At 50.4% G+C, this 230,495-nt stretch overlaps 1 protein-coding gene across 4 annotated transcripts; it reads right to left on the reverse strand.

Moving 5' to 3' along the window:
* Window positions 1-2,971: 2,971 nt before the first annotated feature.
* On the reverse strand, window positions 2,972-207,504 carry GSG1L (GSG1 like). 4 transcript variants are annotated; one of them, XM_055339337.1, is made up of 7 exons: window positions 207,073-207,504; window positions 137,007-137,054; window positions 81,605-81,757; window positions 42,218-42,329; window positions 29,668-29,820; window positions 15,497-15,564; window positions 2,972-3,523 (listed from the first exon to the last, which is right to left on the reverse strand). In XM_055339337.1, the coding sequence occupies exons 1-7, from the start codon at window positions 207,416-207,418 to the stop codon at window positions 3,426-3,428; spliced, it is 978 nt and encodes a 325-aa protein (XP_055195312.1). In that variant the 5' UTR covers window positions 207,419-207,504; the 3' UTR covers window positions 2,972-3,425. The 4 variants fall into 4 exon arrangements, with proteins under 4 accessions (XP_055195312.1, XP_055195311.1, XP_055195314.1 ...); XM_055339336.1 differs by having other exon boundaries at window positions 29,653-29,820; XM_055339339.1 differs by lacking the exon at window positions 207,073-207,504 and adding an exon at window positions 183,317-183,345 and having other exon boundaries at window positions 29,653-29,820.
* Window positions 207,505-230,495: the final 22,991 nt, after the last annotated feature.

A 230,495-nucleotide genomic window follows, 5' to 3' on the forward strand; every position in this document is an offset into this window, starting at 1 on the left:
CCACACACAACAGTCCTCTCGACCCCAGGGCCTTTGCACATGCTGTGGCTGCTACTCATCCTCCCTTGCTGCTTCCTTCAGTCCCTGTAGCATGGCCCTTACTGAGAGGCCTGCCCTCACCGTTTCAGAATAAATCAGGCCTTCCCTTGGTTCACTTGCACAGCACATCTCACACTTGGAAGTGATATTTTTGTTGTTCGAATGATTTGAGTAATCTCTGTCTCCTCACTGGAAGACAAACTCCATGAGGGTGAAGATCATGTCCTTCTGACTCACCGTGGCCATGAGTGCAGGTCCCTGGTGGTCTCGGGATTTGAACTAACTCCATGGCCTCTGACGCCTCACTTCCTCCCCATGGGATGAGCCCCGCACCCCCCCCCCGACTCGGGGTGACAAGTCAGGCCTGGCTGCGGCGAACAGATGCCCATGAATCAAGCTGACATTTCCATTACCTGAGGGGGACAGGCGTGTGGCCGGGAGAGGTTGGTGTTGGTGAGGGGGGCGGGGATGACTGCTCATCACAGCCCCCAGCCAGAGAGGGAGGTCAGCCCCGAGACTTCCTGAGGCCTGGGCCTGCCCATTAGCCCTCAGCTGGGCCCCCAAACCCCCTGCAGCCAGGGAGGGGGCACGTGAGCAAACAAGAGGGCAGAGCCGCACTGCGGGGCCTGGAGCGTGTGCGTGCACGGGGACGAGCTCCAGCTCCCTGGGGTCGGTGTGTGCACAGAAGCACAGGGAGCGTGGATACAGGGACTCTGGGTGCGGGCCTCCAGGGCAGACCTCTCCACGCACAGCCAGGCCCTCCATCCGGGTGGACGTCCCCCTCCCAGGAACTCTCAGGAGGGACCCACCGGGACCACCCTCGGCCTACCTGGCGTGCTCCCTCTTACCTAAGGGCAGCCTTGTTGCTGCTGGCCCCGTGAGACTGAGGCCCAGCTCACCCTCTGCCCAGCAGGCCCGGAGGGGCGGGAGGACTGAGCCGGGGCGGCCCCAGGCGCCTCCTGGCCCGTGACGGGGTAAGAAAGGCCTGTGCTCGAGCCGTCCGCGTACCATGATCACATACCACTTGCACGATTATTTATTGAATATTTTTCAAGCCAGCTCTTTGTCTTTTTACTTAAATGCCTATTTTGGTTTCATCCTAAGCGATAGCGTCTGTGAAATCATGACATGAATGTGCCCGTTATACATTTGTTTTTCCTAATACACATTTACATAAACACAACTATTAAAATAGATTAAAATTTTTGCCCACGTGTCAATTAAAATCATCTCCTAGACTTCGGTGGTCCAGCTGCCAACGACAGGAGGACCCCGGCGGAGGATAAAGAGCCCCAAGATGCCTGGAGCCCTGGGAGCCCAGCCCCACCCTGTCCTCAGTGCTCTCTTCCCAGCCAGAGGCCAAAGCCCAAACTCCCTGTCCTGACGCTCCAGATCTTAGGCGGTGGACCCTAATCCCCTCCCAGACCCGTCTCCCGCCCCACACAGTAGGTGCACAATGTTTACCGACTGGATGGAAAATGGATTAATGAATTACTCACTTGATTAATCAATGCATGCAGGGGTGAATGAGCACACACCTCCATGTGCGTGTCGCCCCGCACCTGAGACTCAAGCTACCTGAACCCGCCCCTGCCCCAAGCCTGGAATCTGAGAGTCTTTGCCCCCCACTTCCCTCCACACCTGCCATCTAGACTGTTGTAAAGTTCCTATAATGTCCCAACTTTCCTCCTCTATCTTCATACCTACCTGACATCTAGGTAACCTTCAGGTCTTGGCTTAAACATCTTTTTCCCAAAGGAGCCCTCCTGACCACCACCTCCTCCCTCCCCCAGTAGGTGCTGCCTTTGGAATCCCATAGACCCTGACTTTTCCCCATCAAGGTAAGAGCGAACACCAACAAAGCCAAGCTCTGTTCTGAACGCCTCACAGGCATTAGCTCAGTGAGCCCTCGGGACGGCCGGCTGTAAGAGGTAGGTGTAAGGATTATCCCCATGTGCCCACGGGGATGAGGCACAGAGAGGTTAGGTCACTTGCCTAAGGTCTCAAGTGGAGGAGCCAGAATCGGAATCTAACCCCAGGCTGCTTGGCCCCAGAGCCGGGCCCTGCGACTCATCACACGCTGTACAATAACCATCTGTCGAGCAATCTATCACGCCCATCTGTGAGGACAGGCACCCTGTCTGGATGGCTCAATATCCTGTCTCAAGTGCTTGGCACATAGTAGGGGCACAATGAACCGTATCACTGGCTAGATGGATACACAGATAGGTAAATCATGAGGATGGGCCATACACAGAAGGAAGATGGATGGATGTCTGACACAAAGGACGACGACTGGTAAGTGGATGATGGATGGATGATGGACAGATGATGGACGGTGGGTGGATGGATGACACGTGATGGATGGGCTTATGGAAGGATGAAGAACATTCTCTACTTGGGGGAAAGCTCTAGAAATCCTTCTGGAAAGGGATGAGGCCTCTTAAAGTCCTGGTTCCGATCTCAACCCTGCCATTCACTAGCTCTGTGATCTTGGGCAAGTTACTTCATCTCTGTGACCCTAAGTTCCCTCATCTTTATAATAGGATGTTTCCCCAGGCATCGAAGCCCTAGGGCTTGATGTAAAGGTAGCTCCAGACACAAGGGCAAGGGTCCCCATGGGGTCAGGGCAGCTTAGGGCCTGGCTTGAGCGCCTATCTCCCAAACTTCCCACCTGCCTGTCCCACCCCTACCCTGCCCACCCTTGGGCAGCCTTGGGAATCCAAGGCAGCCTGCCAGCCTGGCTCTGCCCTGACCCCGATCCCAGGCCCAGCCTCCTCTCTGGGCTCCCTCCCTCCAGCACCTCAGTGTCTGGCCCTGACCCCAGCACATGCAGCTGTCTCACCTTCAGGCTCCTTGAGGACCCGACAGGATGGGCCGTGGGGGGCAGCCACAGCCCAGAGAGCAACCGGCCTCCACACATAGCAACAAAACAGGTTCAACAAGCATTTATTGTGCCCCTGCTGTGTGCCTGCTGTGTGCCCCCAAGGTGGTGCCAGCGCTGGGAAGCCGCACCCACTCCTTGCCTGGCGCACCGCCGGGCACCCCCTGAACTTCCCGGCCGGCCCTCAGTGGCCAGTGGCCTTGTCCTTCCTGGCGCCCCAGCTGCACCAGACAGGGCGCTGCGTGTGACGGTGGCAAGAGTCAGGAGTTGCTGTCTCACAGTCGCATATGCAGCCCTGGTCATTCTCTCGGGCCACCCCGGCTCTGTTTCCAGGGCCCTGAGCCCCAGGCGGCGGTGGGAAGGGCAGGCCTGGGTCTCCCACACAGGCCGGCTGAGTTCACAGCCCACGGGCCAGGTTTCCGGGGGCACCAGACCGCTGGTCTTCTGGCGGGGGGCCAGTTCCGGTGACAGCTTGAGGTCTGGGGGCCAGGCCGGGTCTCAGTCACACCCAGTGCCCCAGGACCCAGCACTGACGGTTCAGCTCTGGCATCTCCTGTGCAGAGCTCCGGGGCCAGGAATCTCCCATGTGTGGATGGTGTCCTGCCAAGAGACAGGTGGTCAGTGCTGACAGCCGCCTCCTTCCACCCACACGTCCACTGGCCACCCGCCCCGCCAGGCCTTCCAGCGGCCCTCTAACCCCCCACCCCCCCCATCTGTCAACCCACATCTAGCCCTCTACCACCGGCTCACCACCCCGTGCCCCCATCACCCACCCACCTAGACAGCACCCACTGCCATCTACTTAGCACCCGCCAATGTGTCCAGCACGCCCTCCGACACACTCCTCGCACCCACAACCCACCCCCACTCATGCACCTCCCCCTGTCAACACAGCAGCGCACCTGCCCTCATGCTGTCCACTAACACGCCAGCAGCCCAGCTTCCCGCAGCCACACCTGCCTGTAACCCGAAACATCCTCATCCCCGACCCTCCACCTCCCCGCCCGCTCACCTCTCCCCACCCTGCCACCACATCCACTAACTCACCCGGTGCCCCCAGCCACCGGCCCTCCATCGTCCTGCCCCCACCTGCCCACCCATGACCCCCCATCCAGCCCGGCGATCCTGGAACCACCCCCCACCCCCCCACCTCCCCAGCAGGGCTTCCCCGAGCTGCACCGCATGTCTCCACATGTTCAGGAGAACTGAGGGCACACAATTCCCAGCCCCGTCCTGACGTGACCCGAGGGGCATGTGCTCAGAGCGTCTACGCAGCCCCCAGGCAAGGCCCCACCACCAGGCCTGTGCCCTGGGCTCGGGAAGCCCGCCCTCTGGCTCCCCTCGGAGGCCTCCTTTGCGGCCTCGGACAATGTCGGAATCGGGGCCACCCCCCACCCCCAAGACCTGCCAAACCATCCTTGTACTCCTGGCCATCAAATCCTCAAGGTGCAGCCCACGTGTCCCCTCGACAGGAAGCCCCCCGGACATCCCTGGAGCCCACAGTGTCTCCCTCACATTGGAGCACCCCTCCCGGCGGCACTCCCCAGGGTCGCCCCCCTTATGCCTCAAGCCGAGGAGAACAAGGGCTTGACCCGTGGCAGATGCTCTGCGATGGATCAGTGGAGACAGAGGCAGAGGAAACGGGGCCGGAGAGACTGCTGCGGTGCCCGGGCTGGAGGCCGGAGAGGAAACCAACAGTGACGGAGCGTCCATGGTCTACACTGACTTGCCTCTGGCCCCCGAAGCTGTGAAGTAGCTACGACCCATCTTACAGATGAGGGAAGGGAGACAGCGAGGATAAGCAGCCGCCTTCAGAGTCACAGCTATGGGGGAGCCGGACTGAATCCTTATCCTTCTGATTCCAAACTTCCGCAGTAGAGACACTTGTTCCATGTCGTTTGGTTGTGTTTCTGCTCTGAGCTCTAACGGAGGCTCAGATATTCTTGTCACCCTTTGGGGTCAGACGGGCTCCTTGTAGCAAGCCCCTTGGGGTGGGAATTCCTACTGACACCAAGCTCTAGCTTGCACACCTCTAAAGACAGACAGCTCATTACTCTTCCTCCACCCCCAGGGCAGCTGTGACTGTTGGGAGAGTCTTCCTCAAGGCAAAGGCTGGAAGGCCACGGTCAAAGGGGAAGATGGTTTTTGGGGTTTTATTACTTTGACTTTTTTTTTCAGTTTTTAATATTTACTGTTACTGCTTTGCTAATTTTACTCTATTTTTTTAAAGGGTGGGGAAATATTTGGCAAACATTCTGGAACCATTTGGCCTCTGGGAAAACATTTGTTTTGGCCTCAGCCACTAACAGTTGCATTCTTTGGAAGAATGCTGCCAAGATACAGGTGTTTGGATTTTTTTTTTTAAACCTAGAAGCAAATATTTGATGTGCAGGAAGGTTTGATTGTTTTCCTAAATGAATATTTAAAAGTGATAGTAGCTGCAATGTTGACATTGCCAACAGGCCGAACCCCGGAGAGTTTGTTGGAACAGAGAGAAAGTGATCATGAATTTTGAGGGAAAAGGAAAGGGCCATGATCCCCATCCTTCTTGGAGCTAAAACAAGGCTCCTCATCCCCCGGATCCAGAGGTATATTTGTCGCTGAGCACTGGGACCCTCCTTTCTTATTCAGTCTCTGGGGAGGGGCTGGGGGCCCAGAGCCACTTGTAGTGGAGAGTGGGGAGCTCTGTCCTCCCCATGTCTGAGGGGTGACCCGCAGGCCACCACCCTTCTTCCTGTCTCTCTACTTTTGGGTGAGGTCCTAGCTGGGGGTGGGGGGGGGAGGGGGGAGCACCTCGTCCTGTAGATCGGAGAATACCATCTCAACATGTCTACTAGGTCCAGCCGAACGGCATAAATGGGCGAAGCAGCCAGAAGCAGCCATTCTTCAGCTCTGGCCAATTGTTGCCATGGAGAATGTGAGCTCAGATCTTCCAAAAAGTTCAGAGAAGCTAAAAATCAGAATTTCGAAATAAAATCTCCTGGCTTTTCAATACTGACAACTGAGGCTTTTAAAACATTTACAACCGGGACCCCTGGGTGGCCCAGCGGTTTAGCACTGCCTTCGGCCCAGGGCGTGATCCTGGGGTCCCGGGATCTAGTCCCGCATCGGGCTCCCTGCATGGAGCCTGCTTCTCCCTCTGCCTGTGTCTCTGCCTCTCTCTCTGTGTTTCTGATGAACAAATAAAATCTTAAAAAAAAAAAAAAATCAGACATTTACAACCATCTGTGGGCTGAGTAGCATCTCTTCCCAGCCTGCATCCTGGTTCCGTGACTCTGTGCCGTGGCTTTACACATGCTGGTCCCTCAGCCCTGTGCCCTTCCCTGCTGTTTCCTGGCTGAAGCATCCCATGACCTCCCAGGCCTCGCTCCCCACTGTGACCCCATGACATGCTGCAGAGCTCTCTCCCCTTGGGCTTGTCACTTTGTATTGTGAGGGTTCCCAACTAACCTGGGGACCCCGTGCAGGCAGGGACTGGGTCTGCTTCCATCCTGGAGCCTTGGGCCCCCAGCAGCTGGCCAGGCACAGAGCAAGTCCTGAGCTTTCTTATTACAAATGAAGAAAGCAGGCGGGAGGAGGTTGGAGGAATTTCCAAGCCTGGAGAAGAAGCTCGCCGGCCCTTATGAGAGGCTCCTTGGTAGTCTCTCCTCTTGTAGATACGGGCTTAGGGGGAAAAACTATGACCACTTCTGGTAGTCAAAGGTTCAGATCCAGGCTGCACAGCTTATAAGCTGTGTCACCATTTTTTTTTTTTTAAAGCTGTGTGACTGTTGCCAAGTACCTTCTCCTCTCTGAGCCTGCAACGGATGTGAGTTACAAAGGGTTCAGCAGGCCCAGCAGAAATCCTTCTGGAGATCCTACTAGAAATCCTTCATCATCCGACTTCAGATAGATGCAGAAATAGCCACATGCCAGTACTGGAGGGGGCTTGGGTTCAACCACTTCTCTTCACAGATGGGGAGCCACGGCCCAAGGGTGGAAAGAGCTCTGTCAGAGGGTTGGTAGCCAGTACTGCATTTCAAATTCCCTTGGAAGCAACCAGGCTTAGCAGAGTACTTGGCCCAAATGCACATGAACATTTTTAATGTCCTGTCCCTTCCGTCCTAACTCCTTCATCGTTCAGCGGGAAATCACTGTCATGAACTCCCCCGGGGCACCAGGATCCCCAGGGGATTAGCTCTCAGCTCTGCTGAATTGTGTGCAGTCACATCTTCTGTTCCAGAATGGATTCACTGAGTCGGAAGGGCCCTTGAAAGCCCAGACTGGCAGTGCCACCGCAACCGTGTCGCAAGGGAAATAGGGGCACAGCACTTAGACGGGATGTAACGCGTCCAAGGCGCTCTGAAGCTGGTAAAGGAATTGAAGACGGTGGGCAAGCGGCTGGTATTGGTGATCTGACCCACAGCAGCTCCGCCCCACCCTGCTGTCCAGGGGGTGACGGCCTCCCTTGAGGCCTTGGGGCCCATCCAGAGCCTACAGTCAAGCTGGCCCACCTCGAACTCTTTTCTCTAGAAAGAGATGGCTGAGGGGCGTGATGGAGAAATGAATGGAGGCTGGCGCTGAGGTGTCTGGTTTCGGAGGCCCCTGAGCTGATGGCACCATCGTCCCTTCGCACTCCTAAAATGTTGCCACCTTGGCGAGGGCCCTACAGCTGCTTCTCCAAGTCAACCCTGCTCTGTAAATCAGGATCCTAAGGGCACTTCAGAGACTCTGGTGTATTTAGTAAGAACCAAATCATTGACACGATTCCTCCCAGGTTCCCCTACTGAGCTGTATGTCAAGCGTGAGGACAGAGACGAGCTGTGCTACTGCTCATTGCTGTGTCCCCAGCACCTGGCTCAAATCCACGTGGAGTGCCCATAATGTAGATGCGTTAAATGAACGAACAAAGATTTGAGAAGAAGAGCAGGTGTGTGTGAGATCCACGTGGAGGGGAGGCTGGGTTTTGTGGTCTACCTGGGGGCCAGCTTGCCTTAGGAGATCAAATGGGGGCCCCATCCTTGTCCTCACACACGTCCATCTTCTGGGGACTCCATGTTTCTGGACCATGACGTGCTCTTCATCTGTTCTCCACACTCGGGATCGATCGGGTTAAGTTCACTTAACCTGCCACCTCTCCCAGGACCACTGACTCCTTCATTCTCTTATTAGACATTTGTTGGGCACCTACTGTGTGTCAGCCTCCACAGCGGGTGCTGGGTCTGCAGACATGAGTGAGACACCTGCTAGCGCTAGTGAGGAAGACAGACGCATATAGGAGGAAGTGACAGGGGCACACGCGTCTACAGCTCTTACAGGGTGGCAGGAGTCATTCACTGCCCCTCATGTGCACTGGCCCATTTAATCCTCAGAAATACGAGCGAGGTGCCATTACTATGCCCATTTTACAGATGAGGAAAGTGAGGCCCAGACAGGTTAAGTCACTTGTCCAAAGACCCACTGATGGATTTTAACCCAGGCAGCCTCCAAAGGCTGGTCTTGTAAGCATCATCAAATCCTACCTTACAGACATGAACCTCGGGACAGGAAAATGATGAGAGGAACAGGACCACCTCTGGCGGGGGGGGGGGGGGTGGCTGGCTGCCATCCCCGCACATTTGAACTAGACCTGGAAAGCAGTATGAAAGCTCACTATTGCATGGGTAGGGTTTGTTTTTTGTCCAGCAAAGGAAGGGAGCAGGTCTTTTCAGGCAGAAGGAACAGAGTGTGAAATAGGTTCTTGGCAGGTAAATGAGGTTTTCAGGAGGTGTGAAAAACCTAGCGCTGTTGCTGGCTGGGGGAAGCAAGAAGGTTCATGTGGCTGGAAAGCCAGGCACCTGCAGCTGGCGAGGGGAAGCAGGGGGCTGTGGTGCCCGGCAGCCCCCTCAGGGGGGACAGGGTTCATCCTGCACCCGGGGCCTCCACCTTATCATCAGACTTACCTGATGCAGATTCCTCAGCCCTGCCCCAAACCCAAAAATTGGAATCTCCAGGGAAACTTGCATTTTCACAACTGCCCCCAAGTGCTTCTTAGGAACAGGTGCCATGGGAGCAACTGCCCTGAGCAGAAATGGTCACAGACAAGAACAAAGGCAAAGCAAGTGGCCCAGATCTGTGACCACAGACACACACCAGACAAATGGTGGCCAGACAAATGACCTTGTTTCTCTGAACCCAAGTATCTTTCCCTATAAATGGAAATACTTGTCAGAGCAAATACTGCAGGAGGACTAAGTGAGCTAATGTCCCTCATTCGCCGGACATGTGTCGAAGACGGACAATGGGCTAGGCACTGGGGCTGCCGTGCAGATGTGGCGATGAGGCCCCTGTCCTCAAGACATCTCCATCCTAGTGGAGAGACAGTTACAGAGAAGGGTCCTGAGAGCGACAGGTGGCTGCGAGATGAAGTGGGGATGGGGGTGGGACGGGGTGAGAAGGCCTCTGCGGGCATGTGTGGGACGGGTCAGCACAGTGCCTGACACCTGCCAGGGGAGCCACCACAGGAGCTTCTGAAGCTAGGAGGAGGGGATGGGGGGGTGGGGGACAGGACCAAAACTGTCTTAGGAGGATGGATTGAAGAGAAGCTGGCCTTAGAAGTACCAGTTGCCATCCAGAAGCCACCAAAGAGCCCAAGCAAGGGACAAAATGCAGACGTGCTCCTGGCTGCAACTTCAGAGCGACAGGTACTGGCTCGAGGCTGAGTACTGCTCAGAAGCCGGTTTGCAGGGCAGCAGAAACAGCATCACGCGGGACCCATTAGGAATGCAGATTCCCAGGCCCCACCCGGCCCTCTTGAGCAAGAAACGCAGGGGTGGGGCCTGGCAATCTGCATTTAGGGAGTCCCCCAGGTGATTCAGATGTGAGCATCGGCCTGGATCTCACAGCCCCCAGGGGCCCGGCTCTCAGATGTCTCCAAGCCACATACCCACCTGGGTGCTCAGCGAGTTGGCATCAATATTTATTTCAGAAATATTGTCTGTTTCCATTTTAATAAAAGAAGCAGACTTGAGCAGTACTATATTGGATCTTATTTTGATCTAATAAAAATGCCAAGCTGCTCTGGACCCAGGAAAGTCTTCCTTGAAATTCCCTCTGCTATTTTGAGGGCAGCAGCGGCAGAGACCCATCCAGACGGAGCTCCCAGAAGCCACCTCTGCACCCGCCAAGTGACAGCCTCTTGCCCAGCCCGGCCCGGCCTTACAGACACACCTGGCAAAATCAAAAGCTTGTCTCGGGCATTGAACTTGACAGCTGCAATCAGCTGCAAGCCCCAGTTGCCCCCAGAAGGAAGATGCAGACACCTGGACCAGATGGCAGCATCGCCTCCATCAAATGTCACATCTGATGTGCTCCCGAGCTAGCTGATGGCACTGCAAAGGCCCAAAGGCAAGTTTCAAAAGCAAACTCTTTCCTCAGGAAAAAGAAATTGTAGCAGAATCTATATCACGGTAGCCCAAGAAAAAAAAATAGCGACTTCCGGGGCAACTAAGATAACCACACGTTCATGTAAGCATTTATGGAAAAGTGACTGCTCTGGTGGGAAATGGTGGGAGAAACTTGGGAGGCAGCAATTGAGCACCTGTTGTGTGCCACACACTGTTCTAGGCTCTCAGATCAGATGCAAACAAAACAAGACAGGGGGCCTGTTCTCCTAGAACAGAGGAGGCCACCAAACAAAAACTGAGTACGTAAATACAAAAAAATAGTTTCAGAAAGGGACGGGTGCCATGAAGGAAAGAAAACAAGGTGATAATGAGGACAGTGGGAGAAGCCGGTGCAGTCAGGGGAAGCTTCTCCAAGCAAGCCATCTTCTGGCTGAGACTTCAAGGTGAGACAAAGTGAGCCATGCAAGGACATAGAGGGAGAGCATTCTGGGCAGCGAGAGTGGCAAATGCAAAGCCCTATGAGGGATGTTTTGGATATTCTAGAAAGAGAAAAGATGGGGGGGGCTGGGTTGGAATGAGAAAAGGGAGAGTGAGAGGAGCTGAGGGTGGGGGTTTGGGAGCCAGAGCAGGAATGGCCTCGTACCCAGAGGAAGGAGGGAGATGGACACCCGAGCTGGGCTGTCTCTCCCAGGGGACCAGAGATCCCAGCAAGTCAGGGTGCCTTTCCGCACCTCACTCGTTCCATCCCCACAGAAGTCATCAGCCCTCCTTCCCGGGGCTGCAAACAGCTGAGCAGAGGCCCGCACACAGTAAGCCTTTAATAACGCGGGCTCGCTGACATTCCTCCTCCCCCGTTCCTCCTGCCCGCAAGTCAGCCCACCACAAAATCCGAGCAGCTGTTCGGTGCAGAAATATTGCAAAACTCGACCAGGCATTTCCAAAATATTTTCTTGGCCAAAACCCCACGAGCAGCTAAGAGGCTGCATTTTGGAGATGGTGCTGTTTCCCCAGGTGGCCTGAGGAGGCTGCTTTCCTAGCCTACGAGGTCTGCGAGGACCAAGTCCACGTGCGGCTGGGCCCGGAGGCTCTGGACCCTGCCCGGCGACTGGTAGATGCCTGTGCCCGGCACGGGAGTCACCCACCGACATGCGGCAGCTCACACTGGTGGCCCAGGGTTTGGGCTCTGGGGCCAGAAAGGCTGGGTGCAAATCCCAGCTCTGCCTCACTTTCCTTGCCTGTAAAATGGGATGGTGTTTAGGATTAAGTAAGTGGATAAATGCAAAGTCCTCAGAACACACACCAGGACGAGATAGCAGCAGACCTGAGGGGGTGGGACTGAGTTTTTCTTGTTGACTATTTTTGTAATCAAGTCCAGGAATCTGTAGCACTGTAGGACTGTACCAAGCTGGATCACCCCTGGTCAAGGATCCCCTCCCTCTCTGGCATCTTGCTCTCACCGCAAGCCTGATGAGGCACCGTGCCTCTGCTGTCACACCGACCCCTGCACTGACCCCACTTCAGCTCTGGCCACACGATCCAGCCATAGTCAAGAGCTCTCCCGTCCAGGAACACGCCTGGTTCACCCCCGTATTCCAGAACCCAGCAGAGGCCCAGTCTAGAGAAGCATCTTTCGTTAAGATGTGTTGAATAGGGAATTCTGGGGGGCTCAGCGGTTTAGCACCGCCTTCGGTCCAGGGCGTGATCCTGGAGACCCGGGATCGAGTCCCGCGTCGGATTCCCTGCAAGGAACCTCCTTCTCCCTCTGCCTGTGTCTCTGCCTCCTCTCTCTCTCTCTCTCTCTCTCTCTCTCTCTGTTTCTCTCATGAATAAATAAATAAAATCTTAAAAAAAAAAGATGCATTGAATAAATGACTTTCCTGTGGCCACAGGAGCAGCCACGGCAGGGTAATTCAAGTGACCGAAGCCAACTCCTCTGACAGCTGACGGAAGCCCCCAGCGCCTCTGCTGGCCCGGGGGAAAGACTGCTGTCCCTGGCAGCTGGGCGACCTGGTAAAAGACACACCTGGCAGAGGTGCCGTGGGATCTGAGGCCCCTTCCTTCTTGAGGCACAGGGAGGTGGCAAATCTCCGGGGGCCACTGACAGCCCTGAGCAGTGCCATGCCCACCTTCCCCCAGTCCCAGGGCGGTGCATTAGGATCTGCTGCTTCACTGCCACTCCCCACCCGCAGCGTGCTCCCTGAAGGACCTCCTCAGCCTCAACCACCTCCCTTCCCAACTCTGACACCGTCCAACATCACCCGGACAAAGCACCGCGGCCCCACCAGCCTGTCCTCTCCATGCTGGGCGCTCGGGGCCCCCAGGCCCTTGACGGCTGGAGCAAGCTTTACGTCCCCTGGGCTCCTGGCCGCCCACCCTCGCTCCGAGCAGACAAGCAGATGCCACGGGTGCCCCCTCGGCCAAGCGGACTGCTGACCTCCACCTGCCCCAGGGGGATGCAGGCACCGCTCCATGGCCCGGCCACCCTCAGGGCCCGAGCAGACCTGCGGCCGTGGCTATGCGGGTAACTCCGGTACGTGTGCTCTGCACTGGCCGCCCCGGGCCCCTCAGCAGGGTCAGGGCGCTCGCCTCCATCACGGCCTTCAGGCCCCTGCCTCTCCCCGCAGGGGCTGCCTCCCCAACTTCTACTTGTGTTTTCTGGGATCACCCAGACAGGTGCTTGCTGCTGAGTCCTTATCTCTGGACCTGCTCTGGGAGACCCAATGAAGACATTCTGACGAATCTTCCAGCAGAGAGCTCTTGAGCGCACCCGCTCTCACCTTCACCGCCGGAGGTTAGGCCGCCGTCGCCTCTCCTGGGAATGGCTAAGCTGCCCGGCCGGCCTCTGGCCTCGCGCCCTCCACCCGTTCCCCACAAGACAGATGGACGCAGGGACGGTTATGGCCGGATAGAGAGATACAGATACGGAGACAGACAGACAGGTGATACAGTCCCAAGTACAGACTAAAGGCAGAGATCGACACACAGACACAGATGAACAACCTGGGTAAGTCTCGTCCCTGCTCAGAATGGCCCTGGGCTCCCCACCGCACGGCCAGCCCCCTCCCACGCTCCTGCCCCTGTGCCCCCGCAGCCCCATCTCCTGCCTTCCTGCCTTCCCACTGCTCCCCTTGCTCCAGCCTCGCTGGCTTCCAGTCCTGGCTGCTCCTGCTTTGGGGACTTGGCGTTTGCAAGCCTCCGCCTGGAAGGACCTTTACTGGCTGGTTCTCATTTTTCAGGCTCCAGTCAGAGAGGTGGCTCTGCAGGACCCTGCCCCATTCCCTCTCCCACCACACGCTCCCTCTGAGCACCGATGGTACCTGAGGCTGTCTCGTTTCTGAGCCACTTCTTACTTTCTCCCTCCCCCTAGGCTGTGAGCCCCACAAGGCGGAGGCCTGTCTGCTCTGGCTCACCGCTGGTCTTCAAGGGGATGGAAGATGGACTCTCTGCAGGCTGTTGACCCGCATGTGAGGGCACCCGATGCTCCTTTTGTGAAGGAATGCTGCTTGGCAGATGACTGGGTGCCAGGGCAGGGGTGAGGGCCGTGGGAACGGGGCTGGGCTCTGGGGGAGGGAGGTCTGCAGTTCCCCCAACCCTGGGCGTCCTCATTAATTCCAGGGCTTGCTCTTAGAGCCAGACTGGGTCCCTCCAACTCTTTCTCCATCCTTGGGCTTCAGGGACTGGTAAGGTTGCCTGCCCATTCTGCTGGGAGTGTGGGGAGGCTCAGGTCCAAGCAGGAGCTGATGGTGCTTGAACACGTCAGTGTTCTCAGTCTTTATCCCTACTACGTGCTTCTCGAGCCTAAGAGATTTCTCCACCCCTCTGTTATCCTCAAGGTGGGTCCACCCCCACCTTCTCCATGCCCTGGTTCCTGACCCCCTCCTCCAGGAAGCCCTCACCCCAGCACAGACACCTGGCTTGCAATCAGTGGGTTAGCCCAGCGCCCCCTGCGATGCCACCCCGCATTCCTCGGGTGGGTGACTCTTGTCCTGGTCATCTCACGGGGGCAGCGCCTCCTACAGGAGCCTCTTCCCCCAGAGTGAAGACCAGACCTCTCCTCTTGTCTTCCCAGGCCCCTCAGTCCGGGCTGAGCCACTTCTCAGTCAGTTCTCGGGATCACGGGATTTGGGGTTAAACAGACCTGAGTTCAAGTCTCCACTGTGTCCGTTCGGATATCCCCAGAGCCGACCCTGAGGGAGGAGCTGGAGAGTCGGGGAGATGTCAGGAGGTGCAAGGGAACTGGGCGTAGGGAGGGAAAGCAGCACAGAGATGGGGAGGCTGCCAGCCCAGGGAGGGCTGTGAAGCCCGCCACACCGGTCTCTAGCCGTCCAGGGGACCATGCAAAACACATGCCTCGGAGCGAGCCCACTCCTGGGGACGCAGATACCAACCTCTGGAAGGCACGGGACCTTCCTAAAAGGTCTGAGAGATGCGGGTGGGGCACAGAGAGAATCTGCTGGAACTGCCCTGCCACAAGTAGCAGAGCTGTGTGACCTTGGGCAAGCTACTCCACCTCTCTGAGTCCAAATTTCCTCACCTGCAAAGTGTGGCTCGTAGTCCCAGCTGTCGGGGCTGGGGGCTGGCAAGGCCAGGAGACCAGGCAAGAAGAGCCTGGGGTGCGGTGGGGTGGGCGGGGGGCACGCAGGGCCTCGCGCGGGCTGAGCTGAGCTGCTGCCGTTTTAACTTTAACCCACGTCGGCTGCTTTTCTGGCTGGGGCAAGGCCCTCTCTCTCCCTTCACCTCCCTTCTGCTTTCTGGTCCAGGCATTTGTTTTCCTAATCCGTGCCCTCTGTTCTGTCTAGGGCGTCCACCACAGTGAGGCCTATGAAGTCCATGCATTCTGGGCTGCCAGGAGCCTCCCCAGCCCAAACAAACATGGTCCACTGTCACCTCCCTGACTTGGCAAGTTGGACTGGGGAGCTGTTCCCCCTTCTGACCAACACCCAGCCCAGCCTGGCCTCGAGCTGTGGCTCGCCGGGCTGCCCTGAAACACCCAACGGCCCCTCGCTTGCTTAGCATCCCATCTCCGCCGTGAGAGGACCAAGGCTGCCTTGTGCAGAGGACATGCTACACCACGATGCCAGCCTCAGTTTCCCCATCTGCAGAGTGTGTCTGTGGGACCAAGCAGGGGCGCAGGGAGAGATTGGACTGGCTCATCTCCAGGCTCCCTTCTCCTCGGACGGCACGGACTCCTACAGACGAGGCCACTTACGGGCAGGGTATCTCTCGTGGCGACAGTCTAAGCGGAGGTCCTCCTCGTGCCCATCCCCCTTCTCGATCCTGGAAAAAAAAGGACCCAACAGCCTGTGTGAGAAGGTGCAAGCTGAGCTGGCACAGACCCAGGACCCAGAAAAAAATGCAGCCTTTTTTCCCTTTGGGAACACTGTGCAAAGCCACCCACGCCGCCGCCACGACCACTGCATGGGCGCTTTACCACCACCCTGTTAGATGGGCACCATTATCTCCATTTTGTTGATGGAGAAGCTGAAGCATCAAAAGCTAACGTGACCAGCCGAGGGTCACACAGCTAAGAAGTTAGAGGCAGAAGAGGGATGCAAACCTGCGTGTTCTCAGAAAAAGAGGTTCCATTATGTGCAAGTGCTAGATTACAAATGATGGTTTGATGAAAAAAATTATAGGCTGATATGCACAAAAGATTATTTGACAGAATATATACCAAAAGGCCAATGGTAACTGACCCTAGATAAGGAGGATAGAGGGATTAAATCTGGAACCTTCTTTTTGCTTACCTCTATCCTCTGATTTGGGGGCAATGGACTCCTAATAACTGTGTCACTTTTCTTAACTAAATGAAAACACTTCCTCAGGGCATTTCTACATATAAACAAAGCCACGGTCTTCTGACTTCTGGCACCGAAGGTTGGAAGGTTGGAAGGTGGCTCCTTCCCACCTACATGTGCAGCTTCCTTCTCCTCTGGCGTCTCAAGATGACTGCAGCTCCAGAGGGGGCTGCAACTGTGTGGCAGGGATGCCAAGCACAGAGCAGTGGCTGACAAGGGTCTGGGTGGAGGCAGCCACAGACCTAGACCCTCGCCCTCACCCCACCACAGGTGGGGCCCGGGGAACGGGCAGGGCCATGTTCCCACACAGCGCTCGTCCCTTCGTAACCCGAATAAGTCACGGAGCTCCACATGGTCCAGGTGTGCATCACCTTTAGAGGAACACAATCTGGTCCCCAGAAGTAGAAATGATTCCAATCATTATCATACCTGCTGAACAACACCAGAAGTACTCCCAATTCTGTATCGTGGCCGCACGGTTTTATATTTCTTCAATTCCTCTTTGCCTTTTTAAAAAGATTTTATTTATTTCTTTGAGAGTGGGAGCGAGTGGTGGGGAGGGGCAGAGGGAGAGGGAGAGAAGCAGACTCCCCACTGAGCAGGGAGCCCAATGCGGGGCTCCATCCCAGGACCCTGGGGTCATAACCTGAGCCAAAGGTAGATGCTTAACCGAATGAGCCACCCGGGCGCCCCTCCTCTTTGCCTTTTACTTGCTCTGTTCCTCCATCACCTCTTCTTTGCACTGATACCCTCTCTTCTCTCATGGAGGGAAGTCTCAGGCCTCGCCCAAGAAACTGCCCCACCCCTGTTTTCTGATTCTTCCCATCACGTCTTACTTCTAGTTGCCCAGCTGTGTCCAGAAGTGTGGGGCTGAAGAAGGAGACGTGGGGAAGGTGATGGATGACAAGCAAGCAATGGCATCTGGCATTGCCAGGAGAAGGGAGGGAAACACTCATGCACTGAGCCTTTCGCCCCCTCGGATTGCTCATTCATTTATCCGGCAGGAATGTCCAGAGGAGCTGCCCTGGGCAGTTCACTCCAGATGCCGTGTGCACCATGGAATGTCTACCTCAGTCTCTGCCCTCAGAGAGCATCCAGTCCAGTAGGAAGACAGTGTGCACACAAGTCAGGCAACAAGTGCGGTGTAACGCCGCCCGAGGTTGCCCACGCTGCCTGCACCCAGGGGCTAGGCGCAGGCTTCCCAGGGAGCAAACTCTGAACATGGTGGTTGTTGTTCGTACAAGATTTTCTGTGGCTTGGGTGGTCCCAGATGGCAGAACAAAGCCCCAAGGGCTGAAGCTGTAAGAAGGCAAGTGTGCTGTAGAAAGCTGATGCTGTGGGAAGGTTCCACACAAGGAAAGGTGTCCTTTTGGGGGGGGGCATCTTTTAGTAGAAACATCTTTGTTATTTTCCTGATAGCTCTCCTGATAGCTCTTTGTTATTTTTTTTTGTTTTTTTTTGCTCTTTGTTATTAAAAGACAAAAAAACCCCAAAAACATGTCCCACTCATAGATCAGAAGTCTCCTTATAATGACACCTCCATGTGGTGGCATCATCACTGCCACCAGTGTTTAGTGTTTATCTTTTCAGAATTCAAACTTTTGAATATACAGCCTCAAATTAAATATGCTTTTGCAACCTGTTTTTTTTTCTTACCCACAAATTTTCCACATCGTTCTATGTCAGGACACATAAATCTCATTCCCCTTTTTCCTCGTATTGCATGTGAGAGAATAGTTAATATTCAATCTGCTACTGACAGACATTTAGAGGTTGCCCAGTTTTACGTTCCTCAAAGTAGTGCTGCCTGTATGTCCGGCGAGTTGCTGAGCTCCCCATCCCCAGAGGTAATCAAGGCTAGGGTACCACCCATCATGAAACGGCAAACACTGGATGGAGACTGGACCAGGTAACGGAGCTCATCCTCATGCCAGAGTGCCCTCTCCCAGGCCATGCCCAGGGACTCTGGGCCAACGGATGCCTGCCCTGCCTGTCCCATATGGGCTTTGCATACCCTCCTGTGTCTCCCAGCCTTAACTTTGAACTGATTCATCGATCTACACAAGACTCCCAGTTCTCATGGCTTCTTATCTTCTGAAATCACCCTCCTCTCGGCCTCATGCTGGGCTCCTCCTTGGGCTCTGTGGGGAGTCTCAGCTCTGGGGAGAGGAACCAGTGAGCAAAGGAGCTGGTGTTTAAGGAGAGAAACAGCCCCACCTTGGTCTGGTCCCTCCCCACCCCTGGTCACGGAGACCTGGTTGCCAAGAAGCCCAAAGCTCAATAGTTAACGTATCAATGAACACCTGCCAATCAGTGAGCGTGGGCTTGGGGGCCACGGGCAGGACTCAGAGGGGCCTCTGCCTCCAGAAGCTCATGCCTGTTATGCACATAAACAAATAATAATAACTTACTATGCTAAGTTTTAGGCCAGAGAGTGTTAATTAAGCAGGTTGGCTGGGTGGACACCTGCCTGGTACAGGTATTGGCAAACTTCTCCCAGAAAGGTCTGGGTAGTAACGACATGAGGCTTCTCTGTCACCGACCACTCAGCCACCCCTGTGGTCCACAAGCAGCCACAGACACTGTGCAAACCAACGGGTATGTTCACTAGACGTTTATTCGCAGCAGGTGGTGAGCCAGATTTGTTTTTTGGGAGACAGCATGTAAATCCCTGGTCTTAACAGTGGGTCTCAACTTGGGAGGCCGGCTGAAGTGACCTGGGGAGTGCGGCCAGGGCTGAGAGCCACCTGTCGGGACCAGCAGGGGCTTCGTGGACCGGCAGCCTGCTGGAGGCCACCTGACCTGCTCACTTCTCAGATTGGGGGCTGGACCCACATTGGTCGGCCCATCCTTCTGCTGCACCGTGTGGCCATTCTGGAAAGACCTGTCTTGTGCAGCTCACCCGACTGCTCAGAATTCCACGATCTAGAGGTTTCTCTGTGGCAACGGCACAGGATGGTAAGCATGACGGTGAAGACAAGCACCACTGCCCCGCCGATGGTTGTGAACACCGGTGCCAGTACCTGGCACAGAGCGAGGGCTCCTAACAGGTTAACCACCACTACTTCTAAATTCACTTGTCGATCTTCCCTGGTACGTTTTTTTTTTCTTTATGATAGTCACAGAGAGAGAGAGAGAGAGAGAGAGAGAGAGAGGCAGAGACATAGGCAGAGGGAGAAGCAGGCTCCATGCACCGGGAGCCTGACGTGGGATTCGATCCCGGGTCTCCAGGATCGCGCCCCTGGGCCAAAGGCAGGCACTAAACCGCTGCGCCACCCAGGGATCCCCCCCTGGTATGTTTTGAAGTCTGAGGGAAGAGGACAGAGTTTATCTCGCTCTGCCCTTGGAGACCTCAGGGTTGAGCCCGGTGCTTGGCACCAGGCACCCCCAAGAACGTCAGCACAGAGGGAGGGGGAAGGAAGGAGTAAAGGCAGCCCGAGGCTAAGAGTAGCCTGCATGGGGTTCCTTTCTTTCTGCATGGAAAGAAAAGGAACAAGGGCAAATGGCACTGGGTGACAATTATATTTGATTTGAAATGTGATTTCCTGCAGGAAGTATTATGTGCTTTCTAAAGACAGGTTTTTGTTTTTTTTTAACGGTGGTGCAAGAAAGTACCCACAAATCTAAGTGCGTGCCTTGAAGGGTAAATGGGGGGCGGTGGCGCCGGGATGCACGCAGTGCTCAGCAGGGGCGGCAGGTGGGCACTGTCCTCCGTGAACCCGCTCTGTGCTTCCCTCTGCGGCTGTCGGGCATCTCCTCTGAAAGCTACTTGAGTCTAACCACGTCCTGGTCACCTGCAAGCCTGATTTGGTCCTCTGATCAACAGGCGTAATATCGCGCCTGCCCCTCGGGGTGGCTATAGGATTTTCTTTTTTTTTTTTTTTTTAAGATTTTATTTATTTATTCATGAGATAGAGAGAGAGAGAGAGAGGCAGAGACACAGGCAGAGGGAGAAGCAGGCTCCATGCAGGGAGCCCAACGTGGGACTCGATCCCAGGTCTCCAGGATCATGCCCTGGGCTGAAGGCGGCGCTAAACCACTGAGCCACCCGGGCTGCCCTAGCTATAGGATTAAATGAATGAGTCCATGGGAAGTTCAATGTGTCTGTGGAGTTCTCATCACGTCATTATTACTATGGTCATCATCAGCCTCATCTCCGGGGTGGCCGTTATGGTCTGTCCCCCTGTGACTCCACCCCGTACAGTTTCTGATGTGGGAAGATGGTGTTTTAGCATGTTCACCAGTTCCCATCCCCCGCCCCCCCAAAAGCCACACACACACACACACACACACACACACCCTTCCTGCCACTCCGTCTGTTAGACCTGAGCCATGTGCTACCTCGGGAAAGGGGGTGTTTTGGAAGAAGCAGAGAAAGGGCTTCAAGGCATCGAACACCTCTGGATTCAGGGCAAGGCACACCCGCAGTGGGTCACACGCAGCCTTCGCTCCTAGGAGAGCCAGTCTTCCCCAACTGGGGACAAGGAGAGTCTGCGCAGAAGCTTGGCTGGTGCCCAGTGAGGAGGATAAGCCTGGGTGAGAATAAGGAACTGAGGTATCTGCTCTGACTTTCAAGTGAGAGCAAAATACACTTGTATAAATCGTCCTAATCCTCACCATTTGGGGTCCCTTTGCACCTGTTCAGATCTGTACCCCAACCAAGGCTCCTGCCGCCATCAGTACCATCATCCCCATTTTACAGATGGGAACACCGAGGCTGAGGTAGCCCCGGGACTTGCCCCAAGCTGAGCGGTGTGGTTCTGGTGAAGGTGAATGGCTGGCCCTCCAACAGAAGGCAAGAGCCGGCCTTGAGCCGGCCTTTGTGGCCTCCGTACGAACGCCCCTTGGCTGACGTGAAGGTGAGAGTGTGACGTCACTGACCGAGGAGCCGCACGCTGCTCCCCCCCACCTCCCCCAAGCCAACACAGGCTGGATGCAGCTAGCGCCGGGCTGCGGGCTGAACTCAGCCTTACCGTCCCTGTACCTGGAGTGTCCTCCACTGCGTCCTGCAGATTCCCCGGCCGCCAGGGGACTCGCAGGCACATCCGCCTGGGCTACACCTGCCTGTGTCGTGAGGTCCTGGAGGGAAGTGGGGACCATCCAGTTCTGGCCCTCAGAACTGCCAGCAGATGTGCAAAGAGCTGTGTCTGGTGTGACTGCACGGTAACAGCCACCACCCAGTGACCCAAACTTCCATTCCAGCTGAGACTGACTATTGGTTCTTTTTTGAGAGAAGAGATGGATGGAGGGAAGTGACGGAAGCAGAGAGGTTCTGAGGGCTTGAAGGTGGCCCAGAACCACTGCCCTGTCTCCTCAGGAGGCCCCCCAATACCTGCCCGCCTGATTCCAGGGCCAAACGTGGCCACCGCAGGTCAGGTCAGCACAGCCAGGGGCTCCATCAGATCTTCTTTCTGCTGTGAAAGCAGCCCCAGGGCCTCCCCAGCACAGCCCTTCCAGAATGTTCTCCATTCCCGTGGTCCTGCGGGTATCATCCTCAAAGCCAGCCCCTCTCTCATGGCCACAGGCTGGCTTCTGTTTTCCAAACTTCCAGTCACTTCCTAGTATGTACTGGCAGTCTGGGCTGTGCGTGCTCCTCAACCTGTCTGACAAAGGTTTTAGGTTTCCCCCCTTAATTTCCAATCTACCTTGGACTAATTTTTTTTTTTTAAGTAAAATACAATAAAGGGATGCCTGGGTGGCTCAGTGGTTGAGCATCTGCCTTTGGCTCAGGGTGTGATCTTGGAGTCCCAGGATCGAGTCCCATGTCAGGCTCCCTGCATGGAGCCTGCTTCTGCCTCTGCCTGTGTCTCTGCCTCTCTCTCTCTCTCTCTCTCTCTCTCTGTGTTGCTCATGAATAAATAAATAAAATATTTTTAAAAAGCAAAATATAATAAAAATGAGTTACTGCAAGAGGAAATGGAAAAAACCACATAGGAAAGCAAGCTTGGGTGTCCCAGCAAGCTCAGCCATCGGAGAGCTTCCAAACTTCTACTTCAACTCCTGTCCTCACATCACTGTGGATGTTTGCAAACGGGCCCTGGGTGGGAGAGGCCACACTCTGAGGGGTGCTGGTGGGTAGGGCCTTCCTTGATCCACTGGGCATGTCCATCTCCCCAAGCCGCAGCGGGACTGCATCTGCTCCGACCTGACCTTTCCTGAGCTGGGCAGTGCCCCGAAGTCCCCCAAGCGGCCAGTCTGGTTCAGCAGATCTGGGGCAGGGCCTGAGAGTGCATTCTAACCGGTTCCCAGGATCGCACTGGGGAGCCAGACACTGGACCCTCGGCTTCAGGCACGCGTGGGGCTCCTCTAAGCTTTGGCTGCGTCGTCCTTGTGTCCTAGGCTGTGACCCAGTGGACCCAGGCCTCCCGTGTCCCCCTCTACGGTCCCAGCTACACGTAGGCAACACCATGGTGGCCGGAGGCCCTCTCGCCAACTCCCCCCCACTTTTCATGTCCCCTCCAGCTGGCTGGTATTTAGGAGAAAATGGGGGAGTTCAGGGAGCGGCCGTTCCTTCCAGATGTTCTCCTGCTTCCCTCTGATCGCTCCGCACTCGACAGCCCATCTGTGCGTTCAGCTTTCCCCTCACGCCGCGCTGGCCGCCGTCTCGTCACGGAGCCAGCCGAGGGCCTGCGTCTCCGCGGGGTCAGCTCCTATTGCTGGGGGCCACGCTCCTCTGCAGAACACACGGCGATTCCAGGGGACCCGCATGGCGCGGGGACGGGCGCCGGCGGCGCTGAGAAGGGATGCGCGGGCCGCGAAAGTGGATAAAGGCGGGCCAGGGGGTGCTGTGACCGAACACGTCTCAGAGGCTCCACATCTAGGGGACAGTCGCAGAAGACAAAGGACACAGGGATTCCGAAATGATCCATTTGCAATGGAATACAGGCTGGAATTAAAAGGAATGTTGGCAAATCGATGGCTCTAAGTAGGAAATTAAGATTCTGGAACCTCATATCAAAAGCGCCATTCCTGGACAGGGGGAAATGAATGGGGCTTTTTTTTTTTAAAGATGCTTTTTGTTTCTTTGTTTCTTTCTTTGTTTCTTTCTTCCTTTCTTTCTTCTTTCTTTTGTTTTTTGCTCTTCCCATCTTATGAGTAATACATCACGATTGGAAACATTTGGGGAAAATAACAGCGAAGAACAATACCCATCCACGTTGTCAACGCCTTTCCTGACTGCCATGTGCAGTTGAGCTTTCTCTCTCATTTCTCCAACACTCGGTTTTTAACCAAGACCTCTAGATGTGAGCACTTTGAGATTACTTTCAGAACTGCACGGGTGGGAAATTGCGACTTAGAAAACGAAATAATCATTAGCACACATGGGACCACCGCCCCACCCTCTGCAGCCTCTCGGGGGCTCGAGACTTGGTTTATCTCAAAAGCACTTTCCTCAGCCTAATACAAGAAGGTGAGTACGCCGAGGCGTGGTGCTTCTCAGCTTGGCTAGGGAAACGGTGGGCAACAGGTCACACAGGCAAGCTCACTGGCAGCTCCCAGAGGGCATAGGTCACTTGGCCTAAATGACTGGTCAGTGACCTGCCAAGAAGCTCCTTGCAAGAGGCTTTCTTCTCTGCTCTTCATCTCAGTCACTCTGGTGAGGAATCAAAGAGGAGAGTGGATGTGGGTCCCTGTCCCATGGGCCTTGCCGAGTAACTGCAGGGTTAGAGCTGAGTGTCTGGGGGATGGTTCACGGGGCAGTTACTTGACGGAGAGGTATCTGTCTGCCTCAGGGTCAATGCTGCAGGCACCAGCTAAGGGCTGACCGTCAACAAGGCAGAGCAGGGGACACCCCAGGCAGAGAGGCCAGCGGTCCAGAGCTGCACGCAGGCAAAACCACCCGACTGGGGAACCATGAGAGTCCAGGGGGTGCTGTGTGTAGGGGAAGGGGACCAGGGCCCTCAGTGAGGCTAGGCGGTGGCGGGGCCACATAGGTGATGGTGAGAAGCTGTCCCAGAGCCATGGGAAATCACTGAGACATTTTAGGCAGGAAGCTGGGGGAAGAGGTGGCACAGTGAAGGGGTATCCTGCTGGGGGGGCACAGATGGGAGGGGTGAGGCCAGATGCGTGAACACCACGTAGGGCTCCCAGGGGCACAGGACCACAGGGGGACAGAGAGACAAAGCGAAGGGACTGGCTTTGGCGGAAACCATCATGAGTCAGTCCTGGCCATGCTGATTTTTGGTGACTCTGAGAATGCAAAGCAGAGGCGATAATGAGGCAGATGGATATGGAGCCAGGCTGTCAGGGGTGGACTAGGATGTGGGAGTCCTGGCACACATGTGGCCACTGAGACTCATGTCAAATGGGGACAGAAGAGGTCCCAGAAAGGGCCCCGGGAGCATGGCCATTTAACAGAATGGGGGAGGAGAGGAGTGGCTGTTGGGAGGAGGGTGTGTGTGCAGAGTTTCAGGGCCCCTGGGAGCTGTTTGGGGCAGTGTGAGTGTGGGGGAGGTGGTAGACAGTGACAGAGAGGTAACAAAGTGGAGACAGCCCTTCCAAGAGTTTCCCTACAACAGATGGGAGGTAGCAGACAGCAGAGAGCCCCCCTCTGCAACAGGCAGGGAGATGGATAAAGATGGGGCTCAGGCCCTCAATGGTGTAGGAGTCATTCAGGTCTGTGCCCATCATTCAGGTCTGTGCTCAGGGTCGGCCTCGGGGCCTAGGGAAGGCTGTGTGCCACCCAGGAAGGAGGCCTGGGGAGAGCTCCTAATCCATGGTCTCATGCTGGTAATATTAAATTCTCTGGGGCCACCAGCTCCCACCCCCAACGCTGTGGGAGGAAGAGAGAGAGCAGAGACTCAGGTCCAACTTCCGCTAATAAATCACCCAAACTGCTCAGATTTTCCTAAATACACTTGTGTGATCCCCCTCCTGGCCTCTGCTCGTGCTGTTGCCTGGGCCTGAGAACGCCTTCTCTCACCCGCTGCCCATCTGGCTGGCGAGCAAGGCACGTGTCTCTAAAAACTTGGCTCAAGGGTCTCATCTCTGAAAGCCCTTTTATCCGCCAGCTGCCCTGGGGTGGGCCTGGGCCCTCCGCCTGCTGTCACCTCCAGGAGACCCCATGGCTGCACTGTTTTGCTGTGCTCACTGGACCCCGAGCCAGGGGTAGGACAGGTGACAGGCGAGCCTGGGGGACTCCCAAGGCAGATGCTCCTCCTCTAGTGAGCCTGGGGGACTCCCAAGGCAGATCTTCTCCTCTAGCCCACTGACACCGTGCCAGAGCAGGGGCACAGGGGGGCCAGACCTGCGGCTTTCCCATGAGAAGCAAAAATCTTGACGTTTTAACACAAAATCTCCTGATTTTTAAAACTCAGCCAAAATTTAAATATTTTTAAACCACCAAACAGAGCACATCTTTCAGCAGGATTCTCCGAGGGCCGCCAGCTTACAGCACCTGCTGTGCCCCTTTCTCAGGCAGGGAGCATGTCCTCCTGGCGCTATACAGAGGGAGGTTTCTGGCAGGGGTGCAGGTAGGGAAAGGGAGGCCCCCCCTCCCAGTTTTGCAACCAAAACCTCACTGCATTGTCTCATGTAATCCTCAAAACCAAACTGCAAGGAAGGGTTCCAGTCCATTTTCCAGGCAGGAAAACTGAGGCTCTAAGAGAGGACGTGACCTACCTGGGGACCCACAGCTAGTAAACCGGGGAGTTAATTTCAACCCTGGTCCACTTGTTAATGAGCGCATCCAGGGTTAAATGAGTGCACGCAGGCCAGACCCAGGAACACCGGGTGCGTGACGGGAAGCACCGTACAGCTCTGCATGGTGAGGAACGATGTGATTTTTATGGATAGTTAGTAACATAACTTATTGAGCCCCTGAGGCTGCAGGTGCCAGGACCCAGTGGAAACCAGAAAGACCACTCCCTGCTTTCTCTGGCGGCGTGCATGGTGTGCACACGTGCATGTGGGAAGGAGGCAGACACAAACAAGGCAGGAAAGGGGTTAATAGGTAAATCCAGTTCAGGGAGTAGGACACTCCACTGCTGAGAGCGCAAGGTGAGGGCGGGTGATCTGATTCCCCAGGGAGGATGCCACCAGGGGAGCAAGGCAGTCCTCCCTGGAAGCTCAGGGACTTTGGCTCTCCCACCCCTGTGGCCTTCCCCAGGAGGCGGCATGTCTGTTCCGTGCAGCTCAATTCCTGCTAGAGTCCAATCCAACAAGTCTGGCTTTTCTCCACAAGATGTTAAAGCAGATCCCAACATTAAGCATGCAAGAAAGCCAGGTCTGCAAATATTTACCTTTCATTCAGCAGCTTCTGACCCTCCCCTCAGGAGGCCCCATTAAGATGCCCTCTGCGGGGACAGCAAGCAGGGTGACTGGGAACGCTTAATTCCAGACGTTTCTCAGAGCTGGCAAGCCTGCTCAGAGTCAGGGGGAGGCTCCCCGGCCCTGCTCCACACGCATGCACAGTGGCCCCTTCCCATGCACACACGTGTGGGCACACACACGCACACCTGAATTGCAAAACCCCTGAAGACTTCAGAATCTGCCCAACTTGTCCTGAGACTTGCAACAGGAGGGGGGTGGGGGGTTGGTGACAGACTAGTCCCTTCCTGCTGCATCAGCCCCCACAGGGCAGGGCGGCACCTTGTCCTCAGTCAGGAGCACAGTGGGCAGGCCTGGATGAAGTGAGACCCACAGTTCCAGGGACAGGAACGGCAGGGCCGGTGGGGAGGCCCTGCACCCTCTCCCAGGGCACCACACCCGCCCTCACACTGCAACAGTCCCACAGACTGCCCTCACTCACCCCTGCAAGCCCGGCTCCCACCTCCATGCCAGGCAGAGAGGCTGCTGACCAGTCCTGAGAGCCCACATGTCACGACACTAATTGTGGCCCGCTTCAATCCCAACTCTGGCACTTACCAGCTGTGGGACTTTAGGCAATTTACTTTACCTCTCTGTGCCTTGGTTTCGCATCTACGAAACGGGGACCCAAGAAGAGTACTTGGCACGGGGCAAGCACCATATGCCTGCTGTGGTTAGTAATACAGTTACTAGATTCCTAAGATCTCAAAATGCCTTCTCCTAAGCTAATCATCCTAATCATTACCGAGCTTGATATTTCACATCAGCAGCAGAAGAGACAGACTCACCGACACAAAATGCAGTACCGTGCCCAGGACGTTACCTGGGTTTTCAAAGTGTGACTTCCCAGGATGCTGGTGGCCCTGGGCTCTCCCTCTGGGGGTCAGAGGACACTGGCCCAGACAGAGCCTTGCCCCAAATCACACAACAGTGAAGTGACAGGCCTGGAACACCCACGCACTCAGAGTGAGGCCCCCCCCAAACCCCTGCTCCTTCCAGGGCACGCCCCACCCCTCAAGGAGTAGGGGGTATAGGCAGGTGGGCCCCTCAGATCTCTCCCCTGGTGTCCATGGTTGCAGTTTTGAGGACACTGGCCACTGCAGAATTTGAGCCCTGCTGCTTGCTGCTGGGCCACTTGCAAACCTGGGCAGAAAGAGATCCATGCACTCTGAGCTCTTTGTAGGGAAGGCACAAAAAAAAAAAAAAAAAAAAAAAAAATTAGAACAGCCCAGCTAAGCTGAAATGCTCTCCTCAGAGAGGAAGGGAAATAAAATTTGATGAACCTCTGCATAATGTTCAAGTTATGAACGTGTAAAGTGATATGCTGCACATATGCTGGGAACCGTTCATCTGCCCCCACATGGCTGGGGCCTGAGCTGATAGGGACAGTTCCAACCAGGGCCCCGGAAAACAGCAACTTCTCGCTGATGGAGAACTATGAGGTCCTGTTTTCTGCCTCAGCAAAACAAGGTTGCCTGTGGCTGCCTCAGGCTCTCTTGCAGCCGAGCGGATGGCTGAGGACACAGTGTTCAGGGGCGGTTTTAGACATCAAGCTGTCTATACGGCTCCTATAAATGTTTCCTGAGTGCCTACTGCAGGTCCCGTCCTATGCTGGTCACTGCCACCTGCCCAGAGAGCACGCTCTGTCCACAGCCATGGGCACCCTGTTTGCCTGAGCTCCCTGGCCACAGCTGCCTGGTCCCCAGACTGGACACCTGACCTGGGACTCTGGCATGGGGGTGCTGTGAAGCTGAATTTGCCCAATGATGGTGAAGTTTGAGCTGAAAGGACATGAGACAGCCAGGCCTGAGGTCTCCAAAGAGAAGGACTTAGCTGGTTACGCAAAGAAAAATAAAAAAGCACCCACTTGGTGCTTGGCCTAGATGTAGGCGCTCAGAATACAGCGGGGAGCAAGACAGCGAAGCCAAGTCTATCACAGTGCTCACAGCCTACAAACTATCAAACAGATAAACAGAATAAGGTCAGGTTGTGTAGGCGCTCCGAAAAAACAGTGACTAGGACAGAGTGCGTGGGACCAACTGAGACCGAGTGATTAAGGAAGTCCTCTCCAAGCTGATGATGTTCAAGCTGAGACCTGAGTGAGTGCTGCTGGCAAGAGCACAGCAAGGGCCAGGGCCCCAAGAGGGGGTGAGCTTGCGGTGTTCAGGGACAGAAAGGAGACCTACATGGCACAGGACAGATGACAGGGTGTGTAGCTGTCAGAGAGGTTCCTGTGTGGCCTCCATCATGTGACTCCTCAGCTTGAAACCTTTCCACTGCCCCACAGAGTCCAGCTCCTCAATGCTACCCAGCTCCGCAGCATCCTTCCCCTTTTCCTCCTCAGATTCTTGTCATCAGTCCTGACAACCTTTCTATTCTTTGCCATTAAAAGGCATCATTGCATATCCAGTCAGCTCCCCTAGAAGCATACCCTGTGATAAGAATTTGGGTATGGGTAGTTTACTTAGGAGGTGGTCCCAGGAAATATGCTAACTATCTGCCTGTCTGTCCTTCCATTTGTCCATTATCCACCATCCTTCCATGCATCCAACAAATGCTTTCATTCATCTATCTTTCCACCTAACCATCCAACCATCTACCCAACCATCCACCCACCCAACCATCCATCCATCCACCCCCCACCCAACCATATATACGTACATATACCCATCCACCCATTCATCCATCCAGCTATCCAACCATCCATCCACCCATTCACCCACCCAACTATACATACATACACCCAACCATCCATCCACCATTCACACACACACAATTTATTGGCACTTCCATTCCCAGCTAGACTCTGAGGACTCAAGTGATCAGATGTAGTCCCTGATCTTGAGGAGGGACTCTGACTCTTCCACCTGTCATCAAGAATCCCACTGCTGGGTCCTCTTTTCATTTAATGCTGTGACAGAGCCCAAGAAGGAGACCACAGTTTATTCTCTGTATGCCCCCTAAGAAGCATGAGGCTAAATAGCAAACACCCAGACTCAGTTCTCTTCTTCTTGGGTTCTTGGGCTCTGATCACAAGGCAACCTCACGTCTCATAAAATATCAAAATGTCCCAGAAATTCCAACACAGTGGGGTCCAAACTCTGCCTCCCCCAGCCTGTCCCTTCTACCCCACTACCCCCTACTATGCTTCCGTGAGATCATTCACTCCAGTTTTTGACTAGAGCCCTGTAGCCACTGAGGCCAAACCCCGGGCTCTGGATTCCCAATGGTGGCCAGAGGTGACCCCATGTGCACTGACCTCTCCCGGAAGTACCTGATGGCCTCAGGGTGTATGAAGGTCGGCTCCTCCCGGTAGCCCTGCTCAAAGACCTTGCGCTTGTGCCGGAACTCAATGACCGTCTTGGTGTAGGAGTTGAGTGTGGTGACAGAGGCTGCCATGCAGCAGGTAAAGGAGCCCCACGCCAGGCTGCCAAGAGACGAGGAGAGAGGTGCCACAGTGAGGGTGGGCAGGGGACAGGAAGCCCCCCTTCTCTCCCCTCCCCCTGCCAGACATGCATTCAACCCTGCACAGCTGCATCCTCTGGGCCAGACTAGAGCAGGTCCTGCTGTGGAGAAGACGAAGATCTGGTCCCTGCCCCGCTCACAGTCTGTACACTCTGACACAGACATGACAAGAGCTCATCACTGGGAGGCAAGACAAGAGCGAGACCTTCCATCCGAGGGTGCCAGCCTCAGGGAAGGTCACCAGAACACAACTATGCTTCCATGGGGTCTTGGAGGACGAGAGAGCTTGCCAGCAGGGGAAGAGCATTGTGGGAAGAGGGAAGGGCGTATGCAAAGGTGTGGAGGCACAAGGCAGTAGGAACAGTCCAGAGACTGGCTGGGATGCTGGAGTGAGGGAGAGTGCGATTAGTTGGAGTTAATAATAGAGAAGCAGGAGGGGGGCAGACACCCTAAAGGCTGGTTTCCGTGGGGGTTAAATTACCTCTGTTCATGTGTGACCTTGGGCAAGTTGCTTAACCTTTCTGCCTCTTATTCCTCATGTCATTTTAGTGGACATAACAAGCGCCAGCTCACAATGTTGTTGCCAAGATTGAAGGAGATGAGCCATTCAAAACGTCTCAGAACAGCGCCTGGAGCATACAGTAGGCACCCAAGACAGGTTTGCTGTCATTACTACCATCCGCAGTTTCAAGGTTCTTACTACCACTCCTGTCTGGCTTCATTTCCAAACTCTCCCTCTGAGAGATTAAGTTACAATGACCCGTGTGGCGTTCTGCTCCGCTCTTCCTCCAAGCACAGCTGGCCACTCTTGGCCACACTCACCTGATGTGTACGTGGAGCCAGCCAGAGCTGGAGCATCTTTTCTATCCACAACTGGAAAGAAGGAAAGGGGGGTGTGGGGCTCGGAGCTCAGCCAGCCAGGCTGCCAGGCTTCTCCGACCCAGGGTCCATTCGAGAAGTGGCCTCCTGCCTACTTCCTCTGGCCAAAACTGGGCAGTAACATTTACAACCAGCAGTGGGGACCTGCCTGGCTCTGGCTGTTGTACCCAGTCTGGTGTCTGGGTCCCTGCTTCCCAGTGTCTGCCTTGATGACTGGTTTCCTCCAAATCAAGGGCTCAGTGCTACGGCCCTGTCTCAGGGCATCCAGCCTCCCCTTCTGCCAGCTACCTGTTGGTTCTCTCAATATCACCCCCCATGCGGTGCAGCCCACCTTCACACCCACTGCTCTTCTCTTCGTCAGCCCCAGGACACCCAGAAGGAAAGCAAGGGGAAGTAGGAGAATTCAGCCTTTCTTGCAGGGATCCCCTATCGTCACCTATCCCTTAGCGCCCAAACCATTAATAGATTCCTTGTTCCTTCATGATAAGGAGCTAATTTAGACCTCCCAGAAGCTCTTGAGTATCTGTGACAGCCCCTCTTAGAACTGTCCTGTCCATCAGAGTCCAGCAGGTGATCCCGACCTCTGTTCACAGATGATTGGATGAGGGCTGACATCTGACCGAAGGTGGTCCAATCAGATATTCTCTCCTCCGAGCAATGACACTCAAGACTAGCTCAGCGTGGGATGTGTGTTTGAACTACAGAGGTACAAATTCAGAACATGAGGATGGAGAATAAAGAAGCAGGCTTTTCCTGGGATTCCACGAGGATACACAGGTTGGTTTTGTCTGACCAGCATCCATTCTGTTAAGGATCAAGGTGCTCCCCTCCTCTGAGGCCATGTGGTTTGTGTGCAGCTGGCTTCACCCTCAACCTTTAGGGATGATCACATGGCCATCACCTGGTCAATGAGATCATCTCTTCCCTCTAGCCACAGTAATTAGTTCAAGGATGGGCATGTGACACCCAAGTCAGGCTAATGAGATTCGATCACAGGACTCTTGGAAATCTTTGTCTTGGGGTGCCAAGCTGGTGGGATCTGAGCCTGGAGCTGCTCTGGGGACTATGTTGCCACTATGCAACCTGCTAAGGAGGCTGACTCAAAGGGGAGCCATGAAAAAGAGCTAGATCCCTAAGATGAAGCCATTATCCCTGGATTTTTCAGCTATGGGGGCCCCAATTCCTTTGTGAGTTTTTCTTTCCCTAAACCAGTTTGGATTGAGTGTCTGTCATTGATAACCCAAGTTCTTGGACAATTATTTTCTATAGATTCCTCTTTTTTACACAGCTTAGTTTTAAAGTGAATTTCTAGTCTTTACGGTCAGGGATCTAATCGAGGAGCAGGTCCAACTCCCAAATCTGACGACCCAACCAGAGGAGGAGCATCTCTCCCTGTCACACACCCCTGTTCGATTTCATCTCAGCCCTCACCACACCCTGTAATTCTCCTGTAGCTTTTCTTCCTATTATTTATTATTCTTTGTTCTTAAATGAAACTTTCTATTTTGGGATAATTATAGATTCACATTTAGTTGTAAGAAATAATACAGAGAGATCCATGTACCCTTTACCCAGTTTCCCTCAATGGTAACATCTTGCAAATACAGTCCCCAGCCGGCATATTGACACCCATACAGTCAAGATACAGAGCGTCTCTATCCATCACCACAATGATCCCTCCTGTTGCCATTTTACAGCCACCCCCCCTCCCCTCCCAACCTCTGGCAACCACTAATCAGTTCTTCATTTCTCCAACTTTGTCATTTTAAGAACGTTGCATAAATGGAAGCACAAAGCACGTATTTTGGGGATTGGCTTTTCGCACTTGGTATAATACTCTGGAGAGTCATCCCGGCTGCTGTGTGTATCAACCATTTGTTCCTTTATATCACAGAGTTTCTCCACATCTGCACCAGCATGTCACGTTGTCACTTTGGTTTTTTTTTTTTTTTTTATTTTAGCTCTTCTGATAGATGTGTAGTAACACCTCATTGTGGTTTTCATTTGCATTTTCCTAATGGCTAATGGTGTTGAACATCTTTTCAGTTGCTTACTTGCCATCTGTTTATCCTCTTTGGCAAAATATCCGTTCATGTTCTTCTGCCCACTTTCTAATCAGATTGTTTTGCTGCTGTTGTTGTTTACTGTTGAGTTTTGAGTGTTTGTACAGATCCTAAATACTAGGCCTTTGTCAGAGACGTCGTAGCTTACACATACTTTCTTCCTCTGTAACTTGTCTTCCAACCTCTTAACAAGGTCTGTCACAGGGCAAATGTTTCCTCTTTTTTTTAAGATTTTATTTATTTATTTATTATAGACACAGAAAGAGAGAGAGAGAGAGAGAGGCAGAGACACAGGCAGAGGGAGAAGCAGGCTCCATGCAGCGAGCCCGACGTGGGACTCAATCCTGGGTCTCCAGGATCACACCCTGGGCTGAAGGCAGGCGCTAAACGGCTGAGCCACCCGGGCTGCCCAGGCAAGTGTCTCATTTTGTTGAAATCCAATTTATTAAATATTCCATTTATGCTTTTGATCCATTTGATACCAAATCCAAGACCTCTTTGCCCAGGTCTAGATCCCAAAGATTTTCTATTTTTTTCCCTAAAAATTGTATAGTTTTACAATCTTTATTTAGGTCCACGACCCATTTTGAGTTATTTTTTATACAAGACATAGAGTTTAGATTGATTTTTTTTTTTTTGTCTCTGAATGTCCAGTAGTTCCAGCACCATTTGTTGAAAAGGCTACCTTCCCCACTCCACTGGATGGGTTTGCATCTTTGTCACATATCAGTTCAGCCCATTTGTGTGGGTCTATTTCTGGGTCCCTTACTCTGTCCCATTGATCTCTGTGTATCCCTCTGCCAATATCACACAGTCTGGACTACCGTAACTATATATTAAGTCTTGAAATTGGATAGACTGGTTCCTCCCACTTTTAGTCTTGTTTTCCAAATTTGTTTTAGCTATTCTAGTTCCTTTGCCTCTCCTAATAAATTTTAGAATAATCTTGTCTATACCTACAAGAAGTCTTGCTGAGATTTTAATAGGAATTGCATGAGACCTATATACCAACGTGCGGAGAATTGACGTCTTTACCACAAACATGGTATACCTCACCATTGATTTCAATCTTCTTTGATTTCGTTCATTGTCATTTTGTGGTTTTCAGCATGCAAGTCCTACAGAAGTTTTGTTAGATTTAGGACAAAGTGTTTCACTTTTTTTAAGTGCAAATGGTATTGTATTATTAGTTTTGTTGTCCAACTGCTCAATGTTATAGAAATATAATTTGGGCCCTGGGGCGTGTGGGTGGCTCAGTTGGGTGAGCATCTGACTCTTGGTTTCCGCTCAGGCCGTGATCTCAGGATCTTGACACTGAGCTCTGCATCTGGCTCCATGCTCAGGAGGGTGTCTGCTTGAGATTCTTTCTCTTCCTTGTCCTCTCCTTCTGCCGTTCCTCTGCTAGTGCTCTCTTGCTCACTCTCTCTCTCAAATAAATAAATCCTAAAAAACATTGATTGTGGTACCTGTGCGACTCAGTTGAGAATCTGACTCTCGGTTTTGGCTCAGGTCTTGATCTCATGAGTCGTGAGATCCAGCCCCATGTCAGGCTCCATGCTCAGTGGAGAGTCGGCTTGAAGATTCTCTGCCCCTCCCCCTACTCATACACACACACACACACACACACACACACACAGGATCTTTCTCTAAATTCAGTAAATCTTAAAGATATGTATGTATAATTGATTTTTGTGGTTTTTCTCTCATATCCCAAGACTATACTGAACTCATATATTTTTGGTAGATTTCTTGGATTTTTCTATATAGACAATCGTGGCATCTGCAAATAAGTATGGTTTACTTCTTACTTTCCAGTCTGTATGCTTTACTTTTCATGCTGTCCTGCACTCCTGAGAAGTTCTAGCACCATGCTGAAGGAGTGGTGTTCCCAGCCTTAGGGGGAACACATTCAGTCATGTTACTGCCAGCTGGGGGTCAGGGTCCAGGCTCCCCATGGGATCTCCACTGCCACTTGGGGATGGGTGGGGCTTGTTACTGTTCCAGCAAAGTGACAGTCCCAGCTCCCTACTCCTGCATCACCATAGCAGGTGAGGGGGCACACACTTAGGTGCCTCACTGCAGCCTGGGGAGGTGAATCCAAGCTTGATACGGCAGGGGGTGTCAAGCCACAACCGTTGGTCTGCTTGTGCTTTGTTTTCCGTGATGTAGGACTATAGAGAGCAGTTATTGCTAAGTTTTCTTAGTAGGCTCCCCCTTCTCTGGTCCTTTGGCTACAGAAAACAGACCTTCGGTGGTGTGTGTGTGTGTGTGTGTGTGTGCACGTTTTGGCATTGCTGGGTTGCTGACTTCTTCATTTCCAAACTGGGATGCACTAGACAAAAAGTACATACCAATGTGCTGTCTCTCAGACCCTGAGAGAGTCTACTGAGTCTACTGTCTTCTGTCTACTCTTCAGAGTCTTCTTATGCTTAAGTGCTTTATGTCTGATGTTCCAGGATTTAGTTATACTTAGCAGGAGAAATAGGGAGAAGTATGTGTACTTCATCCTTCCAGAAGTGGTAGTCCCAATTATTTGTTTTTTGATGTTCTTTCCACCCATGCCAGAGCTTCAGCTTCATGAGAACAGGAGCTTTGTTTTGTTCACTGCTATATCCTTAGCACTTAGAACACACACAGTAGGTGCTCAGTAAATATTTGTAGAATGAAGTAATACAGATACGATGATAACACATTGAACAAATTGATATAAAAACACTGTCCTGGTTTTCATGTGGATGAAGGGCTCAGGGCTGCCTGCATGAATCTCCCTGCTGTGCCTCATCCTAACACCCCCCGGGGTCCCCACGCAGGGCAGAGTTTGAAAACCTCAGGGCTGGAACACCTGCTGATGTTTGCAGCTTGCCCTTCTGAGCTGGTGCACTTCTGAGCTCGTGCAGGGAGATACGTGGGAGGTTGGCCTGGTTTTTGGAGCCAAGAGCAGAGTGGACACTGTAGGGAGGAAACGCGAGGGTGATAGGGTCGACACAGTGGTTGTCAACCACTCTGTCCTCTGGGAGCTGCAGGGCGGGGCAGAGGGGATGCTGGAGGCAGATTCAGAGATGCATAGATGCCACCTTGCAATCTGCCCCAGGCTCTGCTCAGTGGGAAGACTGTTTACTGACCACTGAGGGAGGCAGCCCTCATCCTCATTCAAGCCAGATAGGCACAGAGTCACTGTGCAGGTCAGGACACAAATGCTCAGTCCAGGCCCTGCTCAGTGCCCCAGAGCAGAAGGGACCAAGAGCTGATGATGGCAGGTTCTAGAAGCCCAGCTAGTCCAACCATGGCCAGCAGGCACCCTTGGGCAGCCATACCGTTCCCTCCCTGGTCTCAGACAAAAGGAGGCTAAGGCTAGCTGCCTGGCCATACATGAAAAAGTGAGAGTTTCCAGCTTCCTGCTGACCACACAGCCTCTCAGCAGGGACATCAGTAAATACACCCTCTCCAGGGGCTCTTTGAGGCCAAGGCTCTTCATTGGTGATAGCAGCAGAAGCCCTACCCGTAAGGGGTCAATCTGCTGAAATGCCAGCTAAGGCCTGCAGAGAGGGCAGGGCAGCCTAGGATCCCAAGAGAGGGAAGAAGCTAGCCTTCTGTTGCCACTGCGCTTCACACAGATGGAGTCTCAGAGGCACACAGAGAGGCACCACCCACTCAGTACTGGCCCAACCTGCTACTCTTTGCTCTGTGACCTGTGCCAAACTGCTTAACCTCTCTGGGCTTCTAGCTCTTATGAAGCTACAACTCCATGATCCTCTCCCACAGTCAGTCTGCAGACTGAATGCTCAGGATTGGGGTTTCACTGTTTTGTGGTAGGAGGGGCGCTTTTTAAAAATCTTTCTCCATTTTGGTCAAATTCAAAAGAGAAGAACAAAGTGACTAGCTTTCCACTTTCCTGCCATCGCCAGGAAAACTGCCATGCTGACCTTCCATGAAGGGGTCACAACTCAAATTCCTGCAGGGTCTGGTGGATGATGATTTGGGGAAAGTGTAAGGTAATATGGAGTGGTGGGGACAAGGGTGACCTGGAGAGCATGTGCCCCATCTAAAGGGGCAGCCGCCACTCAGCTTCAGCTCCCGCTGCCATGTGGCAATGCCAGTTAGGCAAGGCCATAACTTCTAATGGTGAAGAGAAGCCCCAAACTTGGATATTTATGTAAAAGTTTTACTTTTTTAGATGTTAAAAACAAATACATATTTTATTTTTTTAAACATTGTAGTTTTAATAGTTTTTTTTTTAGATTTGTGTGTGTGTATGTGCGTGTGTGTGTTTGTGTGTGTGTGTGTGTGAGAGAGAGAGAGAGAGAGAGAGAACACAAGCATGAGCAGCGGGGAGGGGCAGAGGGAGAGGGAGAAGCAGACTCTCCACTGAGCAGGAAGCCTGAGGAGGGGCTCCAACCCAGGACCCCAAGATCATGACCTGAGCCCAAAGGCAGATGTTTAACTGACTGAGCCACCCAGGCACCCAAATACATCTTTTATATAACACCAGGGCAGGTGGACACAAAACATCACCGGGCTGGGTTCAGCCCCGGGCCGCATGCAGTTCGCAGCACCTAGGATAATTGTGTGACCTGAGCCTTTGCTCTTTCTGAGGCTGTGTCCCGGTCCCTGAACTGGGCATGGTAACTCCTCTGTGGGAGTCAGTGCAGCAGGACCAGACAGCTCAGGGGAAACAGGACCAAACAGCTCAGGACCCACATAGCTGGGGGAAAAAAAGGTAGGAGCTCTGGAGGGGTCCCGGGCTCAGGCAAGGATGGGGTTCTGAAGTTTAGGGCCAAAGTGGGGAGTCAGGCATGGGCAGGGCTGGATCCTAAGGAAACACTGACATCCTGGGAGCAAATGTGAGAGGCATGTCCAAGGCAGGTGGAGCCCAGAGACCAGACAGCAAGGGACCACTTGCCTGCCCACTGGAAGTCACCACAGGGACGTTCGGGACACATGCCTCTCATCAAGTGAGAGCAGCATTACCAAAGGCTCAGAGTCATTACCACCATTTATGATCACTGCCCCTTGTAAGCACTTCCTGTGTGCCAAGCACTTTAAAAGTTTGGTCCCACGTAGTCCCTCCAACAACCCTATGAAACACACATCACTTTACCTGCTCTAGAGACGAGTACACTGAGAGGCTGGATCGCTTGCCTTTCCAGCAACATTTGTGGAGCACACTCTCTGTGCTACGCACCTCATTCGCGTCACTGCACATGGTCCTCATCATAGCTCCTAACCAGAGATGACCCTCACACCACCAGGAGCCTCACCTCCCGAAGTTCACGCTTTGTGCAGCCCCTCCTCCTGGAATCTGGCCACATCACTTGCTCTTGACCAACAGAATGTACCAGAAGTGACAGTGTGACTCCTGAGGCAAGGTCATAAACTTGTCACTTTTGCTCAGATCTCTTGGAGTCCTTGCTCCCCGCAAGAGGCTGCTCCCACTGACTGCCTAGCTGACCCCCAGCCCCCAGCCAGTGCTGGGAGGCGGGGCCTGCTTGGACACCCTGCCTGGCCACGTCCCAAATGATGCCGCCCCAGCCAACATCCCACCTAAGTGTCATGCAGGACCCTGAGCAAGAACGACCTGGCTAAGCCCAGTCAACCCACTAAACCGTAAAAGACAGTAGCATATTTTTATTTTAAGCCACTAAATGTTAGGGTGATGTGTTATAAATGAAGAGAAAACTGACACACTGCTTGCAAGAGCCCCCTGAGTAGAGACTCATGCCATCCCCATTTTACAGATGAGGATACTGAGGTATGGGGAGGCTGAGTGACCTCATGCAACTCTGCAGCCAGCAAGAGTCAGAGTGAGAGTCTGCTCCTAAGTCACCTGATTCCTCTGGACTCAACCACACCTCCGCGCTGCCGGCCCACAGCACCCTAGCCATGCACGTCAGGGTAAACTGTAAGCCAGGCTGTCTGACTCCCAATCATGGAAACTTCTCTTCCTGCACAGATGTTCCTCCCAGAAGCTGGTGCCTAACATCAGCTGGGCATCTCTGATATCTGACCTCTTAACCCCTACCTCCCAAACTCCTGAGGTGTGTCTTGCCCTGCTGGGTGGGGAGACAAGAGGCTGGCGCTGCCTGGCCTCAAAGCTGGTCTCCTCTCTGGTGCCTGGGGCAGGGACAGGGGAGGCGCTGGGTCCAGAATTTTGACAAATGGCCTCACACATATTAAACAAGAGAAATGACACTGCACAGCCCTGGCGAGGCCCCAAAAGCAAAGGATGAAAAATGGGGCTGATCCATCTTGCAGGCCTTGCTGACAAGAAGAAATGGATCAGCCCTAATAGGGACCGCACGTTGGGCCCCGGCCTTAAATAAGTCAAATGAGAACGAGGCCAGCCCCAAGGGAGCAGAAGAGCAAGCCACGAGGCCCAGCTTCCAGAGAAAGAAAGGTTGCTGTGGCTGACAACAGCAGGCTTGGTTTTAGATGCTGGGGGCCAGGGTAGAGAGCTAGGAGCTCCTAGAAAGAGAGACCTGAGAATCCTATTACCACCTCAGGCTGTGGGACCCTGGGGGACTGACCCAACCTTTCTGAGCCCTAGTTTTCACACATGCAACACGGGGGTTTTGCATATGTTAATTTCATATCAATAACAGTAATATTAGAAGGGCAGGTGTCTGGGGCACCTAGGTGGCTCAGTCAGTTAGGTGTCGGGCTCTTGGGCTCTTGATTTTGGCTCAGGTCATGATCTCAGGATGAGCTCAAGCCCCATATCAGCCTCCATACTTGCACTAGGCATGAGTCTGCATGAGATTCTCTCTCCCCCCTCCCTCTGCCCCTCCCCCAACTGGTGCTCTCTAAATGAATGAATGAATGAATGAATGAATGAATAAATAAATAAATAAACAAATAAAATCAATAAGAAAAAAAAAGAAAGGCTGGTGTTTGAGAGCACTTACCATGCGTCAAACAGTGTGCTAAGCATGTCTACAAACTGTCTTTGCATTACCCATTCTCGGAGAGGCAAAATACAGAGGCTGAGGCTGTGGGCTCCGAGGCCAGACTTGCCTGGGTTCAGATCCTTGCTCTGCCGCTCAGCAGCCAGACAGCCTGGATGGGTGACTTAAGTTCCCTGTGCCTCAGTTTCCTCTCCACAAAGTACCCGCCCCATGGTGTTGTTACGGCAACATACCAGCGCTCCATACATGGCAGGGATTATCACACACATGCTCAACACTTAAAAATGTTCATTCCTTTCCTTTGTCACCTTCTCTAGCTCAGATGACGAGCTTCTGAGGTCAAGAGCTCAGGCAAGAACTGCTAGAGGGAGGGAAGCATTGGGTGAAAAGGGGGTCAGAGCCTTAGCTGGTTTCCCTGTGGTCCCTCCACTTCAAGGGATCAGGGATGGTGTTGGAGGGTCCAGGTCCCTTTAAGGCACATGGCTTTACAGGAGTGGAGCCAAGCAGAGGGGGAAGGGGCAGCAATTAGCAGGAGTCCCCACGGTGGGGGGTGAAAGGGGGTCTTTCTGAGTTAGAGTCCTTCCTGCTCCACTCTGACCATCTTCCTCCAAAGCCTCTGCTACCTGCTGTTCCTCCTGCCCAGCACACTCTCTCGTTCCCTCCTCCACCAGTCTGCCTGGCCACCTTCTCCCCAGAGGACCCTCCCTGCCCGAAGCTGGGTCAGCAACCCCTCCTCTGTGCTCTGAACCCCCCATCACCACATGATAGCTTGTGTACTTGTCTCAATGGCCTGTTACAACAGTGTCTTGGCCACTGCTGTGCCTGCAGCTCCTAGGACAGTGGCTGTCCCCAAGTAGGCATCCAGTAAATGCATGTAAAGTAATTAAGTGGATAAATGGTCTGCAGACCTGCAGACCCTGGGTAATGGACACCTGTGGTCACATTCTTGCCCGCATGCATTCCTTCTTCTGATGACCCCACCCCACCCCTAAATTTCTGCTGGGGGACCTCTCCTCCTCTTCTTTGTCCAAGGGTTTGGGTGGGGCCAATCCCTCCTGCTTGACCTTGTGACTCAGGCCAGACCAATGAGAGTAGTCCAGTCTGTTCAGGGTCTAAATCATTGGTCATGGGGTGGACACCTGACTTAAGCCAATCCGATGAGAGCCATAAGCAGGATGTCGGCTGGAAATATTGGAAAGAAGCCCCATCTTTCTGCTACTGTTGCTGCATTTGTAAAATGTAAGCCTTGAGCTGGGCTTGGTGACCATCTCTGCTTGGGGAAAAACTGCTTGTAAATGAAACCAACACAAAGGGAACAGAGACAGCAAAGTGGGGAGGGGAGAATGCCTAAACTCCTGATGAATCACCCGATCACCTGGATCCAGCTGTGCCTGAAGCCAACCGTGTGGTAGCTCACCCAGCATCCATTCCACCTACTCACCATTTGCGAGTTTCTGGCTCATTCTTCATTCCAGAGGTGAGTGTGGGCAAGATAAGCCAATAAGCTCATGACATTCCCTCAGCTGTGGTGGTGATTTCAGGAGAAAGAAAATGAGCTAAGCTAGGTCCATCCGAGGGAGGCTTGGGATTCTAGTCAATGTCGGGGAAAGAGAAGCCCTTTCTTCTCCTGTGATGTGGAGGAAGAAGCACCAGCCTCAGGAGCAGCTTTTACTTCACCAGGAGGGAAGCCCACCCAGGGATAGGGTTAACATGTGCAGATGATCACCGAGGAAGAGCAGTCAGTCCTGATGACATCAGAGACTCTGGATCGAACATACCCTGAAGTCCACAACATGGCTGCACCTTCCACTTACAGGAACCAACTTATTTCCGTATTGCTTGGACTGACATGGATGGATTTTTCTGCTACAACCCAAGGCCCCCTAGCTGATCCACTTGGACTCTTCTGTTGCCTGAACTAACAATACATACCCCGTGTTTACCTACGCCTGGGAGTCTTGCCTTCCTTTGGATCCCTAGCCTGTCAGACCCCTGTCAGGGTCCCCACGGTTTGCTAGCTTCCATCTCCACCTTCCAGAGCAGCCTGTATAGCAGGGTCGACAAACTTCCTCTGCAAGCATCAGGAGTGAATATCTTAGGTTTTGCAGCCCATCGAGTGTCAGTCACAACCAGAACCCACAACTCTGCTGTTGTAGCGTGAAAGCAGCCATGGGCAACAGGTCAGCGTAAGTGTGGCTCTGTCCCAATGAAACTGCATTGATGGACACTGAAATCGAAATTTCACCTCATTTTCACACATCACAAGATGTCATTACTTTTCTTTTGATTTACTTTCCAGTATTTAGACATGTAAAAAGCATCCTTAGGTTGAGGGCTGCATAAAAACAGGTGGTGAGCCAGATTTGGCCCATGGCCAGAGTTTGCCAACCCCAGCTCTAAGGTCTCAAAGTGCCTTTGGACTCTGGGCTGCTTTTGCCTTCATCTTCTGTCCCTCTCTCCCCCAGCTGGGCCGACTGCTGAAGTCCCAGCATGCCTGAAGGTCAAAACCACTTACCAGAAGGACCACCCGTAGTCCCAGGAGTGGGGTCTCCAGTCTTCGGGGCCGAGGCTCACGGTGACCTGGAACACCTGTGTGTACATCATATGGGCTACCATTCCCAGGAGGCCTGTGGGCGGAGCAGAACAAGGGGTCAGGAGGCCAGCTGGGGCTCTGTCCCCCTGTGTCTGTGCTGGGGGACAGCACGGGAGGCAGAGGGCTGGTGGCAGGACCCCAGCGGGAAGCCCGAGGGTGGTGCTTTCCTAGGCCAGCCAAGGTGCTGGAGTTTGGGCAAGAGGGCACAGGGCAGGCCTGGAGAAATTAAACAAAGGAGACACAGAGTCAGATCTGGGCCCAGATGGGCAAACTTTGTGAAGTACCAGAGAAGCAGATATTTTAGGCTCTGTGGTCCACACAGTCTCTGTTGCAACTACTTCTCTACTGCTATAGCACAAAAGAGACACAGATAATACATAGAGGGATGAGTATGGCGACGTACCAATAAAATTTTATTTTATTTTTATTTTTTAATTTAATGTATTTATTCATTAGAGACACACAGAGAGAGAAGCAGAGACACAGGCAGAGGGAGAAGCAGCCTCCATGTGGGGAGCCCGACATGGGACTCCATCCAGGGTCTCCAGGATCAAGCCCTGGGCTGAAAGGTGGCACCAAACCGCTGAGCCACCCGGGCTGCCCCCAATAAAATTTTATTTACAAAAACAGGCATCAGCCGAAGTTAGCCTGTGCACTATAGTTGGGAGAAGCAACCTAGAGAGTATTTTTCAAACTGCAGGTCTGGACTCACTAGACTAGTGGGTCATGAAATCACCTCCACTGATTGCCAGCATTGATTGCCAGCATTAAAACAACAACAACAACAACAACAACAACAACAACGATGGAATAGAATAGAAATATCTGATACCATCAAGTGTAGCAAGAGTGAATATTGTTTTGTGAAATTTTCAGTTCTATTCATGTATCTGAAATAAGAAATGCTTTCCTGTGGCTCATGGTCAAAAATCTTTGAGCCCACTGGCTGGGAGAATTTGGATTCCCAAGGATCTGAGTGGGAATCCTCTTCCATCACATTTTCACCTTGTAGCGCTGGGCAAAGCTTCGTTCTCTGAGCTTCAAGTCTTTGAACCCTAAGATGAAGACTGTGACTGGTAAGGTGAAGGGTAGTGTCGGTGCCTAGGGGGCATGTAATCATTACAGCTACCAGGATAATTAGAACCCTGGGGGCAATTCTCTGTGTGGATGGTGGCGTCGGGAGCCCTCATCGACCTGACTTTAAGATAGAGTGATAAGCTACTGATGAGGAGGGAAGGCGTAGATAACGAGGAAAGTAATCATGCTGGTGCACCTGCTATGTGCCACGCCTTCTGTGTTATTCCCTCTTAATTTTCATGACAACTCTCGGAAGTACCATGAAGTACCACGATCAGGCCTATGTACCATTGTTCAGGTTGCCCACTGCACGTCTCCATAAGGCTCTATTCACAATACAGTGTACGTGCATGTCCCTCCCTGGAGTTGAAGCAGAAGCCCTCTTGCACAGCTGTATATAGTAGCCCTCAGTATGATTATACCCATTTCACAGGTGAGAAAATAGAAGCCTGGAGTCTGTCCATGGTCACAAAGGGAGTCAATGGCATCTTTGTGACTGGTGTGCAGATCCAAATGCCCTCAACTCCAGGGCCTTTTCCATGCTGCCCAGCATGCATGTCTTCCCCCGGTTGCCTGATCACCCTCTCCTCTCTTCTTGAAGAAGAGGTAAGAGGAAAGGTGGAGATAAGGGGAGAAGAGGTGGAGATAAAGTAGAGACAGAAGAGACAGCTCTGCATCCTAGAACCCAGCGTGCGGAGTGGAAGGGGGGGCCATCCTGTGTTCCCATAGTGTGAAGATAAATGTTTAGCCACTGGTTCTCCAGAGGCAAAAGAAAAGTCCTGAATGGTCGTGTTTGCCAAGTTCGATGGTGCAACTACTCCCACTATGGCCAATTTCAAGCTACCCATGTGCTGTCACTGAAAGCAGAGCAGAGCAGAGGTGTGCACAGTCGGTGCTCCAGCACATCTCTGGGTCTCACTCCAGTCACTGGACCCCGGGCCCAGTGGAGACAGAGGTGGCTGGGCGCCTCTCTGAGCCTGGGTCAGCCCCTCATGGACAGTTCCCACTATTCTCAGACCTCAGATGCAAGCCAGTGGGAGCACTCGAGTCAGGAAATCCAGGGAGGAAATCCAGGCACCGGAGCCTCCTAAAGTCCCAGCCTACCCAGAGCTATCTCTGCCAGGCCCGAGTATACCCTAGACCGCATCCCTGGCTGTGCCCTGGCAGGTGGCACAGAACTGTCCTGGGCTATCACATCCAACAACAGCGTCCTTTCTGGTCCTCTCTGCCTGGGCTCAGTCTGTTGACAGGAGGAGAATGGTGAGCCACAGGGAGATCTTATTTTTTTACTTGATACAATTCTGGGTGAACTTGCCAAAGGTACATAACAGATATACCCTATTCTCTGGAACCGATGTATATGATTTCTTAATAACCAAGCACCGTGTTTTATTTATCCACTCAATTGACTGTTTTAAATTACTTCCAGCTTTTTGCTCTATAAGCAGTGCTGCAATAAACACCTTTCTGCAAGTCTTTGTGTATCAGCAAGCATTTCTCCAGAGGGAATAATAAGAATTTCTGGGTCATAAAGCATATGCATTTTAAATTTGAGTCAATGTGGGGAAATCGCTGTTACGCGCTGGTTGTCCCACCTTGTGCTTCTGTCGGCTGTCTGGGAGGACTTACCCGGCTCTTCACCAACACTGGAGATGCTGACGCATTAAAAACTGCTCCTTGCATGATGCAGGATGACACTTCAACACTGTTTTAAGTTTTATTTTCTCCTCATTGCTAGATTAGCTTGGGCACCTTTCACCCAATGATCACCTTTGGGTAGATCATTCCTACCTCTGTGTATATAGTGCCTGTCTGTATCCTTTGTCAACTTTTTCTTTTTTCAAAAAACTACATTTTCCCTTATTAATTCGTAGGAATTCTTTATGTATCCTGGATATTAATCCTGCCTGTTGCATAGACTACAGAGAGTTTACTGCTTGTCTTTTCCTATGTGCTGAACATCTTTTTATTTTTTAATTAATAGACTTTACTTTTTTTAGAGCAGTTTCAAGTTTTCTTAGAAAAAGTGAGGGGGACTTACAGAGAGTTCCCCTGTGCTGCTGGTCACCACCCTCCCAGTTTCTCATGTGATTAACATCTTGCATTTGTGCAGTACATTTGTTACAATTGACAAATTGTACTGATCCATTACTATTAGCTAGATCCTTAGTTTACATTAGGGTTTGTGCTTTGTGTTGTATTTTCTATGGATTTTGACCAATCTTTGGTAACATGTACCCATCATTACTGTGTCAAATAGTTTCACAGACTTAAAAATCTTCTGGGCTCCACTTATTCATCCCTCTCCCTCCCTGCATCCCTAAACCCCTGGCAAACACTGATCTTTTTGCCACCTTCATAACTTTGCCTTTTCCAGAATGTCACATAGTTGAAATCATACGGTATGCGTAGCCTTCTCAGATCGGCTTCTCTCACTTAGCAATACGCATATAAGGTTCCTCCGTAGCTCTTCGCGGCTGAATGATATTCCACTGTCTGGACACATCACAGGTCACTCACCTGTGGGTCATCTACCAGGTGAAGGACATCTCAGTTGCTTCCAAGTTTTGGCAACTATGGATAAAGCCGTGTTTGTCCTACTTTTTGATATTTGATATCACCAAATTTACTAGTCTTTTCCTTTTCGGTTTTTGCTGCCTGTGTCTACTTTTAGAAAAGTGGCATCATATAGACACATGTTCCTATATTCCTATATTTTTATATTAATTCACCTGGAATTTATCTTGGTGAATGGCACGAGTTAAGGATCTAAGTTAACTATTTTTAATGAGCAGCTAATTATTTCGAATCCTTATAGAATGACCTGTTCTTTCTCCACTGATTTTTGTAAATTTTATTAATTTTGAGAAGGAGAGTGCACTCAAGTGCACACGTGCACAAACAGGGGGAGGGGAAGAGGGAGAGGAAGAAGGAGATTCTCTGTCGGGCAGGGAGCCCAACAATGAAGCTGGGCTTGATCCCGAGACCCCGGGATCGTGACCTGAGCCGAAGGCAGACACTTAACCAACTGTGCCATCCAGGCACCCCTTCCACTGATTTTATTTTATTTTATTTTATTTTATTTTATTTTATTTTATTTTATTTTATTTTATTTTTTTCCCTCCACTGATTTTAAATGACACAGTCCAAGCCCCACACGTATGTGAGTCTGCGTCCTAATGGCACTGTTCCACTGATCTCTCTCTGTTCTTGTGTCAATGCCATGCTGTTTTAGTTTAACCTACAGGAGAGTCTCTTAGCTGGGAGGACAAGCCTCTTCTCCTCACTGCCCAGTGCTCATTCCCCCTGGAATTGGTCCCCTACCTAGGAGCCTTGTGCCTTTGATGGGGTCCTGACCCCTTCCCAAGCCCCTGCCTCCCAGTCCCTTTCTGGGGGGGTGGGGCTTGCTCTCCAAACCCTCAACCATTCTAACTTCTATGGTTCCTTCCACACTATGCCAGCCCAGATGCTCTCCGGGTGATGTGACCTCTGGGTGCCTTTGGTTTTCTCATCTATAAAATGGGGATATTAGTAGCCATAGGTAATTCTAATGAGTATCTACTAAAGGAGAACATTCATGAGAACAACCTCTCCTTGTATTAGGGCAGTGGGGACATAATGAAAACTCCTAGCTAGACCCAGAAGCCAGACCCAGCCTGTTGGCAGAATAATTAATTCTCCAAAGTGTTAGTTTGAAAAACCATTGATTTCTCAATCGAATTCCATTTACTCCCAAATATGAAAGGCCGTGCTTTAAGAAAATTACAATTCACTCAAAGAAAGGTTGGTGAGGTTCTCTGATTGCATTTTGAAGATTCTCCTCTAAAAATCCGACCCTCGCCCATGTTTCTGGAAGCATGTCTGCTCGGCAAAGGGAGGTCCGTGGTAGCATCTGTCATACAAATCTTCACAGAAGGAATTGTTTCCAGCTCCTCTGAATTAAAAAGTGACTTTCAGCAGAGTGTCTGCACCTCTTAAATTAGCATGAACTAAATGAATGAGGCTTTCCTGCTCTGCTCCTGCTGCTTCCTGGTGGGGCCCCATACCAGGAAACTTGGCTGTAAGTCTCAATTTCCAACTCCTGATGCCATAAACAAGAGCCTCGACCCACGGCCCACATGGTGAGGCAGGCATGGCTCCTCCCAGCCCCTGGGGGACTTTGGAGAGCACTGGAAGTGACCTGATTGAGGGGCCAGAGCTGGGCTGGGTGTGATGCCTCCCAGACCCCAGATAGGAAGGGCTGCCACGACTCCCTGCCCTACCCTCCACTGGTCAAACAGAGGATGAGAAGTGAACTGTCAAGTCCGAAAGGGCTGGCATGGGCCCAGAATTAAGAGACAGTGTGGGTGGGGGACAGAAGGTAAGCCCAGGGTAAAGCAGGAGTGAAACGAAGCGAGAGAGAGTCTATGGTTTCCAGTGCTGTCAATCACCAGCTATGTGACCTTGAGTAGGTGACCTCCCGTTTCCGTGCCTCAGTTTCCTCAAGTGTAACATGGGGGTAATATTAGCACCTGTTATAGACTGGTAGGTGTATCAGGTGGCTTATGTTTGTGAAGCATCTAGAACAGTGCTTGGCAGGAAGGAGGCCCTATATCAGTGTTTCTTGAATGAATGAATGAATGAATGAACGCATGCCTGAGACTCACTGTAGAGGCCCTATAGATGGCACACTTGACCAGGAACCACGTCTGTGGTCTCAGCACACCTTAAGTATTCAAAATGTGTCCAATGAACAGACGACAAAGGATGTCAAGGTGCATGGGGGAGGGGCAGCAGGGTGGCTCGTGGAAAGTCCTGGGACCAGATTTGACAACTCGGGAGAACAAGTCGTCCACATGAGCCAAGACCCAAGTCATCATTCATTTCTTTATCATTCTTAATTCAATTTGTCAGTGAATAGTTACCAAATGCTTTTCACATGTCACGCATTATTCTAGTGCATGGGGACCACTGACACAGACAACCAAGGCCCCGCCCTCAAGGCTCTCAGGTTCTACAGGAGAGATCCAGACGATGAGCACATAGGTTAACAAGAAAAAGTCCAGTAGTGAGAGGTGCCATGATGAAAATAAAATAGGACAACACGACAAAGAGATCCTGGAGGCAGCTCCGACTGGGTAGTCAGGGAGGGCCTCTCTGGGGAGATGTTATTTAAGCAGAGGTTTAAATGGGAGTTAGAGGCAGCCACAGGGAGGTCTGGAGAGGAGCACCCCAGTCCGAGGGAGAGGTGTGGCAAAGGCTGAAGGCAGGGGCCTGATCTGCGGGGTGGGGGCAGGAGAGGAGGCTCCTTTGAGGGCTGGAGAGGAGGTGTATGGAGATGGGTCAGGAGGGCAGGCACCTGCCAGCACCTGAGCACCATGCAGGCCACAGTGATGAATCTGGCTTTTATTCTACGTGTGACAGAAGCCAGCAGAGGGCCATTTACAGCTCACTCTGGTTACTGGGTACAGAGAGAGGATGGAGGGGTAGAGGAGGGACCCCCTCCTGGAGGCCCGTCCAGGAGGCCTGACTGAAGGCTCAGCTGCTGGCAGCTTCAGGGTAGGTGTGAAGGTGGAGCATACAGGACACGCTGATGGGCTGGACATGGGCCGAAGGTACCTGGAGTTGAGGATGACCTCTAGAGTTTCGGTGTGGGCAATCAGGCAGATGAAGAAGGTGAAGGAAGACGCTGGGATGGGTGGAATTCCATTTGGGCCACATTAGTGGGATATGTATATCTTATATCCAAACAGAGCTAGCAAGTAAGCAGCTGAGTGTGCAAGTTTGGAGTTCAGGGAAAGGCCTAGGTCGGGATTAAATGCACGAGTCACTGGCACAGGGACAAGGGCCTGGAGAGACCACCTGGAGAGAGACTGTAGGAGTAGCTGAGCCTAGGGTGGGCCGGAAGGGCGGGCGGAGCGGGCCAAGGAGAGGCCCCAGCGGCAGGAGGAAACGAGTGTGGCATCACCAGGGCTGGGTGATGTACGCAGGCCGAGAAGTGGGGGGCAGCCTGTGAGGTCAAAGATGAAGGCAGAGAAGCAACCACTGGATGTGCCAACATGCAGACCGCTGGGGACAGACGCTCAGCTTCAGTAGGCTGAAATGAGGAGAGAAAACAGCCAAGTAATCCCAGAGCAGGCATCAAAACCCTGGGAGAAGCAGGAAACAGGGGACGGCGGGGTTCAGGGAGGGATGCTGATGAGACAGAGGATGTTCCTGTGCTCACCCCAAGCCATCAGGTAGACAGGGGGAGACTGCTGGCTAGAGGAGCGACAACCCATGCAAGTGCAGGTGGCCCCGGGGCAGTGCCGTGCTCAGGAGTATGAAGTGGTAAAGTGAGATCTGGCAACAGGGCAGGGGGACGCCGGCGCTGAGGGAGGACACGCGGGAGTGCTAACCCATGATGCCGCCCTGTGCGGAGGGCAGTGGTGGACCCTGGCCCCGGGCGACCCCCTCCATGGGAACACTCTGCAGCCTGGAGCTTCCCCCTGGGTCAGGATACAGAGCAGTTATGCCCGCCTGGCTTCCAAGACTCGTCTTGCACCTGGCCTGCCTCTCTTTTGCGGGGATTGGACGTGTTATGCTGAGGGCATGCTCCATTTAATTGAGATATCCGGGAAATAGCTGATTAATTAATTTATAATAGAGTTTATTATTAATAGATGCTGTCTAAGTGATTACTTCACACACTCGGAGAGCATTCAGGTCTAAATAATTATTCTTGTGTGTGTGGGCACCGATCTGGATTTGCCAACATCCCATGCACGTCATGTCGGGATGTCACATGGTTGGTGGGGACCTGGAGGAGGCTGAAACCAGATGAGATTGGGCAGGATGACAGCAGAGCTGAAGCCCTTGCTAGGGTGGCCTGACATTCAGTTGATTAGTCCCTGAGCATGTACTGAGTACCTGCTGAGTGCCAAGCTCTTTTCCAGCTGGGGGAGGGAATGCCCTGGGAACAAGTGAACTGGTCTCCCAGTGCTCTGGGGGGATGGGAGAAAGCTGGGGACTGGTGTGCACCAGGGCAGACAAGGTGGGGAAGGCCAGGGGCCTATGGGAAGGTCAGGAAAGAATGTCACCCAGAGAAAGTGACGTCCAAGCTGAAAGCTATGGGCTCCGAGGGAACAAGAGGGTGGGCCTGACAGTGGAACCAGCTCTGGCAAAGCCCAGAGGCAAAGTGGCCGGGTGGGCTATTAGGGTTGTCAGGAGGGCACATGGGTGGGGGAGCTCCTGCTAGAGGGATAAGCCAGACACTGAAAAAGTTTTGGAGCTCTCCTAGGGAGTTTGGGCTTTGTCCTGAGGGCAAACGGGCAGGAATCACGGAACCTTGAGCAAGAAGGCAAGAATCAGACGTGCTCTTGTAAGATCTCTCTGGCCGGCGTGCGGACACCTAGAAGGTGGGAGGCAGGGAAGCTGGGAAAGGCCGCTGTAGCTCCCCAGGAGCCAAGGACATGGCCAAGCCAAGGCTGCTGAGGTCAGGAGGTAGGTGAGCAGGTCCGCCGGAGGTGTGGGGGCTCTGCTGAGATGGATGAATTTGCAGCCAACCCACAGATGCTGGAAAGCCCTGCCTCAGGAATGGGGGGCGCAGGGACACAGGGTAACGGACGGGGTTGACCCACTTAACATCGGCCTGGAATATGCTCCCGTGGAAAGAAAACTTTGAGATTCTAAAGGTTGGTACCTCCTGACACCCATCAGCAGGGAGGCAGACAGAAAAATAAATCCCTTATCTATAGGTATCTAAAACATATAAAAAAATCCAGATGTTTGTCTGGACAGGGACCAAAGGCTGATTCTGACTGTCCCTCAAGCCCTTGGACCTGGGGAGGGCCGTGTACGGTGGGCCGCTTGCTCTGAAAACCGTGACCAAGGAGCCGAGCTGAGGCTCTGTTTAAAGCTTGCCCAGAACTATTTTTAAAGACTGGGCTATTTTTAGACACTCTCCCGAGAACCCGAAGCCTCTCTTGGTAGCATATTTCAGGGTTTAAAAAGTTCCTCCTTACACATAACCTAAATCTTTCCAGCTCCAATTTAAGCTAATTTCTTGCTCTGCCCTCCGAGGACACGAGGGTGAGCCGGTTGGCTTCTTCTCGGGGGGGATCCTCTGGGAGCTTGGCAATTACCGAGTCACCCCTCAACCTTGTCTGCCCGGTGCTAGATCGTTGCCATTCCTCTGCCCTTCCTACAGAGGTCTGCCTTTCAGACCACTTGACTCATTAGCATCACGCTTGTTTGGATTCTGCTCATTTCTCTATTTGCCTTTTAATGTGAAGTGGCCCAAATCAGAGGTGGTATTTAATTGGGGACCTTCCCATTTCAAGAACTGGGTTTACTGAACTGCTACCAGCCTTGTCCGCCCCAGCCACCTCCATTGAGCCCCGAGGCAATGAACAGGCTCAGACTCTCCCCGCCAGGTAGGGTTCTAGAAGGAGTCCCCCAAGGCTGTGCCCCAATTCCTGGTGAGTCTTGGAGTAGCACAGGGCAATTTAGTGGCGGGATGATTTTTGATATTAAAAATCATGGATTTAGGGGACACCTGGGAGGCTCAGTGGTTGAGCATCTGCCTTTGGCTCAGGGCGTGATCCCGGGGTCCTGGGATCAAGTCCCGCATTGGGCTCCCCAAGGGGAGCCTGCTTCTGTCTCTGCCTCTCTCGGTGTCTCTTATGAATAAAATCTTTTAAAAAAAACATCATGGGTTTGTCCCCCACCTGGTCCCAGCATTTCCTGATAGCCTCCTTCATCTGGGCAACTAGGGACAAGATCTCAATGACTTTGGGGCACAGATGTCACAGAAGACCAAGAAAACAAGAGTCCAAGTCCCAGCCTTGTGGGTTTCCCAAGCCTACATGCAGGTGCTCACTGGGAAGGCTTGGAAGAATGAGTGATGAAGCAGAGGCAGAGCCAGCTTCTCTCCCTTCCACCTGGGAACCAGATAAAGTTGCCTGCCTGGGGGGAGTGGGAGGAAGCAGGGAAGGAAGAGAGGACAGTGGGTCCCAGGAAAGAATGAATTTAACTATGCAGATGTGAGCAGAGCAGCCCCTTCCAGGACTTCCCCGGGAGCACACGGGCATGAGGTCAGCCCCCACAGAGGGGCCTCTCCCAATATGGGTGGACATCAGACAGCAGTGGGCATCCTAGCAGTCTGGCCATGGGCTCACAACTTCAAGGTTGTTCAGAAAGAGTTATGTACTCCCGGGGCTTCTCCTGTGTGACTCTTCACATGCACTAACCCCATTTTGATGGCCTTGGATGTTCATAAGCCCCCCAAGACAAAAGGTGGGCCCTCACCCACAGGACAATGGTAGGAGGAAGGGGAGCAGGCATGGGTGGGAAGGAGGAGAGCAAGATGGGGCCCTCCATCACAGAGCTGGAAGGCTCCCCTGACATGTCTACACCCCAAGTCAAAGTTCTGGCCCTCTCTCCCCTGCCTTCTGCATCTTTACCCTGGAGATTCATATACCCCAGGACCATGGTCTTGACATTCTACCCAAGCCTTGGCCTTGGGCTCAACTATGGGGAACAAACTGGCTCGATGCATGATCCTCGAAGCTCTGTCTGCCAAGAGAGGTGCCTTCTCAGAGGCTCCCAGCCAGCTCCACCCCCAGCTTCTAGGCCCCACCACTAAACAGAGATGCCTGAGAGCCTACTGTAAGAGCAGGGTCCCCGAGGGGTGGAAGCAGAGCAGAGGCAGCCAGTGTAGACTGCTGTCTCAAGCCATGGTGACTGCTGGACTCTCTACCTGCTCCACTAAGTACAGTGGCCAGAGAGGCGGGTGGGGGGCCCTATCATCAGCTGCCCAGGCCGGGACACTTGAGAGGAAAGGTGGTGCAATTATCAACTACCCCGGGACAACTCGATAACCATGGGAGAAGAAATGAATGAGGCAATGACCCCCCAATCTCTCCACAGACCCCTGCCACCTGCAGATGGGCCCTGACCCTTACCCAGGCTCTCCCTCTGCCAGGGACTTTTCACCTGCTGCTGGGCGCTACTAGGCACAACAGTCCTAGTGACAAGTGACAAACAGAGTGCCCGATAGACTGACAGTGGGGGATCCAGGAGCAGGAATCTCCTCTCTTTTTTTGCCCAGCTTTCGTTGATCCCACATGTGACTGCGGAGCACCCGCTGTGAGCCAGGCACCCTGACTGCTTGCAGCTCTCATGTAAGACCAGGACGCAGACAGAGAGCCAAGCTAGGGGCCACAGGAGCTGACCCTCCGAGTCCTCGCCCTGGGGCCTGGGGAGGTGTCCCTGGGTAGGGGTGTTGCAGCTGAGCCTGAAGGGGGAGAAGCTGAGGAGGTCAGAGCTGCCCAAGCGTGGGACACACGTCCCTCAGGTGCTGGAGCTTATTCCAGACCAGAAGTTCTGCACCTTAGCATCACTGACATCTGGGGCTTATTTCTCTCGGTCAAGGGGGTGAGTTGTCCTGTGCTTTGCAGGTTTAGCTGCATCCCCAGCCTCTACCAGTTCACTGGAGGCCAGGAACACTCACCTCCCTGCTCCCCAAACAGTGACCACCAAAAATATCTCCAGAGGTTACCAACTGGCCCTGGTGGCTGCGTGGGGGATGGGGAGAGGGAAGCCGTGCCCAGGGGGAGACCAGGGGTTGAGATGCTCCACAAACATTTTTATGATGGTGAAGTTTTTATTTCCCCAGTTTTACGATTCCCTTCTATTTATAGCAAGTGCTACTGGCTTTTCATTTCCGGTCGTGATCTGAAGCTTCCTTTCTGAATACATTTAAGTTTTTTTTTAAAAAGTGAGTGATTTAGAGGAAAATGTGAAGTAAGTGGCAGTCCCTGTGGATGTGGCAACCTTCGTGGAGGGAGGGGCGCACAACAGAGTGTGAGGAATGCTGGATCAGGTGAGAGCTGGCTGCCAGGCACCCAAGGGGGGCTGCAGGCTTGGGTGCATCCCATCAGCCACACCCGTGACAGGCTTAGGTATTTGGGGGCCATGGGCAGGTGAGTGGGGGGCGGGCAGGGGAGTGCATCCTGCAGAGCACACACTCTCCCTTGGAAGTTCAAGGCCAGCTTTCCTCCAATCTGCACACTGATTGTCTCTCTTGGGTTGGGCACCAGAGGAAGGAATTAGCTTAACTTTGGGGGCCCTCATGGCATCAAAGAGAAGTATCCTTAAACACTAAAAGCACGCTCTTTGAGGCAAGATGCTCACACTAGGAAAGGCACCAGGGGTTCTGAAATCAGCGGGGGCCGAGGTGGGGGTGCTCATTGGGGCCGCTGTGTGGGCCCCTCCCTTTCGCTTTTCTCTCTCTTTCTGCCTCTGTCTCTTCTTCCGTTGCCTTCTGCCTCTGTTGTTGACTCTCCCTCCTGGTCTGGTTCTCTCTCCTTGTCTCTCCCTCCCAGGAGTATCTAGTCCACGTGCCCAAGATCCAGGCAGGAATACTCACTGTATTTGGGTCTCACACGGTGCTCCCCCAAGCCCCCCCACCATGGGTCCCTGGCCCAGGAGGGACCCTGATCCGCACAGAGAAAATGATGATGAGTTTGGGGCCCCCCCTGCCTCACACCTGGCCAGCCTTGAGAACATTCCTCCCAAAGCCACTCTTCCATCGCCAGTCACATTAGCTGAAATGCAAATCCTATTCTTCTGGCCGGTTAGATTTTAAGTGCTCTGGGCTTCCACGCTTCCCTGCAGCGACGCTGTGATACTATCCAATTAGTTTCACTGCCCAGGAAGCTGCCTGCGCACCAGGAAAATGAGATGAGCTGGCGCCTTGCTGCAAAACCTCCAGAGACCAAAACCTCCAGACGGGCTCCTCTTCCTTGGGCACTTTACGACTTGCAAAGCACTTGACCATCCTCTCGGGGTCTGGGAAATAAAGGAGTATATAAGGCAAACAAAGCCCCTGTCCTCATGGAGCTGATATTCTTAGGAAGGAAGATGGAAAATAAATACATAAATTTGAAATTCAAGAGTTTAATAAATGTTATAAAGGAAAAGAGGGCATGAGAACAAAGTGGTAGTTTGGCCAAGGAAGCTGGCACCAGTCCCTCTGGGGAGGTGACATGTAAGCTAAGACCTGGAATTTGGGTCTGTTCTCAGATTCAGGACAGGGAGGCAGCAAGTGTGCTATGAGGAGCCACTGCAGAGTCCTGAAGACATGGGGGCCCGGGACGCAGTCAGCCTTGCCTCCTTGGAAGCCCAGCGGCTCTACTGTCCTCACCACAGGTGCAGGTCTCCCTGACATCTGGCTCACGGGTGCTCATAGAGAGGCACCTCCTAGCCCACCCCTCTCCTGGGACAGGAGCCCAGATGGAGCCCTACATGGCCAGGTGACAAAAGGACAAAGTTGGAGTGAGGTGGGGCAGCAGAGCCTGGGCTTGGGTGCTGTCCCTGGTCACCCTCTGGCCAGCGCTAAAGAACTCTGGCAGGGGAAGCATCTGCAGTTGCCTGGGTTTCAGCAAATCTGAGGGCGGAGGGGGTGCTCATGGAGGATAGCAAGGTAGGGCCCCCATGAGCCCAGGGTGTACCATGGCATCAATGCCAGGCCTGCACATCGCTGCCTTTGCTGCTGTCGGCCCTGGTGTCCCTTCCATACTCATCTTGGGTGGGAGTGAGTCTGCCTATCCCTCTTCTAAAGAAGGCCCACGAGTCAGAGAAATGCTCCCACCATGGATCCCTGGTGCTCCAAGCGGGGACCAGGCTTCAAGGCCCCCAGATGTCAGGCTGCAAGGAATCAAGGCTCAGCTGGGTTTGTGAGGCCCACACAGAAGCCAGTGAGCGGTGGCTCTATGTAGGCCTGGGGGCAGCCTGCAGCTGGGGCTCCCCTTAGTCAGCCCTGCCCGCCCCAGCAAGGCTCAGCCATGCAGCCAGAGACTCCTGGCCACAGGCTCAGCTGCCCAGCTCCTGCCCCAGGCCACCCAGACGGGGCTGCTCACCTTTCCTAGGCCTTACCTAGGAGCAGCTCTGTGTACCTCACTTTGCCTCCCAAAGCTGACAGATACCTTCCCCAACCAAACTGCCAATTCCCTCCCAAGTGGCTGATTGTCTTCTAGGGCTCTTGGGAATACACCCCCTCCATCACCCCACCCCTGGAGTGAGACTGCCTGCATCCAAATCCTGCTTCCAACACTTACTGACCATGTGATCTGGCTAATCTGTTAAATGCTCTGTGCCTCAGTTTCCCCACCTGGTTGTAGGAACGAGCCATAAGCACACAGAACAGTGCCTAGACAAAAGAAACAAAAGCAAAAATGAACTATTGGGACTTCATCAAGATAAGAAGCTTTTGCACAGCAAAGGATACAGTCCACAAAACTCAAAGACAACCTACAGAATGGGAGAAGATATTTGCAAATGACCTATCAGATAAAGGGCTAGTATCCAAGATCTATAAAGAACTTATTAAACTCAACACCAAAGAAACAAACAATCCAATCATGAAATGGGCAAAAGACATGAACAGAAATCTCACAGAGGAAGACACAGACATGGCCAACAAGCACATGAGAAAATGCTCCACATCTACTTGCTATCAGGGAAATACAAATCAAAACCACAATGAGATACCACCTCACACCAGTGAGAATGGGGAAAATTAACAAGGCAGGAAACCACAAATGTTGGAGAGGATGTGGAGAAAAGGGAACCCTCTTACACTGTTGGTGGGAATGTGAACTGGTGCAGCCACTCTGGAAAACTGTGTGGAGGTTCCTCAAAGAGTTAAAAATAGACCTGCCCTACGACCCAGCAATTGCACTGTTGGGGATTTACCCCAAAGGTACAGATGCAGTGAAACACCGGGACACCTGCACCCCGATGTTTCTAGCAGCAATGTCCACAATAGCCAAACTGTGGAGGGAGCCCCAGTGTCCATCAAAAGATAAATGGATAAAGAATCTGTGGTCTATATATACAATGGAATATTCCTCAGCCATTAGAAACGACAAATACCCACCATTTGCTTCAACGTGGATGGAACTGGAGGGTATTATGCTGAGTGAAGTAAGTCAATCGGAGAAGGACAAACAGTGTATGTTCTCATTCATTTGGGGAATATGAATAATAGTGAAAGGGAATAGAAGGGAAGGGAGAAGAAACGTGTGGGAAATATCAGAAAGGGAGACAGAACATAAAGACTCCTAACTCTGGGAAACGAACTAGGGGTGGTGGAAGGGGAGGTGGGTGGGGGGTGGGGGTGAATGGGCAACGGGCACTGAGGGGGACACTTGACGGGATGAGCACTGGGTGTTATTCTATATGTTGGTAAATCGAACACCAATAAAAAATTAATTTATTAAAAAAAAAAGAACAGTGCCTAGAGCATAGTCACTGCTCTACAAGTGTGAGGGCTACACTGGTCGCTGCCATGCCTCACCTCCATCTGACCCCAGGACTCCTGTTGCAGTGCTCCATCTGCTAGTCAGATGTCCTTGGATGGTGACACATGCTGGTTAGAGTATAAGTTCTTTCTGTCCTGAGAACCATGCTATTCCACTCTGCTAGTTTCCCCCGACACTCCCAACCCTCCTGCTCCACCACTCTCAGCTCACACTCCTCACCACCAGAGCATGGAACAGAGGGCCCTCTATGTCTCAGGTCAAGTAACAATACCCTTACTGACACATCTGCTTGGTCATGACTTGTCCTTACAAAGGAGGTTCAGGAATGTGTGTGTGTCCTCATGAAGGAGAGCAAGTAACTGGAAGCATGGTGGCAATGTGAGAAATGATGTAGTATGGGGTACCCCAGGCAGACTTTGAGGAAGGAGGAAGGCCTTGTGTGGCAATGTCTGGGCTACATGGTGACTAATATGAAGCTACTGCCATTGGGTACTTGACTGTGCACGCAAGATAGAAATCTATCTGCACCACCTCATTGATCCTGCTGGGAGATTTTATGAAGGAGGAACTATTACTCTCTTTAACAGATAAGAAGACAGAGGCTTAAGGAGAAAGATTAAGGATGTGTGTGGAGGACCAAGTGGGCGAGCTCCAGAGTGGACACCCCTGAATATTTCTCTACCCTCCCTAAAGGGTCCAAGTTCTCCAGATAAAGGACACCAGCACTGCCCTCCCAAGCAACCGGAACCTCAGGAGGAGAGGTATGACTAAGCATGATGATAAGAAAAATGGAAATGTGGCTGGGGAGGAGGAGCGACTGAGGGCTATTGGTGACCCAGATGGTGACCCAGTCCTTGCCTGTCTTGTCACCAACTGACTCTTATGTGGTCTCACCCTAGTGGGTCTCAGAGCCCGCAGGCTTTGCCAGAATATGTAATGTTACATGGCAGTCTTTGGCATGGCTTTATCAAAGAGGGGAGGATGAGGAAGGCAGCAGCCTCTCATTCTAGCCTGCTTCCCGCCCAGCATACTTGCCCAAAGACACCAAAAATCTTCAAGTTTCAAGCCTTGGCCTGATGCCTGCCGGTCATCTCTGGACAGCCAGCACTGCCTGGCCACCCAGCAGGGGAGAGAGCACTGGGTTAGATACACCTGGGTTTGAATCTCAATACTGCAACTACCCAGTTGTGTATCCATGAACAAGTCACTTAATATTTCTGAGCCCCCATTTCCTTATCTGGAAAGTGAGAATACCCCCCAGGCATATCCACTCATACAACCAACCAACATTCCTTGAGTAACCTGTTGTGTGCCAGATATTTTTCTAAGTCTCGGGGACATGGTGGAAAGCAAGACAGAGTTCCTGTCCTCATGGAGCTGACAGTCAAGTGGGGGAAACAGATGTAATAAAGATGTAATTTCAAGGAAAACACAGACTGAGGAGACAGAGTGCCTGGAGATAGTGACTTCAGATGAGATCATCAGGGAAGGACTCTCTGGGAAAGGGCTTCAAACTGGAACCTGAAGGATAAGAAGGAGTTGATCATGAAAAAGCCTGGAAACAGTTCCAAGCAGAGGCAACAGGGATTGCCAAGGCCTTTGGAAGGGGAGAATGGGTCAGTGTGGCTGAAGCCTGTGTAGTGAAGGGGTGAGGAAGTGCAGGGAGATGGGGAAAGGCCGGTTTGGGGACGGGTTGAGATTTTATTCAGAACACAACAGGAAGCTTTTAAGCATGCAGGTGACACTTCACCCACTTAGTCATACTATACACAAAAGCACAGAGCACACAGGGCGTGCTTGGTAAATGCTGGTTGATTCGTACGTGGTCTCCACCCCACTGGGTCTCAGAGCCCCCAGGCCTCGCCAGGCCTTGTAAATGTGTGTGGCTCAGCTTTATGCAGAGGGGGAGCACCAGGGGGCAGCAGCCTCTCCTTCGAGGCCAGGAGCTCTCAGCGTGGTCCTTTGGCAGATTCTGCGAGCCCAGCCACCTTCCCAGAGATAAATGGCAGCCAAGCACAGACTCAACTCATTGTCTCAAAATAGCCATCAGGGAATTTCCAACACCTGGGAAAAGCACACAGAAGATACCGTTTGTGAGAAGAGTTTTCCAAGCGCAAAGAATTTCCATCAAGGGGAAGTGTCCTCCAAGGGGCTCTTAGACTCCCCAGCCATCTGCAGCAGCAGAGGCCGTCTAGAGGGAGGGCGCTGGGATGGAGGGAAGACGGGAGCCTGGGGAGACAGCACAAACCTTTAGTGTGAAACAGCCAGGACAGGACACCAGGCCAAGGCAGGCAGCAGTGAAGGCAAGGGCATGAAGGGTCCTCAGAGGAGGCCAGCAGGAAGGTCAGCTCTTTGGAGGGGAATTTGGCAACAGTTGCCCAAACTGAAAATGCACCTTCCTTTTGACCCAGCAATTCCACTGCTTGGAATTTAGCCTCAGACGTATTAGTACATATAGACAAGGACAGCTGGGCAAGGATATTCATTGCAGCAGAGGGTTGAAAACACCCTAAAAGTCCACCAACTGGGGACTATTGGATTAAGCGTTGGCAACAGAAATCTATGTCTCCATCCCTGACCAGACCTCCTGTATCACTCCCACTCTTTCACTCCTTTCCAGCTTCTCTAGCCTCCTTGTCCCTTCATTATGCCAGGCATATTCCTACTTCAGGGCCTTTGCACTTGCAATCCCTCCACCTGAGCCATTCTGCCCTTGGATCTCCACTTCTGCAGTAGGCAGCTTCCAGGATAGCCTGGAACAATCCCTGCCTCATTGTGGAACCATTATGGAATTACCTCCCAGAGAGTATGGGCTGGACTTACTGACAGAATAGAGATGTGATGGAATGTTGCTTCTGATGTTAGGTCTGAAAAACACTGTGGCTTCCATCTTGGGTGCTCTTTCTCTCGCTCTTTTCTTAGAATGCATTCTCTTTCTCTTTCCTGGATCACTTGTGCTGGGGGAAGCAAGCTGCCCTGTTGTAAGCAGTCCCTGGGAGAGGCTCTGGCGGCCGGTGAGGAAATGAAGCTGCCACAACCGTGAGGGTGAGCTTGTGCGTGGATGCTTCAGCCCCAGGTAAGTGCTGAGGTGACTGTAGTCCTGGCCCACAGCCTGACTACAACCCATGAGAGACCTGGAGCCAGGGCTTCCAACTCATCTGTGCCCAGATCCCCGACCCACAGGATGCTAAGTTTTGGAGTAACTTGCTACACATCAATAACTAATTCAACTTCCTTCAGGTTTCTGCTCAAATATCACTTTACCATAATGGCCTCCCCCTTATCACAGTATAAGAGACAGCCCTCCCCCCTCTTTATAACATTCATCCCACCTAACAGGTCATTTGTATATTTAACCATTAAATATCTCTCCCTACCAGCACAGCAGCTCCCTGGAGCAGAAATGGTGTCTATTTTGTTGATTGTTGTATCTCTAATGCCTAGAACAGTGTCTGGCACATAGAAAGTGCTCAGGAAATATTGACTAAATTAATAATCCACAAGTGAAAAAGAATTGATTAGGTTAAGATATGCCAACCAAGAATGACCCCCAAGAAATATTAAGCAAAAAAAAGCAATGTACCATATACACATTTTGAAATTTAGAACAATTCCAGAAGGATAGACAAGAAACTGGTAGCAGTGACTGAACGTTTCGCAAGATGTTACTCAACCTGGAGCTTGAGGGGAAGGCAAGAAAAAGGAGCAACAGTGTTTTAGGCAGGATGAACAGCATAGGTCTCTTCTGGAGAGCACGATGGCGCCAGCCCAGCCCACACCCAGGCACTGGGCTCCTAGCCACACTCAGCTCCAGTCCAGCAACCTCCTGTTCCTTCACTACCTCAATCTGCTCCTGATCCACCCAGCACCTGACTCTTTGTCGTCCTGCTCCCAGCTTGGACCCCGGAGCATGTTTTCCTGAACTGGACTCAAGACAGAGTCATCCATAGGCCCCCTTGGCTCTATACCCTCCTGGTCACCCTGGGAAGTATCCCCTGCCCCGGCACCACCTGGGATCCAAGTCCTGACTATTCTGTCTGCTGGACTGGGAGCCTTACAGCCCTTCTCAGTCCCTGGGGGATTCAGAAACTGCCACCAGGTGGTGGGGGAGTGGAGGTGGGAGTGACCACACTGGATAAACACGAACAGGATTTGGATATGCCATTCCTCTGCTTGTGCTATAACCACAGGCAGTAACTGTATTTTCTTTTTTTAAAAAAATTTTTTTTATTTATTTACTCATGAGAGACACAGACAGAGAGAGAGAGAGGCAGAGACACAGGCAGAGGGAGAAGCAGGCTCCATGCAGGGAGCCCAACGTGGGACTTGATCCCGGGTCCCCAGGATCACGCCCTGGGCTGAAAGCGGCGCTAAACCGCTGAGCCACCCGGGCTGCCCAGTAACTGTATTTTCATACTCTCCCTCCCTCTGTGTCTCTCTCGAGTCCTGCTTCCCTATGTCTCTATTCCCTTCCCTTGTTTTTCCCTGTACATTTGTCTTTCCCTCTATCTCTGTCTCTAGGTATCTCTGTCTCCATGTATCTCTCTGACTCTGTCTCTGGGTATCTCATACACATCCTTCTGTCCCTGTGTCTGGACTGGTCTGTGTCTCCCTCTCTCTTTACATGAACTACATACATGGCCACTGTAAGGTCAAATCACTGCTAGTGTGAAAATCCTCAAACTGCCACGATATTCCCAACTCTGTTAGGTTCTCAGTCATTGCCCTGAGAACCAACCACATACCAGGCACTGTGCTAAGTGCTCAGTACATGCTCACTGATTAAATCCTTGCAACTTTCCCATGTGGTAGGGACTATTACCCTATTTGGGGGAAGGGATAACTAAGGCTCAGGGAAAATAGAGAATTTGATCAAAGACACACAGTTGGTGACGAGGCCAGAATCTGCACCCATGCAGTTTGTCCTTCATCCCCCACACCTTTCCACCTTCACTTCTCCACAACTATCTATGATGGAGTACTTCTTAGGGAGTCTCCAGCCTCCACCCCAAGAATGAGCTCAGGCGGGTAAGGGCAACTCATGCCCACCCCCCTCCATTCTCCATATCGGTGGCCCACCCTGGCCCAGGGGCAAGGAGACAGCTGCCTATGTGAGGAGCAGGAAGTTTTTGATGTGTCCCCCATGAGCCTCCTCTTACTGTAAGGCAGGTTCTGTTACACTCATCTCATTAACAACCATTTATGAAGGCCACCTTTGTGCCAGGTACTACGGATACAGGAACGACAAGACAGACCCAATCCTGTCCTAAAGCTCACGCTCTCACAAGGACAATGCCTGGCACATGAGTGACACAGAGGGAACCCCTGGGAGCAGAGTCAGGGCCTGGCTCCTGCCTAGATCAGTCAGGGGCAGGGCAGACTAGCGAGGCCTGGCCACTCAGGCATCCCAGGAGTCCCATGGAGTCTTGTTCTCTGAAATTAATGGAGAACTCCAGTCCCTATGCTAAATCCTTCCCCTTCTCCCCCTCCCTGCCCCACCATACGGAAGAGACTTCAGAGCACAGCCTTTTCCTCTACAACAGGGCTTTGACCTCAGTTTCCCTGCCTAGTTCCCTCCCGAACCCACTTGCCTGGGGTTGCATCCTATGCCTGTTCAGCCCCCAGCTGACTGAAGTCCTGGCCACTGGGGAGAGGAGGGAGCATGCTCCTGCTGAGGATCTCCAGCTGCCCTGCCCACTGACTTGGTTTCCACCCAAGGTCACTCGCCCAGGCCTTGCCCAGATTTGGCCACATGCCCAGGCCCTGCCCCTTCCTGGCCATGCCCCACAGAGTCTAGCCTTCCCTTGGATGAGTGCCTCCTCATGTTTCCTCTGAGACCAGGCCCCTGAGCACCCAGCAACCCTTGCTACACCCACTCTACTAAGTCATTTAAAACTGCTAGAACAGGGGCTGTATCTTCCTTCAGCCCAGGGCGTGGTCCTGGAGTCCCGGGATCGAGTCCCACATCGGGCTCCCTGCATGGAGTCTGCTTCTCCCTCTGCCTGTGTCTCTGCCTCTCTCTCTCTCTGTCTCTCATGAATAAATAAATAAAATCTAAAAAAAAAAAAAAAACAACTGCTAGAACAGAGAAGTTCCAGGACTGTGGGTTTTACTTCCAGTTTTTATTAAACTTATTAAAATTCTCACCTCCTCCTATCCCCCAAAGCCCAGTTTCTGCCTGGCCCTGTCATTTGTATGAAAGGCCCAGTGGCCTGCATATTTGTGCAACCCTTGCCTCCAGAGCATGCAGAGGACGTGGCGGAGTTTCCATCACCAAGCCCAGTGTCAGCAAGGCCAAGGACAGGACACAGTCTGCTCCTCAGCCCTACCTCCTGAAGACGCACTGGCTACCCTCAGCTGATAGACCCTGGTTCCCTTCTAGAATCTTCAGACTCCTCTGCAGGCCCTGACTGGCTCCTAATATTCCAACTCATTTATTCAACCAATATTTATTAAGCATCCTCTGTATGCAAAGCATTGGACCAGCCACTGGGGATACAGCTGTGAATAAGGCATGGCCATTCCCCCAAGGCTAATGAGGAGGATGACATAAATAGTGAAGTAAAATCAATTATTACAAATACTAAAATAGAAAGACATAAGCTGTATCTAAAACTGGCAGCCCATGGGCTGAATCCAACCTGCAGATGTTGGCTAGAGCTGTAAAAAATGGATTTTTTTTTTTGCCAACATTTAAAAATCTGGAGGATTTCCATTAAAATTTTAGGAGTTTTGGCTTCTCTTGTAAAGATCAGAAACTCTGGCAACAGTGGGTCCACGTTGCCCCTCGACGACCCTCAGCAGTCTGATGGGAGCTGTGCCACTTAGTTGGGGCCTGTGGTCACAGATCTTCACAGGCCCCACCAGGCCCACATCTCCCTGTACCTTGCCTATGCCATTGCTGCAGTATTCCTGCTCTCACTCATATTTCCTCCCAGGCCACTGAAGGCATTTACCTTTTTGACCCCTGGAAGGGATCTGAGGGAGAGAAAGTTCTGTTTTACCTGGGTGTGGGGAAGGCCTGGGAAAGGAGGTGAGCTCTGAGCTGGGTTTGGCAAGGTCAGCCTGTGTTCATGGAGAAGGTGCAGGGGGAGGAAGGGAAGAAGACAGTAGGCGGCAGAAAGGGCCCAAGCAAAGGCAGGGAGGGGTGGAACGGTGCATTCTGGGTGCCCGTCCTGCTGAGCTTGGCATCACCTGCTCTCATAGAGTTCCAGACGCAGGACCGTTCTGGTTCAGTTTCTGATCTCCTGGGACGTGCCACAGACAGGTGAGAATAACGCTACAGGTGAGTGCGGGCCAAGCGGCTTAGGGAACACAAAAAGGACAAGTTTCCAACTGGAGCACCTCTAAGACTTCTAACTCAGGTAGCTGGAACTTTTTTTTTTAACTTCTTATTCTGAAGTAATTATTGATTTATAGGAGGTTGCAAAGAAAGTACAAGAATGTCTCCCACATCCTTTCCCACTGTTAACACACAACTTGTACAGTCCTAGGATACAATATGGAGGTCAAGAAATTGCCCTTGACCCAATCCATAAGGCCGATTCAGATTTCACCGGTTATGCACGTGTGTGTGTGTGTGTGTGTGTGTGTAACTCTACAATTTTGTCACATGTGTAGCCTTGCACACCTACCACCACATCACCACATCAAGATACTTGACTGCATCATCACATGACCCCCTAATATTGCCCCTTTATAGCCACACCTATCAGCCTGCTACCCCTAATCCCTGGCAACCACTAATCTGTTCTCTGTGTCCGTAACTATATTATGGCAGATGTTACATAATTGCAATCATATGTATCCTCTGAGATTGGCTTTTCCCACTCAGCTTTATTTCCTTGAGGTCCATCCAAGTTGTTGTATACATCGGTAGTTGGTTCCTTTTTTCAAAAAAATTTCTTATTGATGTATACTTGACATGCAACATTATACTTGTTTTCAGGTGCACAACATAAGGGACTTGACAGTTCTACACATTACTCAGTGTTCACCATGATAGTGTCATCCCCATCTGTCACCATACAATATATTTTTTAAAGATTTTATTTATTTACTGATGAGAGACACACACAGAGAGAGGCAGAGACACAGGCAGAGGGAGAAGCAGGCTCCATGCAGGGAGCCCGATGTGGGACTTGATCCCGGGACTCCAGTATCACGCCCTGGACCGAAGGTGGCACTAAACCTCTGAGCCACCCGGGCTGCCCAACCGTACAATATTATTGACCATATTCCCTGTGCTGCACGTTTCATCCCTATGACTTGTTTTATAATTGGAAGTTTGTACCTCTTAATACCCCTTCACCTACTTCACTCATCCCCTCGCCCTGCCCCTCTGGCCGCCACCAGTTCTCTGTTTTTAAGAGTCTGGTTTTTGGTTTGTTCATTTGTTTTGTTTTTAAAAATTCCACATATAGGGATCCCTGGGTGGCGCAGCAGTTTGGCGCCTGCCTTTGGCCCGGGGCGCGATCCTGGAGACCCGGGATCGAATCCCACGTCGGGCTCCCGGTGCATGGAGCCCGCTTCTCCCTCTGCCTGTGTCTCTGCCTCTCTCTCTCTCACTGTGCCTATCATAAATAAATAAAAATTTAAAAAAATTCCACATATATGTGACATTATATGATATTTGTCTTTCTCTGTCTTATTCACTTAGCATTATATCCTCTAGCTCCATCCATGTTGCTGAAAATGGCAAGATCTCATTCTTTTTATGGTTGAGTAATATCCCATTGTGTGTGTGTGTGTGTGTGTGTGTATGTATATAAAACATCTTCTTTATCCACTCATCTATCCATGGACACTTCAGTTGCTCCTGTATCTTGGCTGTTGTAAAGAATGCTGCAATAAACATGGAAGTACATATATCTTTTTGAATTAGTGTTTTTATTTTATTTATTTTTTGGGGTGAACCCTAGTAGTGGAATTACTGGATCATATGGTAATTCTGTTCTTAATTTTTTGAGGACTCCATACAGTTTTCCATAGTGGCTGTGCCAGCCTGCGTTCCCACCAATAGTGGACAAGGGTTCTCTCTTCTCCACCTCCTTGCCAACTCTTGTCATTTCTAGCAGTTGGTTCCTTTTTGTTGCTGAGTAATATTCCATGGTGTGGATATACCACAGCTTATATATTTATTCATCCATTGAAGGACATTTGGTTAGTTTCCAGTTTGAGGCTCTTAGAAATAAAGCTGCTATGGACATCTGTGTACAAGTTCCTGCGCGAAAATAAATCTTCCTTTTTCTGGGACAAATGCCCAAGAATGCAATTGCTGTGTCCATTTTTACTTTTGAATGGAACTGCCAAACTATTTTCCAAAGTGGTTGTAGCATTTCAAATTCCCACCAGCAATGTATCAGTGATTAACTTTCTTGATAACTGGAATTTTATTTAAATACAAAAAACTACAGTTCTCGCTGGGGCCCAATCTTTCTGCAGGGTCAATTTTTCTGAGCACCCTCAGGATGATGAGTCCAGTCCTATCCTTGGCAGGCTGTCTCTCTGTCCCACTACCCCCTGGCCATAAACTCATAGAAAGCAGGGCCAGGCCCCTCTCATATCTGCACCTTGGGTCAGCACAGACACGGTGCATTGGGGGTGCTTCATGGAGGCAAATTAAATCTCACAGAGCAACCAGTCAGGTCAGCAAAGACCCACAGCCAGCCCATCAGAGAAGGGCAGATGCCAGTCCCCAGGTTCCCAGAGCATGGCTTAACTCTCCCACAGTCAGATGGATGTCAACATACTTAGCCTGAAAGGCTACCATGAGCAATCGACCTTGAACAACACGGGTTTGAACTACACGGGTTCACTTCCAACGTGGAATTTTTTCAGTAAGTAATATACGTATTTTATTTTTCTTGTGATTCCTTAATTTTCTTTCTCTAGCTTACTTTATTGTAAGAATACGATATATAACAATATATACAAGTTACCAAATGCATGTTAATTGACTGTTTATGTTGTTGGCAAGGCTTCCGGTCAACAGTAGGCTGTTCATAGTTAAGTTTTGGGGGAGTTAAAAGCTATACATGGATTTTCGACTACATGGGGGGGTGTCAGTGCCTCTAACTCCCATGTTGTTCAGGGTGACCTGTATGTGCCCCAAAAAAACCCCTCACTCTTTTTATTTGAAAGCACAGATGTACATATAATATGTAAGCAAATACACAGTATACCCATGGTGTGAAAATTTCATGGAGGAACATGGAGGAAGGGACAATTAGGAAGAAAAACTTCTAACAAGACTCCTAGGAGAGCAATAATAAAAATATGGTTGAGAAACACTGTCCTGGAAGCACACTATGGCCTCTCTGCCTGTGAGTCAAAGGGAGGACATTGTCCTAACTGGCAGAGGAATAAAGCAGGACCTTCTGAAAGGGCACTCCTGACCATCTTGCTCCCCCCGATCTAGAACCATCACTGGTTCCCACTGGCTCAGAGGGAAGTCTGAACTGCCAAGCATGGCAGCCTCTCCAGCAGTATCTCCCCCTGCACCCCTCAAGCTTATGCCAAAGCACAGGTGAGCTATGGATCCACTTGCATGTTCCAGGCCCCATCGTGCCTCTGCACCTGAAATGCCTTTCCCCACTCTACACCCACCTTTGTTCAAAGAACAGTCAATGTGTCACCTCTGCAGAGGCCCTTTCACCTTTCCAAGTAGTCCAGATGCTGTAATACTGTTCATGCCTCTGGCAGCCTTTATCAGAGTATTATACTGCCACTAAGGTGTGTCAAAGATGGTTCCTCCAACTCCAGGCTGGGTTCCCTAGAGACAGGGGCTACGTCTTGCTCACCTGCAGCTTCTCACAGACATCTCAAATTAGCATGCCTCAAATCTGAGCTCCTCATTCTCACCCCCCCATCCCCATCCCCCATTTATCATTCCTATCCCCATCTCCACTCCCCCATCCCTCATCCCCACCCCCATCCCTTATCCCCATTTCTATCTCTCATCCTGATTCCCTCCACCATCCCTCATTCCCAATCCCCCACCCTCCTCCCCTTTCCTCATCCCCTACCCCCTATCTCCATCTCCATCTCCCCTATGTCTGATCCACCAGCACATCCTGTTGGTTCTGCCTTTCAAACACCCCCAGAAGCCAACCACCTATCACACCTCCACCATCGCTACCCTGGCCTAAGCCACTTGCACCTCTCACCTTGACCAATCTAGGAACCTCCTCACCTCTTCCTTGCTTAAAACTCTCAGGGGCTCCCCCACTGCACCCCACCCACGGTAAGCCCCACGTTTCCTAGCCTAGGATCCTCAGACTGCCGCAATCCCACCCCACTTTCCACTTCCCCATCCCCACCCACAGAGTGCCTGCCAGCCACTCCAGGTGTCACCTTCCCTGGGCCTGCCCTGCTAAAAATTCACTGGCTTCCACCCTGATGTCCTGGGGAGAAAACAGAAGTCCTGCACCATCCACCTCTGCTTCTCACAGCTGTCCGCCTCTCCTTGCTCTCCAAGCTCCCCCTACGGCTACTTTGTCATAGTTCCTCCACCCTGAGAACATCCTGCCTTCCTGGGGCCCTCCTTCTCATTGCCCTCTTGCCTGGAGTACTCTCTCCAATCCCCTTCACCCCTACTGTCCCCTCAGCCAGCTAACTCCTCCCATCCTTCAGGCCTCAGAGGGCAGCCTAGCCGGGGCATGGTCCCCTGTGATGCAGCCTTGGGACTTCTTTACAAATCACAGGCTCCAACACTCAGTAATCCATTGCCTCCTCCACCAGACACAGGCCCCTGGAGCAGAGAGCCTGCCAATTGTTTCCTGGCACTTGGAATAGAGGAAATGCTCAAGGACTATCTGTGGAAGGAAGAAAAAGAGGGAGGGACAGAAGGAGGGAGGAGAACCGATAGAAGAACGGATCCTGTGTCCCTGGTCTCTCTCCCTTTGTCATCCCCCACCCTGTTACCACCTTCCTGCCCATCCTTTAAGGCTTCATTTGATGCTCTTTCTCCAAGCTTCTGTGGGTCCAAGGCGGAAGAACCACTTACACCCAGGGGAGAGGCTGGCTGTCAGAGGCCCAGCTCCTCCAGCTCCCAACCAGCCAGGACCAGCCGGCCTCTGTTCCTGCTGCCACCCAGGTGACTATCAACCACATGGAGTCAAAATACATTTAAAATCTAAAGTAAGGGGCACCTGGGTGGCTCAGTCGGTTGAGCATCTGCCTTCAGCTCATGTCATGATCCCAGAGTCCTGGGATAGATCCCCATGTCTGAGCAGGAGGCTGCTTCTCCCTCTCCCTCTGCTGCTTCCCCTGCTTGTACATGCTCTCTGTCAAATAAATAAATAATAAAATCCTTTTTAAAAAAATAAGAAAGAAATAAAACCTAAACTAAAAGTCCTGCTGTCCCAGCAAGCAGAAAGGGGCCAAAGGGAAAAGACTCAGCCCTGGAGGCAGGAGGAAAGAGCAATTCAGAGGACTGGCAGGTAGGAAGGGCTGGTGCTGATGCTGTGTGGGTGGCTGGGGGTTTCTACCTTAGGAAACCTGAGGGCAAGATACACACTCTTCTAAAAAACTAAGGGCGCATTCACCGAAGTAATGCACGTGCAAAGTGCCCCATAAGCAGGGCAAGCAGACAGCTTATCATTCAAACTGGAGCAACCAGGACACACGGTCACCTACCCATGGTTCAGTTAGCCCTGCACCTGGTCCCTGCATCCTGGCATCCGTGTGCCTGTTCTCACCCGACAGAGCAGCCCTGTTTAACAAGCAAGGGCTGAGCACACGCCATGTGTCCACTCGCTCCACTGGCTCTTCCATGGGCGATTTCATTTCATTGCTCAAAATCATCCCAGCGCTGCTTTTTCAGAGGCAACACAGGGGCTCAGAGAATATAGGGAATTTGCCCAAACCACACAGTCTAATGTGGTTCCCGCTGGGGTCGGATTCGGTCCGTCCAGTTCCAGAGTCCAAGCTTGCTCTATAAGCCCAGCTGCAACCCTAGAGGCTCAAACATCACCAAGCCCACTCTTAGGGGTCGATTCATGTGCTTCGCCTCTGCAATTCTCATGCACTCAGTGAGAAGTAGCTGAGGGCCAAGCCTTCAGGACACAGCAGTGAAAGAGAAAGATAAAGCCCTTGATCTCATGGAGCCCACCTTGGAGGGCATGGTTCTCAACCAGGCAGGATTTTGCCTCCCAAGGGACACTGGGCAAGGTCTGGAGACATTCTGGTTGTCGTGACTTGGGAGAGGGCGTTACTGGGGCATCCAGTGGATAGAGATTAAAGATGCTGCAGATCCCACCAGGTCTAGGACGGCCCACCTCCCCCCACTACAAAGAATGATCCGGCACAAAATGTTGTACCAAGGTTGAGAAAACTGGGTCTGGAGAGAAGGGAGGGGTGGCAGACAAGTAAACAAATGGGTTATAAGTTCTTGTATCCACTCAATCGATACCAAGTGCCTACCGTCCTGCTGGAAAGCTGTAAGCCGTTAAGAAAAACAACACAGGAGGGAATGGATAGTGATGGGAGGGGGACAGAGGAGGGGAAGACTGCCTCCCCCACCTCCCAAGGAGATGCCCTTTGAGAGGGTCCTGTGAGAGACTGAGCCAGCCGAGCATGGGAGGGCAGTCCGGCAGAAGGAGCCCGGGGCTTGGGCAGGACGGTGTGAGGACCAGCCAGGAGGGACAGAAACACAGATGACGTTACTTAGAGCAGAAGGCACAGACCACACTTTGTAGTCAGGGGAAGAAGCCTGGATCCACTTCTACAAATGTAACCTTTGATAAATACCAACTAGAAATGGCAAAAACAGACTTCGTTTAAAAAAAAGAATCTTGAGAATGGTCAAATTAGGCTAAGTGAGAAAAGACTTCTATATATTTTTCAACCTCTAAAGGGGTTGGAAATGATCACACAGAGAGCTGTCCCTTGGAGGGATGCCAACCTCAGGTACCTGGTGAGTAAGCCACTGGTCCTCGGGCATAAATGGGTGTGACCGGATATTTTCAGGTTTTAATTCATGTTTTTTTCCCCTGTATTTTCTCCCCTTTTCTTTCCCTCCATTCAGAGGCTCTGAACTTCCTGGTGCCAGAGGTTTTGCAGGAAAGGGGCAAGAAAAACCCATCTGTGAATCCTTCCCTTCCAGGCTTTCACTTTCAGAAGCCTTAATTTACTGAGCATTTTAGGTCAGGGGCCTCAGAGGGGGTGGGGGAGTGAGCTGTCTTCACTATAGTCCTCAGGACAAAAAAAAAGAAAAAAGTTGGCTTTTTCTTGGTTGGGGCAGGGGAGGGAAATGAAGGTCCGCAGTAATGTTCTGTTGGCTGGCACAGTTTAAAATATTTTAAATTAAAAAGTTAAACAGAGGGTTACCATGTGACCTAGCCATTCCTCCCCTAGGAAAACATATGTCCACACAAACACTGGTCCGTGAATGTTTGTACGCCACCACAGAATGTTCGCAGCTAGCCAAAAAGTGGACACAACACACATGTCCATCCACTGGCAAATGGAAAAACACAATGTGGTGGATCTGTGCTGCGGAATATTATTCAGCAGTAAAAAGGAACAGAGGTGACACCTGCTATGATATGGATGAACTGTGAGGATCTCACACTAAGTGAAAGAAGCAAGTCATAAAGGCCCCTCTATCACATGATTTCTTTTATATGGAATGTCTGGAGGGCAAATATATGGAGATGGAAAATAGATTAGTGGTTGCCCAGGGCTGGTGGGTTTGGTGGAAAATAAGGAGTGTTAGTGGGTACAGGGTTTTTTATGGGGCTGATGAAAAGATCTCAAAATTGCACTGTTGATGCTTACTAAAAACCATTAAATTGTACACTTTACATGGGTGAATTTTATGATCTATAAATTATGCTTCAATAAGGCTATTTTAAAAACAATTGAATTATACAATCTGATTTGGGGCTTTCCCAGAAGGCCATGCACATTTCTCCATGGCAACCATGTGCTACTGATGGGGCGCGCCCCCCGGTTTGCCAGCAATACCGTCACTGTTGTAGTCCATCCAGCTGGCATTACCCACCAATGTCACCCACATGGTCCCTGTGGGGACTGGATCTGAAAACTCTGATCTGGAGTGACAGGACCACAGGTACTAAAGTGTCAGCCTTGTTTTCCCATTTCCCATGTGGCCCTGGGGACCAGAGGGGACTCTGGGCACAGGGCAGCAGAGGCTCAGTCGTAGCCTGCATGGACTCATGCAGTAGTAAAATACATGGGCTTTGAAGCCAGAACTGCACTTAGCAGCCTCGTGCCTCAATTTTCTCAACTGTGAAATGGGGCCTAATGATAGCACCTACCATCACATAGGGGTGATGTATTTAGAAGCCTAGCACATAGTAGATGCTCAGTAAATGGTAGCTACTGAGCTCATAATTTCCTGTCTACACTTCCAAATTCTCAGAACTTCTGAAATCCAAAAGCTTCTCTGTAACTCATTTTGGACATAAAGCCTGGCTTGGCCTGAACTCACCAAGCAGAAAAGCCCAACCTGAATGGATGTGAAGCTACTGAACCTGAACAGTCTTTATTTATCCCCCTAGCATGAATATTCATGGATTTTACTGCAGAGATATGAAATGTATTTGCTTACAGGGCGCTGCCCGAGCCCCTGCTGCGGTGTTAGGTAATAAATGGCCTAGTGATCACGTTACCTTCGAAAATCTGAAAAGGTCTGGATTCTGGGACACTTCTGGCTGTAAAGGTTTCTGGGACTGTGACCTGTAGGACGATGACAAAGATGAAACCCCATCCCCTGTCTGTCTGACATTATGTAAGACCATACAGCAAAGACAGGAGGGAGAGGGTCCCCCAAAATTCTAAAGATAAGGCTAGGCCAGGAGGCTAAAAGCGCAGAATTATAATTAAGGTCCTTTTGGGGGTGCCTGGGTGGCTCAGTCAGTTAAGCGGCTGCCTTTGGCTCAGGTCATGATCTCAGGATTCTGGGATGGAGCTCTATTGGGCTTCCTGCTCAGCTGGGAGTCTGCTTCTCTCTCTGCCTGCCTCTCCCTCTGCTGTGCATGCTGCCTCTCTTTCAAATACATAAAATCTTTTCCTTTCCAGAAAGGAGAGCACTTCAGTGCTCCCTGCACACCTGAGTTCAGGGAATAAGCGTGGCCCTAGCCAGGTTAGCTTTAGAGAACTGAGTCTGGGGAGGCTGGCTGTGATCTGCTACCTGGTGGACCCAGGGAGTCAGAGAGAAGTACTCCAAACTCTCCAGGACCCCCCATGAAAGCCTGCAGGCTGAGCAGGCCCAGCTCCCTTGCAAGTGCTCAAGTTACTTGCTCCAAATCAGAAAAGACAGCCCAGGTCTCTCCCTCCCTCACACTTCATCAGTGTCGCCAGTCCACCCAAACAAAACCCAGCTGTGGGCAGGTGAGCCCTGTGCTGCAGGTACAGCTCCTGTCTGCCCAACCAGACCCCTGCTGTTTAATAAAGAATGTGACTGGCCTTCCCCCCCCCCACCCCACCCCTGCACCCCTCACTGCCTCCCTTCTGAGAGGGAGACTCTAGAGACTCTAAATCTCTGGAATTTCCTGGGTGATTGGAGTGTCTTTGATTCTTTGTTATTCCCGAGCCCTTGGATCACACCTGAGTTTTTGATAACCAATCAGATGACTCAATGACCATCCACCACATGCTCAGAGGGCAGGGCTTCGAGCCAGTTCAATATCAGCCACCAGAGGGGAGGCTGTAGGGTTAGAGGTTAAGTTCAAGCACAGTGAGTGAAATAAGTCAATCGGAGAAGGACAAACATTATATGGTCTCATTCATTTGGGGAATATAAATAATAGTAAAAGGGAATATAAGGGAAGGGAGAAGAAATGTGTGGGAAATATCAGAAAGGGAGACAGAACATGAAGACTCCTAACTCTGGGAAACGAACTAGGGGTGGTGGAAGGGGAGGAGGGTGGGGGGTGGGGGTGAATGGGTGACGGGCACTGAGGGGGGCACTTGACGGGGTGAGCACTGGGTGTTATTCTGTATGTTGGCAAATTGAACATCAATCAAAAATTAATTTATTATTAAAAAGAAAAAAAGAAGTTCAAGCACAGGGCTAGCAATCCCATCGATCATGCCTACGTAATGAGCCCCCAGTAAAAACTCTGGACACCAGGCTCGAGCATGCTTCCCGGTTAATGAACACATGGATATGCCACAAGGGCAATGCACCCCGATTCCACTGAATCAGGTGGGCATGGAAGCTCTGCACCTGAAGCCCTCCCCAGACCTTGCCCTAAGGGTCTCTTCTTATCCTGACCACATCCTTCACAACAATACCGTAATCCTAAATATAGCTCTTTCCTGAGTTCTGTGAGTAATTTAGTGGATTATCACGGGGCGGGGGGTGGGGGGAGGTGGAGGGAACCCTGAATTTGTCAGTGGGTCAGAAGCGAGGCTGAACCTGTGGCTGGCACCTGAGGTGGGAGCAGTCTTCCCAGGGCCCATGGCAATGGATGCTAGCTCCAGGCAGATAGCATCAGAACTATATTACAGTGGGCCAGTGGCTCAGAGCACACCTTCTTTGACTTGTTCTTCTGTCCCGGACACTGTCCATCCCACACCTGTACCAGAGGCCACCTGCAGCAGGGGCCAGGGCAATTCCTGTGCCTGTCAGCAGCTTCCTTTCTCTGACACTTGCTCTCTTAGGCGGAGAAGATTAGAGATTCTGGAAGCTTAATGCGTCGGGAAGGACTCTAAATTGATGCCCAAAAGGAGCTGGTGAATAAATAGCGGTGCTTTCTTACTGGGTGAACAGTTCTGAGGTGTGGTCTGCACAGCCTCTCAGACGGACCCCAGGACTGAACCCCAGTGGCCCACAATGCTCCCCTGCTCATTGACACTCTCTTTATTGATTTTCCTCCCTTCCCATCTTCCTTCTCCACTCTCCCACCACACTTCCTGGGATCACCTCCCAAATAAGCAATGGGCACACAAATCTTAATCTTAGGATCTGCTTTAAGGAAATTCTGCCATTCCTAGGGCTCTGGGTCCTTTAGCTCCACTGCTGGCCTCCTGCTAATTCCCAACTTGACCAACCATTTGGATTTGCAGGCAACCTGTTTGTTTGGGCAACTGCTTGTCCACCACTGTGTAATAATCGTGCTAGGTCCATAGCTAAGCCCACACCATGGGTAAGTCTAGGGACCCAGGCCTGGCTAATCAGAGTATTTCATTCTCTGGCATGGAGACTGGTTCAGGAATGAGTCTATGAACTTAGTGGATCCAGTCATGGTCTTCCTTAGAGTTTTGTGGAGCTGTTGGAAAGGAGCTCTTTTCTACCACTGAATCTTATGTAAGCCTGGAGCTGCTATGACCATCTTCTCGCCACATGGACAAGGCCTGAGAATGAAATCAGAGGAAAGCAGAGTGTGGAGATATAGATACCTGATGACATGATCACCTGGATGCAGCCATGCCTGAAGCACAATCACCTTGGATTTTTCAATTACATGAATCAACAGATTTCTATCATCATCCCCTTTCTTCCATTAGCTAATATGATTGGGTTCTTGTCACTTGCAATCAAAAGAATCTTTAGTAATATAGAAATACTTATTTCTCTGACTTCAACTCTGCATTTTTAGATGCAAAAATACACAGAAGTACTTGCTCTCTAAGTTCTGGGTGAGAGACCCAGTCTGACCAGGGCAGGGAGATTGAACAGAGGGGGTTATCAATGCAGGATTCTTTCACCACAGATCCAAGAATTAGGGTATCAAGAAGTGCATCCTAAAAGAATGTGTGATGGTTTATTGTAACAAGTGACAATCACCACACTAAGAGAAGCTCCAAGATCCCCAAACCTGTCCAAAGCACACTGTGGCGTCCACCTTGCAGGCCATGGAGGTGCTTGCTCTTCAATTCAATACCTCGTTCTGAACATGGCTCCTTAAAACTGATTCCAAACAGCAATCCCTTCTTGGTCATTTTTGGTTTTATTGCAAAATCTCCTTTTCTCGTTATCAACAAAATATTCTTCCTGACTTCTCCGCAAGGTCTGCTTATTTCCCAGAAATGGTCACGTTTCTCTTATGTCACTGCAGCTCTTACTGAAAGCCCACAGTTGGCTGGATTGTGCAGGGGTTCTCCAAATGACTTTGTGTTTTTCCTAAGGAGATCTGTCTCACTTTTCGTAGGAATCGGGGGGAAAACAGACATTTTCAGCCTGCTCTCACATGCCTCCCGTCGCTGGAGGAAAAAACTCAGGGAGTCTTCTGTCTTCTCCGTACCTCTTGGCTGAAATCACAGGACCCAGGAAGGGGCCACGGGCAGCTGGAGCCACCCCTGGTCTGGAATTGGGTCTTGCTCAGTCCTGAGAGCCCAAGAAAAGCTGTGGCCCGCTGCAGGGCCACATCATGACTTTCATGGGTCCCAAACACTTCTGCCTCCATGGGCCTTTTCCTCCGTAAAAGAAATATTAAAAATCATACTTTCTAAAAAAAAAAAAAAAACCGTACTTTCTGGCTGCAGTGGTAGTAGAAAGACAATTATGATCCAGTCTAGATCCACTGTTAGGTCTTTGTTATTAAGACATTTTTTTTCTTCTGATTTGAAAAAGCAGTCAAAATTAAAACATTTCATACGTCCTTAGAAGTTCTATGAGCTCTAGCTCCCCAGGGCCAGTGGACCAGCAACCATAGCCCCCAGTCCTTGGGGTCGGGCGGGGGGGAGGGGGGGCGGCAACTGTATCCTTACAACCACTTCCAGCCAGGAATGCAGCCCTGCTGGGTGGGTTGTGTCACCCCTTCTCCTTTCACTGACGGAGCATGAGCCCCTTGGTGCCCCCTTCCTTAACAGGGCTGGTCCTGGGGCCACTATCTGCCCCCGCTTTACTGGAAGATTGCTGGGAACAATAATAATAACAACGATAAGCTGAGGTCCCAGGTGCTAAGCCCAGCTCAAGGCACTTCATGTGGCAGGCTCGGGCAGTTAGGGGGTTCAACAACTTACCAGCTAGGCACAGTAGGCAAGTGGGTGTTCCCAGCTGCCGATGGCACAGTGTTAGTCTCTTCCTCCCAAGGACACCGTGTGGCAGGCGGAGCCCAGTGCTGGTGCTCAGCGGCATCTCAGCCGGCGCCCGCTATCAGAGTTATCATAATTACTTGGTTCATTATAATTGATGATAGTAATTGGGTTAAGGAGGGGCTGCCCCGACTCTGCTTTGCCCTCTACCCTGGAGGCGTTGCCCTCAGGCGGAGGACCCCCTCCTCCGTGTGAGCTGGTCTGGGGCTTCAGGGAGCAGCCCTGCCCCCACATGGGCCTTGCCAGTGGCCTGCCCACCCCTTCCCTCCCAGCAGAGCAGACCCAAAGCCCCGCACCCCGCCAGGCCCTTCCTCACCCCTTGCCCTGTTCACAACTGGCTCGGGAAAGGCCAGGGGCTCTGGGGCCAGGCAGCCTCTCCCCTGGCATCCTGTTGCCCCCATTTCTCTTCCCCCAGGCAGCAATACAAAATCCTTTCTCTCCTCCACCGGCTACTTGGGTCTTACGACATCATCTGGCTCACACAGCCTTCTTAGTTACTGTTTCCTAAAGACTTTTAAGACTTTTCCCTCCAGCCCGGTCACCCCTGCAGCTCCATCCCTTGAAAAGAGCACAGGGCTTTCAAGCCAGCAGGAGCTGGGTTTAATCCTGCCTCTACAATTGACCAGCTGTGTGACCCTGGGCAAGTCAATTAACCTTCCTGAGCCCTGCATTGTTTATCTGCCTGAAATTATTGGAGACAATCTTATTTTCTTTAGCGGTGGGACTCTGGGGTTTTTTTTTGTTTGTTTGTTTTGAGGGGTGAAAATTTTGATAAGCCCTTTGAGGCAGGGGGAAGAGGCCCCACCTCCTACCCCACAAGAGGTTTGCTTGAGGACCTGGAGATGGTTGTCCTGGGCTGCCTACCAGCTTTTATGCTGTGACTGGAGTGAGCAGGTTGAGGGGGTGGGCCAGGTGCTTGGGCTAATGAAAGGGAATCTTCGAGTGTGGAGCCAGGAAAGAAAAGGTGAAACCACTTAACAAGGGAGAGGAGCCTGGACGTCCCACAGCATGTCACACATCAGCCCAGACCCATCACCTCTCACTCTCTGCTCCTTTCCCACCTTCCCCCTCTCAGAGCTACACCGTTCATCCCGTCCCTGGCCAGATACCAGCCAGGGGACACCAGATCCGAGGCTCTGGCCACCTGGACCTGTGGGCCCCTCCTCAGAACGGTGTTTCTGGCTGCATAATAAAAATACATAGGATTACAGAGCAAACCAGCTATACAGAAACATAGTTAGCAAAATACTCAAATAAGTCTGCGGTACAGGAGTACATGTGTTTCTTCGTTAACATGCTAGATAGCAAGACTCCGCAGAAGCTCCAGGAAGCATCACATTTTGAATGAGTGCATGTCGAGATATCTGCCACCACTGTAGCGTGAGAGGAAAATATAGATTACTATTGGTGACTACATAACAGGTGCCACCCGCTACCGAGTTTTATTGCCTCCATTCATAGCTGAAGGACACACTGCATGTCAGCTACAAGTTAGAGAAATAAAGCTGGAACTCTTCCCCATCAGGCTCATGCACCTCCTGAATTCTGTGGACTCCACACTAGGAAGTTCCCTGGGCTCTGTTTTCTATGCCCACACAGCTCTCCTGAGCTGCCTGCAGCCCTGCTGACTTTACCTCTTAGCCGGAGGGTGGATGAACCCGCATCCCCTGTTCCCACCACCCCTGCGCTTGTCACCTCCTGGCCGGTCTCCCCACCTCACTCTTGCCCCACTCCGTCCATACCACAGCCTGAGCCTCAACCCCAAATGACCATATCTCCCTTTGCTCTGAATTCTTAAAGGCTTCCTGTTGCCTATAGGGTAAGATCTAAAGATCATTGCAAAGCACCAAGACCCTCACCCAGCTCTCCAGCCTCATCTCTCAATTCTCCTGCTTGTTCTCCTCTACCTTCCCATCATTCTGAACTACTCGAAGTTTCCAGAATATGTCACCCCACAACAGCATGTTGCCCATGCTGTTCCCTCTATCTTGAGTGCCTTCCCCAAGCTGTCTGTCAAGGAAACTCTTATGTTTTTTTTCCAAGTCTCAGTTCAAAGGGTGCCTTCCCCATGCCCCTCCAACCACCCATCCCTACACCCCCCACCCCAGGCCAACATGGGTCCCCCTCCTGTAGCCTCTCGCCACACCCAGTACATAGAGGTCAACCCACCATCTTATAATTGTTTGAGGAATCTGTCTCTCATAAGACTGCAAACTTCAGGAGGATGAAGGCACAGCTGTTTTTCCTTTGACCTCCCCAAACACACAGCACCTGGTCCTGTAGGACTTCATTGAATATTGTTTGAGTAAATGAATACAAGATCAGGGGGCAGGGAGAACAAATAGGTCCAGAATAGTCCACAGTCCAATAGATAGGAATGGTGTGAGGAGGAACCAAAACGGACACCACGCTACTGAGAATCACTCTGATTTCCTTGCTTTCCTTTACTATGATGGTTACATTTCCACATCCCAAGAAAGCCAGGTCATGCATGTTTTGATCTGTGGCACGTCCTGTAATATCTTGAATTCAGCTCTCAATCTTCGAGGGATCCCTCTGTTATATACACATACTTCAATTAGGGGGAGATTATTTCCCTCACCAAAAGGTTCATCGTTCCGGTTTCATTAAATAGAGGGTTTTCCAAAGCATGAAGAATGGGATTAGATTTATAGAAATTCAATTTACATTTGGCTTTTTAGGAACAGATGTCTTACATAGCCAAGCCACCACTCTATCTGTCAGGCCGCCTGAAGTTATGGTTTATAGGTTCCTTTGACTCCCTCTGGCACATTCCCTGCTTAACCCCTCATGACCGGGATCTGTTGAAATAACTCTGGGCACCTGGCCACCTCACCTAATGGCATTTTCTTGGAGTCGTCTGTCTCCACCTCCCTGAGTCATATCATGCTTCGGAGCATCCCGTTCTCCTTAAAACCTTCAAAGTCCCCAGCTGTGGCCGTGACACACAATCTCTGCCCACCCCACACTAGCCCCTGAGCTTCCAGGGGTGTTTGCTCCACAAGAATGTCTCAAAGGCAAATAAGCTAAAGCAGATGAGTGATGTGCCTGCCACCCCAAACAGGCCCCCCTTTTATATCCTTACAGGAGACACCACCATCCCCTCATTCTAATAAAGCACCTCTCTCTGCTTCATCCCCCAAATACCATCCATCACTAGACTGTTCGGTGTTCAGCTCCTGAATACATCTCAAGCTAATCCACCTCTCTCTCCCACATGTGTTAAGCTCCAGGAAGACTACAACTGACCCTTTCTGTTCATCACTAAAACCCCTGTATTTATTATTTTTTAAAAGATTTTATTTGTTTATTCATGAGAGACACACATACACACACAGAGAGAGGCAGAGACACAGGCAGAGGGAGAAGCATGCTCCATGCAGGGAACCCAACGTCGGACTCAATCCCCGGTCTCCAGGGCTGAAGGTGGTGCTAAACAGCTGGGCCACCCAGGCTGCCCCCCAGTACTTATTTTTTTTCATTAAAGATTTTTATTTATTTATTTATTCATGATAGACAGAGAGAGAGAGAGAGAGAGAGAGAGAGAGGCAGAGACGTAGGCAGAAGGAGTAGCAGGCCCCATGCAGGGAGCCCAACACGGGACTCAATCCCCAGACTCCAGGATTGAGTCCTGGGCCAAAGTTAGGAGCCAAACCACTGAGTCACCCAGGGATCCCCCCGCCCCGTACTTATTATTAGCACAGTGATTCAATAACCACCGAAAGAGTGAACAGGCAAGCAGACAAATCCTATTTTACAAACTGTAACACGGAGGCTCAGAGAAGGGCAGTGGTTGGTGCACGGTCACCGGGTGGGAGCGCCAGGCCTCGGCCCCAGGGCGGCCCGGGAACCCCGCGGGGTCCGCTCTGCTGGAAGCCCGGGGTTAGGCTGCACCACCTGAGGCCCCCCACCTTACCTGACAGCACCGTGAAGACAGCTGCGAAGGCGTTGAGCTTGAGCCCGTCGATGACATTGCTGGAGTGGAAGAGCTCGAGACACATGAGGCTGAAGCCGACCACCAGCAGGAGGATGTAGAGCACCTCGGAGACCACCGACAGCCACAGGACCCCTGCACGACAGGCGCAGAGTGGCCGTGAGAGGAGGGATGCCGCAGGGTGGCCCCGCCAGCCCACCTTCCACCCGGCGCCCCGCGGGTGGGGTGGCTTCCCGGGGGCCGGGTCAGGCAGGCTCACTGCTGCACGGCAGCATGCATGCATCTGCCCGTCCTGACCGCAGGGAGGACCGCCCCCCTCGCCCTGCAGATGGACGCAGTCCCTCTCCGCTCCTGGCAGCCGTCTGATGGCCCGGGGGGCGGGGGGGGGGGCACCGGCCTTAGGATGAAGAGCAACCAGAATGTTGACGTCACTGGGCCAACCACCAGCCCCGGGCGCTTCCCTATGGTTACACTGGTCAGGGCAGGGTTCTCCATCACCTGCAGCTACAAGCATGTGCCTACATTTTCATCTGCCCAGTACCGTATCCCCCTTTTTTCTAGAAACTACTACGGCTCCTTCCTCAGCTTCAACCTCGTGGCTAACCAACCCCCACCCCCAGCAGCCCTGCTCTAAAAAAGTGGGGCTGCCTTCCTAGGCGTAGCTGATTGGTCCAGTGTGATCACATGACCTAGAGTTGGCCAATGGGATGAGAGTGTGAGTGCCTGGTTCCAGCTGTTCCTGAAGGCCAGCTGTACCTCTGTCCTTGCACTGGCTTCGCTGCCCAAGTCTTTGTAGATCCTATGCTAGCACAGCTCCCTTTCCTCCCAAACTTTTCCAATTTGGACTGCCATCATTTACCACCTAGTTTAGGGGGCATATTCTGTTTCTCCCACCCCACATTCTCGCTCCCTTCATTCTACATGTTTTTCATTTGGAGTGTCCTTTCCCTTCTCTTGGTCTGTGTAGTTCAGTTGCAGCTGACTCACATCTTGGCTCCATGGTCAAGCACATGATTCCTATCTAGCCAACCAAAGCCTCATGACCCCCCACCCCAAACTCTAGTCATTGATTTAAGAATGAACCTCTCTATGCCTCTGTTTCTTCATGGAGAAAACAAAGATAAATAATAACACCTATTTCATAATATTGTCATGCTGTGAGGATTCCACTACACAGCAATGTGAAGAGCTTGTGCTTAGCATCTAGTGACAGCTCAATGTATGAGATATTACTGTTGTTGTATGAGAGGTACATGCCCCCACCATGGTCCCCTGGAAATAGAGCCCAGGGGGGTTGAGTGAGGACCAAGCATAGAGACAGAGTCAAGAGGGAGAAACGGAATCGTGGGAGCAGATAAGATTTCTGAGAAAAAGGTTGGGCAGGAGAAAACGTAACGCATCACACGACCTACCTTAAAGCCACACTAACCAGTATTAGAGCAAGCCCCACACTTTAGAGAAGGGACTATGGACCAGGCCTGGCCAGCCAGAGATGGACACATGACCCAAGTCAGTTCAATGAGAGTCAGCCACAGGATTTTTGCGGAACTATTGGTGAAGAAAAGTCCTTTCTTTCTCCTGGGTTTGAGCCTAGGAGGGTGGAAGGATGGAACTCACTGAGTCACCAAGGGGCAAGGGCCTTTGTGAAAGGAGAACCAATGCCAGGGAAGGCAGAGCTGAGATGGATGAGGATTATGTCCTATGACATTGTTTGAACCCCTGGATCCAGCCATGCCTGAAGCTATTGTCATTTGTTCTTTCAGTCACATGAACCAGTTAAGTCCTTATCTTTGCCGAAGCCAGTCTGAGTGAAATTTCTATCCCTTACAACAAAGAGTCCCGATCTTCAGCTTTTCTGTTTTCCAAACTTGTCAAACATGTCTTTCCTACCTCTCTGCTTTTATAAAATTGTTCCTTCCACCAGAAATGTCCTAGGGACATCCGAAATTTAGTGAATGAAGCAAACAAACAGAAAATTCTCAGTCCTTATCTGCTCCCTGCTGAAGAATCCGGATTCTGGAACACCCACTATCATTCCTAGCACACGGGCTTTTAGAGCTGTGGAGAAATTCCTTTTTTTTTTCTTTTTTCTTTCCTTTTTTTTTTCTTTCTTTTCTTTTCTTTTCTTTTCTTTCTTTCTTTTTTTTTTTTTTTTTTTTTTTTTTTTTTTTGCTACAAAAATATCATATCTCCTGGGCAATCCCTTGGATTTCTGTAAAAGAATAATGTGCTCTTGGCAGACTGGATGTTGTTAAAACACCCCCTGGCACGGCACACTCATAGCCTCCAAGGCCCTTCCCTGGCCCAAGGCCCACGGAGGCAGCAGGGAGGAAGGCAGGAGATGTGGGGTGAGCTGAGCCACACCAGGAGGGTGGCAGCTCCCTCGGAGGCCTGGCCTCCCTCCCAGCAGCCTTCACCTCCAGCTGCTGTCATCCTGGTGGCAGGCGGAGGCCGCCCCTCACCACTGTGCTGCTTGTTGACTCAGTGCCTCCCCCAGAGCATCCCTACTCCCCCTCCCCAAGGGGATGGTGCTCTTATCCCTGCCCACATGGGCCCAGGCCAGGCCTCCACCCTTCCCACTTACCCTCACAGCAGCATTCAGTTCTGCTTTTTCAGATGGGCTGAGGGGTGCGATGGGCGTCAGGGGCTCAGATGCTCAGAAAATAAGTAAGTTAACTGTGGAGAAACAGGCACTATATTTCCTGGTTACAGTTACTTAGGCTCTTATTGTCTCCAGATTTATTTCCCTGGCCCTGCCTCCCCCAATTCTCTCACCCCTCTCCCCTGGGGCATTTCCTTTGTAAATGACTTACACATGAATCCTCATCTCAGTGTCTACATCTAGGGAACCTGACCTCAGACACTGGCACTCACATGTAATCCTCCTAACACCCTTATGAGTAGGGAGGTAGCACCCACTTTACAGATGAGCAAACTTCGGTTCAGAGGGATGAAGCAACTAGTCTACACAGCTAGATAGTGGTACCATCTGGGTTCAAAACTGGACCTCTCTGACGCCAGGACCTGTCATGGCTATAAGTTGGCAGGATGGAGTAGCCACTTTGAAATTATATTATTCTCTGCTCTTGGGCTGGTCAGAAGGGCCCATCTAAGCTGAGGGACACAGGGGTCCCTGGCCATGGCTCTCATCTACATGCTTTCCAGCATCCCAAGCAATTCCTGAACCAGGATGGGGGAGAGGGTGGGCTTCAGTACTCAACAATCCTGAGGACAGCTGGCCCCCAGATGTCGGGGGGGTGGGTGGGAGGAAGGACGTCACAAGGGAAAATAGGCCAGGAGGATGCCAAAAGCCAAGCTGTGGAAGGTGGGCTTGACCCATGAGGCAGAGGCCAGTGGGGTCCTCAGGGTCTCAGCAAAGGGAGGATCCCCCCATCAAGAGGTCCGCTCAGGAAGGATGCATGGGTGGAGAGGCCAGCTGGAGGTCCCTGCTATGCTCCATGCAAGAGATGATGGTGGCCTGCCATGGCAACGGTGGGGGTGAGGACAAGTGGGGAACCTGATAACCCCCAAGGCATGGGCTCAGCAGACTCTGACTGTGAATGTGGTCACAAAAAACAGGAAGGAGTCCAGAGTGGGGCCATGTGTCCAGCTTGGGCAACTGTGCAGATGGTGAATGTTCTTCACTGAGAATGAGGTGATGCTAAGGCAGGAAGACAGTGGGCTTCCACATCAGTTGCAGGACCTCTGGCAGGATGTCCAGGACATACCTGGAGCTCAGGCAGAAAGGTGCAGGCATTGGCAAGACATGGGCACTCATTAAATGATTGTCAAAGAGATGGTAACTGGAGGCACGAGGGTGGTTGAGATGCTCATGAACATCAGTCCCCAAGGGAACAGGCTGGGAAGAGGGCTGTGAGGCTGACATGATGGGTGCCCCACCCACCCCTGCCACAGCACTTCCACGCACGCTGCCCCCTCCCGGCATATGGCCCTCTCTGGCCCAGTGCTTGCCCTGGTCACCAGCGCCCACCCCCACCTTCACCCACCTTCACAGCAGGCTAGACAGGGTGTGTGTGGAGGGGGATTGATACCAACCTCCACCCCCAGCTGCAGCCCTCAACCAATGTCTGATGAGAGCCGCTAAGTACTCCAAGTGGGTAACGCTGGGGGGTGCCATCTACACATCTGTGTTTCCTGGGGGGCGGGAGGGAAATTGTCTGAGTCAAAAAGTGAAAAAGCTACTCACTTCTCTGTTATTTTAAAAATTCTTATCACCTCAATCAAGAGTCTCTGTTTGGTGCTAATGTGTCCTTAACACCTTTCTAGCACTTGTTAATTGTTTAAAACCGTGAGAGGGCTCAAAATCTTGGGTAATTCCTAGGTCAACGTGAAGGACACTTAGACGATTTCCTCCTGGGCTGGTGATTCTCCATCAGCCCCATCCTCTCCCATTCTCCCCCACCCACTGCTCTCTACCTTTCTCCACCCTGTTCTGTGCCCCAGGGACCTGACTCCTAGGAACCCACCCCCAGGCTCCCTGGCCCTCCAGATGAGCAATGAGGGGCACTGGCTAGAAATCAGAGGGTGGGAAGAGAAAAGTCAGTGTGTTTCTGCCCTGCTCCCTGTCTTGAGCCCCTTCTCTGGCAGAGGTTTCATTCTCTTCCTATGACAGCTCCCAAAGTTTGTGGGAGCAAAGCAGCTGTGGCTCTTACAGTCTTCCCACCCTTTCTCCTTCCCACCCAAGGCTGGTAACGGCTCCCTTCTATAGCCAGCCTTTGGGGGCCTCAGACTCTCTTAACCCTTCCCATGCCTCTTTAAGGACTTTTTCATTAAAGTGCCTTCATTTGAACCATTTGGGGGATTCTGTTTCCTGCAGGGACCCTCCCTGACACATCGTGGTTTTTGGCAAGGGATCCAATTAGAGCAGTAGTTTCAGCCAGCAGTCTCACCGTGGGCCCCAACCTGCAGTCGCACGCAACAACGTGTGATGCTAATTCTTGGGCTTCGGGACCTGACTGTTGTAACAAGCTCTCCAGACGATCTTGACGAACCCTCAAACATGAGCATCACTGATCAAAAGTTCCCTTTTTAATGTACGTATAAGAAAGCGAGTCAACCTCAGGGGCGCCTGGGTTAAGCTCAGTCAGTTAAGTGTCCAACTCTTAATTTTGGCTCAGGTCATGATCTCAGGGTCGTGAGATGGAGGCCTGCGTCGGGCTCCATGCTGTGCACGGAGTCTGCTTGAGATTCTCTCTCCGTTTCCCTCTGTCCCTCCTACCCCCCTAAAAAAAGAGAAAAGTGAGTCAACTTCAGAAGAAGATTGAGTCAATGCTAGATGGTAGATGCTGGCGTGTGGCAAACACAGAAAAGGTGGAACTTGAATAATTAAACATTGGAAACCACTGCATAGGGCCTGGCCTGCAATCAGTGCTCATCATGATTATTCCTGTTATGGATGCCCACACGTGTGAATAAAGGAAATCTGAAAGGACAGTGGGCTGGCAGCCTCTAGCCGGGACAGTGGGGTCTTGCCTTGGTGATCCAGAAAGTCTAAGGAATCACAGAGATGATTGCTTAGAGTCTCTGACTTTGGCACGAATGGCTCGATTTACAGCCGAGAACTGGTGACCTCCCAGGGCAGAAGAAATGAAATGGCTTCTCATCAGGTACGGGGCCCGTGGGGTGACAGCTAATCCTGTTAGCTGCACTTTTTGCCTTTTTAAAAAACAGCTTCATAACACCAACTCTGACCCTCCATTGATGGAATTGATGGGTTTTCAAGAACAATTTCCCTTTCGCCCCGGTCCCTCCCTTGCTAAGAGAGTTTCCAGGACCAGTTTGGCTGAGTGGGAGATCACGGGTGGGAACTGTGTCTTGGATGTATGATCTTGGCCGGGGGCCTTATGCCTCTGTCCCTCGGTTTCCTCATTTGAAAAATGGGCATAATAGATCTGTCCTGAGCATTAAATGAGACAAGATCTGTAAATCACACAAGCCTGACACTTGGGAAGTATTCAAGGAAGCTAAGTGTTACTATTACTTCCTAATAAGTATAATTATGAGCAATTAGGATAATTATAAGTGGCAGTGGGGCACAGGTATGAAAAACAGGGACCTGGGCCAGCTCACCTCGGTTGATGCCTGGCTCTACTAGGTACTAGCTGGGAGACGGGGCAAGTGACACACTCCCATTGAACCTGTGTTCTCACTTGACAATTGGGGGTGGATGTAGTACCCACTTTGCAGGCTGTGTGAAGACAAAGCAAGTTAATAGATGAGCAAAGTGCTTAGGGCAGTGCCTGGCACACAGCAGGTGTTATGTAAGCACGAGCTGTTACTATTATTGTCTTTGTTGTTATTCCCATGGGATGTGGCCAAGGAGTAGGCAGCCAGAACAAGTGCATCCCAGCCACTGGACAAATAAAACCCTTCTGGGGAGCAGAGGGGAACTGTTGCAAAATCATATGAAATCCCAAAGCACCATGGCATTTCAAGATAAAATATTCCCCCCCCCCAATCCATCAGTTTAATATGTCAAATCAATAAGTCATGGCGCAGTGGCTGCTGGCTGTGGGCTCAGAGACACGCCCCCCGAAACCCAGCATGTTAAATCATGTAAATGACGTGGGCCAGGACCTCTGGGGCTGGAAATGGCTTCATGACAGCTGCTGTTTGCAGAATGTCAATACTGAAGCTCAGAGGTGGGGATGCTCAGGGGCTGGAAGGCTTCAGGGACCTGCAGGGAGGGGTTCTGGGGGCCACTAAACCCCCAGCGCTCCATCTCCACGAGATGTTAGCCCAGAGAGGAGTTAGGATGCACCCATGTCACAAAACCAGTTGAGGGCACTGGGGTAGGGAGGGGGAGCCATGTCAACATCCCAGGTTGCTGGATGTTGCAAGACTGGGGAGCAGGGTAACCCTCAGAGAGGTGTGGGGATTGAGGTCTGGGGGGGAAAGGAGCTGGCCCAAAGAGAAGCCACAGCGAGAGGATGGATGGTCAGCTGGAACTCAGCAGCCCTGCATTCCAGCCGATGCTGCGGGACCTCAAGAAGGCCCCTGTGCCTCTGTGGGCCTCAGTTTCCCCCCCAGTAAAACAAGTGGCTTCTCAGACAAGCTGCCAACAGGCCGAATCCAGCCCACAAAAATGTCTTGTTTGGCCCACACATATTTTAAAAATATCTGAATTCATTATCAACATTTAAAAATAGGAGACTTCACATAAAATTTCATCCAGGTTTCTGGATTCGTTTGCAAAATGAGTGGATGCAGCAATACTGGACCTGCATTCCCATATGCTGATGATGGCAGGGCTGAGCTGGGGCTGCTCGCTTGAGACAGGGCACATAGGTCTGGGTCAGCACAGACCCCGCCTGAAGGGTTCCCGTCACCCTTTCTTGGCTCCCGTCTAGCTCTCATGAGTCTGAGTTTACAGCCCCTTATACAATGATGTCTAAAGGCATTTCTATCCTGGACGCGTTGCGTCGAAGTAACATTTTAAGACCCTACATGGTCCTCACTTATATCTCCATGTAGGAGTGAAATACCCAGCAAACCCTCGGTTATCCAGCTTGCTCAGGGATGGGGGGGAGGGGTTCCAGCAAATACCACGCCACCCCACACACCAGGGTGCCAATTTTCAAAGAGTTAGATTAAAAGAAAAGACAATTCAGCTCTAAAAATATGCCCACATTGATATAATGGAGCCAAGAGTGGGGATCTGAGAGCTATTCCCGAGTCATCTTGTCCACCCCAGCCCCACATCCTTTGCATGAAGGCCTGAGAAGACTGGTGAGTTGCTGGTGTCACGGCGCTGGGAAACTTCCTTCAATGAGTCAGACGGAACCTTTTAGGCTTGGACTGGAGGTCATGGTGGCGATCCTCAGTGGCCGCTCTTGTAGGATGTGCAAAAACGTTAGCTAGCAGAGGGCTTGGGAAGAGAATGCCATTCAAATGCCAACCAGTGTGATGCTCTGGAAACACAGAGCCTGGGTGGAACTGTTTTCTGCATCACCATCTTTTTCTAGAGCCTTGGTTCACAAAGCAGCAACAGCTGCAGCCCCTGGGAGCCTATAGGAAATGCAGATTCTAGGTCCCCGCCCAGACCTACTGACTCACGGTCTACATTTTCACCAGATCCTCAGCTGATCCAGATGCACATTCAAGTGTGAGGAGCACTGCTCTGGAGGATGAAGTTCAAATGTCCCGATGTGGCATTTGATGCCCTTGAAAAGTGGGACCTAAGCAGCTCTGCCCACCAGCAACCCTCAGCACGGCTGCTTGCTGAACATTCCATGCCCTCTGGAGCCTCAGGCTTGACTCCAGCCCTCGAAGTGTTGTCCTCTGGTGGGGTCATCTGCTTCTGAATAAGGGTCTGCAAAGATACCCACACCCTGGTTTCTAGAACCTGCAAATATATTCTCTTATGTGGCAGAAGGGACTTTGCAGATGTGATTATGATCTTGAGATGGGGACATTATCCTGGATTATTTAGGTGGGCCCCATCTAATCACAAGGGTCCTTATAAGAGGGAGGCCAGACAGTCAGATTCAGGAACAGGAGATAGGACAACAGAAGCAGAGGTTGGGGTACTATGGGGTTAGTCACGAGCATAGAAACGCAAGCAGCCTCCAGAGGCTGGAAAGGCGAGGACACAGTTTCTCACCTGTAGCCTTCAGAAAGGAACACACTCCTGCACTGTGATTGATTTTAGCCTCATGAGGCTCATTTTAGAATTCTGATCCCCAGAACAGCAAGATAAGAAATCTATGCTGTTTTAAGTCAGGTTTGTTGCTAATGTGTTACAACAGCAAAGACAAACTAATATACCTTTTTTCTTCATAGAAGGTCACCTCCTCCAAGAAGCCTCTCCTGACCACCCCAGCCCCTGCTCTGGCCCTCGGATCCCCCTCAGCAAAGAAGATGGTCTCTCCACTCCTTCCAGATAGATGCCGTGCTAAGGTGGAGAGAGCCCAGTCTTGGGGTCATAGAGGTCTGGATTTGACCTTGGATCTTTATCTAACCTCTCTGAGCCTCAGTCTCTTTGACTATAAGATGGAATCAACACGACCAAGCTTACACATTCTCTGGACAAGTCAAGAAGATCATGGCTGCAAACCCCAGCCCTAGTCTGGTTCCTGGCACATTGTAGGGCCTCAGCAAATGTGTGTGTATCAGGCTGACACTGTGAGCCCCAAGGAATGAGTCCTTCTCCTCCGAGCTCTCAAGTGGACAAACTAGTTTATCACCAGAACGGATTCTGACAATGCCTTACTGCCCCCAGAGTTCCGCAAGGCTCCAGTCCCTGTCGATTTAGAAATGACTCTAGCAGACATGCCCTTTAGAAACTGCTCTGTTGGAATCGGGGACAGTCACTGAGCATTTGAGATGTGTCATAGTGACCTTGGCCTTCAGCACCACACCGCAATGAGTCTTCTTTCTCTTTAGAGTCCAGAAGCTGGCCTTGGACATAAGCTCTGGCCCACACAGGCTGGGGTCTGAGAGGAGGCTGGTAGCTGCAGTGTAGTGGGAAAAGCGTAGAAGGCCAGGTTTGGGTTCTGGCCCCCAGCCCCATGCTGCCCACCTCCCCCACCACCACATTGTCTTGGGCAAGTGCTCTCACCTCCCTGGGCCTCCCCTTCTCCCCAAATGGGGCTGCTGTACAGGTGAAGGAAATAGAGCAGGGTAGGTCAGAAGTTGCATACTGGCCCAAGAACAAGTTTCTGAGATTTTTTTGTTGTTCTTCTGTTTTCTGGAGTTTTTTGTTTCCTCTCTTTCTCTGTCTGTCAGTGTGTGTGTGTGTGTGTGTGTGTGTGTGTCTTCCTCTCAGGGTCTACGGGGTATTTTTAAAATTTTGAATTTCATGCCAACATTTCAGAATGGGAAAGCCTCATGAGAATCTAGATTCTTGTGGAAACCCAGCAGGCCAGGACTATGCCACCACCTGAAGACATCGGCTAGAGCCGAGGGGTGGCTACTCCCGCAGGCGAGGCAGGTACTTTGCAGTTTGCCACACTCCCCACCCTTCCCTATAGTATCCCACGGTAGAGGCTACAGCCCAGGGAATCACCCTGAGGGTGAGCAGAGACCTTTACAATGGAGCTGGAAGGAAATAGTGAGAGGAAAGAAAGAAGCCAGTATTCAATTGGGGACAGATATGGTCAGGACTTGGGGAAGATGACAGGCTCAGTGGGTGGTGGGGAGATCCTGTCAACTGTATTATCCAGATTCAGTTTTTGCCCAGGACCCCAAGACTAGCTGTGCTCTAGCCCTCTGCTCTGTCCCTCCCCGTGGCCCCCTTAAAGAATCCGGGGTCCCTTGTGGCCGTGGTGGCATCTGATTTGCCCTCTGTGATCTTGACCTCTAGGGTGTGCCTTCACCCTGAAAAAAAGAGCAGTCATGCAGGAAACATATTTCCCAAATCCAGACTCTGTGTCAGGTAGTATGCACGATGCAGAGGGGAACAGGACTTGGATCCAGCCCTCCGGAAACTCCAAATTTAACTTCAGGGGTGAGACACACACCCAATAATGACCATGTTATACTTCGCCCAAGGAGCGCCAACCACCAGACTGGGCTCTTGCAAATAGAAACTCATTTCATCTCACAACACCCTATGACCTGGGTGCTATTATTACCTCCAAGTTATGGAGGGGAAACTGAGGCACAAAGTGGCTCATTACTCAGCCCAGAGTCACAGCTAGCAAGCGGCAGAGCTGGGATTCAGAGCACAGCAAGTCCAGCTCCCCCCCCCCTCAGGTAGCCTCAACGTGCACATGCCAGTGGAATAAAAGGCACGTCCTGGTGCCCCCGCCCCCTGCCCCCGGTGGCCTGGCTGGGTCCTTCCAACAAGCATTAGAAATAGGTGCTACGTCTTATAGGTAAGGACACAGAGGCACAGAGGAGGAAAGTAATTTGCCCAAGGTCCTACAGCATTGGCAAGGGAGGTCAGGAGTGGCATCCAGCTCTGCCTGCGTGCCCCCTCTCCCTGCCTCCAGCTCTCTACAGGAGTTCTGCACCTTTTCTGGGCCGCATACCTCTATGACAGCTGATGAAACCTAAGGGTTCTTCCTCTGAATAACGTCTTTAAATGCATAAAACAAACATATATAGAATTGCAAAGAAAACTAATTATATTGAAATGGAGTTATTAAGACATTTTTTTAAAAGTCAGATGTATAATATTAACCTACATGCTCCTTTATTAATGCATGAAATAACAAGGTCTAATAACTCCCATGGCTCCAAAGCAGTGAGGAGGGAAGTGGTATTTTCGATCTCTACAAACCCTGTAATGTGTCGTGAAAACTCTGATTCTGATTGGTGTCAAAGTCCCAGGTGGGGCTAGGAGGGAAATACAGACTGCCAATTAGAGGCTATGAGAGTAGAGATGTAATATTTTGCCACCCAAACTCTTGGATCCCCTGAATTTTGTCTGCTACCCCTTGGTAATTTCCAGGTTAAGAATCTCTGCCTGAAGGCACGCCTGGGTGGCTCATTGGTTGAACGGCTGCCTTCAGCTCAGGGCGTGACCCCGGGGGTCCTGGGATGGAGTCCGGCATCGGGCTCCCTGCAGGGACCCTACTTCTTTCTCCCCCTGCCTGTGTCTCTGCCTCTCTCTGTGTGTCTCTCATGAATAAATAAATAAAATCTTAAAAAAAAAAAGAATCTCTGCCTGAAGCAGAGGTTCTCAAATTTGCAAGTGCTTGTTAAAATGCACATTCCCAGGCTGCCCCCAAGGAAGCCGATGCCACAGATGTGGGCAGAGGTGGGGATCCACATCTTGAAAAAGCACCCCTGGTGGTTCTGCTGCATGGGCCACATTCTGAGATGGAGGGATCTTCTAAAAATATAAATGCCATTAATATATCTTGAAATCAGGGATTGTGATACCTCGGGCTTTGTTCTTCTTTTTCAAGATTGCTTTGGCTATTTGGTGTCTTTTGTGGTTCCATACAAATTTTAGGATTATTTGTTCTAGCGCTGTGAAAAATACTGGTGGCATTTTGATAGGGATTGCACTGAATCTGTAGACTGCTTTCAGTAGTATGAACATTTCAACAGTATTGGTTCTTCTAATCCATGAGCATGGAATATCTTTGCATTTGTTTGTGTCATCTTCAATTCCTTTCATCAATGTTTTATAGTTTTCAGAGAGTACAGGTCTCTAACCTATTTGGCAAAGTTTATTCCTAGGTATTTTATTCTTTATAGTGCATTTGTAAATGAGAGTGCTTCCTTCATTTCTATATTTCATTATTAATGTATAGAAATGCAATAGATTTCTGTATATTGACTTCATATTCTGCACCTTTACTCAATTTATTTATCAGTTCTATTTATCTGTTTATTTAAATAGTTCTATTTATCAGTAGTTTTTTGGTGGAGTCTTCAGGGTTTCCTATGTTCGTATCATGCCATCTGCAGATAGTGAAAGTTTTACTTCTTCCTTACCAACTAGGATGTCTTTTATTTCTTTTTCTTATCTGATTGCTGTGGCTAGGACTTCAGTATTATCTTGAGTAAGTCTCTCCTTTGTTGTAACCTTCTGGAGATTTCCCATTGCACTTGAAATAAACCCCAACTCCCCGCCTGGCTTTCAAGATCCCACCAGGTTGTCAAGCCACTGCACACCCTTGGATGTCCCCTTACCCACCACACTTCAGCCACCTCAGGGCCTTTGCACTTGCTGTGCCCTCTGTCCAGAATGTTTATCCCCTAACATTGCTTGATTGACTGCTTCCCAGCTCAGATGTCACTGACTATTCCATCTAAAGTAGTACCACCCCAACACATATGTCACTTTCAACACTTTACCCTGTTTTGTTTTTCATTATTTGAAATGATGTTATCTGGTAGTTCACTTATGTGTGGCCTGTTCCCTCTCCATAATGAGAACCCCATGCAGGCAGAGATTTTGTCTGGCATGTTCAGCGCTGTCTTTGAGGACAGTGTCTGGCATGGCACAGGAGGCACTCAGTAAATATTTGTTAAATGAACGAATGACGAAATGACACAAGCATAGAGGAAGAAGAGGCAGCCAGACTCCTTCAGCAGCAAGCTAAGAGAAGCAAGTGATCCAAGAAGGAGGAGCCACTTTTATGAATGCCACCCAAAGGTCACGGGGAATGAGGATGGAGATGAGAAGAGGCCACATGCTTTGGAGATCCAGATCCTTCTGTGTGTGGAGAGGGAGGCAGATTTCTTCAGAGGCCGATGCCAAGGGGAATGTGACTTTGGAGGCTGGGATAGGAGTGGTGGTGGTGAGGCTGGCAGTGTAGACCCCATGGGCTTTAGTGACGGGAACCAGTAGGCTCAGGGAGGTTTGCGCCAAGGAGGGAGAAGAGGAGGGCAGCCAATCTGGTTGGTTCAAATCCCACCTCCTCCACTTGCCAGCTGTGTGATCTGGGGCGAGTTATGTAAATCTTGCTGGGCCTCAGTTTCCTCATCAGTAAAATGGAATGCCAATAACACCCACATCAAGGGTTACAGTGTGGACTCGGTGGCCTACGTGGACATAGAGCCTCATTGTGGCTCAGTGCTGGCTCTGCCCCGGACCTGGAACGCTGCCGTGAAAGGCCGCTGCCAGGAGCCAGCCTGGGCCAGGTTGGGCAGTCTCGGGAAGTTTCTAGAGGAGGGTCCAGGGAAGGCAGAGCAGACCAAGAGCAGGAGTTAGGACCACAAGCATGGCTGGACCACAGAGGCCAAGTGTGAAAGCCAGAACTGGCCAGGGGAGGCCACTTCATCCGGTGGGCAGTGGGAGCTGGGGGAAGCCTCCTGTGGGGGGTGGAAGGGTCAGACCTGGGTGTGTGTCCACAAGTTCGTGCCACCGCCACTCAGAGAGAGCAGGGAGGCGCAGCCTGCAGTCCATGCTGACCGGCGGGGAGACCGTGGTGGGATCCCTGAAGGCAAGGGTAGAATCTGTGGCCGAGGGGATCCCTGGGGGGCTCAGCGGTTTAGTGCCTGCCTTTGGCCCAGGGCATGGTCCTGGAGTCCCAGGATCGAGTCCCGCATTGGGCTCCCTGCATGGAGCCTGCTTCTCCCTCTGCCTGTGTCTCTGCCTCTCTCTCTCTCTCTCTCTCATGAATAAATAAAATCTTTAAAAAAAAAAAGTATCTGTGGCCGAGGAAGCAGCAGAGGCTTCAGCCCTGAGGACCCCACTAGTCTGACATGTGTCCCATGAAGGCAAGTACCTAAGGTGGCCCAAACTCCCACCTGACTCCATCAGCCCTTATGCCCAGCATTGCAACACACCGATGGTCCCAGGTGGAACCTATTCACAGCGCAAGGTGGGGAGACTCCGTCCCGGGGGCTATGGAGGGACGGCAGCTTCAAAGTTGATGTTTGAAAACATTAGAATGCATTGCTGATGTTTCAAAATGTTCAACTCTTACAGAGCAGGCCAGGAGTCCGGGGCTCAGTAGACTGACTGCAGCATCCACCCCCTCCCCACACTCTCATATTCGGACGTCCTGACCTCAGGAGGGCCCCAGCCAAGACAGAGACCCTCTGTGATCCTCCATGAAGCCACTCTGTGTGTGCATGCCAACTGGCCCAGTATTCACTCACCGTTGGGGCCACCTGTGCAATGGCCTTTAACTCCCCCATCCCTCCTGACTCTATCTCCTACCCTCCCGCCCCTTGCTCACTTCCTTTTAGTCAGATTGGCCACCTTGCTATTTTTCAATGCTCCAGGCACACTCTGCCTCAGGACCTTTGCACTTGTCATTCCCCCTGCCTAAATTGACGCTCTTCCCTTGGATCTCCCTCCCCTCCTCTAAGTGTTGCTCAAATATCATTTCTTAGTGATGTCTTCCTTGATCCCACTATGTCAAATTGCCAACACCCCCACCAGCATCCTCTAGTCTTTTTCCCTTTTTATTTTTTTTCCCCTAACATTTATCACCATTCAGCAGCCAAAATGATCTTTCTAGAATGCAAATCAAACCTCCTTCCTTTAAGTGCTTCAATGCTCCAGTGGTTTCCCCTCCCAGTCAAGTTCCTCCCAGGACCCTACCCACCACCCACCTGTTCAGCCTTTTCCATCCACGAACATACAAAACTCATTCCTATCTCAGAGCCTTTGCACATGCTTTTCCACCCTTGCAAGGAACATGGATGTGAGAAGTCTCTTAATTTCCTCCTAAGTAAAGGCACAGTCCCAAAAATACATGGGAACTGACACTCTGCTTCCATGTCAGGAAGACGACAAGACCTGGTGGCCAGCTGCCAGGGTGTCCATCCCAGGGTGGAGCAACCCATATCTGGGATAAAGGAAGAGGCTGCATCTTGGTTCTATCCAACTGGAGTATGCACCCAGAATCGCTAGATCTTCCAACTTTTCAAAAGAAGCCAGAAATCCTGATTTTATGTGAAATCTCTGCATTTTGAAACATCAGCAATGCATTCTGATGTTTTCAAACATCATGTGAGTCAACTAAACACAGCTGAGTGATGGCAGGGCCCTGGGATGCCAGTTCCCAACCCTTCCCAGGACTCAGACACCCAGCCACAACTGAGTTCACCGTACTTCATTTTTCAGAGGGTAAAAGTTCATCCCAGAGAGGGCACAAGAATCAAACAAGGTCACACAACCTCCACAAGATAGTGGACTTCAACCCAGGACTTCTGGTTTTTAACCACAGACACGTACGTAGCTCCTACTGTATACTAGGTTTGACCCCACAGATTGAAAAATGCTATGCAAGCCCATGTCAGCATCTTCAAGGCATGGACAGAATGAGGGGGGGAAATGTCTGTAGGCAGAAATCTTTTAGGGCTTATCCATGAGGGTGCAAAGGATGGGCTTCCTCGATCTGAGCAGGGTATTCATCTTGGCAGGAGAAACTAATGCATGATTCTTCCCTGAGTCTCCCTTACTCTATTACACTGGAGCCAGACAACATATTTTCTCTTGCCACTGCCCTGCCACCCCCACCCCCATCACCACCTTGGCCAAAAGGATCCTGGTTTTATCACTCCAGCAGAAAAGTCTAAAAATATCTAGACTCACCAACTTCAGGGGTTTATTCTTTCATCTGGGAGGCACCCACAAAGCTTTTGCCAATATAAATGGCATTTCCTTTGATATTTTTAAAGAGCAGAGAATCCAGGAGAATATGCAAGGTGGATGGGCCTTTGAGATCAGAGCTCCCAAATGCCTTGCGATTCAGGTTAAGGGGGAAAACAAAACCAAACAAAAACAAAAAACAACTTTCTTAAGGAGGCCCAGGAGGTTAGGTTTCCAGATAATTCACAAAAGAAGAAATGAATGTAGCTAAAATCATAGGGGAAAATAGATTAGGCCTCATTAGTAATAACGTTTAGATTAAAGCATTCTTCAGACAGCCCTTCAAACTGGGATATTGAGCAAAGATTTTTGAAATAAGAGTTTCTGGTAGAAGGTGGTGGAGGGATGGTGGGTTTGCCCTGCAGGAACACTTACTCCTCACTCGATAACCATGCCACCCCCCCACCCCGTTTCCCAGGCCCCCGTGCAGATAAGAAGGACAGGGTGACTTGTACTGGCCACCCAGCTCTATGCAGAAATATGCATCACTTTTAAGAAAATGCATAGAAAAAGCTGGTGCATGACCTTTCCGGCTCTCACCCCTGCCTGTGTTGAGATGTTGGTGTGTTCCTCAGCCTGGGTCCCTGAGAGACCAAGTTTGCTTCAGTCTCAGACCTTCTGCACCTAGTTGCTCCCTCTGGAAGGATCTTTCCTCTTATCCTCACGTGGCTGCCTCTTCTTCTCCATTAGGGCCTCAACTAAAATGTCAACTCCTCAGACATGACCCAGAAAGGCCCTAATCTATCCACCAATCCAACCTTCCTCTCCCCAGACCCTCCCCACTCTACCATCTTGTTTGTCTTCCTAGCAGCTTCCCCACTTCGAGATGACCATATCCTTGGCTCAGTCTCCTCATCTGTGAAATGGGCTGTCGCACAACAGTTCCTGAGGGCCCTTGCCTTCTCGACATGACTCCTGGGAGCCTGGTAGGTACCAACACCCCGTCTCCACCACCACTCCCTCTCTGGTACCCTGGACCAGACCCGCATCCCTTTTGGGAATAGAATTAGCTTTTCCTTGTAGGGACCAACCACTGTGCCCTGGTTCTCAGCCCTCGTACTGGGGCAGGGCAGACCACCCCTTCCCAGTTCCAGCTGGGCTGTGACCCAGGCCACAGTGATTGGTTCAGGGGTGGGTATGGGATGCAAGCTGGGCCAATCAGAGCCAGTTGCGGACCTTTGCTGAAACATCTGGGAAGGAGGTGCTCCCTTGCCATTGGTGGTTGCTCAACTGGGGAGGATGGAGACCTGGAACTGTTGGTGGGGGGAGCATCTCCTAGGGACTATGTAGCCCTCCCTGAGAATGGGACCAGCACAGGAAGGCCCAGCTGAGAGTCAGAAGATGGGAGGGAGCACAGGATCCAGCTGTGTGACCGGGTTCCACCCCTGACCGCTGAGTCACAGGAACCGCAAATTCCTCCTTTGGCTCAGGCCTGTTGGAATGAGTTTTCTGTTTCTGCAGCCAAAACAGCCTCTAGCCTCCACTGTCCCTGTAAGGATGTCTGTCACAGCCCCCGGAATGTTTGCTCATGCTTAGTGTCTCTCCGGGGCTCTGAGCTCCCTGGGCAGGGCCTCTCGCCGCTCTGCCCCTCCACTGCTGCCCACAGCCTAGTCAAGTGACCAGAGGGGACCGAAGCTCACAGCTCCCGGTCCTTAATTGGGGAGGTTTCCTGTCAGTCCTGCGAGCCTCAGACTCTGTGATCTGAGCAATTAACCTTTCTGCAGAGGCCAAGGCCAATTATATCCTGGGGGCCATCTGTGACATCTGCGTAGCAGACCGAGTGCCTCAGCCTGACTCCTTGGTTTTTATAGGACAGAAGTGGCATAATCAATCTCTTCTGTCCCCACCCCTGTTGCCTTGGTCCAGGCCTGTGTCCTTTCTTGTGCTCGGCACAGTCTCCCATCTCCTCCCCACTTCCCGATGGCCCCTCCACTCTCCCCAGATTGTCCCCAATGACCTCTGCTACCTCATCTGCAGCGTGACCACCCCACAGGCGCTTCGGCCTCTGTCAACTCCCTGTGTGGCAGCTTACAGATGCGGCCCGGATTCTTCACCCCTCCTCATGTCTCTGCCCTCTGCGGTACCCTCCACGTGGACTTTGGGCTCAGCCATGTGACTTGCTGTGGCCAGTGGGGTTTAGTGGATGAGACACTAGCGCATTGCACACCCAGGGGTGCCTTCTCACTTGCACTACTTTCATCACCAAGAGCTCATGCTCAGGGTAGCGTGCTGGAGGATGCAGGACCCACAGGGTAGGGCTGAGTCCTAATCAACCCCACTGAGGCCAGCTTAGGTCAGCAACACTCTGCCTATGCCTAGACACCTGGGCGACCCAGCCAGGATCAGCAGGACACCCAGCCAACCTCCCCAGGAGCTTGAGCTACCCCTGTGCATTCCCACAACCCTGCACAGCTGTGGTTTGTATGCAGTGTTACTGTGGCCAGAGATAATGGACTCTTCTTCAATCCCCCACACATGCACCTCGCGCCTTTGCCAGTGCTCTCCCATCTGCCTGGCAGGCCCGCCCTGTCCCCATTCTGGTGTGCCTGGCCAACTCCTATGCATCCTTCAATACCCAGATTAAGCATCTCATCCAATGCATGCCTCCAGTAATGCCTCTTCCCACACCACCCCAGTGGTCAGGGGCTTACCTTCCTGTACTTGTGCAACACAGCTCGGTTAAGACACGCTGGAGTCAGAGATTGTGGGTCAAGTCCAGGCACAATCATCAGACCTCTGAGGGCTGTGGGCCCAATGCCTCACCATGGTGAGGATGGCAGCAGTTGTCCTTCACAGATAACCCACGAGATGGGCTGAACACAATGTCTGGCACCAGTAAGTGCACCATACATTTAACAGTTACTCCTGTTGCCACAATGCCATGATCTGCTTTGTTCATGAGACTGTGGGCCCTAGAGGTCAGGACTCACTCCCTGTTCACCACTATCTGCCTGCAGCCCTGCTCAGAATGGGCAAGGGCAATGGAATGATGGAAAAGGTCACCCAATACCCACCATGACTCTGCCCTGTGCCCCGCCCCAGATAAGCCAGCACTGCTGAGTGTCTGAAGAGGGCATGAGCAGTCCCATTTAGCCACTAGGGAAACCCAGGTTCAGAGAAGCAATGTGACTTACCCATGATCACAGAGCAATTAAGTGATGTATACCCTTGCTCGCCCCTCCTGGTCTGGTCCACATTTGGGACAAAGATAAATGCTGTGACATCCAAGAGAATTCTTTCTCTTCGGGAGAAATAACAACAGCAACAGTAATATAGCTAGTATTCTGAAGCTATTGTTAATGTGAATATAAATATAATAATAGATAATATTATTTACTATCTTACTGGTGCTGTTCTAATCAAATGACCTATTTCAACTGATTCAATCTTCACAAAAACCTCTATGAGGAATGTACTATGATTGTCCCCATTTTATAGTCAAAGAAACTGAGGCACAGAAGGTTCATTGATTGATCAAGGTCACACAGCTGCTAAATATCAGAGCTGGGATCCGAACAGGCTCCCTGGTGCTGTAGAGCCTTCCAGACCCTGAGGTGGAAGGGCTCTTGCGGAGGACAGGACCCGAAAGGTTGAGACTGCATCCCAGCATCATTTCAGCCTGCAGCTAGTGCCCTGTTCTGGGGTCAGCCTGGCCGCACCAGCACCACCTCCAGACTCAACCCTACCCCTGCCTGAGCCCCAAAGGCCTGAGACCTGGCATTACATGAATTACGTACTCAATGATCCCCAGTGTTCCTGCGAGAGATGCCCAGACACATACTGTACAGGTACACACACCTTGTCCAGTGGGAGCCTGCCTCTTTTTCCTCAAGTACTCCCAGTTCCAGTTAGGCATTAAGCCTAAAGATCTGGCATCTTCCGACTTCACAAAGCTTTGGGAGGTAAGGTGGTGTAAGCAATTACAATATTAAGATAAAGATCCCTGGGTGGCGCAGCGGTTTGGCTCCTGCCTTTGGCCCAGGGCGCGATCCTGGAGACCCAGGATCGAATCCCACATCGGGCTCCCGGGGCATGGAGCCTGATTCTCCCTCTGCCTGTGTCTCTGCATCTCTCTCTCTCTCTGTGACTATCATAAATAAATAAAAAAGTATATTAAGATAAAAAATTATTAGGGCATGAAGATAGCAAGTGTTGGTGAGAATATGAAACAACAGGAACTCTCATCCCATGGTGGAGGGAGTATGGGTTGATACAACCACTTGGAGAACAATCGGCTTTACCTAGTGCAGTTGAAGATGTTCAGGTCCTATGACCCAACAGTCCTGATATCCCTTGTGCACTTAAAGAAATTCTTGCACCATAACATGTGTTCAAGAGTGTTCAGAACACAGTTTGAAATGTAAAAAAAAAAAAAAAATGGAAGCACCCAAATGGCTATCAACCATCTGATGGATAAATTATGGTATCGTCACATCAAGGAATACTATGCAGAAGTGCAAAGAAATGGATTGTGAACACACATCAGTGTGGATGAATCATAAGAACAAGACATAAACAAGTTATAGAATAATACATATACCATGATCCAATCTATCCAAAGTTCAAAAATAAGCAAAACCACACAATGTATTGAGAGGTACAAACTTGTGGTCAAACTAGTTCCTTTTGAAGGATCTGGAATCTGGGGTTGGGGGACCCAGGGCTTTGAATCTAATAGCAATATTGCTTAAATCGGTGATCAGTACATGGATATTCACTGCATTTTTGTTATTGATATTTTGAACTTATTTTTATAAATATTCCTTTTTCTATATTCAAATATTAGAATGTATCTGTTGTGATATTTAACAACGTCATTTTTTAAAAAGATTTTATTTATTTATTCATGAGAAACACAGAGAGAGAGAGACACAGGCAGAGGGAGAAGCAGGCTCCATGCAGGGAGCCCGACATGGGACTCGATCCCAGGTCTCCAGGATCAGGCCCTGGACTGAAGGCGGCACTAAACTGCTGAGCCGCCTGGGCTGCCCAACAATGTCATTTTTTAAAGGAAAACAGTAATTAAGGTGGGCTAGAACAAGGATTGGCAAATGATTACCAAGGGGCCAAATCTGGCCCACCTCTTATTTTTATAAATAAAGTTTTATTGAAAAAGTCACATCCATTTGTTTATGAATTGTCATAGCTGCTTTTATACAGGCCCATGCAGAGTTGAATAAATGCAACAGAGATCATATGGCCTATAAAGTCAATATTTACTCTCAGATATTTGCTATCTGGCCCTTTTTATAAAAAGTTTGCCAAACCCTAGGCTAGAGCAATGAGCCAAATGCACAGACTGAACTTATTTATTTAAAAAAAATTTTTTATGATTTTTAAAATGTTAAAGAAATATATGCTCATTTGTAAAGAATTCAGAAAATATAGAAACATAAGAAAATAACAATTTTCCACATAAACTCATCACCCCGCTATAACCACTGGTAAAATTTAGGGATATTTCCCTCTTTTTCTTTTTTTTTTTCATGCATCTGTACCTTTCTCCCCCTCCATAATCAGAAGCACACTGATTATGTGATTCTGTACCCTGCTGTGTTCACTTAATATCATCTCAGGAGCATTTTTCTGTGTGGCTTAATTACATTCAATTTTTGCTATTATAAGTAATGATGTGATTAGTATCCTTGTACACACATTTTTGTTGACAATATGAAATATTATATAGTCATCCAAAATGAATTCTTCAAGGAATTTTAATGACATGGAGACTGTCACAGCTGCATTATTTATACCAGCAAAAAAGACTTGAAACAATATAAATTGCCTGGCAGTAGGAGAATTGTTATGTGAACTTGGTACATCATTGGATGCAATATTCTGTAGCTTTAAAGTGTGATGGTCACAGAAAATGTAAAAATGGCTATCTTTCTGAGTCTCGGTTTCCTTATCTGATGTTTTGAAAGCATCGAACACAAATGAGCCTGGCTGTAGGTTGTACCTCTGTGTCAGAGCTATTATTACTTAAAATTATAATATATAAATGGGGGAGGGTGGATGAGGGAGGAAGGATACAACCAGGCTGATTGGTCACTCCTGCATCCTACCAGCTGCTCAATATTTTGAAGATTGCCCCTGGCTACACCCACACCTAAGGAAAAATAACAAGTGTCTGAAAGGAGTCCAGCAAAGTTGCAGGCAGCACTCTTCTGGCTCAACTTTGCAGCCCTGTAATTATTGCTCCTGTATCATTTGTGTGATAATCAAAGGGCTGTGATCCCAAATGGGCTTTGAGAAGAACCTACCTGCAACCAAGCAAGGAGTTCCTGATTGCAGGTATAACTAAGCCACTACTACACAGGTACTGATTGAAGCTAAGGCCAGCCCAAGCTTGAGCGAAGGGGCAACCGTTGGTAGGGACAGAGAAGCATTTCTTTCCCAGAGGAGGTGTGTGCGCATGCACGCACACACACACACACACACACACACACACACATGCACACTTGTGCACATGCATGCACACATACACAACTGGTTTCAAAAATAGGAAGTAGAGAGGGGGCAGGACGGGGTCTGAACACGTGGCATGCCGCCAAGGAAGTCTGGTGATTTAGGGGGCGTTTGCCAGCCTTCTATTTTAGATATGAAAGAAATATTTGAAAGCAAAGAAATCCATGAACAGCAGAAGGCCTTGTGAGGCCATAAATAAAGATTGGGCTTCCAGGACAGGATAGTGAACAAACAAATGACAGTGGAGAGTCACCCTGGCTTCCCGGACTCATGGGCCCACGCAGTCCTCATTCATTCCACAAACGTTGATTGAGCACCATGCCGGGCACTGTTTGAGGTGCCGGGGACATTGCTGTGAACGAAACAATGAGTCTGCTCCCTTGGGGAGATTGAAAATTAATGAGCTAAGAAGTAAATGAGATCTTTTCAGATAGCAACAGGCATAGCAGAGTGGCTGAGGGAACAGAATGGACAAAGGCACAGAGGAGGGGTGGGAGAAGACTTTAATGAAAACACCTTGAAAGTCCATTTAACCTAGAGCCCAAGGATGCCTTAATCTGAGGCCAGAGAAAGAAAGTGGAGCCAGACTGCAGGAAATCTGGGGTGCTGGGTGAGGATTTGAACATTCCTCCTAAGCCAGTGGAGAACTATTCACATTTGAAGAGATGAGCATTAAACCATCTGTTTGTTGCATATTGAATATAAAATTTATACCAGTCATCTTTTAGTTGTAAAGAGGCAGAAAATGCAACCCAAAGAGGCTTACAGAAGAATAATTTTATCAGCTGAAAGGTGTAAAGGCAGATCCAGCTTCAGGCTCAGCTGGATTCAGGGCTTGGTCCTCTATCTCTTGGCTCCACCTTCCACTCCGTGGCTTAGGTCTCAGGCTCTATGCAGTGGCAAGAAAGCTGCCCCAGGCCAGTGGCATGCTGGCAAGCTGGTTCTCGGGGGTGGGGGGGGGGTGAGCAGTAGACGAAAAAGCCCCTGATTTGTAGCAAATGCTTCCACTATGGCTGATTTCGAGCTCCTGCATAAGTTCCCTAACTTGCTGGACACTTTTATTCCTAGCTGGTGCTCCAAGCTGATGTATTTGACATAAAGACCCATAAAACGCTGTGGGAGACACCTCCAGGAGCATGCAGTCTTGAGATGAACGATTTACAATTTCCTTTTCTTTACCCATGGCAGACATTGCTAATTGATCATGGCACTCTCCCACAGATCCTGGGCAATGTTCACGATCCTTTTCCTCATAGCTGTCCAGGTAGGCACTGCCCAGTAAATAGAGAAGGGATAAAAGATGAAATCTCTGTTACCCTTGAACTAGTCCAATTCCATCATGAACCAGAATGGAAACAAGCCTAGAGAGGGGTACAAGTGGCCCATTTCACTGAGCAAGTTATCAGCAGAGTTTGAGGAGGCCCCAGGTCTTCCAACTCTTAATCAAACCTACTAATATCCAAGATGCCTCATATAGAGGGAAGAGTTGGAAGCAAAGAAAGTTCGAGAGTATGGGGATGCCCAAAGTGGTGATGGCTTCCCACTGCTGTTCGAATAACCTGCAAATGTCTGACTTCCTCTCCTACCACTCTCCCCTCATTCTCCAGGCCATTCTGTCTTTCTGTGCTTAAAACATGCCAAGTTCAGCCCCACCTCAGGGCCTTGCAGGATCTCTCCCAGGGGCCACAGAGACATTCACCAGCAGCTCCAGGCTAATGCCCCTCTAGCTCAGCCTGCAAGCCCAGTAAGAGACCCTCACTTTTTCAAAAAATACAGCAAAACCCCAGAGCTGAAGAAAAAAAAAAAAACCAGAGCTGAGTCTCACAAGTCTACTAGAATCCAGCGTCCACGATGATAGCCAAGATGATGGAAAGCTCTGAGTGGCCAGGCCTGGACCCTGGGCCCACCCCTGGAGAGTAGAGTCAGCCTCTTCCTGACCACACAGACTGGGAGCGATGGAGAATTTACAGCACAGTGGCAAAGGGGGGGGGAGGACAAGCTCTGCATTCTGCCCTAGTTGATAATGATGTAGAGTCCATATCATTTGATTTTTCACTTTGAAGGAGGAAAACGAGAGACAAGGTGCTTAGATGCTTATTTATTCCCTAAGATCAAGAACAAAGGATACAGAGGGGAATGGATTTATCCCATATCTCCCTATGAAGGTCCTTCCAACCCCACACCACATGGCATTTCAGAGGGAGCTAACTTGGGAGAAATATTGAGGAATTTTGCCTGGGGGGAAGAAACCTCCTATGATATGTTCATAATGTCCTCCATTGAGGCATATTTGAGACCCTACAGTGTCACTGTACTTCAAGAGAACAACAACAAAAATCTCTTATTCTCTTATTTTAAGCTACTATTGAGACCTGAAGAGCCAATACTCACTTCCAGGTTCCTGTAACATTCAGGCTTAGTGGTGCCAGGATCAATTAGCAATGTCTGCTGTGGGTGGAGGATTGGGGAATGGGTGGTGTGCATGCTATGTATTTGCTGGCCCTAGTCTATGGACTTTCTTGGATTCTAGCATGGCTGCCTAAGGCCAAAAAGATCCCCAGCTGGACCTGAGCTGTCAGCACACTGGGTCAACTTAATTAAAGTGAGCAGAATTACTAAGTCATTATTTAACGAATGTAAAGAGGTTACAGGAGTTGTTGGAAGCAGGCATCACCTCCAGGGGAACTGCTGTGCTTTCTATCTTCCACCCTGGCTGCACGGCCCTCTCTCTTTTATCATCTCTCCTGCTGTAAGTGTTTTCCCCGTTTGCTATCTGATCTTGCAAAATGGGAATGAGACATGTTTTGCTCAGGAAAATGCAGAGCAGCCCAAGGAGCGTGGGCCGGCCACTGGGTACAGCCACCATGCAGGGAAGCTGCTGTTCATCACCGCACGCTGCTGTCACCCTCCCAGCAGCCTGTAGGAGCCCTGTGATGGGCTGAAAGGCCCTCAGGGAACCTGTAATTAAATCCCAGAAGATTGCCAATTCTCCTGCTGGTGAGGGGAGAAAAGAGCAAGGCACAGCAGGCATGTCCAGACAGGGCTGAGTAGAGACAATCAGCTAGGGACAGAGGCAGCTTGGGCTGCAGTGGCCAAGAGCAGACAATGTGGGGAGCTCGGGATATATCCAGTCACAGGGAATGAAGGGCCAGATGTAAACAGGTGATTTCTGGCCAGGCCTAGGCTGAGAAGGACGAGAAGGACTTTTACATTCTGTCAAATGGAAAGAAGTCAACCCAGATCCCTATCCATTCAAATATCTGTGCCCCATCAATCCTCCTGGTAAACAAACATTTTCTATGACTAGAGCCACTTTTCAAAGCATAAATCCAATTGTGTCACTCCCCTGCTCTCAACTCAGGACTGATATTCGGCAAATTCACACCCGTACAGCCGTTCTGATGGTTCAAATATTGAAATACTTTCATATCAGCTCATACCAGTAAATAGTTGTTCTCTTGAGCACCATCTCTCCCCAGCAGTGACCCCACATGTACACTGCTCCTGCCCCTGTCTCCAAGCAAGACCTGAGGTTCCCCTTCCAAGACTCACTCCAGCACCATGGCCAGCACCTGTTCTTACAGTTGGTGTCTGTTGGTTGTTAAAAGATTTTGAGTATCACTTTTAGGACTATTTGAAGTCCATAGCCGTTCATCTGGCATATTCTTTTTAACTCCTGCCCCTACTAACATTACCAGCTTCATCTCCTCAATCACAATGAACCCCAACTCCATTATTCCCCACCATTCTCCCTACCTGGGTCTCCTTTTCCCACATCTTTCCTCCAAAACTCCTACCCATCCTTAAAGGCCTTTTCAATTGTGCCCCAGCTCATAGAGGTGGGCTAGGAAGCCCAGCTGGGGTAGTGGCTGGATAGCTCAGATACCACCCTCTGTATATCTAGATCCCTGTCTTGGTTTCTTTTCCAAGTTCCTGTTTGGATGATGTGTCTTAGGCTGTAATGCCCTCCTAAGATGAGGACTCTGCCTTGATTATACATGTCACCCACCTTTTTTGGCATCAGTGAGACACAGAGAAGGAGACTATGGAATCAAGATGTTAAAGTTTCTGATAAGTCATGCCAACCCCCCAAAAAGCACCAGGAGAGTACCTGTTGCCTTCCCCCAGTCAACTCTGTCCTCTAAGCAGATCATAATAAACAAATTCATCAAGATTTCTTTTATTTACCCTTGCTGTGACCATGCCCATACGCATCTCCTTTATCCATCATCCAACCCTCCTGCCCTGAAAATGACTTATTTCTCTCTCCTCTGCACTAGTCTAGTTCTTCTATCTCTCTAGTGGCCACAAGAATGTCAAAACTGCAGTTTTCCCGCTCTTTATCATGGCTGTGTCTCCAAGTATCTTACTGCGGAAGATATTTGTCTGATTCCATTGATCCAATATACTCTATTTTTCCAAAAACAACCATAACTACAAAATATTTCCCAATATGCATGGCCCAGTAATTATTATTTTTCCTTCACGTACCTATAACCAAATACATCTTACATGCTTATTATTTAACTTAATAAGTTTCCCTACTTGACAACAATAGATTTAGCTCCTGATCAATATTACCAATCACCTTCAGGAGAAGATGTGATTCTCTGATGCAGATACTGACCTGGATTTACAGTCCCTGTGACTCCCTCCCCATCTCCTTGCCCTTTGCTCATTCCACATTTTGCTTTCTTTTATGACCCAAGCCTTCAGCACTGCCTGCTGGACAGTTCCCCAGTACCTTTGGCTGCAGGATTTGAGTCCAACAATGGACAGTGCTCAATCCTACCTATCATTGTTTTCCCCAATCATAGACAGGTAGAGGTATCCCATGCCGATGCTCATTAACCTCCTCATACCCCCTCATCCTCCACAACTGCTTTATCATGTTGTGATTTAAACATACTATTTGCATGCATTTGACAAATCAAACCAGTATTTACTGGCTGGGTAAAGCCTGCTGCTGGAATATGGACTGAACATGACCATAAAGCTTTACTCTGCTGCCCCTAGCCAGGATGCCTATGTGTGGGACTGCCTCTGTGTGGCACAGCCTCTATGTGGCACTCAGCACCAACAGCCATCTGGGCAACACTTGCTGAGCTACTGCCTCTGTCCCTGTGTTCTTAAAAGGCTCCATACCCGCTCCCAAGATGAAGACCACCTCTCACTCCCACATCCTTGATACACTCTGTCAATCCCATGCCCCATGACAAAGGGGGAGACTTCATCAGAAATCCATGGTATACAGTGTGCCAAAAAGAGCAAAACCAGAGAGTATAATGGGAACCATTTTTTATAGACACTCAGAGGTAGTGTACCATGGCGATTAAGACCACAAACTCTGGAGCCTGGCTGCTTGTGTTCCAATCTTGTCTCCCACATACTAGATCTATGACCTTGCACAAGTTCACAAAGGCCCAATCTCTCTAGGCCTCAGTCTCCTCAAGGTAAAATGGGAATAACAACAGAAGCTACTTCAGAGTGTTTGTGAGGATTAACTCAATTTAATATGTATGAAATGCTTAATGTTTAGTACTTATAAATGTAACATTTATGCTTACAAAATACTTAAATCAGTAAGAGCAAAACTACATATGTGCAAATATACCTAATGCATATGTAAATATACATAAGTATATATCACTATATGAATGTATATCATTGTATATGGTATTATATATTTAGTATATATGCTTATTGTACTATGTAGTAAATACTACACATCATTATAGCATACTATATACTATATAGAGCACATTCAGTATAATGTATATGTATATATGTGTATTGTGTACACACATTGCTAAAGGTTACAAGAAGTGGAGGGAGAAATGAACAAGTTTACTACCCTAACACAGCCATCATCATTTTTAAAAATCATTTTCTTCTGATCTCTTTTCATTTGCATACGTTTCTATACCATGCTAGACCAACATCTTGTGTCTTGAGTTTTTGTATGCATAATGTCATAATGTTGTTTCATGTGGCTACACAACCTCAGAGTTTCTTTCTTAGTGGCTGCATAATATCCTAGAGAGGCAGACAGACCTGAATTGACTTAGCTATTGTCCTTGTATCTGCCTGGGTGCTTTAGGCTGCAAGTAACAAGATACCCTGATTCTACTACCTTAAACAATAAGAGATTTTCTTATCCCACATAAAACAAACCTTGGAAGGAAAGCATTTCTGGGGTTGATTAATTTAGCTGCACAACAATATCATCACAAAATCCTTCCCATATTTGTGCTCGGTCATCTTGACAGTAACAGACGATGGGTTGTCCTAATTTTGACCCCTACGGTCATAATATTCTGTCAGCAATCCAGACTGAAGTGGAAGACACTCTTCTATCTCTCCTAAGAGTGAGAAAGGTTTTCCACAGTCTCCCAGAAAAACTGGGCCACACACCCACTTCTAAGCCAATCACTGTCAAGGGGACAGGATAACCTTGTTGATTTAGATCAATCAAGATACAGGCTGGGGACAACAGGCTACATTCCCCAGGAATCATGTGGATAGCTGAACAAAAACAAATTCCTTTTGGAAGGAGTCAGGCAGGGTGGGCAGATATTGGGAAGACAGCTAATAGATAGATAGATACAGCTAAGGGTATCTATCTCATTCCTTGTCTGGATGTTTCACTTACATCCAACTTGAAGGAGCAATTAAATCTGAGTAGAGATTAAAATTCATATAGGAGGTGGCATTTGATCTGGGTTTTGAATGGTGTGTAAATGTCAACAGTGGGAGGGGCCAGCATTTCAGGCTGCAATTCCAGCTTGAGTAGAGTCAGAGGGGCAGTCACTGAGGGGCATTTTCCAGGAAGAATGAGTGTCCCTGGGGAGTTGGGGCACTGGGTGGTGGAAGAGCGGGAAGGGTAGAATGTAAGGCTAGACTGAGGCCAAATTGGGGGAAAATGTTTAAACATTAACTAAAGGAGGCTGGACTCAGAAACCTAGAGCCAAGGGAAGCCACTCAAGATTTCAGAGAAAAGAGACACAGGAATGCTGATTTGGGGAAGCCCAGGTGTGCATACAGGATGTGTAGCAGGGGAGAGGTAGGCAGAAGGAGACCCCGTTAGGAGCAGGCCACCTAATCGTGCAAGGGTAATCCCACAGGCTCACCCATGGCTGCATTCCTGTGAAGGAGGTAAGAGAATCCACCCACCCGGGGAAGCAGAATCCACAGGACCAGCGGTGCTTTCACGTTAGTGCCAAGGGGCGGGAGTTGACAAGATGAATGATGGCATCATTAACCAAGCCAGCAAAGAAGCAAAGACAAAGGATCAACCAAGAACATGGTCCCACCTGCGGCATGCATAGAGTCCTTGAATGGTGACAGCAGAGGGCAGCGCAGGAGGTCCAAACCATAATGTGTTTATGCCAGCATCGGAGAGGAAGGTAAAAATCAGCTGCATAAAATGTGTGCATTAAGTTTGAGAGGCACGCTCCGTGCAAGTGTTTGTACATTAGTTGAAGTGGGGCTTCTAATTGGATTTCAACAAAACAGGCTTCACAAATATGAGCAGGGAAAAGGAATGACAGAGCCTTGTCCCATCTTCTCCTAGGAGACATTGCACTGTAAGTGTGGGAAGCCATCACTGAGGTGCTCTACAACCACCTGACTGCAAGCCAGTCTATACTCAGTCCTGGCTCCATAAAATGTGAGGGGAGGGGGCTATCCACTTATTTGAGCCTTCACATATGCCTTCACTTATCACATTTATTAAGGATTGCTATGTGCCAGGCACTGGGCTAGAAATGGAGCCCTGATCAAAGTGATTATGCTCTCTGTCTTTGCAGCGCTCCTGGTCAGCCCAGCAGGGGATGCAGACAAGTACCATCCAGTTGATAAAATGCTTTGACAAGGAATCCGGGCCAAGAAACAACGAGCTGGAAGATGTGACATCTGGGGCAAGGACTGAAGAGGAAGAGGGAGCTGCCTAAGTAGAAGTGGCCTGAAAAAGTTGATAGCAAATCAGGTGCCTGCTGGGGTGTAGCCAGGTAGTGATCTCCCATCTCATGATCACGCCCCGCCCAGGAGGTAGCTAGGACTACCACCCTTGCTTTTCAGATGAGGAGACGGAGGCTCAGAAGAATTAAGACAGCATGGTCAGAGCCTGAGGCCAAAGCCAAATACTTGTATCTACGCTGAGCTACTCCCTCACCCTACCCCCTGTCTTTGCTCACCCAGGGGACAGTGTTGCCTCCTGCTGGGTCTCCTGTATCCAAATGGATCCCCTTCCAATCTACTCCCCCACACAGTAACCAGAGGGATCTTTTTGAAAATGCAAATTTGACCTTGTCACCTCTCACCAGAATCCTTCAATGGCTCTACTGCTCAGATGGAGGAAAGATTTCAAAGTCCTGTGCAGTCTGACCCCTCCCACATCTCCACCTTCATCCTCTCTGTGCCTTAGCCACATTGGCTTTTTTCTTGGACCCCCTCCTCAATGTCATCCCCCTTCAAACCACAGGACCTTTGTACATGCTATTCCCTAACTTGGGACACTCTTTTTCACCTTCACCCCCACCAAGCCCTACCTTAGTAGGCTCACACCTGTCCCTCAGTTCTCACCTCCTCCAGGACACCTACCCTCACTTCCCAGTCTAGGCAAGTTTCCTTTCACTTGGCCAGTGCTTCTCAATCCTGGCCACCCATTGGAATCACCTGGGGAGAGTTTAAGAACACTGATACCCAAACCCCACCGTAGGTCCAGTGGATCAGAATCTCTAAGTGGGCAGGTAAGGCATTCATATTTCTTAGATGTGCAGCCACAGTGGAGAATCTGTGCTTTACCACAACTTTGTCCTTGCATAAATCATTCCTAGCTTCATTGTATTCATGTTTGTTTCTTCCACTAGACTCTAAGCTCATGAGGGCAGAAAGTCTCCCTGTGTACCTCCCACAGATCTTGAGAAAGCAGGTGCTAAATAAGTATTTATTCGGAAGGTCAGAATAACCTTCACAGGCTCACAGACTCCACAGCACTGCCTTGTTTCATTCCCACGAAAGCCTGATTAGGTAGAAATTCCTATTGGCTACATTTGACAGATGGGGAAACTGAGGCTCAAGAAGTCAGGATCAACATCACAAAGAGAAGCGAGTCCCAGAGTGTGGACTGCAGCCCTGGTCCACGTAACTCCAGAACTTTCTCCCCACCCAAAGCTGCCCAAGTCCTTAAGACATGGCAGCAACTAACATCCATGAAAATGCCTCTCATTCTGTGTCACCTGGTCCTTCCCAGTATCTCCGCCCCCAGGGCCCAGTTCTACGGAAAACAAAATCCTTGTGAGTAGAGAGAGGACAAAACAGAGACCAGAGCTCCGTGTGTCTAGAGTCCAGCCCACCCCAGAGAGAGGCATCTAATTAGATTCGATCAGGTGACCAGGAGCTTCCTGCTGACACAGGGGTGGTGGTCGGGCATAGCAGTGGCAGGTGGAATCAGGGGGTCCTCAGAGCAGCTGGTGGCTCCAGGTGGCAGGACTTGAATTTCAGTAGCTTTGATGCCTGTCAGAAGCCACTGGTCTCCATCCCAGGCCAGTTCAAACCTCAGTTTAATATAAGCCAGAGACTAGCTAAGGGCTTTCGAGTCTGGTTATGGATTCCTGCCCCTTCCTCCTTGTGAACTAGGACACTGGAAGTCTTTCCTTATAATCAAATGGTAATACATGGAGTGAATTAGGGGTGGGGATTCAGAAACAAGAGTTCTCAGCCCCGATTGCTGGAGTAGCATTAAAAAAATAATGGTGCAGGGGCACCTGGCTGGCTCAGTAGGGTGGAGAATGAGACTCTTGATCTCTGGATTGTGAGTTCAAGCCCCACATTGAGCATGGAGCCTACTTTAAAATAAAATATAAAATAAAAATAAAATACTACTTTAAGATAAAATAAAATATAAAATAAAATGGTACAGGCTTCTATCTCAGACCTACTGCATCTGAATCTGTTGAGTGGGACCCAAGGCACCAGTCTTCCTTTAAATCATCCCGGGGTGTTTCTGGTGTGCAGCCAGACTCAAGAGCCACTGCACTAGAGGATAAATGGCTCCTTGCAGGTGTTGGTGGATGGAAATCATAGTGTGGGGGGCAGAATGACACAGCCCACACTTCCTTCTGGTAACAGCTGCACAGTTTTCCTTAGAGTACCACCCTTCCCCTCACTTGTACTGTGGTTTGTAAGATCTCACTCCTAACCCCAGGGATGGTCACACAAGCCAGACCTGGCCAATCAGAGTTTTTCATCTCCCTAATGATTGATTTAAAAAGGACAAGGAGCTGAAACCATCCCAGTGAGAATCAGCCTGAGGCTTTTGTGGGTGCTGCTAAAGGAAAAAAGCTCTCTTCCCTCTGGGATTGCTGTATATGGACCCTCTAGCAATCATTCTGCCACTTTCTTCTAGAAAGAATCAGCCAAAGATCAAAGCCATTAACAGAAGAAAGCCAACAGTTGAAAAGAAATTGGTTCCAGTGATGTAGTTTGCATCCTGGATCCATCCATGCCTGAAGGTGGATTTTCAGTTACTTGGACCCATACATTTTCTTTTTCCTTTCAGCCTGAGTTGTGTTTCTGTTGAATGTGGTTATTAAAAGTCTTGACTGTTGCAGTTGTGATTGCTACGTCTGCCCCTTGATGAGCTTGGTGAGGTGACCCAACACAGAATGAGAGAATGAGGAGGGACTGGGCAGTGTCCCAGCTTTCTTCTCTCCTCCACCACCCTCTCCTTCTTTCCTGTTCTGATAGGTCTCCTATAGCCCAGATTACATCCCAGAAAAGACCCTGACTTCCTTTGGGTCTTTATTCAAATGCCACCAGCCAGAGGAGGCCTTCTTCCACTGCTCTGTTTACCAGTGCAACCACCCTGCCCCATCTCCTCATTAGCTCTTAATACCTTCTCTACCTGCCACATACTCATTTCTTTTCTCACTCCCCCTCCTCCACCCCCTTGGAATATGAGATCCAAGAAGGTAGGATTGTTTTCTTATTGTTCACTGCTGTATCCCAGGGCCTAACACATGTCAGGCACATAATAGTATTCAGTCAATGTTTGTTGATAGAGTGAATGGATTTAATGGCTTTAATGCTCACAGGCCGCAATGAGGTAGGTCCTATTCTCATCTCTGAGGTGACATCATTATTCCTGAAAATTCAGCATGTAGGAGGCCCTGAACCCATAGTAGGTCCTCGACAGGTATGGTTCAGAACAGCTTTTTTTCAATTTCCATAACAATCTGAGCAAGATGGGCTTGGGTACCTCTTAGGCATCTCCCAAGTCACTCGTAATACAGCAAATAATCTGGCATCTGCTTCTTCATTTGGGTTCCTCAAGGAGCCAATCAAAGGAAAGCAAGTTTCCCATTCAGAGCTGCTATTGAAGTCTAAATAATGAATGCTGAGACAAAGCGGACAAGCCTGGACCTCTTTCCAGCACAAGTCCTGCCTGTGCCCACTGAGGACTCAGCCACATGGGTACCCGTCTCCGACCTCAGCCCAGTGTGTCCAGACGGGTGGTCTCCACCCTATTGCCCCCAGCTCAGCCCACTGGCCATTCTCCAGGTGAAAAGCACACAGCACCAAGGACAAGAAGAAGCAGTTTCCAGAAGCGGAAATCCAAGCCTGAGGAATGCAGGAAGAACAATAAGATGTGCTAATAATCAGAGAAATGCAAACGAAGGCTGTAAGACCTGACCTGATGCTTTCTACTCACCAGAGAGGCAGACCTCAAAAAGCTGGATAAGGCCTAGTGTTGGTCTGGCTGCGGGGGTATGGGGTCCTCAAGCAAGCGCTGGTGTTAATTCTCCAAATAAGTATAGCCTACCCTCTTAGGGTCCCACAATCCTGCTCCTGGGCGTACACCCCAAGGATATTCTCACACAGGTCCTCAGGAGGACAGGCAGCGGGGAGCAATAAACAAGCTCAGTGTCCATCGCTAGGACAGTAGGTAGCGCGGAGGAGACGCTCGGCACGGAGCATCAGGGGTCGGATCCGGTGTGCCCACAGCCACGCAGATGCCCCTTAATCATGCAGTGCTCCGTGGGAACTTAAGACACAGAGATCAACACACACGGTGTGATCGACCACATTCCTGCTCAGCAAACATTCTTACCCGTGATGCATGGGATGGAATATGCTTCCCCACCTTACTAACTTTGGGCCTGGCCGTGTGACTTGCTTTGTGCACTGGAAGAAGGGCAGAAGTGACTGTGTAGACACCCCAGCCGAGGCTTAAGCCTCATCAGAGATTTCTCTCCTGCCTCTTTCATTGCCACCATGGCCATGAGGATCTTCTCCAGGGAAATGCTAGCTCCAGAAAGATAGGAAGTGCACAGGGCAGACATGAACCCAATCGACCATCTAGAAGCAAGCCCAGCCTGCAGCAGTAATGCCACCCACCCACAGACCCACAAGCAAGAACAATCCTTGATTTTGAAAGCCACTGAGTTTTGGCATGATTTCTCATACAGTCTTACTGCAGAAATAGCTGACTAATAGATGTAGTATTGATAAAGGTTTAAAATATGCAAAAGCGATACATGTATAAGAACGCATAGGATAATGAGTACAAAAAAAAGAAAGAAGAAAGAAAGAAAGAAGGAAAGAAAAAAGAAAGAAAGAAAGAAAGAAAGAAAGAAAGGAAGAAAGAAAGAAAGAAGAGTACATTAAGCAGAATCGCTGGGTGCCAGTATGGAAGAGAGGGAACGAAGAGGTGAGGATAAAGAGAAATCTATCAATCACCTGTACACACGCACGGACAACTGCCCATCAGCACCTTGAACCGAGAATCACACCTGCTCACTCTCTTCCCCCTGAGTTCCTGCCTCACCAAAAGCGAGTCCATGGGGGAACAATACCCTTACAATAGTCCTGGGGCAGTCTGCAGTTGGCGCTCAATAAATACTTGCTAAACCAGTGACTTAAGGTCAATAATCCAAAGTCTTTCATGAACTCTCAGAGACCAGGACCCGCTCCTGGAAGGAAGCTTCTTCACGTTATCTTATCAGAATGCAAACCTCAAATGCCCAGGTCTTTGTCATTTTTACCCTCCCACCCACCGCCTGCCAGGCTCAGAAACAGGTCTGAGGTCCTACACTCAACCCCAGATCTGCTGGAGGCCAAGCCCCAATGCTGACCCCAGCCCACCCCACTCCCTCCACTGGCGTGGGTACAAGAGAATGAAGGGCACGGAGTGAGCTAAATTAAATCCTTCTCACCAACTCAGCCAGTTTATTTGTCAACTTGAGTCCTAAAGAGACGGTGATGAAAACTCCACGGGAAATAATGAGACAACAGAGGGGAAGGCACACTGCAGCCCAGAAGGAGGGAGCGGGCCGCCAGGCCAAGTGTGAGTGCCTCCCCTCTCCTGCTACCCTCCTGCTCCCTCTCATTTGATTCTACATAAACCTCCAGGGACAAAAGCCACTGAGGTGCAGGAAGGGAAGGAGGGCTTAAAAGGTAAAGCTATGAATTTCAATTCCAAAGAAACCAGTATGCAGAAGAGAACCAGAAGCAGAGGAAACCCAGAGCAAATGGCGCTGGCACCAGCACAGAACCATGGTGTGGAAGCCAGCTGGCCCTGGGTCGATCCCGACTCCATCACTTGGTGGCAGTGCGAGTCTGAGTAACGTACTCAGTTTCTCTGAGCCTCAGTTTGTCCCCGTGTATAATGGGGGCAAAAGCAGCCCCTATTCCACTGGGCCATTGGGAGAATTAAATGAGATGGTCTATGCACAGGGCTTGGCTCAGAGCAGAGGCTGCACTCTGCAGCTCAGACGTTGACTGAGCACCCACTGGGTGAGCGCCGAATGAAGCGGGCCAGACAGTGCCCTCATGGAATTCAATGTCTTGTGCAAACAAGACAAACAAGTAAACACAGAAAAGGTCATTCCAGGGATCTGTGGATCTGTGCAGAGCAGGGTGGCCAGGGAAGGGGTCTATTTTTACCAAGGCAGTAGGGAAAGGTTTCTCCAGGGATGACACTGAGGTGGGACTTGGGGCTGAGAAGGAGCCCATTATGCAAAGTGTTGGTGGAAACGAGGTGCTGGAAGAGAACCCCACCCACTCCCATTATCAAACCTCCTCCCCGACCTGGGAGGGACAGCCTTACCAGTCCCCTAAAGGCAAGCTAAGCCCCACCGCCCCAGCTCCTCATGCCCTGATGGGGGAAGGATGACTTCAGAGACAGCACCAGGGTTCCACTTGGGTTTTTATTTCCAATGCCAAATTTAGTCTATAAAACAGGTTCTGACCTCAGGCTCTTTCCACTTGGAATCTGTGAAACATGTATGTTGTCCAGATCTTAACCAAGCACTTCCTCAAGCTCCCAGCCACACCCCAGACACAGATATGAAGGGGACATGGCTCTCCAGCCCTCCATGAGCTCCCTGAGGGTTCTGGGGCCCACTGCTGCTCACCGATGCCACCCGTCTGTCTGGAGACAGCTGTGAATCAGTTTTCAGAGTTCAGGTCACATCATGCTGCCACTCGTCCCATTGCTCATCCTCCTGGTGGCCTTCCGGATATAGACCAAGTTTCTTGACATAACATTTGAGGCTTTTGTAACCTAGCCTTGCTGACCCCTCCAGCCTGGCTCCTCATTCCTCCCCACCCCCTCAGAATCCAGCGAGGGCCATTCACTACCATGGACAGAGCAGACCCCAGACATCCATTCTGGGATTTGCATATGCTGTTCCTCTCACTTGGGATGCCTTTCCTTACGGTGACCACTGAGCCTGTAAGAGGCTACCACTCAGGGACTCCTGCCTGATGATTCTTACCCCAAGCACGGTCAGGTTTGGCTCAGAGACCCACATGGCGACGACAGCATCATCTCAGGCCCCTCAACCTCAGGACCCAGGGAATCGACCCCACCTGACCTTCACCTAGCCTGCCCAAGACACTAAAAATTTTACATGCTCTTTTCCAATAGCAACCCAGGCAAGAGGAGAGGCGGTGCTGATATTCACAGAACCCTTCCTGGGAGATGATCCTAATCACTTTACAGATAAAGGGAACTGAGGCTCACAATGGGTAAGGACAGTGGGTTTGCAAATCAGAGGCTGGGGTTTGAACTCAGATCGTAGATGCCTCCGGCTCAAGGCTCATCCTCTTTTGCTAAGCCGAACCCTGGTTCTCTCCCCATCCCCCGGTCCTCTATACTTGTCATCTGGGCCCTGTGGGGATGGTCCTCTCAAAACTCCTTGCTAGTTTGGTTGGACCAACAGTCTCCAATCCATGGTGGTGCCAAGGGTTTGGGAAGCGCTCTCTGCATCACTGCCCCGGTTTGTCTCACTAGGAGAATGATCTAGAAGTACATGATTGCCTAAATGATTGACCAGGGAGATAGAGGGCCCCTGAGAGGGCAGAGGGCCACACGGGATGGGATGGCCACTGACTTCCCAAGACTCCAAAATGCTGCGCTCCGCGAAGGCTTCCAGAGGCAAGCACGCCTCCACACACAGCTGGAGTCTTGGCAGGAATGGGTGCAGACGGCCCAGTGGAGAAGATCTTGTCGGGCTGGACAAGAGCCCGTCGCAAAAAAAAAAAACCTGCTGGCGAGAGCCACAAAGGGCTCTGCGGTCCTGTTCAGAACAAGAATAACAAGGCAGGGATGAATGGGCTGCTCGGAGCCCAAGATACGCTGTCAAATCATGACAGCAAGTGAGCAGAGCTCCCCAGATTCTGCTTTGTTCCTGACTTCTCTGGCAAGGAAGAGGCTCATTTCAAGTGAAAAGGGCAGCGTGTGCACTGGCAAGGTGGAACCCCACTAGGACCCTCCAAGGGGGACAGGCGGCCCTTTGTTGATGTGCAGTGGGGAAGCTTGAGGAACCAGTGAGGAATTAAGTACCTGAAAGCAGGAATGGCATTCTCATTTCAAAAAGAGCAAGAAATCTGCAAACTAAAATGTGGCAGACACCCAGCCAGATTCTTAGGTTAACTGGAGCGAGATAATTTTTTGAGACATTAGCTGAGATTTCCCATAGCCTTCCTGAACCCTGGGTCCTTTGCCACCTGTATTCACTGCTGCAGGAGTGGGGTGGTACTGTGTAATGCAAGGCCAGCTCTCAGGCCACAAGAACAAGGCTACAGAGCTGCAAAAGTCTGCACTTTTAAGTTCAAAAGCCACAGTTGGTACTGTAAATGATATATTTAGAAGAAAAGAGGGAAAGTCTGGGCTACCTCCCCTCTCCTCCACATCCTACACTTAATAGAGCTCCCCTGGCCCAAGGCACAGAGGAAAGGAAGTCAGAGGGCATGACAGAGACTTTTATGTGTCACCAAGGCCCATTTCTTCTTCCTCATGAGCACACAGTTAAACTCCATCTCCCTATATCCACTGTAGTTGAAGGCAGCTGTAAGACTGAGTTGTGTCCAAAGGAATGTGGGTGGGAATGAAGTGAGCTGCTTCTAAGCCAGGCCCTTACGGACCTCCCACATCTTCCTCTACTCTCTTCCCCAACTGGCTGAACGGAAAACACTCCAAAGTTCTACAAAGGAAGGAGACCAGATCTCTGGATGAGCCTGCCACTGAAGCACCCACACTGGACTCCATGTGAGCAGAAAACCAACTTTGATCATGTAAAGCCACTGAGAGCTGGGGATTTCTTTATCATGGCAGCTGGGGTTACTAAACAAGGAAAAGCAAAGAAAGTAAAGATGCTGGAGTGGACCACTAAAGTAGCCCCTGCACTCTCCCCCAACTTACACACGCTTGCACACACACACATACACACACACTCTCTCTCTCTTTCTCTCTCTCTTTCATCATCATCATCATCATCATCATCATCATCATCATCCTGTAAGGGACAGAATAACAGACTTTCTGAAATCTTAAAGCAGAAAGAACCACCTAACCTCCCAAGGAAAGACAAGGACAGTAACAAGACTTGAGTTACCCTGCACCTAGCACAGAGTAGAAGCAAACGAATGCAAGAGGTTTCTAGACCAATGGCCCTGGAACAGCCTTGGAGTGTTTCTCATGAGGTCAGAAGTGGTGTGGGTACAGCTGGAGAATCAGTAGAGCTACTGAAGTTTTGAGGCAAGAAGAACCCAGTAGGACCTGCACAAATCAACATATATATCCCCAGTATCTGATACATCGTAGGAAATCAGTAAGTGTCTACTGGGTGGATGGATGGAAGGATGGATGATGGATGGATGGATGGATGGATGGATGGATGGATTCATAGATGAATTGGTGGATGGGTGGATGAATGGATAGATATACGTATGGATGGATAGGTGAATGGATGGGTGGGTAATGGATGGATGGGTAGGTATATAGGTAAGCAGGTAGATAGATTAAGAAGTTCTGGTTGTGTTCATGCTCTTAGAAGGAAACACAGGGGAAAAACTTCATGACACTGGGTTTGGCAATGATCTCTTAGCTCTTTTTGGTGTTTTGACACCAAAAGCAAAACAAAGGAAAACAGACAACAAAAGAAAAAACAAATAAATTGGGCTTCCTCAAAATTAAAAGCTTTTGGACACCATCAACAGAGTTAAAAGACAACTCACAAAATGGAAGAAAATACTTGCATATTAGATATCTGATAAAGTATAATATCCAGAATATATAAGGAACTCCAACAACTCAACCACAGAAAAACAACTCAATTCAAAAATGGGCAAAGGACTTGAATAGACATTGCTCCAAAGAAGATATATGGAATAGCCAAAAAGTACATGAAAGGATGCTCCATATTACCAGTCCTTTGGGAAATGCCAATCAAAACCACAGTGAGACACCCTATCACACACATCACACATTATCAAAACATAAAATAACAAATCTTGGTGAAGATGTAGAAAAATTGGCGCCCTCTTGCATCATATATGTAAAATGGTACAGTTGCGATGGACAGTATGATAGGTCTACAGACAACTAAACATCTGGTCATCACGTGATCCAGCAATTCCACTTCTGGGTATCCACCCAGTACAGCTGAGTGCAGGGGCTTGAGGTAATATTTGTACACTCATGTTCACACCAGCATTATTCACATCAGCCAAAATGTAAAAACAATCCAAATGTCTACCCACAAATAGGTTAACAAAATGTGGTAGCCAAATTCTTAAAGACAGGAATCAGAACAGTGGTTGCCAGGGTCCAGAGGGATGAGGGAGTGGGGAGTTAGTGTTTAATGGGGGCAGAGTTTCAGTTTAGAAAGATGACAAGGCTCTCCGGAGGGGGATGGTGGTGATGGATGCAGGTGAGTGTGAACATACTTAAGCAACTGCACTATATGCTTTTTTTTTTGCACTATATACTTATAAAAATGGTTCAAATGGTAAATTTTAGGTTATATATATTTTACCACAATAAAAAAACTGAGAACTTCTGTTCACCAAAAAGACATCTGTGAAAAGGTAAGCCCCAGAGTGAGAAAAGGAATTTGAAATACCTATAGGCAACAAAGGATTAAAATATGTCAAAAATTTTTGAAATGTCTATAAATCACTAAGAAAAAGACAATCTAATAGAAACACAAGCAGGAGAAGCAAACAGGCACTGCAAGAGAAAATCCACATAGGCATAAATGTCAGAAGATACTCAACCCCATTAGCAATCAGAGAAGTGCAAAGTGAAAAGCACAGTGAGATACCACTTCTCATCCATCAGGTTGGAAATATGTTAATATCCGGTAACGCTAAGTATTGTCAAGGAGAAAGCAATGGGAATTCTCATACCCTACTAGTGGGGGTGTAAACTGGTACCCCCACTTTGAAAATTGAGATGGTTTGGCTTAGTAAAACTGCAGATAATACAAAGTGGACAGAGCAACCCCATGTTGAGGTCAACACTGGAGCGATGAGTCTCACACGATGAGTGGCTGCTCAGAAGGCGTGTCACAGAGATGGCTGGCCCCAGACCCAGGGTTTCTCATTTGGAGGGGGGCATGGTGGGGCCTTCTCACAAGCTCCTAGGCACTGATGCCATCCATCTGGGCCCCACACTTGAAGAACCAATAGCAATATTCATAATAAAAATGCAAAGTAACCCATATATCCATTAAGTGTAGAATGAACACAAAAGAAGGTAGAGTCAAAATGGAATATTACACAGCAATGAAAATGCACAGACTACAGCTATGATTGCTATCGACTGAATGTTTGTGTCTCCTCAAATTCATGTGTTGGCATTCTAACTCCAGGTGTGTTGGTATTTGGAAGTGGGGCATTTGGGAGGTGAATAGGTCATGAGGTTGGGATTAATGGTTTTGTAATCCCCCCAATCTCCCTAGCCCCTTTCATCATGTTGAGAAGATAGCTGTCTATGAACCAGAGGCCATATGGTCTCTCTCACGACCACTTAATTTGGCCATTATAGCATGAGAGCTACACCTACACAAGAAAACGGCCGTCGCTGTGTTTCAATAAAACTTTATTTACAACAGCAAGCAATGGGCCATGCTTTGCCAAACCCTGGTCGGGAGTTAGTGCTCAGGAAAGGACACATGGGGTGGGGCGGAGGGGGGCGTGCAGCAGCAATCTCTTTCTCGACCTCAGTGAAAATAAAGTTTTTGCTTTACAGTATAGATTGTTAAACTCTTAAAAATATAGATTGTTAAGCTCTATATTTGTATTTTATGTGTTTTTAATTGTTACTATACTTTTCAATTTTAAAAAGTTTCAATAAATAAATAAAAGATGAATAAAATGTAATATCTCCATGCAACGAAAGATTATTTGGCAATCAAGAGAAATGAAGTACTGACACATGCTATCATGTGGATGAACCTTGCAAACATGATGCTCAGGGAGAGAAGCCAGACCCAAAAGTCCGCATATTATATGATTCCATTCATATGTGGCCTGAATTGGCAAATTTACAGGGCCAGAAAGTGGATCGCTGGTTGTCGAGGCCTGTGGGCTCTGGAGGATTGAGGAGTGAAGGTTAAGGAAACAGGGTTTCTCTTTGGGGTGATGCAAATGTTCTGAAGTTGATAGTGGTGATGGTTGCACAACCCTGATATACTAAAAGTCACTGACCTGCACACTTTAAGAAGGCAAATCCCATGGTAAGTAATTATATCTGAACAAAGCTATTACCAACAAACAAAAACAAAAACAAAGACACACACACAATTTTTTAACTAATGAATAAAACTGACAGTCTCTGTCCTCACCACCAGAGATGAGCCAGACAAGGACCCTGAGCCATGAGACCAACCAGACACCAGTTTTGGAGAAGCTACCTGTGCTCTCTCCCATCTGTAGAAGCACCCCATCACTGCCCCCCACATCAGGCCTTTCTCTGACTCTGGCAAAATGCATGCTGAAAATCAGAAGACTAAGAGCCACAAAGTCACAGAGTCACAGAGACTGTGGACAAGCAGAGGCCAGGGCATCCCTGCCCAGGACATGCTGGACTTTTTAAACTCAAAATGAGATTAGAGGAAAGCCTAAAGGAAGCAAAGCCTGTAGGCGTAGGAGTTGGGCTGGCTCTGAGAATCCATACCAGGGCTGTGGGAGCCAATTCCTGAGCAGCAAATTGTAGTTCCTAGTGGCTTTGAGGCATGGATAGGGGTTTCAGGGGCTTGAAGCCCTCTGCTCCTCACACAGGCAAAAAGCAGCATATTTGGGGGAGGGGGGTTCTGTGTTACATCCCAGGCCTTCACAGAGCCTCCAGGGAGCCCAGCAGATGGTTGCAAATGAGAGGCTGCAGAAGTCAGCAGATGGGATGTGTGAGGAGCAGAGGGTGCTGGGAGCAGGAGCAGCCGTGGGTCCCCTCAGCTGCTACCTCCCTCTGCTCCACAGTCCCCGACAGCTGTGAGCCAGGGGGGCCGCCTGGCAGCTCAGAACACACAGCAAAGCCAACCAAAGAACTTTCTGGGCCTGAGGAGCAGAAGAGGGGCCAGAGGCACCAGGCAGAGTAGAAAGACATGTGAAAAAGAGAGAGAGAGAGAGAGAGAAGAAAGACATGTGAAGTGTGGCAGAAACGGTATGGGACTGATGGATGCATCCCTTTGCTGTGTGACCTCAGGCAAATAGCTCAACTTCTCTGTTTCCTTGGATGTAAACCAGAAATCATAGCATCTACTCCAAAGGGCTGTTGAAAGAATTAAGTGAAACAAGGGGTGTGGAAGTATCTAGCAGTGAATGGAATCTGTGCACTATTCAATAACTTAGTTGAGTAGAAATCAATGTAAATTGAGTTACTTTCCAAGTGAGCTTTCTTGCAGGCTGGGCCAAACAGAGGATGGGAAAACACAACAGAACATTCAAGCTGGCGTTGACTGCACCAGACCCTGCGCCAACCCCTCATGTGGATTATTCCATTCTCAGAAGAACCTCACAAAGCAGATGCTATTATCTCCATTTTAGAGATTAAGAAAGTGAGCCATAAAGAGGATGAGCAGCAAGCCCGCCATTCCACAGCTAGTAAGGTAGAATCAGGATTTGAACCTGGAGCCCACGCACTGCATGAACACTGTACTCAGAAACTCTACATTTAAATCCCAGGTCTGGGCGGGAGAATCCCTGGGTGGCTCAGTGGTTTAGCACCTGCCTTTGGCCCAGGGTTTGATCCTGGAGTCCTGGGATCGAGTCCCACATCAGACTCCTTACATGGAGCCTGCTTCTCCCTCTGCCTCTGTCTCTGCCTCTCTCTCTCTCTCTCTGTTTCTCTCATGAATAAATAAATAAAATCTTTAAAAAATAAAAAGAATAAATCCCAGGTCTGGGGTGCCTGGGTGGCTCAGTAGTTGAGTGCTTGCCTTTGGCTCGTGATCCTGGGACCAAGTCCTACATCAGGTTCCCCACATCAGGAGCCTGCTTCTCCTTCTGCCTGTGTCTCTGCCTCTCTCTGTGTGTGTGTGTGTGTCTTTCATGAATAAATAAATAAATCTTTAAAAAATTATTAGGAATTTCAAAACAGGGGAGCCCGGGTGGCTCAGTCAGTTAAGCATCTGCCTTCGGCTCCGGTCGTGATCTTGGCATCCTGGGATCAAGCCCTCAGTCTGCCTCTCCCTCCCCCTCTGCCACTTCCCCTGCAGTTGCTCCCTCTCTCTGTGTGTCAAATAAATAAAATTTTTAAAAAAAATTTTTTCAAGACAGTGACACCGGAGCATAAAACCAAATGTAAATCCCTTCTGTGCATGGGACCGTATGTGATTGTGTAGGTCACATGCCCATGATGCTGGCCATGGTTCTCTATCTTGACAGGGGTCTGGGTTACACGCATGTACGCATTTTCTGAAACTCATTGAATTGTACATTTAAAACCTGTACAATTCACTGATCCTAAATTATACCTATGAAATTATATTGATTAAGACAAGGAAACACGACAAAATAAGGTCACAAATTTGCAGCTCATACCAGGCAGTGTGTGGTTCAACAATGAAATGTGGGTATAGATTGTATATTGAACGCTCTCCTCTTTTAACCCTGTCCTTGTATCCCTGGCCCCCTCCTACAGTTGTACAGAATTTGCACTGCCCAATCCTATGCCATTCACATAGACCACAGTATGGATCATGACACCAGAGTTACACAGTGCGTAACCTGCACAACTGAATGTGGTGACCCTGATTTGCAGCTGTATGTCTAAACTTCATTTGAAGGAATCATCGTGTGTCTAAAGTTAAAGCTCTTTGCGAATGCAGGACCTGGGCCAAATAGGAGGGTCTTGTTGCAAATTCCATTCCCAGGACAGGTGCAAAGACTGGGACCATGGGAAGACTTCTCTGGGTTATGGAAAGGAGCCAGCATCCTTCAAATTCTGCAGACCCCGTGCAGCTCAGCAAGTCTTATTCCCCACCCACCACCCACCCCCCACTGCTGAAACCCCTGCTCAGATAGGCAAAGGGCTGGATTGAAGTGTCCAAGCTAATTTCTCACACCAAAGTATGATAAGACCACAGAGTCATTTAGAAATTTAAATTACCACTGTTTACACTTAAGAGAGTCTTCTCACCGTGGAGAAACTGTTTCCAATTATGAAACATGAAAGCTGGTCACCGTTTGGGGTTAATATGACACTCTCTGAGAGACTGAGCAGGCGAGACTACCCAGACACCTAATTACCTGGAAAGATAATCTTGAATAATTGGAATTAGAGCAACTAAAGCAATTACTAGATGTTGTGATCTCCAGGAGCAGTTTTCCACCAGGCATCGGGATTTAAACACCTTTCGTAAGGGACCGTAATTAGAGAAATCCAGAATTTCAGAACAGAAAGTGACAGAAACGGCACTTCAGAATGAGGGAGGTGACAGGGCCCTGGAGAAAAATGATGCTGGAGGGTTGTGGGAGGGGTGGGTGGGAGAAGAAAGGACGAGTGGGGGAGGGTAGGCAGGATGCTGCTGGAAAGATCTCAGCCTGGAGGGTGAGCCTGACTCTCACCTAACCCTGCTGTGTGACTTTGAGCGAGGCACTTAACCTCTCTGGACTCCACCCTCCTTCTACTCTTCAGTCATTCAGTAAATGACTGTTGTGCATCTGCCACATGGACTCTTCTGCACATGCCATTCATTCTACCAGGAATGACAGCCCCTGGGCCCCTTATGCACCAGGAGGAATGCCATTCGGCCTTCAGGACCCTCATCATGTGGCACCCCTCCGCACAGCCTGCCAGACTCTCATCATCCCCTTCTGCAGCCCTCTGGCCACCCGCCTGGGTCCCAGATCCACAGATGTGACTGTCCTCCCCATCAGTACCCCACTAGAAGGCTCCTCAAGAGCAGAAGCCGTGTGTGACTCCCCTCAGTGGCCTGGCTCCTGGCACACAGCCTGGCACGGAGGGATGCCACCCACTGGCCTGAGGCAAGGTGGATACAGCCACTGCGGCCCATCCCTGGAAGCAAGGCTGCAGTCCGCTCCGCCTCCAGGACTTAAATGACAGTGAGTGAGGTGGCCTCTGTCATGAGATTATTGAGAATGGCCAGGAAACGATCTCTTTCGATAGGATTCCAGAGCTCTGCTACCTAAACGAATGGACTAGGGCCATTCAGATGATTGATGACTCCCACCCTTGGCCAAAGGGCTGCAAGAATTATCTTGATATTGTCTGGGAGTGGCAGGTGAGAGGGAACAACGGAAGTGTCAACCACTGGGGCTGGTCTCCTGCCTCTTTGTGTTCATCTCGGTCTCAGGGGATGAAAGAATCAGAGCTCTCCTTTTGTCAGGCCCCAGACGGCAGGTATGTTCCCCGGAACTTAGAAGCATGGAGCAGGTGTGATTGACGAGGTCTGGGGGCAAAGGGAGGACTTTGCAGAGGCAGGACCTTTGGGCTGGCTCGTGTTGGGTTGACAGTGAGCTCCCAAGGCAGACAGAGGGGAAAGACCCCCTGGGCTTAACAACACGGGCACAGGATGCGCCGGCCACCCAGTGTGCTGGGGTGCACGCTGACCAGCGTGGGGCTCCGACGTCAGATCCCAGGCAGCTGTGAAAGTTGGGTGTCCTCTCCCTTTCCCCTGCCCAGCGTGTTCTGATCTACGCATGTTTCGGTTCTATGACATAAATCAATAAAATGCACTAAACAAATTAAGTGAGCAGCAGAATTGTAAATCGATTTCAGGCGCAGAACAGAGAGGTTGAGGAAACCAACAAGAGACTATTATAGAAATCGAAGTGAGAAATGACTCAGGCAGGACTCAGGATTGTGGCCGTGGAGCCACCACATTGCTACACATCCCCGAAATATTAAACAAATGAAACCTACAAGCTTTGGAGATTGTTTCACAAAAGGCTGCCAGCTGGTGGCTGCCAGAAATCCCAGCTGGGAAACAGGGGCGGGGAGCGGGGGTGGTTAACACAGCTCAGCCCAGGGCGGGTCAGAGGAGACCACAGCCTCCTGAGTCAGATTCCAGGTTTCTAAACCCAGATGGGCCACCCAGGGTCTACAGCATGGTCCCTGTTCCGTCCTTCCTTCCTTCATTCATTCAACAGACCTTTACTAAATGCTTACTGTGTGCCAACCCCATCTGCCTGGGGCACAGGAGCCACCAGAAGGACCAGACCCAGTGCCTGTCCTCAGGGAGTGTCCAGTGTGATGGAGAAGATGATTCCAATGCAGAGCAATGGGGTCCTAATAGGACCAGTTACCATGGGTACCTATAGGTTCAGGCTGGCTTTTCAGACTAGGTCTTATCTGGGGCGCCTGGGTGGCCCAGTCAGTTGAGCATCTGACTCTTGATTTCAGCTCAGGTTGTGACCTCAGGGTCATGAGATGGAGCCCTGTGTTGGATGTGGAGCCTGCCTAGGGTTCTCTCTCTCCCTCTCCCTCTGTTCTACCCCCTCCCTTGCTCACTCTCTCTCTCTCAATCAAAGAAGAAGGGAAAGAAGAAGAAGAAGAAGAGGAGGAGGAGGAGAGGAGAAGGAAGAGGAGGAGGAGGAAGAGGAGGAGGAGAAGCAGAAGAGCAAGAGGAAGAAGAGGAGGAAGAAGGAGAAGAGGTCATGTCTTAGGTGGGTTTTGAAGGATAAATAGAAGTTTTCCAAGGCACACAAGGGAGGGTAAAGGTAAGTAGGGAGAGGGAACAGCATATGCAAAGGCACAGAGGCATGAAAGACGATGGGGACCTTGAGGGAAGTGTACTTGAGTGGGAAGGCAGGGCTGGAGCCCAGGGTCAATGTCAGGGATGGTAGGAAGTGGAATAAAAAAGGCAGACTAGCTCCAGATGGATCACAAAGGGAGATGAACTCCATATTAAAATATCCTGGCATATATAAAGTTTGGGAGCCAGGGAAGGGGTTCAGGCAGGATCCCAATACAATTGGATTTTCGCTTTAGGAGGATCATTTCGAATTCAGAAATGGGAAATTTTTGTTGCACTTTTTCTTAAAGTATCACATCCCGACAGCAAAAGTGCATCTACCGCAAGTATACAGCTTGATGAATTTTCATGAACGGAACACAGTCCACGTAACTAGCGGCCAGACCAAGAATCAGAACATCGCCAGTTGCCGGCGCCCTCTGCACGCCCCCCTCCAGTCTTCGTGGGCGACCACTGTCCTGACTTCTCACGGTGCAGACTCATTTTTGCCTGTTTTCCAGTTTTATATAAATGGAATCAGATAGGATGTGTTCTCTTGAAGCTGCCTTCCTTTGCTCAGACCCGTGCTACCGTGAGCAGCTGAAGACTGTTCTCCCCCCTTGCTGAATCGTATTCCACCGTGAGTGCTGATGGGCACCAGAGGAAGAGCAGACAGGCGGTTATCGGCTGCTGCTTGATGACGACTGTGAATCACGGGAGGCTCAATTAGCTCATTCATTCATTCGCTCATTCATTTTTCATTCATTTACAGGAGAGCACAGGCTCCCCGTGAGGGAAAGCTCCAAACTGGGGTTTAGGAACTGGGGACATTCCACACATCACACCTTGGACCAATCCTTACCGAGGCAGCCTGTTAATGATGTAAAGGCAGGAAAACCCAGACATCTTCATGGACTCTCTGCAGAGATCTCGGGTGGCAAAATCTCGTCCCTCCTGCCTCTTCCATTGCAGGGTGGATTCTTTATTGCTCAGCTGGAGCCCTGCCAGGATGTCTGCTAACCATTTCCTTAGCTCTCTCCCACACCTGTAGGGCAGAGACTTCTGCCTCATTCATATTTGCACCCCCAGTGCCTCACCCAGAGCCTGCCACGTAGTGGGTACTCAGGAAATATCGGTCAGATTGAAAGGCATGTGTGAAAATGACTGGCATGCAGAGGCTGCCTGGTTGGTGTTTGGCAAGAGAAACCATCCAAACATTAAAGTCCCTCATGGAGAAATAAATAGGTCACTTTGGGAAGACAGTGACCAGGGGAGACCCTGACCAGCAAATCAGTGAGGCTCATGCACACATACGCACACATATGCACACATACACCCCAGAAATCCAGGTGAGCCGATTCCAGCACAACCAGGTGCCAGCCGTCCTTGAGGCCTGTGGTCAGTGTATTTCTTGCCTCATTGATGTTGGATGTAGCCATGTGACTTTCTTTAGCCAATGGGATGACAGCAGACATGACACAAGCAAAGGTCTAAAATGTGTTTGTGCAGTTAGCTACCTTATTGCTTCTTTTTTTTTAAGATTTTATTTATTTATCTGAGAGAGAGACAAAGCACAAGTGGGAGGGGCAGAGGCAGAGAGACAAGCAGACAGGGGGGGAGCCCAGTGTGGAGCTCAAACCCAGGACCCCAAGATCATGACCCAGGCTAAAGTCAGACACTTAACCAAAGGAGCCACCCAGGTGTCCTGCCATCTTGCATGTCTGTCCCCTCTACCTGGCCTCCAGAATGAACAAACATGGAACAGACACGAGTGAGCCCAGACTACATCCTGGGACCAACTCAATCCACAAACATGTGAGCAAAAAACAAAGGCTGAACACCCCTGAGCTCCGGGATGGCTTGTTACCCAGCATTACGGTGGATGTTGCTGACTAGTACGCTAGGTTTGAAGACTACCCACTGGCCATGGGAGGGGAATCTGGCCATAGGGAAGGGAATCTTGCCCCAGCAAATAAGAGACTGAGATTTTGAGAGATAAGGGAAGAGGAAGACAAGGCAGTGTGAGACGCATTTCCTCTGCATTCTCAATATCAAGTTCACAACCTACAGACACTGCTGTTTGTCTGCATTTGCCCATTTCATCTTTATAAATTGCTCGGGCATCTTTAATTCACCGTCCTCCGCCGCCTCCCAGAGCCTGCTGGGCAGAACTTTGTTCAAGTCTTATTCTACTATTCTGTGAGTGCAACTCCAGAGCGGGGCTGGGCCCTCGAGGCCCAGAGGTAAATAAGAAACCACGGCTATCCTCAGAGGGCCCCGGCCCTGTGAAGGAGAAAGATGTGCATACGAGTGACTGTCATCTACTATGACACTGAAGTCCTGAGGTAGTGAAGGCACAATCTGAGCGTCCATCTATAGGACTGCCTACGTAAACAGTTCCTACGTGAGTACGTGATGGAAATTTATATAATTGTTCCAAAAGATGAGGATGGTTTTATGTATTGATATGAAAAGCAATTTATGGGATCCCTGGGTGGCGCAGCGGTTTAGCGCCTGTCTTTGGCCCAGGGCGCGATCCTGGAGACCCGGGATCGAGTCCCACGTCGGGCTCCCGGTGCATGGAGCCTGCTTCTCCCTCTGCCTGTGTCTCTGCCTCTCTCTCTCTGTGTGTGACTATCATAAATAAATAAAAATTAAAAAAAAAGATGGGCAAATCCTCATTCTTAAAAAAAAAAGAAAAGCAATTTATGATTTTATATATGTGTGTGTGTGTGTGTGTGCCTATCTATCTATCTATCATCTTCAAGGGCTAATAACCAAACCATTATTAGAGAATATCTAGCGCGTGGGTTCATAAGAGATTTTCATTTCTCATTTTTGTATTTAAAGATTGTTACAATTTTTATAACGAGAATGCATACTATTAAAATCCATGTTCATTTTCCTCCCATTCAATGGGTGTTGGGGAGCGCCTACAGAGCCAGGCTTTGCTCCTGGGCACCAGAGACATAGTGAGTCACAAAGGAGACAAAATCCCTGCCCTCGTGGAGCTGACACTCTGTCAGGTAAGCACTGAATACACTGTAGGCAGTAATAAGTGACGTGCAGGGGTGGAAATGGACTTGGCAGGAAACAGGGCTGTGATAAGAGGATGCTCAAGGAAGGCTTCCCTGTGGCTGTGACATTCGAACAGAAGCCTGCATGATAAGGAGGGACCAGCTGTGCAGAGAGCTGAGAGAACAGTTCTGGGAGCAGGGAACAACAAGTGCAAAGGTCCTGAGGCACACACATGTTTGGCTGACTCAAGGAACATGAAGGATCTGGGGGAGCTGGGAGTGTGGAGTGTGGTGAAGGAGGGGAGGGAAATTGCAAGAGATGAGATCCAGAAGTTCGGGGCCAGATCCCACGGACCTCACAGGCTGGGTGGGGTGAGCATGTTTGCTTTTTCTCTGAGCCAGTTGGAAGCCAAGGGAGGACTTTAAACAGGGATTCACATGAGATGACTTATGCCTTAAAAAGATCATTCTGGCACAAGTGAATCAAGGGGGCAAGAACCGAAGGAGGTAAGCAGTTAAGAGATTGTGGCAGGAATCCAGATGAAAAATGGATGTGGCTTAGGCTAGTATAAAACAAAAAGATATTTCCCATGTGGAGCACAAAACTACAATGGTCAGGCACAAACTAAGAAAAATGCGTGCCATGGTAAAAAGACAGATCACAGACAAATATTTTTCCAGGGGACAGGGTCGGGAAGCAAGGGGCAAGAGGATATTGGAAAAAATGGCAAAGAGGGAGTGCCGTTCGTGAAGGGTCTTGAAGCAAGACTGTGGTTTGCCAGGCGGAAGGTCAGGAAAAGAAGGGGAACACTAGTCTAAGAACACCCTAAGTTCAGCTCAGAGGTCTTGGTGAAGGAGAAGGGGAAGTATAGCCCAGCACACATCCTCACACGTGCATACACACACATGTGCATGCACATCCAGGGCTCTATGCACACACACACATGTGCATCCACACATCCATGCATCTATGCACATGTGCACACACATCCGTGCATGCTTGCACAGACACACACCGTGGATCTCTGCAAATGCACACACACCCATGCACAAACACATACCCATGCATCTATGCACATGTACACACTTTGACCTGTGCACCCATGTACAGGGCCCCACACTCACCAGCATGTAAGCGTACACACAAGACACACGTGCACACATTCTCACAGCAGTACCTGCTCAGACATACACACACTGACTCCTGACCACACACTCCACATACCACACACACACAAACACTCACTCATTCACAGTGTCTTGGAGGCCTACATTTTCAGCAGAAGAACCAGGCATTTACAAGCCAAACTGCTCAGGTTCAAACTCCAGGGTCCTAACTGTATGACCTCAGGCAAGTCAATTCACTCTTTGCCTCAGTTTCCTCACCTGTAAAATTAGGATTAAAATAAGCCGATGGATGTAAAGCTCTCAGAACAGCACCTGGCACACTATAAGCACTGCATAAAAGGCAGTTAGTGTGAGTGCCATGATTATTACCATATCTGGCAGATCAGAAGGTAAGTCACAGAGGGAGTGGGCGCAGGGACAGGAATGCAGGAGAAGAGTGTGCGTTGGGAGAGAACACACGTGGGCTCAGACACCAGCCCCAGATTCTCGGTGTGGCCTTGAACCACTCACTCCATCTCTGCAGCTCGGGGTTCTCATCTGTGAAACGGACAGCCGTGGTGAGAGGTGAGCAGTGGTGAGAGGTGAGCAGAGGGATGGTCCCATGAGCCCACCTGCCCGCAGGCATCTAGGGAGGGCCAGGCGGGGGGTGCTTGGGGAGAGGCCGCGGAGCTGCACGACAAACCCCACCGATCCCAGGGACAGCTGAAGTGCTCGGCAGGCAGTGAGTACGTGAAAATCGTCCTGCCACTTGGCGGCAAAGCCAGCCCACTCAGCCTTCTTATAAACATTTATGTATACACAGCCAGAAGGTCCTTGGAGGGGCGACCAAGCCCTGAAAGAAAAATCACGAGGCCAGTAAAACACAAAGATACAATCTTTCTGGGGTCCTCAGGCCTCATAAGAGAAGCAGGAATAAGGTCAAATGCCTTGATGAGGTATATGGACACACTCCACACACGCTCACACGTGCACACACACACACACGCGTGCTCACCCAGGCACACAAGAGGAGGCACACTCACACAGGCACGCACGTGTACACACCGGAGATCCACGCACACCTACTCACGGGAGCACCTGCTCGGGCATGTGCACACTCACCCTCAACCCACTGTACACATGCATTGACATGTGCACACAAGGGCCATGCCTCCTGGATGCCAGATGTGAGGCACAGGTGGCCCTGCAGCTCCATGGCCTTGGGGGTTACTGGTGTTGGCCGAACACTGGCAAGGGGCTGCCTCCAGGTACAGGCTTGTAAGACGCAGGTTGACGAAGCGGTCTGAAGCATGGGCTCTGCCCTGCATGAGAAGTGACATGTGGGTTGGCTTCAAGTCTGTAAGGCTCAGATTCTGCATCTGGCAGTGGAGTGACTTTGTCAGCCGCTCCTCACAAAGTTGTGGGGGGCTTCTCAGTTAATGCAGCGCCTGGCACATGGGGACTGCCCAGTACATATCCACCATGTAGGCTTTTTTTTTTTTAAGATTTCATTTATTTATTCGTGAGAGACACACAGAGAGAGGCAGAGACACAGGCAGAGGGAGAAGCAGGCTCCATGCAGGGACCCCGACATGGGACTCAATCCTGGGACCCCAGGATCATGCCCTGGGCTGAAGGCAGACGCTCAACCGCTGAGCCACCTGGGTGTCCCTCCACCATCTAGGTATTAGCAGCAGTATTCCTAAGGCTTCTTGACCTCAGTTTGGAAGCTGGGGCCCAGCTGCTCAGCTTGAAACTTCAGGGTGGCCTCCTGTGATAGCCAAGCAGGGCACGGTCGCTGGGAAGCCAGGTGAGGAGGTAGTGCCCCACCACTGCCGAAAGCCTGCTGTGGGGGGAGGTGGCTGGGCCTCTTCCTGGGTCTGAGGGTCCCCAACTCACAAGCTGCCACTCGCCTGGAGCTCTCCAAGGGGACAGTGTCCGAGAGACAGAAACATCACTAGCCTCTGTGACACATGGCCCCCTTGCCAGTAGCCCTTTTGCCAACATCCAGCCTTCAGGTCCCTGACCCTCCAGACACTGCAGGGCAGCCACAAGCCCAGCCCCACCAGCAGGGGACGTGAGTGGCCCCAAGCCCTGGACTAAAGCATTTCTCTTGAGTCAGGCACAATGAAATCCCCCCTGTTGGGGCAGTATCTAGGACTGGACTTCTGCCTCAGTTTCCCCACCCCGAGGCCCAGAACCAGAGCCCTCTCCTAATCGCCAGGCTGTTTGAAGACATCAGCACCCCTGCTCTCCTTGCACATCCTCCTCGGTGGCAGGGGGGAGGCAGGTTGAGGAGGCAGCCATGCCCTCATGTTCCTTTGGCAGCACATCCTCCAGAATCTGCTCTCTCGCTCTCCCTTAATAATAAAACCCCAGTCTTAGCTGAGCACGTTGCCAGGTTGCCAGGATAACAATCTCATTTCCCAGCCTCCCTGTAGCTGAGTCTGGCCCTGGGATCAAATTCTGGCCGAGGCGACATGAGCAGGTACTGTGGGCAACTTCTAGAAACCTTGGAGTTGACACACAAGCTTGACCCTTTCTCCTTTGCCCCCCCTAAGCTGCTGCCTGGAAGGCAGGTGTGACAGCTGGAGCTCCAGCTGCTATCTTAGATTATGAAGATAAAAGCACAGAGATGATGGAGGAGGTCATCAAGGTCTGGATCCTGAGAACTTCATGGAGCAGAGCCACCTGGACTGCCTACTTTCAAACTTTTATAGAAGCAATGCACATTTCTCCTTTGAAGTCGGCTACTTTGGACCACCATTCCCTACAGCTAAAGCTAATCCTACAGCCATGCTCACCCTACACGCGAGCTGCGGCCAGCCCCTGACCATTCTACTCTGAGCGTCGCTGAGGGTCAGCATCTCTGCTCTTGGGCCCCGTGCACAGGGAGTGACAGACACAGGACAGCCGGTTTCCCGCCCCTGAGGTCAAATCCTGCAGTTGGATGCAGCGCCCCCAACACTGGTCTAGCCTCACTCCGACATCCACACACCTATCCCACCTACCCCCCAATCCTGGTGTGGACTGGAACATGGAAGCATTATGACTCTCGGGACTGTCCCACTTAGAGGAACGACAGGATGGGCCTCCACCTGCCTTTCTCCCCTTACCAACTGCTCGAGAAACTTGAAGTTTTGCAGGATTATGGGTCTCTGGGGAGCCATCACCCAGTGGTGCTGCTGGAGAAACCCTCACGGGGCTGCGGGAAGCCACCTGGGCAGGAAGTGTCTCTGAAGGGCACTGGGCTTGCACACCTGAGCGGGGGCCACACTTACCCTTCTCCGATGCTGGGGCCAGGTCAATGAAACTGCGACATTTTTCACCTTCAAAAAGAAAAGAAGGGTTTCAGAATGTGAGAGGAAGTGATAGCTTCAGGCACCCCTCCCCTTCGCTGAGCCTTGTCACTGAGCAGGACGTGGGGCCGGAGTATCTCTATCCCTTATTCCCGGAAAGCCAATGTCCCCAAGGAAACTGTGGGCAGCGAATCTGCAAACTCAGCCAAACAGCACCAGGGATGTCACCTCCGCTCTCACCCCCGATCCAACCTGCCCAACCATGCGGCTCACACTTGCTCCAAGCCCTCAGTCCCCTTCCACAGCCCTCACCCCGTCCAGACCCAGCAGGATGAGGACAGCCCCTCGCTAGGCTCCCCAGGGGCCTCCACACTGCCGCTGCCGCCCTGGAGATGATTTCAGGACACACAGCTCTGATCACGTCACACACGCACACAGGCACATATACTTCCGCTCAAACCCTCTGATGACTCCCTGAAGAATGATGCCCCAAGTTCCTTCACGGAGACCCCTGCACTCAGCCCTGACACTCCTCATGCCCCCTCCACCACGAGGCCTCACCCGTGCTGTTCCCGCTGCTGGGGACACGCTTCCCCTCCCATGAGCTCTCACGGCCCCCTGGCCCTCTCCGACACCCAGTCACCTTATGGTTCCACTCTTTGTATGATTCTTAGGTGGATGACCCACAGGTTGTGAGCGCCATGAGGGTGTGCATTCCCAGCTCAGGAAGTGACAATTCCATCCTCCCTCATGCTTAGGCCAAAACCTCGGCATCAACCTTGATTTCTCCCTTTGGCTCACACCTCCACATGTGATCTGTGGCTCTGGCGTGGCAGTGGATCTAGAATCCGATCACCTCTCACCCCCTCCGTTGCTCCAGCCACCATCTCCACTTAGATGATGGTGGTAGCCTCTGCCCGGGTCTCCCTGTTACTGCCCTTCTCCATACAGTGACCAGCGGATCCTGTTATAACCTAGGATGGATTATTATGTCCTTCTCTGTTCAGAACGCAGAATGAGAACCCAAGTCCTCCTCGTGGCCCACAGGGTCATCACCTCCCTAACCTCATCTCCTACCAGCTTCCCCTTCACTCACTTGGCTCTGTCCACACTGATCTCCTTCCCGATCCTTAAATGTGCCAGGTATACCTCTGCCTCAGGGCCTTTGCACATACTGCTACTTCTACCTGGAGCATTTTTCCCTCAGATAGTTGAATGGTTTACCCTTCCTCCTTTTAATCACCTTCCTCAAATGTTACCTTCTCAGGGGGACCTTCCCCAGCCAATTTTTAATATTCCAAAGGTCCCTGCCCTGACTGCCCAAGCTGTCTTCCTGCTGGACCCCTACCACCTAAAACAGGGTCTGGTACATGTGAAGGCATAATACATATTTGCTGAAGGAGCATATGAATGAATAAACCAAAGAGTGACTGGACAAAGAGATGAGCAAACGAATGAATGAATGTCTTACACCCAAACTTTCAATCTTTAAGAAACTCTAAGTCTGTCTCTCCCAGGCCTCCTTGACGCTGGGCACCATGCTGACCAGGACACGGTGATGAGCAAGACGGCCCGGCCTCCAGGCCCTCTGTCACAAAGGCAGCACACACAGCAACCTGCCAGAGGGACAATGTTGCCCACAAATCCAGATGAGAACCAGAAGAGCTGGCCGTGCCGGGCTCACAGCCCACAGAGCAACAATCAGATGGGCCAGATGCTGCCCCCCTTCAGATGGAGGACAGGCCCTGGAGTCTGCCACAGTCCCCGCCGCTCCCCACTGTTTTCCCTCTAGCCTCCCCTGAAGCTACCCAGCCAGTCCCTGGGACACTAGGTCGGAAGACTTTTAGGGTCAGCTTGTAACCCCTGGCTTAAGGATCTTACTGCTAATCCCAGCAAGGATATAGATTTCATGTCAAAATGGAACCAATGTGAGTTGGGCGGGGGGTGGAAAGGATCTGGAAGCTTTCAGCATTCTCAATTCATGTGTCTGCTTGAAGCTTCCTAAGTTCTTCTCTACGAAGCTCCCTAGAAGCCCCTTGGGATCCTGAATGTCCTTCCAGCCCCATAGAAATGCAAATCAGACAAGAGGAATGTTGGCAGATGAGGCTGAGAAGGAAGGCAAGGGCCAGATCACAAAGGGTCTTGAGTGCCAAGCTAAGGAGTAGACTCCTGTCTTGTTTACATCATCCCTTCCAAAGAATCATGAGGCCACAGGTGGCTGGATGGTGCTCCTGTGGTTTCCTCCCGGGCTCTATGCTGAGATACAGGACCCTCACCTCCCTTCATGGATCAAGAAAACAAGGCCCAGGGCCACTGCATGACCACCTGGGACCACACAGCAAGTCAGAGGTACCAAGATTAGAACCCACTGAAAGAGATGTTTGCTGACAGCCAAGAACTGGAAAGCAAGATAAAAAAAAAATAAGAATCAGTAGTATGTTAGAATGGATATATTTGAATGAATTGTTTCTAAGTTTCTTTACTGTTATATTGTTTTCTCAAAATCTGGAGAGAGAAAACATTAATGGTCAAATTCAGACCAACACCCAGGGCCATGTTCAGACCTTGTGGATCCTAGGCACTTTGACCTATTGGAGTCCTTCCTAAATTTAAAAAAAAATTGAATTAAAAATTACATTTTACAATTGCATTGGCTAAAAACAAATATATTAACACTACATATTAAGATTTCTCTTCACCTAAAAGCTTATCTTTTTCTTCCAATTTTTTAAAAGATTTTATTTATTTATTCATGAGAGACACAGGGAGAGAGGCAGAGACAAGGCAGAGGGAGAAGCAGGCTCTCTGCAGGGAGCCTGATGTGGGACCCGATCCCAGGACCCTGGCATCATGCCCTGAGCTGAAGGCAAGCGCTCAACCAATGAGCCACCCAGGTGCCCATTTTTTTTTCTGATTTTAAAAGAAATTAAAACTTGTGTATACATCCATGAAAGCATCGTGAGTCCTTGGCTCTGTGCCGCTGGATGAGAGGGAGAAGCGGCCCTACAGCTCCGGGTCTCCCAGCTCCCCCATTATTGTCTTCCCACCACCACTGGGCTCCCGATGATAGGTAAAGTTGATGGGCTAAGCATTTTGCCTTCTCTTCTTCAACAGTTTTGCTGAGATATGATTCACATGCCGTACGATTCACCAACGTAAAGCTGACAGTTTAAAGGTTTATTGTGTATTCTTAGTATATTCACAAGACTGCATGACCATCACACAGTCAATTTTAGAACGCATTCGTTACCCCCCAAAAAGAAACTCCATACCTATTACCAGTCAGCCCCATTTCCCCCAATCCTCCCAGCACTGGGTAACCCCTGATCTATTTTCCTTCTCTATAGATTTGCCTATTATGGTTATTTCACACAAATGGAATCATACAATACATGATCCTTTGTGTCTGGCTTCTTTCCCTTAGCATAATGTTTTCAAGGTTCATCTATGTTGTGGCATGAATCAGTACTTTGTTCCTTTTTTAAGGCTGAATAATGCTCCATGGTATGGCTACATCACATTATGTTTATCTTCATCAGTTAATGGATTTCGGGTTTGTTTCCACTTTTTTGGCTATTGATGAACTTTCATGTAACAAGATTTTGTGGGGACAAGTTTTCATTTCTCTTAGGTCTATACCTAGGAGTAGAAATGCTGGATCATGTGGAAGTTCTATGGACCCTTATTGGGAACTATGAGACTCTTTTCCAAAGTAGACATGGTGTTTTACATTCCCACTAACTATGTGTCTATATATAAGGGTTCCAATTTCTCCACAACTTTGTCACCACTTGTTATTGTATCTTTTTTGTATATATCATAGGCATCCTTCCAGGTGGGAAGTGGTACCTCAGTGCAGTTTTGATTTGTACATCGCCAGTGACTAGTAATGTTAAGCATCTTTCCATGTGCTTCTTGGCCATTTGCATGTCATCTTTGGAGAAATTCAGATCCTTTGCCCATTTTTAATTGGATTATTTTGTCATTTTATTATTGAGTTCTAAGAGTGCTTTATATATTCTGCATACATATGCCTTATCAGATATCCAACTTGCAAAAATTTTGTCCCATTCTGTGAATAGTCTTTCCGCTCTCTTGATGGTGTCCTTTGAAGCACACGAGTTTTAAATTTCGATGAAGCCCAATTTATCTATTTCTCTTTTGTTGCTTTTCCTTTTGTGTCATAGCTCAGAAGGCTTTGCCTGACTCAACATCATGAAGATTTAGTCTTATTCTTTTATCATTTTAACTCTTACCTTTAGGTTTATCATCTATTTGATGTTGACTTATGTGCATGGTGTACAAAAAGTGTCCAACTCTATTCTTTTGTGCGTGGATATCCAGTTGTCTCAGCCCATTTGTTGAAACGCTATTCTTTCCCCCATTGAATTGTCTTGGCACCCTTGTCAAAAAATAACTGACTATATAAATGGGAGGGTTTATTATGTTCTCTCAGTTCTATTCCATTGATCTATCTATATATCTATCCTTATACTGGTACTACACTGTTTTTTATTTGAAATTGAATGAGTCCTCCAACTTTGTGTTTCATTTTTAAGATGATTTTGGCTAATCTGGGTCCTTTGAATTTCCATATAAATTTTATTTTTTTAAAGATTTACTTATTTATTGGTGGGGCAGAGGCAGAGGGAGACAGAGAGAAATTGTCCAGCAGACTCCTTGCTGAGTGCAGAGTCCAATGTGGGGCTCAATCCCATGACCCTGAGATCATGGCCTGAGCTGAAATCAAGAGTCAGACACTTAACTGATTGAGCCACCCAGGCACCCCTCCATATGGATTTTAGAATCAACTTTTCAATTTCTGGGGGGGTGGGGGAATGCCAGTTGGACTTTTTTTTTTTTAAGATTTTTATTTCTTGATAATCTCTATACCCAACATGGGCTTGAATTTACAACCCAGAGATCGAGTCATGTACTCTACTAATTGAGCCAGCCAGGCACCTCATCGTTAGAATTTTAATAGGGATTGCACTGAGTCTGTAGATCAATTTAGGGGAATATTGCCGCCTTAATAATATTAAGTCTTCCAGTCCATGAACATGGAATGTCTGTCCATTTATTTAGATCTTCTTTAATTTATTCTAATAATGTTCTGTAGTTTTTGGAATATAAATAAGTATTGCACTTCTTTTGTGAGATTTATTCCTAAGAATTTTATTCTTTTTGGTTATTGTACATAGAATTGTTTTCTTAATTTCATTTTCAGTTTGTTCATTGCTAGGGTATAAAAATACGATTATTTTTGTATACTGACCTTGTGCTCTGCAATCTTGCTAAATTCGCTTATAAGTTCTAATAGTTTTCAGTAGATTCTCAGGATTTACTATATACAAGATCATGCCATCCACAAATAGAGGTTGTTTTACTTCTTCCTTTCCAATCTTGATGCCTTTTATTTCTTTTTCTTGTCTAATTGCTCTAGCTAAAATCTCCAGCATAATGTTGAATAGAAGTGGCAAGAGCAAACGTCCTTGTCTTGTTCCTGATCTTAAGGAGAAAAGCACTCATTCTTATACCATTAAGTATGATGTTTGCTGCAGGATTTTCATAGATAATCTTTATCAGGTTGAAGACATTCCTCCTATTCCTGGTTTGTTGAGTGGTTTTATCATAAAAGTGTGTTTGCCTTCTCTTTAATCTCATAATAACCTGCAATGATGTAGCTCTGAGAATCCCCATTTAGAGACAAGCAAGCTGAGGCTCTGAGCTTTCAATGACTTGCCCAAGACCACACAGCCAGTAATGATGGAGCAGGACTCAGTCCAAGTCTATAGACTCCAAACTCCATGCCCTAAAGTTTTTCCAGCTATGTACTCTAATTTTCCATGTAAGAATCTCCTACTGCAGCCAGCCATTCCCACTGTGTAGAGCTTCCAGATCCTGAAAGGAATCCCCCAAGAACATATCCCCCCCATGCAGACAGGTAAAATCCACCAGGGGCCAAATAAAATGGCTCTCACATTTCTATTTCTGCTACATGGACAAGACCAAATGGATGATGTTTGAACAGAGATGGTCAAACTTGGCCCACACTGTCTATTCAGGACAATGCTGAAGTTTAAGAAAAAATCATAGTAATGACATAAGGAAAACTGGCTATTTTGATGGTCAACAAGTCTAATACTTGATATCCAAACACAGAAGGGAATTTTTTTTTCTCCAAACCCCTATTCTTCATGATAAAAATTAGCTAACTGTTTGTGTGAAAGATATCAAACTGTACCAAATTGTCTTATTGCTTTTAGAAGTAGCCTTTAAAACATCTTTGTCAATTATCCTTAAGTTGATATGTTTAACTAAGGGATTTAACTGGGGTATTAAATTAAAGACAAGAGAAGAGCACTTTATCTCTTTAGACTGAGGCTTGTCAATTAGATCATGGAGCTGTGGCATGTTACTGCCACCTGATGGCAACGTACCTTCTGTGAACTGTGGAACGTGAAAGCTGGGAAGAATCCTAGAAGTCATCCAATTTAAGTGGCTCTCAGCCCTGGGAACCCCATGCCCTACCCACAGAGACCCTGATTTAATTGATCGGTGTGGGGCCTAAACTTCAGTGAGGTTTTAAAAACTCCCTGATTCCAACACGCAGCTAGGCTGAGATTCACACTCCAATCTGATGTTTTTTTAAAAGAATTTATTGATTTATTCATGAGAGACACAGAGAGAGGCAGAGACACAGGCAGAGGGAGAAGCAGACCCCATGCAGAGAGCCCGATGCGGGACTCAATCCCCGGACTGTGGGATCACACCCTGAGCTGAAGGCAGACACTCACCCCCTGAGCCACCCAGGTGTCCCTCCAACCTGGTTCATTAAAAAAAAAAAAACTATTTTCAACATTAGAAAAACAGTAAGTTATCTTTAGTGACAGCTCATGTTATCAAAATGGACATGACTTCAAACAGCACTATCTGGGAGGTAGGATAGCAGAGTGGCCAAGAGTCTGAGTTCTGGGATCAGCAGAGCTGGGTTCAAATCCTGACCCTATCATTTCCTTCCACATGAGTCCCCAGTCTTTCTGTGCCTTGATTTCCTTGACTGTTTCATGGGTATGGCACCTGTAGGAGCGCTGTAAAGTCCTGATACAGGCACAGAGCTTAGACATGGTGCCTAGCAGAGGGGTGCTTAGGAAATGGTGGCCATCCATTTGGCCATCCACCATCAAACATGACTCAGAGGAAACACTGGGCATTGGTCTCTGCTGTCCAATGGAGAGGAGAGCAGACTGATGTACGGTGGTGGGTGGAGGAAGGGAGTGGGGCTCAGAGCAGGGGCCCTAGACCCACCTGGGTTCAGCTTAACTCCATCACTTACTAGATGTATGACTCCACATTAACCTTCTGGTGCCTCAGTTTCCCTATCTATAAAATGAAAACCACCAATGCTAGTGTTTCTAAGTACTGATAACAGGGTGGATCAGTAGGGGTTGGTGCCAACCACCAGGTGTACAGTGAGGACAGCTCAGTGAGCAGGAGACCACACTGCCAAGTGACATCTGTGGGAATGTATAGTTCCCTTATGAGCCCAAGGTGTGGCCCTGCATTGCCCATTATCTCCACCAAACCCATGGGCATTGTTTAGTAATTACCTCATTTTTGCCCCTTGAGGATGCTCTTTCTCCCATTGCTACCTCCACTGATTCCCTTTGGCTCACAGTGAGTTATTAAAAATTGAGAAAGCAAAAGAGAGCATCTCCTCCCCAGGAAGGAGGGTCCCCTAAAGTCCCACTGTGTTCCCAGAGGCTCACTGGAGCCAGCTCAATGCTCACCCTACTTTCTCACAAGGAAGACTATCTTGTTCACCAACCACCTACCCTCCCCGCAAAAAGATGTCTCCCTGCTCTGAATTTCCAGCATTTTATCACAGTATCTTTCATTATATTGTCTCACTCTCCCTCAGGCACAGCTTGGCCCCTCTGGCTTGAACTCCTTTGGGGCTGTACACGGCAGATCTCCCCACCAGCAGTTGGAAGCTAGAACATTATGTTACCCAAGATCCAGGATCCAGTGACCCAAGGAGAGCCCAGAGTGAACACTATGCTAAGAACTTGGCCAGCATCACAACTGAATGAGGTCACTATCCATCCCCATTTTACAGATGAGGAAGTCAAGCTCATGTAGGCAAAGGGACCTCCTCAAGGTCACACAGCCAAGAAGTAGCAGAATCAAGATGGGGGCTCAGGTCCATGTCTTTCTAAAACTCTTTCCATCATTCAAAGGATTGGCTTGTCCAGAATAGGACACAGGGGCACCTGGTGGCTTAGTTGGCTATGTGTCTACCTTTGGCTCAGGTCATGATGCCAGGGTCCTGGGATCGAACCCCACAGTGGACTACCTGCTCAGCGGGGGGCGTTGCTTCTCCCTCTGCCTCTGCCTTTCCGCAAGTTCAAGCTCGCTCTCTCTCTCTCTCTCAAATAAAAATAAAATCCTTTAAAAAAAAAGAAAAAAAAGAAGTAGGACAGAGACTCAGGACATTTCACAGCCACATGAGATTTCTGGGCTCAAGTAAATCAACAGTGTCTCCGAAATGTCCTTTTAAAACATTTTATTATGAGAATTTCTCATCTTGTACAAAACCAGAGAGACTAGTGCAAGGAGCCCTACGTTCCCCCATCCCCAGCTTGGAAACTGTCACATCACGGCCAGTCTCGTCTCTTTACCCCTGTAGCCCCCACCATATAGGGTTATCTTGAAACAAATCCCAGAAGTTGTGTCTAAATGTCTTTTTGAAGGGTTTGCTCCCTTGCTCAGAAAAGACAAATGGAAGATCATTTCTTCCCAGACCCTGTGACATCACCTTAGAGAGCTGGTGGCTTTTTGCAGCGTGGGAATAAAACACATAACCCAAGAGGGCCCGACCTGCCCTCCTTGCTGGCTGCAGAATTCTGCCCCCCTGTCTGCAGGGACCCCGCTGAGCTAAGATCAGGGACGGGGGAACCTCGGAAATCGCCCTCGGCACAGCAGCTTGAGCTTCGTCAGCCGGCACCTCGAGCCCGCACCAAGGAGAGCACCTGGCACGCGTCCCCGGCAGAAACGAGGCTTCCAGGAATCCGCCCTGGACACAACCGGCCAGGTCACAGCTGCCTCGGCTCGGGCTCACCACTCAGGCCTGAAGCCAGGGATCTCACCCGTGGTCCCTCCTCCAGGCCCAGTTTACTTGAGAAAAGGGCTGGTGTGTGGTGACGGCGAGCAGAGCCAAGTGCACCAGGGTGCAGGGAGGCCAGCAGGGTGTGCTCCCTGGTGAGAGCTCTCCTGGTGAGAAGCTCGGGCTCTGACTTCATACAGATGGGAGTTCAAATCCCAGCTCTGCCATCTGCTAACTGTGGAGGACTGGGGGGGAACGATGGGTTTTGTTTGTTTGGGTTTTTTTTGTTTTGTTTTGTTTTGTTTTGTTTTGCCAGTAAAGGGTGATCATTCCCACCTTATGGGGTTGCTCGAGGGCCAAAAGAGGTAAAACAAGACATCACCACTTAGGATTTAAACCAGGCAACACAGGGCACCGGGGTGGCTCAGTGGTTAAGCATCTGCCTTCAGCTCAGGGTATGATCCGGGGGTCCCGGGATCGAGCCCTGTGTTGGGTACCCAGGCCTGCTTCTCCCTCTGCCTGTCTCTGTCTCTCTCTGCCTCTCTGTTTCTCATGAATAAATAAATAAAATCTTTAAAAAATAAAAAATAAACCAGGCAACATCTGCAGGAGGGCCAGCACGATATGCTGATACCCACCCTCCCACTGTCACTCATCAGAGTTCTCAAGGCTCCGTTCTTGAAAAAGGTGCTCTTCAGAGGCAAATGGAGGTGTCTGGGCTCAGAAGCCATAAGACATGAGTTCAAATCCCTCCTCTGCCTCTTCTTAGCCACATGATCTCAGAGAGTGACTTTATCTTTTGGATCCTTTTCCTCCCTCACCTGCCAAATGGAAGTCATCGGGTACCTGCCTTCTAGGCTCCCAAAAAGGAGAACAGGGGAGTGCATGAAACCCCCGTCCTTTGCTTGGCTCTGTAAATAAGAGTCATTTTTGATTTTTGCTTCCTTCCCTGGATTCTAAGTTAAAGACACATTGCAGTCTTCCAGAAGAGAGCTGGGAAGTCTTCCCAAGCCAGAAGCATGAGGCCATAACGGTGCAACCTCACCCTGAGCAGGTGGAGGAAACCTGGCAGGGGTGCAGGCAGCATCCAGGGAGGTGGCCAGAAGCAGATGCCCAAGGCTGGCAGAAGGTCTGTGGAGCACGGAGGGTTGGCCAAGTTGCCCTTGGCATGAACACGCAGGAGTCCAGGTCTGGCTGGAAGCGGGAAGATGGGCAGCAAGTGGAAGGGGCACTGGGGAGACCAGCGTCCTTGGCTGGGTCCCCGGATCCCAGGTCTGAGGACCGTGACTTAATTCCATACCCCACCAGATGGTGTAATTGAGGTTTCTGTGGCGTGCAAGGTGGGGAGCAGCATCGGGGCGACCGTGGTGAGGCACTGGTGTCACACTGGTCTCACAAAGCCAGCCGACAAATATTTGCTAACATATATTGTGCACATACTCTGTGCCAGGCCCAGAGGGTTTTACAAACTCCCATCCCTGTTTTACTGATGGAGAAACTGAGGCACAGGAAGGCCGAGTAACTTGTCTAAGCTCATTCAGCCAGTGGTAGAGCCAGGACTCAAACTGGGATGGCTCAGCGGAGCCTTGGCATTTGGCCACAACCGCCTCCTAGCGGAATAAGCAGTTTCTAGAAAACTCCATTCTTCCTAAGGTAGGTCCCAGATGCCCTCCCAAGAGGACTCCACATGTGGCAGGAGAAACCAGCAGCCACGAGGATGAGACCACATTTCCAGATGCCCAGCCAACAGGACCCAAACGGGGTTGCTTTTGAGTTTGGTTCTGAGACCGAGATTCCAGGGGACCCCACCTCCTGGCAGATGCCTAACTAGTTTTTCTCCACAGTAGGTGCTTTCAACTAGCTAGGAGGGCAGAGAAGAACTGGTCCTGACCCCCAACCACCATGGCTGATGAGAAATAATTTTAATTGTTTGGCAAGGGCAAAAGTTCACACACCTTTGCTGGCTGGATTCAAGGAATTCAGCTCCAAGATCAGAGAATAAAGAAAAATGCCAGCAGATCTTGTGCGAAGCTTCTCCTCTCACTATCCAGGCTGGCAGCAGAGCCTTGGCAAGCACTTCCTTGGAATTCTCCAGAGGCCTCTGCCAGTTCAACTGACAGGGCAGCAGATGGTACACACTTATCTGCTGATGATATTTTGATTTATTTATCTCTTACAGATGGTACCATGCCTTGATTTCTGGCAGGAGTCCAAAATGTGGGTCAACTTTCTGGGCATAATCATTTCTCCAAGTGGATAAAATACTGGAGACTGAAATCCTGCCTGGCATCATGACCTCATCACCACAGTCTCCAGACATGCCTTGCTTGGGCATTTCAGGCACTGTGGGTAAACCGTAGGGAAAAGATTGTTCTAAAGAATTTTATAGCTGGAAGAACCTAAATGCTTATTTTAAATTAATACCATAGTGGTTAAATGTAAGAGTTCTGAATTCACAGAGTCTTGAGCCAAAGTCCCAGCTCTGCCACTTACAAGCTCCATGACCGAGCCTAGACACTCTGGATTTTAGTTTCCTCATCTGTAAAATGGGTATGATCGTCTTCGTTACTACATAACGTGTGACAGAAACAGCTGGCTATTACCGAAAAATTGTGCTACTCCTGTAGGGTGGGTCATTGCTAGGAAGGTGCTACCCAGCCAGGCACGATCTTTTCCAGCAGTCCTGCATCCTGGTGGGATCATGGGACTGGTTCTGCCTGTAAAGTGTGAGTAGTGCCTGGATGGAGAGGGCTTTTATGAAGTGGACACGTCTTCTCTTTCCTCTGTCACCTAGATACAGTGGGCTCTGAGCCCTTGGGAAGTGATGAAACCACAGTGTGGAAGTTGCCTGGTCCCTGAATCACTGTGTGGAGGAGAGCTGCCATCCATCAGAATCACTGACACTGAAATGTCACATGAGCAAACAATAAACTGCTACTATGTTAATCCACACAATCTCTGGGTTTATCTGTTACAGCAGCCACTGTTGCCTGGTACATAGCTGGGGATCAAATGGGACCACACACGTGAGACAGCTGGTGCATGACAAGGGCTCAGTAAGTGTTCACAATTATTAGTATCATCATCTTTCAAGGGAGCTTGATAAATTAAGGAGATCGTGATTTTTTTTATGTCATCCCATCTGTTAGATTTGGTTAAAACTACACAAATCTGCCTTTCCTAATATCTCTCAGTCTTATTTATGCCCTTTTTTTTACACACCATCAGGAATCCATGAGCTGTCCTGTCTCACTCCCCAAAATCATGTTTTGAAAGAGAATTGTAAAGGGTGCCTGGGTGGCTTGTTCTGTTGAGTGTCCAACTCCTGATTTCAGCTCAGGTCATGATCTCAGGGTCCTGGGATCGAGCCCTGCGTTGGGCTCCATGCTAAGCAGAGAGTCTGCTCGAGGATTCTCTCTCTCCCTCTATCTCTCTGCTCCTCCCCTCCCTTTCTCTCTAAAATAAATAAATCTTTTAAAAAACAAATTTAAAAAAGAAAGAAAGAAATGTGAAAGGAAAAAAGGAGCATAGATAGTTTTCCTGTGGCACACGGTGACTAACATGGAGATTATGGTCCTCCAACCTCTTGTCCCGGTATTTCCTTTCTGTCCCAGGCACAGAATTAATCCAAATCAGCTAGAGATGGAGGAGGGACATAAGAACCATGGAGCCCACAGCCCTCAGTTTCCAGATGCAGAAATAAAGGCCTAGGAGGGCCCATGGGTTGCCTGAGTTCTCCTCATTGGGCAGATATTGAGCTGAAGCTGGAACCTGAGTCCCCTGCCTTCTGATCCAGAAGAAGGTCAGGGAGGATGAGAAGTCCACAGTCCCTGGCCACAGAAAACAATACAAGCAAATACCTCCTGAGCACTCACTATGTGCCAGGCGCTGTTCTAAGTCTCCATAGGCACTCGTCTAGTTCTTAAACCACATAAAGGAGGTACTGTTATTGTTCCTATTTATCAGATGAAGAAACTGAGCCCCAATGAGGTTAAGCACCTTTCCCAAAGACACAGAGATAGCATGTAGTGGATCCAGGATTCCACCCAGGATGCTGTAACCCATAGAGGCACCACTTTGAATCATGTTTGGGGAGAGAGAATGTAGAAGGAGGATTCGACTTTCCTGCTTGATTCCCAGGAGAGGAACTAAACCCGCTTGGGCCCAAGGACCAGGCGTCTGCCCAATACAACCCAAGAAGAGTCCAGCCTTGGAAATGACCCCTCCAAGGTACCATTAAATTTCCCAGTGGAGGAAGAATATGAGAAAGGCTTGGCCCACCCCATGGAGATGTTGCCAAGAGCTTCAAGCAGCCTGGAGTGGGTGGCATATCAGACTAGGCCAGTGTTTCCTCACATGTCCCAGGAGTGGCTCATGACGGGGGGATGTGGCGCTAAATTACACTGAATCACATCATGGGGAATGATTTCCCTCCCCAATTCCCTTCCAACCCTTCAGATTGCTTCCAGGAGAATATTTCAGTTTTGTGCTAGCTTGTCCTTAACATCGCTGTAATACTTACTAATCTTCCATTTTAAACAAAGAAAAAAGCCAGAAGTATCTGGCGAGAATTTGATAGCATTGCTTTGTTTTATGCACGTGCACACACACACACACGTATGCGTATATATATTTATTCTATTTTTGGCAAGTTGTGCTGATTCTCTATTTCCAATTGTAATATAAAGTTTCCCTTTTGAATTCATTTATGTAAGTAAAATGGGAGCCAATACAGAGCACAAAAAAAAAAAATCATAGTAGAACAAGGGTACATGCCTAAGAACAGATTCACAAAGGTGATATGAGAAAAACTAAAATGTGGGAATCACTGGGATAAAAGAATTCTGCACTTCCAGGCCCACTCTAGGCTAAGGGTTTGCAGGGCCACCACCCTGCACAACACTGGCATCGCCATTCAAACTGTGGTATATACGAATGACATTCCCTAGAGTCACGCAGTGCACAACCTCCAAGGCTGTACACAGCAGCCATGAATATTTTTAGAGTAACAAATATCCCAAGCATAGGAAGAAGGATAATCTTCTGCTCAGCTGCCCTGAAACTGGCAGCCAAAAGTTCCTCATTGCAAATTATGGCACTCTCTGATCCTCTTTTTTTTTTTTTAAGATTTTATTTATTCATTCATGAGAGACACAGAGAGAGAATGTGAGAGAGAGAGAGAGAGAGAGAGAGAGAGAGAGAGAGGCAGAGACACAGGCAGAGGGAGAAGCAGGTTCCACGCAGGGAGCCCGATATGGGACTCGATCCCGGGTCTCCAGGATCATGCCCCAGGCTGAAGGTGGTGCTAAACCACTGAGCCACCCAGGGATCCCACTCTCTGATCCTCTTAGAGTGTCCCCATGCTCAGGGGGCTACCGGGCCACTCAAGAATAGCTGGCGCTCAACCCATCCTCAGGAGGAATGGAGGAAATAACAGGGACAGTGTTCTTCTCAGGGGAGGCTTCAGGAAGATAAATAACAAGGGAGCAGCATGTTCAACTCTAAAGGCAGCAGGCTGACATTCTCAGCCATGAAAGTACTTGAAGAAAGGAGTATCCCCCCCCCAAAAAAAGAGAGAGAGAGAAGATATCCCTGAGCCATTCTCAAAAAAGCTAGATGACATTGAAACATAGCTCACCCAGGGAAGAGTCAAGAATGAAGGATTTAGAGCAAAAACATCAAAGCAGAAAACCTAAGGAAACACACAACCAAAATAAAATAATTGGAGATATTGTGCTACAACGCCGTGATGTAACTGTAAAAGTCATGGAAACACCAGAAATCAGAAGGTCAGAGGCAGTATGGGCTCTGTGCTCTCATCTTTCTCAGAAGGGGTCTAATATGGAAACACATTTCTGGTTCAAAGGCTACAAGGATGCTTTTCCCTATTCCTCCCTGCTCCCCATCCCCATCACAGAGGTAATTATCTGCCCCAAAGTAGGCAGGTAGAAGACACATCAGAACTCAGGCCTCACTTATCCTCAGGGACCCCGGCCCCTCACCCTACATGGCTCTCAGCCCCAGGGTCACTGAGAAGAATCCTCTCATGTGCTAGGGATTTCCCAAGCTGATTAAAAACAAACAAAGTATGAAAATCAACTTACACTCGGCCAGGGCAGTCCAGAACATATTCTCTCTCTCTCTCTCTCTCTCTCTCTCTCTCTCTCTCTCACACACACACACACACACACACACACACACACACACACACACGCTCATCTGTCTTGGGGTCCCCTGCCTCAGCCTCTCCCCCGGCCTCCCTGCCTCCGCACCGTCAGCCACAGGGATGTTTACAGAGCCCAGATCTGAATTCTGTTCAGCAACCTCCATGTTAAATTCACTTCTCACCAGAATCATCATGCCCTCAGACATTTATTAAAAATGCAGACTCCCAAAGATGCATATTCTCCGTGACCCAACAATTCCACTTCTCGGAACTCGTCTCACAGACATACTCACATGTGTGCAAAATGACACAAGGTCAAGATAACTGCAGCATTATTTTAAGAACAAAGGACTAGAAACAACCTACATGTCCGTTAATTAAACAAGAAATACACATGCAATTTATGGAAAATTCACACTCATTAAAGCAAACGAGGCAGCTCTTTCTCTCTTTCTCAGAATATTAACACAGAATATTAATGTTAGCTAATATTAATCCAGAATACAGAACATTGATATTACGTGGAAAAGTGGGAACGTCACAGAAACTTGAGACCCAATGCACATATAGAACCAATCTAAACAGCTCCCTCTGTCCTTGCTTCTGTCCAGTGTGGTCAGCCTGGCTTTCCCCATCAGACATTGTGTCATTGCCACAAACTTAATCGCTTAAAGAATACAAAAATCTTGTAATTCTGTATCTCAGAATTCCAACGTGGGCCCTACTGGGCTACAGTCAAGGTGTTGGCAGCGCTGTGTTCCTTCGGGGAGGCTCTAGGGAAGATTCTGTTTCCTCGCCTTTTCGAGCTTCTCGGGCTGCGCACACTCGACTCCCCACCTTCCTTTCCACCATCTGCAAAGTCAGCCCTGTTGATTCTCTCCTCTCTGAGAGACATGCCTCCTTCTCCCACTACAACTGAGAAAGATCCTCCACTTTTAAGGATTCATGTGATTAGCTTGGGGCTCATCTGGAAAATCCAGGATAATCTCCCCAACTCAAAATCCCTAACTGAATCACATTTGAAAAAGTCCCTTTCACCATTTAAGGTAGAATATTTACAGGTTACAGGGATTATTGTGGACATTTTGGGAAGGGGGCAATGCACCTGCTGCCATGGATACCGTGGACTCCAGCCACCACTTCGTCATTGTCAGCAGACACAAGACCTTGTGATGATGTACCTGTCCTTCTGCCTGAAATGCCCTTTCTCACCTGTCTGATTCTTTTTTTTTTTTTTTTAGATTTTATTTACTTATTCATGAGAGATACAGAGAGAGGCAGAGACTTAGGCAGAGGGAGAAGCAGGCTCCATGCAGGGAGCCCAGTGCGGAACTCTATCTCAGGATCCCAGGACGCTAAACTGCTGAGCCATCCAGGTACCTCTCACCTGTCTGATTCTCATGCAGATCTTGAAGGTTGAACTCAAAAGTCTTCTCCTCTCTAAAGCCCTCCCTGATTGCCCCAAGCAAAATTAGGGACGCTGCCAGCACTTTGAAAAGACCTTCCTGAATGACACTCGCCACTTGGCATTTGAATTACTTGCCTACCTGTGCATCTCTCAGCAGCCTGCAAGCAAGTTGGGAGTGAAACTGACTGATTCATCCACATGTCCCACCAGTCAGCGTATTGCTGGGCACACGGGAAGGCTCCCAGACACTGGACTCACAAGTGACCGAGTCCTCTCTGGCCTTTCCATGTTACCATGCTGATCCAAACCACAATTCTATGTGTCTGTGGTTGTTATGATGATTCTATGTGCCTGGCATATGTCAGAAGCTCGATAAATATTAGCTTTGTAAATAAATTAATCTGCATGCTTAATATTTATTGAACATTTTCTACATGCTAAGCACTTTACTAAGCTCTCTAGGAGCTCTGCCTCTCTGTTTAATTTTTCACAACGGCTCTCAAAGGAATCCTACTGTATTCCTTCGGGTAGTTGATACTAGCTGCTGTTGCAAACTGCTCAAAATCCCAAAGGCTTATTTTTCAGTTCCCTCTCCTGTGTGACTTCCATCCACGCAGTGACTCAGGGACCCAAGCTACCTTCCATGGGGCAGTCGCACCACAGCCAAGGGAGAGAAAAGTATAGGGAAGGCACACCGTCTACTTACCCACCTCAGCCCGGAAAGGACACACATCGCTTGCACTCACATCGCATTGGTGGCACCAGTTCCACAGCCAATAGGACAGCAAAGGACGCTGGGAAATGTAGAGGGCCATTGGATAGTGATAAGCATAGCCATCACTCCCACATTTATTATCTTCCTCATTTTATTTTTTTCTAAGATTTTATCTATTTATTCATAAGAGACACAGAGAGAGAGGCAGAGACACAGACAGAAGGAAAAGCAGGCTCCCTGTGGGGACCCGGATGCAGGACTCCATCCCAGGACCCCAGGATCAAGCCCTAAGCCAAAGGCAGATGCTCAATCATTGGGCCACCCAAGCATCCCTATCTTTCTCATTTTATTGCTGAAGCCACAGAGGTTCAGTGGAACAGGGACGCTGCCCAGCGTTTGCAAATAGTGTGTTGTGGAAACCAGTTCAAGCCCAGTCCCATCTACAACAGGCCATGTTCCTAGCCATTGCTTGCTCACACGTGCACACCCTGCATGCTCAAAAGTTAGGCCACCACAGAAGGTGAGGCCTGGGATATTGCTGAGCGACCAGGAGGACCCGACCCCGGGGCTGGGACATCTCCTCTGGACCATCCCCACAAGGAAAATCCACATAGAGATCATGGGGAAGCGGCTGGGTCGCGTCTCACCATCTATTTGCTTACCCCTGCCAGTGTCAGTTTATTCATCAGCGCCTAAATGATGACACGAGGCAGCTGTTATGTGCTTGATTTTCCCCTCCAGACTGTTGCAAGAGGGGAAACAAAATCTATTTTTTTAAAGCGAGCATCAGACGAACCTTGAACAAAACCTATAACTCTTTCAGGACGAGCAGCTCTCTGAGCTTCCCACAGACGCTCTTAGAGCATTGTTTCTGGGGGTTATTTGGCAGTTGTTTACTGTCTAGAAAGAAATATCTCTCCTTCCTGTGCATGCTTCTCCTCTCCTCCTCCCTGCAACCTTCCCCTCCCCTAAGGGCCATGTGAGCACTTTGCCCCCATAGTTTAAAATTGTAATAAAAAAAATCCTCTCATTCCCAAGTTGCTTTGCATCAGCCCCGAATCCTGTGTCCTCTCCTCAGACCCTCTCATTCTCGTCTGCCTGTTCCTTGTCTCCCAGACTCAACATCTCCAGGCCAAGACAACTGCAACGCCCTGTCAACGCTCAATTATTCAGGGCTGATTGTTCAAGGAGTGGATTATTTGGGTTCCCCCACCTCCGCCCCATGCCCTGGCACTGCTCATCAGCACCTCCCATCTTCAGGCAAGGCAGGAAAAGAAAGTTTTTTGAACTCGCATCCATCCAGACCAGCTGCTGGTCAGCCATCTCTACCAGGCCGGGAGGAGAGGGGTACTCTGGGTTACGTCTGTTCATCCTGCCTCTTCCCCATTTGCATAGGTAATTCGGAGTTTGAAATCACTTTTCCAGAGAAAAGGGGAGCTAAAGCCAAACTAGCCCAGATCTTCCACCCTCGGGGCTCTCTCACCAGCCTGTGATGTCTGCGCAGCCTGATGGCACAGAGGTCTCTTTACAGCATGAAATATGTCGCAGGATCATTGTGTAATGGCATATCTAATAAATACAATGAATTTTTTAAAACAAAGCAGAGAGAGACAGGCAGAAGGTGACTCGCCCTCGTGTGAGATGGTCTCTCGTGCCAGCTTATCCAAGAAGAGGCTCGCTTTCAGCTGCAAGACCCTTCCCCGGGCCAAAGCCCCCAGTCTTAGGGAATCTGAACTGTGGACACTTACTAAAGGACTCTAGGAAAAACAGGGGACCCTCCTGGAGAAACATTCCCAGAACCCAAGGAAAAGAGCAGACGCTGGTCCAGTGGGTGGAATGCATATCAGCCCAGAAGGGGACCAGAGGGGTCCCGGAGGATCTGAGCCACTTTACTGCATGCACCACCTCTCTGCAGCCCAGCTGCCTGATCTCCGCCCACTGCTTGGAGACCTTTAGAATTATCACCCGCTGGGTCAGAGCAGCTGATGGGTAAGAGGAGAGGTCCTGTCTGTGCAGGAGAATGAGATGTGTCCTTTAACTCCCTCCAGCCAAACTCCCCGGGGGTCTCTCAACCTTTTTACCATTTTTTTTCATTCAATTAGCAAATGTCCATCAAGCACCTACTATGTGTCAGGCACTGTTCAAGCACTGAAAATGCAGGAGTGAACAAGACATGAAGTTCCAGCAAAGGAGACAGACCGTAAACAATTAAACAAATAAGCAAACAACAGATAGCAACATGCACTCCGAATGAAACAAAACAGGGAGGTGAGGTGGAGAGATGCGGTGGATGAGGCATCTTTGACAAGCGACCAGAGCCTTCTCTCTCATAAGAGAACATTCTAGCTTTCACCTGATGAAGACAGCCAGCTATCTAAGGATCCAGGGGGAGAGAATTCCAGGGAGAAGTATATCAAGTGAGGCAGGAATATACTGGAGCAAGGGAGGAGCAGCAAGGAGTCTGGAGGGCCTGGGGCTAAGTGGGTGCTGGGTGAACAGAAAGAGGGGACATGGGAAGAGTAAGCAGTGCTGGGGCCCATGTGGGGAGCGATGCTGGGGCTCTGGGAAGTCACTGAGGGAGCCAAGCACAAGAGCAAGAGCCCTGTGATCTGATTTGCATTTCTTAAAAGCTCTATCTGGAGGCTGTGTGGTTGCAAAAGCCAGAACCCACTCACAAGGTAAGAGGTGGAGGCCTGTTAACGGGGAAGGTGGTAAGGCTGTCTCTCTGAACCTAGATGCAGGCACTGCCAGGAGAGGGGAGCCATCTGGAGCCAGGGCAGCCTCTCTCTCTCTCTGGTGGTCTCGGCTCCAAAATCTTTCTTTTTGGTCCCTCTCTGCTCCTCTGAACATGGGCATGCAGCCCCAGGAGCCTGATCTGTCTTTCAGGCCTTCAGATTCCCAGGGCAGAGCAGCAGACTGGCCCAGGTCAGGTCAAGTGTCCAGCCTGAGAGGCCAACCACCACAGCCAGGGAAGGGCAAGGCCCCCAGTAAATCACGGCCCCCACTGTGGGTGAGAAAACTCTCAAGAGAAGGAGGCCTGGGCTAGGCGGGCACCTCCAGAGTGCCCTGTGCTTGGCAGCCCCCAGAGTCCCCTCTTGGAAGCCTGCCTTGACTCCCTCCCTCTTTGCCTCCATCTCACTCCCCTCTACCAACTCCACAGGAGGCCACCAGAGTTTCCGGAGCTTAGAGAAGTGAGGAGCTTCCTACTGGGAGCAACACGGGACCCCGGACACAGGGACAACAGAGAGGACAGGCCAGATCCTAAACATTGAGGTGTGTAGGGCAGGACTGCTCTTCAGACCCTGAAACCCGGGGCCAGGAACAAACAAACAAGACTCACTGCATCAAGGTCAGGGTGATCACAGGAACATGCCCATGACTGGTGTCTTGTGCCAGCCGGGCCAGTGGGGCGACTGGGCAGACAGCCACTCAGTCGGAAGCTCCTGTGTGCACAGCAGGGTCGAGAGGAAGGAAGAGAGAGCCCACAGGAGGAGCAGGGGAGAGGAGGCTCAGTTTGTCTTCTCCTGTGGCTCACGGGCCTCCTCTCTCAGACTGGGAAGCCTCTGCACCCTGTGGCCGCTGCCACTGAGGCCCCAAGCAGAGCCAGAGCTGGCCTGCGACCCAGGCAAAAGCCAAGGCATAGCTGTGCCCGGGCAGGGAGACACGTGAGGGCCCCTGAGGAGCTAAGAGAGTCCCTGAGCCCCATACCACACACCCTCCTCCTGAGGCTGACTTTTGGACCCAAAGATTTCCACATCCTAATCTCCAGATCTATAAATATGTTACCCTCCGTGGCAAAAGGGACTGTGCAGATGTGATTAAAGATCTTGAGTTGAGAAGCTTATTCTGGATTATCTCGGTAGGTCCAAGGTAATCACCAAGGTCCTTATAAAAAAGGAGACCAAAGGCTCAGAGTCAGAAAAAAGAAAAGATGTGACAACAGAACTAGAGGTTGGCATGATATGTTTTGAAGATGGAGGAAGGGCCATGAGCCAAGGAATGCAGGCCGCCTCTAGAAGCTGGAAAAAGCAAGCAGACAGATTCTCCCCGGAAGCCTCCAGAAGGAATGCAGCCCTACAGATACCTTGATTTTAGGCCTTCTGGCCCCCAGAACTGTAAGAGAATTCTGTTGTTTTAAGCCATTTAAGTTTATGGTCATTTGAGCGCCAATCCCCCAGGCCCTGCCAGCCAGGACTGGTTTCCTTAGCAGCCAGCTCTGTCCCTCCCCTGGACCCCGGCAGCAGCCTCCCTGTGCGTGGCCTCCTTGCCTTCTCTCCCACTGCCTTCCATCTGTTCCAAGATGCCAGCTCCACCGGGGAGCTCTTCTAGAAAAGTAAATCAGATTGTGTCGCTTCCCCGCCTGCCCTCCAGCACTTTTCGTCACACTTGAAATAAAACCCAAATCCTCACAGAGGCCTGTGGGGCCCTAGACCAGTGGTCTCAACCCAGGCCCCACATATGAGTCACCTGGAGGCCCAGAAGGTGGGTCAAGGTATCTTTTAACTCCCTGGGAGGACCCAGCGCACAGAGAGAACCCAGCGCAGGGGCCCTGTGTGAGGGGCCCTTCGCACTCACTGCCCCGGCCCCGCACTCCAATCCTGGGGCTTCTGCTCCCCACGCTCCCATGCACTGTCCACACTCGGACCTTTGCACCTGCTTGCCCTCTTCCCCCAGAAGCGGGAAAGGGGCTTGCCCTGCTTGCCCTCTTCCTTCCTTCTCTAGCGGGGCTCACACCCTCACCAAGGCCTTCCTGACCCCCAGGAGAGGATCGCACCCACCCCTGCACCCCCTGCCCCTTGACCCTGATGTACCTGCCTCAGCGGCACTTGTACCCGACGGTGGGCAGACACGTTTGTGTGCGTGCTCACCGTCTGTCTCTGCCAGCCTCGGCCCCTCGTGGGCAGGGGGTCCCCATCTGCCTTATTCACCACTGCCTGCCCAGCACACTGCCAGGCACAAGACGGCAGGCTCATCACATCCTTGCTGAATGAGCACACAGATGTCTCGCTGCTGCCCCTCTGTCTGGTCATCCCAGGAAGGCTCACCGTGGAAGCCAACTCAGCACCGTGAGCCAGCAGAGACTTCGAAAAGGCAGAGGGAGGCCCCGCACAAAGGGCGCCAGATCTGGAGTCAGCACGCCGAGCACTGAGTTCCCAGGGCGCACCCCACCCAGCTGGGTGACCCTGCGGGAGTCACTGCACCTCTCTGTGCCAGTGTCTCATCTGTGAAAATGGAGGCGATGCCTTCCTTCAGTCCACTCCACGGCTGTGAGCAGCATCACCAGGTGGGGGACCCATCTTCTCCTGGCTGGGGGCACCAGAATTCCTCTGGGGAACAGAAATCACTCGGTTGAGAAAAACGTTTTAACAAGTGCTCCAGGAGAGGACAGAGGCCCCAGCATGCGCACACTCGTACCTCTGCCCCAAAGAGGAAGGCCTCCAGGCAGAAGGGAGGGCCTCTGTGGGACGAAGGGGGTGGCATCGGGTGCTCCCTGGAAAAGCCAGGTGGATGGGAAGGACGGGCCAGTCAGATGGAAGGAGGTGGAAGGACAGGCCAGCCAGATGCCAGAAGTCCCGCACTGTGTGACGTCACCTCCCAAGGATCCTCAGGAAGATGAGCAAATGCCCAGAGCCTTTTTCAGAGGGCTGGTCAGCATGGGGACCAAATAAGGAGAGCATCTCATCCGAGCTACCTCCCTTCAGGAGGAGAGTCAACTCTGAGAGACCCCAACCCCAAGCACTCAGGAGGCCTCTGAGAAGTTGCCAATGGTGGTGGGGAGGGGGGCTTGGACCCCAGAGGCCACACGCTCTGTGGGGAATTGTGCCAAAGGTGCCCAGTCCTCAGGAGGCACGGAGGCCTCGTCGCTAGCTGGCCTCAGGAAGATGGATTAGACCAAACTTGGACCTGTATGGCAGAGCCTTTTGCACACTGGGAAGCGCTGTTCGACCTTGAGGGGCCAGCCATGTCCTGCCCACAGGGGCCATCTGGACCCCGAAGCCCGCACCTGCGGGGCAACAAGCCTCCCCATTCTCTAGCACATTCGTCAACATTTGCCCCTAAGAGGAGAGCCATCCATCCCCCTCCCGCCTGACAGAGCCTCCCCTCTGGAGGCCTGGTGTCAGGAATAATGGATAAGGACGGCGCCAACTATCCCTCCCCAGGAAATCACTCCCAGGCAGCTGATGCCCAGCAGGAGCGGGAGAACACAATCTAGAGCTTCTGCAGGGCCTTGACTGCAAGCTCCGTGTGCAGCCTCGTCCACGCTCGTCCTTGACAGGAAGTCGGAACGGCATCGCTCCTGCTGCGCCAGCCTCAGCCCTTTCTAGGATGGCACAGCAGGTGCCAGAGCCTCCGCGGGCAGGGCTGATGTGGGGGCTCTGCGGGGCCTGGCGCGCTTGCCCATGTGGGGACCCCGTGAGAGGCATTCCCAGGATGGTGCATGACGGCCCAGGACACACGTCCAAGGGACACTTAGAGAGGAAGCTCACCCTGACTTCTAGCAAGGTCCCCCGAGAGTCTCCGGATTGGGAAGGCAGAGGGAGCAGCTGGAACCACATTCATCAGGAGGGAATGATGGCTCCTGCCAGAGCTGGGCCCCCTGGCTTAGCGCCCCGGGGCATCCCTGCCCAAAGCAGGGGCTGCGAAGTCCCAGGCCTCAGGAGTCAGGGAGTGGCTGGGGGTCTGGGTGGGGGGTGTACAGATGAGCGCTACTCAGCTCCATCTGCAGCTCCGTGCATGACCACCAGAGCCCTCCTATTGTCCAAGAACCCAAACCCTGACTCTTATGTGAAACCTCTTACTCTTTCCAGTTTGAACTGAGAGGATCCTATTTGACCCAAAGAGCCACCCTGTCTGGTGCTGGAATCTGGCCATGGCTGTGGTCTATTTCAGACCATGAAGACAAGGGCTGTGTCTTGGGCAACGGGCAAAACAACTATCTAGCAGAATCTTGGGTCCCCACTATGGAGCTGAAGTACTAACTCATTGGGACTTTTATGTGGGAGAGAAAAAAAGCTTCTGTCTTGTTTAACCTACTGTCATTTTAGGTGTTTGGCTCCGTGGTCAGAATCCTAACTAAGAGACTTGGCCACAAATCCCACTGCAGGATGCTCAGGGAGTCCAGCCAACCCGTGCCAACAAGCGCCAGCAGGCAGCCCTGACCTAAGGTGATGTTCTAAATGGAACCTACTGGATCATGTCACCCCCCCCCACCTACTTAGGAAACTGAGAGTTCTCATCAGCTCAACTGAGCCCAAGCTCCCTGACAGCCCAAAGCACGGCATTCACAAACAGCCCAGCATTTGGTTCCACCTTCCACATCCCCTCACCACTGTCGCTATAGCTGCTCCAAACTACCCACGGCTTCTGAGTCTTCAAGGTCACAGCCTCCTCCAGGCAGCCATCCACTCCCCCAGGCTGAGTCAGTCATGCCCTCCTCTGCCTTCCCACCACCCCTTAAACTAATACCCTATTAATAACCTATTACAGCACATGTCATGTGGCACTCTTGTTGCATCTAGCTGTGAAAGCAAGGGCTCTAGAGGCAGATAGGCTGAAACCTCAGTGCCCAAACTTGCCAGCTGTGTGATCTTACACCAGCTGCTCAACCTCTCTGGGCCTCAATTTCCTCATCTGTGAACTGGCAATAATACTGGTAAACTATTTAACAAGTAGAGACAGAATGGTTATGGTGCCAGATGTTCTCCTGGGTACTGAGCTCTCAAAAATGCACCTGTCATCATGTACCTTCCACACTCATGGTAGGGATTGACTTCAAATAAAATCTCATACCAAAAAAAATCTATTTCAACATGATTCTGATAAAGTGACAAAGGAAAGTACAGTGTGTGGATGATGCGGAGGATCCAACCCAGTCTGGAAGGGGAGCCAGACGAAGTTTCCTTGAGCAATTTCCTTGACATTTATGAAGAAACACAAAGTAGGGGCTGAGTGAGGAGGAGAGCCACAGGGAGATGGAACAGCATATGCAAAGGCCCTGGGGCAGGAAGAGAATTTCCTATTCCAGAAACCCCAAAGGATAATGATAATGTCTGAGGTCTCGAGGGCCCAGAACAATGTTTGGCACACAGTAAACATTAACAGGTATCTTCCAAGTGAGTGAGTGATTCTGTTTGGAGTCCACCACCCTCTGATGCAAGGACTGATGCATCACCACGTGTCAACCATATGCCATTGCCGCATAGGCCTGAAGGAAGATGCAATGGTGGGCCAGCCCTGGATCCTGCTCCCTCACCCTTTCCAGTGCCAAACCCATGAAACACAAACATGTGGATCCCAAACACGAGGGAAAGGCATCAAGGCTTATGGCAAAGACCGGTCGTTGTCCATCAAACCCTGTTTCCCATTCTCCTATGATGTTGAAGCCAAAATCTGGCCTCGCAGGCAGGAGGCACAGCCTCACAAAGCTCTTGTCAATGGCTTGTAAGTGGACACTCCAGTTCACTTGTGAAGACATCAGGCAGGCCTCCTCCACACTCTGTCCCAGCCTCCTGGGGGGCCCAGTTTCAACCATGAGGACATTGGGGTGCCCTAAGGGATTTGGAAGGAACTAAGGTTCTGAAATGGCTGGAGGGACAGGGCTGCCCCATCAAGCAGGACTAAGAAAAAATAATGTCTCAGTCCTTGAAGTATCTGTATAGTGGGGTCTTTTTGTTACAGCAACATAGCTTCCCCCTGACAGATACAACATCCGAGCCAGGACAGGGCTCCTGGAGTTTGGAGCAGGAAGTGGCCATTTTGTGTTCCAGAAATCAAGGAAGACTTTTTAGAGGAGGATAACATTGGCACTAGGCTTTAAGGAAGAAGAAATAAAAATGTAACCCTTCCCCCTCACTGGGGGGTTACTAAGCAACTATTATGGACAATGAGGCAGAAGGAGAACGAGAATGTAATTCATATTACAGACTTGGGGACACGCTTGAGTTCTGCTGTCAGGGAAAGAAAGAAAGTGCAGAATCATACGCGCACACCCTACGTGAGGATGTGGCTGTATATGGAGAGAAAGCAACAGGAAAAATAAGACTCAACTGAAGAGTGGAGCCAAAGAACAAAGGAAGGAGAGAAATTATCTTAATTTTCACTCTTTTGTCCTACCGGACTAGTTTATCTTTTGACAACGAATACCTATTGCATTGTAATAGAATGTTTCTGTGTTTCTAAAGGAAATTAGAAATGTTAAAAAATTTTTTTAAATAAATTAATTAAAAAAAGAAATGTACTTTTCCTGCCCTCTCTGGAAAGGAGGCTCTCAGTTCTTATCTGGACACCGCCCTGCCCAGCCAGGATGAGAGCCCTTGGTGGACACCTTGGTACAAATACAGGTCTTCAGAGTGTGGGTTCAGGGGCTCTGGGGACACAGACCTCTGCAGAAGGGGGGCAGGGACTAGGAATTAATTTCCAACTGTTCCCGCCCTCTGCCTGGGCCAGGAGCAAGGAAGTGTGACCCTACAGGGCCAGGAAATGGCTAGCCAGTGAAGGCTGGGGCAACATCCTGTCAGATGTGGGGGGGGTCGCCTGTTTCCTGTGGCACCAGGGATGAATGGTGACTAGGAAAGGGAAGCTCACCCACAAAAAAAGGTGGCCAGATAAAACAGCTGTTCAGTCAATGATTCCTCAGAACTGATCTGTCCTCAGTCACAAAGGAGAAACTGAGGCAGCTTGACTGACAAACGCTGAAACTAGTCCCTACTGTATTGTAGAGCCTCTTGGTTACAGGAGCAGAGTGTTATCATGACTGATGCTTGGGTTCCAGGAACCCAAAGTAGGAAGAGGCCATGGACACAGGAAATTGATAATTGTCATAATTCTAGAACAGGAGTCAGAAAACTGTAAAAAGCCAGATCGTAGACATTTTAGGCTTTGTGGGCCATTTAGTCTCTGCCACAATTCTCCAACTCTGACATGGTATTAAAAAGCCACCATTGGGGCACCTGGGTGGTTCAGCCAGTTAAGAGTCTGACTTCAGCTCAGATCATGATGCAAGCCCTATATCCGGCTCTCTACCTCTCCTCTTCCTTCTCCCTCTGCCCCTCCCCCTGCTCATGCTGTACTCTCTCTCAAATAAATAAATAAAATATTTTAAAAGCCTATAGATAATATACAAACAAATGACCACAGCTGTGTTCCAATAAAACTTTATTGACAAAACGGGGCATGGGCATAATAATGTGAATATCTTTTTTCATTGTTTTTTTAAAGGAGAGAGAGAGAGATAGAGCTCACAACTGGGGACAGGGGAGGGGCAGGAGGAAAGGGAGTGAATCGTAAGCAGACTCCACATGCTGAGCATGGAACCCGCCATGGGACTCCATCTCACCACCCTGAGATCATGACCTGAGCTAAAATCCAGAGTTGGACACTTAACTGATAATGCGAATATTCTTAGTGCTACTATTTTTTACCACAATTAAAAATAAAGATTTTAATTTTAATTAAAAAAATCAGTAGTGGGCCAGATTTCATCCCCAGGCTATAGTTTGCCCACTCCTGTTCTAGAACACTGGAGCAGAAAGACCTTCAGAAGGTACAGTCTGTTCTGCGATGAGACGGATTCCTTTTAACACAGGTTACGCATCCATGACTGGTAAGTAGGGAAAGGATGGTGAAATCATGGAAAAAGTGTGTCCATATAGGATTTTCCCCAGCATGCTATTATTTTTAAATAGGAACAAGCACAACCTGAGAAATACCCTTAGTAGGATCGGAGAATTTAAGAAAGAAGCTGGATGTCTGTACAAGTGCCTTCCCTCATTGCACATAGCAGCTGGATTAGTAGCTCCAAGGACCTCTGTGCTGTTGTGGGATGAAGCAATGCTGGCATGATGGCAAATTGAGATGAAGAAGGCTATAAAGTCATCCCTTGGGGCACCTGGGTGGCTCAGTGGTTGACCATCTGCCTTTGGCTCAGGTCATGATCCCAGGGTCCTGAGTCCCACATCCGGTTTGCCCAGAGAGCCTGCTTCTCGCTCTGCCTATGTCCCTGCTTCTCTCTGTATGTCTCTCATGAATAAATAAATAAATATAAAATATAGAAAACAAAATATTTGTAAAAATATAAAAGTAAGACAAATTAAATCTTTAAAGATTAAATAAATAAATAAATCAGCCCTACCTCCCCTGGAAGAATGGATTAATGACGAATGCCACCCATTTCATTGCATTTTTAGTGTTGATGAAATGGTTTCTATGAGAAGCCAGGGCCTTGTAGGATCTGCATCTCCGGAGATGCCTGGAATCTTGGGTTTAAGGCCAACCCATGGCTGACCATGAGGCTGGGTGCAAACACCCCTGGGAGTCTGCGCTCTCAGGTGTTGAGGCGAAGCGTTCTGGTTTCATCAGTGCTCTGAAGTGAAAGCTCCCCTAGGCATACCCAACTCTGTTGGTCCCACTGGCCCTGTCTTAGCACATAATCGTACAAATCAGCAGTCTTACGGGGCTCATTTATGGCATAATAGCAGTGACGCCTGGGACGTATCCCAACCCCTTGCATCTCACTCTACAGATGAGAATTGCTATCAGCAGTGGCTGTTAACATTTATTGGGCACTTGCTGCATGCTGACATCATGCTGACAGACGCTGTATATACCCCCTCTCCCACGATGACCCTGTTATCATTTTGGTTTTATTAGAAGGGGGTATTGAGGTTCAGAGAGGTTAGGGGACCTATCCATGCCAGTAATTAGACCCAGGAGAGGTTCTCTCACCTCCTGTCAAAACTTCCTGCCTGCCCACATTGTCCCCACTGCCCCCACCTCCCTGCAGTGTGCATGCCCGAGAATCTTATAATTTGCCTCCACCTTTAGAGTTGATTATTCAAAAGACAGAGAGAGAACCCAGGGAGAGAAATTGGATGCTGACCTTCAGGAAAAGCTCCCGCTGACATGTGGGCAAATCAAATCAGGTGCAGTTCTCATGACTGAGAAAGTCAAATCAGTTTGTTCCCTTATTGGAAACTCCAAAATCAGTAGAACCCAGAGAGAAAGGCTGTGAGTGAGACAGTGGCCTTATTGCAGAACCCCCAAAATCACTTCGGGGTGACCACTTAAAGAAGTATGAATGCTGATACCTAAGGACAAATGGGGGCAGGGCATCTTCTAAGGCCAGAGGTCAACTCTGCTTGGCCACAGAGCCATTCAGAACAGAACGCGCCCAGGACTGAGGATGTAAGCTCCACGAGCAGCCAGCACTGCTGCCAGGAGCATAGATGGGCGCAGCCACTTTGGAAAACCGCTTGGCATTATCTAATGGAGGTAGCAGGTGCATTCCTAGGACTCAGCATCCCCACCCAAAGGTGTATGCCCCCAAGTGACTCTTGCACATGTGCACCCTGATACCTGGGCAAAAATGTAGCCTTGCTGGCGGCAGCAGCAGAACGGCAAGCATCCCAAATGTCTGCCAACCACAGGATAAACACATCACCTGCGATCTAATCTTACAGCAGAAAACTATACAGCCGTGAGAATGACAGAACCATCACTGCACACTCGACACGCACGCAACTCAAAAACATGACACACAACAAGTAGGACGAGAGATGCAAGTTACAGTTACGTGTATGTCTGCTTCCGTTTGTATACAAACCAAGGAGAGGCAAGATTCAATTTGATGTTGTTTAGGGACCTGTGGTGTGTAAAATTAAAGAACAGCAGAAAGTGATTAGCACAAAATTAAGGATAGTAGTTGGCTTTGGGGATAAGGGGGTCTGATGAAGAGGGACACACAGAATGTTTAAGGTTTCACGACATTCTGATCTTTAACTGAGGTGGTGAGTATATGGGCATTTTATTATTATTATTTATACATGTATGTTTTACACACTCTTTTGCATAGGTGATATATTTGACAATTTAATTTTTTTTTAATTTAGAGAAAATGGCCTAGGAGTAGGACAGAGAAAATTCAAGTCCCCATGAATGTTTAAGGGGCACTCAATTCTCCATACCCTCAGATGACATGCTCAAACATACCCTATAACATTAAAAATACAGATCCCAGGGATCCCTGGATGGCTCAGTGGTTGAGCACCTGCCTTCGGCCTAGGGCATGATCCTGGAGTCCTGGAATCGAGTCCTACATCGGGCTCCCTGCATGGAGCCTGCTTCTCTCTCTGCTTCTCTCTCTCTGCCTCTCTCTCTCTCTCCTCTCTCTCTCTCTCTCTTTCTCTCTCTGTGTCTCTCATGAATAAATAAATTTTAAAAATACAGATTTCAGTTGAAACAAAAAGTTAACTAGCAGTGACTTAAATAATGACAAGTAGGCTGAGGTAGGTGGTTAAGGGTTGCTCTAGTGGCTCAGGAATACAATTCTCGGAAATTCTCCTAGAGACACAAAATGGCTGCTACAGCTCCAGACATCACATCTTCACCCAACCATTCCCACATGTAGGAAGCAGGGAAGCACCCAGGATGGTGAGAAAGACTTTACTCACACACCCACATCCTTTCAACAAAGGGAAAATATTTCCCAAAAAAGTCCCCAGCAGAGTTCCACTTACATCTTACTGGCTAAAACTAGGTCATTTAACCACTGCTAACCATGAGGGATGTTGGGAAAGTATCTGCCCTTTGCAACCTCCTTGTCAGATGGACAAGGATAACAAGGAAGGAAAAGAGATGTCCATTAGGCAGGAAACCACAATGCCTATCCCACCCCACCCCACCTCTAGGTAAATTAAGTACATCTGCCCCACTATTGATGCCCAGATCTGTCAAATAACCCAGGTTCCACCTCCAATGGAAACGGAGTCCATCCCACACAGCCCCAAAATGGACAGTTGAGATGTGTCTGTTTCCTCCACGAGATGCTTGAAGGATGCTCTGAATTGTCTTTGATCATGATCTCTGGCATAGAATGATAAACCTCACTTTGTCAATCAATGGATGCTATCAGATGAAGGAAGTCAATAAATCCTCCCCACAGCTATGACCTGGCCAGGCTGAACTCTGGTATACGACGGGACCCAGTCGTACTGTAGTGCTAACGGTCTACAGAAAAGAGAGAAGCTCGTCAGAGGAGGCCACTAGCCACTCTACACACTGGTTGCACATCAACTGGAATACCTGAGCTTTGAGGGTTCAGAGTTTTGCTGCAGTGGCAGGTGGTGGCAGCAAAGGGCTGAGAGGAGGGGCAGAAAACTAGGCGGCACTGGCCTGCGGTCTTGTATACCATGGCCCTGGAGACGGGGCATTTGTTGGCTTGTTTGCCACAGTCCCCACTGCTCCCTACTGTCTCGCCAGCGCCAAGGCCAAGGGTCAGCTGCTGTTTAGCAACATGCTTACATGGCTCTTCTCACCCTTGGCCACTCCCCCAGCTGGGGTTACCTGTCTGGCCTTATAAGCACTGAGCTTGGGATCCTTGAACCCAAACACTGAAGATGGCCAGGTTTCCCGTTCTTTGGTGAAAGTAACAAGTCTACTCTAACATCAATGGCTCCACTCATTCTGGGCACTCATGTGGGAGGTGATTGAAGTCAAAGACTCAGTGTCTGTGCCCAAAGAGATTAAAATCAGCCTTCCCGTCTTACTGGGCATTGGTGACTCAGTCCACGCAATGAAGCCAACATGCAAACGACCCTGTGGGGTGCCCGCTTTGTGCAGTGGCTCAAAGGCTGCCCTGGCGGTCACTCCAAAGCGCGGCTACTTGTGGCTGTTAGGTGGTGTGTCATTCCAGGAAACCTGAGAACTGACTTACAATCACAAAATTAGGCAGTTAAAGGAAACTCAGAAAAATGCATTAAGGTGATGCATTTGGCAGCATTTCGGCAATAATGCTAATAACTAGCACTCATAGGAAGCTTACCATGTGCCGGCCCTTGCTCCCAGCACTTACACGCCGATGGATTCACTTAACCTCACTAAAGCCCTAGGAGGTGGGTGCTACTGTCCTGATCTCAGATGGGATGTGGTAGCCAGTCCCGACGTGACTCCCAGGGAGCCTCACTTTCTGCTCTTTGCACTCTCACACTGAATTGGGGATGACCTGTGCGACCGACTGAATACTGCAGAAGCGACAGTGTGGGACTTCCAAAACCAGGTCACAAAAGGCACTGCAACTTCTGGCTTGATCTTCTGGAAAGACCTTGCCTGGGGGAAGCCAGCCACCATGTCTAAGGACCCTCAAGCAGCCCCGTGGCAAGTGCATGTGGAGAGAGACCCACTGGCCAGCCCAAACTGGCAGCCATGCGACTGAGCCACCGCAGAAGCTGGCTCTCCAGTGCCCACTCATGTTTCCTGCAGCCTCAAAGAGTGATTCCAACCCAGAACCACCCACCAAACTCCTCCCAAATTCCCAACCCACAGAAATCTGTGACGATTGTTGTTGTTTAAGTCACTGAGTTTGGGGTGATTTGGCAGGCAGCATCTGATAACTAATACAGGGAGGGAAAACTCAGGGAGGGCGACAGACATTAAATAATTCGCCCAATGTCATAAACCTGGCAAGTAGCAGAGCCAGGATTTGAACCCAGGACACCTGTTCTAGGGTTTTTAGGGTTTTTTTTTTTTAAGATTTTATTTATTTATTTGAGAAAGAAAGAGAAAGAGAGCACAAGAAGGGGGTAGAGGAAAGGTGCAGAGGGAGAGGGAGAAGCAGACTCCCTGCTGAGCAGGGAGCCCAACACGGGGCTCAATCCCGGGACCCCAGGATCATGACCTGAGCCGAAGGCAGACACCTAACTGACTGAGCCACCCAGGTACCCCTGAACATTTAGAGTTTTAATAAGTGTTACTAAATTGTTGTCCATTGTGGCTGCACCAGCATTATGTGAGGATCCCACCAGCATTACATGAAGAGCCCCATGTTCCTACATCCTTACCAACTTGTGATATCACCAAAGTGTTGAACGTTTCTCCCACCTTGGAGAAGGAAAATGATGCTTCCATTACATGGATAAAGAAACAGAGGTTCAGGACCTTAAATTCTTTGCCTGGGACCACATAGCAAGGAAGTAGCATCAAGAGGACTTGAATTCAGATCTTTTGTCTCCAAATCCAAGCTCTCCCCAAGACATGGGGTTTTGCTCCTTAAAGAACTGGTGCTCCTGAGATATGCCCCACTGCTGCCTGCTGAGGAACTGCAGGCGACTCAATGTCCCTAGGGTCACAGCCAGATGAGGTGTGCATGGAGCCTGGCCCAGGGGCTGCCAGGTATCCCCTCACCTGCATGGAAATCATCAGAGAGGAAATGAGTCCAGAATGGAATCGACAAGGTGCTGCCACCGACTCTGATAGTAAATTAGATACACTTGCATCTGACACGATGCATTTAGAGCAAGGGCACACCAGGTTCTCGGCTGCTCCCAAGCAATGAGCCACTGGGAGTGAAAAATAAAACAATCTATGAAGCTACAAAACGCAATAATGAATGATAACAGGCCCCAGAACAGCAGGGGAGAATTACTGGAAAATCAGCTAAGAGCCCATCAAAAGAGAGGCCTGGGCGGCTGGCGGCAGGAGACAGTGACGCGTGACAGAGAGAGGGCAGTATTGCAGTCAGAGATGCCTGGGTTGAAGTGGCTCCCACATTTGCTGGCTAGGTGACCTTAACCAAGTTCCTGGACCTTCTCAAAGACTCGGTTTCCTTGACCATAAAACAGGAGTGAAATCAGGACATGTCTACCTCCTAGCACCGTTACGAGGATTAAATGAGATAGTGACTAGACGCGGCCCAGGACTGCTAAGCACAGCTGTTCGGGTTGTACACAAACTTACCTGAGGCTCAGTGGGATTTTAGTGAAACCCACCCTCCATGCTCAGAGTAGGAGGCTTTTTCAAATCTACCAAAGCCCCCATGTGCTGCAGCTGCCATGAAAGTGCCAGGCACTTAGTAGGTGCCTGACAACAGGCGTGCTATGATCATGGCAGCCTGATTTCCCACCTGGAGGCCTCAGCCATACCAAACGAGGCTGTGACAAGAACTCCTCTCCAGAAGCAAGAGAAAGCCCCACACAAGGGTCCTGAAAGCAAAACTTGCAGGCCCACAACAGCCCACATGGGAGAGGCAGGGGGCACCACCAAGAACAAATGAACCAGGTGTCACTGTGTCCTGTCCCCACCAAGGAGCTGCCTTGTGCCTGCAGCATGGAGAGCCACATCAACAGGAAAGGAGACCTACCTCCAAAGGGCCGTCTCGCCTCAAGTGCTCTCCGCTTGATCAACTCCCCCATCCTCCCAGGCCCGGCTCAAGTGCCACCTTCTCCAGGACACCCTTCCCCAGTTCCCCAGGCCTCCAGGTCCCCAGCCCCGGCCAAAGAGCTAACCGTACCTTAACAATCTGTGTAACCCCCATCCCTGGTAAGTGGACATAATTGGCTTTCAATGTCCGAGAAAGTCATGAATAAATCAGAAGAAAGCCGTGCCTTTATCCAGAAACCTACAAAAGAACAGGGATCCCCATCCCCAGCCTCGCTTTTATAATGAGGACCGGTAAGGTCTGAAGTCAGGGAACAATGTGTTAGGACAGGAGAAGGCTGACAGTTGGCGTGACGTGCCTGTCACTCTGATGGCCCCAGGGACTGCAACAGGAGTAAAATGTGACCCACAGTCAAGGCAGAGAAATGCCATGGCAGGCGCTGGATGGAGGATAATGAGCTCAAGGAGGAATGTTCCTTGCACAAAAAGAAGAATCTCAAGAGCCCTTCAGTCTTGCTGGACAACCTACACGGTAGGATCACGTTTCAATCCAATGGGCATTTTTAAGGAAACTAGTCAGACAAACACAATGCTCTGGGTTCAAGGCCAGCCCTCGTTCAGCCAACTGAGCCCCCTGTTGTGTTGGCTCGGGTCTGCTGAGCTCTGGTCCTGCCCACCCATCAATCTCCTCTCCAGCTGCAACACCTGGAGGCTGGGCCGGCCCGTGAGACCCTGCAGGTCCAGCAGACGGCCTGGTGCAGGAGCTCAGGGAGCGTTTGTGAGGGGATGAATGGCAGCCCAAGAGGCATCCGGAGAGGAGCCCCCTGTGCCTCAGCCCAAGACTGCTCTTCTCTGGAGTCTGATTCCGCCACGGGTCAACCACATGCCACTGTGTGCCCTTGGCAGACACCCAAAGTTCACAAGTGTGGGAAGCAGGATGGGACCCGGGATCAAGAAGATCATGGGACGCCTGGGTGGCTCAGTGGTGGAGCGTCTGCCTTCGGCTCAGGGCATGATCCTGGGATCCCAGGATCGAGTCCTGCATTGGGCTCCCTGCAGGGAGCCTGCTTCTCCCTCTGCCTATGTCTCTGCCTCTCATGAATAAATAAATAAAATCTTAAAAAAAAATAAAAAAAGAAGATCAAGTCTGCACGAGACAGCTTTTGCTGTGGCGACAGAAGAGACAGCCACTATTGGGGGCAGGAGGGAACACTGTGCGCGGTCAGGGCAGAGGCAGGAGCTAAAGGACGACAGAGGCTCGTGTGCACTGATACGGCACACGTCACATCTGCTCACATTTCCATCAAAGCAAGACCAAAGTCCAGGGGGGCGTGGGAAAGTACTCATAGGCTCAGAGACGCGTGGCAATGGCAGAGAAAATGAATAACCATGAGCAAAAAATACCACCTGTCACAGTATGTTATCTCTCTCTCTCTCTCTCTCTCTCTAGCTTCCCCTCCCCCCCCCATTCCCCAAACCTAGTCCTCCTGGTTTGAGCTGGTCTACTCATCCCCACCTCTGGCTGGGCACATGACTTAGGCCAGCCAATCAGAGTGCTCCATTTGCACCCACCCCTTCCCCCCCCCCCCCCCGGCCATGGTGACTGGTTCAGGAAGAGCCATGTGATAGAAACAGGCCAATGAGAGCCTTCCCTGAGAGCCTTCTGCCAGAGTAACCAAGAATAAAGCTCTCCTGTCTAGTCCTGCAAAGCAGGTAGGGTGTGAGTGCTGGGCTAGCAGGCAGCACACTGATTTCCACAGAGAGCAGCACAGTCCGACATGGTGGCAATGATGGAACGCTCCGGGCTGGACACGTGAGAAATGTACCTGGTGCAAGTGAGTTCCTCAGGTTTAAATTTTATTTGGGGTTTAATTTAAATTTCATTTTAATCTGCTTGCATTTTAATCTAACAGCCATGCAGCTAGTGGCGAAAATACTGGATGCATCCAATAAAGAGTGAGTCTATCTAAGATATGAGGAGACTTCTGTGACATATTTGGGCCCCTGGATCCAGTTGAATGTGATGCCTCCTATACTTTGTTGTTTATAAGTGCAAATCAGTTTCTTTTCTTCGCATAAGCTAGTAGGATTTCCATTGTTAGAACAGAATAAAGTCTCAACTAATGCCATGAGCAGCAGTGTCACCTTTGTGGATTCTCTCTTACTATGTGCCTGGCATTCAGCTGATGTGCATGCGTCATCTCATTGATCTTTCCAACTAAGCCTGTGAGGACCTCAGGAGCTGGACAGCCTGGGCTCGAATCCCACCTGCACTGACTACTGGCTGTGGGGACTTGGGCAACGTACTATACCTCCTGCTGCCTCAGTTTCCTTATCTGTCCAATGGGAATGATGGCAGTCCCTACCACAAAGGCCTAGTGTGTCATTACATGACAAGAGTGCCAGGCATGTGGCAAATGCTCCCTAGTGTTGACTATTTTTTTTTTTTTTTACTTACATCCTGATCCAGCCGGTAAGCAACCTGAGGCTCGCCCAGGTTAAGTCACTTGCAAAGCTGGGATTGGAACATGGGCCCCCAGGATTCCGGAGTGTAAACTCTTTACCACCACATTATTCTGTTTGTGGCTTTTCAACTCTGTGGCGATGATAAGAGTAATATTAATAAGAGCACTCGTTGGATGCCCAAGAATTTAAATCCTGGGCAGTTTTGCTTCAAAGCCTAAGCTTTTAACTCTCAGAGAGAAAAAAATTATTCCCTTTTTAATGCTTCTCCTGCCCTTCTATTAATACCAAGAAGAAAGTCTCAGCTCAGTGCTAATATGTCTTTAATGCCTCTCTAGAATATGCACAAAGAGAGAGTCAGCCTTGGGCTCATACTTATCTAGAAGGGACCTAATAGGCCCTATGCTTAACCTCTATGCTACACACCCAGGCAGATGTGGTAACTCCCTCTCTCTAGAGGTGCTATGGCTCCCTGTAGTCAGAAAGGCAATGGGGCGGGGGGTCAGCTTCAAGAACTCTCAGAACCTGCAGAGGTGACCAGCAGTCAAGCTCTCATTCCTAGCCCAGGTGAGTTACAGAGGGTGATGGATGGCTGGGCACTGGAGGGCCAGTAGCCTGTGACACTACCAGCTGTCACACAGCCTGCATCAGCTGATGGACAGATTCTCAACCCACCGCAAGCAGAGCTGCAGACAGAACCTTGCCACACAGCATGCGATTAGGAGCCACAAACCATATCTGAGTACCTTCACCACACCCAAGGTGAGGATCCTGGGGCAGTTCCCTGCCCTTTCTGGGCCTCAGCCTCCTCAGCTGAGAAATAGAAGTATCAATGCCTATCCCCAAAGGATGATCCTAAAAAAATAAGTGAGGCCACGCATAAGAAAGCACTGCATAAAGACTGAACAAATGTGAACTGTTGCCATGATCATTATTGGAGTATAAATGTATCATGGGCATCATGAGCACAAAGTAAATGGCTGACATTGGGGTGAGACAGGGTCACCTGTCTCTTTTTAAATGATTTTTGTGGGATCCCTGAGTGGTTCAGCAGTTTAGCACCTGCCTTCAGCCCAAGGCGTGATCCTGGAGTCCCGGGATCAAGTCCCACATTGGGGTCCCTGCATGGAGCCTGCTTCTCCCTCTGCCTGTGTCTCTGCCTCTCTCTCTCTCTCTCTCTCTCTCTCTCTCTCTCTCTCTCTGTCTCTCATGAATAAATAAATAAAATCTTTTTTAAAAATGATCTTTGCTTTTGTACCTGTCTCACTGTATTTTGCTCTTGCGGGGCAGGAATCTTCTCATCCATCTGGGCAGCCTACTGCCTAAGGCAGTGCCTGGCACAGCATAGACATCAACAAATATTTGTTATATGGATGGATTATGGAAGACGCATAGATAACTGGATGTGTGGATGGATGGGTGCATGGATGGAATGATGAAGGATTGATGGGTGAGGACTAGATGGATGGATGGAGAGACGGATGGGTGATGGATGGATGGCTTATGGATGGATGGATGAATGGATAGGTGGCTTATGGGTGGATGGATGAGTGGATAGGTGGGTGATGGATGGGTGGATGGATGGGTGATGGGTGGATAGACGGATGGCTTGTGAATGGATGGATGGATGGATAGATGGATGGATGGATGGATGGATGGGTGATGGGTGGGTGGATGGATGGGTGACAGATGGATGGCTTGTGGATGGATGGGCAGATGGGTGGTAATGGATGGATGGAAGATGGAGGATTGATGGATGGGTGAGGGATGGATAAATGGATGAGGATGGATGGGTGATAAATTCCAAATGCACTTGAGGATGCAATTCTTGATTGGGTCAGAATCTTAGTCTGATACTGGATCCCAACCATCTAAAGCTCTCAAATGCATAGTGTACATATGTGTGATCAGTTGTGCCATCCTGAGGGGGAATTTGGCAGAAAATGAGGGCTATGGGGGGATAAATTTTCAAACATAAATGTAGTATTAAAACAAATTCTGGAGTGTGCCCTCTGCGAGTCCTCCCCAGACCCACGTGAGGAAGGCTTGTATTCAGGAGGCTGCAGGTGAGGCTGGTCAAAGAGAAAGATCCTAAGAAGGCATCCGTCATGCCATTCAGCATAGTACAGCCCCAAGGGGCACTGATTTATCTTAGATGGATTTTCAAGAAAGACTGGGTGTGAGAACGTTCCGGTTAACTGCCACAGGAATTTTCGGGTTCCATCCGCCCAGTGAAGGCCTACCTATGACGGGTTGTCTTAAAGTTCGCCTTCCTTACCATCAGTCTCAAGGGGCCACCGTGAGCCAGAGGTGGGGACAAGCCAGTCACTTCGCCATCCATAGGTATATGGATGGCATAGTGTCACTTGCAGCGTCTCTTTCTAACCTCACTAACGAGAGCACAGAGCAGTGGCTACCCATGTCGACAGGGGCCAAGGACACTTTATCAAAGAAGCAGCATTGACTGTGCATCAGGGCTGGAAGGACAGGTAGGAGTCCACCAGAAGCCTCAGAGAGGCTTGCCAAGCACGCGGTCCAAATCCCAGGAAGTGGCCCCATGCATATTGCATTTTGCTGGTGACACAGTGTGGGTGGGATGATGACTTCACACTTCTCTGTGAGCTGAGGGGACAGAACAGTGCGTGGTGAAGCATGTCAGGTCACAGACAGAGGGAGCCTCGTACAACCTTGAAGGAAGACAAAGAATTTTCCAGGAGGACCAGATGTGGGCTGCTTCGGAAGGGAAGCGCACACACAAGGCACAGAGGCATGGAGAAGCCCTTTGAAGAACCTCTCATTCTGCCTGCCTGGCATCAGTGCTCCCTGGCTGTGGGAGTGGCATCCTGACTCCTCTGGGGATGACCACTCTGGGTCTCAGGGATTCTGTTGAGGCTGACCCCACCCCTAGCTCTGGCGGGGAGCAGATGACCAGGCCTGGCCTTTCAGAGCCACATCCCTCATGATGGAGGGCACAGGGAGGACAAGCGACCCACGCCTGACTAATAAGCCCTCCCTGGGAGGTTTACTGGTACTAAACTGGCAGTGAGGGGGAATAAGTATGGAGCTGGTTAAGGGCTACACATGAAGGCTTCCATTGCGTGAAGCCAACAAAGGAAACAGAGCTCTGAGAGAGGGAAGAAAAACAGAAAGAGAGACAAAGAAAGGTGGAGAGAAACAGAGCCACCGAATGAATCCTGTCGACATCATGCAAGCACCTGGATCTAGCTGAGCCTGAAGCCACCTACATGTTTCCTGGCATGGGCCAACAAAAATTCGTCTTTTTTGCTGAAGCTTGAATTGGAGTCTGTCACTTGCAGCCAAATAAACTGTCTTATGTGTTTTTGTATCCCAATGCCCGCACTGAGGACTCAGGCCCTGGGGAAGGGGTGGACAGGGACAGATGGCATTGAGCCTGGCCCCTATGGTAACTGTACCCCTGCCACACTGGAGCCCATCCATTAACTTCCCCGAAGCCGGGTGTCCAAGACTGTGAGGCCCCTCTAGGTTAAAAATGGACGTGCCCATCTGTCCATTCATGAGAGGCTTGACCAGGGGGGTGACCTTCCTTTCCTGACTATTTGTAGACCCCAGAATCTTTGTGGCGAGCTGATGTGGCCTGGGCAGTAAGCTCAGCTGTGACCCCAGAGTACAGATCATGCTCCATAAATACCTGCCTGATGAATTAATTAATGCTACCTTACATAAATGTTAACATAAATATGAGATTCACCGTCTGGATGTACAGAGCACTGATTCTGACAGAGAGTGAACTCCACTCAGTGTCCATTTCCAAAAAACAGCCACTCTGAGAAGAGGGTGCATTTCCCAGTTCCATGCCTTGATGTTTTGAGGGGTGGGGGGAGTGCATCCTGGGGCTTCTGAAGCATTGACGGGAATTATAACCCCATTGAAAAGGAAAATAAGCTGGAAGTAGAGAAAATTGGGACTTATATTGAAAAAGCAAGTAGAATTCATTATAGCAAGATCAGCGGGGAGCTGCATCTCCTGGGTATTCCGGAGACACATGGAAGAGAAGAGCCAGCTCCAGCTCTTAACCAGAAGGTTCCTCTCCAGTGAGCACCCCTGGCTTTCAAGGTAGACAGCGCTGGAGATGCATGAATGCGGGAAAACCAGAAAGGCTTTTTTTTCTTAATTTGGGTAACTGGCTGACTTTGGGTCTCACCCTAGATGAGGGAAAGCCACTAAAACAAGGAAGACAGCCCTTAGAATCCCAATACAAGCAGCCATATAGTGTTTAAATTCACTACAGGCCATGTTTGCTTTGAAAAATTAGAAACTTACAAAATAAAAGACAAAATGAATGGTAACACCCAGAGCTGTCACAGTTGGGGTGAAAGTAGTAGAGTCTGAGCTCCCCTGGGTACACTGCCTTCTAAATCATGATCTCTGGCCTGTCTCTGACCCCTGGGGCACAGTTGTAGCCCCACCTCTTCTCCCTCACTCCTCCCCCCCTTCTTCCCACCCCACCCTTGACCTTGCCTTTGGGCCGTCACTCAGACATCACAAACTTAACCCTGCCAGGTCGGAACTCAAGATCCCTCCCTTCCCAGTAAATAAATAATCAAAAAAACCCAAAAATATGTCTCTACTTCAGCCTTCCCTGTTACAGTAATAAACATATTCATTCGTTCAGGACAGAAGTCTAGGAGTTGTCCTCAGTGTCTCTGTCTTCCCTGAGTTCACATTGAGCCAGCAGATTCTGTTGGTTGTACCTTCAAACTATATCCTGAATCCATCCAGTTCTCTCGTCTCCCCCCAGAGCCAAGCCACCAGCATCTCTCACCTGGACCACCACCTGTCAGCCCTCCTATTTCTGCCTCTATCCAGCATTTTCCACGCATCAGTCAGAATGCTCTTTTGTTAAATGCTAATCATATCCTACCATCTCCCTGCATAAAAACCCTCAAAGGCATCCCAGTGCATTTAGAATGAAATCCAAATGTTATACCACAGCCAACAAAGCTCTGCATGAGCAGGTCCCTCCCAAGCAACGTGACCTCTCTTATTCTGCAATAGCCCTATTGACCTCCTTAGAGTTCTACAGATCTGCAAAATCCCGACCCCAGGGCCTTTGCACTTGCTGTCTCTTCCTATTTCATTCTTCTTCCTTCTTATCATCCTCTAGGTTTGCACTTAAATGTCACCTCCTCAGAGAGGCCCTCTTTGCCTCCACACCCCTCCGCATCTAAAGGAGATCTGCTCCCACATACACCCACAGGCAGAACAGTGGGCAGACTGACACCATTTATAAAGAAGGGTTAGAGACAAATCCTTGAAAAATGCTACCAGTGCTTGCCCCTGGGAGAGGGAGTGGGTGGCTGGGAACAGGGAGACTTTTTACTGTGCATTGCTTTATGCCTTTGAATTTCAAATCATGTGCATATATTATTATTCCAAAAATTTAAATTAAATCAAATCGAATAAGGTAGGAAAGAAGGGAGCAGGAAGAGAGAGAGAGAAAGGGACAGAGACAGGGAAAAGAAAGGGAGAGAGAAAAGAGAGGGAAGGAGAGGCTGGGAGACGGAGGGAGGGGGGAGGGAGAGAGGGGGAGAGATAGGGAGAGAAAGATACTCTTGGGAAATTGTTCCAAGGAAATAATTCCACAAACAAAAATGATCTATTCAAGAAAATAATCATTGTGGTATTAAACTATAAAGGAACCAAAAAGATACAATAAATGCCCAGCAACACAGGAATGACTCAGAAAAGAGATGCTTTGTGAACAGGATGGAGTAGTAGGACCTCCTTAATCATCATCATTATTAGGACTGCAGAAATGTGGAGAAATGTTTATGGCAATAATTAATGGGAAAGCAGACTATAAAGGAGTATATTAAGGAGGGAAAACAGTGTAGCGGGAAGAGGAAAACTGTCGAAGGGAGCAGGTCTGGAGGTCTCAGCACCTGCGCTAAGGAGATCACGACAGGAAAACGTGGGTAACATCTGAGCTCTGAGCACGGGCCCATCTTGGAGACCAGAGACTGAGGCTCATCGGTGCCCAGGCAAGACCAGGGTGGCGGCAAAGGTGGCTGAGGCCAGCCTTGGGACTCTGGGAGATCTTGCCAGGGTGACATCAGGCAGGGTTCCTCAGCCTGGGCACCGCTAACATTTGGGGCTGAGTCCATCTCTGCTGCTGGGGCCGTGCTGTGCATGGTGAGCGGTGTCGCAGCAGCCTGGCCCTCAGCCACTGGACATCAGGAGCAGCTCCGCGCCCCGTCACGACAAACAAATGTCTCTGGACATTGCCAGGTGCCCCCTGGGGTGCAGAATCACCCCCAGATGAGAACCCCTGTACAAGGCAAATCATGGAGCTTCTCTGCCAGTTTCCCCAACTGTAAAATGGGAGGTAAATTCTCCCCCCTCCTCTGTACCCACTAATTACGGCTATATTTTTTAAAGAATATGTATATTAAATGTTTTTTTATGGTGCCTTTTAAATCCAATGAAACAGGTGAGGCTCCTGCTCCCGTGGGACCCCCACTTGCTAGCCTGTTGGTGGCACATCTCAGAGACAGTAATTATTTATCATCTACTCACCCCCTCACCCGTCCCGGGCTGGTTTTATAGCACACGTGCGTTCCCTCACAAGGGGCTTTAATGGGCCACGATTAATTCATAAAATATTAGGAAGCACTTTGCCACACCATGGTAATAGCCCGAATTTCCACACAGGGTCTTTGTAGTTTAATGGCAGCTCAAATAATAAATTGCTTTAATGTCTTGTTCAAGCTTTTCCGGAGCCCGAAAATGTCAGCTCTAGAATTAGAGATTTCCTCATCCAACCCTCATCTTACAGATGGGAATCTGAGCTCGCTCCACCCAAGGGAAAGTGACCTGTCTGAGATCTCACAGCAGAGAGTCAGGACAAGGGCTGATCTCCTGGTTCGCGGGGCCACGTCATTGCCACCAGGCCACACTCCTGCGGGGAAACACTATTAATCAGTGTGGGATTCGTTTGGGTCAGCAAACTGGGCACTTTTGACCACCAGCTGGCATCTGAGTGGGCTCCGTGTTTAGAATTAGCCAGAGACTGATGCTGGAGTGGGTGGTTTTGTTTTTTGTTTTTTTTTTTTTTAAGATTTTTTATTTATTTATGACAGAGAGAGAGGCAGAGAGAGAGGCAGAGGGAGAAGCAGGCTCCATGCAGGGAGACCGATGTGGGACTCCATCCTGGGACTCCAGGATCACGCCCTGGGCTGAAGGTGGTGCTAAACCACTGCGCCACCCGGGCTGCCCTAGAGTGGGTGGTTTAGGGGGGGAAAAAAACAGCTTGAAAAGTTATTCTTCCACCACATCCACCCACCTCCAAACTCCCTCAGTCACCTGCAGGATAACAAGGTCTGGGACCATAGCATCTCTCAAGTGGGCAACTTGGACAAAGTGCCCCGAAGATTCCACAGCGCCCAGGGCAGACTCTGCCCAATTCCCCTGCAGTAGTCACTCTGGCAGGAAGCGTGTTCAGGGAACTCTGGCACGCCCACATGCCCCTGGCCCTGGCGGCCTCCCACGGGCTCAGCCAGCAACCAGGGTGAGGACAAGTTAGCGACACCGTGGTCTGCAGCAGGTGGAGGGCAGGTACCTGACTCCTCATGTCACAGGGGCATCTCTCAGAATCCGCAGGTGGCCCGCTCAGGAGCACACACTGCGCTGCCCACAGCCCCACCCTGTCTCAAGGTGCCCCTCCACCACTGGAACTTCTGGAATCCCCTCCCAAGTTCACTGCCACATGTAAAGCCTCAAATCCTCAACTCACAGTCGGCTTCTGGGGGCCCCGGGCGACTTGAGCTGAGCTTCCTTCTATAGTCCTCCCGGCACTGTCTCCCTCCGATGGTGACTCTGGGTCTCATAGGGCAAGGCAGACTTTTTCCCCCAGAGAAGCCCTTGACACATTTCACAACAGCTCCCAGGGACGCCCGGGTGGCTCAGCGGTAGAGCGTCCGCCTTCGGCTCAGGGCGTGATCCTGGAGACCCGAGATCGAGTCCCACATCGTGCTCCCTGCGTGAAGCCTGCTTCTCCCTCTGCCTATGTCTCTGCCTCTCTCTCGGTGACTCTCTGTGTCTCTATGAATAAATAAATAAAATCTTAAAAAAAAAAAAAAAAAAACAGCTCCCAGATGCCCCGGACCACTCTGCCTTCCATTCTTCCCTTGGTTTATAATGCTGTTCCCCAACAGCTGAAACCCCCTACACTGTTAACTGCATCTCCCACTGTGTATGAGAGCCCTGGGCCTGGTTTATATGCCCTAGAAGAGTATGCACTCCACCAGGACAGAATTCTTCTGTTCCTTAATTCCTTGAATTGCAAGCCATTAATGGGTGAATAAGACACAGCCTCCATTTCCCTGTGAATGCCACCCTCCTGGTTCCTCTCCAGAAGACCCACAGCAGTTCATTAATGTTTCTCTTAATTGGGGCCACCCAGAACTGAACCCAGATACTTCAGGTGTGCCTCTACAATAGCAAGGAAGAGAGGCACCACACCTCCCTCATACTGTATAAAATGTTTCTATGGATATGACCTTAGATCACATCACATTCTGGGTTTGGAACCTATTTTTCCCTGTTAGGACAGAATAACACTAACAATAATAGCAGCATTAATAACAATAATATAAAATTCATATACATCACTATTATATGCCAGACCTTGTTCTCGCATCTAATTCAGTTAACTGCAGCGTGGCCACGTCTTACATGGTGCTGAACTCACTGGCTCCATCCTGTTTACCTGAGTAAACAGGGCCTGAGTGCTGCACATTACATTTTTCCATCTAATGTTTCCCCTAATGGGATGTAGCCACCTCCAGTCTCTCCCAATGGGTCAGCACCCTGAGCCCTCCCCCAACCACCTGATAGCTGCGTGTTTGATCTGAGTGCCCCATTCCATCTTGCAGGTCAGGGAGTAAATGTTCCCACATCAGCACCAAGGACAGACTCTCACTCCCACCTCTAGGCCTACCACCCCTCCTCCCCCGCCGCCCCCGCCACCCTCTGGCCTGGACCCCCCCAGCCACTCACACCCACAACTTGTCCACTTCTCCCCATCCTGCCTCCAGCTTTGTGACCAGCTCTCCAGAAACTGGATATCAAGCGTCAGGCTTGATAAAGTTCATTGACCTAACAAAATAGCTCAGGAGCCAAGACCTGATCCTACAAAGCTTTACAGACATCCACCTGTTTAAATTTCGTAACAATAACTGTGCAGTGGGTACTATTGTTATCCCACTTTACAGATGAGGAGCTGAGGCACAGGGAAAGTCGTTACCTCGTGGTTCCGCACCCAGCAAGGCTGGAGCTGAGACACGCACCCAGGCAGGCTGCCCAACCCGGCACTCAGCGCGGCTCCAAGCTGCAGGCTGCCAGAGTCATGGTCCTAGTTCTCGAGGGCTCTTATTAAATACATAAATAAAATACAGTGAGGCTAACCGTAGACCGAGGGTGAGAGGACATCATGAACCACAGGTCTGGTTTTGTTGGTTCTACTTGTTTTAAATCAAGGGTTTCTATTACTATAATTCTGGGTCCCTGAGGTCCATATTAACAATGTAACAAGGGAGGCCACATTCGAGTCTTTAGGAGCTCCCAGAGCACTTCACCCCTCAAGATAGAGTCACCCCTCGCCCACAACCCTGTGGGGAGAAAGTACTTCATCTTCATTTTACAGATTAGGAGACGGAGACTCCCAGAGGCTGCACAATTTATCCATGTTCACACACCCCAGAAGGGGCAAGGCAGGGTTTGAACCCACAGCCCTGGCGTTCAGATTCCAAGATGCTGGATCTCTCTAGAGCCTCCTCTGACTCCTCGCTTCTGCCCAAGCCAGAAGGAGTCGTGGTAGAGGGAAGGGGAGGACAAGCATGTGCGGTGTATACCCAGCACAGGAGTGTGGAATCAGCTCCACGGCAAGAAGGGGGGAAGTCTGTCTCCATGGTTACGCGGACCTGAACAAAACATCACACACAGATTCCCGTAGCCTTGAGCACCACCCCTCCGTCCTCCCGGCAGTATCGCCCGAGAGCCGATTGCTAGGCCTTCCAACCTGCCTGCCCGCTTCTGAGAGCCTTTCTTTTTCATTATTCCCATTATGAAACCTGGCACTTTATAACAGCTAAATGTTTCCTAATTATTTACAGGTTCACCTTCACAGCGCCCCATGAGATGATGATCCCGCTGCGCATTTCTGTAATACTCTGCCCGCCTCCAAAAACTCAAATTGAGTTACCAAGATTATCTCATTGATCCTCCCACTTAAGGCTGTGTCGGATCCGTAAAAAGCAGTTAGCTTCACTTTCAGCTGACAGGCAGGGATACTGAGGCACAGATGGACGGAGACTGCTATCGAGGGTTTCACTGTAAACAAGCGTGTGGGCCCTAGGCGGCATTCTGGGTTCTTTTTTTTTTTTCCAACCCAGAAAAGGGAGAGTAAATGAGTTTCTTCTCATGACCAATCTCAGTCACTGATGACGGCTACTGGTCAGTCGTGTCAAGAAGGATTCGGAGGTGGTGTCTGAGATTCGTACGAAAAAGTAATATGATCAATTAAGGATGTCGACCATGGGTGAGGAAGCGGGCTGCTGGCACTTGACTATGACAACAGTATGTTTCCCTGGGAAGATTTTGTGTTAACTGTCAGCCAGGAGCGATTCTGTCCCCCAGAGAACATGTGACAATGCTTGGAGACATTTTGATGGTCATTTTGGCCCACTGAGGTGGTGCTAATGGCACAGAGGCTTCTAAACACCCTACAATGCACAGGACAGCCCCCCCCCCAACAACAAAGAAAGAGCCCATCTAAAAGGTCAACCGTGCCAATGTTGACAAACCCTCCGTAGGACACACCCACACATCCACACTCACACTCACGCAATAGTTTGGACTTCTGTCCTTGGTCCTCAGCAGGTCAAATGTCAACATGAGTATTTATACCCCAATATGCCCCAAAACAAAATTCCTGACTTTCCCCCTTGAACCTGTTCTTCCCTATTTTTCTCTGTCTCTCAACAAATGGGACCACCCACCAGTCTCTCAGATCAAAACCCCAGGGGTCACCCCTGACTCTTCTTCCTCCTCTGCTGGCCTCCTCATCAAGTCCTGTTGCTTCTTCCTGCAAAACAGTTCCCAAGCCCACCCCCACCCTCACCCCCACCACCCCCTTCCCCACATCTACTTCTTCTAGCTCAATCTATCTTGTGTGGATCACTACAATCAGCTTCTAACTTGACCCCCAGTCATATCCACCTCTTTTTCATCCCCTGCTCCCACTTCAGGGTCTGCACACTTGCTGTTCCCTCTGCCTGACACGCTTTTCCCAGATCTTCACTGGGAGCCTCCTTTTTAACAGTCGGTTCTCAGGGAAAACATTGGCTCCCCAGAAAGTCCTGTCTCCCCGACCCTCTTTTCACTGTATTTCTCACTCTCTGAAACCACCTTATTTATTTATTTGTTGCCTTGCCACTCTCCTCCTTAAAAAGGAATCAAAAATTGATGAGTAGAGATTTTGTCTTTTTCGTCAGTGATACCTTACTACCAAAAACTAGCCCCCAAAAACAAGAACAAAAAATAAATAAATACTTGGCATAGAGTATGCATTCAAAAAAAAAAAACTTCCTAAGGAATGAATGAATTAATGAAATTTCAAGGATATGGCTTTCCATCAAAGAAAAAGAACAAACCCCTTCTGTTGAGTAGGACCCAGGAGATGGAGACAGCCTTCCAGCCCCTAGAACCGAGAACCTTCCCTCCACTAAGCTCTGTTCCTCTGGACATGTGGTCAATGGGCAACTTGCTGGCAGCTCCCCCCCGCCCATTCTCAGCAGTGCTGACTGGACACCCAGCATCTCTTAGAGCCATTTAAAAGCTAACAGAATTCTCTTTTCCCACTAGCATCCCCATCCTAGACCACCTCCCTGCAACCCAAAAGCTTCATCCAGACCTGAAAGTAGCAAACATACACATGCACCCTGATGCTGGGCCCTGTGGATGAGACCTCATCTGTATGTTGCACCTTCTCAAGATCACAAGACGTTTTGTGCTTTTAAGGCCATTTTACTGATGGGTAAAATGAGGTACTGCTAGTTTATGTCATTTAGTCAATATCAAACAGAGCTGGCCCAGAGGAATTCTTCCCAGGACAGAGACCCAGAGCCAGACATCTTTTATCTATTCCTATTAGGATAAAACACCTGATAAAATTTTAATGTATATCCAAAGCTTAGGGGGTAGTCATGTAATAAAGGAGCAAATGAGTGAATCAATGGGTCACGATGCCAACTTATATTTTCTTGATTCTAAATCCAGTGACGATGTCTACCACACTTTCCCCTCCTTCGCAAAATCTATGCCCATCAGAGGATGTGGGGCTTCTAGATTAGGACTGGTGGCATGCCAGGGATGCATGATTTGCCCTCTCTTATCTTTCAACCAAAATGTCAAGGAAACACACCAAGTAGTGAAATGCTACAAGGGGAGCTACAAATGGGGTCTATCAGCAATGATCTCTACCAAACCAAAAAGGAATTTCCATGAATCCACTTATCTTTGCAGGCAAGGAAGAAGATACCTGAAGGGCCCTACCACCCTAAGTCTGTGACATCCCTGCATGTGGTAGAAGCAGTGTCCAACCTCTGTAGCACATGAACCACTTTCTATGGAGACCAAGACCATTCACCTCCAGCTTGCATCCAGCATCTGCGATTCCCAGTAAGGGCACATGGCCGAGAGCCTGAGCAGACAGGCAACAGTGCATCGCATCTTGTGTTGCAAAGAAAACTGGGCAAAGACGGGGAAAAACGTAGGAAGCATGCACCTTGGAAAGCGTAGTTTCACATCACCCATTTCTGTTAAGGAAAGTAATTCCTCCTTGCCATATTCAAGGCTCACCAAAAGGTGAGCAAAGGAGGTTCAACCTCTAGCTTGTAGAGTCACAAAATATTTTTTAAATCCCCCAAAACAGAAATCAGCTTAGCAATAAAAATGCCAGCCATCAGGACCAGTTAAGATCTTAAGACAGGGGATGCCTGTGTGGCTCAGTGGTTGAGTGTCTCTGTCTTCAGCTCAGGGCGTGATCCTGGGGTCTGAGGATCGAGTCCCACATTCAGCTCCCTGCGAGGAGCCTGCTTCTCCCTCTGCCTATGTCTCTGCCTCTCTCTGTGTGTGTCTCTTGTGAATAAATAAATAAAATCTTCAAATAAAAATTAAAATAGGGGATTCTTGGGTGGCTCAGCAGTTTAGCACTGCCTTCAGCCCAAGGCATGATCCTGGAGTCCCGGGATCAAGTCCCGCATCAGGCTCCTTGGATGGAGCCTGCTTCTTCCTCTGTCTGTGTCTCTGCCTGTGTGTGTGTGTGTGTGTGTGTGTGTGTGTTTCATGAATAAATAAAATATTTTTAAAAAATTAAAAATAAAAATAAAGAACTTAAGACAGGTGAACAGGAACCTAACAGCAGCCAGGTGTAAGAAAGATCAAAGAGGAAAAAAAAATTTTTAAATAAAAAAAAAAGAGGACCTGCTCTATTATGAGCAAATACTACGCCTGGAGAGACCTGTGAGACCATACTCAAAATAAGGAAACACATGGAAAATAGTCACCCAGAGGGCGCTGGGAGGACAATTCTACACTCTAAAAAGGGGAAGGATATACTCAAGATAGAGAAGAGAAGTACCTCTTTGAAGCACACTCATTAAAGGAAGCACAGATAACTCATGAAAGCATTTGTTTGCGTCTCTGAGAAAGTATAAACTCTAAATTCTATAACCAAGCTTGGCAGATTGGAGGCTAAGACAACAGATTTCATTGAGAAGAGCTGTCTGGAAGGCAGTCCAGGTGAAAGAGGAGCCACAGAGGACAGGAATTACTGTAAGGTACCACAGATACAAAGGCAGGGTCACCCACTGGAAGGAATGAAGGGTGAAATGAACCCTGCAGAAACCTAAACCAGCAATGCAGAGTGTTAGTAACACTGAACCCAAGACACTTCAACCTCTGCCCTAGAGAAAACATTTTGATGTGACTTAGGGACATAATGAGACCCAGTTCAAGAGGTGGAAAGGGTCTTTCTTTCATGTCTCTGCTCCTCTGAGCTGCAATTGAAACTAGGTCCTCAAGCCTCCTCTTGCCTTGGTGGAGACACCACACTTCCCACCCTTAGAAGTCCAAGCAAAACCATGTTGGGGTACAAGGGACAGAAAGCAAGGCACCATCATGGCTAGTCTAGGAGAGTCTCACCTTGGTCACTAGAGTAGAAAAGTATGAAGGACGTGGGGATGGAGGCCTCTCTCCCAAACTTCCAGAGAGGCCAGAAGCTGGAGAACAAAGTTTCTAAACTATTTTGGAATGCAAAAGAATGAGACAACACAGAGCTTCCAGCTTCTGGTCCAGCATATAAGGAGCCTGCAAGTCACTGATCTGTCCTAACCAGAACTCAAAAGAGGAACAAGCAACAGAATCAACAACTCTTATTTTTCCCTAAGAGAAGTGAGGTCACAGGACAAACTGTTCCCTCAAAGTTGGAAAGACAGATGGATACAGAGAATTACAACATACCAGAGTAGAAACCACCATGGGAATCAGCCCTGGAGTAGGAAATCTGGAACTGGAACTGACAGGTTGCCAGAGGTTTAGTGTGGATAAGTCTGAGAGATGAAAACTCCAGGGGAACCCAATCATCAGGGTCCACACACTTTTGTGAGTTTCACCTCCAGAAAGTCTACCAGGTCCTCACAATGAATATCAGATAAAGATCCTCTCATGCTTCCAGGAGGGGAGCAGGAAAGGAACTATTCTGAAATACGCCAGAGTGTTCTGTTCTTAACAAGGCCTGCCCTCCAGAAAACCTAGTTAACCAAACCCTAACCTACGGGGGTATTATCGGAGCCTAACTGACCTGAGGGAAGGCAAACACCCAAGCCCAGCCCCCTCTAGGCCTGTTTACAGCAGTTCCTTAGACCCAGTACATCACATTCAGCCATCAGGACAATTATCACAAGGCATACTCCAAGGCAAAACAAAACAAACAAACAAACAAACAAAAAAACCCATAATCTGAAGAGACAGAGCAAGCATCAGAACCAGATTCAGAAATGGCAATGCTGTTGGGACTATGAGACCAGGAACTGAAAACAACTATCATTAACGTGTTAAGGGCTTTCATGGACAAAGTAGACAGCATGAAACAACATATGGGCAACACAAAATGGAAAACTAACAAAGAACCAAAAAGAAATACCAAAGATTGAGAACACTGTGACGGAAATAAGGAATGTCTTTGACAAGCTGATGGACGAACTGAACACAGCTGAGGAGAGTCTCGAAGCTTGAGGATATCTCAATAGAAATCTCCAAAATTGAAAAGCAAAGAGGAAAGAAAAGGAAAAAAAATTGAACAGAACATCCCAGGACTGTGGGACAATGATAAAAGGTATACCATATGTGTGATGGGAATACCAGAAGAAGAAGGAAAAAGAGAGAGAGAGAGAAAGGAACAGAAAAATATTTGAAACAATAATGACTCCCAAATTAATGTCAGACATCAAACCACAGATCTGGGAAACTCATAGAACATCAACCAGGATAAATTCCTAAAGAATGAGACAAAGAGAACATCAAAATTATGAGAGAGAAAATAAGAGCCTTAGAGGTCAGAAAACAGAAACCAATCCCATAAATAAGTGGTGTTCTTCAAGAAAAGCTTGGAACAAGTGGAAAGGTAGAAATAATTGAGAAAGTAATATAGTCAAGCTTCCTTGAGCTAATCTCAACAGGTACACAGCTAATTTTAAAAATCAACATTTTGGGAACCCTGGGTGGCGCAGTGGTTTAGCGCCTGCCTTTGGCCCAGGGCGTGATCCTGGAGACCCGGGATTGAATCCCACGTCAGACTCCCGGTGCATGGAGCCTGCTTCTCCCTCTGCCTATGTCTCTGCCTCTGTGTGTGTGTGTGTGTGTGTGTGTGACTATCATAAATAAATTTTAAAAAATTTTAAAAATTAAAAAATAAATTAAAAAAATAAAAATCAACATTTCTAAATTCCATGAAAATTTCTCTATATTGAGGAAAAATAAGGAAAAATTACACAAGAATTCAAGGGGGGAAAGGTTTCCTACAAAGGAAAAATTTGTCTGACTTTAGACATCTTTTCTCCAACATTAGATGCCAGAAACCAGAGTTAAGCCCACAGGATGTTGAGGGAAAAGATTTAAACCTGTGGATTCTATACCCAGCCATGCTATCATTCATATCCAAAGACCAAGGAAAGCTATTCTTAGTGTTTGCTTGTTTGCTTGCTTGCTTGCTTGTTTGTTTCAAGAGTTAAGAAGTAGATCATGTGCACTCAGGACAAAACCCACACCTACATGCCCATAAAGCCCCAATCTTGTCTCTGCTGCCTCTCCCACTTCCTGGCTCACTATACTCCAGCCACACCCATCTTCCTTCTTCCCACTCACCAATCTGTCCCTACACAGAGCCTTTGCACGTGCCTTTTCCTCTACCTTCCCATGAAACTCTTCCTCTCACTCTTCAAGTCTTAATTAAATCTCCCTCCTCAGAGGGGGTAAGTTTCCTCCCTTGTGTATTATTCACACGCACACACTCACATATGAGTGTACACACACATGCATATACACATACAACTAGAAGTTCCATGAGAGCAGGAACCTACCCTGTCATCCTCTTCAAAATTTTATCCCAGCATCTAGCATGGGATCCGGAACACCACTGGTGACTGTCATACCTCGCATTCAATTCCAAATAACATATGAACAAAAACGGAGGGAAAGTAAACTAAAGGAACCTGCAATTAGCACTGAAACCAGCTGAGCAAAGGATCACTCTGCAACTGTTGTTACAAATATGAGTAAAAAGCAGAATTTTAAAAATGCACTAGATGCTGTATCACTCTGCATAGTTACCAGAGAAATAGAAGCCCAAGAACTACAAACATTATTAACAATAGTGTGTATATATTTTTAAATTATTAGTAAAGAAAAAGGAAACAAAACCTATTCCATATATCCATATAGTAAAAGATAAAACAAAGAAAGTGTGTAAAGAAAAAGGACTACAAAATTGGAAGCATTCAACAAAAAAAAAAAAAGAGAGAGAGAAATGACATCAAATGTATTTATAAGTCCTGTTTGGTTAAGATGTTCCAGTTGTACCAAAGACAGAATCTAACCATAGTGCTCTTGCCAAATATGCACCTAACAGAAAGACATGGAAAGTTAAAATGAAAAGGCTAGAAAGAGACATATCAAAGGGACACAAACAAAACAAAGCTGAGATAGAAATATTAAAATATGAAAAAAATAGAATCCAAAGCAAAAAGCATTCACTGGGGGAAAATAGTCATTTTATCTTGACAAAAGATAAAATCCACAATTTCACAATGAAAATATAACTGTCATGAATTGTTTCGTGATGAATAACATAGATTCAGACTTTATAAAAAACAAAAACTATCAGAGACACAAGTAAAAATGGAAAGAATTCTATGGAAGGGAAAGATTTTGACCTACTTCAGCTTTTGGCAGATCAAGAAAGCAGAGAAATAAACAAGAAAGTCCTAGAAAAATGCTATCTATAAAGCTGCTTTACCCTACACACAGGGAATGTCCCTGCTTTTTCAGGGACATTCACCAAGACACATACCAAAAAAAAATTTTTTAATTATGAAGCAGAAAGTTCACAGGCTACTTTCCCTATCATTCAGTAAAACTAGAAACTGATGCCAAACATTTTAGCAGATAAGACAAAGTACTGGGAAATGTCTAATGCTCTACTAAATTATTCTTGGATTGATGAGAAATTAAACTGAAATTTCAGAACTCTTAGACCCAAAATTGTAATTTCAGAATTTTTAAAAAATCATTTCAGAGAAAGCACTGCATTTTGAAACTCACAAGACAGGGCCAAAGTAAGGGTCAGAGGCAAACTCATAGCATTAAATGCATTCCTTTTTTAAAAAACTAAGGAAACAAAGTTTTCAATTCAAATACTTGAAAATGCTAATAAAACAAACCTCAAAAAAAACAAGCGAAAGGAAAACAGGCCGTATTCGAAAATTTAAACAAACAGAATTGATAAATATAGAACTGATTCTTAAGAACAGGCTGAGGGGGAGGGGGATGAAAGAAGGCAAGGACCATAAAACAGCTTGGCAAGACCTGGGCTGAAAAATAAGGAGGGGAAGCTAGAACAAATTAATAGGACCTCCATCATGAGGATGCAACATCTCAGCCCAGGTCCTGTGTAAGGATTTCAAGCCAGTCCACATTTTCTGGAGGGTTTGAAAAGCAATGTTCACCAGGGCTCCTATCACACTTGGCAGACTCCAGCAAGAAAAATAAGAGAAAGAAAGAAAACTCAAATCCACAAGATGAGGAGTACAAAAAGAAAACTAATCAAAGAGACTTTTCCTTTTAATCCTAGGAAAATACTGTACTAAATTTTGTGCCGGTCAGTTCAAAAATCTCAATGAATAAATTATTTTCCGAGAAAACACAACTCACGGATAATTGACTCTGTAGGTAGAAAACCAAAGCGATCCACCACTAAGGATGGGCTTATATAGCCTGGAATACTCCTCACCTCCGAATGCTGCCTTCCTCAGCTCATTCAGGTCTCACTTCAAATGGCATCCTTTTCAAGGAAGCTTCCATGACACCCTATCAAAAACTCCAACATTGAATGCCACTTCATGACCCTGTTTCACAGCACTTATGTCTCTATGCAATCACTGGATTATCTATCATTATTTTATTAACTTATTTATTCTCTCTCTCTCTCTCCCCACTGCAATGTGAGCTCCTTGAGAACAGGGATCTTGTTCATCAAATTCACCAAGTATTCTGGTGCATAGCAGATATGTGCTTGGTAAATGGGTTGAATGAATGAGTGAGTTAATAAATAAGTAGATGAAGACCAAAGAAAACAAGACAGCTTCCAGAAAATCCTTCCAAATAATCAAAGGAGGGGACACCTGGGTGGCTCAGTGGTTGAGTATCTGCCTTTGGGTCAGGGTGTGATCCCGGGGTCCTGGGATTGAGTCCTGCATCGGGTTCCCCACAGGGAGCCTAATTCTCCCTCTGCCTGTGTCTCTGCCTCTCTGTATGTGTGTGTGTGACTATCATAAATAAATAAAAACTAAAAAAAATTAAAAATAAAAATAAATAAATAAAATCTTTTAAAAATAAAATGATTAAAAATAAAATAAAACAAACAAATACTCAAAGAAGAATAAATCTTTGAAGATGAGAATAACTATCCTAGAAAATACTTGAAGTTCCAGAACAACGTGGCTGGCAGTTAAGGGTTCATATATGGAAAGATGGCCACGGGTCTCCAAATTCTACTCCACCATCTTTAGCGGGAAAATGAAAAGCAAGCTTGAAAAGTCACAGAGATGTGTCGGGCTTGTGCAACCAAGAACACATGTGGCATCAACAAGTCAGCCTTCACTTCCCGTCAGCCTTCATTCCTGTAGGCTGTCTGATTGTTTCCCCGACTCCCTGTGTCCTGGAGTCATTCTGGCCTGAATCTAGTGCCACATGAGACAGGATCACCAATAAACCCATTCGCCATGGTCTGTCCTGCCTACGATGTCAGATCTGTGAAGACAAGGCCTTGTTTTGTTCACCACCAAATCCACAGTGGCCTTAGTAGGGGCTCAATAAATCTCAGTAAAATGCACAAATGTATACACAATTTCTCGGTGTCTGTCTTCCTGCTCTAGAATGCAAGCTCCATGAGACTAAAAACTTCCTCTGCCTTGTTACCTGCTAACATCCCTGCACTTACAGACAAAACCTAGCATACAGTAGGCACTCACAAAAATCAATGAAAGAATGATTAAGAATCTCAAAGGCTTGGGGCACCTGGGTGGCTCGGTTGGTTAAGCATCTGCCTTTGGCTCAGGTCATGATCTCAGGGTCTTGGGATCAAGCCCCAGGTCAGGCCCCCTGCTCAGCAGGGAGTCTGCTTCTCCTGCTCCCTCTGCCCCCCACTCATTCTCTCTCTCTCTCTCTCTCTCTCTCTCTCTCTCTCTCTCTCTCGTAAATAAAATCCTTAAAAAAATCTCAAGACTTCCCATCAGAGTAATTCCAACTGTTCACTTCCTACCCATCCCAGGAAATGTGGCTTTTTGAGGGGCAGAGAAGGGTTATTTTTAAATAACCACCCTTCTGACAAATTGAGCAGAAGTCATGAAACCGAAGGTCAAGGTCTGCAGATCTTTAAGGGATAATCAGGGACCAGGAACTAGAAGCCAGGGCCACAGGGAAGCAGTCTGGGTCCTAGCACCAGCTCTGCAAGTGACCGGGGGATGGTTTCAAGGAGGTCTTTTCCCTACAGAGACTGAGTGTCCTTGTCCATAAAACAGAGTCGACATAGATCGTGATTCTCAGAGCACGGGCTGCTTATCACTGGGGCATTTGAGGTCAATGAATGTCTGGGAGAAGTGCTGCAGAGAAAAAAAAAAATTAAGCTCAGTGGTGGAAGAGGGTGTGCTGAGAGTGGGGGGTCACAGATTTAAACACAGTAACCAGGGAAGACCTCACACAACAGGGGACATTTTATTAGTGAGGGGTTGGGAATCTGGGAAAGACTGTTGGGTTGAGAAAACTGCAAGTGCAAAGGCTCTGAGGCAGAAGGATGCCTGGGAGTGTTTGCATAAAAGCCCCCCAGAAGAAGCTAGGATGTAGTGGGACAACAGGGACAACTTAGGTCAGGTTCTGCGGCCACTGACAGGACCACTTCAGCTTTTCCCAAGTGAGATGAGGCTCCTGGAAGGACATCATCCAATGTGTACAGGATCCCTCAGCAGACTGTGGGGGGACAAGGGGAGGCAGGAAGACCAGTGACGGGAGTGCTGGAATCGTCCAGGCAAGAGATGGTGCTGGCTCAGCCACGGTAGCAGAGAGAAGGCAAGAAATGGTTGGACTCTGGATGTGTTTTTAAAAGAAACCAATAGGGGGGAATCCCTGTGTAGCTCAGCAGTTTAGCGCCTGCCTTTGGCCCAGGGCGTGACCCCGGAGATCCGGGATCAAGTCCCATGTCGGGCTCCCTGTATGGAGCCGCTTCTCCTTCTGCCTGTGTCTCTGCCTCTCTCTCTCTCCCTCTCTCTCTCTCTCTCTCTGTCTCTCATGAATAAATAAATAAAAATCTTAGAAAAAAAAAAGAAAGGGGATCCCTGGGTGGCGCAGCGGTTTGGCGCCTGCCTTTGGCCCAGGGCGCGATCCTGGAGACCCAGGATCGAATCCCACATCGGGCTCCCGGTGCATGGAGCCTGCTTCTCCCTCTGCCTATGTCTCTGCCCTCTCTCTCTCTCTCTCTCTCTCTCTCTCTCTCTCACTCTCTCTCTCTTTGTGACTATCATGAATAAATAAAAATTTTAAAAAAAAAGAAAAGAAAAAAAAGAAAGAAGCCAATAGGATTTGCTGATGGACTGAATGGTGTGTATGTGTGTGTGTCCTTTGTCATTTGTTGAGATGGGGCTGAGAGGGGCAGGGTGTGGGTGTGGCGGCCAGCCCCACAGTCACCAATCTTGCCAGCTCCCTGCTTCCTAGGCCCATGGTAGGGCTGCCATCCTCCAGCCCCTGAGGATGTTAGATGTGATCGTGGGATTTGCTCTGGCCAGTGGCAGGTGCCACCTGTAGGCAAAACTCATCCCCATCTCTGGCCATACAGCCATGGAAGCCTAGAGATGGAACCTCTTTTATCCAGGTCCCTGATGAGGACAGCATGAAACACAGTCCCCATGGTTGTCTGAACCTTCCCAGATTTGTAAGTGGTGACGGCAGCACGCCACAGCCTGTCCCGGCTGATGAGGGTGGGAAGGCAAGCGGTTAGTTTGGGTTTTGTTCATTCCCTTCAACTGAGTGATGACTCGAGACTTGTGTCCACCCCACCCCACTGTGCTCCAAGGAGGGTCTCCCTCCCTCCATGCTTCTTCCAGAACCACCCAGAAGAGCTCTGACGAGGCTGGGAGTGGGGGGTGGGTGGAGATGCCACATGGGACAAGGCTGGCAGCCAAGAGCACAGGGGTATAGACAGAATCAAGGAGATAAGCCTCCTTCCCCCTTTTCTGGAACTGGACCCTCTGACAGAGAACACAGGGTAGAGAGAGGCCCGGAGAGAAGGGAGGACAAATGGACACAGACGGAGGGGAGGGGAGGATCCACAAGTGTGTCCCAGAGGCGACAGGGCGCAGATCCAGTTGGCTTGCGGAGAAGCTGCCTCCCACATACTGAGTTTCCTAGATGGTGAATGATGGATAAAAATAACTGGGGACAGTTTGGAGAGGCGCAGTGAGCTGGGATGAGTGGAAGCCCCCCAATAGGGCATGGATGGAAGGAGGAGGAAGACTGCGTGAGGGAGGGTCTGGCCAGGCTGTCCTGCATCCCCCACATGCCCAGGGCCAAGGGAGGAAGGCCTGGAAGAGCCACAGACTCCTGTGCTCCTGGAAAAGAGCAGAGAAGGGGCCATATGTGCCCTTCCTGGCTCCCGGGGCTACCTCAGGCTCCCCTCTGCCCCTCTCCTCCAGCAACTCAGGCCGCTCCCTCCACATACATGTGCATGTGTGCACACATGTGCCTGTGCGTGTGTGCATGTGTGCGTGTGCATGTATGCGGCGTGCACGTCTCTTGTCTGTGTATGCCTGCATGTCCATTGTGTCTCTGCGTGGGTGTCTACGTCTGTGTCTCTCTCCCTCCATATCCCTCCCTCCCCCTACACTGACCTCCCCTCCCCACCCTGGTCCAGGTGTCACCTCAGACCCGGTCCCTGGCAGACTGGGACATAGGACAAGGCTCCTGCAGCTACTGGCCGTCCCCTCAGTTCTGCTCCCTGAAGCTGGAGCACAGAGGCGACCCTGGAGTCCCCACCAGTGGGGAGGCGGGCAGGCCCTGCACCCTACAACCACGCTCTCCAAAACGGCTTGGGCAGCCTGCGCCCAGGCCACCTTCCACACCTCGCCAACATTACCAGCCAACCATAGAGTTCAGTTCCCTCGTATAGGTTTTTGGAGCTGAGGGACTGCTTGGGGGCAGAGAGTCTGGCCTTCCATTCGGAGTAGGTATCAACCAGGAATCCTGGAAGGAGCCAGTCCAAAAGCTTGGTACCACAATGAACCCCACTTTTCAGATCCAGAAACTGAGGACCACGTTTCCTCTGAAAACTCGGAAGGGGAAAAACACCTGCTTGCTCTGTTCTAAACCACTGTCTCCACTAGTGTCCCCACCCAAACCGCATCCTCCTTGGGCTCTCTGAGATCCCTGGGACAGGCTTGTCTCCCCACAAGCCAGGACTGTCTGACCTTGCCCTGTTGTGTCCACTCCCCCTGACACCACATGACTGGCCCTTCTGGGAGCCCTCAATGGTTCTTTGTGGTATGAGCATTTCCGAGGCAATATGCACATTCCCAGGACCAGGAGGCACTGGGCATCAGCTCTCCAAGGCCAAGGGATTTTGCCCCTTCCTAAGGACCGCTGTGCCCCGCTCCTGGGACACCACAGTGAGAAGCAGCTGAACGTGGTCTCTGCTCTGCTCTGAGGTGCTCACTTTAGCACGAGAGACACAAATCATAAAGAGGCGTGCAAATAAGTAAAATGGTCATTTTAGCGAGCCAGACGTGTGGTGAAGACAAGAAGCCTCTGGAGGAGACAGGAGCTAGGGCTGGTGGTTGACAAGAGTCTGCCAGCAGAGCAGAGACCTAGACACACAGGAAGGGAGTTCGGGGCAGGGCACTGGCAAGAGCAAACACCCCAGAGTGGAACACCAGCTTGGAGCGCTCAGAACTGCAGGGCGGCCAGCCGGTCAGAGCGGGGTGAGAGGAAGATGGTTCCAGAAGACAAGAGAGCAGGAGGAGGCAGGTGGAGCCAGCGGGCAAGGGTGCTGCCGGGGGGCCGGCCCCACCCCGCACTCTGCAGAAGCCAGCGCCAGGCCTGCCCACTGCCTCATTCATTGCCAGATGCAAAATGACAGGGCTGGCTCAGACGCTCGTGCCCACAACTGCTGCGTCTCCAAAAGCCATGGGGAGCTGGTTAGAAATACAGATTCCTGGGCCTCGCCCCAGACCAACCAAGCATAAAGTCCAAGGGCAAGACCCTGGGGACCTGCACTTTAACCAGTTCTCTAGATGAATCGGGGGCATCAGCCAAGTTAGGGAGACACCAGGTGTGTCAGGGATAGCCTGATGCGGTCTCCAGGGACAGGTCTCAGGACACTGTAGGCCACATGGTATGTTTAGGGGGGATGCCTTTCTCTGTGACACAGGTACGTGGTTTCGCACCAGCGTCATAGAGCCCCAGAGCACCAGATGGTGTAGAACCTCTGGCCTCCAGCACAGCTGCAGTGTCTTGGCTAAAAGAAGGAGGCCAGGGCTGACGGCATGGCCGCAAACTCCTTGGGTTCCCAGATGTGCCCCTGCTGCGTAAGGAGGGGGCATCTCTGTTCCCACCCGACCAGCATCTACTGTCCCTTCTATTAGGACCAGCCCCGGAGTCTAAGGGATGCCTGTGATACAGTGATTGCTATAATGCCCCCAACTCTTTTACCCTTCCATGTTTCCATGCCCTTGGCCCCCATAACTCCACAGCATCCCCCACATGCCCACGCTGGGCTCGGCCACATGACATGCTTTGGCCAATGGGATGTAAGTAAATGCGATGCATGCAGAGGCTGGAAGAGCACTTGCACGGTGCAGCTTGCTCCAGCCGTCACATCTCTGCCACCACCATGAGAACGGGCCCAGGCTAGCCTGTTGGAGGATAAGAGGCCCAGGTGCCAACATCATTCTAGCCCACAGCCAGTGACCACCGCACGTGAGTGAGCCCAACCCAGCCCAACCTAAATCGCTGAGCCACAGGCTCAAACTGAGTAAATGCCTGCAGTTCGATGCCACTGAGGCTTGGCCGTCGTTGTTACCCAGTGTTGCGCAGCAAGAGCTAACTGCTACACTCCTCTCACTCTCAGACCATGCGGTTCAGGCAGAGCTGTCTTCATCTCCCACCCCAGGAGCATGACCAGGTGACTGAGGGTACATGTGAATGAGGCCCAGCCAACCCACACAGCTCACTCCCTTGGGCCACACTGATCGGGTCAGGGGTGAGGACATAATCCAGTGGATCCTCTGAGAACCAGTTCTGGACTTTTGTTTGGACCTTGGAAGGAAGACCTCACTTATCCACTGGAGTTCCTGGAAGGACAGGAGGTGAGCTCAAAGCTCCCAGGGATGGCCACAGGGGGAGAGTCCACTTGAGAAAGAAGCTAACCCAGAGGAAGGCAGAGCCAAGTGCTGGAAGGACTCAGATTCCCAACAACCCTGCTGGATCCAGCCATGCCACACGCCCAAACTCTTCTGATGAGACTATTAAGAGACACCACAGGGGTGCCCGGCAGCTCAGTCAGTGGAGCGTGCGACTCTTGATCTCAGGGCTTTGAGTTTGAGCCCTATGCTGGGTGTGGAGATTACTTTTTAAAAAGGGAGGGGGACACCTGGATGGCTCAGTTGGTGAAGCGTCCAACTCTTGATTTTGGCTCAGGTCATGATCGCAGAGATTGAGCCCTGCATCGGGCTGGAGCTCAGCACGGAGTCTGCTGGTCTCCCTGCCTCTGCCTCTCCCCCCATTTGAGCTCTCTCTCCCTCTCGCTCTCAAACAAATGAATAAATAAATTATCTTTTAGAACTCAGTATCTGCCCAAGTGCCATCTGTTCCCCTGATCCCCAGTTCTGGTCCTCTGTCCCCACAGGACCGGCTGTGTAATCCCACACCCCCCTCCCAGAACACGGCAGATGGCACCAGCCTCGGCCCCCGGCCCCACGCCGTCACATCAGATTCTCTCAAGACCATGAACCAACAAGACATGGGATCGAATCCTGTTACCAGCGGAGCTCTGCTCTAGAAATTGCAAACTAGCAAGAGGAGGGTTTGCTCACCCCTCAGAAGGGTTTGCTTTTGGCCCACAGGGCAGGCTTATTTTTAATTGAATCAGTTCTTGAATTTTACACAAGCAAGAAATTTCTTATAAACACCTGGAGTTTTGACAAAATGGACAAGTGGGCCCCCTGTGGGCCTCCACCCTGCAATGAGGATGGTCGTCTGGGGCTCGGCAGCTGCCCCTTTGGCTGAGGTACATGTCTCCAGGTCCCCACAGCCCCGCCACGCCCTCTATGACACTTTCTTGTTGTTCCGGGCTGGCCCTTGTAGGGTTTTAGTTGGCAGGAGGGCCCATCGATTCGGAGCTGCAGGAGCCTGGGTGGCCTTGGCTTTGAGCTGCGGGGCCTGGGGATGGCCTCTCCTCCGCCTGGATGCTGTGGGGCACAGCAGCCTCTCTGAAACACGCCTTTTTCTGGACTGGGACTTAAGTCCACTTCTGTCACTTTGGACCATCACAGTCCTGCAGGCAACACAGAAGCCCAAGATCATAGATGGTTCTGAGCCTGGTGCCCCAGAATTTAAACAGGGTGATGACTATTCTGAACCCCTCCAGCTCCCCACAGGGTCCCATGGAGCACTGCTTCTCAGGAGTAGAATGGAAGAGGGGGAGCAAAGAAAGAACGAATGACAAGCCCATGGGAATGACGGGCATGGAACACAGAGCCCGGGCCTCTCACTGTACCCAGAAGTCCAGAGAAGTTCTAGAATCCTAAATGCATTCAACACAGTCCGTGCACCCTTACTAAGTGCATATGAGCTCGTCTAGGTCCCAGAATGTGGCATCCTGTGAAATGGACCAAGTCCTGCCCCCACCGAGCTGGCATGTGGGAAGGGGAGAGATTATAATAAACAAAATCAATGAGGACAATATGTAGTCAGTAAGACAACAATTACAGCCATGGGGGGAGAAGGTGGGAGACCAGTGCTGGGGAGCGGGAGTGAGGTCACTGATTGAGAGCCAGTGCTCAGGGAAGGCCTCTGGGAAACAGGACATTTGAGCCCAGACCTGCCTGGGAGAAGAGACCCCAGATAGCAGGAACAGCAAGTACAAAGGCCCAGGGGCAGGAGGGCGTTGCCCTGTTCCAGGACCAGCAAGGAGACCCCTGAGGCTAGTGTGGAGCGAAGGGGGTGGGGTCAGAGAGGCAATGTGGGTACATCACAGCAGGCCCCCGGCCCCGTAAGTGGGTAGCCCTGAATCTAAGCGAGGCCACGCAGAGTGGAAGGAGGCGATCTCACTTGAGTAGAAGGAGTGGAGGCCGAGGGCAGAAGCAGGGTGCCCAGGGAGGCGCTCCTGTCCTAGTCCAGGGGCTGGGCACTGGGGCACAGGCAAGGGCAGAGCCGTAGGTCCTGGAGGACTCCAAGGCTTGGGGCCTGAGGCCCTGGAAAGCGGCAGATGGTGTTCACATGAGGGGGAGGCCATAGGCATAGGCCGGTGCCTCTCCCGTGGGATCCCAGGCCCGGTGTTCACGGACCTGCCAGGCTTTTGAGGAAGGCCATAAATCCAGATGTTTCCGTGAAGTGTCTCAATTTGCAAATGTTGGTGACCCACTCTAAGACTGTAAATACTGTAAGGCCAAACAAAACAGATGGACAGTTCGGAGCGGACCCCAGGCCACAGGGTCAGTCACAGCCAGTGCCATCATTGAGGGTTTGCTGTGCGCCCACAGAGCACCCGCACCATCACCTTTAACTCCAGCCAGGCTAGTGGGGCAGCTGTTATCATCCCTATGTCCCAGCCAGGCTATGGGACAGCTGTTATCATCCCTGTGTCCCAGCCAAGGGAACTGAGGCCCAGAGAGGATAAGCGCCTCAACCAAGGCCACACAGCAGGCGAGTGGTGATTGGGAGGGCTGGGGCCTGGGCTGTCTGTCCCTGAACCCTGTCATCATGGGGCGCTCTGCTGCCTCCATCACCCAGACCAAAAACAAACAAAATCTTCATTCTACAGGTAAGGAAAGAAAAGGCCCGAGAGAAGGAGTAGGACTTAGCCAGAGTCACTTGGCAAGCTGGCGGCAGAGCCTGGCCTCAAACCTGGGGCTCGTGACTCCCGGCGCACAGCTCTCCTCTGTTGGAGGAGCCCAGGGTGCCTGAACGAATTGGGTTGGTGGGGGTGTGGTGCAGCATAGCAGGCAAGAGCCGGGTTCTAGAAACTTCTGCCACTTAGTAGCTGTGTGACCTTGAGCAAGTCACTTTATCTCTCTGTGCCCCAGAAAGCAGGTGTCACCATGGCACCTGGCTGCCATAGAAGCGTTCCTGAAGTGGAAGGAAACAACGCTGGTCTTGGACTTAGAGCCATGCCTTTCAAAGTCCAAGTCTTCACCCACCGGGCGATCCCAACACAAAGCCCATCCGATATTACACCAACACAGTCCCAACACTAGAACCTTCCTGGGCGGGGACATCAGACCGGTCCTCACCCTGGTGAAAAAGGTTTATCAGCATAATTTAAGGGAACAAGCAGAAGAGGTAGATTTCTCCATAGAAAAGATGGGGAAGCAAGAAAGGCATGGGGGGTCAGCAAGGGGCTTTCTCCTCCTGGTGAGCACGCCCCCACCCACACGCACCCCACGTACACCCTGTGTAAGGGAGGGGTCGTGTGTAGCAGGCACCTCGTGAATGGGGAGGGGTCCCCAGCCGGCCCCCCGCCTCACTGCAGGGTAAGAAGACACCCGGAGCCTGAGAAGGGGCAGTGCTCCTAAGGACAACCAGCATTCAAGCCCCGGATGTTCAGGGAGCACCTAGTACGGGCCGGCGCTGCGAGCGCTAAGGAACCAGCAGCGACCAGAGCAGATAAACTTGGCCGCCACCTTCACCGAGCTGGTGGGCAATACACAGAACCAACAAGCAACACTGAGATCAAAGCCCGTGGCAAGTGCTGGGAGAAAAATCAAGCAGGGAACGTGTGGGGAGATCGATTTTGAACTGGGTGCTCAGAGAGAGCTCAGCACTGTCTTGAAGAAGTTTCTAGAAACAACCTTGTGGCCACCTAGGGGAAAGGCTGTCCAGGCAGAGGGAAGGGCCAGTGCGAAGACTCTGGGTGCTGGCATTGGGGGCCAGTGTGGCAGGAGTCAGTGACCACGATGAGGGGAGCAGGAGAGGAGCCCAGAGGAGTGGTACAGCTGTGGAGGAGCTATGGGAGGACGTGACTTAGACTCTAAGTGACAGTGGGGCCATCAGACAGGGCTGGACAAAGGAGGGACAGGATCTGGCAGCTGCTGTGGGGCTGGGTGAAGAGCAGACTGGGGTGGTGGGGTCAACGGTGGAAGCAGGGTGACCACTGCAGAAGAGCACCGGAGAGGGGGGCGTGGTAAGGGGCGCGCCCATACCCAGCAGGGGCACGGCATCTTCCCCACACTATTTCACTGAATATTCCCACTTCCAGCAAGTGCCACCTATTCTGATGCCCACTCTAGAGGGGAACAAACTGAGGCTCTTGCCCAAACCACGCTGCTAACAGGAGACTCAGGAAGCCTCCATCCTTTACAGAGGAGGATGGGCTCCATCCCAGGGGAAAGAGTGGATTCAGAGGGTCCTGCTCCTGCTTCCCGTGACCCATCCCGCCCTTCCCTGTGGCTGCCTCCATCTCACCTCCCTCCAGGATTGTCTCACCTCCCTCCAGGCATCCCGGGAGCCCTCCCCGACCCTGCCCTGCCACCCCATCGGTCTTCCCGAGTCTCCTCCTTCCTCGGGTTCAAACACACACCGGATGAAGTCCATCCTCACCTGTGCTCCCAGTTAGCACCACCACACAGCCCGGCCACCCATCACCCCACCCCCACCCCCAGAATCACACTATTCCTTTTCCGGACCTTTCCTCCGTTGCCCCCGTCCCCCGAATGCCTACATCGGGCAACCACCCAGCCCTTCTGAGCATCTAATCCAGAGGAGAAATCCAATTTGCGTGAAGGGCTCGGGGTAATTCTGTGTCAAGGCCATGCTCCCTTTCTGTTTGTTGAAGGAGGTTGATGCTCCTTCTTGGAGGAAGGAGAAAAGCTTTCTTTGTGCCCGGTCTGGTGAAATTGTGTCTGTTTAGGACAGGCTGCAGTTTTCTTTGTGAACGCTGTAGATTTTTTCATGTGGGTAAAAGGGCTTATTAGATTTCCCTGTGGCTGCACAGAGTGGGGAGAGGCTCTTCTGGGCGCAGAAAGAAATTACCGATCAGGCGTTGGAGAGGAAGGAGCAGTTAGCAGCTGCTTCTCACGGAGAGGTCAGGATTTCGTGGTTGGCGTTTTCATTGGGGTGAACGTGAAACGCTGGGAAGGAAAGAAAGCCTTGCCTGTAGTTTGGGAGGGAGGGAAAGAGACATGGTCTGCGATGTCTCAGGGGTGGGCAGATAGGAGGGCACGGTTTTGTTAGGGCCGGGGAGGGGAGTTGTTGGGGGCAGGGTTTTTTTTTTTTCCCTCCTCAAGTAAAAAATAAATTTAAAAAATGGTCACAGAACGCAGAAGAAGTGTTGTCATAGCAACAAAAGTTTGAGGCCAGGTACTTCCTGACATCCCTTCAGGACCACAGAGGTGGCAAAGGCAGGATTTGGGCACCGTGGGATCAGCCAGGGAAACCATCCAAGCTGGCTCAGACCTCCCAAATTTCTCACCGGCTCTGACAGGCTGATAACTATTTTCCGAGCTCTCGGGGAGGAAAATTGTGATTTTCTGGGAGGGGCGATCTCTAGCCAACAGCGATCAAAGGGAAAGGAAAAACTGTGGGTTTGCATTATTTGCCCAACAAACTAACCACCCATGTTTTTACGAACACACGACTGGGGATGAGGGTCTTAGGCTGAGTGCCACCCCCCAAAATGACGCCCGTCCCAGATCCCCCAACAGCATCATTCACTCCACCCAGATCCCTTTCTGTCTCCAAAGATAATCGGGGCCCCCTTGCCAGCTGGGACACCTGGACAGAAGCCTCTCTGAACCCCCAACTCCTCATCTGAAAAGTAGGCACCCTAGAAGTGCCTGCCATGGAGGCGTTGGCAAGGAGTCAGCAAGATCTGGCAGGTGAGAAGTTTTAGCAGTGCCTGGTGCGCATTAAAAGCTCAATAAATGTAAGCTAACATTGCTTTAAATGTTTTTCAATTAATAATTTTTAAAACTGCTCCGGCTTAAACACCCTGTGTCAAGCCCTGGATGAGCGACACGGATGAGCTCCAACCAGGGAAGTACCTGCAAGAGGTGGGGCCGTGACCTTCAGGGAGAAGCCAAGAGAGACCTCAGTGAAGAGGCTCAGCCAGTCATCGAGGGCCTGGACACCCACGGAGGAAGGGACCGCAGGGACCCGGCAACTCCAGAGACACAATGTTGTGTTTTTAAGTACATGTATGAAGGAAAGACAAGGAGGCTGCATTTCTACACCAAGGAGAAACTTGCTGACAAGCGAAGGTGATGTGTGGGGGACCTCTACCCCAAAAGATGCGAATGTTCTCTAGGACAAGACACTACAAGACCTCCGTGGAAAAGGTCAGGGTCAGGCTGAGTGGAACGTGGAGAATTTTAGCCAAGATGCCTTTTGAGGTTTTTTGTTTTTTGTTTTAATTACAACCCGGAGTAAAGATGTGACTTCTGAGTGCACACAAGAAGTGAGTCTGATGGGGAGAAAGTGGTCAGAGGTGGAACCGTATCCAAACACGGAGTGTCTGGCACATGGCTAGTGTCACACAGGTGGTCACAGAAAAGTCCAGCCCAGCACCTCCAGAGGCAAGGCAGAGCAGAGAGCACCCCGGGAAACCTCTGCTTTATCATCCCAAGGTCTCATCCAACGCAAATCCCATAAAAATGTACACGACCTACTATGCAGAGGACACTACCCAAAGGCTGGGGGATGACGGTGAACCAGGCAGCCCAGTCCCTGCCCTCACCGGGGACATCCTGCAGAGACAAGGGACAAGAAGCCAGTGACCAGAGGCAGGCTCCAGAAAATTTCAGGTTGTGCCGAGTCTGATGAAGGAGATAAAGGTGATGATGAGAGACAAAGTTAGGGGACCCTGCCTCCAAAGGGGATGGGGAGATCTTCTCTCCAGAAGACCCTGCCTGGGAAGACAGGTGGGCAAGTCCCAGGGGAGCTGAGGCCCTGGAAGCTGTGGGGAAGGGAATTCCAGGCAGAGGGAGCAGCCTCCTAGGGTTTATCTTACACCTTCTTGTCTGTGTCCTTACACGAACAGGCCGAGGGCTCATTCAGGGCAAACTCCGTTGTCACCCACCCGCATCTACACCGGAGCGCTCACATAGACACACATTCCGTGAATGCACAGACTTTTAACCTTGGGGAGAGAGGTCAATTCGCTCAAGAGGGTCCGGGCGCCCGGACCTACAGCAACCTGGTCTGGGCGGCAGTGGGTGGTGTGGTCCCGCACCCGGCCCACGCCCAGGGCCTCACTGCCCTCCTCGGGGGCACTGCCTCCGCCCTGGCTGCCCCGGGGAGGGCACAGAAAGAGGCGGTGAGGCACAGGGAGCAGTTTGCTCTGCCTCCTGGAAAGTCACCCCCCAGCCAATTTGATTGGAGCCTGGCCGAGCAGTCTCATCCGCCCGCCCCATCCTCTCTCCCGGGCAGGGGGGGCCTCCCCTCCCCTCCCCTCCCCCCCCCCCCCGCCCACTCCCGGGCCGCCCGAGCCCCGTCCCGGAGAACGACCCCCACCCCCGCGGGGCCGCTGGCTCCCGGGACGTGCGCCCTCCCCGCAGCGGGCCGGGCCGGGAGCGGGGCGCCGGTGCCCAGCCACGACGGCGGGGGCGGGGGCGAGCCCGGAGACGAGTTGTGGCGCGGAGAGGAGCGCGCGCCCCGCCGGCCCGGGAGCCCGGGAGCCCGGGAGCCGGGGCCCTGGAGACGCGCCTCCCCGGGGCGCGGCGACGTCCCCGCAGGCGCCCAGCGCTCGGGAAGGGCAGCCGCTGCGCCCCGAGCCCCGCACGGCCGCGCGTCCCGGCCGCCCCCCGCGGCCCCCGCCCCCGCCGCCCCCGCCCCCGGGCTGCGGCCGAGCCCTGCGGAGCGCCGGGACCCCTCGGGCGGCCGCCGGGGGGCGCGGGGGGGCGCGCGGGGCGCGCGGGGCGCGCGGGGCCGGGGCCCGGAGCCCCGCCGCCGGCGCCGCCGCGCACTCACCGAGCCCGCCGAGCTCCTCCTCGCACGAGTACCAGATGCCGGTGTGGAAATTCCTGAAGAGGAAGCGGTCGTCGCCCGTCTCCCAGCTGTAGAGCGCGCCGCCAGGGGGGCCGTTCCCGGCGGCGGCGGCGGCGGCGGCGGCGGCGGGGGCGGCCGTGCCGTTGGCCGTGGCGTTGGCGCCCGAGTTGGGGCAGTTGGCGCGCCCGCCCTGGCCGCAGCCGGGCTTGGGGACCCGCTGCGTGCCCTGGCACCAGTGCGTGGTGAGGAAGGCGGTGGTGGCGAAGAGCAGCGCCAGCAGGTTCAGGGCCACGGCCAGGAGCGCTCGGCCGCGGCGGCTCGTCTTCATGCCGCCCGCGCCGCCGGGACCGCGCCGCCGGGGAGCTCCGCGCGCGAAGTTGGCAGCCGGCGCCCCGCGTCAGCGGCCGCTGCCCGCCGCGCCCCGGGGCTCGGGCGCCTGCGATCGGCGGCGGCGGACGCGGCGCGGGCCCATGGCCCCCCCACCCGGGGCGAGGGCGCGGCGCGGGGGGCGCGGGGGGCGCGGGCGGCGGCGGCGGCGGAGCGGCTCCGGCGCGCCCGGAGCCCGGAGCGCGAGTGCACCTCGGCGAGGAGCCGCTGGCGCCTGGCAGCGGCCACGGCGCAGGGACGCGCGCCCCTCCGTGGGGAGACACCTGCAGGCGGCCGGCGACACTGTTCCGGCGCCCGCCCCAAGCGGGGAGAGGGGGCGCCCCACGCCGGGCGCGGGCGGGGGACCCGGAGGGGAGGGACGCCCCCGAGGAGCCCCGCACCCGGCTGGAGGGGCGGAGAAGCCAGAAGAACGCCGGGCAAGGCGCTCTCGGAGCAAGAGGCTCCCCACGGGGGCCGGGGGCGGGCCCCAAGCCCGGCCAGGAGAGGGCATCCTACTCAAGACCCAGAGAGGCCCTAGCCCAGCGCGCTGGGCTCCCCAGGAGGGACGCGGGCCGGCAGGAAGGACCCCTAGGCAGGAACCCCAGAGGATCAGAACTGCAAAGTTCCCTGGGCTTCCCACATCCCCGGAAGGGATGCCCTCCCCTGGACCTGGACTCGCAGGACCCATCAGAAGGGGCATCCCACCAGGAAGGCAGGGTTGTAGAGTCTTTGGGGCTTGTGCTTTCCCTGGGGGCCGCCCCGGGGGACTTAGACTGCCTAAAGCAACAAGAAGGGCTTCTCTGGCAGGTGGAACCCACAGTTGCCTGGACTCTCTGTTGTGGCATGGAACAGCGGCAAAGGTGGCAGAGACTGGCCCGATGCATGTGTTGTGTAGGACAAATGAGGCTTCCTCCCGCAGACCATCCGCACTTGAGGTCCCGAGCAGCGTGACCCAAGGAGGTCTGGACACACAAAGTTGTAGTTGGTAGGTACGGATGCCCTGCAGAGGCTGTCTGCTCAGACACTTCCAGGTTGGGGTGGGGGCAGAGTGGTCAAAAATACTGACTTTGGGGTCAGGCAGTTCTGGGGCTTGGCCATCTGGGGCCTTTGAACAGTCACGTAACCTCTGGGAGCCTCAATTCCTTGTCTATAAAAAGGCGAGGGGTATCAGGCTGTTGTAATGGAGTCGGGCCTACCGAGAAAAGGATTTGGCGCACAGTAGGTGGTCAGTAAATGCTAGCCACTATGATTAACATCTGAACCAAGGTCGGTTGACCACATTTGCAACCCAAAGGTTGACCTTTCAGAGATCTCTCCTGCAAACTGGGATTGCCCAACTTTGAGCACCCCAGCCCCACCTCGGCTCTGAGATGACCTGAACTCCCTTCACACCAGCAGTGCATGGGGGACCCTGATGCCCAGGTGTATAACAATTAATTGCATGTTGATTGCAAGAGCTCATTTGAATTCTGTCCAAGCTGAGAGCTGCTCCAACAACCCCCAGCTTGGGAATGGCAGGGCTTGCAGAATTCAAGGTTAGCAGAGTATGAATTGCCTTATTCTGGTGGGTGAACCTGCGCTCGCTGTCAGCTGCTGCTACTCTGCCTAAGGTGGCTGACAGTGACTGTGGGCAATGTCGCTGGCAGGATATCATATGAAGGATGGCCAGGGGTCTCCAGCCTCATTCATTAGATCCCTTTTCTGGCCCTACACAAGGCCTTCCAAACTGTTTTGAGGAGGACCTCCATGCAATAATCATGGAGTTGAGGGTATGGCTTGACAGGGAACATATATCGTGGCCAAGAAGTTGCAAGGACTTCAGTATCACTTCTAAATAGGTGTGCAATATTCATCACAGGAGTGTCCATACACATTTGAAACTCAGTCCCTCAGATGGAAGCTTGTGACAATGGACATGTGGGCAGGACTCGGTGACCTCCAGGCTGGGAACTCTTCCCTGGGTATTCCAAGCCAACAGATCCCAACCGAAATAAGTTACAGGATCACACCCTCTTCAGAAATACCCAGAGGAAGCACAGAGAAGGGGGGGGTTGAAATGTCCTTCCACTCGTTGAGCACCCACTGGATGTGCAGACCTGGGAGAAAAGAGAACACAAACATTAATACCTAAGATGTAGGCTATGCAAGTATTAAAAGCCAAGAGGAGAAATAAAGTAGGGGGTGGGGACAGAGTGAGGGTAGCAGGTTGTGATTTAAAGCAGGGTTTCAAGGAGTCCTCACTGGGAAGATGACATTGGAGCAAAGTCGTAAGTTAAGGTGGGAGTAAGCCATGGGGACATCCCAGGAAAGGCGGTTCCAGGAAGAGGGGGCAGCCAGTGCAAAGGCCCTGAGGTAGGGCAAAAACCCTGAGAGCAGTGTGGCTGGAGCCAAGTGGGCAGTGGGGAGACTAGCAGAAAACAAGTGTGCAGAGGTGATGGGGAGAAGATAAGAGATCATGGGCTGGGTCCTTATGAGGACTGTGTCATTTACTTCAAATAGGATGGAAGTCTCAAGAGGCTCTGAACAGAGGGGAGACACGATCTGACTTAGGGTGTAACGGGGCCTCTCTGGCTACTGAGTGAAAAAGGGTGGAAACACGGAGACTATGTAGGGGCTAGTGAATAAATGCAGGCAATGTAATGCCCGCTGCTCAGCCCAGGGTGGTGGAGGTTCTGGGTCCATCTTCAAAGCAGATCCAGCAAGATTGTACAAGGATCTAATGTAGGGTATAAAGACAACCCCGAAGCGACTGGCAGGAGCTCCTACAAGGACAGGACTGCCATTTGCTGAGACAGAAAGCCTTGGGAGAAGCAGATGTGGGGGGGCCACCCGGAAAGATCAGAAATTCTGGCTGATTCCACACTGGACCTCATGCTCAAGCTGCAGATAAGGACGGCAGTGGAGGTCGTGCCACATGCACCCTTCCTTTTTTTTTAGGATATTTATTCATCAGAGACACAGAGAGAGAGAGGCAGAAACAGGCAGAGGGAGAAGCAGGCTCCATGCAGGGAGCCCAACATGGGACTGGATCCCGGGTGGCCAGGATCACGCCCCAGGATGAAGGCGGCGCTAAACCACTGCGCCACGGGGGCTGCCCTCTGCGCACCCTTCCTGAAATGAATGCCAACTCATTAGGCCGCCCCTTGGAGAGGATGGGTATTTTCAAATAGCCACTGAGGGTTGAAACCTCCATCGTGGCACCTGTTAAAGACAGTAACACTTTCTTTATCGAGGGGTCACAGCAATGGGGGGTTGGCCTGAGGGCAGAGAGATGGGGCTCAACTCTGAACGAGACAAGGAAAAGAGGGGATCTGCAGCCCAGGGGCAGAGTGGGGGTCGGTGGGGGGAATATTGATATGAGACTCTGGCTAAACTGACTGGCTAAACTGTCTCGCTGACAGCAGCCCAGGGGGAGAAGATGTCAGGGATGGAGACGAGGAATCCGACTGGGTTCCAAGGATGAGGGATTCTTGCTAAACTGACACGGTGGGATTCTGGCTAAGCAGGCCAAGGACAGAGCCCAAGGTCAGGGCCTGGCTAGGAAGAGGGCTCAGGGATCTGACTCTGCTTTGGTCCAGGAGAGTCTATGTCAGGGGTGGGGGGGGGATTTGTTTAGGGAGCCAGAAATCTGGGCCCAAGCTCCTGTTTCCCCTCCCTTGAGCCACAGCCACAAATCAGGTCCTCCCACTTCCCTGCTGCCCCCCAGTCCACCCCCATCTTGTTCCCTCTCCTGCTCATGTGGCCACAGCCAGGAGCCCAGCACCTCTGCTTAACCCCCCATCCCCCCCCCCCCCCCCCCCCCCGCACTGCCTGCCCCAAGACAAAATCTGAGCACTGTTTCTGGTCCTTAGAGATGGGCTCCAGCCAGCATCCCTGGCCCCTTCAGCCGCTCCTCCCGCTGCCACTTTGCAGTTCTGACCACCCAGTGCTCAGACCAGACAGCAGGCCCCTGCCCGCCTTCCTCCGTCTGTAGGAGTGCCCCTGTGCTCCTTATCTCGGCTGGCCTTCAAAGCACTGTTTAAACATCACTCCACTGCAGAGGCCTCCCTGGCCCTGCCCTGGCCTACTCTGCGCTGCGACGCCTGTGTCCTCACCTGTCTCCTGACAGGTCTGAGGGCCCCTCGAGGTCACCCCCACTGACAGCCTGCAGGCCAAATTTGGCCCGTAAGTGTATTTTGTTTGGCCTGCATGGACTTGTCTCCACAGCGTGTTAAATTTTCATGAGTTACCACTGTTCAATAATCATGAGATTTCATATAAAAATCTAGACTTCTAGCTCCTTTTGCAAGATCAAATGACATGCCCACACTAGGCCTGCATCTTTGCCTGGTAACCATTGGCAAAAGTCACTGTGCAGGGGACACGAAGGGCCTGAGGCCCTTTCCATCCTCAGGGACACCTGTCAGGGGCCCCAGGGTGGGAGGGGGTTGGGGGGACACATTTGAATCTGAGAACCTGGAATCCAAGCCCAAAATATTTTGAAAAACCAACCTCTGGTACTGAAAGTCAGCATGATGGTTATGCTGGGGAGGTGGCCCGGGGTCTGGGAGGGCCATGTGGCCCGACCTCACACAGGTGTTCAGTTTATGAGAACTCACAGAGCCATACAGTTGGGAATTGTGCCCTTTTTTATATTCAACAAAATTGTCCAGAAAAAAAATGTTGCTATTCATAATGAAAGTACTACTTTTCAGGAAGTATAAATATGCATTATACGGACATAGCCCACTTGCATTTTGCTTCCAACTTTTCCTCAAAGTCGTCTGATACAAAGACATGGGTTAGCTTCTGGGCCTCCTAAGTCCCTTCCTGTTTCTTACACCTTCCAAGTAGAGCTTGGGAAACCAGAGCATCCCTGGCCCCTGGGCCCTCCTAATTAGAGCCAAGGATTAGTCAATTAACAATTATCGGTGAAGTTTTTGAAACATTCATTCTCAAGGTATCTAAGCATAATACCCTCTTTATTCCCCTGGTAAAGACACCACTGCAGGCTTTCCGTGAAAGCCGCTCCCCCCCCCCCGCCCCCCTCAGTGCTGTTGTGTTTAGAGGCTGCTTGCTGCTCTGGGGCCGGTGAGTGCTCCCACAGGAGGAAGAGACCCCAGAGCTCCATGCAGTCAAAGTCCCAGGGGGTGGGATCTCCGGAGGAGAAAGGAACCAACCTCATTAGACGGCCTATTCTTTGAAAATGTCTTAACTCTTCCAACAACTATTCAAGAAGAATTTACTGGGTCCCTGCTCTGTGCTAGGCACTGGGCAAACAAGACAAACCAGGTTCCTAACTCCATGGGGCTCATGTTCTTGAGGAAGAGTCAATGATAAACACGGACACCGCTGATAAACTCGGTAATTGCACATGGTAGTATATGCAACAGAGCAACAGAAAGAGGATGGGAGAGGGAGCAGCCGGGGGCCTCACTAAGGAGGGGCATTGGAGCTGGAGAGTGTTGGGTGTTCCAGGCCAAGGGTGGAAGGTCTGAATTTTCCATGTGGGGCTACATGTGGGCCACATCTGTCTCTCAGAGCCTCTGTATTCAAATCTGTAAATAGGAGTGGGGGACTGAGCCCGGGGAGCCCGTGATATCTGTGGAGCAGGGGCACGATGAGACCTAGGGCTGTGTTTCCAGAAGGTGGCCCAGGGGGCCAGTGGGAGATGAGGAGGGGAGGTGGTTGGGAGGTAAGGCATCTTGAAGATGTGCCAGGTTTATGCCACACACTGAAGCCGCCTCCCAGCCTCACTCAAGTCAGAGCCTGTAAACATTTATGTGGCACCAACTGCATGCTGGGCACTTCGGTCAAAAAGATATTGTTGAACCCTTAGGGAATTCTTAGGGAGGAACTGAATCTCAGGAAGGAGCAGGACAGGGATCAGAATCCAGGGCTTGTCTCCCTGACGTCTCCGGGTGAATCAAGTGTCAGCCCCTTGGCCCAAAACGAACCTTCCTTCTTCACTCACTGACCCTCCTCCTCAGCATCAGTGGGATTTTCCTCAGTCCTTGAGGTCTGAAACTGGTTTCTTTCTTTCTTTCTTTCTTTCTTTCTTTCTTTCTTTCTTTCTTTCTTTTCTTCTTTCTTCTTTCTTCTTTCTTTTTTTTTACTGCAGTCCTGAGGAGGGATGGCAGGGAGACTGGGGAGAAAACAGACGTTTCCAGGTGTTTCCTGGACCAGCCCCTTCTTGGGCTGTTTTTTCTGTGTAGACCTTTCCAAGCTGTTGTTTGCTTCCCTCTGCTGCCCCCTAGGGGCCAAGAGCAGCACAGCCGGCCTTGCTCCCTGGACCAGGGAGGAAGCCCCCTACCTCCCCACCCAGCACCAAAGAGCTAACAGTATAAAAGCACACAGAAAAACTAGAAAAATTGAAAGAGCATAAAGACTGCATAAATGCTACTTTAAATATTTCTCTTTTATTTACTAACAGCATAACAGATCTTTCGATTTTCACTTATTCTTTTTTTAAGATTTTATTTATTCATAAGAGACACACAGAGAGAGGCAGAGACATAGGCAGAGGGGGAAGCAGGTGCCTCACAAGGAGCCTGATGTGGGACTCGATCCCAGGACCCCAAGATCACAACCTGAGCCAAAGGCAGGTGCTCAACCACTGAGCCACCCAGGCATCCCTCACTTAAACATTCTTAATGGGTTATTTTAGTCGCTTGCAATGCAACTGCATGTGTTTTGTTCATCGCTTTTTGAAAACCATTGGTTAACACAGCGCTACAGTAGGTCAAGGGTCTGGTTTTATGGAAGGTTCTTTTCATACTTGATTCAAGTGGCTATTGAAGATGAAAGCAATGCTGAATTTTTGATTTATACAAAGATTGATAAATCTGAATGGAAGAAGTGCCTTGTGGGCTATGCTTTCAACATATCGATACTCACATCTGAGTCCCATTCACAAAATAAGGAACTGTTTTTAGTGGAATTTGGTTAAGTTATGTCGATCTTCCGTGATGCCCATCAGTTAGTCTTGTAGACAAATCAGCAGATTGATGTTGGTGTGTTTTTAGAAAGTGGGTTCAAGTCTCCCTAAAAGTTTTCTTTTGAAAGATTTTGGAATTGGCCGAATTTTCTGTTTTCAAGTTCTTAAAGCATGCAGACTCAGAGAGTTTTTAAAGGAAACATACTTTCCTTGCTTTTTGGCAACAAAAGCTCATGACAATGGAAGCGTTTCCAAACATTTGCTTTCAAAATGCTTTTCCCAACACCTGAGTTCCTCTTCAAAAAAGCAATTAGTCTCACACATTGTTTAAAAGTCACCTTCCTCCTGAAAGAGCAGATTAGGTGCATTGTTTTTTGGAGGACGAAGAGCTGACAGTCACGTGTCACCCCAGAAGAGGTCAGCTAATGTGGGCACTTGTCTTTTTCAGGAAAGAAAAACATGAGACTCACATTCAGGCTCAGCAGCTATAGAAAGTCACCCTCAGGGTCACTCCCCATCTCATAAGAAAGGATCACTGGGGAGTCTTCTGTGGAAAGGTCTTGTTTTTAGCAGTAAGAGTATAAGTGATAAATACAACAATAGAAAATATTGATTCTGTGCCAGGAGCTAGGGAAGCAGGCTCCCCCACCCATTAACTCATTATACCCACAAGCCACACTATGAGGTAGACACAGCTCTAGGCTTCTTTGACAGAGGTGGAAACTGAGGCACAGAACTGTACAGAACTGGGAGAGGTCAACCAGAAAGCACTTAGGACATTACTGTTGTGGTTGTGATAGATGATACTGTCCAAAAGGAGACTGTTGGGAAGGCAAGGGGGAGTCCCCAGGGTGAGAACATGGGGACCCTTGAATCAGGGACCAGAGCTTCCCCCACCACACAGGAGACACTGTGGGTTTCTAGTGAACTAAAGTCTAGGCCTGTGCAAGGGATGCCTGAGTCCCACACTCTCATGGAAGGTGAGGGGCACTGAACTCACTGGAAAAGAGTGAGCCTTGCCTGTGCTGCTGAGCACTGCCTTGTCTTCCTTGGGTTTATAATTAATCAAGACATATCTTCTGGAGCCTTTTATCTTTACCACATGATCTGTTAATGAGTACAGACGCTCTCTCTCTCTCTCTCTCTCTCTGTCACACACACACACAAACACACACACACACACACACACACCTGCCTAACCCTCCTTTCATTGATTTAGTCTTCCAAGTAAAAGAAAGAGAGAATATCCACTAAATGCCACACAAAGTACCCAGAGCTTCACACACATGACCCTGATGGTACCCTTAATCCCCATTTTATTTATTTTTTTTTAAAGATTTTATTTATTTATTCATGAGAGACACAGAGAGGCAGAGACATAGGTAGAGGGAGAAGTAGGCTCCCTGCAGAGGGGAGCTCAATGTAGCTTGATCCCAGGATCCCGGGATCACACCCTAAGCTGAACGCAGATATTCAACCACTGAGCCACCCAGGTGTCCCCTATCCCCATTTTACAGATAAGAAAACTGAGACTGTCGGAGAAGTGACCTGCCCAAGGTCAATGGAAGAGCTAAGATTCAACCCCAAGTGTGTGACTCTGACTCCAGTGGCCCAGGACACCTTGACCTGGAAAGGGCCTCCCCAGGAACCCTCTGAATGGCCAGCTCCATTCCGTGTTTTGGAAGTTTTTGACAAGAAAGGCAATCTATTGTATTAGAAGAGGGTTTCATCGACATTGTGAAGTCAGTGAAGCATGGAGGAAAGAATGGAGCCCCCTCTTGGGTTAAGGATATTATTGAGAGAGGATCTACCCCTGGCCAGCACCACCCAGGGATGTCCAGTGAACCAAGGATGGGCACACAAATGGATGGGTTTGGGCTATAAATCAAAGGGATTATAGTAAGTCTTCACACTCGGGAATGTTGGTACCACTAAGTCTAACGGGATCATAATCAATGGGGGAGGAAGCAGACTAGGTGGTTGTGACTTAGTGCACCCCCTCCCATATACCTGGTAGCCTGGCTGCAGAGCAGAGGGACCTTGGCCCTGGGAGAAGTAGAGCCTGCCTTCTTGGTGGCTTTGGAGAAATACAGTGGAGTCTGAAGCTACTGTAGGCCGTCTGCCTGGGGTGTTGTTCTGGCTCTGGTACTTATTTCTGTACCTTTTGCCGTGTAATCGGAGTGCCCGTCCACTATGAGCCTACTTCCCTGGTTCTTGACTTTGGATTTGGTCATGTGATTTGCTTTGCCAATAGTATAAGTTAGCAGTATTGATGGGCTAGTTCCCAGGCTAGGCCTCAAGGTACCTTGTGTATTCCCACTGGCCTTCTGTCATTGCCATGATAAGAACCTGCCTGAGCTAGGCTAGCTAGCCTCAGGAGGAAGACCTAGCACCTCAACTGACTTCCAGATAGGTGACTGAGCCCAGCCAAGACTAACTCCCTCACCGAGGGAGGTCAGCCAACCAACCCCCAGGTCCATATAAATAAGCAAGTATTGCTTTAGGCACTGACTTGGGGGGTCACTTGTTATGTAGGATTTTTGGAGCAAAAGCTAACCGACACAGTGGACATTTGTGTTCTCCTTATTTCTCCCACATTTCCAGCCCCCAGCCCTCTCCCTGATGACCTGTGTGAGGCACACCCTCAAAGAGGAAAGACACAGATGGGAAACTGGTGGCCCCAGGCATCCAGTGCAGCAAGTCTGGGTCATCAGGAAGATGGGAAAGGTCAAGTGGAGACATCTCCCCATTAAAACTCACTAAGCTTCTCCAAAAAGAAAGTATATAGAATCAAGAGAACTGCAAAGAATGTAGAGAAATGGGCAACATATGTCTGTCTCAGAGATGTTCATAAGATATGTCTTCATAAAACCATTCCTTTGTGATGGACAAGAGGGAAGAAAAGAAGGGAACTCAAGGACATTAGCTAACTGTAACTGCTGAGCCTTGGTGTCTTCTCACGACATGGCACGATGGGCAGAAGAGTAGCTCCTGGAGCCAGACTATGTGAGTTTGAATCTCAGTTCTCCCACCAATCACTATGTCACCGTGGCCATTTAGTCTTTCAGTGTCTTGGTTTGTCTGTAAAGTAAGAATAATGGTAGCCTTTGCCTCACAGACTTATAGGAAATGCTTCAAATCATACTGACTCATAATAGACACTACGTGAGAGTCTGTTGAGGGGTTCACAATAAGATATTTGTGGATTCCTAGAAGACCACAAAAGTTTAATAAACACGGGCTCCTCCCTCTTGGCCACTGCTGTGTAACAAATTACCCCAAACGTAGGCACTTAAAGCAGTTAGAAGCTTTTATTAGTTCACAATGTCTCTGAGTTGGGAATTTGGGATTGGCTTAGCGGGGTGGTTCTGGCTCAGGTTCTCTCACGGGGCCACTGTCAAGTTATCGGCCAGGGATACCAGGGATACAGTGTCTGAAATCTTGGCTTCCAAGGTGACTACCCTGCAAGTTCATGCTGGCTGTTGGCAGAAAGCAACAGACCTCTGCCATCAGACCTGTCCGTAGGGCAGCTTGAGCGCCCTCACAAAATGGCAGTTGGCTCCTTCAGAGCATTTGTCTTAGAGAAAATGAGGTGAAAGCTGCAATGTCTTTTGTGATCTAGCTTTGGATGTCACACTGTCATTTCTATAATATTCAAAGCATCACACATGTCAATACCAGTGTGAGAGAGGACTACTCAGAAATGTGACTAGAAGGCAGGGATCATTACAGGCCATCTTGGAAGCTGCAGGCCGCCTGGTCAACATCCAACACCAGTCCACAGAAGATGTCCTTTATCTTCTTGGAATTATCTTATCATTTGAGAGCCATCTTCCTTTCTTTCTCCGTTCCTTCCTTTCTTCTTTCCTCTCTCTGTCCCTTCCTTTCTTTCTACCATTAAATAGCTTTATTTTCTGATTGTAAGGATAGTGTCAGAACTTCAGGAAATACAAAAAAGTGTTATGGTGCCTATAATTTCACAATGATTTCATATTCATTTTGGGGGATAATTTGGTGTTTTCATGCAAAATTTTATGTACATTTTATAAAAATTTAATAAGACTGCATGCTCAGTTTTGTATCAAGCCTTTTACATTTGAAATCATATCACAATCACTGCTCAATGTCATTAGATGTTGTTAATAATAATAACCAGTAATTAAATATTTAGGAATGTTCTGGGCACTATATTAAGTTCTTGACATAGTTCATTTAATTTGCACAAAAATCCTATGGGTGGGCATTTATTACTGTACAGTTTTATAGAGGAAAAAATTGAGGCTCAGAAGGGTTACATAACTTGCCTAGAGTCACACATGAGACAAATGACACCATCAAGACTTCAATTCAGGTCTGATGGCCCCTAATGTACTCTCATGGCTGCAAGAGTGTTTCACTGTATGGATGTCCCACCGTTATGGAACAATTTCCTATTGTTTGACAATCAGGTTATTTCTAGTTTTCCTCTTTTTATTATTATAAGATTTTATTTATTGAGAGAGTGTGTGTGTGCACGAGTGGGGGGAGGAGCAGAGGAAGAAGCAGACTTGTCACTGAGTGCTGAGCCCAATGAGGGGCTCAATCTCAGGACCCCAGTAATCATGACCTGAACCAAAGTCAGATGCTTAGCTGTCTGAGCCACCCAGGCACCCCTATTTCCAGTTTTTCAATAGAAACACTTGAATGCGTACGCCTTAGTATAATTCTTCGTCTATTTGTGCCCCAATGTCTTAAATGAACAAAACCTCTAAGTACATCCCCTAGATGCTCTTGTGCCCCATATGCAGGAAAGCATGTCATTTAGAGCTGGCTTAAACCATTCAAGGGTCACTCATCGTCTCATAAAATTGAAAAACCCAGGGGGAAGTCTTGCTTTAGGCGTGGCTTGATCGAGCAGCTCAAAGATGTCAAAGACTTGGGTCCTCTCCAGCCTTCTGGTTTATCTTCTTTGGCATCAGCTTCACCCTTCTGCCCTTGGCTCCACATGGAAGTCCCCAAAATGGCTGCCTTGATTCCTAACCTCACATTTTCACACCATACCAGCTCTTTCTTGGGCAGTGGGGAGATTTCTCTCTCTAGGAAGCCCCAGCACATGGTCCCGGATGCCTCACCATGGACAAGGAGAATGGGATGCCCCAATTGGCTTATGCCAGTCAGGACACACCTCTGGAGCTGAGTGTGGGTCAGCCCCCACCCATAGGTCATGGCTGAGACTAAGAGATGGCTAAAGCTGTCATCTAGTGCCATTTAACAAACTTGCAAAACTCAGTGGCACAAAGAAGCAATTGTTTCTCATGATGCTACAGGTTGGAATCTGAGCAGCCCTGCTCCTCTCTCCTGGCATCATTCATGGGCTGCAGTTTTCTGAGGGCTCGACCGGGGCTGGGGGTCAATGATGACCTCGCTGGCATATCTGGCAGTTGACACTGCACTGATTGGGGGTATCTCAGCTCTCCTCCTCAGGAGCCCTCCCCAGGTGAAAGCTGCAAGATGCCTGGATCTCCGCCCTAGGCACTCACATGAGTCATTTCAATGCATTCTATTGGTCAAAGCACCTCAGGCCAGACCTCAGGGGCAAACAGATCCAATCTCTTGATGAGAGGGCAAGTTACAAAGGGCTGCTGGATCTGCGGACACTCGGCTACAGGTCAATAGGGCAGAGGCGGGAGTGGGTGGCTCCCTCCACCCACAGGTGCCCTGGCAATCTTGGTGGACAATGGCCCTGAAGACGGTGTTGGTGTCAGACACAGGAATGTTCCCGGGACCAACACCTGGGGATAATCTCTGAGATCAGGGCAGGAGGGGCTGGGATTACATGTCTCCCTTACTAAATTGAGTCATGAAACTTTTATTAAGGGATATAGTTTGTCAATGCTGAGACAACAAGGCAATTCTGGGCAGACTCATTAAGAGCAAATCCTTCTCCACTACAGCAGGTGCCGAGTCTGATGGGATTGTGAATTGAGACGATGCAGGCAGGAGTGGTTTGCACGAGGGCTGTCTAGCCCGCTAAGCACATGCAGAGTGCTTTCCCGGGCCCCTAAGACACAGGCACGGAGGGATATCCATTTTCTCAAGGTTTCTTTGATGAAGGGTTGGCTCCTTAGCAAACATGAGTGACAGCTGCTTCCATCAGATACAGGGACAGGAGTGTGTGCCCAGCCACCTCTCCATCAACCAAGGAGAGTCACGTGTGGCCTCGTCCCTTCAGGAACCTGAACCTCACCCTCTGCTCTCTCTGACTGGAGGTGATAGGGACCCAGCCATCTCAGCTGGAGAGAGACCCTCTGAGCCCCTTGCCCTCCACCCCGTGAATGAGACCCAGGGAGCCCTCGCTCACAAAACTGCAAGGTCACTGACACCAGCACTGGCCATGTCCGAGCTGTGCGCCGTTGATCAGGCCTCCCCAAACCATCATAAGATGGGTGTAACAATATACATTTGACATATGGAAGCTCCTGGCATGACTTTTTTTTTTTTAAGCCAAGTTTTTAAAGCAGGAGATTTCATACAAACATTTGGATTCTCCACCTTCTCAGGACCAGTCTAAACTTCTGCAAGCACCTGGGCTTTCATTCCCAGCTGACAGAATTAGCTGGAGCTGGGTAATTGCTGGAAGACAGGAGACTGTCTCCCCACTTTGCCACACCCCCTGCCACTCCATAGCTCAACATCCAAGCTGTGCAGGGAGTGCTTGTGGCTACGCTCCACCTCCTCCGTCACTTCAGCCCTCGTGGCACAGACCAGCACGGAGGACCTGGGAACAATGTCCCCAGCCAATCTGCGGGGCTCCAGAATCCAAATCTATTTTAATCCTTGGGGAGTTCGGTGTGCACGTGGCTTCATCACGGTCCCTGGGCTATTTGACTGGAGCCTCCAGCCACCTCCTCACATGTTTCTTCAACCCTTCAGCAAATACTCTTCCAGCACGTGTCCAGGAAGCAGCCAACGGTGGCCCGCACGCCAAATCCAGCCCACCACCTGTTTGTGTTCGACCCACCAGCTAAGAATGTGCTCTTTACATTTTTAAATAGTTAGGGGGGAAAAATCAAGATGAGAATATTGTGTGACACAGGAAAATCCTATGAAATTCAAATTTTGGCATCCATAAATAAAGTTTTATTGGAATCCAGCCCTTCGGTTTTCATATTGTCTGTGGCTGCCTTCATGCTCTCTGCAGAGTTGGGTTGTTGAGACAGAGACAAACGGCCTGCAGAGCCTCAGATGTTTGCTATCCGGCCCTTTCCAGAGAAAGCCTGCTGCTTCTTGCTCTGTGGCATCTCAGGCCCTATTCTGGGTACTGGCCATACAGAAGTGGTCTAGCTTCCTAGGGCTGCCATGACCCATCATCACAAACTGGGCCACTTAGAACGACAAAAATGTACTCTTTCATGTCTGGAAGCCAGAAATCTGAGATCATAGGGGTTGGTAGGACAACACTCCCTCCAGAGGCTCTAAGGGAAGATCCTTCCCTGCCTATCCCAGCTTCTGGTGGTTGTGACATTCCTGGTGGCTCCTCTGTGGATCTTTTATAAGGAACTTGTCATTGAAATTAGGGCCCCTGGACAAGCCAGGATGATCTCATCTCAAGAACCTTAATTCTATCATTCAAGAGCCTTTTTTCCAAATAAGGTTGCGTTCACAGTTTCTGGGACATGAACATATCTTTGTGGTGGTGGTGGAGGCACCATTCAACCCACTCTAAGTCATTTCATGCTTTCTAGAAGCTTCCATTCTTTTGAAAGGAGACTAATGACAACCCTTTTCCCTCAAAAATAAAGATGAGTAACATAACAGGTCAGGTGTTGATGAGAAGCCACAAAGGATGCAGTGAGGGCTGAGAACAGGCAGCAGGGAGGAGGTTACTGTTTACACCCCCTTGAACAGACCCCCAGGGAAGTGAGGTACAGACATCGGGAAGAGAGGCCAACAGGTGCAGAGCCCCCAAAAGGAAGAATGTTGGCACACCTAAGGAGCAACCAGGGGTCCCCCTGTGGCTGGAGGGGAGTGGGTAAGACAGGAAGAGAAGGATTATAGCTTTGGGTCCCATCAGGTAAGTGGCTATTGCGTCCAGTCCTTCATCACATGCCAGCAGGACTAACCCTCCTATGGTTCTTTTTATGTACCCATGTCTTGTGAGGACAACCTCAGCTAATTCCACACAGTTTTCTAACTTGGAAACCATTCCAATTGACCTCCTTCCCTCCATTATTTGGATAAGTAAGCTGGGGTGACCCGTGGGAGGCCACTTAGCCCGTGGATAGCAGGGCTTTGACCCCAGAATCACTTCCAGGCCCGGATCCCCCCACTCCTCACAGCCCTTCTGTGGGGCTGCCTTAAAACAGGACAAAGGGGAGAATCGGGTTGAATGGAAAGGAGTCTCACCCAGATTACAGAATGGATGGCGGGAGGCTTGGCCAGAGCTCAGGAGGGCCTGGCCGGTTATGTCCAGCTTTGACTTTTAAGGTCCCTTGTCGTGGGAAACAGTTTTCAGGACAGGTGCTCCAGTGGGCAAACCTGTCCTGTGTGACCCGTGTCAGGCCGCCAGGCCCACCGGCACCAGCGCACACTCTCTGAGCTGCCTCTCTGTCCCCTAGGCCCTGTCTGGGGCTCGAGGGTCTAGGCCACTTTTAGGCTGCCTGAGTTTGTGGTGGGGGTACAGAGGCTCAGCCAGCTGCCGAGGAAGGGCTGAGGCTCCTGGCAAGCACGGCAGCTGCACAAGCTGTCAGCTCTGGCCTGGGTGGTGTTAGGAGACCACAGGGGCAGGGGGCTGTTTTCTACTATTGTGGACATTCCGATATTGTTTAAAATTCATATCAAAAATAATACAATCAAGTAATACCTCATAATACTTCCCCCTCACCCTCTAAATTCTGGCCATGCTGGTCCTCCTTCTGTTTTCTACCACACTCAGCTGATTCCTGCCTCAGGACCTTTGCCCGGCTGTACCTGCTGCCCCAAGAGCTCTCCTTTTGTCACCTCCTCAGATAGGCCCCCTCCCAACCATCCATCCACAGGTGCTCTCTCCTGTGCCTGTATATATCCATCACTCACACAATGTCCTCCGCTTGACACCCTCCAAAAAGGCCACGTGTAATTTCTCAGTTATTCATTTACCGGCTCCTCTGTCTCCCCCACTGGATTGCCAGCTCCACGAGGGCAGGACAGGCCTGTGGTCCTCACTGGTGAGTCCCGTGCTCCCAGAGCAGAGCCTGGGGCTTGGTGGATTCTCACTGTTTGTTAAAGGAAGGAAGGAAGGAAGGAAGGAAGGAAGGAAGGAAGGAAGGAGGGAGGGAGGGAGGGAGGGAGGGAGGGAGGGAGGGAGGGAGGGAGGGAGGGACAGTTAGCCAGGCCATGGCTGCTTACCTATTTCCTTACTCCGTCCCTGGCAATCGGAGCCCAGGCCTCACCCACAAACCTGACACAGGCACAGCAGCCATTCTTCTGGGGGACAAGAGACGCAAGGAGGAGGGGAACCCTGTAGAGCTACTTCCAGATGCCCTAAGCCCTTCTCAGCCCAGACTCCATGAGGTGGCCGGACGGGGCTGCTGGCCCCACCTACCCAGCTGAGATGCTTTCCCTCGGGATGTGGTGGGACAAGGTAACTAGGGACACAGGCACCCGGGTCAGACACCTGTGTGTTGGGATCCCGGATCCTTCACTTGTGACCTTGGGCAGGTCACTCCACCACCACTGCCTCAGTTTCCTCACCTGTAAAGCCGGAGTGGTCTCGAAGAGGAGGTGAGGGTTAATTAAGATACTATTCAGGTCACAGGCCACCCAGTGAGATATTTGTCACCACCTGGTAGCTAAGGCCGAAGCCGAGGACCAAAGCCATCATGTCGAGCACCCCACATTCTGAAAGAGAACTGCATAGACAGCCTAGGGATGCCGACTGGACAGTGGCTGAGCCCAAGGCCACACAGGCCCGAGCCAGTGTTTCCTTCAGAAGGAAGCATGGACGGGTGCCTGGGTGGCTCAACGGTTGAGCACCTGCTTCAGCCCAGGTTGTGATCCCGGGGTCCTGGGATCAAGTCCCGCATCGGGCTCCCTGCATAGGGCCTGCTTCTACCTCTGCCTGTGTCTCTGCCTCTCTCTGTGAGTTTCTCATGAATAAATAATTTAAAAAAAAGAGAGAGAGAGAAAGAGAAGCATGAGCATAGTTTCCTCCAAGCCTGGGGAGGTGAGTTGTGCATTTTTACTTTCCTTCCCTCCCCACCATGGTGGGGCAGAAGATGGAGGTGTGTATCAGTCAGCTGGGGCTGTGACAATCCCATATAACAAGGAGCCACAGAATGTCAGTGCCTACAAGATATGTTTATTTAGTTCAGAAAGAGCAGCTCACTGGGGCCGGATGATCTAGAATGCACTGGCTGGAGAGCTCTGCGGATCTCCACTGGTCCCACTCGTGTGTGCGGGGGGAGGCTGGCGTCTTCCTTCTCTCGGCCACACCTGCTCACCTGTCTGGGGTGGATCTAGGCCGGGTTGGGCAGGGCAGGCAGCTTGCTGAGCTTGGCCCACCCGCTCAGGTGACTGCAGCTGGCTAGTGCGAGCCATCCATGCTGGCTTCCACTTTTCCACTCGTGTGCTCCACCCCCGTCCTGGGACCATGGGGCCATCCCCGCCTACTCTTCCTGACAAGAGCAGACAAGGAAGGGAGCGTGAGGCTCTGAAGGTCTCAGCTCAGAACTGGCACACGGTCACCTCCACCTTCCCCTATAAGCCCAAGTAAGTCACACGGTCAAACCCAGAGTCAAGGGGTATGAAACAAATTCCTCCTCTTTAGTGGAAGAGCTACAAGCCACAGGCAACAGGCAAGCATGGAGCAGGGGACGAACCAGGGCTGATAGGGCTCTATTGCACAGAGGATTTGGGGTACACTTGGGAACCAGTGGCACTTCTGGCCCAGCGACTTTTGAAGGTGGGAACCCCACTGCAGAAATCCAGGCCCATAGGTGATCTCAACCTGAAGGCCTCAGGGCGTTTGCACTGCACCTGGAGGGACTAAGGGGAAATTACATTTTTTCTCTGTGGCCCTCAGAAGAAGGGTAAGTTAGGATCCCCTTTGTCCTCGCAGAAGTTAGAGAAGAGGGTGTCACAGGACCATTCTGGCGACCACGGAGCTCTCGGATGGTACCAACTCCTGACCTGGACCTCAGTCCACAGTGCTGAGGACTGAGCCATGGTGGGGGCCAGCTCAGTACCAGAGGGTTCTGAGGCGAGACTGGCCTCTGCCCCATGACTTATGTGGGACCCCGTCTGTAGGGACCTCGGTGACTCCAAACCTGAGGCGGAAGAGAGTGGAGGAGGGGGTGGTCGAGCCTAATGTGCCCCCACAGGCAGGCACACACAAGCAGCCCTAGGGCCCGGCTCTGGGCTCTGGCTCTGAGAGCCCCCAAACGAACTGAAGACAGGTTTGCAAGCAAGCAGTTCTGAGGCCTTCTATTGAAATGAGATTGTTCCAAGGGCAGAGACCAAAGCTACGGAATCTGGCTGACTTGCCACGGAGGCATAGAGTACAGCTCTGGGCAATTGTGTGAATAATAAGAGTAAGAGAATGAATGTAATAATGGCAGCTGACACACACACTGCTTCCTGCACACAGGCCACAGTTCCAGTGCTTTCGATTTAGCAACTGTTAATCTGCATTATTTTTTTTAAATGGAAGGTATTTTTTTAAGATTATTTATTTATTTGTGAGAGACACAGAGAAAGAGAGAGGCAGAGATATAGGCAGAGGGAGAAGCAGGCTCCCTGCAGTGAGCCTGATGTGGGGACTTGATCCAGACACTCGATCCTGGGACTCTGGGATCACTCCCCGAGCTAAAGGCAAACGCTCAACCGCTGAGCCACCCAGGTGTCATCTAATCTGCATATTAGTCATCAGAGTGTTATTATTTCCATTTTACAGATGAGGAGACTGAGGCAGAGAGGTTCAGAAACTTGCCCAAGGCCACACAGCAGGAATCAAGGAGCCCAGATGTGACCCCAGGCAGTCTGTAGCTATACTATCTCCTTTTTTTTTAATATATTTTTTTAAGATTTTATTTATTCCTGAGAGACACACACACAGAGGCAAAGACACAGGCAGAGGGAGAAGCAGGCTCCACGCAGGGAGCCTGACATGGGACTCGATCCCGGGACTCCAGAATCACACCCTGGGCCGAAGGCGGCGCTAAACTGCTGGGCCACCCAGGGATCCCCAGCTATCTCCTTTTTTAAAGAAATGAAACCATTTCATGTTTCTACTCCAGTTAGTTAAATGCCCCCAACAAACCAGTCACTTAGTAGATGCTCAAGAAATGTTAAGTCCCTGGCTTTCATTCCCGGTGACCTTAACCACAACCACTGCCCCCATTGCCAGGGTGACCCCTTCCAGGGGCACACAGTGGCTCTGAGAAAAGAAGCAAGCCGAGTTGGGATCCTAGGTTCTAACCCTGGCTCTGACCCTGGGTGTCACAGCTGGCCAGGTCCCCTCTCTGGCCTCAGACTTCTGAGCTGTAGAAAAAGGGCATTGGACTTGGCTAGGATCGGGGTGGGTGTGTCAGCACCTCTCGGGACACCCCCTTAGTTCCTGCTCTCCAAGGCAGTTGTGTGTGCACACATGTATGTGTGTATCTCTGTGCATGTGCATCCAAGTCACGGACTGCCTCCCCAGGGGTGGCAGCCAGCTAGAACAGAACAGAAGGTCTGGAGGCAGGAGGAGGCCACAGAGGAGCCCAGGACTCTGCGGCCAGCACTTCGGGGCAGAGGTGCTCAGGATACCGGGCAAGTCTCAGGTCCTCTCTGAGAGTCTTTGAGTTTCTGCCCCTGAAAACGAAAATAACCATCCACCTGTTACAGTGGCCAGTGTCTGGGGAATGCATGAGGGATGTGGGGGGAAGCCAAGAGGTAATCACCGGGGCCCTGCCTGGGACAGTCTCCTTTCCTGACCCCTGACTCGTGTCTCCATCTTTTCCAGATCAAGTAGCAGCTGAACGCCCCAGCCATCCCTGCCTGTTGCTGACCAGCCAACAGTAGGCCTCCAGCACTGTGGCTAATACACTCCAACAACCCAAAGGATCCCTGTTTTTATTGAGCAACTACTGTGTCCCAGGTTCAAAGCTGAATACTTGGCATCTATCACCGCCTGTGGTCCTTTGACGTCCCCGGGAGGAACTCTTACTAACTCTGCTTTAGAGACGAGGGCCGAGCACAGAGAGCCTAAGTGATTTGGCCAAGGTCACACAGCTGGGCGGACAGACGTGTGCTTAGATGCCCGAGAGACAGAAATCGGCCTCCATAGAAGTGAAAAAACCTCACTTCAAATAGTAAATCTAATTCTGTGACTTGGTATTGTTTCTGTTTGTTTTTTTGTTTCCCGCTCACCTCCCCGTTTTACTAATTGACTGGTCTAATGCACTTAGAACTGGTCTTATTTTGACTTACTTAGGGGTGGCTGTCGGCACTACACTGTCTCCAACATTCGGGGCTTGACCCTGCAGTCACTGAGCAGTAGCGTGGCAACTTGAACCTGGGTCCGCCCGCGTCTAACCCCCGCCTGCCCCCGACGCCCACCAAGCCCCCAGACACCCACCTGTCCGGTGGCCTCCAGAGGGACCCGGGCTGACCGAGAGAAGGCAAAGGGTGGGGTCCCCCAAGGCCCAGGCCGGCCACCCTCAGCGAGGCTGTAGGAGGCCCGGGGTTCCAGAAATACTTGTGTGGCCACCTAGTGGGCACAGGTCACCTTGCAGTTGCCCTCCATCTTGGCAACAGGCTTTGCATCCAGGGAAATTTCTGGCATTCGGGAGTCTTGTCTTCCCAGTGTAGACGGCGATTTTCATGCTCCAGCCCCTCCTTCACCAGATGTGCTACGTAGGAATCCAGTTCAGGAGCGAGTCCAGCTGCTTCCCTGAGCGGGAGGCAGAGCGTGCACAGTGAAGGATGCCAAGACTTTGAAGGCAGGTGGCAGGACTGTCCGGCGGCTGGAGCGTGGCCCCTGGTGGTAGAGCTCCGAGGCTGGTTAAGGACCCCTGAGCAGCTGGATGTCCCGACAAGTCCCGCAGGTGGGCGGGCACGGGAAGGTGACAGGCCGTTTGCGTATGGCAACGAAGCACCTTCCCTAGGATGCTCGAAAGTCCCTTGGTTCTCCCCAGTGTGAGCGACTGGCCACAAAGCTCCTGTCCCCCACAAGCATGTGAATCCAGGGCTGCCCCCCTAAACTCGGCCCCTGAGAGGCTGAAGGAAATTAGGGGATGCGAGGGGGAGAGGGTAGACAGATCAAAGGAGGAGGAACAGGACAGACCTCCCCAAGAGAGGACCTGCGGCCACCACCCCTATGACCTTCACCTGCCGTCACGTCCACGCGGCCAGAGTGAGGACTGGCCAGTGAGCCTCAGACCCCTGGGAGCCGCATCAGTTGAGCTTCTCGTTGGTGCCCCTTGAGGACTTCCTGTGGGCGGCAGCCAGCATGTTGCCGAGGGACCGACCCACAGGGCTGATGTCCACCTGTGCCCCCGAGCTCTGGCTCTTCCCCTCTGACATCACTTCTCGCTGCCAACTCCCTTTTTAATGGCCATGGCTTTGCCAGGGTTATCTAGAAAAGAGCAGTGGGAGCTGGCTCCAGGAGGTGGGGTGGTTGACAGTGGGAGGGAACGCCCTACACCCCCCAGGGCCTGGGAGGACTGGAAGGAGGCCACCGAGTCACTCAAGCCAGGGAGGGGACAGGGGCCAGGGGTGGTGGGGAGGCCCAGTAGGGGAGTGGCTGCAGCACCCACCCCCAGTCTGGCGAGGCTGGGAAGGCAGGGGCTGCCCCACACCCACTCCTCTGCTGTGGCACCAAACAGCACTGAGGCCTCTAGGTCATCCCCAGCCAGCAGGGACAGTGCAGATGCCAGTGACAGCTTTCATTAATATTCACCTACTGCATCCTGGTGGAGATGAGGTGTTACAGATGGGAGTGTGGCCTAGAGACTCACAGGGCCTCGGATGCAGGAGTGAGTCCATTTTGGATATTCAAGGCAGCCTCGTCTAATTGTGGCCTTTTGGTTTGTGGGTCTAAAGTCCTAAACAAAGGGCTAGAGGGTCTCACACAACCCTATAGACACATAAGCTATGCCCCCCACCCCCTGAAGGCATCTTGGAAAGAGGATGGATGAAGGGGAAGGGAGACCATCTGAGAAAGGACAGGTTTGTTTTGTTTTGTTTTTTTGAAAAGACAGTTTTGATGGGTAGTTTGACAAATCCACCATGGACAGCTGTGCCAGTTGTTCACTGTCCAAGAAGGTACCGGCTGAAGTCGTGCCAGCCTTCCACTCTCCTTGGGACAGAGTCGCACCTGCTCAGAGGAAGAGGTGCCTTTTGAAATTCACACAAAGCCGTCTAGGGTTTGAACTTCAGCTGAATATTTTATCCAGAGGAGCCTGTTTTAAATCTGGAGAGAACGGGTTCTGTTAAATCAGCACATTTTTAAAAAATACACTTTTCATGCCACCAGCTTTCCAGAGCAAAATGAGATCAGTTACAGAAGGAGGCACACTTCGTGCACATCTGACTCTGATCAGAGCATGGAGTACATTCTGTCCATCACCCAATACACGAGTGTGTGCACTCACACACACATAACCCATGTAAAGCATGTGGCACACAATAGGATCCCCCCTCCCTTTCCGGAGGGCAGGACTCCTGTGTCATCCCTGCTTCATGCCTAGCCCTTGATCCCTCAGCGCATGTCCAGTGGCGAACGAGAAGACTAGACTGTCACTGACACTTGTCTGTGAGCTGAGGGTGAGTCAGACATGCATTGTCACAGTGAGGGAAACCTACAGAGCTGGTCCTTAATCCCACAAGCCCCGTCCAGGTAGAAACCCCAAGGAACCTTGTACTCGGAGGGGCCAGGGCACACAGGGCCTCCTGGATGTGCAGCCCCAGCTGGATCACCTGCAAACAGCTCTCAAAGCCCCTGGGACACGAGGGCAGGGGGAGCAGGGCCCAGGGGATATGGCCCTACTGTACCAAGTGCCAGGAAGCAGGCCCCCTCCACACACGGTGCGAAGAGACAGGGCCCAGTGAGGGGATGCGATGGGCCGATGCCGTGAACCCAGGACCCACAGGTACCCAGACTCCAAGCTCTCAGCTGCCTATT

Source organism: Nyctereutes procyonoides, unplaced genomic scaffold, assembly GCF_905146905.1.
Source record: "Nyctereutes procyonoides isolate TBG_1078 unplaced genomic scaffold, NYPRO_anot_genome, whole genome shotgun sequence".
Taxonomy (NCBI): Eukaryota; Metazoa; Chordata; class Mammalia; order Carnivora; family Canidae; genus Nyctereutes; species Nyctereutes procyonoides.

Excerpts from the sequence above, each read along its gene's own strand:
- GSG1L (XM_055339336.1), bottom strand. The coding sequence starts at position 207,418 with ATGAAGACGAGCCGCCGCGGCCGAGCGCTCCTGGCCGTGGCCCTGAAC. Across the intron at positions 137,055-207,072 it reads GGAGGAGCTCGGCGGGCTCG|GTGAAAAATGTCGCAGTTTC; the intron begins GTGAGTGCGCGG and ends TTCTTTTTGAAG. Across the intron at positions 29,821-42,217 it reads GACTACGGGTGGTCCTTCTG|CCTGGCGTGGGGCTCCTTTA; the intron begins GTAAGTGGTTTT and ends GTCTCTTGGCAG.